Source organism: Leguminivora glycinivorella, chromosome 5 (genome assembly GCF_023078275.1).
Source record: "Leguminivora glycinivorella isolate SPB_JAAS2020 chromosome 5, LegGlyc_1.1, whole genome shotgun sequence".
Taxonomy (NCBI): domain Eukaryota; kingdom Metazoa; phylum Arthropoda; class Insecta; order Lepidoptera; family Tortricidae; genus Leguminivora; species Leguminivora glycinivorella.
In genome coordinates, this window is record NC_062975.1 from 11,813,388 (window position 1) to 12,101,745 (window position 288,358).

Below are 288,358 nucleotides of genomic sequence, written 5' to 3' on the forward strand. Positions count from 1 at the left end.
TATCTTCTTTTATCACGTAATAAATACGACAATAATAAGCACACAGCCGGCGGCTCATAGGTACGTACATAAGCTTGATAAATGCGTTAAGATTTTTGAATTTAGATAGACGGGCGTGTAAGGCGCCATATGTGACGCTCTGAAGTAAAAGGACCTCATTTTCGCCTACCATAAAGACAAAAGTTCCTCGTATCTACTCTATGTGCCGACGGAAAGTTTCCAAAATTCTGAAATTTTCACATAGGAAAACTTCGGAAACTTTCCATACTTTATAAGCTTGTATGAACAATTATGGATTATTATTGTTACTTGTATGAACAGTATGGATGGAAACTTTCCATATCATAAATTTAAATTCCATTTATTTTTCGCAAATTTTAAACTTTCGTGAGACAATCAAATATTTAATGAAACTACGGTTGTACTCATGTTATTATATCGCTACTGCTGCGACATGTTTCGGGCCAATTTTGGAGGCCCCTCTTCAGGTATACAGGAGTTTAGTCGCCGCTTGAACTCAAGAAAATGCCTGAAAAGGGGCCGGTCAGAGTATAGTAAAATTGGCCCGATTCTCCAAAATTGGCCAGAAACAAGTCGCAGCAGTAGCGATGTAATAAATTAATAATGTGAGTACAACTGTAGTTTCATTAAATATTCGTGAGTTTTTTAAGAAGTTTAAGATTTTTTTGGGAGTGGCCGCAATTTGCACATCACTACTCGTATCTGTACAAATCATATATCGTTGGAGAGTTCTTACGGTTAAGCGACATTGTGGTACCTTTAAATTGAAAACGGCGCATATAGCTGAGAGAGTCTAAATTAATTATGAGCGGAGACACTTACCTTCCAGGATGCTGGATCTAATAGATGTCGTAGATGATTTTCCAGTTTTCGTTGTGTTTTTGCAGCACTTATAGTTATTGATTGAATTATTATTATGAACAAATATCGAGCACAAGTTTTTGCACAATTCCCACTAAACATAACTATTTATCTAATAATTCCTTTAATTTGATTTCACGTACACTGGCATTTATAAACTGACACATAACTGACATTTTATTTTACTGACAGTTGCGATTTTTTCAGCCAGTTTTGGGTTAAGGAAAAAGTTAAGCAGTCCGATTTTGAAAAAAAATCTGGTCTGCTTGCTCATTTTTGCAAGTCAGTATTTGGAAAGTGAAGATTTTTTCTCTTTCCACGCACTCTATAATAATGCCAATGTTGTAACGAATTGATAAGAATATTCCTTAACTATTAGGATATACTTGCAAAGTTTTTTTTAAATAATTTCTAAGGATGCTAATATTGTCTTCGGTTACCGCGATAGTTACTCATGAAATAAAACTATGGAAACGCTAAGGAGAAGCGATATATACCCAGAATGTTGCGAGAGGCCATTGAGATCAAGAAATATCCAAACTTTAATAGAGAGGATGGCTTTACTTTACCACCGGCTTGGGATCCAGTAGTACATCTGATAATGGAACAAGCACGACGAAGGCTGTGAGGCATGTGTTGTATGGTGTTGGACATTTGCAGTTTGTTTCTTTGTCAATTTTGTGTAGATTAATTGGTTAATTATTATTATTATTTTTTTTTTTTTTCAGAGTAATGGTAAAATTTTTTAAATAATTTCTAAGGATGCTTTTGAGATACTTGATACACCTTACATTGCATTGAATTAAGGAGTCGCAGTTCAAGCATGCCATAAAATCTTGCTCGTATTAGCCTTAAGCAAACAAGATCATGACCTTTCTCTAATAGCTGAGCCGGTTTGGATCGTTAAAACAAGACGATGCTGATCTCATTCCTTGAAAGTTTTTGGTACGACCTTTGTTTATCTTAATATATAATGATTTTCCTCAAATGGCATATTAGTATTTGTGCTTAAGAATCCTGCAGCTAAAAAGCGGCTCCAAACAAACGACATACACATTTACGCATGCTCATTTTAAACCAAAATGATTGAAGATACAAAATACCTACACTGGGTTTTGTCTTCTATTTTGGTTTTCCAGAATATGCTTTTAAAATAGAATAGTAAGTTCTGGCGACGAGTTTGTGCAATCTTAATACGGCATTTAACTTAAAAGCTTATAACTTTACACACACAAACACAGCATACAAAACCAAACGCCATGTAAGTTCTTAAAAGTTCCTAACTATTGTAATAGTTACCAAAATAACAATTAATCTAAAGACTGTATTATTATATTCTGAGTATATACAAACATATATTAAGTAGGTATATCGAATCACGGAGAAGAGAAGCGGTCATGTGATTTAATCCGATTTCCTCATAATTTACATTGTGTGTTGATTTTTAACCGCCGCCCCAAATGTCAAGAATGTTGGTTACCAATTCGTTTGTTTTTTTTTTATGTTTGTTTCACGATATCTCCATTCGTTATTGGACCGATTTAAAAAAAAATTATCGAATGTCATTTTAGAGTCATTATTTTCGAAAATTTAAATGATTAATGATTATGTAGGATATAGAAGTTACAAAAATTACATTATAGGGCGTTGTTATCATGTTACATAATTATAGTAAGAGTAAAATTAAGGGTGTGCACACTAGCGCTCGGATATATTAAACACATAGTAATTAAGGGTTGTGATCAAATTAGCTTAGTTAGTATACACAATTTAATATGATCGTAGAGAGAACCAAACACCGCAAATCGGCCGTAGATTATTATTAATAATTATAATGTATGTCGGAAAAGTAAATAATAATTGTGTCGCTTATCTTCAAAGTCGGGTAAATCAATTCTGCTTTAAGGGGCTGACAACACCCAATTGCGCAAAATTGATGTTACTTGCGCAGTTTTTTAAGACAAACTAAAGCAAGTAAATTATATGTTATTATTTAATATATTTCAACGAACATAGCCTTACTCGATACACGATTTAATGAAATCGGCCCGATAGAAAAGAATTGCAAAGATTGGTCTCAAGTTCGTCATTAAACGGTTATATGTCGTTCAATTATTCACTCAGTTGTCTTTAATTAAAATTACAATAACAAAAATAAACATATCTAAAACACTAACGAAACATATTGCACAAATAATGCATCTTTCTATTTTAATATTTTTCCGTACTTTTCGTACCTAGGTACATCGCCCTCTTTTAGTGACATCGCGCTCTCACTTAATCCCATACGAATAAACAGTGCACGGTAGCATCAAGGCCATTGGGTGTTGTCAGCGTCTTAAGTTTGATTATGTACAAAAATATATATAATATGAACAAGAATCAACCTTATAGTAGAATGGATTTACCCGAGTTTGACGTTAAGCGACACAACTGCACATGATAGTTTTTCTTTCCATCATCATTCTTGTAAGTACATCTTTTGCCATTGGCCTACTTTATTACCAAGTATTAGGTTTGCTAAAAGTACTGAACATCATAAGAAACAGATTTTGATTTCACAATACCAACCCTATTAAACATAATATATGTTTATCCTATGAGTGAATTGTGCGAAATGTAAAATGTAATTTAATGTTTTACCTACAATTAAGTACCTACAATGTACTACTATAAGATGTTGACATGTAACACTGGTGTTATTAATACATTATTGTATTGTATTGTATTGTATGACAACGTAGTAAACTCATACCTACTAGTGGTATTGTACAAAACATAAATATCGTTAATATATAATATTTACTTAGAGCAATAAATATAAGTAAGTACTTAATGTATTTAAGTACAGACACATAAACTCAGAAAACGATTTCCAGTTCTATGAACTCATTCTAGATTATTCCACAATGATGTCTGGACATTTTCAACGAATTCCCTAGACAGCTTAACGGTGCGGAGTTATAAGTCAGAAGAGAACTCTATAATATTGGAATTTTATTTAATACTATTGAAGTGCCTTCAGAACCTTTAAAATGGATTATAGTTATTTGAAATTTAAAATACCGTCCGTTTTCACATTATCCGATCCGATATCGGATGTCGGAAGGATTTCAATGGAAAAAATCCAAGATGGCGGCTTAAATGTATGGGATATCGGTCCGACATCTAATACGAAGGTTAATGGAACATACTAGTTTACTAAGCGAGACGAAATTTTAGCTGAGGAAAATGGATTCAATCATAATATGTGTAGACCCATAAGAGCGTACACCCTTTTTAATGGCCGGCGACGCACCTCCAACACTTCTGCTGTTTCGGGTGTCCATGTGCGGCAGTGATCGCTTACCATCAGGTGACCTATCTGCTCGTTTGCTTCCTATCCCATAAAAAAAACTATGCATTTGATCAAAACAACAATTTAATATTATTCATTTTAATTCATGTTTTGTTATAATAATGACCACTTATTTTCAAGAAACAGTCTTATTAGACGTGGTCTCACGAAATGGAGTAAGTAATTTCTCGAATTCCGTCCAAGAGCAAATTCCTCCTTCGCAAACTGACCGTAGCGGCTCTTCATTCAAGTAGAACATGACGTGGTAGTCGCTGGTTTTCTTAAATGCGCATCTGAAATCAAAACATCACTTAGTCATGAATCGGATTCGTACAACTATTATTAGATACCTACTCGTATCTCTTCTTTGTAATATATCGCTTCTAGAGAAAATGTCATGCGATTTTCCGTTTCGGTTTTAAACCCGAAACGTCCCACTTGACCTGTTCAAGATCCTATTCAAAATGAGGATTCAGGGGGTAGATTTTTTATTACACTTAATACTAGGTGCTCAATTTCATATAGTTCGTTAACACTATCTCCATTACTAAACCACTCATACCTATGTATGTACCAAAATGGTATAACCCTAAACTATCTAAAGTACCTAAATTGGAAATGTAGTCAAACCAGAAATTTAATAACGTACCTGTTTAAAACCATGACAACATTCGCTGCATGAGGATTGATTCTGCTGGTTCTCCAAAGTCGATCTCGTTTTTTGTCAGCTGCGGTAATTGGTTTGCTGTCTTTAAACCATCCAAGAGCTGCATACACCATATCCATTATTCTGGAGCGCGTAAAACATGCAGTTATTTTTCTACCTTTCCCAGATTTTGCCAATTGAAAAGTTTCTAGTAGATCTGGTAAAGGAATTTGATTGTTCATATTTGTGCTTTGACGCCCGTGGCCATCTTTGTAGTAATGTTCTAAGTCTCCGATGTATTCCAAAACTTTGAGGTCCTCGGTCGTAAATAAGGCACACCACGGACTGGCCTTGTTGTTTAGTCCCGACCAAGTGTACCAGCATAAATCATAAAGAGCAGTTATGTTGTCGCTGGTCAGGCTATAATCGAGACCCAAACGCCTTTGGATCCTATCTTTGGCCTGTAATAAAACGTGATACGATCAAATCTGGGTAAGCAAGAATGTTTATTCAAATTAGATACTTATCAAAATATAAAATACCTACTTCGGCACTAATATGTAGTTTATTTTTGCACATACCTCTTTAGATGTTTTGTTTTATATATTTATTGTGAATCTTATGAGACTAAATTACAACGGACAGACAGTGACATTTTCGCCTACGAATATACCTATAGTTAAGATTATGAAAAACAAACTGCTTTCTGACAGATATAATATAGTGGTAAGAAGGACAAGACAAAGCACAGCATCCGTTTCTTATGAAATTGTTTAGTACTTACTGCTAAATAGTCCGGAGAAATCGTATATTTGTTCATTTCCTTGTTCCAAGCGGGATCCTCTTCAACATCAGTTTTGATCGCCTAAAATACATAAAACAATGTCAACATGTGTATATCAATATTACTCATATTACAAACAAATAAGTGATGTTTATTAATTAAAAATACATGCATTTCCCCGCATTAATTCGCATTACTTGTCTTACCAAAACTTCAAAGAGCCATTGTATTTACTGTGAAACATCGTACGATCATCAGTGAAGCGAAGAGGGAATTCATAACTCGTGTCGATTTCTGAATAACGTGTGGTGCTCATGTACAATAAATGTACTGGCCTGTAGACGCCGACAGAAATGCAGTCTAGCTCTATCGCGCCAATACGCAAGAACGATAGTGGCTATGAAAAAGATACACTGATAGAAAAAACAACCAGTTTTCATATTCGTTCAACTAGTTTTTTGGTTAAAATAGCGCCTACGTGCTGTTTGGTTCAAAAACAAGTTAGATTTTGTTAAGTGTAACTAGTACATTCTACAAGTTACTCGTCATTTGAATCAAAAATATATTTGAATCAACAAGTCAATTTTATAAAAGCAACATGACACATATTGTAAACAATATTGTAAGCATATGTTTGGCTGATTCAATCAGATATTTTTTAACAAGATTAAGTATCATCAATGTTGTGATTTATTCCGTTTACTAAAATACTTTTGTTTCAAACGGATAAACCCGCAACAAATCTAACTTGCAATTTTCTCTCAGTGTATTATCCTAAGCGTTTGTGCATTCGGCTATGCATACTGTTGAGACATTCTAGTGGACATACCTGACGGATAAATATTAAGCACTTACATCGCTTGTGAGCTCGTCCATTACTAAATTTTTGTTTCCAAGCCCCTCCATAAAAGCTTTAGCACTTTCTTTAACCCACCGATGTTGCGTTGATCGAAATGCGTAATTAGCTCGATCTAGTTCTTTCAGCAGAGTGTAAACCTCCTTCAATCTGCTAGCGACACCAAACATTTCCTTCCTCCCCTCATCATGTAAGGCACTTGTTTTATCAAACATATCCTTGTCAATGGCCCAGTCTCGGAGATTGTCGATATCTTGAGCGCAGAGTGAACACCTGCCTTTTTCGTAACTCGATACAACGAGGTCACGGATAGCGATTGCTTCCTTCATTTTTATAGCTGATTTTGGATCGGGGTAGGTTCTGCCGCTGCGAAATATTCCCCAGATACTGATCGGTTCACATTCTGTTAAAGATATTTAAGACAATGTTAATGGGCATTCAATCAACAATCTTACTAAGTAGATAAGTACTTATTTAAAGTGCCCGAGTTACATTCTCAGAAGTAAATAGCTGGCTAAATGCGTTTGGGACAATGCATAATCTATTTACCTTGATCCAATATACATAAATTAAGCATAACACGAAAGACTTTAAACGAACGCAATTTTGCGCCACTAACGAAATTAATCAAAAAGGTGTTCTTTGAAGAAAAACCAGAAACCGGAGGTCTACCTACCACTTTTAAACACTTTTTTTTATGTAAGCGATATGTTCTTAGAATTTGTAATGTTCGTAATAATTTTATATGTCTCACGCTTTTGTTTTATTAAACGATCAGATATAATTATATATCTAATACCAATGTAATTACAGTGAGATTATAGAATGATACTGTTGTAATTATAAAGATATTTTAAATAAAAAACACTCATATCCTAATCATTGTGTGAGACTTACGTAACTAAACTCAAATAAATGAATTTATTAATTTACCTGACTCCATTTTGTAATAAAATTACGCATGATAATAATCTTACATGTAATTTGTAATACGACTAATATTAGTATTTTGTACGGATAATCATTAAATTAAATGTTTGACATTAACAAACAATAATAACATAATTAATACTTACCTGGTAGATTTATGACTGAATCCCGTATGTCACCTCTTACCGCATTATAAGGAGTTTTGGTAGAAAAATATCTATAAGAACATGCTGTATTCCAATAACAAAACGAAGAAAACACAGCATCTACATATATATATAAGATAAATACCACTAAATGAAATTTCACTGGCATATTTTTAAGGGAAACTTTGTTTTGGATCACAATTTTATTTCTTGTGTCAACCTCTGCTCAATGACGAGTGCCAAATAACTAAGTCATTTGACATTTTAGTAGGCCAAAAGACTGGTTTGACTTGTATCCGAATCCTAATATATGCAATATAATTATCCTTTTTTACCAGTCAATATTTGTTTTGGTATTATTGTTTAGTAGATTTTGACAACTCAACTTCTTAGTAAGAATGCATACTTAGGTACACACTCAATTACTCATTCAACCACACTAAGTTTTCATGTTAAGTGCTACGTAAAATATTAACTTGTTATCCATTATAGTCAAAACCTAGTTATTGATATGAATAATAAATAACTTGAAATTATTCCGCGTATAATTAATTTACACTTCATCTCGACGTTTCGAACACTTTACAAGTTTACAGCATTCGTGGTCAATGTAATATACCAGAGTTACGAACATATTTAAGTACATAATTTGTATAAGAAACTAAGACTAAACTTAAAAGCTAGCTAATGTCAAAAATAGACCCTTATTTTGGTCAACAAACAACTATCTAGTTTTTATATGATAATTTGTTCGGGTAATTAACAAATGATAAAACCATCTAAAATGAAACAATAATAATTGGGACAAATAGTTTATTTCCGCAACTATCATCACCATTGCTTCAATAAGTTATGCAATAAATATAATATTTATTTCATACTTTGTTTTTACATAATAGGATAGATTTTATAATTATAATTCAACATAATATTAGGATGTTGTTTTATTTGTGATAATTCTTCGCAATTATATTTTTATAAGTAATTTCCCTATTTGAGTATTTTAAGAAAACTAAATACTTATTGGCAATTGACAATGTATTAAACTATAAATAATAATTATTATGGTAACCGAAAACAACATTCTATAATATATGTTAGGTATATATAAACAGAATTATTGAAAATGTATAATTCTGTGTAAATGTATCAATATAAATTTATACAATCATAAAATTGTCTTATATTTGAAATGGACCAACATTTTAAAAGGATACAGTTAAATCAACAAACTGTTAGCGTACAATTTCATTTCTTTTTACAAGCTACAACAAAATTACTTTAAATAATAAATTTTGGTATTTTAATTTTTCTCCTAAAACGATGCGGTTTGACACTATTTTTAAGTCTTATTTACACAAATATTCAGATAAATTATCAAATTCCTCTGCGACATGTAAACTCTAAGTATATTTGCGTTTTAAAAATTCTATACCTAGTAACATTCAAGGCAATTCATGCCCTGCCCAAGAATGGAAAATAAAGTGTTTTTGATTATTTCGGGGTATTTTATTTTTCATAATAATTTAGTGGCAAATCCTCATAGATATAATTCAATTCTTTATTGCTTTTCAATAGGTAAAGCATACAATACAATATAAAATGAGAGGTAATTATGCAATAGTTAAAAAAAATACACATCGGAAATTGGAAACTAAATGATAAAACTTTGTACAATGTGATCAAATCAAATGTTTATAAAACCAAATATTTAATTATGAATTCTTAATATATATTTTTTTCCAATTCTTAAGAGTCTAAGTACAATATGATTTATTTATTTTCATTCTACTTTATATTTCATGTTTTGCCTATTCCCATATCTAAGTATAGAGCACAATATTAATCATTAGAGAGAGAAATGCATAAGACTTCAAATATCACTAGATGACTCACATCCAATAGAATTTGTAAGTAATTTAATTATTACAAATGAAATTTGGTCCAACATTTAATAATAATATTGGAAACCAGTTGTTCATCGGCTTGTAACCTATGTAGGCACTATTTAATGAAAATTATGATTAACACTGAAATTCAACCTAAATAAATATAGCAGTGCAATTTTATTTATTTATTTAATTTTTATTACATCACTAATATATTATTTTCGTATTCATACGATTGTGATAAGTATTCATAATCTAAAAAAAATAAAAATAATTAGGTTTTTTCTTAGAGACGTGACTTGTACGTAAAAAAAAATTCGTTCCGATGGACGACAGCTTTTGTAGATAAAAGTAATAATGTATTTCCAAAATGTATATGGGGGATTGGAGGAATGGAGTTAATATTACAAAGCACCTTTCCAATATTACTGAAGCGAGAATTACGAGCCCCGATGAATGTGAGGGTTTTTGAGGTTCCTTTTCTATTAAAATAATGTTTTGTGATGCTAATACAGCAATACAATGCAATACAAATACTGTTTGTACACCTGAGCAAAGTAAAATTATATATCTCTGCGTTTTATCGCAATCGCTCACAAGGAATGTCTTCCAAACAATCTTTAGGTTTTTTTTTATACCAATGTAAATACCCAATTTGACATGGGAATATTTTACAAACTATAAATGCACAAAAAAAAGTTGTACTGAAAAAAAAAACAAAAGCTTTGTATTTACACAAAAATGTTGTATGCCCCTAACGCTATGAAGAAATAATTTTTGTTACAATAAGCAAACATCCCTGCATCGACTCTCGTAAATGTAAATTCTGCAAAACCTAACCATCAGTGTCAGTTTCAAATTCAAGATTTGCGTATATGGTTAGCCTCCTATGAGGAAGGATCTGACCAGAAACAGGAGCAATATGCTGCGCTCGAAAACAATCAAGTGAGAAAATTGACAAGTTGAGTTGAAATGAGGATGATCCAGCTACGTCTGTGGCATACATCGGGTAGGTGCGTTTGGTATATTCGATCTCACAAGAGCATCGGTTTACCTATAAGTAAGTGTAGATGGTGTAAGGTGAGATGAAGTAAAGACCGGTAAAGCAGTATCGTTACTGCGAACATAAATTGAAATTGTTTTTTTTTGCATAATATCTGTTATAATTTTGAGATTGAAGAGTTTTCCATGTTTGTCTAAACGACCATTTTCTGGCATGATGATTTATATTGCTTTTTATTTCTGAACGAGTAACAGCTACACTATAATATTAAATTGGGATCTCTTGCAAAACTGTATTTATTAACATACTATTTTTAGGTATCCATAACACACAAAAAACTAACCAAATAAGTCTAAGGGCACAGTAATGGACTCAATGTGTTCTAAATATTGCTCATAGGAATTTATATTATACCAACTCTACTGAACACTTTGACCGCTTTGATTTAAGTCACACTGACAGAACCTCAACAAGCAAACACACCACAATCTTGTTAAAAGCTGGGCTAATGATAAATAGGTCAGATCGATAAGTTTTATGAAGAGAAAATCTAAACTAAAATCTAGGGTGCAAGTCTAAGAAGAAAGTGTATTAATTCTTATAAACTATCTACTAAAATATAGTTGGCAGTTTCGATTTCGTTATTAAACTTATATTAACGTAATTTTAAGATATATATCTAAATGGCACATCATATTTCAGTACAAGTAATAGTATACTGAACTTCCACAAAGTACCTAAATACATCGTAGGTAGAATAAATTAAGTCAAATATCTGGACATTAGTTAATAAACAATACAAAACATAATGAAGAAGTAGTTGAGACTGGGCAAAGAAGCTATTTAATGTTTGTACGATTTTAACTTAAAACTAGGAACAATCATATTTTCATATAAGACATACCTATTTAAAAGACTCGTGAATTTTATAAATCTATTTTTTTACATTTCAAGTAAAAGTTAAACTAGAAAGAACTTTAAAGACATATCTACATAAATACTATTTGCCTAATCAGTGAAACTTTCTTACTTAAAGATTTATTGATTAGATCATGTTTATGCCATGAAAATATAATAACGTGTATATTTATTTTATAAATGAAAATATCTACCGTTCACTAGGCTATAGAATAAAGCACTTTGAATCGTCTGGTCACAGCTATAATGTAATATACTTACACTACATACACAGTTATTCTTCATTCGAATTAAATTAGACGTATATATTTCTACTAAATGCTTAAATTGATTTTCTGGACGTAAACATCTTTACCAAGTACCCTATTTAGATTGTTTGAGGCGGATCAAAAAGTAAGAGGCAATAACGATAAAATAAGGCAGCCTCTAGCTTGTCATATCAAGACACTGAAATGAACACCGATTGTCTAACACCTGCCAGATGGGTCCGCATCAAACAATTTAAAAAGGCACTAACATAATAACTTAGATCGTTCTCGTTCCGCACGCAATGCTTTCACGCAAAGTGACTGAATCAGAATGAGAATTCTTCAAACACACGTCTTTCAGATGTATTTCAAAAGTTCACGTGTTTCTCGTTCATCCTGGATCTTGTTTTGGATCTAAGTTCGCTCGCCTTTCTTGTAATGCTGCCAACAAAGCCTCTCTCACTTCTCTTTCTGAACTTCGCCATAATCTGATGAGTTCTTCTTCCGAAAGTTGTGAAAGCTCAGACCTTCCTCCAGTTGGGGATACTCTAGGGAACGGTGGCGCTGGAGGTAAGTCTTGTTCTTCAGATACCAAAATTTCCACGCTAGCGCGTGAACGAGGTCCATCAGAACTAAAATACCTTTCTGATTTTTCAGACCTTTCTGATACATCTTGATACGATCGTGTAGATGATCCCTCAGCACGTCTTACCATTGGCGATGGTGTCCGCAACCGGGTGTTTATATCAGGAGGAGAGCTAGTCAGGCAGCTGACGTCACGACTTAGTCTTCTTCCAATGTTAAGACTCGTCCGCTCGTAAATTGATCCTGAATCAGATCCTAAGACGGAATCAGTGCTGAACCTCCTAACATTTAGTCCAGCTAAACTGCATCTTTTTCGTCTGCCTCTTGGCGAGCGGAGCTGCCGGGGAGATCGCCCTGGTCGAGGTGAGCGAGAGGGTACTTCAGGTGACGGTGAGAGGAACTTCGACTCCGTCAATTCTTCTGACATTTCGGATGTTTCTACAGCCACATGTTCTTTTATAGAATCCAATGATTGATCACGTCCTTGCTGATTCACCCTGTGAAATCATAATAAAATTAACAGAGAAATAAAATTGATGCAAACTGGATTTTTGAAGTTTAATTTTACATACCTCCGAATTTCTTGTATCATTTCAAAAAACTGCGCTTTACTCCGTCTTCTTCTACGCTGTTCGTGTTCCTTCTGAAACAAATGTACTTCCTGATGTAATCTTGAAGTTACAGATAATGTTAATACAACAAATTGTATAAATTATTACCCTTTTCACACTTTTCTGGAAAAGCGATGTAAAGTGTCCTTGCCGTATCGTGTTTACTAGTTCTCGTGCGGCGTGATGGGGCGATACAAGTTCTACACAGTTGATGAATCGGTACAGTTTCTGTAAACAAAGAAAATGATTATAAGTACCAATTTAGGTTTTTTTTTCGTACAACGATATTTTTTTTCCATTTTATTATAGATAATCAACTCCTTTCGCATGCTACAGCTCAAACCTAATTAAATGTATCTTTGAGTACCTACCACATTAAAACTATATTTTAAGAATGATAATTTAAATCAGCCTAAAATAATAAATAACTACTACCGTTACGATACAATTGCAATAATAGTCGCTGAGTTCTACACTCGACAGTAGCTAATCCACTTAGTAAAAAAACATCTTCACTGAACTTTAATATACGTTGAATATAACTTACTGTTGTGTTTATAAGAAAGAACTAAAGGAATTCATTTTCTCGCAATAGTTCTACGTGATTCAAATGTCAGAATATTAAAGGCGCTGCAGACACAAAGTAATTCAAGGAGATTATGCCCCGTCTGAAGAGACAAGAGCTCGTTCAGTGTTAAAAGCCGCGATGAGCTTGTCCGCACGTAATCCAGTCTACTGCAAACATTGAAGTTCGAAATTGACTATCTGCGTCCCTGTCACTCAAATAATACAGGAGCAATAGAGATAGACATAGACTTTGTTTAGAAGCTCTTTCGGGGTTAGCGTTCGGGGGCTTCACTCGAGCATAAAAGAGAGCACTTACATTAAACGTTGTATACTATTTTTACCCGTTTTGTTCCACTGGTCTGTGAACGCGTACCGGTTGACTTTGTTTGTGCACTAACATTCAAAATTGTAACCCTCGTTTGATTTAAATTCCTGTCAGATTCAGGTGCGGTTATTTTGTGAATAAAGACATGTGGAGTTATTATTCCTATTATGATATGAAAAAGTGAGTTTATCTGTGATATACATGGAACACATTTATGTCGCTATTAATATTAACGCTAGCTTGGGTTTTCTAATAATCATTTGTATTTTTTTACAGTAATTTTCTTGTAGTAAGAAAGGACTGCAAGTGTTTTAACCGATCTGGCCTAGCACGTAGTGACCCTGCCTGCTACGCCGCGGTTCCGGGTTCAAATGTCATGGATGTTTTCTATGTATATAAGTATTTGTATATTATATATATCGTTGTCTGAGTATCCACAACACAAGACTTCTTGAGCTTACCGTGGGACTCAGCCAATCTGTGTAAGAATGTCCTATAATATTTATTTATTTATCATTTATTAAGAGTAAAGGGTTAGTCTTTTAAAACATCACTTAAGCTTTTCAAGCGTAACACCTAAAATGCTAGAATGCAAACCAATCCCACTAAACATAACTGAACTTTTCTCAATCGGATTAAACTGAGCGAGTCCAAATAAATCCTCCCCTTTGAGAATTCTATCGCTGAAAAACAATGTTCCCAATCCTACAAATACTACTATTCGATTAAAGTGGCTTTAGGGCAATCCTAATATATTAATTAACGTGAGTACATCACTTTTATGACTATTTTGTAACTAGGTAATCATATCAAAATAACTTTCAATCAAAATGCGTAAAATTGTGTAAGGTCAATACGGATAAGTGTGTCATAGGGTTATCCCTATACTTGTCCGTGGGGGTGTGTCTGGGCTTTCCATTTGGCCTGTTTAAACAGTGATCAGTCTTTACTGAGAGTTTAATACGTCTACTACTAATCGTGAGTAGCAAGTAGTAAAAGTATGAACTCGCAAACCCACCTGTGACAATTGAGTAAAAAGGCAAACTGTGAAGGCCAGACACACTTCCCCTTATGAAACACTTACCCGTATTGACCTTATTATCTCTTAATAATTGCATTAGTATAAGAATAGTTAAAATAATACGATGACCAAAATATAATATAATGTTGCGTGCAATAAACGCAGCGTTACACGCATGCAAACACGACATATGTAAAAGGTAATATCGTTTTCCCCTCAATAGCTCGGAAACACGTGTTTTGTCCTTTAATACCAGCGGGTAAAAACTCATTTTATCCACTAGTGGGTAAAGTAATTTGACCTTGAATAAACTCAAACTAACTGCTTTAAATTTGATACAAGTAGGTGAATCTAGTAATAAAGATGATTTACCACCTGTGGAACTACTGGAAGCAGTGATAAACGCATTTTTTGCGATGTAGTTTCCTCGCTATAGTGAGGGGAAAAGTTTTGTGTTATACAAGGGGGCAAAGTTGTATTTTAACGCCGAGTGTGGAATTGAGTGGTTCGAGAATAGAATCCTGAACTTGCGAGTTTTTTAACACGAGAAGTTAAATACATTTGCACCCGAGTGTAACTCAAAACTTTTTCTAAAAATAACTATTTCCTTACTATTCTTTGATCGCATGCGTTCAATGCGCTGTTTGCATAACACAAGCGCGAGCTTTATACTGGCTGTATTTTTTTGGATATGATGGAATGGCTATGTAAAAAAAATAGAACATCAAGATCACCGCCTTATACATACGTAAATATTGCATGCTATAAATGCCTGCACTGGCCCCATAGCCGAATGGCATTTCTACGACCCGAACCGAAAACGAAACGCCGCGAAAGGTAGTCTGGCTCTGTCGCGCCAGAGCGTCATAGCGTTTCATTTCGTGAGCGTTTGTGCATTCGAATACGCACGCTGTGATTCTTACCTGACTGAAGAACATAACATTTCGGCTCCTCCAAACGGCATCCTTAGGCTGATGTCGCAAAACCGGCAGCGTGTATTTATAGAATAAATGTTCCAGGATCAATATGAGGCAGCCAACAATCATTCCCACAAGTAGAAGGAGGAACACGCCAGCCACAGCCGCTACACCTACAAATAGATATTACTGGTTATTTAGTGCGGACAAAATATTTGCTGTTGTTTGTACTAATTATATCTGTATTGTAAATAACGGGTTCGTATTTGAACTCATTGTGAGTCAGATCTAAATATATAAAAGAAGAAGCTGACTGACTGACATATCAACGCACAGCCGAAACCGCTGGTCCTAGAGATTTCAAATTTGGCACGTAGGTTCCTTATGTAGTGTAGAGGAGCACTAAGAAAGGATTTTCCAAAATTCACCTCCTAAGGGGGTCAAATGGGGGTTCAAAGTTTGTATGGGGAAAAAAGATTAGTTTGACTATTTTATTCGAAACTTCACAGGAAGATTCCTTAAGACATATGACTGAATACGTGTTTCAGGTTTTTTGAAAATTTAACCCCTAAAAGGGTGAAAAGGGGGTGATAAAGTCAAAAAATCAATATGGGTATCGTTTTTATGGTTTATCGGGTCGCTGATCACGATAAATACAACGTTTTTAAAATCTAACGAGGCGGAAGTGAAATACCTTCTCCCCTGTTGTGGTGCAATGGGGTTTAAATATCAAAAATATATATAAAAGAAGATATTAACTGACTGACTGACATATCAACGCACAGCCGAAACCGCTGGCCCTAGAGATGTCAAATTTGGCACGTAGGTTCCTTATATAGTGTAGAGGAGCACTAAGAAAGGATTTTTCAAAATTCGCCTCCTAAGGGGCTCAAATGGGGGTTCAAAGTTTGTATGGGGAAACAAGATTAGTTTGACTATTTTATACGAAACTTCACAGGAGGATTCCTAAAGACATATGACTAAATACATGTTTCAGGTTTTTTGAAAATTTGACCCCTAAAGGGGTGCAAAGGGGGTAAAGTCAAAAACACAATATAGGTATCGTTTTTATGGTTTATCGAGTCGCTGATCACGATAAATACAACGATTTTAAAATCTAATGAGGTGGAAAAGAAATTTTCTCCCCTGTTGTAGTGCAATAGGGTTAAAATATCCAAAATAGCCATAAGAGGAGCACTAAGAATGGATTTTTCAAAGTTCACCTCCTAGCATGATAATTTGACAGGGGCAAGGACAGGGACAGGGATAGGGACAGGGACAGGGACAGGGACAGGAACAGGGATAGGGTTACGGTTAAGGTTAGGGTTAAGGTTAGGGATAGGGATAGGGATAGGGATAGGGATAGGGATAGGGATAGGGATAGGGATAGGGATAGGGATAGGGATAGGGAAATAGGGATAGGATAGGGGACGGAGACGGGGATAGGGATAGGGAGGAGGGACGGGGATAGGGATAGGGATAGGGATAGAAATAGGGATATAAATAGGAATAGGGGACGGGAACGGGGATAGGGATAAGGGAGGGACGGGGATAGGGATAGGGATAGGGATAGGGATAGGGATAGGTATAGATAGGGATAGGGATAGAAATAGGAATAGGGGACGGGGACGGGGACGGGGACGGGGATAGGGATAGGGATAGGGATAGGGATAGGGATAGAAACAGGGAGGGATAGGGATAGATAGGGATAGGCTTAGAAATAGGGAGGGATAGGGATAGGGATAGTGATAGGGATAGGGATAGGGATAGGGATAGGGATAGGTATAGATAGGGATAGGGATAGAAATAGGGATAGAAATAGGGATAGGAATAGGGGACGGGGACGGGGATAGGGATAGGGGAGGGACGGGGACAGGGACGGGGCGGGGTCGGGGACGAGGACAAGGATAGAAATAGGGACGGGGATAAGAATAGGGATTGGGGTCGGAATAATCGGTCGGCAATCGATATCTAGGCAGTGTAAAATGCAGGTGGCTCAGTGGGAAGGGATTAGTACGTAGGCATCGGCGAGTATCCTGCATCCAAGAAGATCGTTGTTTGCTTGCCTTTTATATGTTTACGTTTGCAATAAGTATAAGCAAAATGGAAAAAATTGTAAGCGATAATGCAAGGAAGTACTTTTTACCCTACCGACCATAGCGTCGAGATACTGGCTATGTGGGTTGTATGAAGTTTCCCCAGTATAAATATTTATATAGGTAAAATACATACATATTCGTACCTACTACCTACGCTGTGGTCGCTGTGTAACAATTCTACAATCATTGCAAGAATTTCTTTTAAAAAAATAGTAATATGTGTAAGGTACAGTCAGCCAAAAAGCAGTGTAAGGTTCTTGGCTGACCGTACAGCAAATAGATCAGTTACAATGGCCCCCCAGTCGAGAATTGCCCCGCTTTACCTTAATCGAAATAATCGCGGACAGATGTACCTACAAAGAAACCTACGGATCCAAATGAAAATCTTATTTTTTGTAAACGTTTCAATAAGAATACTTTTATTACGCGGGCGAAGCCGCGGGTAAAAGCTAGTACTGAATAATTTACTCGTACTTATATATAATTTATTATCTATTACCATTAAAGGAAGCGCTGGTGGCCTAGCGGTAAGAGCGTGCCACTTTCGATCTGGAGGTCCCGGGTTCTAACTCGGCTCGTAACAATGAGTTTTTCTGAACATGTGCGAAATGTCATTTGATATTTGCTAGTCGCTTTTCAGTCAAGGAAAACATCGTGATAACCGGACTAATTCCAATAAGGCCTAGTTACCCTTCGGGTTAGAAGGTCAGATGGCAGTCGCTTTCGTAAAAACTAGTGCCTACGCCAAATCTTGGGATTAGTTGTCAAAGCGGACCCTAGGCTCCCGTGAGCCGTAGAAAATGCCGGGATAACGCGAGGAGGATGATGATATATAATTTATTACCTATTTCGGTATTCTATTTTACAGTACATGGCGCTGTATTATCGCACTAGTTAGGTATCTAATGATCTCATTACTCAACTATGTCGAAAATTTTAATGGCCATTTAAGCTGTAAATCGTCGTACGATACACGTTCGAAAAGTAAATTCGTAACTTTTTTTAACCGCCGCCCGAAATCTCAAGAAAGGTGGCTCTCAATTCGTCTGTAGGAGTTAATAAATAATAATGCAACATTCGCAATTCGCAAGTGCCTTTTACCAGAACCCCAAAAGCGGCGGTTTTTTTTCTTAAAAATAATTATTATAAATGGGCTTTTTCTTGGCCAACTAACTAACTAGCCAAAGGCAAATACGTGAGCTACGATGTCGATTGACTCGTGTCGATTTAAAACATTCCTTTCGATCATGTTTTAATTTATAACCACTCGCTTCGAATTCCCTCTTTTCTGCACTTGTAGCGCAATGTACTGTTACTTAAAAATGTTAACGACCTCAATTATAGTATCGAAATAAAAAATGGATATATCATTCGTATTCGACATTAAACATACTGTCATATAAATGAGTTAGTATAAGTAATACATATTTATTGTTTATTCATATATATAAAGTCCTCCTCACCGATTTCGGCGATGGCGACCTCAGCAACTATGGATTACGCCTGTTATGGGCTCTAATATGGCTGTCCAGGCCGAACTTCGTCTTAAAGACTCTTTGGCAAGTGCTACAATAGAGTTGGCCAGAGGTATTGTGTGTATATACGTAGGAGGGCTTCGGTCTGTCTTTGCGTTGCTGGCGTTTGGCATCTAAAGTATTGAGGCGGCTTTCCTCGAATATAATTATTCATATAGTAACAGATACAAAGGGCCATCCTTCCATGTAATACTCATTTCCGATGCTCCGCGATGTATGGCTCGCATTACACAATCCATCAGATTGCCCAATTTGTAAGATGTCCAATTGAGCGATTGTTAAACTTGATTGATTGCTTAATTTGCTTGCGGGTTTTTATTGGCTTAGTTGAGAAAAATCGAGTTCTAGGTGTAATGCTACGAATTACGATTAGAGTTCGTATCTTTTTTTTAGTCCTGACCACATACTACCATCATAAATATATTTAACTAGCTTTTGCCCGCGGCTTCGCTCGCATTAAATTCGAATATTGTGGAGTGCTCCATACAAACTTCCCATCTTCATTTTAGGGAAGTGGAGGGTTAGAAAGAGACAAAAAGTAACCTACGTCACTCTCCATCCCTTCAACTATATCCACTTAATTACGTCAATTCGTCGCTCCGTTTTGCCATGAAAGATGGACAAACAAACAGACACACACTTACAATTTTTTTACCAAATGTAATTATAACAGTGCGTTCTTTACATGTTATCTCATAAAATCATGGTCTAATAAAAAGTATTGTTAAAGCGTAACAACAAAATTAAATGTAGCTACAATGTAGGTAAAATAAGAAAACATCTTTTCTTGTAAATCATTAATTATTAGAAACTAATGACTGAAATTTTGATAGGTGTTACATAATCACCTTTATTAATGGGCTTGAAATCGATTCAAGAGAGTTAATTAGATACCTGTACATATATCTGGTTAGGTACCTATATCTTTGTGATAAGTATTTCAAATGTAGTTTAGATATTATTATTGCTATCGTCACTTTCTACTTGTAATCATTTTTTTTCCATCCTAAACTGAGCCTAGGCACAGAAGTGGACTAAAGGACTATTGAATCGGAACGTAAACTGCAGTATGATCAGCCCAGGAGGATGCGCCATGACTATGTAACCTATGCACTGGCATATATATGTTTATGCTATGCATGCACTAGCAGGCAAGCATGGTCGCGCGATAAATGATAAAACATCAGGCCGTCCCTATCGCACTTACAAACAGGGCGACAGGGACGTCCTGACCACGTAGCCGAATGGTATTTCTACGCCGCGAAAGGTAGTCTGGCTCTGTCACGCCAATACGCAAGAGCGATAGAGATAGATATCTACGAGCGTTTCGTTTCGTCAGCGTGTGTGCATTCGGCTACACACGCAGATGTTTTATCATTTATCGCGCGACCATGCTTGCCTGCCTGGAAGCATTTTTAGTAACAGAATAGCCAGTGGGCACTTTTTATCAAGATTTTTCTAAAACTAACATGTTAGTTTACTTTCTATTTGCATATAATTAAATAGTAAAACCTCGAAAGGACATTTCCCTTTCCTTATGATATGCATAGTAAGAAAATACTCTATATTATGTGCACAATAGAAACGAGATACCCTTGTCCTGTATGAGCTTGCGCTCTTCACTTTCTTCTGAGTGTTTGGTTTACTTTGTTATTCAAATAATATTGTCTTTTTAGGGTTCCGTAGTCAACTAGGAACCCTTATAGTTTCGCCATGTCTGTCTGTCCGTCTGTCTGTCCGTCTGTCCGTCCGTCCGTCCGTCCGTCCGCGGATAATCTCAGTAACTGTAAGCACTAGAAAGCTGAAATTTGGTACCAATAGGTATATCAATCACGCCAACAAAGTGCAAAAATAAAAAATGGAAAAAAATGTTTTATTAGGGTAGCCCCCCTACATGTAAAGTGGGGCTGATTTTTTTTTCATTCCAACCCTAACGTGTGATATATTGTTGGATAGGTATTTAAAAATGAATAAGGGTTTACTAAGATAGTTTTATGATAATACTAATATTTTCGGAAATAATCGCTCCTAAAGGAAAAAAACGTGCGTCCCCCCCCTCTAACTTTTGAACCATATGTTTAAAAATATGAAAAAATCACAAAAGTAGAACTTTATAAAGACTTTCTAGGAAAATTGTTTTGAACTTGATAGGTTCACTAGTTTTTGAGAAAAATACGGAAAACTACGGAACCCTACACTGAGCGTGGCCCGACACGCTCTTGGCCGGTTTTTTAGAATACATAATAAATAATAATAATAGCATCGCAGTAAGGCTACGTTGGACAATGGTATATTTTTTAGCGTGTAACTAACTGTTAATATAATTTTACAACAACAAGCTCGCGTCGGTAGTGAATGCATAAACTATGTATACGTAAATATGTATACGAACTTACATATTTATTATTAAAACCGAAAAAAATACACATAATTATAAAAGAAAAAGTGGCCAAGGCCTCCAATAGATGAAATATTTTTAATAGAACTTAATTTGAGTTGAGTTAATTAGTATTCAATTAAATTGTATTTTTAATTTGAAACTGAAGAACTATGACCTAAGTAGATACCACATACGAACATTATTACTATTCTTACAACAAATATTAAATTTATGAAACATTAAATTATGGTAGGTATATTGATCTATTTATATTGATCTATTAATAAAAAATAATATTCACCTCATTTCATACCTTGATGCTAAAATCCCAGATTTGTTTTACGTGCCAGCAGTTTGATAAATATAGGTCTAAAGAAAACTGATCCCCAGACCCCTTCCAGACGTAAGGATCCTTTTTATTCCCCTCGTAAATATTTGTCGCTGCGCGGAAATCGAACCCGAGACCCTTCCATTGATCGCCGAATACGTTCACCTTTCATATAAAATGGATGGAATAAATGGCAAGTAATTGAGTATTTTCCGGCTGGAATACCAATCAGAAAGCCGATTTCGTAACACAATTTTTGTATAACATCAATTAACTTGCGTTTCTACTGACAACTCATAGTACATTACATCAGAGGCCGGGAAAATGAGGATTTCCGGCCAAGTGGGTATATACGCCGGATAGGGATACGATACGAGGCCGGGAATCCGTTTTCACGCCGAGGCATGTATAGTGCTTTTCTCAAACATACAATGAAAAAAAAAATTCTCTAAAGGACAATATTTTAAGTTTGCAGGCCTAGGCCTAAAAAATGATATGAAATCCCTTTACAGTCCTCTCGAGTTGTTGCGCCCAAAAGCGATACTTCCCAGCCCATTTTAAGGAACGTAAAGACAATATTTCATTGCATGTTTGAGAAAAATTAATTACACATTCGATATTTAACTATATGTATGTCTGAGACATTTAGATGCAAAAATAATAATAAATATGTAATATAACTTTTATTATGCATATTTCAAAAGACCTAACTTAAGGAGAAAATCAAATAAGGGAATAGTAAAGTACTATAACAATAGGAATTTTGGAGATATGAAACTGATTTATTGATAAGTTTAAAGTAAGCCATAATTCTAAGAAGCCGATATTTTTCTCTTCATAAAAGTATGAGAAAAAATATTTCAGTTAACTTGTTCCGAACCGGCAATAAACAAAACCTACAACCAATTTTATTGATACCTGTATTTATGTTTGTAGAACACCTCTCTCATACCTATAAAATAAGAAGAGGCCGGGTACACCGGCCTCCAGTGCATTTTTTCGTGACCGTAGTAAGAACCCTTGATTATCTTATGCTCGGTTAGCTTTTGACACCCACCTACTCTCGCCATCGACTTTATTCGAATTACGTCAGATATGAACCATAAATACGATATGGGTCGGTGTCGAAAATCCCGGTTCTTAAAAACATGCAACTTTTATCACCTACATCCGATCCATAGTATACAGACCCTATCTAGAGATAATATTTGACGAAACTGAAAGTACGAAATGGGCCGTACTGAGTTGCGAACATGGACGGAAAACTAAAGGAAAAGTTCCCGATACCGATCAAACTAGTTTCAACATGTTCGTGGTTATTGACGGGCGCTGTCTTTGCAGATTTGGACTTGTTTATTGTCTGTAAATACAATATACTAAGGGAAATAGATTTCTTATAAGTGATAACTTTTTATAAACCTTCTGAAAATAAATTGATGGCGTTTTTATTTCACATTATTAAACGCAAAATACGGTATATCGTCCAAAAACACGATATAATCCCCCAGGTATTACTTATTAATTAGTGAAGTAAGTTAACATAAGAAAAGAGACTATAAATTCACAAATTTGACATCATCAAAGGTTATTATCGGAATGCGAACAAACGTAAATACAAAGCAGTCACAGGCACTGAGTATAATTTAACGCCCAACCTTTCCTCTTGGGACTATTATGTATTACTTGGCTGGAATACAAAAGGTAGCGGAAAATGCCGAAACACTAACAACACGTTCGACCCATTTCATACATTTTTATAGAACGCACAGTGAGCGCCATACTTGTAGTTGGACAGAAGGATATTATGTTATTCGACTATAAATTGTACGAGTATTCTAACAAGTGGTCTTAAAATATAAAAATAATGTTTATTCAAGGGTCCTTTTGTTAACAGCATAAAATTTTACCATAATATTTTTTTTTCATGTTTGTATCAAAGTATACTATATAGTTTCTGTGCTATGTAATTACAAAATCATTTATCAATGGCAACATCCATATCCATACTAATATTATAAATGGGAAAGTGTGTGTCTGTTTGTTTGTCCGTCTTTCACGGCGAAACGGAGCGACGAATTAACAGGATTTTTCGAGTAGAGATAGTTGAAGGGATAATAAGTGACATAGGTTACTTTTCGAGCGAAGCCGCGCGGCTGTCCAAAATCAAAACCTAGGGAGCAACTTAAAATAGTTCTAACAATTATGCCTTTCCAATCTACCTAAAGGAATAACTGCCAGTAGTACCTAGTGCTTGTAACAGGTTGTTGATGTGCAGTATATGGCGTGTGTTACATATGAAACTATCGTGTTAAAAAAAGGACACTCTAGTTGCAAAATTAGTGCCTTTAATGCCAGGAACAAGGCGTGATTTTTGGAGTCGATTGCCAATTAATGACCTTTCGGATGATCTTTAAACTGGAGGCGAATAGGCTACTAGACTCATATCTAATTTGGCGCAATAAAATAAATAATTGTCTTCTGTAATATTTTGGGTACCTATTAAATGTGTACGATGTCTACGTATTTTTAATTCAAAAATGTGAATAAATTTGTTTTGGCCACCGAAAACTCTGTCGGCCGTGTAGTGACCTCATAGAATTCATGTCAAATCAATCGCTGACATTACATAATACCTTTATGCCTCGTACTTAAATTGTCAGAAAGTGTTGTTTTCGCACTGAATTACTTTATTCACAGAAAATTTATAGATGACATGGCTGATGTTGTTTTTGCCTGAAATATTACGTAAACGTATTCTTTAAAAATATTTTTTTGCGGTTTATAAGCCATAATAAAATATAGTGATATTTTTTTCCGTTAATTGGATAGTAAGTAATGCTATAAGACAAACTATAAAAAGGGTCAAGTAGCCTATTGTTTACCCGATGACTGATTTTTGTTTTATGCATAAAATTTAATTAATTGTCTAATAATGTTGCGTTTTGTTATTACATATGATCCCATCAAACAAATATTATAATGTGATCAGACACGAAACGATATTTTGATAAGAGTTTTGAATGATTCACGGTTATTTTCATTAGACTTATATTGACCGGGATATAGACCGTGATTACCTTTTTGATTTTTGTCGAGCTCCCGATATTTCGACGCAGTTGCATGCATCATGATCACGGAAAAACTGACGAAGGCAGGTGGATGTTAAAGTTGTATAGACAGCGCGCGATCTACCCTCCTTCGCGCGCGTCGGCTGCGTTCACTTTCAGCGTTACCACTGGTCGCGTTCACACTCGATGGTCTGTCCAAACACACTACACTCACAGTGTCACTACGTTTGTTCAATTCTGACTTCACCGGTTTTTTACACAAACAAATCACTGGATTCCATACATTAGATAGTTTGAAGCTATCCTCACGATTGAAATTTTTATATTTGTGAATCTCAATGGTTTCTCTTACCAATCTCGGTATGTAGTGGCGTTCCGTCGAAATTACCTTAGGACTATGCAACTCGATCCAATGATTTGCACCCGACTCAATGAGATGTTGAGCAATAGCAGACTTGCGAGTATCGTTCTTTTTGACTGCAGCAATGTGTTCTTTATGTGTTAATTGTTCGACAAAAATCAAAAAGGTAATCACGGTCTATATCCCGGTCAATATAAGTCTAACGATATTTTGATATTTGCTAGTCCCTTTTCGGTGAAGGAAAAAAGCCGCGCGGGAAAAAGCTAGTTTATAAATGAATACAATCTGTTACGTAACAAAGTAACTTTAACCAAAAAAAATAATTTAAAACATAAAAATAAAACCTGAATACTTTACCCTACTTTAGTTCAACACGTTTCAGAATACTTTATTTACAAAAATATACAAAATGTGATTTATGTACAAAAGAAGCTAACGTGAAAATACTCATTTTAATGTAAGTGAGATTTTTATTCCGTTTTTATTAAAAGCTTCCGTATTTATTTACCGTATAATTTCATTTATAACCATATAAAGTACCTACATGATGATCTGTCTTCCATAAATAATCCGATTTTCAGCACGTCTTCGCAAAACAAACAGGAAATAAGCAGTGTGAGTGAGCGATTCTTTTTTTAACGATAAATCCCATGTTTAATCTTTCAGGTCGCCTGGCGGTTCCCCTCCCCACCCCCTCTGGGGGGGGGGGTCGGATTAACGCGGGGTGGCGATAAATTCTAATGAAATTTCCGCCAGAGACGAGCCAGCTGACTGCGTGGATGTAACGAACACGCATTAAAATAGTGATATACGATACCATTCCCAACTACACCGTGATAATTCACGTGCCCCCCCAAACAAATTGCTTACAGTAATTTACGCTACATACTAACAGAATAACTTCATTGGAAACTTACCAAGCGGCTTTGGCTGAATACCATAGTCTTGGCTCAATTTGAAACATGGTAATCCTCCATACCACTTATCAGTTAATATATCCATGTACCCGTTCGTAGAATACTTGGCTATAGCTGCTGATATACTTTTCTGTAACAAATAAAATCTTTATAAACTCTTTTATTATGTAAAATCAGGCGTACCGTATATTTGTTTACCGCAGATGTATATTTACTTTACAAAAAGCGAAACGAAAAGTAATAAAGTCAATTCTTTTGCTTTTCCATCCGCTGACAACGGATTGAAAAAAAAAATACAGGAAAAGTTCTCGAATTGAAACAAACGCTGTCCGATCCGTTGATTTATGTCATGGAAAGCGCGAACCTCAGAGGTTTATTGAACGATGTCAAGATAAAATGACGTATAATCGTCGAAGCCAGCGCTACACGACACCCGCGATCGATCACACCATTAGCAGTTCTCGTGCGTCATCTATCAATCTTTCACGATCCGAAAGTCTTTTCACGAGTCCTTCTTGCGATTATGTAGATACGTGTGTGATGTGATGTATGGTATCTCCTCATAGAGTTTGTCATTTTCCCTATAGACCAGTCGAATAAGATTTTTTCGAAATCTGCGAATAGTCTGCAGCAGAAAGCTACTAATACCTTTATATGGGTGTAAATGCGTGTAATCCGAGTTTGCTTTAGCTTGGGATTTGTTTTTTGCCCATTGTTAGTTACTGAATATCCGACAGAAAATTTGGCTAAATTTTGATTAAAGTTTGCTAGAAATACTATTGAAATTGACGTTGGGTTCATTTTATACCTTACAGCGAATGGTTTCCTGGTATTAAATGCATAGGAAAATGTTCATTTTGAATCTCACAAAATTAATCCAAAACTCCTGGAATGGCTTACAATCAAATCAACGTAAAAACAGGATTTCTAGTTTGCTGGGAATTAATCTCTCAAAACTTTTTTTATTCTATGTGTCTGGTCTACCTTGTAAATATTGATATTTATGTTCACGCATTTATTAGCAGCTGCAAGTAAATATAATGGATATAATTATAGAAGATAAGAAATAAGAAGTTTTTATTTATTTACATCTCTAAATTGTTAAGGACATGTAAGCGTTTTTTGTACAAGTAGTTTATATTGAGATCACACTGGGTGGATTGATCCCGCCCACTTTAGCTTCCCAGGCGTTCGAAACTGATACAAATGAGTCGCTTACGAGTTAAGCTCACATATAATTTGCCGTGCCTCAAGTAAGAAATACGTAAATTAGGACAAAGATATATTTATCGCTTCGCCAAGCCGAGTCGCATTGATACTTTATTTTATCTTCGTTCACTTTTTAGTCGTCTGTAATGTCTATCAATCAAAATATAAATTAATAGTTTGCATAGCAATATTGCAATATTGAACCATAGTAAGACGTTTTTAGATTTCGATCTGAGTTTCAAAAATACTGCTATTTTGGTGTAATCAATCCAAGCTTTTATAATTTAGTAGTTCACAGAATTCATATACAGATATATTGGAAAAATACCTGTAAAGGAAATCCCTTGGCCATTCCTATAGCATAGGTGTCCTCAATGAAAGCGTGGTCTCCTACGCGCTGCAGCTTGCACCCGTGATCAGTGGCGCGGTAGTAGTCTAAAACAGGAGTATCTGCTATCAAAAGGTCCAACGTTCGATTCCTGAAATACACAAAAACCATATAAGAAAGTACCATCAGTGGAAATGATAATTATCAAAAGCATGCTGAACATTATTACGCGCCGTGAAAATAAATACTGTGACCCGTCTCATAAACACGGAGTGCGAAAATAAAACCCGAGTGAAACCTTAAAACTCGAAATGGAAAGTAAAATAAACCCCACCACCCGGGGTACTACGATTACAGCAAAAATTGCCTTGTCCTATTAAGAATAAGGTGTTGTTTTCCGGCGTTTCAGGCTACCTACACGACTTTATAATAACGAGTGGAATGTTGGTTTCAGTACCCTTCCCGTAGAATAAAAGTTAATAGAGCTGTGGTCTGAATGGATGTTTATGCACCTAATTGTTCAAATGCAGATACAGGCAATGAATCAACGAATAATGTACTGAATCATATTAATATATATAAAAAGGTCGACCTATAAATTCACCGTATACTGAACTAGAAAGTTTTACGATCCCATATAACGACCGCTACTTCTTTTTCAAATACCATCAAATTTAACCATATTTACGTACTTAAATAAAACCCCTTCGTAAACTCGAAAAATTGCAGAAGGATATTTCGTAAGGATATTAATATCATACCTCAGTCGTTGAATGCCTTCTTCAATGTTCTGAAGTGCGTAGCCTCTCATCCTTTGAGCCAATTGTGGATTGCCTCTTTGAACGTAATACTCCGATATTGATGATTTTGCTGTACCCACTCGCAAAGAAAGCCACTAAAACAGATGTTCACTTATTTATGCTATCTACTAAATACAATAATATAGAATGTAAATACAAAAACGTTACGTACGTTATTCCGTCCTTGATAGTCATCAACAGCGTTGTGAAAAAATAATCCTGCTATTAAGGCGGCAATATTGGCAGTGTAACTGGCAACGAATATCACAGAAAAGCCACCCCAGACATTTATAAGGAACTTATTAGGCCAACTCTTAGGAGCTTTAAATGCTACTAAATGTCCACATAAAAGACCCCACATCACCCATAGCGCGCTAGAAAGGCTAAAGTTCTTTGACCTCTGCCGGCCCCAAGGGTTTAAACCAAACGGCGACAGCCACTCGTATATAGCGACCGCGATTGCGGTCACATTCAGGGACAAAAATATGGCAATCCATAATTCAGTCGAAAACGGCAATAGGAACGCTAATAAAGGTATGTCAGCTTTTTGGTTCGGAGCGGCTAAAAGTGATATGCCACTATAAAAATAAGGTTGACTGAAGTCGATCACTTCCGCGCGTGCCGCAGACACGCTGAGTGCCGCGAAAGACATGTGGGCGGAGCCAGATACTAAATCTCCGACAATTCCATTCCATTTCTGGCTCTCTTCGTCTATATTATCATCATAGTTCGGCTCACTATATTGCTCTCTACTATTAGCTTTAAAACCGTTTCGAAACTGAGCTCGATAATTGAGGTGTTCCGGTATAGTAAACATGGGTTCATCATTTAAAAAGTTTGTAAACTCGTGCAGTTTACTAAAGGACCTCACTAGCTTACGAGATCCATAAAGCCCATCTTCGACTAGATATAGATGAAAATCAAATTCCAATTCCTGGGCAATATTTTCTAATAGATCCATCGCTAGTCCGTAGCAGCAGTGAGTAGCCATTTTCGGAAGATTCGTAGGTTTGGGTGTAGGAAAGAAAAAATCAGTTGGGTGATGGTCTTCGTCCTCTCTTTCCAAATCATTAAAAACCAGGGTGAGGTTGTCTTTATCGGAAGTTTGTGGTCGATGGCATGGAAGTCCCCTTAGACACTGGCCGTCTTCGTCTAGTTCTCCTTCCATTACGAATGGTGGTGCTAAGGCGGTGACGATGCGGTATATGGTGCGGGCGCCTGAAGACTGGCCATGCGCGACAAGTCGACCACCGGGCCAGATGATTGTGTGGAGCCTCACCATGCGGCCGTGAATATGGCCCACTTGTCTCCATACATTGCCCCCGGTGGGTCCGGGCACCAAGTTGAAAAAGGTAAAGGAAGACGTTAGCGCGGGTTCTGGCCGCTCCGTGCCTCCGGCAAGTGCCGCTGCTGATGTGATGCGAGTTTCTCTGTGGACAAAATATATTGGTTATGATAGTTTTACGGTACAGATAAGAAAAAAGAAGGGTAGGAAGGTAGAGAAGACAGTACGAAAGTCGATCCTTATCGTGTAGAACAGGAGTCCTTCAAATGGTTCAACAGTGTATATCGTCACTACTTTTAAAAAAACTTGTATCTTCGCCTGTCAATCAAAAGAAAATTGTAGTAAGTATGTATGGAATGCATATAGACTTACTGCGTTTTAACTTTGAGGAACAGCGTGAGATACGAGATTTTTTAAAAGTAGTGACGATATGTATAAACTGAAATATTATGATTACCTTAGAAATTTGAGTTTATTAACTTAGGTACTTATACAAATCGTGCAATCATAAGTACCACTCATATAATTTATAAACTGTAATACTAGAGATTTATTAAGTTTTGGGAAAACCTCGCAGAGTTAGCCGCTCGCTAGTTAGTCCTAACTCCGCCAAACAAGTCCTAAGTTTACAACTTGGCAAATTCTATGTAACTTAGCTTTTAGTAACGCTTAGGCAAACCAGTTAAAGGCCATTCTGCATGTTTATCTGCAGCCCTGTTATTTTACTATTAGCATTATTTTACATTTGTAGGGGTATTTCACCGTGGTAGTACGCAAATTAGTAAAATACTTAAGGAACAATTCGAACTTAAGAGCACTGATAGTTCGACATTCAGCAGGGTCGCGAATTTCGCTCGAACTTTCTTGTAACTGTATTGTCGCGAGAAAGACGCACTGAATGGCAACTTTTGGAAATCGTTCTGATATCGGTACCTAACCCTATACGTTTAAATTTGCCAGTATGTGGAATTCTATGGACGCCTGCAACTCAAGGGGTGTCACATGCGCGTTGCCGACCCATTAGAAACTTGTACACTCCTTTTCTGAAGAACCCCGTACTGCAGTTCATCGGAAATAACTCGGCAGGGCGCTCATTCCACAGCCGGAGCGTCCGCGGGAGGAAATTCCTTCTTTTTAAGACGATACGATACAGGTCAATTCTCCATACAAACGCTCTCGACTATTTCCTCCCTGGTTTTTGAAGATAGAGCAATGATTTTTTCAACACAGATTACTATTATTCTTATCTGTGTCGGACCGTTTTGATTTTTTTGCTATTTTTATTTTAAAAGACGCTAGAGCCAATCAAAAATATCTAAAAACGGCATTTTTTCAATATGGCTCAAAAAAAGTGTGATATCAAGATCGGCTACAATTAGCCAAAAAATCTAAACGGTCCGACACAGATTATTTCATTGTTATTCAGATTATCAAATTTTGTTCCGTTTAAATAAGTTTTGAAGGAGGAAACAGTCGAGAGCGAAACTCGATTTAAAAGATTTTTTCGCAATATCTTTTAACAGGAGTTGTTCTTAATGGACATTTTTTTTCGATAAATCTAGTTAATAACATTAGTATATTTAACTGAAATTCCCATATTGAAAGGGGGGCTCCTTTACATTTTAGCATTTTCACTCCCGTAGCGTCTTAATCAAAATCGGGCTTTCCATCTTTTTAATAATATTCTTAGAAACGATATGAAGAACATGTTTTCCATATTTCTATCCTAATTTAAAGGCGTTATCTCTTGCTAATCCTACGGGATTAATATCAAAGTAATGGGGCTATTTCATGCAAATCTAGATATTATGAAACAGTATTACAGTATTTCAATTTCATTTTCAGTACTTGCTGCTGCTCAAGGTCTAGTTATTTGGATAACGGTTACTTAGGTATTGTCATTAAGTCTAAATGTATAAATTTCCAGAGTAGGTACAGTCATTGGCAATAACATAGTACAAAAAGAAGGCTGCATAAATATCTGACATCCTAATGGCTCTAGAAATAAAATTGTGTCAGATATTTTAGCGGACTTCTTCAATGTGCGATGTTATTGCCGTTTACAGTACCTGTATTAAATTTAATTTTATTATTATTGTCTTATTATTTATTGACTGTAAAATACATTGTTAATTTATTTTAATATTGCTATTGTAATAAAAAGGCTCACACTCTGAATACTTCTGCAAATTTGATTAAACCTCAGCTCAACTAATCAACTCGCACTAATTGCAATACCAAAGCGAGCCACCTTAACATGAAATAAATTAAAATAGGAAGAGTTGCATTTAATTGCTAGTAGGTAGTTGTAATATTACAAATGAATTAATAAAAACTGCTGTTAGGGATGACAATCAAATCAATAAGGTGCCTTGGAATAAGAATGAAGGGTTTATTATAAGCGGTAAGATCAAAACCATTCGTATAATAAAGAGTAAGCATTACGGCGACTTATCTTAGCCCTCATGAAAGACCCTTTAATCTCTCCCCAATACAATTAATGAGAGTTTATTTTATTATAAAATAAATAGATTAATTAAATTTTCTGTCAATTAGTAACCTGCTGAGAGCTGGTAGGTACGTTTATGTTTTACGAACCCCTAAAACGCGTTTGTATTACAAATACCTACTATCTATAGGTACATAAATATTCAAAACATGGACTTGCACTAAAATTTTGATTGAACATAGATTTAAACAAGAATTACAAATGTTCTAAGTACTAAAAATACTTTTTCACAGTTCAAAAACAGTCGTGAAAATAATGATGAACTGGGGATTTTTGAGTCTCACGCGTTCGAATTCAGAAAATTGTCACTGAAAATAATAGGCAATTCACCGTTTTCAACCGGTATTTTAGTGACAGTGAGATTCAAAAATCGGCCCCCTGTTTACAAACCTATTGAGAAAAAAATACATAAAAAATGTAGAACGCATTAACGGAAAAACTTTACTTCAGATACCCTGCCAATATCTACGGCATTTTCTCGACACCACAAACTTACACGAGATTTAAGAAGTTCCTGGAAAGTTACTTAGTTGTGTAATAGTTAAGCGACCACGGGATTGAGCGAGCTCCGGGTAAATAAAGCCGCTTGTCTCATTTTCGCTTTAGATAATAACATTTTAAAAAGGACTTAAAATCGTGGGGTTAATCACGTTTTCTTAATATAACCAAGGATTATTTATATAGGATTTACAATCTTAATACTAAGAATCGTACCTCCATTTTTAGCGCCACCTATTAAATACTATTATAACTACACTGATGATGCCTTTGCCTACAATTTTTTTTTTTTCAAAATGTGAATTGACGTGATACTTATCATGATATTAAAATAAAGAAGCATGTCATTTGTTCTTACAAAAAATAAAACCACGCAAAAATATGATTTTGGCCACTTCCAGGCTGCGAAACAGCGCCATCCAGTTTTAAGCCTAAAAAGCCCATACATTTCAGGTGTACTCTTTTTTGTATGGGCTTGGTCTGTCCTGGTATTATATCGTCCTTGACATAACCTTTATTTGCTTTTCTGTTAGTTTTATAATGTATTGAGTATTAAATCCTTATACGGGCGATAAATTGAACCAGACGTAGAATTCATTAGTATTAAGAGGTGGTAACGTTTAATTTGTGTCGCTTAACTTCAAAACTGGCTAAATCCATTCTGCTATAAGGTTGATTATCTTTCAGATCATATTATATTTTTTATATATTTAACCTTAAAGCAGAATGGATTTACCCAGGTTTGAAGTTAAGCGACACATTTACTCTTCATAATACCCACTCCATAATATTATACTTTGACAATTTTCTCAGCAGCAATGTACTGTTATCATGGTTGCGATGACAGTTAATGACAAATGACAACGATATTGTATGGATGTATGTATGGATAAAATTCTAATTTCAATTTTAAGTAGTTTACTAATATTTTTGTCGGTATTTTATAAAATAATCATTATATATTTATTGTATAGACAAATACTACACTTTAATTAAAAGTAACTTTAAATAAATATTTACATATAAACTAACTATTAAACTAATAAATTAACAATTACATTATCTATGACGGATACCAACCGCAGTTAAGAGATTCGCCTGCATTCGATTTACACACTGTATTACTGACTGACTTATTCATAGATCTGGGACATTTTTGTAACAGCTTTATTATTCAAAGCAAACCATTGTCACAATAAAATTCGTAGAGAAAATTGGCCAGGTGTGGCACGAAATATGGCCTCGGCATTGTCGGCATACTAAACATAATTCTGTGCCTGTACCATGAGTTTTAACGTTTAATTACGTAACTCGATAAAATAAACGTCAGAAAGGCCGATATTACACTATCATAGATGTAGATCTCATATTAATGTGATAAATCTACGACATTGCAGCAATAACAACCTATATGATAAATTGATAATTCATATACAGTATAGGAGTTTGATTCCCTTAGGCCGCGTACATAACACCGCCGGTTTGTAACCTTGTGATGTATGAAATCAGATACGATCCAAGAGATTTTTTTCTTTGTACGAAACTAGGTGCGATCTCGACGGAGCAGCTATGCGGGGCACCTATTTTTATGCAGTTTGCCCTTCGGACATTTAAATCCTATTTCACAACAATAATAAAATTATGATCATAATTATTATTTCTGTGATAAATATATGATAGTCCAATGTTGGCCTAAGTAGCCGTTTAAAGGCGCTGTTTTATTTCTGCATACAAACAATGTCATTCTGTGACATTGACGCTATCGGGTATCGTGTTCTAAAACGTCAAGCACTCGTAGTATAGGCTCTGGTCTCTGCGGGAGTGTAAACGTGCAATATCCGTGCCTACGGTCGATCTCGCTTGCATTTAATTTCCATGCGGATGTATTAATAGGTAAGTCAAGTAAAATACACGGTGAAATTTAATCGGTAATCAGGAGTTAAATAAATATTGATTATTAACAGAAATAGAATTCAATGCGGAATTTTTACTTCGCTCAATGAAAATTTAATTAGGTATGACAAAAAAAAACTTAATTCCGTGTGAGCGCCACATAAATGTCATCGATTACTGAATAAGAAAAATTGGATCCTGCTTACCGATTAAATTTCACCATGTACTATGAAGGAGCCCTGTTCGATGATAAGTGTCGTAGTCAAATATGCTACAAGTGCGGAAACTCGAAACGAGTTTCGAAACATTAGAAAAAAAATCGCCAATTCAAAGGAAGTCTGTGAAATCGACACGAACGTGTATCGTACTCGTACAACATTTTAGTCATAAAATATGGACATATCAATTAAGCTCATTAACTAACCAGTGCTGTAATATCACGCCATAATGTACTGATGAGAGTAATTAAATAACACAAAAACACACATACATGTATAAAAGATAGTCTTGTAGTACAATTACATTATGACATCATGAGGCAAGGCAAACTTCTGTTTAACACCCATGAATAAATTGTATTTTGTACGTTGTCTGTGGACATAGTTTTTACGTGTAAAATTAAGGTTTTTATTTTACTTAATATAATTATAACATTTCTATATACTGCCTAGGTACGGAATACTATATTTTTATTATAATTATGCTCTTATAAACTCCATTCATCAGGAAAAATATTTATTTGTTTTTATTCCTAATACTGTCAATCAGTGCGATCAAAATTAAAAGCGTTAAATGAACGTCAAAAGAATCCTGTCTAACGATGAAACGATCAATCAGTTCAATTTATTATTTCCGTCTCGTCAGGTCTGTTAAAATCTGCCAGGGTGCCGATTTTTCCACTTCGCTGAGCCAGCGCCAAGTTGCACGATTTCTGAAGGGCCTCCGAATGCTCGTCAAGTCATGTCGACGGGAGACATCATTTTGTGGAATCAGCTTGCAGACTGGCCGCCCGCCAAAAGCCTTATCCAAACTAATATTATAAATGCGAGAGTGTGTCTGTGTATTACCTATTACGCTTTACCCGTTGAACCGATTTTGTTCAATTAAATTTGATACAAAAATAGTTTGAGCTCTTGGAAAGAATAAAGGTTACTTTTTTGTCCCTGAAATGGGTAAAAAAACTTAGACTGCGCCTGGTAATTGACGTTAACACTTTCTTGAAATTGAGTTAATTGCCTTTAACTTCGTATCAGACGCAATACAAGGCAACTTGACCCTTTTTAACCGAAAAAAATATCACTATATTTTATTATGACTTATAAATCGCAAAAAATATTTTTAAAGAATACTTTTACGTAATTAGGCAAAAACAACATTAGCCATGTCATGTCATCTATAGATTTCTAGTGAATGAAGTCATTCAGTGCGAAAACAACACTTTCTAACACTTTTAAGTACGAGGCATAAAGGTCATTATGTCAGTGATTGATTTGACATGAATTCTATGACGTCACTACACGGCCGACAGCGTTTTCGGTGGCCAAAATAAAATAAAAATTACTCACATTTTTGAATTAAAAATACGTAGTCATCGTACACATTTAATACCCAAAATCATTAAATATAAAATAATAAATAAATAAATATTATAGGACATTCTTACACAGATTGACTGAGGCCCACGGTAAGCTCAAGAAGGCTTGTGTTGTGGGTACCCAGACAACGATATATATAATATATAAATAAATAAATAAATAATAAATAAATAAATAAATATTGTAGGACATTCTTACACAGATTGACTGAGGCCCACGGTAAGCTCAAGAAGTCTTGTGTTGTGTCCCGGTCACTTAAATAGAACCACATACCTTTACAGATATATGAGTTAATTTTTCCAATAAATAAATATAATAGTCTCAGTTTTTAATACTCAGTGACGTGTACTATTTAAATATTATATTGTAGAACATTTCCCTGTTACATTATTTATGTATGGTATTAATGTATAGAAGTATGTCGATTTTGGTCGGTCACATGAATAGAACCACTAGCTTATTTTTCTAAAATAAAACGACAAACAATTATGAAAAGTGTATTAATATTTAGTATTTTTTCCATTATTTCTAATTACTTCAAAAAGTCGACTGGGCATTGAATCATACAACGACTGAAGGTAGTGTCGATGTATCGCCGACCACTCTTTCATTAAAGCCGATCTCAGAGCTTCTTTATTGTCAAATTGTGTTCCATCTGCGTACAATTTTCTCGTTAGCCATCCCCATACATTTTCCATAATATTAAGATCGGGTGATACGGAAGGCCACTCAAGAATTTCGATATTATTATCCACGAACCATTTTTTCACAGGCTTCGCCGTGTGAATAGGTGCATTATCATGCTGAAATATAAAGTGACGATCTTTTAATTTTGATTTTATAATTGTCTTCTGTCGTTCTAGTAGTTTAATGTATTTTTCTGCATTTTGTTTACCTTCAAGCAAAACTAGGTCCAGCACACCCTCACTACAGATAGCACCCCACACCATTATACTTCCTAAAGCGCTGTGTCGTCTGGACAAATACCTTTCTTCTTTCCGAATATCATGAAAATAATATGCATAGCCATCTGGACCATCCAAATTAAACTTCTTTTCGTCAGTAAATATTACTTTGTACCATTCTAATTTCCATGTCATATGCTGTCGTGCAAATTCTAAACGTAAGGAATAATGTCGGTGATTTAAAGCAGGTCGTTTCTTAATTTTCAGACGTTTCACTAACGAGCACTTGTTTATGATCCGTCGCACTGTACGGACATATGCTTGCGTGCCCACCTTTTGTGCTATTTGACGAGCAGTTAGAGAAGAATTAGATGCTTCACGAAGTATGCGCCGTCTTTCTTTTTCTGTTGTGGCTCGTTTTGTTCTTCCTTTATATCGCTTACCATAATTTTCTGGATCTTCTAAATACTTCATGATCACATGATGCGATCTACCCAGTCGTCGAGCTATTTCACGCAAAGGATAATGTTCTTCTTTTAATGTTCCAATTCTTATAATTTCTTCTGGAGTTAACTTCTTCCCACGTCCCATTTTATTTTAAAATCATTACACTTTAACACAGAAATTTATTTACAAAGATTTACAATAAGATAGCGTATTGATATTATAACTACTAACGTCTGTTCGCGTCGAAAGCGCAATTTAAACTGACTGGTTCTATTCATGTGACCGCGCTATCGGCCGACAGCATGGAAGTTTCTTGAATGTTCTGTTTCTAGAAGCGTGTATTAGGTTATGTATAGTTTTTAGATAGGGATATATATTAAAAAGTTATAATAGATTACTTTTATCTTTTTAAATGATACATAATTACAATACTTTTCTACCGGTTCTATTCAAGTGACCGGGACTGTATATAATATATAAATACTTATATACTATACATGGAAAACATCCGTGACTCAGGTGCTCATCACACAAATAAACGCCCTTACCGGGATTCGAACCCGGGACCGCGGCGTAGCAGGCAGGGTCTCTACCGACTGCGCCAGACCGGTCGTCTTATAACCAGACCGGTCGTAAATATTGGTTTCTTACGTCAAATATTACAGAAGACAATCATTTATTGTGCCAAATTAGATACGAGTCTAGTAGCCTAATCAGAATGCTCGTCAAGTCATGTCAACGGGAGACATCATTTTTGTGGCATCAGCTTATAACCTGGCCTCCCGCCAAAAGTCGCCGTGCTCCGCCCGACTTGTGATAATGTGATTGACTTGGATTTAGCCCTACATAAGTATGAAATAATGTGTTGTCGCAACACAAGTAGGTAGTATAAATAAAGGAAACAAAAATCGATGAACATTTCTGAACTTGAAGTTTTAAGACCCTTCTATAATGAAAAGCCGCAATTATTATCGACAAAGTAGAATAAAATCGTACTTAGAAAATGTAGTGGAAAATATATTCAAAAACTGGAGAGTGTAAGTAATTATACATACATACAACATACATACAATCACGCCTGTATCCTGTAAGTAATTATAGATTTTTTTAATTACTGCTTGTATGTATTTTCTTATTATGTTTTTATTTTGTAGCGTGTGAGAGTAAAATTCGCTTTGAGGCAAATGTTTGCAGGAAAAAAGTAAACAAGAGTGACAAGTACTCGGTACTTTTTCGTTCTTGTTATTATAGTAGATTATAATAGAACTAACAATTTGATGGATAGACATGTTGAAATCTAAGAAAAAATCTATCATTATTGTTAAATAATTTGTTTCTATTTTTGGGCAATTTCAGAATTTGGGACACCCCAATTAGCGTGAGTTGTTAACAAAAATTAACTCGCTGTCAATTTTGTGACGACAATTAAGCATAAAATCTGTCTAAAAATACTTTTTTCATATTCTGAATGTAAATTATTGCTTTTAAGTTTATGTAATTAACACAAAAACAATATTTTTATAGAAATTTTGTGCTTAATTATCGTCACAAAACTGACAGTGAGTTAATTTTTGTTAACAACTTACGCTAATTGGGGGTCCCAAATTCTGAAAATGCTCTTATGCACTTCACGATAGATGTAAAAAATATGGATTTGAAAATTTGCAATTGTAGATTATGTTAAAGTCATCGCTAAATTGAAAAAAGCGATCTATTCTAGCTAGTATATTCCCCTTCAGCTTCTTCCTTTAAAAACCTTAAAGAACAACATTCTGTAGAAACAAGTCAAACAAGTCTCCGCCAAGTTTATCCTGATTCAGAAATGCAGTTAAACTGAAAAGTTTCTCGTTTAAAAATTGTTTAGATAGCCGCGAAGTTGGTAACTAATTTAAGTGCCAGTTAGGGGGGCGAGCGCCATTAGTCACACGTCCGGAACTCGCGATCACAAATCTGGAGAGTAATTTTTTATAACTTCAGTTACTGTGTGACGTGTAACTCTCTCGTTTTAGGTGTTTTTCTGAAATATTTTACCACATAGGTACTGATTTTATAAAAAATGTAATATTTGGTTATTTTGACTCAGAATTAAGAAAATGTTAACTGCAATTAGAGCTTTTATCGTTTTAGAATACGATCTCCGATATCGTAAATGTCACGGAAATGTAATTTATTCTGAGAAAGTATAACTATTTTGGGGAACTGCAACTGTTCTCTTTTTCCTTCAGTACAAATGATAGAAAAAATAAGCATATCATCCTTGTTCTTCAATTCCGTATACCACACCCTTTGGGCAGCATGATTATTTCCATTACAATTTGATCCAAAATTATCTCCGTAACGAATTTAAAAAGGTAAAAACAATTAGATAGATAGACACACAACATAGCATTAATGATAAAAGAAAGTGCCTACAAGTTATTGTCGCATAAATGTATCAACAATCTACTGTCAATTACCAATCTCGATGATACATAAATAATACCACTCGTGTTTTCACGATCAAACCAATTCAAAAACGACAAAACCAATATCCCAGCACGGTATCCATCATCATGGAATATTCAGCGTTTATACAGAGCCGGAACACGCATGCCGATCACGTATTTTATTGAATAACGCTTTGAGGACCGTGCCTCTCGGTGGCACTATTAAAGGGGTCAAGAGCAACTCACTAAATCTCTCATTCCGAGACCATCTTGAAGGGTTTACTGAACCTTTTTATAAAAAAGCGGTCGTATAGAAATTTACTTTTATTTATCCATGCTACAATTTTAAAAAGTGTGTTTGTCTGTCTGTGTTTGCCCCTGAGAAAGGCATACCTAGGATATATTTCTCTGTATTCGTTTCTTTAGAGGGTAATAATTATGTCACTCCCACCCCAAAAGTAAGATAATTGAGGAAGCGCCTGATAATTGATGTAATAATTTTCCTCAAATTGATTTTTTATTGCCATTGTTTATTATCAGGGGTTTCCAAAGTACTAATTCTACGCAAATGAAGTTGCAAGCAAAAGCTAACTGCTAGTATATGACTATTTTTTCTTTATAAATAAATTATTGGTATAATAAATTAACTATAAAGGAAAACGTTTTAATCACAAAACCGACTTTGGTAAGCTTACAATTGTGAAGTCGTTCGTCACAAATTTAAAGGGTACGAGTAAGCTTACAAAACCGGGATGATGTTCTGTCCTTCACTCTGACTTGTTGGCAAACATTGAATTTCGCTCAAAATGCGTATTGAATTTCCTCAGTCAAGGTAAAAGCCTTTGTTGAGAAAAACGACCTTGTTTTATTGTGTAAGATACGTCATGGATTGACTGTGAACTTCAGACGAGCTTGAAGTTGCAAACGCGCCATTTTTAACGAAAAACGTATCTACAGAGCAAGATGTTGAGTTGTCGGATGGTAAGGGAAAAAAGATAAAGTGATTGATTATGTGTATACTTAACTATTTAGAAAAAATATAATAATACCTAATAAATAACCATTTCTAATACAAATTCTATACGTTGACCCGAATAACACAACAGAATTATGATATCGGTAGTGACAAATGGAGACATGTCAATTCGGAAAGTTGACGGCCTTTTCTTAACATAAGACATACCAGCTGAAAATGTAATAGAAAAATGTGTTCCATTCTATGAACATGAATTATTTAGGTACTTTTTGTGAGAAGAAAAACTGTTATTTGCTAGGTTTAACCTGCGATTTAGTACCTATTGCGTTGAATTAGCAACAAATGAGAAAGTAATAATAAAAAATAAATGTTGTATAATATTTCAATATTTTTCTAAGATATCTCTTCAGGAATAATAGAAAAGAGACAGTGTCAAAAGGATTGAAAATCTATATTATTAACAACTTCTTTACCGAAAATGAAAGAAGAAGAAGGTTATATTTTCAGGATCGTGTTAATTTTATTTATCTTATTCTTTTACCTGTTACTGTTATCATTTACCTGGTCCAACAAACTTCGCTGGCTGTCCAACGCGGTAATGCTGCTAGCATCTTTGGCACTTTTGGGTCAGGTGATAGACGGAATGTAACTCAATTAATTATTTAATATCTGGGCGACCGAGCTTCGCTCGGTTCTATTTTAATATATTATCTTCTTCGTCTTTAGATAAAAAAAAACTCTTATAAATACAAAAACAAAAAAAAAAGACAAAAAACAAAAACTTAATTTCTGGCCGGGATTCGAAACCCTGACACCTACGATCTATCTGCGTACATTAGACCGACCTCGTACGACTGAGCTAAGCGGAATCGATGCGAGCGCGGCGAAATTAACGACCATATTTTACGTTTACTAACGCGAAAAAAACTCATGAAAACTCGAAAATTCGCGTTTTCCGGGATCTAAGGCTACGCTAGAACGATTTTTCACCCCCGAAAACCCCCACATAACAAATTTCAGCGAAATCGTTAGAACGGTTTCCGAGATCGTCGGTATAAATAAATAAATAAATAAATATACAAGAATTGCTCGTTTAAAAGTATAAGATTAGTCTTTATTTTAGTTTAGTTTAGCTTGTTAATTATTAGTTTAGAATAGTTTTAATTTGATTTATTTATTATTTGTATTACATTTTCTTTACCCCTGCTTTATTAAATTTTTTATTAAATTTTTTTACTGTGTATATTATTAACGAAAAAAGACAAGTAACAAGCAAAAAGTGAAATACGAAACGAATATAGAATAAACTAACTATTAAAAACGAATATGAGTTTATGTTTCAAGACATGGGAGAGAAAACTATTGTTACTTTTAAAATTAGCGCTAAAGTTCATTTTCAAGATGATAAAAATGACAAGGTAAAAAATACACACTTAGCGCAAGATGGTTTTAATCATAGCACAAATTAAGAAGTCTAAATAGATTATGTTAATGACTTCGCTAAGTACTCGTATTTAGAGCACTTCCAGCTTAGTTAAATATCGGTTACCACAGCCTGGAGCCACCCTCGTCACTGTCGGCGTGACACTACGCTAACACCGCAGGCCACGACCGTAAATAAACTAAGAGATGTTCCTGGTATATACCGGATACTGAAATATTCGGCTTCATTACACCGAATATTACAAAAGCTAGACATTTATTATGAAAATTTTTAACCAACAAAACACAGCGGTGAATGGAGATTTAATTTTTGCAGATTTTTTGTTGTTGAAATCTTCAATTGCGCCAAGGAATTAGGACATCGTTTGCGCGAAAGGGGCTGTTTTTGTTTGATATGTTTATTATTTATTGCTCAAAAAATTTGTCACAAATTTCCACGTTGCGTTGCTGAATTTCAATGTTGCTCATTTTTGTGTAGGTTTTTATTTATTTTTTTAAGAAGATACTGTACTCGGCCGAATAGTAGACAGTATTCAGCCGAATACTGAAAGGTTGCCGAATACTTGCGGCATCCTTAAAATAAACCAAACCGTTACTGTTACAATTAATTTCTTTCCAGTTCATACTGTAGAAGAATTCCAGGAATCGAGGCTTGACGTGACGCGCAGTGATGTACGGGGGACGCGTTGAATGCAAAATGAACTGCGAATTCCGATCCTTTTTTTAAATGTGTTTTCTTTTTTAACTTGATGTAGTAACTTAGGACTGGCAGGGTACGAGATCTCACGTGAGAGTTTCATTACAAGCGCCGTCTAAATACAATTATTATAATAATTTAGATATATCTGAATACACATATCGTCACTACTTTAAAAAAAATTGTATCTTCGTCTGTCAATGAAAAGAAAATTGTAGTAAGTATGTATGGAATGCATATAGACTTACTGCGTTTTAACTTTGAGGAACAGCGTGAGATACGAGATTTTTTAAAAGTAGTGACGATATACCCTTCACGCAAGACAAAATTATACACCTATAATTTAAATCAATAGCGGTCAAACGTCTTGCGTTAGATCGAGATATTTTTGCTAATTTACAAATATTATTTAGATCAAAAATAATGTAGATACCTGAAATTTAGTGTAGTATATGTACCTAAACGGTAACTACAAGATACAATTAAATTAAAGCAACAAAACAAAATAGGTACCTATTCACAGCATTCAAAACCTGTTATATAAAACAATTAATATTAACGTTATAATTTATAAAGATCCAAAGAATTGTGTTATAATTACCTAAATATCGCGCCTGTAACACCATATCGTGTAGACAAGATGTCCATGCTCCGTAGTGGATCGTGGTTATCTCTCTCTTTTGGTCTCTCCTATTAGTGCGACAGGGAACGTTTGGCGTCTTTTCTACACGCCCGGCACAGAGATAAGATTTTATGTAGCGTAATGCGGGCCCGATATACACCGCAAGCTCGCATTTTAGATAGAAGGGCGCAAAAGTAATCTCGCCCCGTTCTCGGACGCGCTAGTCAATTTACTTTTACGATGATGCTTCACGCTTGTTACCATTCTATTATCGTGTCTAGTTACAATCCAGTGCATTCAGACATCTCTCTTTATGCTTTAATATACTTCTTATATTGCAAAATGTTAGGAGCGTTTGCCGTTTAGTGGTACGAGAATATTGTTTTCAATCTCGAGGTCGCGGATTCATGACGCGGTTTGTACCTATAAGTTTTTCGAGATTTGAGCGAAATGTTATTTAGTATGTCAGTCGCTTTTCGGTATAAGAAAACTTTAAGACGAAATAGTCCTAAGCAAACTCTGGATAAGAAGGTCAGGTGGCAGTCATTTTCGTAAAAGCAAGACACGCTTTATGCAATGGCAATGACTTATAAAGTGTACCTACTTAATTGTTTCTTGTATGATCATAAATTAAATTAAAAACTCAATCCGGATAGCCATTCATAATTTTAGCTAATTAAGTACCGCTTACCGATTCCAAAGTCATTTATGTCAAAAGAATTGTAAACAACGCCGACCGTGACGCAAAAGGAAAGGAAAAAGAATAAAAATTAACCATTTCGTTTGCAGGACGATTCGCAAAATCCATTCCTAGGGACCCAAAACTCGCATGCGAGTTTCTTTACATTGCGGTATTTGATGGGTGTGCTGAATTGTATGTAGCCTCAACAATCCGCAATGTAACTAAAATCGCATGCGAGTTCGCGCGCCGTCTAAATGGGCCCTTTCGGAGGGCAAAGTTCCCAGTTACAGCAAGTATTTTAATAAAATGCCGCAATGAAAGAGATCCATCACGGCCAAGGACGGTATCAGTCACTCCTGCCTCACTATGGGCCCCTGTTCATTCAGGAAGGTCATTAACTGAACACAACTTTTCACGATTACAATGAACATTTTCACTAAACCTAACTTTGGCTTTGTGTCAACTTTTCCAATAATTGTCACTTAAAAAGTTACAGCCAAAGTCGATAGGCATTATACGATTTGTAAGGAAATTTGATATTGCTTGATTTATAGCTTTTGAAATAAATTGGAAATTAATTATCTTTCTGTCCGAAATAGAACAATGATAGAACTTTATAAGTGTACCACGGTAAATGGATATTTAAGAAGATAGGGTACGATCGATTCTCGTTACAAACTGATGGAAAACGTATGGCCATAAGTATGATTAAAATATATTTTAATTTGTAAAAAATATCCCAAAAATTTCAATACTTATCCAATTATCTAGGGATGAAAACGAGGAGGAACGTGTGTATGAAAAATTGGAGCTTTCATCCCCCTGCATCTTTAGTGTTTATCTATTAAATAAGCACACTCAACGCTATTTGTACAGGTAGCTGAAGTGTAACGTCAACATGACCTCGTGGTTACATACTAATCGTGGACAAAAGCAAACAGCCGGGCGCCAAACTACTTCCTTGGGCCAAAGTTTACGAAACGTTTGAGGGCCCTGTTTCGCACGGGCATCGCGGCAGACCCGTGGCTTCCACTCAAAGCGGAAACTTTCAATGGTCGTTCAAAGTTGAACATTGTCTGGTAAATTCGAACTAACGGTGAAGTATTCTGGTGCTTGGGAAAATATTTCTTGGTAATGTTTTGTTTGTATTCTTTTGCGAGAGAAAGTCAATGTTCGTATTTTTTTATAATTTAGACAGTTGATGAAGATTTAAATATTTGATAATAATTGTTATGAATGCGACTGCCATCTGACCACAGGATTAGATTTAGATAGAAGAAACAAGTTCATCTATTTGTATAGGGGCCGAGCGTGTCAGATTTTGCACTGAAGTTGTTATTTGCCTGAGATTTTAAATATGTCTCAGGCCCTTGAGTGTTCATAATGCTTGTGTTGTTGCATTTAAATATCACGTAACAAGGTATTTTTTATGTTTTTGTTGACTTCAACTTACAAAAATTGACGCCCGAAAGCTGCAAGCTGCGAATATATGGACAACTCCGTGGATTTTACTGAGTTCATTTGATACGCTAAGTAGATATTTTATATGTTTGCTTGATCTATGGTATATATGACATCTGTGCATCTGACCTTTCAACAGAAGGTAAACCTATTTCTATTTGGATTAGGCCGGTTGACGTTGTTGTCCTCCTTCGGAAAGCGAAGCAATGGGCAAGTATCTAATGATGTTATTATATTTCGTAGATAAAGTCTGAAAATCTTATTGGTCAGATCAAAAGCCAGAGTTTGGAAATTATCTAACTCCAGAAAAGTTTACATAACAGTGTGTTTACACAAATGTAGACGTAGGTATTAGTAGATTTTTACTAAAATTAATTATAAAATCTGTTCTGAGGAAGCCTTCTTCAGGATTCTTTATGAAGATTTTAAAAGTTGAAGGCCTAAAACTTAAAAAAAAATCTTAAGTTCAATGTTCAACTAACCTGACAAAATCAGCCGAGAAGTCCGCGGCAGCGTCACTAGGTTCCTCCCAACAAGAGGCAGCGGCATCGCTAAGAAATTGCGCTTGCGCCGACCACGCGTCGCACGCACGCAGCACGCGCCGCAACGCACCCACCGCCATGCGCACTGCCGCACGGACGAATGAACGATCTACAACAAGTATAGGTACTGTTACAATGTGATCACTTTTAATAGGTTGCAAATTAACGTGCAATATATAGTGTTCGGTTTTTGTGTTCTGCTTACCGATTTTCATTGGCTGGGGATGTAATGCTAATAGTCCAACGGGAAGACTGTCAATTATAGCAGTAATGTTGTCTTTCATTGCTTCAGAATTATCATCAATGTCGTAATCTTTGTTTAGTTTTCTTTCTCCTCGCTTTTCAATAGATTCCCTTATTTTATACGTGGAGGTCTGCACCGTGGGATTCATTAAGAAATCACTAGTATCACTTGTGAGTGCTAACCTATGCCTTAAATGTACATCTTCTTCTGTATTCATATCTCTTTGAAATAACGTTTTCATTTCATTATATACTTCGTTCTTATTTATACTATTTACATATTTGTTAAAAGATTCATTTTTCATTTTACTATAACTACGTCTACCATTATTTCTTACATGGAAGGACAGTTTATCCTTCTCGATAGAATTGTTTTCAATTTTAGAAGTTTCAACGCCTTTGTTATTTACATTATTATTTTTTACACTCTCCATACTAATATTGCGCCTACTTTCATACGCTTGACTAAAACTTATATTTAATATTTTCTTGTTAATACTGTGCGCTTCTGATTTACTTTTATTCCTACTTAAATGATAAAAAAACGAATTTCTTGAACTATTATTTAATAAACGTCGATTTTCGGCATTTGAAGTTCCATTCAAATCCTCCTCAAGGTATTTCGCAGAAACGTGACCGTTAATATCGTTTAACAATTTATTGTCTACTTCACCGCGTTTGCTGCGCTCGAATTCCTCGCTCCTCAGTGCTTCTTCCTTATCTCTTATGCTATCAAAGTCTAAGTTGTCGGAATCGCTGTACTGTGTTCGGTTACCGATGTTCCGGAAGACATCGATCTCTCGGGATGCGTCAATCCATATCCAAAAAAAATGGCCGTCGACCAGGTTAAAACGTTTAGCCTCATCCATAATAAGCTTAGCGTAATGGATATCACATATCAATACAACGACGCCCCGTGTCAGCCTTGAAATCTGAGCGAGTCTCCTGCAAAATAAAACTTAAGGTTGAATATACGTATCAGTCAAAGATCCAAGAAACGATTCTAGGAACTAAAATCACACATACCGAAAAATAGCATGTCGTGAAAATTTTGAAGGAAGGAAAAGCCAATTAGGATCCAATGGTTGGGAATCAAGTATCGACGAGAGATCTTTTCGCAGTTTTAAAGTAGAATAGATGTCTTCCTCGGCGAGCAAAGTAAACGTATGCCAGTGAGTATGCAGAAGAGTGGCTCTGAAATCAAAAATAAAAAGATCGTTTATTTTTATTACTATGACAAATAAATAATAATATTCAGTTGAAGACATCTTATCTTTACCTGAGTGCGTTTAAAGTTTCCCTTGCAGTGATTTCTAAACGGATTTCCATTGGATGGATTTCCTGCAAACAAGAAAAAAAAACTATTAGAACTCGTATAATCTGAACATTAGTGCTGTTTTAACCGAAAAAAGGAGAACGACATTTATGTATTCATTCTATAGGAGTTGGTATTAGTTTACGTCGCTTCGTAATCGCCGCTAAAGTGGATAACAAATGACCATAATTTTCCATGACACCTAACTCATGATCACATCGCGGGCAAAAATAAATGCGAATATTTCACGACAAATCGTCTAGAAACGTTTTTCACGACAAAAACGTGAAGGAAATTGGCGTCGAATAAAACGACGAAATGGAGGGGATTTATCCCAACTATTAGATTTGATCCAGTCTTCTCCAATGAATGTCGTGAAAACTTGATTATGAGATTTTTGTAGGTTATTTAATGGTATATCTGGGCTGTAACTGCCGAGGATAAACAGGTATTTCTTTATAATGAATTGCCTCATATATTATAGCGAGTGATTGGTGTTTTCTTATATACTTAATTATAAACTTTTTCTTATGTATTTTCCTTCACTGACATATAATTATTTAGTTCTTACCGCCGACAACGACATTTTATCAGAAAAATCTATTACAGCGTAATACTTAAACTAGGTATACACGTGTAAAAAATAGTTTAAAATGCATTTCAATTAGTCATAAAATCACCAATTTTAATAGAAACTACATCATAAAGTAATTTACTATGACTTAGTTCACAACTTGTCCACTTCTTTACGTTTTTTTAAATAATAATATACTTAAGAATTTCTACGGTTTTATTGCTGGTTATAAAAATACGTACAACGTGACGGGACCCGTCACGTCCCAGCATTATTTTACGGCGTTCCAGCTTTTATCGCGATTAATAGCCGTGCAGTGCCTAGCCAAAGTGACAATCACTTATGCTACGAAAACGAAACACTTCGTTCCTCTCTATCACTCTTCCTTATTAATGCAACAGTGACAGTTGCTTTTCATTTGCTAAGGAGCGTAGACGAAAGGCATGTTGGCTACATGTGCAGGAACGGACCGGAATCGTAGGTGAACCACTAATAACATAATATATTTTTATGTATTTTATAGGCATTCAAGTCAACAGTAATAGTATATGTAAGTATATGTATAAGTATAAACATAATAAAATACAATACAATACAATACAAATACTCTTTATTGCACACCTCAATACACGAAACAACATAGCAAGTATAAACAACAATTTAAGAGGTAAAACAAGAGGCGGTCTTATCGCTAAAGAGCGATCTCTTCCAGACAACCTAGGTAGTGGAGAATAATAAATTTAACCTTGTAAGTAGGTGTACTAAATGTAGACTTAGAGGAAATCTAGCACAAACTATACTACGCAAAACAATATACTACACATATAAAAATAAAATACAATACATAAACATACAAATACATATATATATATAACAAATTACATGCCAGCTATAGGGGACATAAGTCCATCAAGGTATCATTGATCAATGATCAGATAAAAAGTGAAGCTTGAGAAGTAGAGATTGAGCGCGTCTAATATTTAGGGGTAGGGAATTTCAAAGCCGCACAGCTTGAAATGTAAAGGAGTTGTTATAGAATTTAGACGAGGACGACGGAACGGAAAGAAGCAAATTCTGAGAGGACCGAGCAGAACGGAGATAGCTGAAACGGTTCTTAAGATAGCGGAGAGTCGTTGGGTTAAAAAGAATGGAATACAAAAGGGACAGCACGTGAGAGTTACGACGAAAACGAATAGAGAGCCACTTGAGCTGCGAACGAAATTGAGAGACATGGTCATATTTGCGTAACCCAAATATGAACCGTATACAGACATTTTGGATACGCTCAAGCTTATTAAGCTGCTCCTCGGTGAGATCGAGATATGCAACGTCCGCGTAATCCAAAATGGGAAGGAGGAGAGTTTGAGCTAGAGCAATTTTGGTAGGAATGGGAAGAAAGTTTCGTAATCTTCTAAGCGAGCCAACCGCCGCGAACATCTTCCTGCTGACCTCGCCCATAAATAAATAAATTCTCTTGTAGGTTTTTATATTGAACTGTGGCGACAGGGCAGGTACATTTAAATTATATCTGTTTGCAAATTCATTATACCTACCCACCACCATCTCCTTTGAGAGAAGTCTCGGAGTTTCGCTAGGACCCATGGGAGCATCGAATCCGACCTACAGTTGTAACATCGTTAACCTCGTAAGCCCTTTCTATTTTTAGGCCAATGGAAATAAGGACCCAGTGTCTTCAAATAGGATAGTTTCTTTTAAATTTCCGTACCCCTACTAAGTGAATCTCGAAATAAAAATGGCCGATTGAGATTACACGTTTGTGGACATCAATAAAATAGCAACCTATTATTGCTAACATATAAGTACTTCCATTTGATATTCCTATTTTATTACTTTAGGCAGTATTAGACGCATTTATCACACTATTGTCCTGTAGCTGGCAGTATTGTTTTCATTTTGCGATAATAGTGCGGTTTCTTTCTCCGACTTGTAACAGTGACAGATTTATTGCAGCCGGCAGCCTCGGGGTCCTAGCATTACTTTTATTGCTTTTATTTGTGCCACCTAGTTTATAACTTTTTACACAATGAACGATTTAAGCTTTAAGAAGCTGTTTTGATAACTTTTTTTTTTATCCATTTGAATTGATCAACAATGTTTTATTTGAGTAGGTACCAACTTTGTTGTTGCACGCTGGCGATATTTGAAATACTACACTATACTAAAATATTTTCTCACTTCCACCATGAAAGTAAAATACGAGTATGTAATTTAGATAACGCCTGTTAGTTGATACAAACAGCCTGCTCAAATTTGAATCATTGCCATATTTTTTTCAACTTTCAGTATGTAAGTACAGGACACTCTCAAGATGTTTCACTTAATTTACAAAATGCTCAGTTCATTTAAGTGCAGTGCAGGCGACTCCTTGCTCGAATAAATGTAGTTGTATATTATGAATCCTTTGTGCCGTTTCATTTTAATGAACGTGTACATTTAGTTAATGCTGTCGTATATTATTCAGGTGCTTTGTTTTAAAGTAAGGTCAGTGTGGGTAAGACCGTCTACCCGGAAAGACCGTCTATTGACTATAACTTTTGTGTTTATATATCTACGCCTCTCACACCTCTGGAGGTATAGCAGTTTTTCATCCTTAATCCATTGGTCTTCAATACATATCCCTAGGACGAACACTAGTTAACAATAAACTTGTTTCTCGTTTCGAACTCGAACATCGAGTTCAACATGGTTCCGCAAAAAAATAAAATAAAATAGAAGCAGTCGAAATATTTGTATATCACATATGTAACGGAGTCATTTAATAACCGTTATTTCGGATTAGTACTATTATTCTACTCAAAACGCGCTCAATTTCTAGTTTTATGTTCTGAAATATGAAACTTAGAAATTGTGCCTAGTCAGAAAGTCCGGCATAAAAGAGAAAGGCAAGACCGGCATATGATAAACAAGGAGTTGCCAACCTTTTTTAGGCTTTATTGGAAATAAGTTGTACCGTTTTTGATTTTAACTACGAAATACAGTTTTGACAATGATTCGTATGGTGTTACTAAAATCATTCGAAAGTATTAAGTAAAAATAAAATATATGTGACATGGTTGTGAAGAATGATAAGAGGTGAACAGAAGTAAGCCTATACTGCATTATTCATCATCATATTTAAGTTGGTAGAATTATCGTAAGCTCTACCCGTTTTTTATTTTTTTTATTTAAGTATATTTAGATTGTGCAACATGCGGCAACAAATATTTCAAAAGAGAGTAGGGTTTCAAGTTGGTCATTATTTTAATAATCAGCATTACCCAACAGGGGCCGTATGGGTACCCTTTAAAATGGTTTTGATAATTTTGACCGACTATTTTACGGCTACCCGATCGTTTATTGACATTGCCGGCTGTCACTTTGACAAAAAGTCGTCATGGGTGTCGTCAAATAATTATGTTTTCAGTGGTGCTGATTTGTAAATTAATGACCAATTTAGAATTTGACTTTGATGACTGTCACTTTGACACAAAATTCTCCATGGGTGTCATCAATAGGTTTTCGGGGGTGTTAGCTCAGGTAGGTGGTAACTCTGGTAGTAACTATAGAAAAACCAAGCATTGCTAAGAAATGTTACCAAACTAATTCACGTATCTTAATATTCTATTACCTTTTCTTAATAAAAAAGTTTCAAAAACAGATAAGTGGGTGGATTTATATGAGCCTGTAATATCGTGAATTCGTGACTAAATTGTATCGCAGGTGTTCGTTGGAAAAACAGTATTATGCAATATCTGGACCTGAAAAGAAAAGGTTATGAACCCCATCTACGGGACTTATGCCGGTCTTGCCTTATAAATAGAATAATGCTTATATGTTCAAAATTTTAACGCTATTTTATTAATTATCTAGCACATTCTGCCCTGTTATTACGTGAAATAACAATGATCATGATTTTGGAATCTAGTCTCATATGAAATTACGCGACAACAAGCACTAGACGGTCTTTCTGTACTCATCGCGGGAGGACGGTCAACCCGCCGAGCCTTACAAAATATGATTTTTATGACTGAAAAGTACCTTATTTCACCAAAATATTATAAAAGCTTTATAAAATATAATATTTGTTATCTCATAGGACCATGCGCATTACGCCAGACTACATTAATTATAGCGTTTTATACACTCAAACTTTATTTCCAATAAACTATGCCGGTCTTGCCCGCACTGACCTTAAGTCATTATTTGAGGATAATTGCGTTTAGGTTTAAATATTTTGTATACGTGTTTCGGCTATTTGGACCCGATTTATGAATATCAGTTTAATTTTATAGGTCTTTTACTCTTATACGATCGCTTTATTTAATATAAAATACGTATGATAAATGACATTTTTTTACTATTAAGATCGGAAACCCTCATGATTCTGAGTAGAAAAAATACAAGAAATTTCCAAAAAAATTTAACACACAATAAAAGGTCGGTCCAAACGAATAAATACATCCAATATCAAAGTAGATTACCGTGTACGGTTATTATTTTTATTCTCAGTATTTATTTTCTTTCTTAGGCTAGGCTGTTTATAATATGGATATAAAAGTAAAATACAAAAACACATACAAAACAATATAAAAAAACATATAAACACATTATAAAAAACCTAACCTAGGGTGCCGCCAGCAGCGGGGCAGGGCCCAAGCTGCCGGTGGTTAGGGCTTCAGAGAGAGGAACCGTCGGACTATCCGCGCCGTGTCCAAGATCACCGCCTTCTGCATCTGGCCCTTGATCCAGCCACCTAGCGAGAGTCTCTTAAGATGTTGGTCGAGACTCTTCGCTATGAGACCGTTCGCTGAAACGACTATCGGAACAATGATCGTTGAATCAACATCCCACATGGCGGTTATCTCGTGAGCCAAGTCTAGGTACTTACTGGACTTGTCCTTCTCGGCTTTCACGAGATTCTCATCATGGGGGATGGTGATGTCAACGAGCACTGCCCGGCGTTGCAGTCGATCTATTATCACAATGTCAGGCTTATTGGCTACAATAGTCCTGTCAGTGATAATAGATCGATCCCAATAGAGCGTGGCACGACCATTTTCAAGAACTGGCGCAGGTAAGTACTTGTAGTACGGTACTTCGCGGTCCACAAGGCCGTATTGAAGAGCAAGTTGCTGGTGAATAATCCAGGCTACGAGATTATGTCTGTGCAAGTACTCACCGTTAGCAAGATGAGAACAACCGGAAATGATATGCCTGAGTGACTCTCCGGGACGGCGGCATGCCCGACAAATGTCGACCGTACCGTCCTTCAGGATATATTTCCGGTAGTTGTTCGTCATCATAACTTCGTCCGCAATTGCACAGGCAAAACCCTCGGTTTCTCCGAAGAGGTCCCCGAATCGTAACCAGTTCACCGATGCGAGCAGGTCTACATCTTCTATTATTTTTAAGAAATGTATAAACTACAGACTTGCATGTACTATCTTTTTAGGTGCCTAACAATATAAAATCGGAACTTGACACCTTTCTCAATGTACTTTATTCTGCGATAAGGCGGAAAAACATCTTGAAACGCCAAACTATCCGACAGTCACTGAACACGGCTACTTGAACGCCTTTTTCTTGTAAATTGATTTGGTCAACGAAAGCGCTTCAAACACAAAAAAATGGCAGTTTGAAATATTGCAACGCAAAAAATAGCTGTACATGCCTGAGGTATGTTCCGGCATCGGCAATTTAAATAGATTCGGCACATAGCTGACACAGCGGATAAAAATGTACTAGTAAAATCAACAATTCGCAAAACTCCATGGACAATTTTTTTACGCAAGCAAAAAACTTTCAATATCTTTAATTAATTTTCCAGGAATAGTTAACTAACGTTCTTTTTTGCAGTCATAAATTTAATTTTAGCAAAAAAATCTTCGTAAGCGTGATTCTGATAGCCTCATTATGATAGTAATAACAAAGTATTGGTGTACCGACCGCGCAACGATTTCAGCGAATGAAGTATCGCACTTTTTATCTCAACTCAAGAAGTCGCCGTCGGTACTGCGACCGCCACCATCGACTATCAGCATCGTACAAGCGCACTTTTGCGAGAGGTACTTACCTATACGCCAGAGAAAGGTATCTCGTCAAAGTCATAAATCGCTTACGCTTGTAAGCGTTTTGTAGCTATTTAGCTCTCTTTATCGCTCTTCTGAAGAGGTGCTACAAAGCCAGACAGCGTCTCGGTCGCCACGTAGCGGCAATGACTCACTTCAGCTAGGCTGACACTAGCCAGCCTAGAGTTGAGAGTTTATTTATACGCGCCGCGCGTCGTCATACGTCAGACAATCATACATAAGTTGGCGATAGTATAAGAGAGATGTAAGTGGGAAGGCGAGGTTCGTAGCACCAAAGATATATGTAGACGGATAAAGTCTAAGAAAAAAACGTACCTCAAAGTCCTAGAGAAAAAGGTACGGTGACGTAGATGGCGTTATACCTTTGGGGAAAGCTCGACTAGATGGCGCTAATATTAATATTTGACATTTTAACACATATCAAGCTAACAATATGGGCCAAATTGTCAAAACTGAGGTTCAAAAGTTTTAAGCCTGTGTCGAGAGATGGCAGTCTATACAGTATGCACTATGATTACACATTTTACTTTGACAGTACAACACACACACACACACACGCACACACACACACACACACACACACAGTAGTAGTCTATAATACTTGATCCTCTTTGGTAGCACCGATAAACTGGCGCGCGCTGCTGCCGTCACGCCGAAATCATCATATATTATGTCGTTTACTCGTACTCACGTTGGCGATAGTATAAGAGAGGTGTAAGTGCGAAGGCGAGGCTCGTAGCACCGGAACGCCGGCGCGCGCCGCCGCCGTCACGACGGCCGCCGCCGCCGCGCCGCCGCCGACGACGAGCAGCGTTGCCACGCGCCGACCTCCCAACGCGTGGCAAGTTCGCTCGAGCATTCTTGCACTGAACCTGTAAACAAAATATGGTAAGTCAGTACTCGCTAAAAATACTGATTCTATATTGATATAAGGTAACACTGTAACTGAACAACTTCATCTAACTATAAATAGGAAACATTACAAGCAACAAATGGTTTAAATTGAGGATTAAATGTAACTTTGTATCTATTTATTCATATAAAAGTATGTCAGAATTCGAATGAATTAAATAATTACACAAAAATAATCAGCGTGTTATCGTCTATTGAAATTAGCGCCATCTTTCAGCAAATACTAAACATTAAGAACTACTGAGAGACGTACATGAATAGCGAATAGCGAGCGAAGTTATTGAGCGGGCGAGCGATTGTAAAACGATTCCGCTAGATGGCGCATGTTCAACAAAACATCTTATACAACGTGTATCTGCTAATACTCAAAACCTCACACTACACTTAGTAAAATAATTGCTAATTACCATCATGAACTATAAAACTGTTTATTTGTGTGCGTCATTGTAAAGCACTTTGAGGTTTTGTCACGGTGGATTTCGCAATTGTAGTAGGCGGGTTTGAGCCAATATTAAGAGTGACAAAGGTTGTGATTAGATGCGAGTTTAGTTTGTAGTGACTTATGATAAACATTAAAATTAAAATGACAAACAACGTCAGGCTCGTAGCGGGAAGGAGAGTTCGCCCAGGTAACTGGCCAGTATTAACAACCCTAAATATTGAAAGGGGTGAGCAGCCTCTGGCGGTGCGATGTGTACATTGTTGTGTTGCAGGTATGGTGGAATAGACTTGTAAAAAGATGATTAATCATGTTGATTTGAATGGAAATATTACTTCCATCGGGATATGGTTCAGTCGATTCTGCTCTCGATTCTGAATAGGCGGTTTTCATATTTTTAGTGTTAAATGGAACACGGTGTATTTCAATTATTTCAACTATTGCGCAATGCAATAAGTAGTTTAATTAGGTATAAACAATGATATATCTGTCTCTCTCTAAGTCAGGTGTGGAAACACCTGTGATAGGAAGCATCTTTTGCTGAGAAAACGTGGACTTTAATTCGTAGAGCGTATGGGTGTAAACAAAGCACTTATGATCTTTTTATTTTGGATATCGGCGTGTCCAGATAAAATGTCTAGAAATAATTTCACAGGTGCGTGTCCAGAAAAAATGTCCAGATTCGTGTCCTATAAATAGCTCCGGGAGCATTGTTTTGATTCATTATTTTTCGAGCATCAGGGACCGACAGTTGACTCTGGCCTAAAGTGTAAATTGTTTTAAATAGCGGGGAACCTCTGCCCAAATTTCTAAGTGTTTGATTTTATTGTGAATAGAATCTATGTTTTATTCTCGTAAAGTCAGCATTTGGGATAAGTGCTTAGAGTTGTTTAACTCTGGTACTAATGGGTAGTGATTTCTGCTAAGTTTAAGTTATGTTTTACTAGAAGTATTGAAAGTTAGTGAGTGTTTATTTTATTCATGCCGTCTATTGTTTGGTTTTGTGGAGAACATATGTTCTTTTCAGAGCTTGATTTTGGATGGTAGATTCCGATTCGGTGGTGCAGGTTTATTGTCTTGTGCTATTGAGTTGGAATTTATGTGAGTGAAGTGAGCCGCTAACGATTCGGTACTTCTTGTCAGAAGTTTCATTGTTATTGTGATAATCAAATTTAATGGTTAAAGTAAATAATACCTAATCAGTTCAAATTAAGTGAAGAATATTTAATTATAAAGCCAGATCGCTGCCCAGACAGACAGTTTGTTTAGCCTTGCATCGATTAACCTAGCGGCTGTTAAACTATTGATGCAAGGAGGTCCGTAGTTTTACCAATACAGAGGGTTAAATTGGCATTTTTCTCTTTACCAACATAGAAAAATGAAAATATCTCTCCCTCCCTGGTTCTTCAATGCCCAGCTGTTAAGCCTAGAGCGAGGACATTATATGTGTCATTTGGAGTAATCCATGCTTGTTCAAAGCGGCAGTATTTGAAAGCCTTGTATATTTATTGTCATAAGTATATATCATATACACAATAGGGAACTATCCTACCCGATTGCCTCCTGTCCACGGACGCCTGCATCGGGGGGGGATAAATACACAGACTTATAGGGTTTGCTTTCTTCAGTCTAGTCTGCTGAACTCTAGCGTAGTCAGTTTAGGTATACACCGCGTATGTCCTAAAACTCTGGGTCCATGGTGAGTACGAACAGAGTTTTTATCGTTTTAGATTAGGGAACTTTCTGTCTAGTAGGGTAGAATCACACACATCGATAGGTAGGGAAATAAATAAAGTTCTGTAATATAAAAACCTATCTTATCTAATAACTAAAAATAAATTATGTAAAAGTAAATTAAATTCAAGATCTAAAATCATTGTGAACAAAATTACTGGGTGTTAGAAGGTATTTTATAAATAATATCGTGTGTTTATTCTTGGTATAATGAAACTTCAATATCATATTTATTATCGAAGTGTGAAAAAGCTTTGAGTTATTACTGGTTAATTCATCTAAGTGTAATTTGTAATTGTGGTAGCAATTTCTGATTCTTCATGTGACAGCGATCATTGAGTGTTAGCTGGGGTTTGTTTAGGGACCAGTGGCATGCGGGCGCCGTCCACTGATGGAAAGCCGAAAGCTCCGAGGAGTGATTAAGCTTACTTTTCTTGGGTTTTCAATTGGAAGCTTCTTACTCGATGTATCGTTGAAACAGTGAAAGGGTCGAGAAGTTATGGTCTATTAGCAGTATTGGGGAAAAGGGGGATTAGCTAGGGAAAAGAAACAAAATAAAATAAAAAGGGGGGTTAGTTCATAGATAGTTAGCCCTTCTGGTTTGGCATAGGATTCTCAACAGAGCAGTTTGGTTGAGATGAGGAGTTTCAAACCACAACGCAAGCTTCGAGCCCAATTGAAACTACTAATAGGGCGTAGTGGATGATTACTAAAATATTTTTTATATTATTTACCATTTATAAACCAAAATTATGAATAAAATGTCTGGCGCCTATAGGTTTTTTCCTGTTCAAGTTCGTATGTTACTTTGCTCGCACATCTTTCACAGGCGTTATAGCGTTAACATAATCTCCACGTCTTTTGCCTATTCGTCCAAGTTAACGTAATTTTCACAAAATTATGCTGAGTTTTAATTAGTGGGTTAAGTTATAATTAATCATATGAGTCCAATAGTCGTATCTACTTCGCATTAAAGAGTTTGGGATGCTATGGTCCATATCGAGGGGTCCTTCTACTACCATAGACGATCACAAGGCCAAATTTACGGGGTATTTTTAAAGGGTGGTTAGTTGTAAGTATGTTTATTCAAGTAAGTAAGTAAATAAGTGAGTGGGTGCGGAAGTTCGGTACAATTTTGGATAGGCCATAACCAGGATGTGAGGTATTACCATAGGGTTTTATTTTAATTACATAACATTGAGATATATTTCATATACATTACAATACTAAACAGTAGCCTTTTAGTTATAATGTGAGTGTGTTTGGTGGGGCGTCGCACGTTGTCGTTAGGTGGGACGTTTTTCTGAGGACACTCACATTTTGTTGATCGTGAAGCGGAGTGCGAGTGACTTTGACTATTGGACTCAAATTCTTTATTAAATACTTGTCAGATAGTCAATCACAAAATATTGACATGCCTTGAAGTGCAGACTCTGACAAATATCATCTAATGCATGCAGTTGAGGGTTGATTAAAAAGCAAACAGTTGTATATCTTTAATTAAAAATAAACATAAATATGAAATCTACATTATTATTTTACAACTTAAACTTTTATTATATATTCAATATTCTAGTCTTAATAATGTAAGGTAGTGCTTTAGTCATATTGCTATTCGAAGTACATCTGTTGTCTGTCTTTTGCTGGCATAGTCATCTTCATCAGTCATCAAAGTTAGTCGGCCATTGTAAAACTCAGGAACCATTTTTTTATTCTACTAACTGCTTCTAGTCATCTGAAAATAGAGATAAATATGCATTAGTTGGTTGTAGGTACCTTTTACATTTCAAATTAAGTGGGTTTTATCTAAGTAGGCATAGATATAAATAGGTATAGGCATAGAATATTTACAATAGTACAACTATAGGTTAGCAATATCTGTAGGATGCCATATACCTAAAAACCAGTCATGTACATACATGAGTTCCTTATTTTAAATAGCAGGGGGTGAGGCATTTCAAAACATTAGTACAATTTGCCAAAGTAGGAAATGGTTACAAGTAGATCAGCGGTAAACAAGATATGTCTAGTGGTCTAAAGACATGGGGGTGAAAGTCTACCTTATTAACAGCTGTAATGTCCTAGTGGCATTATATTTCATATTTAAATACTTAATGTCATATTTATCATAGCTAGGAAACAATTGAATGGGGGTGAACATTTCCATAATCATTACACAGATTATTTTGGAAATTTACTACAGGAGCGTCAATATTTCATAATTTCAACTAGTCTTGTTCCAGTTATTAAGTAGTATTCACAATAATACTTCATTTCTACCTTTGCCCAAGCAAGAAAGATAGGATGTGTACATACACACATGTACAGTAAGCCATACTGTGACTTAGGGCTTTTTCATACAACGTACCTATCTACGGCTAGAATGAGCTCAAGTAAGGGTAGATTTAGTCTAAGAAAGTATGTAGGTACCTAATATTAAGCTTTGCAACACATTTGTAATTTTTCTTGTATCGGGGTAGATGACGGGAGTCATGATGATCTTGTGGGCCAGCAGTACGGCAGGATTTTCACATTCCAGTAGTGGAAGGGGGTTCATCTTTTGTAGTCTGTAAAGCAAAACAGAGTAGGATATTAGATTATAGAAAGAATAGACTAGGTAACTTTAGATTTTTAAGAATTTCAATTTTTTAGTATGCGGTTTCCGAGGAACAATTTGTTGGTCAGTCAATGAGACATATTGACATGGGTTTTGAGTATCCACTCAAAGGAATATCTTAGCACCATTTTCAACACTATTTCAACTATACATTTATGGAAATATACACAGGAAATATTAGATTTCATGGAGTACAAGTAAGTTGTATGTGCCAAACTTTTCACCGAGTCTGTCTGAGTAATCTTGACTTCTAAAGTATACCTGGGTGTTTAATTAGGTCATAAATAAGTTATCTAGATTTAATTTAACTGGTTTAGAGTAGAATAGTGTTAGCTGACAGGATTAGAATACTATATTTAATGCTGAAAATATTATTCTTGGGAAGATATCCGTCTGTCTTGAGCGGCAAACATGAGTAAAATTTATATAGATATACACAGTTAAAATAAGGATTTGTGATATATTAAGGTCAGGTCTAGGCATAAGTTTAGTAGTATAAAAATAGGTACTTACTTTGAAAGTTAGTCATCACTCATCGCCATCAGGAATATCTTTATCACATTGTAATGATTGCCAGTTTCATTCCATAATCCCATCAAGTATCAAGAGAACATTTCAGTGGGTAGCAAACTTGCTGAAAAACAAACAAACTTGTAAATATAATTCATCGAAACAGAACAAAGTAGGTTCACTTAGTTACCATTATTTTAGAAGCATAAAGAGTAAGTTTAAGTAACAGGTTTTATAGATAATCGGTCTTAGGGGAAAGTAGTGCAAATGATAGTCTGTTACTATAAGTTCCAAGTAGGTCTGGGATCTTACCTTCCTTGCAAAGTTGCTTTTCGAGTAGGCAACTTAATTCACTTTGTCAGTGGAGGCATACCTCTTTAAGACATCTTTTGTATGGCTGTATGTTCATTAGATTGTGAATTTGAGCACTAGATTTTCTATTATCGTGATGAGAAACACAGTAAAACACATGTCAAGGTTCCAATTCATTCATATCCTCCATCGCGATCGTTCACATTGTTTATAAATAGAGTTATGTCAATTTCATAACCTCAATTTCGAAATTCACAATTTGCATTACAGTTCATAGTTTCAGTTTGATAAAACAGAATCACTTTGTCGTCAGCATCATTTGAGAGCAACGCGTGTGTTTGTGATTTCTTTACATTTTCTTATTTCGTCTACTCTTGCATTTTCTTGCAAAAATTACAAAATGGCGTATACGCTGTATGAATGGCGGATGATCGGCGTGGGCGCTGTTTTTGTTTATCATTTGTTTAAGCAGATTAAAAATGACGCGGTTATTTAAGTAATTTTAATTGAAGATCACGCGATTAATGACGAGTTTAAAGAAGAACAAAAGCAATGTCGTGCCAAGAAAATATTATTAAGACACATTTAAGTCAACGGAAGTTAGTACCGATCTGATATTGCCATAAGTCAAATTGTGTCCCATTAATCTGGCGAAAAATTAAATATTTATTCATTGTAGAAATTAGAAATCATATTTTGTCATAATCTTATTAAAATCGACATACCGTAACGAGAAGTACCTAATTTCGAGAAGTATTTGCTTATTTTACCTTTTTCGATTGAAATCTTTAACTTCCGCAATCGAAACTACCTTTTAACTACGAGTTTCTGACATAGATGGCGTGCAACAACGATTCTTTACTTCGACTTTTTTGATCGTAAAATATGGATGACGTTAGTATTCACGAAAAATGTCGATAAGTTCGTGTAGTTTGACGTTTTCAAAACAATCAAAAGCCGGCTAATTTGAGGTTAGTTTGGATAAATTACGGTTTTGTGAAAGAAAGTAATGTAATTTAGTTCAAATTCAGTGAATATGTGTTTATTTTATCTGTACAAATGGTTGGTAGCGTTATTTCCCTGTCGCGAGAGGCAAAAGTGTGTGTAAAAAGTGTAAAGTGACGACCCGTTTACAACCAAAACTTGTGTTTGACGATTGTTCTAAATAAAAATGCAGATTGTGTGTTAGAAGGAAGTATTTAAAATAATTATTATTTAGCATCAGTGAAGTGCAATGGTCAAAAGTGGTGTTCAGTGTCTAAAATTCTGCAAGAAAAATGCACAAAGCAAGTAAGTACATACAAAAAATATTACCCAGTATTTAGTCGAAACAGTGATTGATTTGGTATGGTTTTTAGAAACTGATTGTATATGATATTTTATTACATATTATTCCTTCTTATTACATACAATTTTATGGAAATAGTGCGCTGAAATCACTTCAAATTTCAACAATATTGATTATTTTAGGTTTCGAATGTATTTTGTATCTTGTATCTTAGAAAAGTTTAAATCGTGATATGAGTATTCATTACATATTATTTCATGTTCGTGAATTAAGTAAAACAAAATGTTTTGAGTGAACATCAGTAATGTAAAAATTCATAATTGGGAGTTTAATACCTTCGACCGTTAGTTATCTGATTGCTAAATTCAACCCTTTTCATAACTTGTTCGTAGCTCAGGTAGTATAGGGGCGGACTAATGTATGGGACTGTACATGCGACGGTGGGTGTTCGAATCTTATTTTTGCTTCACTTTTTGTAATTTTTATTTTGAAATCCTATTCTATAATACTTTGTTTTTATAGTTACGACTTTGATTTGTTTATTGTTTTGAAAAAAAAAAAATAGAGTGATTTTTTTTGTAAATTATGTTAAAAAACTGAAGGAAGGTGGTTTTCACAACAAGTTTTAGGGAGTAGTTAATGTTACTAATGTGATATTTCATTAGTTACAATTCAAGTGAGAGATATTTTTGGAAAACTGGAAGTAGGTATTGCTCAAAAACTTGCCATTGATTGGATAAATAAGGACTAGTCAACTTTGGAGATGAAGAAAATATTGATTGGTTTGAAGTTGCTTGCTGTGTTCAAGAGTAAATGACTGGATCTTCTGCGGTTATCTTAATTGTGTTCAAGTTTGCAGCATGTCTTCAAGAAGAGATTCATGTTTTCCTGAGTTATGACATCGACTGAGAAGAGAATAGATAGGAAAAAGTTGAAATACCTACTTATCTGGAACTAGGAGCACTAGAAATTCTTTCTAAGAGCCGTATGTCTCTAATGAAGACTAACAGGATCTAATCATCATCATCATAACTATCTACTCAAGAATGTAAGAAGGAAAAAAAATGCGAAAGAAGATAATTTGGCTGGTCTCCAAGCTGCTTGCTGTACCTATTCAAGATAAATGACTGGATTTACATACTTGTTGTAGCATTTAAATCTACAGCATACATTCGAAAAGGACTACACAATTTCTTGGACTATGGATATCATCTGAAGAAATTTATAAGTAGGTACTTATGTACTTATGTTAGGTAGTTGTATTGTTCTCCTATGCTAATAAATAATAGAATAATATTGATCCTAACGGGTGGGCAACGCGCATACGACCTCGGGCGGACCGTTTGCCTATTTGCCACCAACGGGATATGAATATATATATGTAATTAATCTGTTGTTTTTTATAACCTATTTCTGCCATTTTTAGTTTCTTTTTCATTCGGTCCATTGTTTGCTGGGAGTGATACTGGGACTGGGCTGGTTTCGTGTGCTCAGCCTACCCCCTTTTGTGACGTGCGGGTGTGATTGCATGTATGTATGTTGACCCAAATTTATCCTCTTCACAATATATTTATAGCAAATATTTCACGTATCTTAAATTTTGAATCATACCGTTTATCTTTACTTAAAAGTTTCATGTCATGTTTATAGTTTCATGTTGTATTTAGAATCTTTTCCACATTATTGGAAAAAAAAAAATATAATTAAGTATGTATGCATGTTAATTCAGTCTTTTGGTGTATTAAATATTATTTGACCGAGTATTGACTTGTGATATTTGTTGACGAATAAGAGACAATTTAGTTAGGCATATTGCTTATCTTTGGCAATATGTTGAATACGTAAAATCAAAATGATGATGATATTAAACATCAACTTCATTAAATTAAATTATTGTTTAGATTATTCATTTGTATGCTTTAACAAAAAAAGGGAAATAGAGACAACAGTCTAGATATTAGTAGGTAGAGAACTATGTTATTATCTTTGTGTATTAAATTACTTTTATTTATTTGATATTTTTGCAATTAATGTTTTTGTATTTGACCAAGTTGGACCTTCATATATTTCATACTTTTTCTTTGGGACTATACTTTCACCTTGGCAAGATAATGATTACATTTTTCATAGTTTTTCATTAACATTCCTGCATATTAAATTAACTATGTAGTTTTCATCGTATTTCCACAGTACTTGTAGGTACAGTTGCGCACGGGCATAGGGGAAGATGTGGAGGAATCGTCCTGCCTGGGGATTAACGGAGTTTCTGGTGACTTATTTTACTTCTATTTTTTACATATATTTTTGTATGTTTATGTGTCTGTATATATTATGTGTGTAGCTCGGGCCGTGAGAGTGATGTGGGCTGGAGTATTTTGATTCCTCTGGCGGAACGTCGCGTTTTGACTTAAACCAGTTGGCGATATTTGATTTCGTCCCACATTGCAAAAGTACTTTAATGTTTTAATGAAATAACAGCAGCGGGGAATTCGAAACTTGTAATTGGATAACTTGCGTTTAGTAATTATAAAAAAGAAATGAATAGAGGATCTCATAAAGTTAGATTTTTCCTATTTTATGACAGGGTAGAATGGGGTAGGATGGGATAGGTAAACTTTTAAAAATATTATGTAGTAATTTATTTCCATTTTATTATTTATTTTGATTACTTTTAAAGGTTCTGGCTGTCTTTAGAAGTCGTGTGAAAGCGTGAATGAGGAGGATTGATTGTGTGTATGTGTACAAGTTAGAGATGATGAATGCTTACAGGTGTATGAGTGTTTGTGAATGGCTAGATTTGATGGATGTTAGATAAGAAGGATGTCTCCACTTTATTTTTATGGTATGAGTGGATTGATAGAGACAGACAGGGCTGGAAAGTGGTCAAAACTAGGTTGGTCGGAACTTGCAGGGGAAAATACAACGGGGGGGAATTCTGGGAACACATTAGCCATAAAATTCTTATTGGTTAGGTTAAAATCCAATGGATTCGACCCATTTCAAAGGGTAGTATTTTGTGGTTACTACTTCACAAGGTATGACAACTATAACGAAATCTACACACCTTATCTTGAATGGGATACATTTGACATCTGACATATTTAAGAGCCATAATCGTCTGGTGAGAACGAGGCTCTTATTACTAATTGTTTATCTGTTATGAGTTCAAAGATGTGAAGTTTAGTATCATCAAATAATTTTGTCATTTGTTCCAATAATTCTATAGCTTCGGCAAAAGTGATATTGTACCATATTGAGGTACGTGCTTGTCATTTAAGGTTTGTTTATATATAAAAAAAAAAATACACTCGAACAAGCCTTAAGTCGATTTATCTTATTCAAGAATGAGACATGCGCCAAAACATGTGACTGGGAGTGGTTAGGTAGAGAAGTTGGTTTGAGTTTCGACAATGGAAATTGAAGGCTTTGGTCTTACAAGGAAGGATCAAAAGGTTTCTTCGTATCTGCATGGGAAGTTTTTGTGATTCTCATTGAAATTACTAGCAGGAGGGTAATAATTCTGGTCCAACAGTGTGGATGGAAGGAAAATTCGCCGCGACCAGGGGATGAGCTAGCAAAAACGGGTTAATAGGACCTAACAGATTCACAACCTGTTATCTCTGGCAGAGAGAAGTGGCTGGGATCATGGTTCTCAGGGTTCACTGTCGAGATTCTGATAGACTGATTTTAAAACTAAGTCATTGGCAGTCGCATAGTATTGGAAAACACACTACATGTTTAGAAATGGGAGGGACATTTTCGACCAAACTAGAGATAGGTATATATTTTTCTTTTTATTTACATTCATGGTATTGGTTCTTTGAGTACAAGAAGCTGATTTATAGAATAGATTAAGTTTATTTCATGGATGACGTTTGTGATCCATTAAATTAACTGAATCGGGGGTGAAACTGTAACTGAACAACTTCATCTAACTATAAATAGGAAACATTACAAGCAACAAATGGTTTAAATTGAGGATTAAATGTAACTTTGTATCTATTTATTCATATAAAAGTATGTCAGAATTCGAATGAATTAAATAATTACACAAAAATAATCAGCGTGTTATCGTCTATTGAAATTAGCGCCATCTTTCAGCAAATACTAAACATTAAGAACTACTGAGAGACGTACATGAATAGCGAATAGCGAGCGAAGTTATTGAGCGGGCGAGCGATTGTAAAACGATTCCGCTAGATGGCGCATGTTCAACAAAACATCTTATACAACGTGTATCTGCTAATACTCAAAACCTCACACTACACTTAGTAAAATAATTGCTAATTACCATCATGAACTATAAAACTGTTTATTTGTGTGCGTCATTGTAAAGCACTTTGAGGTTTTGTCACGGTGGATTTCGCAATTGTAGTAGGCGGGTTTGAGCCAATATTAAGAGTGACAAAGGTTGTGATTAGATGCGAGTTTAGTTTGTAGTGACTTATGATAAACATTAAAATTAAAATGACAAACAACGTCAGGCTCGTAGCGGGAAGGAGAGTTCGCCCAGGTAACTGGCCAGTATTAACAACCCTAAATATTGAAAGGGGTGAGCAGCCTCTGGCGGTGCGATGTGTACATTGTTGTGTTGCAGGTATGGTGGAATAGACTTGTAAAAAGATGATTAATCATGTTGATTTGAATGGAAATATTACTTCCATCGGGATATGGTTCAGTCGATTCTGCTCTCGATTCTGAATAGGCGGTTTTCATATTTTTAGTGTTAAATGGAACACGGTGTATTTCAATTATTTCAACTATTGCGCAATGCAATAAGTAGTTTAATTAGGTATAAACAATGATATATCTGTCTCTCTCTAAGTCAGGTGTGGAAACACCTGTGATAGGAAGCATCTTTTGCTGAGAAAACGTGGACTTTAATTCGTAGAGCGTATGGGTGTAAACAAAGCACTTATGATCTTTTTATTTTGGATATCGGCGTGTCCAGATAAAATGTCTAGAAATAATTTCACAGGTGCGTGTCCAGAAAAAATGTCCAGATTCGTGTCCTATAAATAGCTCCGGGAGCATTGTTTTGATTCATTATTTTTCGAGCATCAGGGACCGACAGTTGACTCTGGCCTAAAGTGTAAATTGTTTTAAATAGCGGGGAACCTCTGCCCAAATTTCTAAGTGTTTGATTTTATTGTGAATAGAATCTATGTTTTATTCTCGTAAAGTCAGCATTTGGGATAAGTGCTTAGAGTTGTTTAACTCTGGTACTAATGGGTAGTGATTTCTGCTAAGTTTAAGTTATGTTTTACTAGAAGTATTGAAAGTTAGTGAGTGTTTATTTTATTCATGCCGTCTATTGTTTGGTTTTGTGGAGAACATATGTTCTTTTCAGAGCTTGATTTTGGATGGTAGATTCCGATTCGGTGGTGCAGGTTTATTGTCTTGTGCTATTGAGTTGGAATTTATGTGAGTGAAGTGAGCCGCTAACGATTCGGTACTTCTTGTCAGAAGTTTCATTGTTATTGTGATAATCAAATTTAATGGTTAAAGTAAATAATACCTAATCAGTTCAAATTAAGTGAAGAATATTTAATTATAAAGCCAGATCGCTGCCCAGACAGACAGTTTGTTTAGCCTTGCATCGATTAACCTAGCGGCTGTTAAACTATTGATGCAAGGAGGTCCGTAGTTTTACCAATACAGAGGGTTAAATTGGCATTTTTCTCTTTACCAACATAGAAAAATGAAAATATCTCTCCCTCCCTGGTTCTTCAATGCCCAGCTGTTAAGCCTAGAGCGAGGACATTATATGTGTCATTTGGAGTAATCCATGCTTGTTCAAAGCGGCAGTATTTGAAAGCCTTGTATATTTATTGTCATAAGTATATATCATATACACAATAGGGAACTATCCTACCCGATTGCCTCCCTGTCCACGGACGCCTGCATCGGGGGGGGATAAATACACAGACTTATAGGGTTTGCTTTCTTCAGTCTAGTCTGCTGAACTCTAGCGTAGTCAGTTTAGGTATACACCGCGTATGTCCTAAAACTCTGGGTCCATGGTGAGTACGAACAGAGTTTTTATCGTTTTAGATTAGGGAACTTTCTGTCTAGTAGGGTAGAATCACACACATCGATAGGTAGGGAAATAAATAAAGTTCTGTAATATAAAAACCTATCTTATCTAATAACTAAAAATAAATTATGTAAAAGTAAATTAAATTCAAGATCTAAAATCATTGTGAACAAAATTACTGGGTGTTAGAAGGTATTTTATAAATAATATCGTGTGTTTATTCTTGGTATAATGAAACTTCAATATCATATTTATTATCGAAGTGTGAAAAAGCTTTGAGTTATTACTGGTTAATTCATCTAAGTGTAATTTGTAATTGTGGTAGCAATTTCTGATTCTTCATGTGACAGCGATCATTGAGTGTTAGCTGGGGTTTGTTTAGGGACCAGTGGCATGCGGGCGCCGTCCACTGATGGAAAGCCGAAAGCTCCGAGGAGTGATTAAGCTTACTTTTCTTGGGTTTTCAATTGGAAGCTTCTTACTCGATGTATCGTTGAAACAGTGAAAGGGTCGAGAAGTTATGGTCTATTAGCAGTATTGGGGAAAAGGGGGGATTAGCTAGGGAAAAGAAACAAAATAAAATAAAAAGGGGGGGTTAGTTCATAGATAGTTAGCCCTTCTGGTTTGGCATAGGATTCTCAACAGAGCAGTTTGGTTGAGATGAGGAGTTTCAAACCACAACGCAAGCTTCGAGCCCAATTGAAACTACTAATAGGGCGTAGTGGATGATTACTAAAATATTTTTTATATTATTTACCATTTATAAACCAAAATTATGAATAAAATGTCTGGCGCCTATAGGTTTTTTCCTGTTCAAGTTCGTATGTTACTTTGCTCGCACATCTTTCACAGGCGTTATAGCGTTAACATAATCTCCACGTCTTTTGCCTATTCGTCCAAGTTAACGTAATTTTCACAAAATTATGCTGAGTTTTAATTAGTGGGTTAAGTTATAATTAATCATATGAGTCCAATAGTCGTATCTACTTCGCATTAAAGAGTTTGGGATGCTATGGTCCATATCGAGGGGTCCTTCTACTACCATAGACGATCACAAGGCCAAATTTACGGGGTATTTTTAAAGGGTGGTTAGTTGTAAGTATGTTTATTCAAGTAAGTAAGTAAATAAGTGAGTGGGTGCGGAAGTTCGGTACAACACGATTTCCATTCATAATTTTTAGAACTAATCACATGATCTGGGGCCTAAGTATTGCATAACAATTTACAACTCGTATTACAATCGGTAGTCTCCATCCAATTTCTTTTAAGAAAGAGAGTTTCACGGGTTTGAAAAATATGCAATACTGAGTCTTAGTCAATAAAGTATTTTTTTAAATAGTTACCTATTTACTGTTTGTTAAAAGAATGTTGTTTAATTTTGTTTTTATTCCATTAAACACGCTCCTCCTCGCTTCGATCGTCGTCGCACCTAACTGGACTCTGTCATATATGATTATGCTGGCAACATAGTCCTTGAACAGAAAAGTGCTCCATTGCTCCCTCCTAACACGGAAGAAAAGTACCCTTTCCGAATGGATGATGTTAATAATTATTTGTAACTTGCCTATTTAATGTTTCGTTCCGAAACGTTATTCGTCCAAAAGTTGTTTGACCAAGTGAAACATTTGACAAATGATTAGTCTGCCAAACGTTTAGATATATTATAATAACCTGCTTTTCAAGAATAAATAAATAAATATTATAGGACATTCTTACACAGATTGACTGAGGCCCACGGTAAGCTCAAGAAGGCTTGTGTTGTGGGTACTCAGACAACGATATATATAATATATAAATACTTATATACATAGAAAACATCCATGACTCAGGAACAAATATCTGTGCTCATCACACAAATAAATGCCCTTACCGGGATTCGAACCCGGGACCGCGGCGCAGCAGGTAGGGTCACCTACTGCGCCGACCGGTCGTCGAATAATCAATAATGAATAATGGTCGTCGGTTCAATAATTCTGCCAAAACAAAAGTTGCCATACAAACAGTTGCTAAACGTTAGTTGTCAAAATGAAACTTCGGCCAAATGTTGGTTGGCAAATGAAATTCGGCCAAAAAATTTTCTGCGAAAAGGCAGAACACGTCAGTTGCAGATTGATAAATAATATAATGACTCAATATTATCATTTCTGTGTTTGGATAAGGTGAATCATTAATATGTTATAAATATTTAATGATTCACCTTATTGAACAGAAATGACAAGGAGATGAGAAATGACAGACACATGTACGAATTCATAATGCACATCTGTAATTAATATTTAATAGAAAATTAGAAACTGGTTTCCTCCTGGAAGCGTGATCTGCGTCTATCAGTTGGTCGTTGTTTGTTTCGTCAAGAAAATTAATTAAGGAACGGATGGAAGAAGGGAATGAGTAAATATTAAGGAGTTGAGTCACATTTAGGACAAATATTGATAAGTAACTTTTCAGCAAGTTCATTAAGATGAACTTTGGATGAGCAGTAAATGACTAAAGCTTAACTTATAACAAAACGGTATCTTGTTAATACCTAGCAGTTACTTCTTTTGGTTATCCAGGACTAAAACAGAAAAAAGTAAAAAAAACCGGCCAAGAGCGTGTCGGGCCACGCTCAGTGTAGGGTTCCGTAGTTTTTCGTATTTTTCTCAAAAACTACTGAATCTATCAAGTTCAAAACAATTTTCCTAGAAAGTCTTTACAAAGTTCTACTTTGGCGATTTTTTTCATATTTTTTAAACATATGGTTCAAAAGTTAGAGGGGGGGACGCACTTTTTTTTCCTTTAAGAGCGATTATTTCCAAAACTATTAATATTATCAAAAAATGATCTTAGTAAACCCTTATTCATTTTTAAATACCTATCCAACAATATATCACTCGTTGGGGTTGGAATGAAAAAAAATATCAGCCCCCACTTTGCATGTAGGGGGGCTACCCTAATAAAACATTTTTTCCCATTTTTTATTTTTGCACTTTGTTGGCGTGATTGATATACATATTGGTACCAAATTTCAGCTTTCTAGTGCTTACGGTTACTGAGATTATCCGCGGACGGACGGACGGACGGACGGACGGACAGACAGACATGGCGAAACTATAAGGGTTCCTAGTTGACTACGGAACCCTAAAAAGACAACATAAATACGTTGCTCACTCGTAGATTTTATTTATTTATTTATTATTTAAATGAGTTACACAAAGTAAGTTAGATGGGTATTCCAAGTACAGTCGGCAATAAAAATAAGCATAGTTTGACACAAAGGACAAATATAAATACAGGACTTTATTACCTGCACGTTTTACGTTAACATAATTATGTGTGTGAATATATTTTTTGCACTCTAGCTGTATTCATATATTTTCGCTGACTGTATTTTTGTCTAGAAAACGAAACACACGACATACTAATTGTCGTCGCCTTGCCCTAGGGGCGGGCGACCGATGAGGTGGGAAAGCTTTTTGAGCGGATTATTGCGACCCGTCTGATCAAGCACTTAGTGACGAAAGGGCCAGACCTGGCTAATTGCCAATTTGGTTTCCGGAGAGGCCGCTCAACAGTACATGCTATTCTGCGAGTGAAAAAACTAGCGGACGATGCAGTCTAGCAAAAGTCGCGCTTACAACGATCTCAAGACTACATTTTTTTGGTTTTATATTGATTCTATATCATCGTATAATCCTGGATTTGGGCACAATTATAAGCGTATTTATTTTAATATCGTTCTAATATCACTTTTATTGCATACTGTTTGCTTTTACAGTAATCATGCCAAAACTAATTTAAGCCTATGCAGGCTTATAAAATACTTACCTGAAAGCGATATTAGCCTAAGGAGGCTAATATCGCTTTCAGGTAAGTATTTTATAAGCCTGCATAGGCTTATTTTGGTCCAACGTTAGACTCTTATGAGCCTAAGCAAGCTTATTTTGATTTTTGTACGACAACACGGTACGCTTGGTCTGTAGCGTGATAATATAAAAAAAATGTTGTGACAAAATAAACACTGAAGGTACGATTACCATTTAGTAATACATACTTATAAACTTACGTGTTTATTATCCTTGGTGCTTCTTCATATTGCGCAGTAAGTATTTGGAAAATATTATTTACTGTAAAATGGACCCTTATTTACACTTCAAATTTCATGCGCCCACTCAAATAATAGTATTTTGTATCCTCGTTAATTATTTTATTTCTATATTTGCAGTAAAAAGACGCCATTGTTATAGTTGCATTTTCTCAGTGCGCTATTAGACTATTATAAGATCATTTACTTAATATTAGCATTCTTGAATACCAATGATACGGCCATGTTTAATTAATTTAGGGTTCCTTGCTTTACCTATATAAAACCTCATTTTCTTTATCTTGACCTGATTTTATATCACTTGACCATATAAAAACAAATATACTTATTGTTTTTACTTTTTATACAAATGGCAATGTTGGTGATGTGAAATGGTTGTATACTTACAATTGTGTTCTCAAAATCGATTTAAGGTCTAATCACTTTATATTGATCTCATCTATTGTTTATTTAAGTATGTTTATTCTATATCACGCTAATATCGAACTTAATTACTGCTATTGATCTCATAATAGCTTTAAATAAGGCCACAAAAAGATGCACCATTGTATTTTTATGTTATGCTGATATTAGTCTGAAGTTCTTACAATAGTTATTTGTTATACAAGGGGGCAAAGTTGTATTTTAACGCCGAGTGTGGAATTGAAAAACGAGCAAGTGAAAGGATTCTATAGTTGAACCACGAGCGAAGCGAGTGGTTCGAGAATAGAATCCTGAACTTGCGAGTTTTTTAACACACGAGAAGTAAAATACATTTGCACCCGAGTGTAACACAAAACTTTTCCCCTCACTATAGCGAGGAAACTACAACGCAAAAAATGCGTTTATCACTGCTTCCAAGTAGTTCCACAGGTGGTAAATCATCTTTATTACTAGATTCACCTAATTTTATCAATTTTAAAGCAGTTAATTTGACTTTATTCAAGGTCAAATTACTTTACCCACTAGTGGATAAAATGCGTTTTTACCCGCTGGTATTAAAGGACAAAACACGTGTTTCCGAGCTAGTGAGGGGAAAAAGCATTTATTAAGGCTATTATAACATCAAATGATCCAATATCGCTCTAATATCTTACTAAACTACTGCTATTGATCTTATAATAGTTTTGAATAAGATGAAAAAGGCATGTACTTATAGTGTTTTTATGTTATGCAGATATTAGCCTGACATTCTTACAAGAGCATTTATTAGGACCATTATAAAATCAAATAAACTTAGAGAAGGGGACTATAAGAACATTTACTCTCAAGAACAATGAATCTACGTAAATGTTATTGTAGGAGTAAGAGGCTTATAATAGTATTATAAAATGCGCTTATATACATATATGAGACTAAGTAATGAGACAGAGAGTACTAGAGTGCGTACTAACTTGTCTAAGGCTAATATAAGAGCATAACATTTTCTAAAACAAATATTAGAGTGCTATAAGCCCACTACTCTTATAAAGTGCGCAATCCAAGACTATTTTGCTAGTTGGGGTGTCTCAGGGTGATGTCGTCTTGGCAGTGTCGTTAGACATTGCCAACGCCTTTAACACTCTCCCCTGGGACTGCATAAACGAGGCACTTTTGTACCACCAAGTACCCCTACATCTTAGCCGAATAGTGAAGGCCTACTTACTTCAGCGATTCGTAGCCTTCCCCGGGCAGCATGAATGGGGACGAAGGGAAATGGCATGCGGTGTTCCACAGGGGTCGGTGTTGGGGCCACTCTTGTGGAACATAGGGTATGATTGGGTGCTACGTGGACCTCTTCTGCGCGGGGTGAACCTAGTGTGCTACGCGGACGACACTCTTGTGACGGCGCGGGGGAAAACATTCAGAGATGCCGCTATTCTCGCCACAGCGGCCGTAGCTCACACAGTAGGCAAAATTCGACGGTTAGGTTTGGAGGTCGCCTTAAACAAGTCGGAGGCAATATGTTTTCACGGGCCTAGGAAGGCGCCCCCGGCTGGGGCTCATATAATTGTAGGGGGTGTCCAGATCGCCGTTAAACAATCAATGCGATATCTGGGTATTGTATTAGACAGCCGTTGGTCCTTTCAGCCTCACTTTGACCAACTGACGCCGAAGCTGCTGCGTGCGGCTGCTGCGCTTGGGCGACTGCTCCCAAATATTGGAGGGCCGAAAGCGTCATACCGACGTCTATACACAGGAGTTGTCTGTTCTATAGCTCTCTACGGAGCCCCAGTGTGGGCTGCTGGCCTTAGTGGCAAGAGCGCAGCGGGTGATGGCAATTAGATTGATACGAGGCTATAGAACTGTATCGGGAGAGGCCGCATGCGTGCTGGCCGGATCCTTGCCATGGGACTTGGACGCTAGAGTCCTTGCGTCCATTTTCTTCTGGCGTGAGGAGGCGCGGGCTCGGGATTTCTGGCCAGCACCGCGTGAGATAGAAGCCAAACATAAGGTGCTCTCCCTTGAAGCGGTAAATGAGTGGGTAGATCGGCTCGAACGACCAAGTGCGGGCGTTTGGACAATTGCGGCGATTCGTCCTGTCATGTCCCAATGGCTAGAACGACCATATGGCACTCTCACTTTCCGGCTCGTGCAGATTCTATCGGGACATGGCTGCTTTGGGAGATATCTGCACAAGATTGCTGGCAGAGAGCCAACAGAGGAATGCCATGAATGCGGTGCAGCGGTTGATACTGCCCAACACACACTAGAAGACTGTCCAGTGTGGGGCCCAGAGCGTGCTGACCTAATTGCTATAGTGGGACCAGACCTGTCGCTGCCAGCGGTGGTTAAGTCCATGGTTGACAGTGAAAGATCTTGGCAAGCGATGCAAATCTTCTCCGAGGTCATGCAGCAGAAGGAAATGGCGGAACGCGCTAGGGAGATCGCCCCAATGGCCGATCAACGGCGCCGCAAGCGTGCTCGACGCAGACGGGTCGCACACGACCGCCGCCTGCCTCCGTAGGTTGATCGCAGGATGACAGGCACGGGGACGCCTGCCATCCATTGCACACGCGGTCCCTGAGAGGTCGACCGTACTGGATACGGTCCATTTGTGTCCGAGGCTATCAAGGGCCTCCGGAGGTGGTGCTCTGCAAAGCGGACTGGTTCTGGTGGTGCTGTAGATGTAAAGCGGGAGCGTACCTGCAGCCCACCGTTACAGAACAATGGCGGCAGATGGGGGGGTTGTTTAGTGGGTAGACTTGGGGTCTCATTAGCCCTTAACAAGGAGTCCCACATAACCACTCGGGTCCTTCCCCGCTCCCGAGTGGTATGCGTAACGCATTTTTCCCCTCCTAAAAAAAAAAAGGGGGGCGGGCGACCGCTTTTTCTTTGCAATTGTTTTATTTCATTAATTACGTTAGAGAATCCTGGTTTTCCTCACAATGTCGCAAATATTCATGTTAGACAAATTACTTACATTTATACTTACATTTATTTTTTTTTAAATTACTTTTTACTGTTTCGAAGAATTGTCCCATACCACAAAAGACAGGGTAGTAGTTTTAGTTTTGCTGCGCTAAATGAAGTTACCGCTTCCCGGCTTCATTCTATTCTATTCCGTCGAAAACAAAATTAGTATAAACACCTTGGCCAGTAAATAAGAAAGTCTCATATCATATGTTTATTGACCTCGGATCTGCTTCGGCGACAATTATATGTGATCAGAGATCATTCTTATTACTGGCCTAGGTAGGGTATGCAATTTCTTATTACCTAACATAACTTAACATAAAATAGCCTTTTCCCCTCACTAGCTCGGAAACACGTGTTTTGTCCTTTAATACCAGCGGGTAAAAACGCATTTTATCCACTAGTGGGTAAAGTAATTTGACCTTGAATAAAGTCAAACTAACTGCTTTAAAATTGATAAAAGTAGGTGAATCTAGGAATAAAGATGATTTACCACCTGTGGAACTACTGGAAGCAGTGATAAACGCATTTTTTGCGTTGTAGTTTCCTCGCTATAGTGAGGAGAAAAGTTTTGTGTTACACTCGGGTGCAAATGTATTTTACTTCTCGTGTGTTAAAAAACTCGCAAGTTCAGGATTCTATTCTCAAACCACTCGCTTCGCTCGTGGTTCAACTATAGAATCCTTTCACTTGCTCGTTTTTCAATTCCACACTCGGCGTTAAAATACAACTTTGCCCCCTTGTATAACAAATAACTATTATTTCCATGACTTAAAAACTTAAACAATCTATAACGTTGTTGCCATTTTTATTGATTTTAAAAAAGCTTTTGACACACTCGAACATAATGTGCTTTTAAAAGCTATGTACGAGTGTGGCATTCGCGGCATGGTTAACGATTGGTTTAAACAATATTTAACTAACCGAAAAATGATAACTGAGATCTTAAAAGTGCGCGGCGAAGAAGCGCTGATAACAGGCGGCGTGCCAACCGGTTCTGTATATGGGCTAATAGGCTACATAATGCACGTTAACAGTATTGGTAGTGTAGTTGAACACTGTAGTATGTACATGTATGCAGACGATATGTGCATATTTTATGCGGACCAGGATCAGCAAAAGATATAACAGTGCATACAGTCAGACTTAGAAAACATAATAAAATGGTCACATGACAACGGCATCATTATAAATATGTCCAAAACAAAAGCCATGCCAAGCCACATATCGTCTCCACACTATCAAAAACCGGCCAAGAGCGTGTCGGGCCACGCTCAGTGTAGGGTTCCGTAGTTTTCCGTATTTTTCTCAAAAACTACTGAACCTATCAAGTTCAAAACAATTTTCCTAGAAAGTCTTTATAAAGTTCTACATTTGTGATTTTTTTCATATTTTTTAAACATATTGTTCAAAAGTTAGAGGGGGGGGACGCACTTTTTTTTCCTTTAGGAGCGATTATTTCCGAAAATATTAATATTATCAAAAAACGATCTTACAAAAACCGCCTTCAAAAATAAGCGCGTTACAAAACACGGAGAAACTAAAAAGCCAAAAATAATAAACCTTTCAATTCAGATTTCTTATCGTATTGCAATAAGCTAAACATCCAAATTATAAACAAATCAATTATTTTTGTAGTCGGTACCAGACCTGTTCGTCGCCTTGCTATTGCCTGTTTGCCCCACCCAACCATACACAGGCTGGTACCGACTCCAAAAATAATTGATTTGTTTATAATTTGGATGTTTAGCTTATTGCAATACGATAAGAAATCTGAATTGAAAGGTTTATTATTTTTGGCTTTTTAGTTTCTCCGTGTTTTGTAACGCGCTTATTTTTGAAGGCGGTTTTATTTTTTGTTAAAAAGTTTATTTATTTGTTGATTTTTAGTGGTTCCTAGTGATATTATATGTATCAGTCCGAATACATGTACAGTAGTGAAAGAATTATCCTTTAACTCCTAACCATTGAGGAGTTGACCTTCCATCATCAGCTCAGTTGATTTTTAGTGGTTCCTAGTGATATTATATGTATCAGTTCGAATACATGTACAGTAGTGAAAGAATTATCCTTAAACTCCTAACCATTGAGGAGTTGACCTTCCATCATCAGCTCAGCCACATAAAATTATTACCATCAGACGTAAATACTGGTGTACCTTTGAAAAATAAACTAAAAACATTACATAAGCCTATAACATTTGAAGAGTTCCCTCGATTTCTCCAGGATCCCATCATCAGACCCTGACTTGGTGCCAATGGGACCATCTCGGGGTTATACCGGTTCGATCAAAAAAAAAATTTTGAAAATCGGTCCACGATTCTCGGAGATATCGAGTAACATACATACAAAAAAAAATAAAAAAAAAAAATAAAAAAAAAAAAACATTCAGTCGAATTGAGAACCTCCTCCTTTTTTGAAGTCGGTTAAAAACCCTTATTCATTTTTAAATACCTATCCAACAATATATCACACGTTGGGGTTAGAATGAAAAAAAATATCAGCCCCTACTTTACATGTAGGGGGGGTACCCTAATAAAACATTTTTTTCCATTTTTAGGGTTCCGTACCTCAAAGAGGAAAAACGGAACCCTTATAGGATCACTCGCGTGTCTGTCTGTCCCTCTGTCACAGCCGATTTCTCCGAAAGTACTGGACCGATTTACTTGAAATTTGGCACACATATGTAAACCTGTGGCCCAAAGACGGACATGTAATTTAATTAAATGAAATTTAATCACAGGGGCCACTTTTGGGGGGTAACATTGAAAATTAAAAATCAAAGTTATTAAAACTATATTGTGTTACATATCAAATGAAAGAGCATTTTATAAGCATTTGAAGTATATTTTTTTATTTTTTTTATTTTGGTAATTTAGAAGTAATTTAAGAAAATACGCAAAAAATGACCATTCCCCCCCTTATCTCCGAAATTACTTAGCGTAAAATTTTCAAAAAAATACACAAGATAGCCCTCTACTGTAGATTACAGGAAAACCTATTAGAAATCTACAGTCAAGCGTAAGTCGGACTTAAGAGAAAAAACTCAGATTACGAATTTCACTCACTGCCGCTGCAAGTAGTTACTAAACGTCTTAAAATGTTGTAATCGCGTTGGACAGGTATAAAGAAATTAATTTCGGTTTCGTTTGTTATAGAAATTGTTAAAAAAAAAAATCATTTTCCAAAATGACTTAAGTTCCTACTAAAAAAGAGGCGCTTAAGACCGTTTAGAACTTCACTGACCATAATATTGCCCACATAGGTCCAAAAAAGGTGTATATATACGAAAACAAAAAAATTGTGCCATCGACAACCAAAATCAGAAGTCCATTTTGCTCTATCTCTTATCGTTTCCGAAATATACGCGAAATCTAAGTACGAAATTTAATGTACGTTGCCATTACATTTCGTCAGGCGCTCATGACCTGTTTGTATGGAAATGTCGAAATCCGACTCGCACTTGACCAATTTTCATAGAAAGTTTCTTGTTTTTAACCACCAACGCAAAAACGACGGAGTGTTTTATAATAATTTAAGGTTTGACGCTTGACATGTCTGTCTGTGGCATCATAGCTCCCGAACGAATCAATCGATTTTGACTTAGTTTTTAATGTTTAAGGTGAATTCGACGACAGTTTTTTTGTACCACGTAGGTGGGAAACAGGCATACGGTCTGCCTGATGGAAAGCGGTCACTGTAACCTATGGACGCCTGCCACTCAAGGAGTGGCACATGTGCGTTGCCGACTCATTAGAAACTTGTACAAACCTGTAGGTACTTAGAAGGGGCCTGGGTGCCGACGACTCAAAGGACAATCTATTGTCCTAATTAGTTCCGTAGGTCCTCCCTCGTTGAGCTCTGGCTGCCTTACTCACCGGCAGGAACAATGAGTAACGCTCTGTCTTGCGTGAGCGACGGGCGATGCGACGCGATGCGACGGCGATGGCTCAAGGTCATCGCGTATCCATCGCGCTTCGAAACTTCGCCGTCTTTCACAATGTGCAAATGCAAAGTCGCCGTCAATGGTGATTAGAATCAAAATGTCTTTAATTTTCATTCTAACTCATCAGATCGCCGTCTTTCACAATTTGTGCAAATGGTCTTGTTGGCAATTTCTACTGACAGCGATTTTAGCGGGTTTGACTTCTAGGTGGAATCGTTTGCACCATGAGTGTCGTGAGTTCGAATCTCGGTTGACGCAATCTTTTTGCATTTTTATTTACTTTTTTTCTTTTATGTTCTACTAGCTTTTGCCCGCGGCTTCTCTTGAAAGACGGACAAACAAACAGACACACACACACTTTCCAGTTTAATCAGTATGGATTATTTGATTTTATTTACCTGCTTATTTCTTTCTCTAAGATTCTACTTTCTTATTTTTTTTTAAGAACTCCGGGTTTTATACTAACAAGGAAAGTTTTAAGTAGCACACAATAATACTGCATTTTGTTTTTATTAACTTAATGTTTATTTTAATCCATACTAATATTATAAACGGGAAAGTGTGTGTGTGTCTATTTATTTGTCCGTCCTTCACGGCAAAACTGAGCGACGAATTAACGTATACTATTTACTTATAACGAATGCTATTTACTTAATGTTGAAATGAAAAAATGTCATACAGTGTAACCCAGTGTTTTTTAATGCTGCCATCTAGTGTCGACTGGCATAACCACTACACTAAGAGCCCTTATTCCTTAGAGCGTTCATCAATTTCGTGAAATAGCCATTGATAGATGGCGTTGGCGCTCGGTACGCGAGCCACCGGTAACGCAATACACAAGCAAGAATGATCTTGATAGTTTTGAATTTAATTGCTAGTTCTTTTGGTTTCATGTGTTAACTTTTTTGTAAAGTTTACAAGAGATAAGAATATATTATTATTATATGGTACCTACTAATTGTAAGTAACTTAAAATAAACAGTTTCAAAGAGCTGAGCTGTGTGCAAAAAATTACATGTGTTATTGGCCCGGCTAATGAGATCAAACATGGTCGAGTTACGATAAGTAGAATAGCAGTTCTGTTATTCATTTCCTGACTCGATCATGTGACCTTGGACATCATCGAGATCGACGCTGCTCATCAGCCCAAATGTAATAAGCCCAAACATAGACATAAACAAACATTTTGTTGACCATATCCTGACTCCACCATGAAAACCAGAACCTCATCCTGGGGGCCGGTTTTTGAATCTCACATATGGGATTTATCACTAAAATACCGGTTGAAAACAGTGAATTGCTTAGTATTTTCAGTGACAATTTTCTGAATTCGAACGCGTGAGACTCAAAAATCGGTTCCCTGGTCCCGAAATATAATAATAATTCAAACTCTCATCAGATTTTAAGTAAAATTTCTTGGATAAAATTGCATGTGTAAAAATCAGGCGGACCGTATGCCTGTTTGCCACCAACAGGATCAAGATTTGTTTAGTCGCAGTACCTATACAGCACTTCTCAGAACTATCTAGCTGCTTACGCTTACGAGAGCACGGTGCGCCGGACTATCGAACGCAGGTCCACTGTCTATGAGCGCTGGGCGCAGACTGACTGAACTGAGCAGTGAGCTGAGCGGGCTCGCGTCAGCAGTGTATTTTATTCGAATTTTATGTGCTTTAAAATAGTACATTACGATACAAGTGCGTAAAAAAGGAAGTTCGAAACGAGTGGCGATAAATTAAAACACGACCGAAGGGAGTGTTTTAAATCGACACGAGTTACGAATTTCCTTTTCGCACGTGTAAAGTCTGTGGCCTGGACATTTTCGCCACTGTCCATTCATTAGCTCTGGGGACGTTGCTCGTTGTGCTGAATGGAAGAGGGTCTTTCGCTTTAAGAAACGAGCTATCAGGATCGTTACTCAGGTACCTGTAGACATCCCGGCCAAAGGACTCTTTAAAAAATAAGAATCCTGAGACTGCCTGCAACAGTTATCATGCGGGTAGCCATTTATGTAAGAGAGAACTTGGAAGCATACAAAACCAGGGGTGGCTGACTCCGCGATTCTATCTCCGCGCTACAAGTACATGTCAGCGGCCGCGAGTTCGCGGCCCATTCATTGGCGACGACCTTCGCGCGGCGAAATAAAATGCAATGTTGGCTGCTCGCGTACGGTCCGTTTGTTAATGAAGGTAATAATTTAGAATGGCGGTATTTTGTGAACATCAAAGGAGTGAGCCTTCTGTACTTGTATATATTCTGTGACAACACTAACAACATGTGTTCCAAGTACAACACTCTAAATGTCAGAAAGTTAGTAGGTATCGACCGTATATTGGCGAAATCCAACAAGTTAACACATGTGATGGACCCTGCCGTCTATAATAAATTGCCGCAATATGTGGTTGAAGTACCTAGAGTGTCGAACTTTAAGTATTGCTTAAAAAATTGGCTGGTCGAGCACCCGTTCTACACTTATGACAATTTTTTATTACCTAATTAGAAAAATATTTTTGTTAATTTTTTATGTGAATATTGCCTAACTTTTTGTAATTTCAATCTTCTGTCTATTTATTTTCTAAGTATTATTGTTGTATGAATATTATTTTTTTAAATAAAATCTTGACGTGTAAAATGGCGTTACAAATAAATGAGTATGAGTAGTATTAGATTATTTTGACCATTAAAAGTTTGTACGGAACCCTCGGTGGGCGAGTCCGACTCGCACTTGGCCGGTTTTTTTTATTTTTGCACTTTGTTGGCGTGATTGATATACATATTGGTACCAAATTTCAGGTTTCTAGTGCTAACGGTTACTGAGATTATCCGCGGACGGACGGACGGACGGACGGACAGACAGACATGGCGAAACTATAAGGGTTCCTAGTTGACTACGGAACCCTAAAAAAAAGGTAAACAATATAATATTGTAGGACACACATATAACTGCTTGCATAAATTAAAAGACAAATGTAATTGTAACATAATTGAATTTGTTGAATCGTACAAATATTTAGGGTTAATAATAGATAGGACTTTTAATTGGAAATTGCAAGTACAAGCATTATGTAATAAATTAAGGTATATTTACGCAACATTCCTGCAACTTAGAAGATATGTTAATCATAAAACGTTGCGAATACTTTACTGTGCCCTAGTGGAATCACACATAGACTATGGATTAATAGCATATGGTCGTACATTTAAAACGCAACTAGATATGATTAGAAAGTTACAGATAAGGTATTTAAAGTTATTAGTTAATCCTAAACGGAAACGAGCTTGTAAAAAAGACTATGATCAGCTGTTCAGATTGTGTAATATTCTATCAGTGAACGATAAATTTAAGTTATTTGTAGCATCCCATAATTATAGGTCAAAGTCATTTCCATGTAAAATACAGGATAAGAGTAAAGAGGCAAGAAGAAAACCAAAATTATTTTTAGATAATTTTACTCCCATTAATTATTATGGGGAGCGAACTTTCCAGTATTTGGTACCTAAACTATTTAATGTATTGCCAGAAAAACTGTTTATGCAAGAGACAAGCACACATACTTTTAAAACAAGTGTCAAAAAATATCTAATAAATAATTGTCCATAGGAGCAGCAGAGAGGGGTCAACTTAGTATGGAAAGTTGGAAATCTATAATAATTGGACCTATCTTTGCTGGCCCTGAAGGCGTCATTCAGTACCTATAGCGTAAAATTAGAATTAATTTAAACAATTAACGTTGCATGCTTAGTTAGTATAGCTATTAATGATGATTTAAACATTGCATGATATTATGTATAACTTGACACAACTTGTACCTACTCAGTAATCAATCAAGAGCAAACATAACTGCCAACAAACTGTTTTGCAGTTTGGCGGTATTTTGTAAACTGTAATATCAATGTAACTATTGTGTCTGAAGAAAATAAATAATAATAATAAGTCATCTCTCACCTTCTGTACATGGACGATCTCAAACTATTTGCACCGAACACTCATGACCTGATGGTGCTATTGAAAACCACAGAAGTTTTCAGTACCGCCATCAGAATGGAGTTTGGTGTCGATAAGTGTGCGGTCATGCATGTACAGCGGGGGGAGGTTGTAAATTCAGAAAATTTACAACTTTCTGAGACGATGTCGTTCAGATCTATCTCTGAATCAGAAACCTATAAGTACCTTGGTATGTCACAGTCGTTGGGTATTGAGGATGTTGGCATTAGACGGTCGGTGAAGGAGCGCTTTTTCAGTCGGCTGACAAAAATTATAATATTATACTTAAATTATAATAAGTCCTTAACAGTCTTTTGTCAGGAGGCAACAAAGTGCGCGCCTTTAACATTCTGGGTAATGCCTCTACTCACATACTCCTTTGGCATACTACGGTGGACCCAGACTGAGCTGGACGCCCTGGATCGGAGGGTCCGCTCACTGCTTACCACACACCGTATGTTACACCCGCGCTCGTCTGTTATGAGATTGTACATCCCACGGAAGTGCGGAGGTCGAGGCTTCCTAAACGCCAAAGATCTCCACAACCGTGAGGTGTACAATCTCCCAGGAATCTCCACTGAGGTGTACAATCCTTAACAACGAGTGCGGGATGCATCGTGATGTGGTGGCAGTGGACGGAAACCTCACGCCGCTCTCCTTGGCGAAAGAGAACTGGCGCAAACCTGTGGTACTAAATACTGCGGACCGCAAGGCGGTATGGGAGAGCAAGCAGCTACACGGGCGGTTCTACAAGGCCCTCACGGGACCCGATGTAGATCTGCTCGCATCGGTGAACTGGTTACGATTCGGAGACCTCTTCGGAGAAACCGAGGGTTTTGCCTGTGCAATTGCGGACGAAGTTATGATGACGAACAACTACCGGAAATATATCCTGAAGGACGGTACGGTCGACATTTGTCGGGCATGCCGCCGTCCCGGAGAGTCACTCAGGCATATTATTTCCGGTTGTTCTCATCTTGCTAACGGCGAGTACTTGCACAGACATAATCTCGTAGCCAGGATTATTCACCAGCAACTTGCTCTTCAATACGGCCTTGTGGACCGCGAAGTACCGTACTACAAGTACTTACCTGCGCCAGTTCTCGAAAATGGTCGTGCCACGCTCTATTGGGATCGATCTATTATCACTGACAGGACTATTGTAGCCAATAAGCCTGACATTGTGATAATAGATCGACTGCAACGCCGGGCAGTGCTCGTTGACATCACCATCCCCCATGATGAGAATCTCGTGAAAGCCGAGAAGGACAAGTCCAGTAAGTACCTAGACTTGGCTCACGAGATAACCGCCATGTGGGATGTTGAATCAACGATCATTGTTCCGATAGTCGTTTCAGCGAGCGGTCTCATAGCGAAGAGTCTCGACCATGTTGACGACTTAAGAGACTCTCGCTAGGTGGCTGGATCAAGGGCCAGATGCAGAAGGCGGTGATCTTGGACACAGCGCGGATAGTTCGACGGTTCCTCTCTCTGCATCCCTAACCACCGGCAGCTTGGGCCGTGCCCCGCTGCTGGCGGCACCCTAGGTTAGGTTTTTTATAACCAATGTGTTTATATGTGTTTTATATTGTTTTGTATGTGTTTTTGTATTTTACTTTTATATTCATATTATAAACAGCCTAGCCTAAGAAAGAAAATAAATAATGAGAATAATAATAAATAGTTTATTAGTTTTCTTTTGCTAGCCTGTAATGGTGTCCCACTGCTGGGCAAAGTTTAGTGCCTCTTCCAGCCAGTTACACTGAGAGAAAATACAACCAGTTTTCATGTTCGTTCAACAAGTTTTTTGGTTAAAATAGCGCCTACGTGCTCTTTGGTTCAAACAACAAGCTACTTGTCATTTGAATCGGCAATATATTTGAATCAACAAGTCGATTTTATAAAAACAACCTGACATATTGTTTTAAACATACGTTTGGCTGATTCAAACGGATAAACCGCAACAAGTCGAACTTGTTAAATTAACAATGCAAATTTCTCTCAGTGTAGTGAGAAAGGTGTCTAGGTCGTCCCTCCATCTCCTTCTGGGCCTGCCGCGTCCACGCTCTATTTGTGTCATCCAATTGGTAGCTACACTAGCCCACCAGCTGTTAGGATGCATGCGGCAGACGTGACCAGCCCAGTTCCATTTGACCCTGACAGTCCTCTCACCAACATCGGCGGATCATGCGGGTTTTTGAACGCAGCGTGGTGTTCCGGATACGATCGGTCCTCTTCACACCTAGAAAACTGCGCTCAATAGCCCGTTAGCTAGTTATCTAGTTAGTTTATTAGTTAATACATAATATATATACAAGGACGACATGACCCCTGTTCGGGTATAGGCCTCCTCCAGCTGCGTCCGATCTCTTTTTTTTGTGCGTTTTCCGTCCAGTCTGTCCCCGTTTTGTTTTTGATTTCATTGACCCAACGATCTTTTGGTTTTCCTGATCTGCTTTTTCTGCTTGGACCCTGTCATTTTGTGACACGTTTTGTCCATCTGTTATCTGTGAGCCTGGCAAGATGTCCAGCCCATTTACACTTTAGCCTTTGAGTGTGTTGTTACTATTACCTACTTATTCAAATTTAAAGCCTCAACATCAAGTCAATCGCTTTCCTTGAACGTCTTTACTGATATAAGCACATAAAAGGGTAGGTACTTGGAAACGACATGTAATTCCCCACCTGTGCTCAACGGGGATCGACTCAAATGTAGTGATGTGCTCGCTCAAAACATGGTAACACTGAATACTAATAAGTTGAAAAGAAAAATCAAGTGGATTTTTGACGTCGTTCAGAATATTGTTTGTTTTAAGGTTATGTTACTTAATTGAATATTGACAATCAAACCTTTTATTATGACAATAATATTTATTTTAGTCTACTTAATACGCTCGCAATTAATATTATGGTGATGACTGATGATATTGATGATGATGATGATGATGATGATGATGATGATGACGATGGCGTTGGTTATCAAATATTTTTGTAATAAGAGTAGGTTAACGTGAGTAAAACCGAGGTAGATTGGAAACAACGTAACTTTTTAACAGACCAAAAAAAGGAGGAGGTTCCTCATTCGGGATCTATTTTTTGATACATCAATTTATCGAGTTAAAAAAAACGATGGGTACCTATTGTAGGTGTAATCGTCCGTCTCACTGTCCGCTGGCGCAAAATTCAGATATCCTTAACTTAAGTCGACACACCTTAAGTCTCATCTATTACGACTTACGAGGTTTTTCGTATGAATTTAATCCCACATTCGTAGTCATGCCCCGAGTATACGTATGGTAAATATAACGTAGGTAGGTACAAATGTCTGCCTAGAGAATACTTGTATATCACATCACTAGTCCCTGAGCCTCGAACTGTGATTAATAGAGCTATTTGTCCCGAGGTGTGTGTTTTACGCGCTGCGGCACCCGTTGTGTGAGCTCGAGCGTCTGTGCGATTAGCCAGCTTGAATTAGGAACCAACCCGCTTTTGTTATTCTTGATACGCTCACGGAGTTTGGTTAACGAGACGACCTACCGAAAACTTTATTTTTGCTTGTTGGTGTCTTTGTTATAGGTACTAGTTGCTGAGCCTAAGTAGTCCATACATAAGTACCTATTGCAAAAATTATCCCATTATCGGGAAAAGTCTCCGTCATTTTATTCCGATTCTGATTCCACGTTCATCGAGCGTCCATGTAAGCCAGCTCGTTTCATCATCGGGGTCCTTCATCTTTTCTACCCCATGGAAAATCTTGGAAGTGTTATAGTGCAACACATGTTGATATTACTAAATACGTATAAGTGTTCTGTATTTTGATAATACTGAATGGGATGATACTGAAATAATGTCATTTTTGGTACCTACTTTCATCGTTTATACTTATGTATCTACCGGTCTGGCTCAGCCGCAGTCCTGGGTTCGAATCCCGGTAAGGGCATTTGTGTGATGAGCACATATATTTGTGGACATTTGTGTATGTTTTCTATGTATGAATTTGTATATTATGTATATCGTTGTCTGAGTAAATATTCACAATACAAGCTTCTTGAGTTTACCATGGGGCTCAGTCAATATGTGTAAGAATGTTCTATAATATTAATTTCTTTTAATAATAAACTATTCTTATTCTTATTAAATAGGTATTTTATTTATTTTTATAAAAATAAATCACGTATTTTCCTTTACCTATCCTGTGTTAAATAAATAGGTGAGTAACTGAGTAACATTCCGTACCTATGTGATAAATATCTCACAGTACGAGTATTTAAAGTTGTGAAATGCGTTGCCACCTCTGTGGCAACGCCAATCAGTGGCGTCGCTAAAGGCGAAATTGAAAAAGTTATGTCTCTCCGTCCCGATTCAAATGAAAGTTAGGTAGATGTGTGCAGTTATTCATTGGAATGTTTCTGTGAGAAGTTGGCGCGGAAAGAGAATGGTCACAGATTGCATGCGGTTCAAAATATCACTATCCTTTTATTTCCAAACAGACATAGTAGCTATATTTAGAATAATAGCTAGGTAGAGAACATAACGCGTAACTACTTATTTTCTCGTTTAGATACTTTTATAACAGGTTGGTTCAAAAGTTGCCTCAGATAACAAAGTTTTCATCTGAAAGTACCTATAGTTCTTGTTATCTACGATGACGCGCAAATTCGTCAATTACCTACTACCCACCTTTAATATCGTTAACATAACTAATCAAACACGCGACTTTTAGTCAACTATTAGGTATATTCGTACAAATTTCTGTCTTTTTGAATTTTAAGTACTTAAATAAATATAAATTAATAAATATTGGGGACACCTTAGACAGTTTTCACATTATCCGGTCCGATATAACGGATGTCGGAAGGATTTCAATAGAAAAAATCCAAGATGGCGCCTGTAATGTATGGGATATCGGTCCGACATCCGATATCGGATCGGATAATGTGAAAACGCACTTACACAGATCAACTTAGCCCCAAACTAAGCAAAGCTTGTACTATGGGTGCTAAGCGACGAAATACATAATTAAATAGATAAATAAATACTTATACAGGGTGTAAACCTAATACGGGCGAACCTCTTAACGGTGGTGAGTATAGGATATAAAAAATGGAATTAGAAAACTTTTACTTAAAATTTAAATATTTTTTTTATCCATACAAAATAATTCGGCCCGCAACGTAATGCAAACACACTCGCGTTAACTGCTCGTTGACAGTTGTCATTGATTGTCATCGCAACCACGTTTACACTACATTGCTGCTGGGAATTTTTTCAAAAATTCATTATGGGGTGAAAATTAAAAGTAACTCAAAAACAACCTCTTAATTAATGATAACAATATTGAATTATATGCCTGGTTTCATTTATCGCCCATATTAGGTTTACGCGCTGTATACATAGAAAACATCCATGGCTCAGGAACAAATATCTGTGCTCATCAGTCATCACAGAAATATATGCCCTTACCGGGATTCGAACCCAGGACCGCGGCTTAGCAGGCAGGGTCACTACCGACTGAGCCAGACCGGTCGTCAAAGTCTTCTCGAATTTTAATTTTAAGTATAACTATAATAGCAATTTTTTTTTAAGTATCTATAATAGCAATATTTTTCATGATAACTTACATGTATTATATACCTATATTTAAAATATAACAATTATTTTAGTCACAACAGCAACCTTGATACAATATTCCCAGCAAAGTACGCTAACGCTGGGTATGCAAGGCCATTCAATAAAGTAAAACTACCAAAGCGCACTGCGAATAGCACCTTCATAAAATATGCATAAATTTGTGCTCCCGCAAGATAAATGGACCTGCAAATGTGGGAAGAAGGAACGCAATAGAAATAACTGTGTGACGCGTTCCGATGTTACGTAACCGCAATTGGATCGCTTACATTGCTCGGATCAGAATGCGCCACAACCACTTGGCTGCTAAAGTGTCGATGGTACAGCTAGATCTCATTTTTAATAACAATAAAAATTGAAATAGCGTACCTACTGGAAAAAAAACTTTCAATTAAACCGATGTTGGACAGTGATTGAGGACTAAATAATGTTGAGTTTTTATAATGCATTCATTTCGACTAGTTGTTTGACAAAATTCAAGTTAAAATCATATCAGTCGATGTCTGTACGCAAAGGACGTCAAGTTGAGTGAACCAGGCCAGGGTACGTGGCCGAATGGCACAAACGCTCACGAAACGAAACGCTCGTAGATATCTATCTCTATCGCTCTTGTGTATTGGCGCGATACAGCCAGACTACCTTTCGCGGTGTTTCGTGTTCGTTTCGCGTCGTAGAAATGCTATTCCGCTACGGCACCTGATAATTGCTCGGTAGCCAAACAGAGCCCAGTGCATCCCAATTTAACAGGTTTCACGAATACAAGTGTTCATTTGAGTATTAGAAACTTTACAATAAGATTAACGAAATTCTGAACATGGAGTTTCAAAGACACGCACTTGCTAATGTGATGTTATGTATTTCGAGGATAACAGAACTTTGAAAAATGTGTTTGATACAAACATACGATGTCTCCAATAGGCAAGTAATATTGTCGACTAATATAATATCTCTCCATTTGTATTCTGAAGAACCAAATGTATTCCAAAATCCAATAACACTCATTAGTCACGCTTCATTGGATAATGTTAACAGAGCAACCGACAACAATTCACACAGCGCTGATGGAACAAATTTGTGCGAGTATAAGGAATTCGAAGAAAACCATTACGTATACCACATACAGAGCAACATTATACTTGAATAAATTTAATATGAGTTCAAAGGTAAGGAGATATTCGGAATCAAATGAACACAATGAAATATTTGCATCGCTGAGCAAGGTTTACAAACTAAATAAACATTTTATAGGCATAGTTTAGTAGGCACCTTTCGGCAAGGAATAAATAATTAAAAAAAAAGTTTTATGGTCTAAGTCAAAGACTTTCGTGCAGCGGTAGGGCGTATAATTCATACGATGAATTTTATCATTACCGCTACTGGCGGCCAAAGTCCTTTTTGATTTGTTGTGAAGTTGCGAGTTTATTGTTATAACTGGAAGGGTTATTATTTGTAACTATGAGTTTATGTATAACGGAACACTGAAGTTCTTATGTTTGGAAGGTGCACAAAACCAAAGCCAACACTTCCCTCGAGATCGTTATGAAAGTGTAATTAATGTGTAAGGGGTTTACAATGAACGGGTTTTACGAAAATGTTAATCTTGGCTTATAATATTGCTCATTCTTGATAAGGATAAGATGTCCGTATTTAATATTTCCTAATAAAGCTTTAAAGACATGAAGAGCAAGTAAATCATCCTGTGCACAAGGATCATCTTGTGACAACAAATCTAGTTAAACACCGCAACTTATAAACCGCAAGTAGCACAAACCGAGCTCATACAGAATACAAGCCAGTCCCATCCCGTGCACTCAATGTCTCAGAAGTCGTCTTAAATTTAAAACCTCAAAAACGTTCCTTCATTTTGCACTGTTTAGGAATTTAAGACAATGTCTTCCCGGGAATATCCTAAAGTATGGGACCGGTTTGAGCGCACCGTCGACGGCGGGGCGATGAAATTCGTGGTGGAGGATGTATCTGAATCTATGTGGAGTACCGCCGTCGAATTCATGCTGGGAAATTATATTAAGGAAGATGTTTGGTGGAGCGCGGCGGGTGAGTTATGAATACTGCATTAGAGAAGTTTGCTGGTTGCATAATAACGTTTCCAAAACACGCTGTATGCAGCTTTTACATAAGTTCATCAAAAATATTATTTAGTTGTAACATCGCAATTTACTAGTTAGCTGCATTTCGCTTTGTAAAGCTGCATTCAAACTACTACGTATCTAATTTAAGTTAATACAAAGCGGTGTGCTAGTAATTTTGGCTTTTGAATGTATAAATCATTGTGTTTGAGGGATATTTTGAGCTAACCATGAGCTCACTGAGGGTTCTAATTTAATTTCTCGTTAATAGTTAATTTTCGAGTTAGTGACAAAATTGTATAACTAATTCCATCAAATTAAGATAACAGATCTTAAAATTAGGTAACTAAGAATTACAAAGAACATTCTTGCTATTTGGATAAATACGTTTAGGTATATATCAACCAATCGTGTAAGGTCAGTACGGAAAATGGTGCCATTGCTTTGAAGTTGAAATTTCATGTCAATCTAACTGTTGATTAGAAAGCGAACACGAAATGTTGGTTACTTTAAGACACTTTGTATTAAACGCGGTAACACCACCATTTAGGATTCCGATTGTAAACCGCTTTAATTTAAATGTGCGGCTCATTCATAACGAGAGTGACGGTACATCCGCGCGCTGTAAGCTGATCAGCAGCCTTTGCCGTCTCGCAACAAATTACGGCTTTTGTACATCAGGCACTTACAAATAGTGGGATAGGGACGGCCAGGTAGATGTTTTATCATTTGGGCCATGTTTTTCAAAGTTATCCACCCCACTTTTTTTGGATTTGAAAATTTTTATGTGGTCTCCATTCAGAATCGCGATCTCTTTCAATTCTAATAGGATAAAAAAAGTGTCCCAAGGTTTTTTTCCCATTCCGTTACCATTTTTTCATACATTTTGTTTTAGCGGTAACGGAATGGAAGGTTCGAAGAAATGTATGGCAATTTTGGGACATTTTTCATCCTATCAGGATCGAAAGACCTCGCGATTCTGAGTATGAATCGCGTAAAAATACCCATGTTACAAGAAAAGTAGGGTGGACAACTTTGGAAAAAAATGGCCCATTTATCGCGTGACCATAATCCCTGCCAGGACATCAATAATTGATTTTGAAAGTAAACAGCCGTTTACAAAAACAGTAGTAAAGCTCAAAATAGAAAAGGAAAGAAAAAATTGAAGTCACAGTGCATCTAGTTACGATATACGAAAGTCATTTAAAATATCAGTTTTGACAATTTGACCTGTATATTCTTTACATAAAAATTGTAAATAATAATAGGTATTAGCGCCATCTGAAAGGTATATATTTTCTCGGTGTTTCCGAGGTACGTTTATATATCATAGACATTATTATATTCATTTCTTATCGTATATTTGTATTTTAGTTTTATATTCCCAATTTGATTGAGCAACGCTACACATGTAAGAATTTTACAGAAATCAGTAATTGTTTTTAATATACTTATTTATTTTTGAGTTTTATATACGAAGTTTTGTAAGTAACTTTTACAATAAAACCTTGTAATATCATCGGCTATGAAATACTTTCCCGAACTCTAACCGGCAAAGTAAAGTTTCGTAACACCTTAATCGTCGTAGGCAACTTTTTGACCGTTTGCTCTGACCCCAATCAGAATTTACCTAATTAAGGGCTATTCTTTATTCCCGCCACCCTTATTTATTTTCTTTGCACTGTGTAAATATGTAGGTCCATTTTGAATAAAGCTGTAATTAATACAAAAATGAGATACCTAAATGTATAATAATTATAGCTGTCACACCAAAAAAATATTTTCCGGTTCGTCAAGGGTTTTTAATCTTAAAAAACTAATACTTAGTAAAATTAATGTTTTTTTACACTTTTGAGAACACTGTTTTTTGCGGCTTTACAAAAAATTTCACTGTAATAAAAATTTAATATCAAAACTAGCTTTTGATAAGACATTTATTTTGGGAGTACTTACTCGTATATATTTTCAGTTGAAATACTGGTATAAAATATGCTTTATTGAATAAACTATGTTTTCGAGAAGCGATTGACATAGAACACAATCTGTTTTCCTCTACCTTTTAAAACTATATTTAGATATATGTAGGTATAAAATATACATCCCACTACTGTACGTTTACAAGTTTTATACAAAGAAATTTACAAAATACATTACACTGTGACGACATAATTGAATCGCAGTTAATAAAATACTTAACATTAATTAACCGAGCACTTTCAGCGGCTGCGGGCTCAACACTTTTTGCAATTAACAGAATCCCTTCTTATGGCGGCGAACATTTTCTCACGCAAGAAAATAAGTCATTAGCCTTATTCTGTAGCACAGATCACTTTACTAGTAGATGACACATAGTATATAAAGAAAATTCGTGATTTGAACAAGTCTTGGTGCTACCAATCTTGATACCACACTATTGAAAGGCACCAGCTACTTATTTCAGTTTAAACTTACCTCTTTAACTATGTTTTGATTTGAACTTAGATTTTTTTTTGTTGAATACTAGCTTTACATACAATACGAATGTCAGTGACGTATTTGTTTGAAGTAGTTAATGGATCTGAAGCTATCATATTTAAAGATATTAACTGACCTTCTTTCCTTCTTTCTAATTAAGTAATCACTAACACTGCAATGTCGAACCTTTTAGTAACTATTTTTGTTATCCTGTCTATATATAAGTATATACATTTATTACCACATATTATAGCTAATAAGTGTACAAAATCCTAATCATAATCATAATATTTATTTCTGAGGATATGGTAGGTAGGTGAAATACTACTTGCTGAACTTACTGTATAGTAAGGCAAGAAAACCCTTTGTCTTAAATGAATAGCGAACACTTTACTAAGAATGTTGCGCAATCTTGTCATGGTGGTCTATGTCCAGCGTCGACCGCCGCCCACCGCCCAATTATCCCGAGGCTGGGGTTCGTCCTAATGTGGTGCCATTACCCTTCTGTGGATACCTTCCCAAATTATAACTTTATTGTGCAACCCGCGTAATCAAATGTAAATTTTGTACTGAAATTTATGTTAAACAAACACTTCAATCATAATTATATCGTTAAAACTACATCACTTTAAGTTTGGGCGTACGTATTGGTGTAATAATCTCGATTTTCAATTTATAAAAGAGTCCAACTCTTAAATGATTGATGATGATAAATATCAAATGATTCGTTGTTTGCATAAAGTGTCCAAATAGCTTCTAAGTCTTAGCTTCGTTTCCTTGCACGCCTTCCAAAGGTTCGGCTTCCAAAGGCACGGCTTCCGTAATGATATGTAAAAACAACCTAATGATACGTGAAATATCTGTAAGGTACAGCGGGGCAAATCTTGACCGTTGGGCAATTGTAACTAATCCATTTTTCCATTATTACACTAAGATGTTGAGTTCTACTTGTATCCACTGAACACGCCTACCATATGTAACCGGTACCACTCTATTTAATAATGCAAACATTGTAAAACATGGAAAAAATGGACCAGTTACATTTGCCAGTCGAGATTTGTCCTGCTGTACCTTAGTTAATATTTTTTAAATATGTCATATCGCATTCATATTCCATGTTAAATTAGGAACTTTTGAATATTTTTAAATGTATTTTGTAAAGTCGGTCTCACGGACCATGTTTACAAACTAAGTATAAGTATATAAAACATTTACACCTAATATATGATTTTAACCTGAACAGCCTCGCTTTATTATTTCATTTTGATGAATGAAAAACGTGTATTTAGGTACCTTCTCGTAACGATACGGTACCGCGGGGTAATACACACTAAAGATAAAGATCTTTATTATTTTTTCCAATAAAATAAAACGTCTAATTATTCTCGTAGATACTTTATCAGACAACACTTTTAAATTGAGTTAATAATCTTCTTTAAAAAAACGCTCGTATTACAGCGACCAGGATGGGGTATTTCATCAAATTAGTTTTCTGGCTTTGAAGAAATTAATGACGGTCAAACTCATTTAGCAAAATTACTGATAAAAACTCCCTGGAAAACAGACGTCAAATGCGTTTCAAGCGGGACTGATTAAGATTGAAAATTTTCCAATTGATTTGTACGGGTTATTAATCGAGTTTGGGTCGCATGATTAATTGACGTCCACTTTTGAATAGGTACGGCGCGAGACCCGGATGCGGTGCAAGAGTACCGCGTGTTGCTGACGTCGATCATTAGACAGAAGATGTCGCTAGCGTGTTTCCTGGCTGACGGAGATGGATCGGGCCACACTTTGGTGGGAGTGAATCTTTGCATGCCGCAGGTCAAGGGGGAGTTTGTGGATCATAATCCGGTGATTATTGTTTTGTATCGGTTCTTAGTAGGTTACAGTCTCCGCTGGATGTATGTAAAGAGTAATAAAACTATAAGGATTATTTGAGCATTTCCTATTTTTTTGCCATTTTTTTATTTTGATTTTTTTAGGGAATTTTAGGTCAGTTGTACTCAGAATCACGAGTACTCTCAATCTCACTGGGAGACAAAAAGTGTCCCAGAATTTCCATACATTTTTGTTACTTTCCTCTTTTGTTACCCCATACAGCTGACACAGCATGTACGGAAAATGTTAAAAAAATAAGGAAAAATCGTATTGGAACATTTTTTTAACTACTAGGATTGAAAAAACTAGTGATTCTGAGTAGAAATCCTATATTTTTTTTCAAAAATATTACATTTCATAAAAGTGGCGAAAAAAAAGAAATGCTCATTTGAAGATAATCATTTTGAAAAAGATGATTTCGTATCTTTTAGGTAAGTACACTATTTACTGAAGTCTCCAGCCGATTGCAGGACAGGTACTCGTATATTCTTTAATTAAATCAGCAACCGATAAGTTTTTAGTTTTTGTTTGAAACCCACAGACTTGTTAGTATGAGTTTAATTTTATTTTGTTTTATTTTGTTTTTAGTATTTATCTCAACCCCGTTTCGTTTTCTTTCAACCCCTTATATGCCAAGAGTGGCACTGAAGCTTAAGTAGTTTCATGTGCTCTGCCTACCCCTTTATGGGATACAGGCGTGATCGTATGTATGTATGTATGTATGTATGTATTTATCTGTAAACTCTAATTATTTAGTTGTAAAATGAAAGTCTCTACATAAAAACATTCTTTTAACACACTATTTTGGAATAAAAAACTAAGGCACAGTCAAAAAAAGTACCTAGGGTACGTTGTTATGCACGAAGGACTGTTTTTAGGGTTCCGTAGTCAACTAGGAACCCTTATAGTTTCGCCATGTCTGTCTGTCCGTCCGTCCGTCCGTCCGTCCGCGGATAATCTCAGTAACCGTAAGCACTAGAAAGCTGAAATTTGGTACTAATATGTATATCAATCACGCCAACAAAGTGCAAAAATAAAAAATGGAAAAAAATGTTTTATTAGGGTACCCCCCCTACATGTAAAGTGGGGGCTGATATTTTTTTCATTTCAACCCCAACGTGTGATATATTGTTGGATAGGTATTTAAAAATAAATAAGGGTTTACTAAGATCGTTTTTTGATAATATTAATATTTTCGGAAATAATCGCTCCTAAAGGAAAAAAAAGTGCTTCCCCCCCTTTAACTTTTGAACCATATGTTTAAAAAATATGAAAAAAATCACAAAAGTAGAACTTTATAAAGACTTTCTAGGAAAATTGTTTTTAACTAGATAGGTTCAATAGTTTTTGAGAAAAATACGAAAAACTACGGAACCCTACACTGAGCGTGGCCCGACACGCTCTTGGCCGGTTTTATTGTTAAATTACTCATCTGATACCTAGCCATCCCATTGTACTTTACTATATTTCTTGACTAAATGTACAAGCCTACAAAACCGCACTTGTATATGCCTAAATGCAAAGGTACTGAATGTCAGTAAACTAAAACGTGCCAAGTGTTCCAAGGTTCCCTTGGTTCATTTGTTTTTATTTTGGTATCGTACCGAATCTCATTCGACGATAACGGAAACCCGAATAAAGCCAGCGACTTCAAATTCTTATTCTATTATGAGTTCTTGCAAAATTTTTGGCAGGTACATTTCTGTATGAAGCAAAGAGCAAGAGACTCCAAATCGGCTAATTTGCATTAATTTAAAATTCTAAACAAAGTAGGGTTGCATGATGATCGGCCTAAAAGCTTTTAGGACAAGCTTTTATTTTGACGACCGGTTTGGCCTAGTTGGTAGTGACCCTGCCTGCTGCGCCGCGGTCCCGGGTTCGAATCCCGGTAAGGGCATTTATTTGTGTGATGAGCACAGATATTTGTTCCTGAGTCATGGATGTTTTCTATGTATTTAAGTATTTGTATATTATATATAGCGTTGTCTGAGTACCCATAACACAAGCTTTCTTGAGCTTACCGTGGGACTCAGTCAATCTGTGTAAGAATGTCCTATAATATTTATTTATTTATTTATTTATAACATTATAAATATGAACTGTTGACGGTACACCAAACTATGTAAATTAGACTGCCAAACATCATTACTGTGCGCTTCATTTCAGCGCTTGTCAAATTTTCAATAAATATTGTATTAAAGAGAATAACAGAATAAGCCCGAGTTTCATCCGGCCACCCCATTTCATCTGAGCTTTACGCCGATCGCCGTTCCGCCCTAACCCTGAAACCGCTCCCGTTTATTCTTCCATTTCTATTCGAGGTCGACCTAGTTTAAGCCCTTAGGGACTTAACTCAGTATTATCTACATTATATCCTATCAGTGTATCATTGATTTAGGGTCATGATATCATTTATGCTTGAAGTTTTTATTAAAAACATTGAAATAAACAAGACGTCATGCAAGCGTTAACTATACCTACTACATTTCTATTGTACAAATTTCGATTAATAACTTGCAGATAATTTAAGCTGCAGAGTAAACTGACCCCCCCTTCGTGCAAATTTGTATGCATCACGGGTTACCTACATGCTCGTTCAAGATACTCGCGGTAAAGGTATTTTGAACGAACAAAGTCGTTTTATCTACGTAGATACACTAATTTACTATTTTTAGGGTTCCGTAGTCAACTAGGAACCCTTATAGTTTCGCCATCGCCGTCCATCCGCGGATAATCTCAGTGACTCAAAGGACTAGAAAGCTGAAATTTGGTACCAATATGTATATCACGCCGAAAAAGTGCAAAAAAAAAAGTAAAAAAAATGTTTTATTATGTATGTGGCCCGACACGCTCTTGTCCGGTTTTATTTATTTAGAATTTAATACACCTACATACATACATACATACATACAATTACGCCTGTATCCCATAATCCCATAAAGAGGTAGGCAGAACACATGAAACTACTAAAGCTTCAGTGCCACTCTTGGCAAATAAGGGGTTGAAAGAAAACGAAACTGTGACATTGCAGTGACAGGTTGCCAGCCTCTCGCCTACGCCACAATTTAACCCATATCCCATAGTCGCCTTCTACGACACCCACGGGAAGAAAGGGGGTGGTGAAATTCTTAACCCGTCACCACACAGGCTAAAAGGTTAGAATTTAATAATGCACGGTTTCCCAGAGATTATCGACACCAGTTACATAATATCACATTTCCTTCCACAGCCAAAAACCGAAGCCGGCCTATTATCCCTACGCATGTTCGCAGAGGCGATGAAAGTGCCCGTAATTTATGATAAATACGGAGTTGGTGAATACCTAATGGGTGCCGGCCTCTCTGTGGCCCCGGAATACAGGAGATTGGGCATCGCCACCAAATTACTTACGGCGAGGTAAGTCAATCAGATAGTGTTATACAGGAATCTATTTATTCGTGAAACAAGTTTTTGGTACAGTCATCTTCATTAGTAGCGGATGAAACCACTTACTAAGAGTAATCTTAATTAGTTAATAGCACTGATGAATTATAATATAACTAGCTTTTGCCCGCGGCTTCGCTCGCGTTAGAAAGAGACAAAAAGCAGCCTATGTCACTCTCCATCCCTTCAACTATCTCCACTTAAAAAATCACGACAATTTGTCGCTCCGTTTTGCCGTGAAGAACGAACAAACAAACAGACACACACACTTTACCATTTTATAATATTAGTATGTATATTCGTCGCTGCGCGTGCAAATTTCGCTATGTGTTTTTAACCTACTTTACAGGAGACACAAAAAACTGTTTATTTCGGCAATTATTGAACATAAATAAATCAATATTTTTATGGCATAAGTATTTTCACTTTTGCATACATTAAGAAATAACTTGAAATTTTATTTCAGTTATTATAAGGTTAAAAAAATATTTTTTCATAAATATGTTACATAGCGATTATAATTTGAGTCATAAGAAACCGGTATGTGTCTTACAATCACTTAACTAGATTTTATTCTTAAGGAACAAAATACAATTTGTGCACTTTATCGTCACATGGTTATTTAATCATATGATTTGAATTAACTATGTTGTTGTTTATTTGTAATTTAGCAATTCATTTTCGAATTAATTATTTCAGAAAAAACACGATTTAATACTATAAGCTTAATACGCAATACTATAATAAAAAAACTCGATTAAATTAATATATTACTACCAATATATTACAACTATAATAATATATTTTTTCCATAAATTTTTATGAATGGAGGTTATTTCAGTTACAAAGTTGCTCAATGTGGTATTATGTACCTAAACATTTATGTATTGAATAAGATTTCATTATACATTTTTTAACTTGAAAAAACTGGATAATGCTAGTCTGGCTCGAACACCGAAGGTTACGTGTATATTTTACTATTTTTTTTTCTCACAACTATATTAATAATCATGTATGGTGTAATACGATTTATTTTCCAAATTTCATAGTTTAGGTCAACCGGAAGTACCCTATTAATTTTGACTTCCTTGAGAGCGTAGATTTTTTTTTCAACTCAATTAACCTATGTTGTATTTACTTAGATATAAGGTTTTTTTACAGCTTCAAGGCGTTCGGTACAGTACACTTGAGTATAGGGTTTTTCCGAAATTGTATAAGGGTTCCATTTTTCTTTTTTGATCCGAAAACGATAAACAATCTTTGTCACTCAAAACTTTGTGTGATTTCTCAAGTCAGCATTTTTTCATTTATTAAACATTTTATTTTCATTTATTTATTTTAAAATGTTTCCAGAAAGGATAGATAGATCTTATCACACAAAATTTCATACAAAACGATGTCTTACCAATGCAATGTTAAATCACTTGCTATTTTTTTGAGTTACTTAGCATAACTTTATCGTATTTCGATAGTTTGTAATATACGTTTACACGCACTGAACCCTACACGAAATTTGTCAGTATACTAAACACTAATAAATTTCTGACAGTTAATCTTAAAAATCAATTTGAAATGATTTATTTTTAACAAATATTAAAAAATAACTATTCGGTCAGAGTGAGTACTTTCAGACATAGTCTCAATAAAAAGGGAAACTACACTCTTTGTCTCATTTTTAGAGGTTATACTTGACTACAAACCCACCTACCTTACACCATTTAAACAAGTTTTAAGAGTAGGCTAGATTTTTATAAGAAAAGCCTGCTATGTGACGCAAAACACACGATCTGGAAACATTCACGATTTCTACAAATAGTACAAAATTATCGCTGTGTATGAGATTGTACAAATCGGGCACAAACATCTAACACATCTTTTTATACAATATTTCCGAAAATATAGCTATGTGTCATAATTCACATAGCAGGCGCAATTCCAAAACTGCTGTTATAAGAAGATAATGTAGTTATGTGATTTATTGCAGTTAGCGATTATAGGAGGAACATTCAATGTATGGGCATCACATACCTACTTTTGATAAAACCTGTAATACTGAAATGAGCTCGACGCTGTTTTTGGAGCATATGTATTTAGAAATAAGGTTTAAAATGGCATTGAAAACGAAAAATCGTTAAAAATCACATAGCGAATTTTGCAATGTCTGGTTTAACTTTTTCCTCCGTATAAGGCTTACACACTGTATGTTAATTGCATTGACATTTTATTTCAAGCTTGGGCATCACCCCTGAATTACTTATGGCGAGGTTAGATCTTAATCAGATCGTGTTATATAGAAATCCTTTAGTGCGGAAATCGTATTCATGAAACACACTTGTGGCACAGAAAGGTAAATGTGGTGACTTGACAAATTATAATTACAAATGTTTGCATTATTTCTTACATTAACAATTGTGAGTCTAGTTTGGATATCACCTTCAAATTACGTAAGGCGAAGTAAGTTTTAATAACATTCTGTTATTCCGGAATCCATTAACTCTGGCATATATTTATCTATGAAAGCTTATGACACCATTAACAAATGATATACTGGCTAATAATTTTAGAATAAAACGGGACTTAATCGCGTAAACACTTACCTACATTTATATCATTTATTTAAGTCCCGTTTTGTTCTAAAATTATGAGTGCAAATCGTGTTAGTCTAAATCAATATATATACTGGCTAGTTATAATAGGTAACAAATATTAGTTGTTTTAATTCAGGTTAGGGCATCAACCCCAAATTAATTTCAGCGTGGTAAGTCTAAATCACATCGTTTACCGAAATCCGTTAGCGCGGAAATCGGTTTATTCATGAAACAAGCTCACGGCAGGATTCAATATGGTGACTATTGTCGAATTATAATTATGTTTGGATCATTTATTGATTAGTTATTGTTAGCTCAATTAATATACAAAAGATTGATTGATGTCAATAGTCAATTGTAGCTTTTGCATGGTTCGAGAAGTTACAAATTAGTTCAAATTAAATGATCGTCGTTTTGTTTTAAGAACTACTCAATTATTATTTAAACTAGAATTATAAAGTTTTTAAATCTATGCTTAAATGTAAATTATTTGTTTTTGACAACTATCTGAAGTAGTTTTTAACAAAAAGGCATCTATTTTGCTATTCCAGCAACCATTCCAGTTTTATTTCTCTCGAACTTGTACTCGTAACTTGCAAACTACATCCTAGTAAACAAGTCGCACATGTAGAATTGCTCGTATATCTGTGCAACTAAGTTAACATGTTTTACGTTAGTAACGGCGCTGAGCTCCGTGTCGATCTCACACTAACATTTACCTTACAACTGAACTGAAGTTACTGTTGACAACAACATAGTACCTTTGGATGAAGTAGTGTCATAGTACAAGCAAGACCGCATGCTCTGGAGACACTGCATACATGGTAGCGATCTTCAGCAACGAGGGGTCGAGGAAGAAGAGAATTACATTTTATTAAAATTTAAGATAATTGTATGTATCTATCTACTGCAATATTAATGAAAAATACATTTACCTGCTGCGAAATTTGTAGCAATACCTATTGTTCCAATATTTTGTAGCAATATTAATACCAGTCTGACGAACAGCATCGTTAAAATGTTGCATTCTTACATGCTAAGTCTCTTCGTTTAGAATAGGTACCTTACTTTGATGGTTTTGTAAAAGTGTTTAGTGCAGGTTTTGCAATTACGAAACTAGCCGAGCCCAACGGCTGCGTTTAGGTATTGCAATAGGAATAGGTAAGTTCTATACAAATAAATGGTTGCTTTTGCAACACCTACCATATATAACCGGTGGACACTCTATTTAATAATGCAAACATTGTAAAACATGGGAAAATGGACCAGTTACATTTTCCCCCCGGTTGAGATTTGCCCCGCTGTACCTTATCTTAATAATGCTTTAAAATTACTCATTTTAAGCTATTGAAGACACTACAAACGGCACACACCACAATAGAACAGGCAGGAGCTAACCAAATGATGACAGACTTCCATTATTGTTAACTTGCTCGGTTTCCGCGTATACCTACGCTACGTAGTTATTGGGTTGGTAAGAAAGTAATGAGCGATCGATTGAATTCCACATAAAATTTTTGAGAGAGTTCTAGAATCTTCTATGGTCGAAAGTATATAAAGGGCGAGTCGCACAGTTTCTCGTCAGTCATTCACTAGCTGTCGCCGAGCTAATATAAGGAATAAAATGGACGAATTAAAAGTGCATGTAAGGCATTGCTTACTATATGAATTTCAGTCTGGCCATTCAGCCGCCGAAGCAGTGCGTAATATATGTCAGCGTGTTGCTCCTGAAGTTGTGTCTGAGGCCACGGCGAAACGATGGTTCCAGCGGTTTCGTAGTGGCGACTTTTCATTATCAGATCAACCTAAGTCTGGTCGACCGGTGAAGATTGATGTAGCCAAATTAAAAACCTTAATTGAAGGAGATCCGAGGCTAACGAGTCGTACTCTTGCTACCGAGTCAGGCTGCTCTCATGTCACCATAGAAACACATTTACACGAGTTGGGAAAACCCTACAAATACAGTGTTTGGATACCGCACGAACTTGATAGAGATCAACTAAACCGCCGTGCCGATATCTGCATACAACTTCTGTCTTTTCGCCGCACATTCAACTGGTTGGACCATCTTATCACTGGAGATAAAAAATGGGTCTTATATATAAATCACACACACAAACGTCAGTGGCTAGCTCCAAACGAAAAAGGAATAGAGGCACCAAAAACAGAGCCTCACCCGAAAAAAGTTATGCTGTCCGTTTGGTGGGATATTCATGGTATTATTCACTGGGAACTCCTACCAAGTGGAATGACTGTTACCGCATCAGTATACTGTAATCAGCTTGAAAATTTAAACCAAAAAATCTGTCAGAATCGTCCACAGCATGCTAAAGTTTTTTTCTTACACGACAATGCTCGCCCACACATTGCGAAAGTGACTCGGCTAAAGCTATTGGAGCTAGGTTGGAAAGTGATACCTCATCCACCGTACTCTCCAGACTTGGCACCTACGGATTACGCATTGTTCAGATCGCTAAGCAATGCCTTGAATGAAAAAAAGTTCGATGATCAAGCCCATCTACGACAGTACATAGCTGAGTTTTTGAATCTAAACCTAAGAACTTCTTCGCCGATGCTATTCATTCTTTACCAGAACGATGGAGACAAGTAGTAGATAACGAAGGCCGTTATATTTTTGATAAATGATTAAAATAATAAATTAAATAAAAATTACAATATTGGTTATGATTCGCTCATTACTTTCTTACCAACCCAATAAATTTGACTCAACTTGGCACTGTTACCAACTTCGCTTTCAACTAGAGTTGGGCACTTGGGCCGATTATGGACTTTGCCGAATACGAATATACGACTTAGCTCTTATCAAACCGAATAATCGGTCGAGTTGTTGGTTGTAATACATTTTTGAGGCTTATGTTGTCTTTGAATAAGGTTACATTTATGTTACTATGGTTACTAATGTTCCTAATATTTAGTGTATAGGTAACTATAAAGGTGATTGATTAATAAAACTCGGAGTTCTAAGTTAAACAGCCATCTTCTGGGCGAGCTCACTCCATCGTAAGCCACGTACTTTCCTTTGGCTAGTCTGTGGCCAAGAGTAAACCCATTTACTTAATCGGATATACAGGTGGTCAAAATTAATGAAATTTGAACCAAGAAAATTGTATGATAGTTAGAGTCCAAATGATGATGGGAAATATATTCCCCTTGTTTAATTAAGGGATACTAATAATAAAAAAGTTTAAAAAATACAAATTCAAAAACAAAACAAATGCTTCCAGACTATAGAGGTTTGAAAACAACTCAGCTATTTAACTTTTTTTACAAAATAAATATATTTGTATGACGCATTATTTATAAGTAAGTATTTAACAATTTTTGGTAGTTTCTTACAATGCTGAAATAATGTCATTATCCGATTACGCAACAACGATCTACGAGTTTTTTTACTTAGTTTATTCGGTAAATATTCGGCTATGGAACCATTTGGCCGAATATGATGAATAAAAACTTGCCAAATACCGAATACGTATTTACCTACCGAATGTTCGATTTGGCCCATCTCTACTTTCAACTATTCTCAATTACTATTGGTTTTGGCAAAGCTGTTTGGCTGCATAAAATTTGAATTACTCAATTGCGTAAGATATCAAATTTAATATTGATTTTCGCGTACTACTACATTCATATTACTTACCTTTAAATCTTGACATTAGATATCCAAAGAAGATTAGATATCCAGACAAGGAAACAATTTTTCTGTCTATGTTTTAATGGGTACAGTCAGTACCTACACATTTAGTGAGAACTTTTTATACAGTACCCATACTTTCCAAGGTGACCGTGGAAAAAAGGCAAAATTTGGTCCTCCAAAACGAACAAAGGCTACTTGTGATTTCAGAGGCACTCATAGTAAAAACAGGGTGTGGGGGTAAAAACACCTTTTTTAAATGTAACTATTACTATTATTATTATTTGCATTTATTTATGTGATGAGCACAGATATTTGTTCCTGAGTCATGGATGTTTTCTGTATATAAGTATTTGTATAATCATATATATCGTTGTCTGATTACCCACAACACAAGCCTTCTTGAGCTTACCGTGGAACTCGCTCTTTTAGGTCTTTTGCTCATTTAGTTCAACCAGACCAGCGATCACTGCGGTCGGAAAGATCAGAACGAATGGGACCGAATAGTGTCAAAATGATACGAAGAGTCCACAGATAGTAACATTCCGGGTCGAATAGTTGTAAGTAACCGAAGTTTAATATGAAAACTTGATGTTTTTGTGTTGCTCTGCTAAGTAGCTCTTGCTCTCGGTCGGCGCAGTCACACACTCGTTCTCGATCCAAACCGCTCGCGCTCACCGATCCTATACTGAACTAAATGAGCAAAGACCGATTCTCAGAGCACGAAAAGATTCAGTTTATTTCGGTCATTGATGGGATTTTATTCCTAACAGTTCATAGTTCGTGAACGACACAAGCCTACTATAATATATGTATATTTATTTATTTATTTATTTACACTGTATTCCTTACTATTTACACTGATTGATGATTCCTACAGGAAAGGATACTCCTATTTACAGATTTTTTTTTTCAGAATCGAGCTGTCCAAGAGTCTCGGATTTCGTGCCACCGGCGGTATCTTCACCAGTGAACACGGTCAGAAAGCTGCTGAAAAGGCCAATTACGAGTGTTTGTACACAATCCAGTACAAAAAGTTTGGGAAACGCTGCAACATCACCTTTAATAGTAATACGCAAGACTTGAAGATATTTGCTGGCAAAACTGAATGATGTATAAGCTGCAAAATGTATAATTATATAGGTATAATTATTATATATAAGACCGATTCATCTCATTGTCATACATTTTGCAAAATAAGTTTGTTTCGTTATTTAAAAAAAAATGGTAAAAAAGAGGTTTTTATTTATATTTTTTTACATCTAATTAAAAAAGTTGTACAATGATAAATGGATACATTACATGACGACCGCTCTGGCCTAGCGCGTAGTGACCCTGCCTATTAAGCCCCAGTCCCAGATTCGAATACCGATAAGAGCATTTATTTGTGTGATGAGCACAGATATTTGTTTCTGAATAATGGATGCTTTAATTATGAGTATGTTAAATATACCTTTGTCTGTGTACCTACAGTAAAACTGTGTAAGAATGTCCTATAATGTTTATTTATTATTTATCTGTGACAGGTTTATCAATATATAACTTCATGTACATTTTCTTGGGTTCTTCTTTAATTAGATTCTCGTTTAATTTTAATTTCGACTACCTTACTGCTACGAAAACCCATTGAATACAAACATAGAAAGATTTGTTTCAAACATCTTTGTCAACTTCCAATGTGCCCGGAAATTACTTTCCCAAATTATTTCCATGACTCGAAATTCTCCATTAATTTATAACGTGAAGGTGAGAACAGACGAAGATAATTAAGGTTTAATTGCCTTTTCAATCTCAATAAATTTTCACTTATAATAAGTGCGTTCGGGAATAATTAATGGATATGGATTTTAAATTTCACACCTGTATATAATAATAGGTAGCATTCATTTATTGTATTTCACATCAGTCTACACCGTGTTTTTTTTGTTTTCCGTTAAATTCGACACGTAGCTGTTCATTAACAGGAACCACCATGTACAGTCAAGTGCAAAAAATACGTATCGAAATAATCGTCTCATAAATATGGTACTACGCTCTTATTACACCGGACTAAGATGCTATAGGACATATTTTTGAGTAAGATGTGTACACCCATATTTTTACACTTGACTGTACCTACATCATTATAGTTAAGTCGCAAAAAAATTTTTTCATCATTTTCATACATAATAAATTTATTCGTGTGAGAGACCCTTAAGAATAACATTCAAGTTAGTGTCAAGTGATTGACGGCACATGTCAAAACAAATAACATTAGGAATTGGTAAAGGCTGTCACACACGTGTTCAGTAATTATCTTTATTTTTTTATTAACTCGATAACCGTAAGAGTTAAGACGCTACTTTCTTAGAGACATTAATTGTATTTGATCTAAAGAATCTTCCCTTAAAGTTAACGGAATTCAATAAAAACAGGGTGTATAATTTACCTCTTGAGTCCCAAACTACAATTTTTTGTAGAAATTCAGAAATTTATTTTGAACTTTAAGTACTTCAAATAGCAGAACTACAAAACATCGCAATTCATTTATTCGACGTATTATTACAATACTTTCTCATTTGTCGTACTACACGTTAATAGATGTTTCTATTCTAGGAAACTTCAAATTGTCGATTTTATCGTGGCACATCACATATTTACGTCCATAATTAAACTATGACCATTGGCTTAAATCCTAGAGTAGGTTTAGGTTAGGTTATAACTGTGACCACACACAAAAACGACCGGCTTACAGAGTAGGTTTAGGTTAGGTTAGAACTGCGACCTACACTACAACCAATGGCTTTTAAATTAGGTTTAGGTTAGGTTAGAACTGTGACCACACACAAAAACGACCAGATTACAGAGTAGGTTTAGGTTAGGTTTGAACTGCGACCTACACTACAACCAATGGCTTTTAAATTAGGTTTAGGTTAGGTTAGAACTGTGACCACACACAAAAACGACCAGCTTACCGAGTAGGTTTGGGTTAGGTTAGAACTGTGACCAAACAAACAGTTTACAAATTGTACAATTTTAGAAAGAAACATAATTGAAATAATATTATGCGTAATGAATTGTATTTAATGTAAAACAAAATGAAATGAAAAAACACGAAATGAAATACCACGATATAAAGTATACTCGGAATAAGTTATCTACGAAATAAAAGTCTTCGGTTTGATTTTACTTGTTTCGATTGTTCTATGATATGAACTGTCGATGAAATGAAATTATTTGAAACGTTGTCTTTGAAATAATATTCGAACAAGTGTCTGTCGGCGATTCAAGGGTAAACCCATTATACAATATGAATACACGTGTATTTCATTTCATTTAATTAATTAATATCTTAGTGAATTGTAAGGATGTCGCCGTTGACGGATACGTCTGGGAGAACATCATTTCATTTAATAAAATATTAGTTCACTAAATCTACTTAACTGTATCTAAATAAAGAACAAACATTAGGAGTCCATAAAACCAGTAACATTTTCAAATATTATACTGAATAAAACCTTATCTGCACGGTAACAGAGTTAACATGTTCTAACTATGTAAGTACAGGGTGGAAGTTTCCAATACCACATGGACGAAAGGTTCTCCATAATATTTAATTTCCAATGTTTCTTAATAGTTATTCACTCTTATTTATTGTCATTATTGATTCTTGTCATAAAATAACAGAATGTAAACTTTCTCATTTCAGCCGATTTCTGGATGAGGGAAGTACTTATTTATTGTTTTAGAATCCTTGAATGCTGGGGACCGATATTTGAATCTCGTACGCATGAATTCGCCGTTCGAAAGTCTGTGGAAAACGACGTAATGGGGCCATTTTTTTCAAAGTTGTCCACCCCACTTTTTCTTTAGATTTGGAATTTTTTTTGTGTTTTCTACTCACAATTGCGAGCTCTTTCAATCCTAATAGGAGAAAAAAAAGTGTCTCAAGGTTTTTTTCCCATTCCGTTACCACTTTTTCATACATTTTATATTTATATTTATTGTATGGCGGTAACGGAATGGAAGGTTCGAAAAAATGTATGGAAATCTTGGGACATTTTTTTTCTTCATAACAGGATCGAAAGAGCTCTCGATTCTGAGTATGAATCGCGTAAAAAATACCCATGTTACAAAAAAAGTGGGGTGGACAACTTTGAAAAAAAAAATGGCCCAATGATACGACTTTCAAACGGCGAATTCATGCGTTCGAAATTCAAAAATCGGTCCCCAGATGTCATATTTTTTTCGCTAACAAGAGAAAGTGTCTTTTGAGTGAAATTTGCTATTTCCATTATTTAGAATAACTTCCCTCTAACTTGTAATAGAAAATTCCATCCTGTATATACAACCATACGAGTATACACCGTGTTAGCTCCCTGCGGGATTTGTCAGCATGTTCCGAACAACGTTACTCGGCAAAAGTGCTGGGACTGTCGTAGGCACTTTTTGTTTAAAACTATAGGTACTATATAAAGTTTCAATAAAATGAGGAAATAGTTTTACACGTATGTACAGAAAGCTCCTGTTAGATGTTGTAAATTTTATAACAGATTTAGAATACAAATAGACAGACACACTGACACATACTCGCTTAAAATGATGGTTGTGTTTGAAGGTAACGAATTCTGTCATTTTACATTTACCTACTTACATTGGCATTATGATCAAGTTTCAGGTGCTAACTAATAGCTGTAACTAATTACGCCTTGGTTCCGTGAACGACGGGTACGCGACAGTGGGTGCGTATCGGTCGATATAACTTTTTTTGATATATTTTTAGTCGTTATAACGATCATTTGATATAATTATTGAATCATATAACAACAAATAATATACTAACAAATTGTATAATTCTTATTTAATATAATGATCATTTTTTCGAATAACATTTATTATATCATACTTTCAGTATAATGCTTATTTCCGATAATAAATAAATTGTATAACACAAATTCTTCCTAAAGCACAGTTAGAATAACAAACAAATGTACAATAAATTAAATCCATCACTTACCAGAAAAGTAAATTAGGTTAGAACTGTGACCCCTACACACAACGCGCTGCTACCAGAAAAATAGGTTAGGTTAGGTTAGAACTGTGACCCTTAAACATAGGTACTGCTATCAGAAAAGTAGGTTAGGTTAGGTTAGAACTGTGATCCCTTCAAAAAAGAATAAAATTAATTCATGAAATGTTTTATACTGTTTGCTAGTTATATTATACTAGTCGTATATCAATAGATAGTTATACCATATAACGTTTATTATAAATAAGTGTTATACGAAGTAATGATTATACAAAATAAAAGTAGATATTTTGTGGTTATACCAAATGTTAATTATGTCAAATGGCTAATTATATACTTTAAATATATACCAAATGTTGTTGTATCAAATGTTACTATACCAAAAAAAGTTATACCAATCATTACACACCCCGCGACAGTGATGCTATGCGACGCGGCGCGACAAAATCAAACCTTCGATCTCTATGAAAGTTTATTAGATGAGCGAAGTCGATTAAGCGCCTCTATGGATGATAGGCGATAATTTAATATAATCTACTAGTACAATACTGTCAAATGCAATACCTACACGTCAATATCACATTATAATATCATCGAAGACGTAGCCATTTTTCCTCAAAACAATCCGCAAACTCGTAAGAATTGTAGCTATTAGGTAGTCTTTATTACTAGAAAAAGATAATGACTGTAATTATGATTCTCATGACCTATTAAAATCAGCGATATCAAAAAAAAGAAAATCATAATTCCTATTCCCTGTGTGGTGACGGGTTAAGAATTTCACCACCCCCTTTCTTCCCGTGGGTGTCGTAGAAGGCGACTATGGGATATAGGTTAAATTGTGGCGTAGGCGAGAGGCTGGCAACCTGTCACTGCAATGTCACAGTTTCGTTTTCTTTCAACCCCTTATTTGCCAAGAGTGGCACTGAAGCTTTAGTAGTTTCATGTGTTCTGCCTACCCCTTTATGGGATACAGGCGTGATTGTATGTTGTTATGTTGTTATGTATAATTCCTATAATAAATTAATTTCATCTTAATCCTAAAACCTCTCGTTTTATGATAAAACGAAAAGCTTCGGCCTGAGATTATAAAGTCCAACTTTCCGACAGCGAACAAAAAGACATCCTTTCAACGCAAAAACAAAAGCGCAACGCGAAAGGGGGTACTTTATTAATGGTCAAGACATAAAGTTTACAATGGATAACTGGCCCTGTAGCCAAGAAAACAATATTTGAATCGCAGTGGTGAACGATTCGTGACTGACTCTGTCGCACCAATAGGGAAGAGCGATAGAGAGAAATAACTTACGATGCGATACGGAGCGTCAATGATTGTAATCTTGGCTACAGGCCCTGTACAGTAGGCTGGTCGACAATGCGTTGGCGCGAGCGTCATTAGAAGACCAACGGCGTAGCGTAAAAAGCGGAACCAAAGGCATTAAGGTGCGTTTAAACGGCGCGTGTTAGCACGATCTTACGCGAGCCGAGCCGTCCGTGTAGATGCGGCTCGGCTCAATACGAACGCGAGCCTGTGCGTTTACACGGCGCGAGGTAGCACGATCCTACGCGAGCCGAGCCGTCCGTGTAGATACGCGTTCGCCAGCAAGAAAAAGTCAACTGTGTATAGCTTGTAGGTATTTATTTTATACTCCCGGCAAACCTTTTCAATCAGTCCTATTTTTTTCTGTAATGCCAAGTTTATCTGTATGGTGTTCCCTTCTTGTTTATAGCTTCTCCATATGGTCCCTCGAACCGGATAGAGAATCTTTTTTAGACAATGCCAGAATACATGGAAAAGGAAACAGAGGCTCTGAGTGATTGATTCTAATGTCCACTCCAGGCTAAAGGATTGTTATCTAGTATTATACTACCATTGACCTTAGCGTGTATTTTAGACGATTTATGGTGCAATGTCTGCTTTTGGTGACTTAACAGGGTGCGTAGCCGAATGGCAGAAACGCTCGTAGATATCTAGCTCTATCGCTCGTGCGATTTGGCGCGACAGAGCCAGACTACCTTTCGCGGCGTTTCGTTTTCGTTTCGCGTCGCAAAATGCCATTCGGCTACGGCATCAGATTATGAATTGATTAGTTTTCTTTTTCTTGTGCTCTTTTTTTGTCTTTTCTCTCTTTGTTTTTGTTATCTAAGTTTCGTGACGCATTGGTTACACTGTAGGTAAGGTCATGTAAACATGTTTTTTAATAAATAAATAAATTATGGCAGAGCGATATTCTTTGCCACATTAGCTGACAAGGGAAGCTCGCAACCGAATGCGACGCTTCGTTACGGTGCCTTCTTTCCCTTTTGTATAATAATCTAATATCATCAAATCTTATTTATTTATCGTAACTAATTAAAAACTTAGGTACAAAACAGGTAGTCAACCGGCAGTAAGTTCTTTCTAATATTTAAGAACAATAGCCTGCTCGCGCGGCGTGGCGGCACATCGCGCTGTTGAAGCGCCGTCCGCTTGTCCGTTCTGCAATATGAATTAAACAAAAACGCCTTGCTGCAGCAGCATCTACTGTTATTTTGCTCGGTAGTGAACATTTACTACAAAAAGAAAGACGAAGAAGACGATGGTGGATTCGTGTCCACGCATCGTGGACATTGTTACGATTTTTGTGCCCTAGATGCTTTGGGTTCCATATTGATGGTTCCTCTTCATGGGCTCGGCTCGCGTTATCGCGCGCCGTTTAAACGCACCTTTAGGTTAAGAGCATCATATCATGCAATTATCTCAATGATGAAATTTGAACATTATTATTCAAGTAACTCGAATAGGATTTTTGTAAGAAAATATAAGAAACAAATAAAATAATTTAATTTTACGATATTCTTTAAAAAATAATAAAACTGCATAGGTATATTGCAGCAAAAGTATTTTTTACACGAATTTGACGTGGTAAAGGCTCATACCGTATTTTTTGTCGGGAACGGAAGTAATTTTGATGTTTGTTGTTCGTTCACAAACACTTTGTTTGAAGGAAATTTGGGAAACTGGCTCGTTATATTCTCAAGCGGAAATACGGTGGGGTAAAAGTTTAATTACGGAGGTACACAATAAAGGTGACGGAGAAATAAAGGGCATACTTCTACATAGACAAATTTAAATAAAATACGACATTAACACTTTCGCTACCAAGAACCCGACTGTCGGGTACACCGCTCGTAGAAGCGTAGCCGATTACATGGGTTTCCCCGTATGTAGCGAAAATGTCGTAGCGCCGCGTAGAGCCCGGTTTCGAAAGTGTTAAAAACGGACATGCGATCCGAAAGTTTAAATCGACACGAGTTCCGAATTATCACTTATTCGTACCTACGTATCTATCGTGCGACGTTTTACAGTAGACTTACGTTCGTTATAGATTCGACATAGGCAAGTACAGTCACCGGCAAAAATAAGTGATGATTTCTGTACCTTGTCGCTTTTAGTAATTTGACAACTTCGTATGACATTTCAAACAAGATGTTAATGTGACAAGATACAGAAACTGTACCTCTATAGCAGGTACTACTTTGCGCGTCAGTGCGGAATAATAGCACCATATGTACCTATTGAAATAGTATTTTATGCAACAGGCGTTTAAAGGAGGTCAAAAAAGACGAGTGGCGTTGGGTAACAATTTGAGGCGAAGCCGAAAATTGTTATTGAGACGCCACGAGTATTTTTTGACTCAGTTAAACACCGTTGCATACAATACTTTTTCTACGACTATGCACTAGTTTTTAATAGTTTTCTTGAATAACTTTCGTGAAATTCACACCGTTTCCTCTATTTTGACTCAAAGGTTTGCACTGTCAGCTCGGCTGCCCAAAGCCTTCCCGCGCACGCCCGCAGTGTCGTTATAAGGCGTTGCCATGGTTACAGAGCCAAACAATGCGTTTTCAGTTTTTTCGATACTGCGCGCATGCGCGGAAAGCCGGCGGACGCTGGCTTTGGGGAATAGACCTTTATGTAGGGTTTTAAAGATCTGTGCACGACCCTGTAAATGACGAATAACAGTTCGGGAGTAGAAAAACGCTTTTATAACACACTGCCTTCGCTCGCGTTAAATTCGATAGTTGCGGAATGCTCCATACAAACTTCCATCCCCCGTTTTACGGAAGTGGGGGGTTAGAAAGAGACAAAAACTAGTCTATGCCACTCTTCGTTCCTTCAACTGTCTCCACTTAAAAGATCACGTCAATACGTGGCTCCGTTTTGACGTGAAAGACGGACAAACAAACAGACACACACTTTCCCATTGATAATATTAGTATGGATTCACAGCTCACAGCTAAGCTACGGTCATAGTGCTACGTCGTAGTCGTTAACACAGACTTCTCCGTATGTTTAGCGTCGTAGAGGCAGAGTGACAACGTGTAAGGTGTAAGTAGTGATTAGCACTGAACTGGCAATAACAATAACTGTAATAAGAGTGAGTGAGGTATATACAGTGTGTGTATTCCATACGGGCGAATATCTTAATGACGATTAGTATCGGATGTAAGGAGCCGAACTACATGATTTTTTTTTAAATAGATGAAATATTTTTTTTCATACATAATAATTCAGCACGCAATGTATTATGTCCACATCAATTAGTGTACCTACCTAAACGTCATTACGACATGACGTTTATGTCATATAAAATTAATTGGATGGTGTACATTGCTGCTTGGCCAGATTTCAAAAATTAATTAGTCTTAATTAATAACACTTTTTTAACAAAATGATTATCCTATACGATTCGTACCATCAGATACTATAAGTGGGTACATTATTCGCCCGTATGGAATCCACACGCTGTATATCGTTACCCAGTTTGCGTCTGGGTCAGCGACATCTTTCAGGACATTTGGACAACAAACTAGACTTATGCATGGCTACGCATACATGCATCGTATACGTATATGTACATGTGTGTGTGTATGCATAGCAAAAACTTATATATATAAATATTATACATATATCTAAAAACTATGAGGTATTTTAGCTTGATAAGTGAATGGGAGCCTCGTCTGCCAACAAACCACAAAGTGGTTTGGCAGAAGATATGTAATAGGGTTAAGCTTTACGTTCTGACTAAAAGTTTTTTTTTTTATATACCATAACGACTCGAACAACAAGCACAGTCGCGTCAAAATAAATATCAAAGCTTGATTTTTGGAGCGTGTCTAATTTTTTTAACCCAATCTTAAATTCTGCCCTGCTAAGCCGAGTAGCGCTATCTCAAAACCAAATTATTTTGAAAATGGAACTGTCAGTTATACACACTTAAGTATAAGTTAGCTATGGATTTTTGTTTGAGATAGCGCTTTTCGGCTTAAGAGGGCAGCTTTATATCAAAACGTAAGTAGATGGATACGGCTTCAAAAGATAAATTACGAGTCGTTGAATAATGTAAACGTACTTAAGTATGAGTGGAAAATGTGAAACTTCTGTCGAAATTTATTCATTGTTGATCAAGATAATACATCGGATTTTAATGCTGGCGCCCTGATGACTAACCTATGTTTTTCGGAAATTGTTGTATAGGTACTGTCGTTAAATAATAAATAAGTACATAAATAAACTGGGCGTTCGTAGCAAATGACAATTTTATTTTCCTGATCGGCTCATGAAACACTTATAAAACGCTGATTTAAAATATGATGAATATATTTATTTTTTATTTTTTTATTTGAGAAACGCATGAAAATTATATAATACGCATGAAAATTAGGACACTAAGAAGAACACGAAGGCGTTAATATAAAATCGAATTATAATATTTATAAATTGAAGAATAAGTATAAATATTATAATCCAGCAAACATCTTTAGCGCCTAGCCTTATCAGAGATAATATACACTAGGGCCCTTATTCATAAACGTTCACTAAAGTTATCAAGCCGATAAAGTTCGTTTGTCCCTTTCCGACGAATTGGTGTGATAGAAAGGGACAAACGAACTTTATCGGCTTGATAACTTTAGTGAACGTTTATGAATAAGGGGGTAGATAAATTTCGTCGGGTACCACGGCGGGCGGCTGGTCTAGTGGTAATGACGTTAGCCGCGTAAGCTGAAGATCCGGGTTCGATTCCCGGCTCAGCCACCTTGTCATTTTTTCTTTCGTGTATGATATATATTTCAATTTATAACATCTATAGTGTCAACAATAATTTGATATTGAATTTTCAAATCTAATGTTTGTACTATCACATCCTTTTCTTAAAATACATCTATATGATATAGCATTACTCTAATCGCTACAAATGAAAAGTGTAATCCACAATGCATAAAACCTTTTTAAAAGTGTCATAAACAAAAATGTTGTACGCTATCTTTACCGGCTAACAAAAGCACTTAAAGGGATTGACATCAATTTGAACAAGGCTTCTTTCTGCACGCGATGTAAGACAGATATGAAATTGATATCTTAGGGCTTTCTCGTGTCTCCTTTAGTGTATGTCACACATCATATTGTGTACAATTCACAATTCACGTCACGTCAATTCACGCCAATAAACAAAATTGAGATTTAACCTGGCAATAATAGTATTTTATACAATCGTGATATAATACAAAGCTTTTCAGTCGAGTACCATGTTTAGGCCACGAAGCTTGCTGAGTGGCCTAATAGTAATATGAAGTTCTATTTTTGAAATTATTACAGTTAACTAAAGTCAACTATAATGAGATTATTATAGTTGAGTTGGAACTGCCATACAGTATCCAACACTGAAAAGTTAGCACTTATAGTTTAGTCTGTGGTGTCCTAATTGACAGATTACAGTAGACGAGTAGAAAAAAAAGTTTTATAAAGTATGAAAGCGTTCATTCCAGCCCGCATTTTAAATCGATTAATATACAATGACAATTTCATTTGAAAAATACCTGCTGACTAAACGGAATGCCTTGGTTCAGTGACGATTGCTATATTGTATAACAAATAAGAACGGATGGTGATAAGCAATAATGTGTCAACCCACAAAAACTAAAAAAATGAGATTTTAATGCAATGTTATAGCTGGATTTTTAAACTTCTATTTGCAAAAATGACCTTTTCATTTTGAAAATTTTCACTATCCCAAAAGTAAAAAAATAGGTTAACACAAATCCTTTATCGTGTGTTGCCTGTTTTGCATGAATGTGTCAAGAACCTTAACTTATTATAGTAATTGGCAGAAGACATATTTAAATTACAATAATGTGTTATGAGGGTTGACTCAACGATTTTTTACACTTGACTCATTCTTGCAAAACGCAAAAAATGACATAGTTACCCACTATGAGACTTGAATGATTATTGCAAAATGATATTTTATTCGTTGTTTTATGCTACGACCCGTGTTATAAAACATAAGTCATTATTGTTAAATTATATTCGGGTCATAAATTGTTCGTTTTTGGTGTAAGTACCATGACACTATATTGTAAAATATAACTGTTCATATTAATTTATGTTTGAATAAGTTATGACTTAGTCCATTAGTATATTTTTTGCACATAAATGGTAAATTCAGTACGAAATTGAACATTTTAAGTCATGAATATACATATTCGTTATTATAATTTGCAAACATTTTTTACAAGTACGTGTTTATATAAAAATCTAATATAAGCTACTATTTTTTTATAATTACTAATTACATTAATGTATGCATAAAAATATTGTTTGATTTTTGAATACTTACTGAATGGTAGTTTATTATTTTGTTAAAGATATTTTATGTTTTGTTCTTGTACAAGTCATGAGTTATTCATAATTTAAATGACTTAGTCTATTTCTTAGCGTGAAAAAATATTTTCTTGTATATTTTAGATAAGTAGTTTATTTTTTTTTTAAATGATTATTTGGTTTTTGTAACGATTTTTTGTTGAAAAAACACAGATAATTTAAATATGTGTCTAGAAATGATCATTACTCTAATAGTTAATTTATATTTTATTCAACAGGCGTTTAAAGGAGGTCAAGAAATATGAGTGGCGTACTTTCCACGAGTATTTTGGAGTCAGTTAAACACCATTGCATACAATACTTTTACAACGACCATGCACTTAGTTTTTAATAGTTTTTTTTTAATAATTCTCGCGAAATTCACACTGTTTCCTGTATTGCAAAGGTTTGCACTGTCAGCTCAGCTGCCCAAAGCCTTCCCGCGCACGCACGCAGTATCGTTAATGCAATGCGTTGCCATGATTACAGAACCAAACAATGCGTTTTCAGTTTTTTCGATACGCACAATCCTGTAAATGACGAATAACAGTTCGGGAGTAGAAAAATCATTAAAAGGTTTAATTAATAAATAATGTATTGATTCCTACATACCTAATAACATAAGTGACCATGACTGATATGTTACTTAACACTTACTTATAAAGTTAAAAATATGCATAGGTAGAGTATTTTACAACAACAATTTATGTGCTTTAACATGTTTATTTAAGACTCATAGATATTTTTAAACAATTAGCAAAAGTGGGTTAAGTATCATAACACAGTCTTGAAAAAGTTTGACGTCGTCGAACAATTCGCAATAAAAGAAAAGGGCATTATTTCGTCAAATTGAAGTTTGTTTTGAAATTAAGCTACAATAATCACTACTACTGAACGTATTATAGCTGAAAAACACAACAATCTATATAAAACATTTTTTTTTAAGAGAAACACAAAAAAATGAGAAAAAATCTTTAGACGCCATTTTCTCAAAATGGTTGGCGTGTGGGTTGACACATTGTTGCTTATCAGCATCCATATGTAAAACCTCGTCGGGCTTGTTGAAATTACTACCCATTTTAGTGAAGGTCCCGCAAAATTTACCTCGTAAAATAAATTTGTTTCGGTCTCTATAAAGCAAGAGTGAATAGACTTTTCCTGACTTTGTTTTCACTTTCTATCAAGTGTGACCCGAAACAATTGCCGATCAATTCATAATATAGGTAAAAATAAATCATTTGGATTAGCGGAATCTGTACTAAAACTAGTTGGTAATTTCATTATAAACAAATCAGGAGAAGTTATGAATACCAGTTGAAGAGACTGGGTTTTACGGTATTTTTGATTTTTGTGTGGCAAAGTAAATCAAAACATATAAATACTAGCTTTTGCCCTCGGCTTCGCTCGCGTTAGAAATAGACAAAAAGTAGCCTATGTCACTCTCCGTCTCTTCAACTATCTCTACTTAAAAAATAACATTGTTTTGTCGCTCCGTTTTGCCGTGAAAGACGGACAAACAAACAGGCACACACACTTTCCCATTTATAATATTAGTATGGATGTGTAAATAACATAATCCAGCACATCACCTGCGATTGATGTATGAGAATCCCGGAAATATATAAATCCCAAAGTTTTCAGACACCTCGCCCGCATCAAACTACGAAACTACGCCTCACTGCACAGAACACGTTCCGATCGGAATAGAAACAACTTCAACAATATCCATAAAGTACCAAACAAACGTGTATTGCTTGTTCGGCTTGTTTGCAACAGAAACTTGAAAAGGTTCTCAGATAGCTGTCGGTATCAATATTCTTATTGGGGTAGCACTGCGGTAGATAGAAATGTGATTTTTATTTTTTTGAGATTCTTGGGATTTGCGTTTTCAATACGTCTGCAAGCGACGTTTACCTACAGAGCTAAGGGTTTGAAAGGATCTACGTAAGTCGGAGCAGCAAGATCGGTAACGTCGTGGTGTATTTTGAAGTCTTGGTACAATAAATTGTCTCAAAGGTATTATAAGAGTAACCTCTTTATTCAGAAACGTTTATTAAAGTAAATAAGCTGCTAATAATCGTTTGTCACTTTCCGTCTTATTGGTCTGATTGAAAGAGACAAACGATTTTTATCGGCTGGTCAACTTTAGTAAACGTTTATGCATAAGTGATTCTGAGTGGAAACCACATAAAGTTGACAAATCCAAATGTTGCATGGTTATTTCTGCTTGAAAAATTATGAAAATCATGTCAACCAAATTTGAGAACATTTAGACATTATTTAGAGGTCGCTCAAAATAAAGCAATCATGCCATACCTACTGATATTGGATGCTGATAAGCAATAATGTGTCAACCCACACGCCAACCATTTTGAGAAAATGGCGTCTAAAGATTTTTTCTCATTTTTTGTGTTTCTCTTAAAAAAAATTGTTTTTATATAGATTGTTGTGTTTTTCAGCTATAATACGTTCAGTAGTAGTGATTATTGTAGCTTAATTTCAAAACAAACTTCAATTTGACGAAATAATGCCCTTTTCTTTTATTGCGAATTGTTCGACGACGTCAAACTTTTTCAAGACTGTGTTATGATACTTAACCCACTTTTGTTAATTGTTTAAAAATATCTATGAGACTTAAATAAACATGTTAAAGCACATAAATTGTTGTTGTAAAATACTCTACCTATGCATATTTTTAACTTTATAAGTGTTAAGTAACATATCAGTCATGGTTCACTTATGTTATTAGGTATGTAGGAATCAATACATTATTTATTAATCAAACCTTTTAATGATTGTTCTACTCCCGAACTGTTATTCGTCATTTACAGGATTGTGCGTATCGAAAAAACTGAAAACGCATTGTTTGGTTCTGTAATCATGGCAACGCATTGCATTAACGATACTGCGTGCGTGCGCGGGAAGGCTTTGGGCAGCTGAGCTGACAGTGCAAACCTTTGCAATACAGGAAACAGTGTGAATTTCGCGAGAATTATTAAAAAAAACTATTGAAAACTAAGTGCATGGTCGTTGTAAAAGTATTGTATGCAATGGTGTTTAACTGACTCCAAAATACTCGTGGAAAGTACGCCACTCATATTTCTTGACCTCCTTTAAACGCCTGTTGAATAAAATACTATAAATTAACTATTAGAGTAATGATCATTTCTAGACACATATTTAAATTATCTGTACTTTTTCAACAAAAAATCGTTACAAAAACCAAAAAGTCATCTTTAAAAAAAATAAACTACTTATCTAAAATATACAACAAAATATTTTTTTACGCTAAGAAATAGACTAAGTCATTTAAATTATGAATAACTCATGACTTGTACAAGAACAAAACGTAAAATATCTTTAACAAAATAATAAACTACCATTCAGTAAGTATTCAAAAATCAAACAATATTTTTATGCATACATTAACACGTCTTAATGTAATTAGTAATTATAAAAAAATAGTAGCTTATATTAGATTTTTATATAAACACGTACTTGTAAAAAATGTTTGCAAATTATAATAACGAATATGTATATTCATGACTTAAAATGTTCAATTTCGTACTGAATTTACCATTCATGTGCAAAAATATACTAATGGACTAAGTCATATCTTATTCAAACATAAATTAATATGAACAGTTATATTTTACAATATAGTGTCATGGTACTTACACCAAAAACGAACAATTTATGACCCGAATATAATTTAACAATAATGACTTATGTTTTATAACACGGGTCGTAGCATAAAACAACGAATAAAATATCATTTTGCAATAATCATTCAAGTCTCATAGTGGGTAACTATGTCATTTTTTGCGTTTTGCAAGAATGAGTCAAGTGTAAAAAAATCGTTGAGTCAACCCTCATAACACATTATTGTAATTTAAATATGTCTTCTGCCAATTACTATAATAAGTTAAGGTTCTTGACACATTAATGCAAAACAGGCAACACACGATAAAGGATTTGTGTTAACCTATTTTTTTACTTTTGGGATAGTGAAAATTTTCAAAATGAAAAGGTCATTTTTGCAAATAGAAGTTTAAAAATCCAGCTATAACATGGCATTAAAATCTCATTTTTTTAGTTTTTGTGGGTTGACACATTATTGCTTATCACCATCCAATTATATGAAATGAACTTGACCAAAGAAAAAAATCTTACATGGAGGTATTTATTTTATTGGTTTAATTATATTTTTACCAATTCATTAGAGCTAAAACATGAACCGGGCAGTTTGCAATGCTTTATTATTTCGGTTTTTATTTATTGTATGAGATATGAAATTTTAAATTCTCTTAAGCGACCAGTAAATAATGAGCAAATGGGTTAAAAACAAAGGAAACCATGTGGAGGAAAGCTTAATCATATTTATGTTTCTTCCATACAAATGTGGACCACCCTAGTACCCAGCCATTGAAATACAAACACGGAATACGCTACAGGGGTACGAGTACTATCTTGCAAATCCTTTAGCGTATTGTGTTGAGGCTTCGGCTGCGAACTTCCTCAAAAGCCTTTGGTCTTACAAAGGCCAAATTAATACCAATCTATATTCACAGGATCAAAACCCTTCTGCGGCGCATGCAGCTTGCATTAAATGGTTTACGAAATACGGCCGTGATTAAACTATTTTCTCCAAATTTAGGGTGTGAGTTTGTTAGTAATTTGTAGTCTTAGTACAGTTGCCATCAGAAGTATCGGAACTGCCTGAGCCACAGAACTAGATTCACATAGAAGAAACATGTTCATCTATTTGTATAGGGGCTGAGCGTGTCAGATTTTGTACTGAAGTTGCTGCTTGCCTGTAATTTTATGTCTCAGGCCCTTGAGTGTTCATATTGTTTGTGTTTTTTACAAAAATTTACGCCCGAAAGCTGCAAGCTGCGAATAAAGACGGACAACTCAGTGGATTTTACTGAGTTCATTTGACACGCTAAGTAGATAGTAGATACGTTTGCTTGATTTATGGTATTTATGATATCTATGGCCAGAGCTCTCAATTTCAGAACACGCACTCTAACGTTTTTACAATAGATGCGTGATCGTGACTGTGATTGTACCTAACGAACGATATTTTAGCGATTTGTTTTGGATTGTTGTGGAACTTAGATGTATATAGGTATATATTTTATTATTATAAATGGGCTTATACTCTTGACTACAGACTTGTGTAGGTTAATATATACGGATTTTTGTGATGTAGTTAAGCAGTCAATCATCAGCATCAGGCCCACTCTTACCTATTTTTATGAGGGTTGTTTTTAACCCCCGACGCAAAAACGACGGGGTGTTATAAGTTTGACGTGTCTGTCTGTCTGTTTGTCTGTCTGTGTGTGTGTCTGTTTGTGGCATCGTAGCTCCCGAACGGATGAACCGATTTAGATTTAGTTTTTAGGGTTCCGTACCTCAAAAGGAAAAAACGGAACCCTTATAGGATCACTTTGTTGTCCGTCCGTCCGTCTGTCAAGACCCTTTTTCTCAGGAACGCGTGGAGGTATGAAGCTGAAATTTATATCAATTACTCAGGTCTACTGTCCCTTGAAGCTGTGAAAAAATCAAACTTCTAAGCCAACGCAATCAAAAGATAGAGCCGTTTATGCCGCAAATTTTCGACACTTGCAAGGGAATCAAAACCTACAGGGTGCTTCCCGTGAACTCAGAATCTTGAAATTTGGTACGAAGCAACGTCTTATAGCATAGATAAAGGAAAAATTACGAAAACCATAAATTTTTAGTTACATCACATAATATATTTTTTTTTAATAATTTTAACCTTACTACCCATTTCCTCATAAACGCGTAGAGGTATTAAATTGAAATTCATACCAAATACTCAGGTCTATAATACCTTTAAGCTGTAACAAAATCAAACTTCTATGTCAACGCAATCAAAAGAAACAGCAATTTAAGCTGCATATTTTGAAACTCGCAAGTACTCGCAAGGGAATCAAAACCTAAAGGGTACTTCCAGTCGACCTAGAATCTTGAAATTTGGCATGAAGCAACGTTTTATAGCACACATAAAGGAAAAATTCCGAAAACCTTAAATTTTTAGTTACATTACAAAATATATATTATGACTCGATTGTCGTAATGAACGAACTTTGTAAACCTTGCAGGTTTGTACGGAACCCTCGGTGCGCGAGTCCGACTCGCACTTGGCCGGTTTTTTTTTATCTGAAAGCTGTGTTAGGCGGGAGTGTTCTTAGTCATGTTTCATGAAAATCGGTCTACTACGTCGCGGTCGGGGGCTTTTTCAAAATTTTAATTTCGTGGTTAGGTTATTATATGATAAGGGCGGTTTCAGGCTAGCGTATTTTCATATGCGTATGCGGTCGTTTCAGTGGTACGAACTTACAGGTGCATGACTGCTCGCTATATGGTCGTTCTGGGCACGCTCGTCTTAAGTAACTCTAAATGTCTCACCTTTCATCTTCGGGCAGCTCGATGTAAAGCGGCAGCAGGGTGATATTGCGGAGATGCAGCGGATAATCGCCGGCGAGGTAGGTCTGCGAGATCTCCGCGAGGCTCTTGTTAAAGGCGCGCACGACGGCGGCGGCCGAGGGCGGCGCGGCGATGCCCACGTAGAACGCGGCGCGCGCGTCCGCCTGCAGCACGCGCAACTCGCTCGCCAGCGCGCATGCGCACAACGCCGCCAACACGGCCCAAGCGCCCGCGCGCATCGCGCCCCCCGCCGCCCGTCTCACCGCCGCGCGCGCCCGGACCGCCGCCCGCGCGCCGCCATGCCCGCCCCCGGACCAACACCATCCACCCTCACACCACTAGTGCCGTATTCAATTGTTTCAACATTTAACACTATCAGCCGGTCTCGAGGCCGATTCAACTATTTACTTATGACCACTTTATTTCGGTTTCACTTGAATGGACGGGTTTTGGTGTTACGCACAGACACAATGGATTCTGCGAACGGATGATATCTGGAACAAGAAATAAACATAGTTTAAAACCAATATTTAAAATGTCCTTTTCATAATTATTTTTAAAAACCGGGACTTAATCGCGTATAACTACATATTAAACTGACCTCCAACGTTTCAAGGACGGCGTTGTCCCCGTGGTCTCGGAGACCCGGTTTTTAAAAATAATTATGTGTAATAATCGTGAAAGTTTAAATCAATGTCCTTTTCAGTTAATTATTATTTACATATTAATTAAATTTTGCTTAAATTTTATTAGTTGACAAAGATGCTTACAAAATCAAATACTTATTATCATAGCTCGCCGCATAGTGCTAGATTACGTATTCAGACATATTTGAGCACCCAGCCGCTCCGAAGGTACATGTACCTCGTAATGACAAGGATTCTTAAGTAGGTTATGCCCAAATTCGTATGGCAAATGGAACGGACCCTTGTCATAACTCAGACATCCGTTAGAGCTAATTGAAAACGACTTGTGTATCCGAGCCATGCTCGAATTTGATACTGAACTGAATTCATTTCAAGCGTCAGCTTCACTGAAAATAACAAATTTTTTTTTTCGCTTATTTTTAAAACATTAGCTGCCCAAAATGTTGCCCTTATACTTATATTTCAAAAATATCTATAAGTAGGTTTAGTGATCCCACCGATGAATAACATCATCGGACTAATCCTAAGATATGATGAGCTTTTAATCCCACAGGCGATGGTGATGATTATAGAAAAGAATACAAAATTCAACTGGTGATGTTTATAGCCACACTGAGATCACGAGATTACATCAGTGATGCGTTTGGCAGTCAACGTGTTAAGAGATACGACGTGCTATCACAAAAATGTTGCTTTTTGATTGATGAAAATATACACGTTTATGACGTTAAATAGATACTCGTATTGTAGGTATATGTGGCTGAGAAATTATCTTTTCGACTGACAAAAGCTATATAGGTATTATGTAGAGCCAAGTGTGGCATGTATGGCACGGCAATATTCAATATTATTAGTTCTTCTGTATCTTGATCTTGCTGTACTTTGTGCTGTGCCAAAACTTGAGCAGTTGGCATGTACTCTGTTCCTTTTGGGAAGAGAGGTTTTGATTTATATGTATGTGTATGTATTTTATTCTGAATACTTCAATCTAACGCAGTTAGCAACGCAGATAATACCAATATCGCTGGAACAGTAACTTTCGTGTCCGAGCTGAGCGCAGCCAACATCTAACTTTGCCGTCACGTCAGTTGCAGTATAATATAACCACTTTTAGTTACTCCTTTTCAATTCAATAGCTGTTCGTAATATGCGACAGATTTATCCTTTGCAGTAGTTTTACAACTAACTATTCTTTGTCAAAACCACGAGCTAATATACTTTTTATTTATGAGCTATATTTTTCTGAAGATTGTTTCCACAGTCAGTGATAGCGGAGTATAATAATCATAATAACCTATCAAAAGTTTGACAAAAAAAAATTATCACAAGTCTGACGCCTGAACCAATCTAATAGGTACTCTTGCGATTGAGTTACATAAAAAATAAAAATAGTAAATCCTTGGCAATGTATATTAGGGTGGAGCGAAAAAACACTTTTCTGGAATTAGAAAACCTAATAGTTATCAATTAATGCCCCTTAGTCTATGAAGCCATTGTGCAAATTTTCAGCTTTTTAAATCAACATCTTCTGCCTCCGCATTTTGTTTGAAATTTTGAAAATCTCATACAAACCTGAAAATTCACTTTTATATAAAAAATGTTTTTCGGCAGTATTATGTTCAATATACATTATTGATACATATTATTACAAGAAACTACCAAAAATTGCGATAATAGCGTTAAAAATCGCCAATTTTCAGTATTTTAGCGGCTATTTTGGCGAATGTACTGAAACTAGACAAACTTTGGCGATTCTTGGCGCTATTTTCGCAACTTTTTGTAGTTTCTCATAATGATAGGTATCAATAACATATACTAAACATAATACTGCCGATTTTTTTTTTAAATCTGAAAGTTGAATTTTTAGGTTTGTATGAGATTTTCAAAATTTCAACCCTAATGCGGAGGCAGAAGATGTTGATTTAAAAAGCCGAAAATTTGCACAAAGGCTTCATAGACTAAGGGGCATTGATTGATAACTATTAGGTTTGCTAATTCCAGAAAAGTGTATTTTCGCTCCACCCTAATGTATATGGCATGTTTTTTAGAGAAATAAATATTTTCATTAATTTTCTTTTTTTTTTCTTTTTTTCAAAGCCTATAAAGGAACGCCGACGCAAAAACATTTCAGTGTCAAACTCATAGTAAAGCTATTTCTAAGACCAAATACTTGTCCTTGTCTCCCACAGGCTATAAAAACAAACTGAAAGTCCTACCTTGTTAACATTTTATGAAATTAACCCAACTTATAAATTTCTAATTTACTTACTAACAACGTAACAAGTTTTGCCGCTAGCAGCCCGCCACTGCTAAATCTCATTCTTATGAACAAGAGGCACGGCGAGAGAAAACTTCATCTAAATTCCTTGGAAACAACAGCGTTAAACTTGTTTACCTACATATTGTTGGATTTATGTACCTCTAGGATTTATTTAGTGTTTAAGTTAATAAAGCTTACACATTATGACACATGCATATATAAAAAGTAAGCCAATAAGTATGATAGAATTGTGTTCAGTACATAACTACGTTTCAGCCCAACTGCTTTTACATAAAAATATCTAGACTAAAAGTACATAGTGTGGTATTTCGTTTAAATTAAAGTATGTAAATCTAATACGGGTGAATCTCTTAACAACACAAGTAATGAATATAACTAGTAGATCTAATTATATACACCGTTCATTACACTAACACCGATTTACTCTCATGCTCCTGTATTGCTACGCGTTGTGAGTAGTAGTTAGGAATACAAATAGTACGAGTAGGTACAGTGTACTGTACTCGCTGTCAGCGCTAATGAGTAATGACGTTTCTGTATGTCACTTACTCTTAACAATGTAGTGATCCTATACCCTTATGTTTATCAAAATTATTTAGATTTGGACATGTTATTTGTAATTATTTATAGAAATAAACAGTTTAATTTTTTTTTATTTTTTTTAATCACCTAGCCATAAAGTATTCAAATCTTATTCCTTATCAGTACCTTAACAGATATCCACTCTGCAGGAGACGATTTAAATAAAAGGGTAAACTAGTCTCAGTTGGTTACTTTTACTTATGTTCTAGTGGAATAAAATGGAATTTATATTTCGACAGCCCAAACAAATCGGACAGCATTTATATGTAAATGAAAAAATAGTACATTACTACAGAGGCCGGGACAAAGGCAACCCCATTTCCCGCCGAGGTATGTATAGTGCTTTTCTCAAACATGGTATGAAATAAATAAAGTCTACTGAAAATAGTAACTTTGGATGGCTGTATCTCCTAAACGGTGCGTCGTAGCGCAAAAACAATCGAATTTTCGTTCCACTTTGTTACCCCGTATACGCTTATAAAAAAACAAAAAGTTAAAAAAAATTAAAAAAAAACGAATTATTTTTTTGTATGAAAACGCACCCAAAATCAAATATTGTCTAGGGCCCGTACCAGTTGCAGTCGGCACGCCTATAAAGCCCCTTATAGTTTTTTTTTTTAATTGGCTAAATACCTGGATGTTATGTCACAATTATCTGTGTTTGGAAATTAAAAAAGAAGACTTTGCCGGCCTTGGCCTGCAAGGTTTGTATGAAATTCCATTATCTATCAATCGTCCTAGCCGCACCTGCAACGTCATACTTCGCTGCCAATTATAAGGCACATAACATCAATATTTCATACCATGTTTGAGAAAAGTAATTTTTTAACCCCCAACGCAAAAACGACGGGGTGTTATAAGTTTGACGTGTCTATCTGTATGTATTACCAACCTACAATGAACCACATTTAAAGAAATAAAATATTCGATTTGATAAAAATACACCGTGTTTCACTTAACACTAAAAACCTGAAAACAGTTTGTTCAGAATCGAGAGTAGAATCGATTGAGCTATATCTTGATGGGGGTAATATTTTTATTTAAATTAGTATTATTAGTTATTTTTTACGTGCCCATTCTATTGTACTCGTAATACAACATTGTGTATATCGCATTGCTAGAGGTTGTTTACCTTTTTTCAGTATTTAGGGGTATTAATACTGGCCGGTTACTTGGACGATTATTTTTTCCGCTACTAGTTTGACGTTGTTTGTCAGTTCAATCTTAATGTTTATCATAAGTCATAACAAATTGAACTCGTACCTAATTACAACCTTGTCATTTTGAATATTGAGTTTATTTGCTTACTGCGATTACCTGTCCAATTTGAAGTTTACTGTGACAAAGCTTTAAAGTGTTTTACAGTGACATCTTAGCTGTCTATTGGTAAACCTTATGTCGTTGCAGTAACGTACACAAATAAATAGTCTTATGGTTTATGATGGTAGTTAGCAATTATTTTATTGAGTGTAGAGCTAAAAGTCAAGTAGAGCTGTACAGAAAATTAAAAATTCAATTAAAAAAAAAGTAACGATCAGATTAAAAGATGAATACTCTAGATGAGTTTAAAAAAATAAAAATCAGTTGGGGTGTCTGAGGTTTTGAGTGATACCGGAAACACCGTGTATATATTTGATTCTGACTTGATTTGAAAAAAAAAAATTAAAAAAGAGACTTTTTTATAAGAATGTATAACGACGAATGTATGCGTATGTACCTATATTTTACATGTGAGTTTCCTAACAATACGTATATATCATAATATTTGGAGCTTTAACGTAGTTAAAGTTCTTCTAAAACTTTACATTGCTCGTATCGTACGATGCGTCGTATACTTGTTGTTCTGCCTCGGGAGGAAAAATACGAGTACAATCGAATTCACAAATATGTGTACATTTTTTCACCTTATTGCAACGAGTTAAGGTGAAGAAATGTACACATATTTTATGAACTCGACTGTACATACCTTATCGCAGATCTGTTTTTGGAGCAGTATGAAAGGCGAAGTTTTATATAAAATCGGCGAGTTTTAAAAATCTTTACCTGATCTGGCGAGAGTATAAATGTGACATTATCTGGGTAAAGGGACGTTATTGTCGATGGCGCTTACGTCTCGCGGCGTCGTATTTGTACACGGACATCGATCATAAGACCGTAAGCGCCATCGACAATAAGGTCCCTTTATTTTTAACAAGCAGAAACGTCTGCTAACGATTCTAAACATTTTTATATTAAAGGAAAAAATGGAAAAATTTACGCTTCCGGCGGGACTTGAACCCGCATCATTTGCAATCCGTGCAAGGCTCTTAACCAATTGAGCTACGGAAGCCACGCCGGACATCGCAAATCTTTCCATGCCTTTTCCTTATGTACACACGTCTTGGTCGTCGTCACACGTGTGTACATAAGGAAAGGCATGGAAAGATTTGCGATGTCCGGCGTGGCTTCCGTAGCTCAATTGGTTAAGAGCCTTGCACGGATTGCAAATGATGCGGGTTCAAGTCCCGCCGGAAGCGTAAATTTTTCCATTTTTTTCCTTTAATATAAAAAAGGTCCCTTTACCCAGATAATGTTACAAATGATGCTTGGCAACTTAAATCGACGCAATTTTATTAATAAATGTTTTAAAAGGGTAGAATGGATTTATCCAAGCACAAGATAAGCGACAAATAGGCATCTCGTTTATACGCAATAATCTGGTTTTGGATATTTTTTACATTCAGTCTCTTGTAAAAGAGTCCTCATCCTCCTTGCGTTATCCCGGCATTTGAGACGCCTCGTGGGAGCCTGGGGTCCGCTTTGACAACTAATCCCGTGATTTGGCGTAGACACTAGTTTTTACGAAAGCGACTGCCATCTGACCTTCCAACCCGAAAGGTAACTATGATTGGTATTAGTCCGGTTTCCTCACAATGTTTTCCTTCACCGAAAAGCAACTGGTATTTCGCACATAAGTTCTTGTAAAAGAGTGTTTACCAATAAATTAACCCTTAAATAAATATATAATGCATCATATCTTTGATGGCCCGTGGCTCAATATGTAGCTATCCAAAATCACATTTATTACTTAATTATTATTCATTGTTTATTAATATTTAATAAGAAATTAAAAAACTTAATAGTATTGTGAATTACTATTTATTATTTAAGGATTAAAATGAAAAGGCGGAAAAGTGTAAAAAAAAAACAGAATTATGGCGATTTTAGTATGTGATTTAGGCAGATTTTTTCAGAGTTAGTAATTATTTTAAGTTTAAAAAATTTACCATAGGGGTTTCACAAATAGTCCTTTTTGGAAAGTGTAATGTAAAAAAACTGTCTCACTTTTTATTTAATAAATATTTTTTTTTTCTAATAGTAGTAAAACTTGTCATACAAAATTTACCAATAATTATATATTTGTATAAATATGATTTAGGCTATTTAACTTCTAACACTGATTTAGTATTAAAATCGAGGTTAAATATTTTTTTATTATTTTTCCCACAGTCAGAAAACCATTGTCTATCACATAATATATTAATATCGCGTTAAAAGAAAAAATCATGCATTTAAGGGTTAAATAAATTAACTTACATGAAAAACTCAAACATCTCGTATTCCATTTAGACGCACATTTTGTATTTCCTTAGAGGTACACAGAGGATGTATTTTCTGCTGGGTCTTTATTTTATGAAATACAGCGACGCCTTTATACCGGTGAGTTACGGTAAACGGTTTTAGTCGACACCTACAATATACTACACAAAGCACTCTATTTCATCGCACGGAGTTAGGCGTGGATAAAGAAATATATAATATATGAAACATATATAACCAGCAATATATTTGTTGTTTCTAGGGTTCTGTGTCTCAAAAACGAAATTCAACCCCACACAATCATTACTTTGTCGTCCGTCCGTCTGTCTGTTCATTTGTAAAGGCTCCTTCATCGAGTTGAAAACAAAACTCAGATTAGAACGAAATACTGTTTGTATCAGAAGTTGAAAATCGGCCGAGATTGCCGGAGACTCCACAAAATTGAGTTAGGATATATTTATCTATCCATATTCATATTCATATTTATTCATATTGCACATATACATATACATTACACGTCAGAAACATAAACATTCATTATAACTAAGTAATTCTTATTACTCTAAGAATTAAATTATAAAATTTATAAATGTGTTCTATATAAATTAAATACATTATCGCGCTAAAATTACATTTCAAGGAATTCATTCTTGCGATATGAGGCAAACGAGCAGACAGGTCACCTGATGGTAAGCAATCACTGCGACCCGAAACGCCAGAAGGAATGGAGGTAGGTTGCCGGCCTTTAAGATGGGTGCTACTCTCTTTTTTCATGAATGTCTTAGCCTCCTCTCTAACCGGAGGCGACAATTCTTCCACAGTTTAGGTAGTTGCGCTGGCAGGTAGTTTCTGGAGAAACGTATAGTTGAGGACTGCCAGCCATCCTAAGTGATGGAGATGGAAATGTTACAATGTTGTATGTAGTCACAAGCGTCATACCCGCGTCAATGTAGTAACAAGCTCGATCAAATGCACGATATCCTAAACTGAACTTGAACTGAACATTAACTGGCCTTTGGATATGTCAATTTTCAGTGTCAATCTGTCAAGCTCCTGAAATGCCTTGATACCGTTATAGGTGGTAGTTCGCCAAGATGACCTTCAACGCTCATGGTCGATGGCACAAGTGTTCAGATGTCGTTTGAGCACGTCCTTGTAGCGCAGGTGCTGACCACCGTGCCTCCGCTTACCCGCCGAACAGCTTTTGGCAAGCGGTGGTCGCCCATTCTAAGGACGTCACCATCTAAGCTGCCGCTGCATTAATATGGCCTCCATACCATACATTCCAGAATGACGCAGGACCTCGGAGTTGACCATACCACCTTAGAAACCATTGGTAAACCACGTATTTCGTATTCGAACCTAGGACCCAGGAAGGATTATATATAACGTTGTCTTAGTACTCACAACACAAGCATTCTTGATCTTACCGTGGGACTCAGTCAATCTGTTAAAGAAATCCTTATAACATTTTTTTTATATGTGGGTATGTTGCAAATGAATCCCAGGCGCACTTTTGTTTTATTGGCTATCCGGGTCCGGGGGTATTTTAACGGTCTGCCGAAAACGGTAAAGCACTGTCGGTTTATTTGCATGCATAAGTAAATATTTTTTTTTAATATATATATATAGTCCTCCTCATCGTTTTCGATGACGGCGACCCTAAATAAGCTTACGGACGTTTCCTTGCGTGTGCTCTAATGTGGCTGGCCAGGCCGAACTTGGTTTTAAATACTCGCTGGCACGGGTGGCAATAAAGTTCGCCAGCGGAGTTTACGTGTACACGTAGGAGGGCTTAGGTCTCTCTTTTCGTAATTGGCGCTTTTCATCTAAGGTTTTGAGGCGGTTATCCTCAAATGCCTTAACACCGTTATAGATGGTAGTTCGCCAAGATGACCTTTTCCCAGCAAGCTCCTCCCAACGCTCATGGTCGATGTCGCAAGCGTTCAGATGTCGTTTGAGCACGTCCTTGTAGCGCAGGTGCTGACCACCGTGCCTTCGCTTACCCGCCGCTAACTCAGAGTAGAGAATAGTTTTTGGCAAACGGTGGTCGCCCATTCTAAGGACATGCCCACACCATCTAAGCTGCCGCTGCATTAATATGGCCTCCATGCCATATAATCCCGAACGACGCAGGACCTCGGAGTTGGGGACGCGATCCTGCCACTTGATCCTAAGTATAGACCGCAGACATCTCAGGTGGTAAGTGTCTAGTTTTTTAACGTCTGTTTTGTAGAGGCACCATGTCTCTGCTCCATATAAAAGGACAGGGATGATTAACGCCTTGTAGACGCTAATTTTTGTCTCGAGTTTGAGATCATGGGACCTCCAGACGCGATCAGTGAGTCGTCCGAAATTAGCGGCGGCGTTAGCGATACGTGAAGGTATCTCCGAGGCTAGTGTGTTGTCACGTCGGATAGTGCTTCCAAGATATTTAAAGTGTGAAACTTCATCTAGTGGTTTCCCATCTAGATTCAGCACCACTGGGTCAACCTCGCCTCCTCTTGGTGGTTGCTTGAGAATTTGAGTCTTGGAAGCACTAATGACGAGACCAAACTGTTGACATGAGCGATGTAGTGCGTCAACATAGCCTTGGAGACAAGTCATGCTGTCAGACATCAGGCATATGTCATCGGCGTAAAGAATCTCCACAATGGAGACTCTTTGAACTTTTGACTTCGCTCTAAACCTAGAGATATCAAATACACCTTTCTCACTTCTGACATTAAGCTGAATTTGATCGCTACAATACTGCAGAGCGTCTCTCATGACCACCGAAAAATATATAGCGAAGAGTGTGGGTGCCAGAACACATCCCTGCTTTACACCACTTGTAATTTGGATCTCCTCGGAGAGTTCGTTTTCATGCTGAACCTGAGCTTTCATACCAATGTGGAATTGACGAATCAGGTTAACGAACTTCTTCGGATAGCCAAATTTACAGAGAACAGTCCAGAGAGCTTCACGTGGGACTCTGTCAAAGGCTTTTTCCAAATCCACAAAGCACATGTAGAGAGGCCGTTGGTGCTCAAGGCTCTTTTCTTGGATTTGCCTAACGACAGCGATTGCGTCAATGGTTCCTCTACTAGGACGGAATCCACACTGACTCTCCGGAAGATGTTTTTCTGCTACCTCTGTTAAACGGGTGTTAATTATATGTGCAAGAATTTTACCCGCACTAGAGCGAAGCGATCAATAGGTACCTACATGTACAAGTTCTATGAACATTAAAATAATATAGAGGTAGCTTGACGTCGCCTTCAGCATTTTGTGGTCTCTATTCAACCTTTTTTAGGGTTATATGAATAACATTTGATGATTCAACTATTGAAAGTTTGTACAGAACCCTCGGTATGGGCGCGTCTGACTCGCACTTGGCTGGTTTTTTTTATTTGTTGTTTGGTGTTTGTATGTGTCTGTCTAAACCGATTTAATTATTATTCTATTTTGTCACACGTACAGACGAACAACATCGAGAAAATGTCAATTATGTTCAACTAACCATTCAATCTCCCAGTCTCTAGGGAAGCAAAAATGCGAACTTATATAAAGTAAATTGTTGGCCTTAGTGAGAATTTCAGTAGTTCATCGTTCAGCCGGGCGTCCCGGGAGAGCTACAAGCCAATTCTAAATAACACTGATATCTTTCTCCAGATATCATCCAGCCATCGGGCATCTTGCTCGCGCCAATTGAACTACGGGCAAGCACAAGCGTGACGCACAATATCCGAATGGCATCCTCTAGATGTCCTACGGATTACAATTGGCCGGCTAGGTAAAAGCGCGACGGCCTACGGCAAACGACAAGCTGCTAAAATGTCTTCCATTATATTTGCCGTTACTAACGGAGTTGTGGGAATTGTTTTAGTTTATATCGTAGCCTGAGAATGATTGAGCGTAATTAAACAGAAGTAACCCTTGTCCGACAAATTCTAGGCAGGTTGAGTATGCCTTTGGCTTTATTTTAATTACTATGTCGCCTTTATTTATTTATTTATTTAAACTTTATTGCACAATTTAAAAAAAAAAGTACAAATGGCGGACTTAATGCCTTAGGGCATTCTCTACCAGTCAACCATAGGGCCAAACAGAAATTCGCGAATGTGGGTGTGGGGCCTTTGTTGTTAAGTTAAAAGCCAGTTGCTATGGTAATAATTTTCAAATGAACTAATTCTGAAACATTTCTAATATTATAGAGATGTTACCGTTCACAGCTGAAAAATCATAAATCTTTCATCATTTCAGAACATGACATTTAATTTGAAAACGGGCTCACGGTTAAACATAAAAAATACTTTGTCATCATCGTCCACGCCAATGCTGCTGCAGTTATAATCCGAATTTAACTTGACTGTCGACTGTCGAAACTTACTGAGAGTGCCCAGAACATCCATTCAAGTTCGCGTATTCGAGGAATCGAATTAGATATCTCGCCATGTATAGATGTAATATAATTCCTGCTGGTAATATTATATGTCAGATTAAATGACAAGTCAATCATTAGGTACTCGAAATATCCGAGTTTTTATTATATTATTGTTTGCAAAAATACCAACAAGTAAAAATTACACCAGTCTCATCTGTCAAACTATCGCACTACAAAAATAGCATTTTCTTAGAAATAATAATAGTTTAAAGAATCAGAACTATGAAAAGCTCAAAGTAAATGAATAATTTTAGGTGAAAATAAGGGTTTTACCATTTAAAACTGTGCATATTTAATAAATTCACAGCATAAACATATTATTCATGTAAGTAGATACCTATATTTCCATCATCACCTTCCTTGCGTTACCCCGGCATTTGCCACGGCTCATGGGAGCCTGGGGTACGCTTTGACAACCGTAAAATCAAAACATATTGCTAAATAATTCCAACAATAATAATCTAAAGAACCTGTAATTATACATCCAACGAATACATTTTAAAGGAATAGGCACATTAATTATTACATTTGCGTTATGAATACAATTCTCTGAAGTTCTAAGAGTGCCGTAGCAATCATTATTATGAATCTTTCACAAACATTTACAAACAGGAAATGCTCCGACTCAAAAGTTTTGATAAAATGTCTTGTAGGAGTCGTACACATTTTACTGAGGAAAAATAAACAGTTAATTTTATTAAAGTGTTTTCTAATAGGAGAGTTTCTGAAGTGGTCCTCTTATCTAAATGAATGGACAGACTTTTTAAAATTACACTGTATTCACTTGAAAACAGGACACAGTTTTTACCATTAAAGTTTCATGATAAAATATATGGAAAACTAGTAAACTTCTCTACATTTTTTGTAGTATGCAACTGTGTAAAGAAGATAATAGCATTCCTACGACGCGAAACGAAAACGAAAACGCCGCGAACGGTAGCCTCTGTCACGCCAATACGCAAGAGATTATAGTCTACGAGCGTTTAGTTTCGTGAGTGTTGTTTGCATTTCGGCTACATAAGCAACTCGGACATTACGGTTAGCATTATGACGAGGTTGGACCATTTCGTCCTAATTAAACTATATTATATTAATGTTACTAGTTAGTAGTTACTATACAGTAAAGTTTATCAACGAATAAATGATTTAATACATAATATATTTGCATAAATGTTTTAACAATCTAACGATTAAAACAAAATACGAATACACATAAATGTTAACAATATGAGATGAATACGATTTCACACACATTTTGATGTTAACCATAATGTTGTAAGCTTGCGACCGCAGGCTGCGCTGAGTGGTTTTTAACCCTTTAACGAGCTAGACTGAAAATGTGCCTACTTGATTAAAACCTCTGTTCAGTGCATACATATCTACTTCGAATGTAAAAAACCGCCACTACAGCGGTGTTGTATGTGTAATTGCTATTCTTAAAAAATAGATTTTAATTCTTTAAAATTTTTGAGTTTCATAGCCTAGATAGTAATTTTTTTAACGCTTTTGACCAAATAATCGTTATAAATTTCGTTTCTATTGACGGGGCTTATCCAAAATAATGACTACCTACATTGTCTTGAAACGCCTGGCAGATTGAGATATGATGAAGTTGGAGGGTTGAATGGAGGTTAAGTAAAACTGGTCATTATAGATGATGTGTGTTGTATTGTCAATAATCAATACAGAAGAGAGAGCAAGTAAAACTAAACATACTTTATATAGTAAATTATTGCTTACATGCTATTTTATTCACATACGTGCGTCACATGTATGTTGCAGACAGTAACGTTAACTTACTGTTAAAGTGTTAATTAGGGATATACTACATCTCCCCGTAAAGTTACTCTTCACCCCCACAATGGAAGAAAAAAAATGTGACATACGTGTATGAATTTACATTTTTTTTAACATATTTATTTTTAAATAACATAAACTTATTTTTATATCAAATACATCTTAGTGTTATTCTTATGAGTTATATATATCTGATCATTTTTTGAAATCTTAACATTAGGTGAGATATCTTCTATAACCTCATAAGGTCCATTATAAATAGAATCTAATTTATTGCCTACTTGATTTTTCAAAAGTACTAAGTCTCCTGGTTTATATTGAATAGAATTCATTTTCTTATCATACATTAATTTTCTACTAAATTTACTAGACATTAAATTATTTCTAGCTTCTGATTGAGCTCTTTGTAACCTATACTTAAATTCTTTAGGATAACTATCGTAATTATAGAGTGGGTCGACAGAAGAAATTAAATTATTGGGCAAACGGCAGTGTTTGCCGAAAACTAATTCGAATGGCGTATATTGTGTCTCGGTATGCACGGTAGTGTTATATGAGAAACACCAATAACTTAACCAAGTGCTCCAATCGGTGCGGTTGTTACTACATTGAATCCTGAGATATGCACCTAGATTTTTGTGTGTGTTTTCAAGCGCTCCTATGGTTTCATGGTGATAAGCAGTCGAGTGTAGCTTATTAACACCTAATAATTTACAAATATCGCTAAATACACTAGACATAAATTCGGTACCTTGATCCGTTATAATGTCGCTTGGAATGCCATATCTTAAAACGAAATTATTTACAAAAGCTTTACTTACAGATTCAGTGTCTTTTCTTTCTAACGGGTATGCTTCTACGAACTTAGTCAGTTCACACTGAATTGTTAATACGTACTTATAGTTATAATTATCTATTTCTAAAGGTCCAAGTATATCTAAAGAAATTCTTTCAAAAGATGAGCTTGGTGTCGAAGTGATCACCATTGGTTCCTTAATGTACTTATTAGTGTGCTTGTTGTATTGACAATGTGCACACTTCTTAACGTACTCGTATACATCGTGGCTCATTCTTGGCCAGAAGTAGTGTTGCTTTATATTATTAAGCATTCTATTAACCCCCGCGTGGCCACTGGTGGGTAATAGATGGAAATCGTTTAAAATAACTCGTATTTCGTCTTTATCGTATACTTTTGTAACACCTCTTGTTACTAAGATCCTAGGAATATCACATTTATAGCTAGCTAAAAATTCATTTACTTTATGTGCATTTCGATTATTCTTTATAATTATAACTTCACTTATGTTTTGCTCCTTGCAAAATTGTTCTAATTCCCTCGCTAACACGCCTACGGTAGATAACGATCGGGATGTTAGATACATGCACGATTTGCTTCGTACGTACCAAAAATTTCCTTTACTACTCATTATTCCATTTCGACATGTCTTATAGTTAGAGTTTAGTATTAGTTCAATATAATTTTTTGGTGTTTTGATGATTTCCACCACTCTAGGTTGATCAAGCCTATCGTGTGCGGGATCATCTGTCACTAAGCTACCTTGATCACACGTTTGTTGTTGTTCTTGCTGCGCGCGTAATTTCCGTGATTGAGCTCTCGTTATGACTGATACAACGTTTGACCTAATATTTTTTAAATCATCACTATTCATCGGTAAACGACTCAATGCGTCTGCAGCTGCATTGTTTCGTCCCGGAATGTATTCAATGTCAAAATTAAATTCCTCCAAATATAATCTATATTTGGTTAATCTGCTCGAAGGATCAGTCATTCCGAAAAGATAAATTAAAGGTTTATGGTCTGTGACAATTTTAAACTTTTTCCCATAGAGATATGGTCTAAAATGTCTTGTCGCCCAAACTATAGCTAGCAATTCCAAATCTATTATTGGGTATCGCGTTTCAGCTGGCTTAAGGTTTCGACTTGCATACGCGACTACTTTGCCATTGGAATTAGACAAAACTGCTCCTAAGCCTATCTTTGAAGCATCTGTATGTAAGGTAAACACATTATTTTGAGAAAAATCAGGGTAATCTAGAACTTGTGGACCTGTAAGTATTTCTTTCAATTTTATAAAGGCTGTTTCACACTCTGGGGTCCAGTTGAAAACTGCATTTTTCTTAGAAAGTTGATTTAATGGATAAGCGATGTTCGCGAAATTTTTAATAAACCGTCTGTAATAATTGGCAAATGCTACGAATCTTTTAACCTCATCTGTATTTGTTGGTCTTGGATATTTATTTAATGCTTCTACTTTTGCTGGATCGGGTTCTACTCCATTTGAAGTAATTTTATGGCCTAAATACATTATGTCTTTTCGCAAAAATTCACACTTTAATGGATTTAACTTAAGATTTGTGCTTCTCAATCGTTCTAACACTCGAATAAGGTTATGGTTGTGTGACGTCATGGAGTTTCCTATGACAATGCAATCGTCTAAATATATGAAACATTGTTTGTAATTTAATCCGGACATGGCAATAGTCATAAGTCTAGAGAAAACACTAGGGCTTGTTCGCAGTCCCATGGGACATCGCTTCATTTGATACATCTTATCGGTCGTAAACGCTGTATACTTTCTAGATTCTTTGTCTAAAGCTAGTTGGTAATAACCTTGAGAAAGATCAAGTTTTGAAAAATATATACTACCTGCAAGGGAATCTAATATTTCGGTTATATTGGGTAGTGGGAACTTATCATCCTGTATCTTATTGTTAAGCTGCCTATAATCAACAACTAACCTCCACTTCTTTTCTCCTAACTTATCACATTTTTTGGGAACTAGCAAAACTGGGCTGGACCACTCAGAGGTGGTCTCCTCTATTATATCGTTATCTAGCATATTTTTAATCTGAGTTTGAAGTTCATTACGTAAAGCATGTGGTATTCTGTATGGCTTTACGTATACTGGACTTGCATTATCTTTTAACTTAATTTTGTGTTGTAGCAAGTTAGTTGTAGTTAGCTTGTCGCCGGGCAGATGAAAAACATCTGCGTATTTTGCGCAAATTTGTTCTATGCTTAATTGTTCCTCTTTATTTAAATAAGTTTCTAAATTTAAAAGATCTAATAGTGTTTTTACTCTGTCAACACTAATTTTCCTTGAATCAAAATTGCAAATATCAAAATGACATAATCTGTGTACATTCAAACTTGATAAATCTAAACTGACTGGTTTATCTGTCGTATTTAATATTCGTACTGGTATTTTACCTTTCTCTGGTCTTGAAATGACACCTGCTACAAAAACGCCTTCTTGCATTTCTTCCGATAGTACTACACAATCATCGGTCAGCTGTGACGCGATGTGAGTCATAATTTCGCAGCGAGGTGGTATGTTTTGAATAAAACTACTTTTAGAATACACGTTCAATAGGTATCGAGACAGTTTGACCTTTGTCCTCTAAAAATAATGCATTATGTTTATAACTTATGTCTGCATTGTACGTAAGAAAAATTTTTCACCTAAAATAGCTTCAGCTGAGCATTGCAAATTCTTAAAAACATGAAACTTTCCTTTGCAAATAAAACCGTTAAAGTCTAAATCTAAATAAATGTATCCGTCTGAAATTAAATCTCCACAAACTCCCGTAATAGTAATGCTATCTCCTTGCACTCGTTTAAGGAGATCGGGTTTGTCTTGCAAATATTCGTACCTAATAGCACATAGGCCTGCTCCACTGTCGGCCAAAAGTTTTAATTTATGTCCTTTACCTACAATACAATTTACCGTACTATAATTATTTTTGTTATAGTTAAATATCGCACTATTCATGTTAGTCACGAAAAAACTGCTTATTTGGCTTTACGTCCTCCTTTGCCGATCGTATGTGTTGTGCACGTGAATGCGCGGGCGCGGGCCGCGGCGGGGTTGCGCGCGCAGGTCGGCGAACGCTGGATGCGCGGTCAGCAAAAGGCTGTGGCCGCGTAGCTCTATTTGTCGGGAAGTGTTGCGAAATACTTGCATTACGGCTATTATTAGAATAATACCGTGTTCTAAATGTATTTCTGTCTGTATTATAACTTTTACTCCTATCGTAACGATTAGAATAATTATTCCGGTTCCCGTTGTTATGATAATTATTACGAGAACGTCCGCGTCCGTAATGTAGGATCTGATCGTCGCGTGGTGACGAGCTATACTCATCAATGGCTGTCCTAATAGCTTCAGGCAAAGATGTAAATTGCCTAGAAGATATTATTGTGCTTAATTTTGGGTCTGAAAGACCATCTGCAAAGCGCTTAATAGCTGACTTTTCGTTCAGTGGCCGCAGTACGTCGTACCTACTGTCGTTACCGTCGGCCTGAGAAATAGTCAAATTGACAAAAAGATCCTCAATTTCAGCTCCGAAAGCTTCTATTGTTCTCCTACCTTGTCTAGCTCTGTAAAGCTGAGCCTGAATTGATTCGGACGATTTTTTAGGAAGCAAAAATGTACGCATATCCGAAACGAGAGATTCTACACTATTGTATGACGTCTTTAACCTGAGCTTAGCGCTAGACGAAAGTCTTGTTTTTAAAACAAATTCTATCAATGTCCGCTGAGATTCGGTATTAATAATAGTACTGTACAAAAGAATACCATCTATTAACTGTTTAGTTGCATCCTCTTGCCCTGTCATGACGGGCAACAAGGCGATGGCCGTTTTAACGTCAAAACTAGGTTTAGCCATTTTTCCGTCTGTTTGGGAATCCGTATCAAAGAATTGTAACGATAACTTAATCCTCTCGTAAGTGTCTTTGACTTCGCCTATAAGTCTATTACCTAATTCTATTTCTGAAGAACTAAATTCATCCTGCCTTTTCTTTAACTGAGACACAATATCCGCAAAATGGTTATATAATTCATTTGATTCCTCTAATTTCCTTCTACCTATTTCTTTCCGTCGCCTCTCTGGACCTAACTTAGAAATATCTTCTTTTAACTTAAATTATTTAGTTTATCGCGTAAAGACTGTAATTCTAATAACATAATAAATTTGTCACCTCAATTAATTAATAAAAAAAAATACTGCAAAAAGGATCCCTATAAATTGCTAAATAACATGACAAAATAATATAACTAACTTACATAGATAGCGGCAATGTACTTCGCTTAGTAGGTCATGTTGAATTGTTGACGCTGCATTCCGCGCTGGCACGGGCCAGCGGTCGGGCTGTCGCGTGACGCTGGTTGGCAACGTGAGTCTTCCATGTGCGCGTGACCGATGTTCTGAAGATGATGCGGGCCGGGATAACCCTGGACTCCCTCGAGCTGGGCCGGGATAACCCTGGACACCTCTTGATGATGGGCCGGGATAACCCTGGACACCTCTTGATTCGCGAGCCGGGATACCCTGGACAACGCTCTTCTTTCTTCGTAGACTTATATATAGGACATAATTATTTTCTTTCTTCTTTTCTTCTTTAGTCTGCTGAAAGGCTTCTTTCTTCTTAAAAATGGTTTCTTCAATGCTTCAATTTTCATAAAAGTAATCTTGTATCTTCAGTGCCGATCTTCATAATGGTGGTATCTTCGTTAGGGTAATCTTGAATCTTCAATCTTGAATTGTTTTTCTGTCTTCATTTTCATATGTTGCGCTCCGTGGTGAAATCCGTTTCCTTGGTTCTACTGGTATGGGTCGCCATGAGATATGATGAAGTTGGAGGGTTGAATGGAGGTTAAGTAAAACTGGTCATTATAGATGATGTGTGTTGCATACTTTATATAGTAAATTATTGCTTACATGCTATTTTATTCACATACGTGCGTCACATGTATGTTGCAGACAGTAACGTTAACTTACTGTTAAAGTGTTAATTAGGGATATACTACACATAGAAAGCAGATTACCACAGTCCAGAAAGCTATTTGAAAAGTACAAATTGTAAGAAAACAAGTGTAAGGTTTATGTAATCAGAAGATTTAGGATTTATCATTACATAAAATCAAATTGCTACAAAATATATACCACGCGGATTTCAGACCGATCACACCGCCGCCGCCGATCAAAATAAATAATCATCGGACGCCGCCGCCGACGATTTTGCTATCGGCGCACACCTCTAATAGGTACTAAAAAACGCGTAATATCCCTGAATCCCGGCTAATTTTCAGAATCAGCGTATGTATAATAATCTCATTTTCTTTTGCAAAAAAAGATTATACGGATCTAGGTTAGGTTCACCATAAAAGATCCACTTAAAGCATAATGTTTATCCGGCCGGTCATTATCCCTAATTAATCACACACTCGGACTGACCGCACCCCGATCGTTAGATAACAATGAGATACTTCAGCTTCGTCGATGCGCTCGTGGCCTTGTGCCACCATAATTATCGAACCAACGAACGAACGAACTTTGCCAGCAGGCGACTAAAATAGATCAAATAGATCAATGTGTAAACATCTTTTTTTTTAAATTATAAATGGGCTTACTCTTGGCCACAGGCTATCCAAAGGCAAAGACGTGGCCTACGATGGAGTTAGCTCGCCTTGAAAATGCCTGCTCACTCTTGTTTTCAAGCTAAATAATAAATAAAGAACACAGCAGTTCTCAAAAAGTTGGTACAAAAATAAAGGAAAAAGTTAAATCATTTGTTGTTATTCCTATTTTTTTACCAAGATTTATTTGATGAATTGAATTTTTTTGTAACTTTTATTTCGTCATTAATGTTCTCTAGTATCTATCGAATAGCTACGTACAAAGTTTTTGGGAACTGCTCATTAGCTCCTACTTCACAAATAATCCTTGATAGTAAAACCGGCCAAGAGCGTGTCGGGCCACGCTCAGTGTAGGGTTCCGTAGTTTTCCGTATTTTTCTCAAAAACTACTGAACCTATCAAGTTCAAAACAATTTTCCTAGAAATTCTTTATAAAGTTCTACTTTTGTGATTTATTTTATATTTTTTAAACATATGGTAGTGCAAGAATAAAAAATGGAAAAAAATGTTTTATTAGGGTACCCCCCCTACATGTAAAGTGGGGACTGATATTTTTTTTCATTCCAAACCCAACGTGTGATATATTGTTGGATAGGTATTTAAAAATGAATACGGGTTTACTAAGATCGTTTTTTGATAATATTAATATTTTCGAAAATAATCGCTCCTAAAGGAAAAAAAAGTGCGTCCCCCCCCCTCTAACTTTTGAACCATATGTTTAAAAAATATTCAAAAAATCACAAAAGTAGAACTTTATAAAGACTTTCTAGGAAAATTGTTTTGAACTTGATAGGTTCAGAAGTTTTTGAGAAAAATACGGAAAACTACGGAACCCTACACTGAGCGTGGCCCGACACGCTCTTGGCCGGTTTTTATTTTTGCACTTTGTTGGCGTGATTGATATACATATGGGTACCAAATTTCAGCTTTCTAGTGCTAACGGTTACTGAGATTATCCGCGGACGGACGGACGAACGGACGAACGGACGGACGGACGGACGGACGGACGGACGGACGGACAGACAGACAGACATGGCGAAACTATAAGGGTTGTCTACGGAATAATAGTTGACTACGGAACCCTAAAAACGAAATCCACTTTGTGTAAACTGCTATAAATTTGAGAATTCTATGAATACATTATTATTATTTATTTTGTTAATACAATTTTTTTTTATTGTATTATACCTACGAACGGCTGTCCTGCAAAATCGTGATTTGGCTCAGTATACTTAGGTAACGATGTAACTAAGACTACATCCAAATCGCTATCAAAGAAATTCTTTTAAGTTAATTAAATTCTTAGCAGACAGCTTTGCTTTATCCTCTTTCAGTTGATTTACAAAAATGCGAACGATCTACCGACGCAATAAATGCAAAAAATAGAAGCACTGGTGGCCCAGCGATAAAATCGTGCGGCTTTCCATCCTGAGGTACCGTGGGTTCGAACCCCAGCTCGTACCAATGAGTTTTTCAAAAATTTCATTTGATATTTTCTAGTCTTTTTTTGGTGACGGAAAACATAATGAAAAAAATCAAGGTAATCGCAATAAAGCCTACTTGAAAGATTAGATGGCAGTCGCTTTCAAAAAACCAGTGCCTACGCCAATAACTGTAGTGATCTTTAACAAGTAGGTACATTTAAATGCAACTTGATTTATACCACATTTATTTAGTTAAAACAAGAATACATGTACAAAAATTACACTTCCTTAAAATAAAACAATACTTAACACTACTCCCATGCGAAAATTCATCCGCAACGCAGGCTTCGTCATGTGGCCACAAATCCAAATCAACAACATGCTTCGTCAAACAAACCAATGATGATATCCGCAACAGGCTTCGTCACACATAAAATAATAACTTTAAGCTAAATGAAACCGTCCCGAATCGTACCCGGTTCAAATGTCCCCATCACACCGGCAGCGTTACCACGCTGAATAGCCAATGAGATCTGTTGGACCAGGTACGATCCTGACCGAGGGTCACATCCCTTGTCCCTTAGCCGCCGGCCCAAATCCCTTATAAACTCCTTCGCCTCCAGAGCCCAAGGTCCCGCAGTTTCGACTGCGACTGGCACAAAGTCGTACATTGGTTCCAGGGCAGAGTATTTGGCATGCTTCATTTTGGCCGCATACTCCGCGGCTGACCCTGCAGACCTAACCGTAAGGTTCAAGTGGGACGGCGCAAACGTGCTGACGCACGTCGCGTCCCATAAGAGACACCGACCCTTCTGCCATGGAACCAATGTCAGACCGTCAGGCCTCTTTCCATCCGTGCGGCACAACCCTGGAGGTTCCAAAACGCAAGGAACGTTGGCCGACACCAAAGCCCGGCGGATTGCATCATTGATAGCATGATGCCTCGAGAAACGTCCCGCGCACTTCAAGCAGCTGAGACCATGGTGACCGTCTTCCTCAACCATGACCCCGCAAACGCACCGATGCGCCTCGCACACCTTACACCCCAATCTTAACTTGATTTATTAACATTAATAGAAAGTCATTTTTGAGCAGATTTAAATGTTTAGCTGTGTATTGATCACTAAGTTATCACACACAGTTGTATTAAAATTAATCACACAAAATATAGGTACATAATTAGCACCAAACTTCAAGCCTGACAGAAGCCAGTTCTTGTCTACAGGGAAATGTATTTGGTGCCTTGTTAATGTCTGCTGACCCCACCGGCCTTGTTACGAACAGTGGGCCTTGTTAGCACCACTTAGGACATTCTCGAACACTTCAGTAGTAAATCGCTGTCGACATTTCAAGTCGCATCGTCTTACAAAAACTGAAAGAATATTAAACCAATTAGCGTTTGAAACATGGTTTTAATGATGCAATTAAAAATACCTATTCACGTTGCCATTCATGAGGATGAAATAAATAAAATATTTATGCACTTTTCATAGCAAAATGCCAATGTCGGCAATTTTTTTAAATGTTTTTATTTCAGCTTTTGTTGGTGATGAGTGAAGAGTGAGCAAAGTGCGCTTTTAATAAAGATTCCACATGTATTAAAAACACTCGTGGATAAACTCAAAACCATTTATATTTATGCGAGTATAAAAATTCGTAACATTTAAATAACAACAGCTTTATTTGAATACGTAGAATAATATTTAAAAACATTTTTGGAACTAGCTGACTAAAGCTAGTTCTCGATTTTATTACTTTTCCAAAGTTTTATCACATAACAAAGCATTGGCACATATAGATAACTTATTCTAATGAGACGATAAATAATTTTGACTGACCCAAACCAACCTCAAAACTTAAATTTTAAAATATCAAACATAATATTCCACTTCCCTTTGATATTTTAAATATCAAACATATTCCACTCCCGACCAATTCAGTTATCAAACAAAAAAACTAAATCTAAATCGGTCCATCCGTTCTTACGACGCCCCTCACAGAAACAGAAACACACAGATAAACAGACAAGCACGTCAAACTTATTACACCCCGTCGTTTTTGCGTCGGGGTTAAAAATATGTATATTGACTAGCAAATCCACTTTATCGATTGAAAGTTTATCACCACTTAAGCCAGACATCTTAATATCGCGGATCGCAGGTGGCTTTTACGAAGCGTCTCGAACTCGATGCAGCACAATGGTGTCTCCGCTTGACGCGCCACAATGCCCGCACATCCTCCGTGCAGGCTGTTGAGCACGAACGCGAGACAAAGACTAGTCTAGAATGATGCGGGGAGAGATAATGCGGAAAGGGATGATTTTAACTTTTTTAAAAGAGTATTTCAACCCCCAGGGGCTGCCAAATAAATCATTTTAAGTCGATGAAATAGGTGACGGGAGATTGAAATATGAACGAAAAATTAACATTGCAACATAGGTTGTTTTTAGGTAGGTACCCACAAAAAAAAATACAATTCTTCAAAGTACTCGCGCGCTGAACCAGTAAAGGCGGTGTCAGTGTTTCACGAGAAAGATCTTTGAAGAGATCGGAATATATGCGGCGTATATTCTACTTTACTATACGTGAGTAACCCAGCATGGGTTAATCAAGGTAACAAAAACACTATCGTGAGTAACCCGTGTAAAATACTTTGTCATATATTTGTGTCTCAAAGGTAGTTTCAGAAATACTTTTTAAAGTGTTTTGCTTAAATCGCTACGCGTCGGTTCTAAACATTCAGAGAACAAGAACAAGAACTAAACCGGCGCGGCGTCCCATCTCCGGCGAGAGCAGTGAAGTGCGCTACACGGCGGATTAAACTGTTACACCGGTTGAAACGTCGCTTCGAGTGCCCGACGATCTGTGCTGCGTTTAGCCCTATTCAGGCTACAATTATGTCAGACCTACAATAGATATAGGCCTGCATGTAGTTACATGCCACATGTTATGTTAATAATGCTTCCAATTCAATTGGGTAGTACTTGGAAAGTCGCTGGATTCAAAAATAAAAATCTGAAATCACATAAATCGCCATAGAAATATTTCTACGGCTACTATGTACCATATTTTCACGGGTTCGGGACGGACGTAGTGCAAAAACGGTCTTAGTCATCAATAAAATAAATAAATATAAAAAATAAAGACAAATGTTAATACACACATTTTAAGTACTTACACAAATATATCACCTTCGACATCATTTTACTCTAAAGCTAAAGTAGTTGTAGGTAAAACATCGCTAACAAGGTAAAATATCCTATTAAAGATGTAGCTTACGCCGACCTATCATTTTACGTGCATTCGCGTCGTATTTTACGTGCATTCGCGTCGTCGTGTAGTAATCGAAGACAGGGCTTTGTGATATAATCGATTCTACGCACGAGCTACGCCGTAGTAGCGATTCTTCAAAGTTTCGTAGCATCAACTTCACGGAGAGATAACACACTACGACATGTTCGAATGAAGTGCCTTTTGATTGGAACAATTACAAGTATCGGATAGCTATCAACCAGTCGTAAATAATGACAATAACAGCTTAAATTGAGTGCTTCATTGTCTCGTAGTTTGATGTGATAAGATCGTAAAAGACGATCTATTGTATGTACGAGTAGGAACTAATGTTGTTACCGCTACGTAAAATAAATGTACTCTCTTACGGTAGATATCACTAAGGTCCCTCAAACTCATACTTAGTGGCAAAAAATCTGTTTATGGATGAGATCATTTTAGTTTAGTTGGTAGAACGGTGGAATTTTGAATTATCCAGAAGTCTCAGACAATTTTAACTTTAACTCTATTGCTTTTTTATTTCACTTTGCAATTTATTAAAAATTACCCAAATATTAATACATTTTAACCTGCTTCGTCGTAGTATTGAAATGAAGACATATCGTCACTACTTTTAAAAAAACTTTCTAACTAAACTATCTTTTTCTGTTAATGAAAAAAACTTGTAGTAAGTATGTATGGAATGTATATAGACTTACTGCGTTTTAACTTTAAGATACGAGATTTTTTCAAAGTAGTGACGATATGCCGTAAATTATGGCGACATATGCCGTAAATTATGTTTGCAGACTTCATATATATTTACGAGTCTTGATTAAAAATATTTCTCGATACTACTTTCCTTTATTTTTCATTGTGAGAAGTCAACAGTGCATTCGTCAATTTATCTTATTTCGAGACTTTTCCAATGTCTTATGTAGCTTTCTTTAATTCAATCGAGATGTCAATAAAATTCTAGTCTGCATAAAAGCGAAGATGGCGTTCCAATGTATATTGAAGATGGGTGTGTAGAAGAAGCCCACTATACAACTGGACTGAACAAGAACACTTTAGCGACATCTATACATCGGAAACATAACATGCTGGTAGATACTTGCATAGACAATGGATAGCTAACACAGATTGACGTCACTAAAGCACCGTATACCGACCGATCTAGAAATGCTACAGATACGATTGTTCTAACATACGCCACTATGAATAGTATCAAAGATATATGTAACTCCGTATAGACAGATAAAGTCTAAGAAAAAAACATACCTCAAAACCATACAGAAAAAGGTACGGTGACCTAGATGGCGATACACCTTTGGGGGACGCTCGGCTAGATGGCACTAATATTAATATTTGACATTTTAACACATATCAAGCTAAGAATATGGCCCAAATTGTCAAAACTGAGGTTCAAAAGTTTTAAGCCTGTGTCGAGAGATGGCATTCTATGCACTGTGATTACACATTTTACTTTGACAGTAACTCTTTATAATACTCGATCCTCTTTGATTGTATGAATACATACAGAGGTATAACCGCGGCAAACGAGGTAATGGCTGCAATTGGTTCGGAATAGACGCCACAAAACAATTTACAATTGAATGCTGTCACGGTAATCTGTTAGAATTAAAGTCAGTGCGGGCAAGATCGGCATACTTTATTTGAAATGAGGTTTGAGTGGATAAAACTAGACTAAGTATTAAAGTTGTCTGGAGTGATCCGCATGGTCCTATGGGGTAGCAAATCTTGTATTCTACAACAGAATATATATAATAGTACAAGTACAGAAGGCCCACTGATTTGATGTTCACGAAATGCCGCCTTTTTAAATACCTACAAAATTCTTACAAAGAAACGAGCCGCACGTGCGCGGCGTCCGGCGATAGGATTACCTATGGATTAAAACGAATTAATACTCACATAAAATACTATTATACTACTACATTCAATATTATCAAGAAACCGAACGACCATCAAACAGGCGACCCCGACTGCCCAGCGAGACAAATGGCTGAGAAAAGATTTATAAATTCTGTAGACTATGAAGGCGCTTAGGAGCGCCTCTTAACATATTTTCATAGTACTTTTTATTCCCATTAGATTATCCTTCTTATGTATAATATGATCTTGTTCCACCTAGACAATTTTCTGTGTCAGTCTAAAGCATGCGATGTCGCGGCTCTCAAACAAATTTTTGGCTCTGCCGGTACCCACTGACAATTTTAGCAATTTAAATAACTCCACAGAACCTTATTTTAACATACTTAAGTCACGTAATGCATGCAATTTGTCACTAATTAAGTATAAACAAACTTGAAAATGATTTACGTAAATTTGACTTTGACCCTGTTTATTAAAATTCTGCTGATATAGGAAATAGCATGTTGTACTTTAGTAAAAATGTGTATCAAGCTAAATTACTTAACACAAGAAAAACACGTATTACTCATATCCACCTATAGCTATGTTTATTGTATGACGTAGGTACGATGATACAGAAATTTTGCTTATGGTTGTAATAGTTATTTGTTATACAAGGGGGCAAAGTTGTATTTTAACGCCGATTGTGGATTTGAAAAACGAGCAAGTGAAAGGATTCTATAGTTGAACCACGAGCGAAGCGAGTGGTTCGAGAGTAGAATCCTGAACTTGCGAGTTTTTTAACACACGAGAAGTAAAATACATTTGCACCCGAGTGTAACACAAAACTTTTCCCCTCACTATAGCGAGGAAACTACAACGCAAAAAATGCGTTTATCACTGCTTCCAGTAATTCCACAGGTGGTAAATCATCTGTATTACTAGATTCACCTACTTTTATCAATTTTATAGCAGTTAATTTGACTTTATTCAAGGTCAAATTACTTTACCCACTAGTGGATAAAATGCGTTTTTACCCGCTGGTATTAAAGGACAAAACACGTGTTTCCGAGCTAGTGAGGGGAAAATTAATTAATTACCTAGTTGAGAACCTGCTGTAATATGTTTTTTGTTTATTTATAATTAAAATAATTAGCTTTATTATAGTGAATAATTAATAATAATTTACCAATTAAGTCCTTGTTATTGCCTGAAACACAGGAACTATCCTAGCTCAGGCATTTGTATAAATCATCCCTTATATTCTTAGTCTTTAAGAAAAACCACTGTACACTTATGTTATTCATAATAAATTATTTCTATTTCATTTTTTCTATTTCTATTATACTATTATATTCAAGTCTTGGGTACTTTCTAGTTATATAATATACTGTATTTATTTATATATTTTTGTTCAAGTTCCAACATTACAAGCCTTATTGAACTTTTCCGTGGGACTTAATTAGTAGTAGATCTGTGTAAGAATGTCATATGGTATTTATTTTATTCATGATGTCTATTTAACTAAGTATTATTAGCCATTCGACACGCGGACATCGCATATGAACCTTAAAAAAACTCGCGACGTAAAGTAACAATAGAAAGTGCGAACGTGCATTCCGTGAGAACGCGCGCCACCCCTGACTAGGCCGCGAACTCGCGGCCGCCAGGATGTACTTGTAGCGCGGCGATAGAATCGCGGAGTGAGCCGCCCCTGATTCTACACAGTTTTTATAATACTTTGGTGAATTAAAGTAAACTTATGTGATAAAAATCACTTTTTTTAAGGCTCGGCGGGTTGACCGTCCCCACGCGCTGAGTACGGAAAGACCGTCTAGTGCTCGTTGTTGCGTAATTTTATATGGAAATAAGTATCGAAATCATGTTCATTGTCATATTCTGTAATAACAAGGAGTAATGTGATAGATATTAAAACAAATAACGTTGATATTTTCAACATATCAGCATTTTTCTATTTATAAGGCAAGACCGTCATATGTCCCGTAAATGAGGTTGATAACCTTCTTTTTTCAGGTCCAGATAAAAGCAAAGCCGACACGTGGCCGACACTTATAATTAAAATTAACCTACAACACCCGTTTAAACTCGACTTATTTCCCATAAAACCTAAAAAAGGTGCCTTACTCTTATATGTCGGTCTTTCAGACTAGGCACAATTTCGAAGTTACATATTTCAGGACATGAAACAATAAATTGAACGCGTTTTAAGAGCATTAATTGTACTAGACAGGAAGAACGATTATTAAATTACTACGTTACATACATAATGCACCAATATTCCAACTGCTTCTATTTTTTTTTTTTTTTTGCATAACCTTGTTGAACTCGATGGTCGAGTTCGAAACACGAATCAAGTTTTTTTTAACTAGTGTTGGTCCTAGGGATATCTATTGAAGACCAATGGATTAAGACGATACGGTAGGGGTCAATTCTCCATACAAACGCTCTCGACTATTTCCTCCCTGGTTTTTGAAGATAGAGCAATGATTTTTTCAACACAGATTGTTATTATTTTTATCTGTGTCGGACCGTTTTGATTTTTTTCATATTCTGCTTTTTAAAGACTAGAGCCAATCAAAAATTTCCAAAAACGGCCTTTTTCATTGTGGCGCAAAAAAAGGTGTGATACTCAAGATTGGTAACAATTAACCAAAAAAGCTAAACGGTCCGACATAGATTATTTCATTGTTATTCAGATTCTCAAATTTCGTTCCGATTGATTAAGTTTTGAAGGAGGAAAGAGTCGAGAGCGGAACCTCGATTTTAAAGATTTTTTTTCAAAATATCTTTTGACTGAGTTGTTCTTAATGGACAATTTTTTTTCGATAAATCTAGTTAATACCACTAGTATATTTAACTAAAATTCCCAAGTTGAAAGGAAGGCTCCTTTCCATTTTAGCATTTTCGCGACCGTATCCTCTTAAGGATGAAAAACTGGTATACCTTCGGAGGTGTAAGAAGTGATAGATATATAAATACAAAAGTTATATTCAGTCGATGGTCTTTCTGGGTAGACGGTCTTTTCCACATTGACCTTACTACTGAACTTGGAATTTAACAAGGGTATTATTAATGTGCAGTTTGGAAACTCAATGATACATGTTGGCTCGAGCGTTGCTCAAAGTCCTAGAATATTTTTTTACCATTATTCCCTGATGGGAAAGAATTATATGACACATAGTTTACATGGCTCCATTACTATTCCTACATATGTATGCATAGATCTTTTAAACTGCACAGCGAATTTTGATACGGTTTTTATGGTTTCGTACCAAAAAGGTACAAAAGGAACCCTTATTTAATAGATAGATTGATGCAAAAATAAGGTATAAGTAATATCTATGCGAAGACGGCACGGGTCGCTAGTATTCATTTATATAAAACCAGTTAAACCAGCTATGTCAAAACATTATTTATTTATTATTAATTTATTTTGAAATAATGCGACCACTCGAGCAAGTGATGTCCAGCTACAATTTATATAGTCTAGTATACATAGTGAGTCTTCATTAGGTATTTAAATTTCCTTAAATCGTCAAAGCTATTTAAACAACAATTTGTGTTAAGTCGTTAAAGCTCTAATGAAGGTAAGCCGCATATCATACAGTAGGGTCATGTACTGGGCGGCGGTCAGAATTCAAATCATCCCCAATAGATTGGAAATATCGACATCCGTCGAACTCATTTTCAGGTGTCTGACGCGGGGCAAATCATTTAAATCCCATTGTTGCAAGTCGAGCCTTTTCACAGAAACCTTCAAACAAAAATATAAGATGGGTTTTTCCATAAAACATGTTTTAAGGAGAAAACAATATGTGCCGTCAAGACGATTTATTGTATCTTGATGGCCGAAACCGAGGCTATTAAATGGAAATTAGGGTGCTAAATTCGATATCGATGCGAAAAAGACGGGCGAACCGCTACGAGCTGAACAATATTGAATCAAAATATCATGTACCAAGCATTTTTCCAATTATGTGAATGGACAATAAATCACAAAGGGGCACACGCAGAACCTTTGTTCCATTGAACAATAAACCTGTCCAGAAATTTCAAATTTGGAAATTCACAGAGCGTATCCGCGGTGGCGGCAGTGGCTTTTCACTTGAACGATTGAGCAAGCTCGACTGCCCTGGGCTTTCGAGGTACATCGAGCGTGATTTGTTGGTGTCCTAATAATAATAGTCTTATAGCGTAGCGGTACGATGAGGCTAGGGGCTAGGGGAAGCGAATGTTGCCCAAACATTATTAATGCCGACAAATTTGAGTATTTTATAGAGTACAGTACGTAAATAATTCTTTTTTTAAACCATTGTTATTTCGGTGTAAGTTCAAAATTTGTTTAACTATCATCTTCATTGTGCCGGCAGCATAGCATTTGACTCCAATTTTAATACAAATAGAACTCCACCAGCAAATCTCATTGAAACACAACACAGGTATGATCCTATTTGAATTTTAAATCACTCCAAGCTTTACTTCAAAACTATGTTAAAAGTTAAACTGTCAGTCCAAAGTTACCCAGCGAGCGGAGAGCGTAAGTTAAATGAAAACTTTATTCGTTTCCAGTTCAGATAAATTCAATCCTTACATTTGCGAAGACTCATGGAGGGAGCCCGACCAATTAGTTATTATAGACGGAGAGCTGGCAGGATTTTGGAGTAGGTCCTTGAGGCAACCTGGAAAGGTGCTCAGATGCTTCTCTGATCATAGCCAACATCAGGTCTGCAAGTCTGGCAGCTGGGGAGCGGGGCTTTATCGAGCTATGAATTTTTAAAGATTTAATTTTTTGAGGCCTAAAAAAGGTGTTTGAGGCAACCTGGAATTATTAAAAAGTGAAAATAGAGTTCCTCAGAAGTCGCATAGTATTTATGCCAGATCATTTGGCCGGGTCCTTCACCGTGCCAGAACGGTACAAAGTGGTAAAAAAATAATTCCAAAAAAGGTTCTTGAGGCAGTCTGTCATTTTTACCAGTGAAAGATGAGGGTCTAAATAGCCATGGAAAAATAATGCCATGACATGAGGTGGGGTCCGTACCCTGCCATTCGATCTTGAAAGTCATTTTTTTAGTTTTTCGTAAATAACTCGTAAACGGTGGCCCACAGCAAAAAAATATGTTAAACAGAAAATATCTACATAAAATTTCCTACAAGAAAGGTTATGTACGTTTTTTCGATAGGATCAATATATAAACGGATAATTTAGTAAGAAAGTTTTATTAATCGATTACATGCTCCGTTTTTCGTCAATACCTCGTAAACGGTGGCCCACAGCAAAAAATTATGTTAAACAGAAAATATTTACATAAAATTTCCTATAAGAAAGGTTATATAACTTTTTTCGCTAGGATCAATTTTTTAGTTGGAAAGTATTTTTAAATAAATATTTGAGCCGTTTTTTGTTGATAACTCAAAAACGGTGGCTCTCAGGCAAAAATAATGTTAGACAGAATTAATCTACATAATATTTTCTACAAGAAAGGTTCTATAAGATTTTTCACTAGGATCAATATTTTAGTTGGAAAGTATTTTTGAATAGATTTCATGGGCCGTTTTTTGTTAATAACTCTAAATCGGTGGCTTACAGCCAAAACTAATGTTTCACAGAATTAATCTTCATAATATTTCCTACAAGAAAGATTCTATAATATTTTTCGCTAGGATCAATATTTTAGTTGGAAAGTATTTTTCCAACTTCCCGGACCGCCGGCGAGTCGATCAGGGACGCTCCGGGCCTTAGGCCCTACGCGGAGCTCGGCCTTCGGCCTTCGCTCGGCTCGAAGCCCACCGCCGGGCCTTCGGCCCGCCGGTTACGCTTGTTTAAGACACTTTTGTAAGGAAATTGTATGGGAGCACTTTATGCCCGCAGTGAAATTACTTGGATTTGGCCCGGGTGGGAGCCTAAAGGTGAGCTCCGTTCCTGCGGCCCTTCGCGGTCGGCCTTCGGCCTCCCACACTTGAAGCTCGCCCTTCGGGCTCGCGAAAATACTAGAAAAATTTATTTTGCCATAACGGCGGCCATCTTGGATTTTCGATAAAAAAAATTTGACATTTGTATTCTAGGGGCCCATACCTCTCCGCATGCAAAATTTCAGCGCGCTCGGACCAACTTGAAAAAAAAAGTCGGCCATTTTGAATTTTTTGATGCAACTTTTTTCTACTCGGGCTCCTGTATGACATTTGATCGAGCACCCCCCGGCTATCTCTTACGGTTTAAAAGTTGCCATACAAAAAAAAGGGGAATTTTTTTTCACATTTGTAGCATTTTTCAAAAAATTTTTATATCATTTTATTCTAGACTCTAGAGAGATTCTATGACCAAAATCTGAGCACTCTAGGATAAACTTGAAAAATCGACAAAAAAAAGTCGGCCATTTTGAAAAAAAAATGGCGGCTTCAAAAACTACCCAGGGTCTTCTATGACATTTGGTCGAGCCCCCCAATATCTACCCCCGTTTAGCCAGGCCGTCCAACATTTTTTGACCCAAGAGTCGCAGACCAGATTCCATATTTTTCCCACACGTCTCCCCGCTCTCTCTATACAAAGACACTTCGACCGTCGAAATCGGTTTAGCCGTTCTCCAGATATAGGGAGAGGTTAGAAATCAGTGGGGTTGCAGCTATATATAAGACCGTATGCCTGTTTGCCACCCACGGGATCAAGATTTGTTAAGTCGCAGTATACAGCATTTCTCGGAACTATCTAGCTACTTACGAAAGCAAGGAGCGCCGGACGATCGAACGCGTCCGTTGTCTACGAGCGCTCGGCGCAGACTGAGCGGGCCCGTATCAACAGTGTATTTTATTCGAATTTTAGGTGCTTTAAAAAAATGTCTGTCGACAGAAAGGTATGTCCTATATGTATAATTTTTTTCTTATATGTCAACAAGAAGTTCTAGTTTATGATAATATTATTTAAGAGTTACAATAAATGCAGGAATCGCAGGAAAAATACATAATGTAAACCTCTTTTTATCGAAAAAATGGGAAAATTACGGAAGGTTATTTATCCACCATTTCAAATAAATCTTAAAATGTCAAACTATGATTACCTCGTACAGCACGGGGAGCATGGTCGCGCGATAGACGATAAAATAGCAGGCCGTCCATCGCACTATTTGTAAGTGCGATATCCGGACGGCCTGATATTTTTTCGTCTATCGCGCGACCATGCTTCCCGTGCTGGATATAACAAATAGGATTGTGATTTGTGATCATTTATTACCCCAAATAACATATTTAACAGCACAATCACGATTCTAAACGAGTGATCCCACTACGAAATTTGAAAACGTCTACCGAAAAAACTGATTTGTTTTAAGTATAAAAAAACATATTTTAAAATATTATATTATGATTAACTAGCTTAAGATATGTTCTTTTAGAAACATTATCAGTTTTTTAATAATCACTTAAGTATAGTTTCATTATAGTTTTGAATAAAAAATGTTACATTTTGCAAAAAATGCTCTTTTTTAGGAATAAGGCCTCTTAACCTTGGTTGATTCCGTTTCGCGCTACTTAGATAGAGGGATGCAGGTGGACGTGCTGTACTTTGATTTAAAAAAAGCCTTTGATCGTGTAGATAACGACGTACTCTTAAGCAAATTATGCAGCATTGGTTTCTCGCCTAAACTGCTTTGCCTTTTTGCTAATTATCTACGTGATAGACGGCAATATGTGCAGCACGGATGCTTTGTGTCGAGTGCCTACCCCACCCGTTCCGGGGTCAGTCAGGGCTCTATTCTGGGTCCTCTGCTCTTTGGTGTTATGGTCAATGATCTTGCCTTGGTGCCTAAGCATGCGCAATGCCTACTCTATGCTGACGACCTGAAACTAATTTACAGGGTCCAGGAAGATTCTGACTTACAATCTTTACAAAGTGATATTGATCGGGTTTATGAACAAACAACAAACAAACAATAATTTATTTGCAAAAAAGGGTATAGTTTACAGATCTTATACGAAGTAAACAGTCGTTGGTTTCACCTTTTTTAGCCGTGTACAAACAGCATGCAAATATGTGAAAACTGTGAAAGTGTCTTAAAATAGTAATTACACAAAGTTTATGACTAAAATGGACAACTTATCATTATATTATAATGAGACATTATACATTATATTTACAGTCGTTATCAATAAATACAACATTATATATACATTTCTACTCTGTATTATTTAAAAATTCTTTATTACTATAGAAGCACCGTTCAAGAAGCCAATTTCTTAAGGTTTTTCTGAATTCATTGCCTTCTAGTACTTTAATTTGAACTGGCAACTTGTTAAATATTACAATACTCATATTAAAAGCATTTATTTTATATATGTTTGACATACAACGTGGCTGATTGAGGAGATTTTTATACTGCAGCCTTGGGTTAGGACAAAACAATTCTGACCGCTTAACGTAATAATTTGGATACTGTTTAACAAAAGTACAAATTTTTAATATGTAAGAGCATGCCAATGGCAAGATGTTAAGCTGCTTGAACAAGGGTCTACAACTACTGCCTGCAGGAGCATTTGCGATTACGCGAATACATTTCTTTTGTAGCTTGAATGCCTTTTCAACATCCACAGAATTGCCCCATAAGATTAGGCCATAGTTAAGAATGGATGATACATGACCATGGTAGGCTGTAAGTGCAGCTTCAGGTGATATAGTCTCGCGTAACTTTCTTAATGCAAATACAAAGCGGTCGAGCCTTGAACATATTGATGCAATATGTACTTTCCAGTTAAGATGTGTGTCGATATGTAATCCCAAAAACTTTATTGTATCGGTTTTCTGAAGAGAAGTACTGTTAATATTGATGTTAAGATGAGGAGGGGTTGCACCATATGAATAGAATTGCATGTACTGAGTTTTAGATAAGTTTATAAGAAGGTCATTATTAGCTATCCAGTTATTAATATCTGTCAAGGCTTCATTTACATCTGCTTCATAAGTACTTGGTTCTTGGCTCCTCTTCTTTATTATTATAGTTGTGTCATCAGCAAAAAGTATGGATTTTTGCTGTGTGGCTTTTGGAAGATCGTTGATAAATATTAAAAATAGCAGTGGACCCAAATTACTGCCCTGAGGTACTCCTGAAACTATATTTCGAATAGGCGATCTATATACAGATTTGTGTATTTGATTTTTAATTTCTACAAATTTAGAGATTTCCGTGCATTGACTTCTATTATCTAAATATGATCTTACCCAATCGTTCGAATGGCCTCTAACTCCATAAGCATCTAATTTTTTAAGTAGTTTAGAGTGATCAACTAGGTCAAAAGCTTTGGCCATATCGAGGAATATTGACATTACCGGAGATTTGTCATTAATGGATTCAGTTAAGTATTTAATAAACTCAAAACATGCCGCCTCTGTATTGAGACCTTTTCTAAAGCCATATTGATTTGGGTGTAAGAGATTATGTTTGGTTAAAAAATTTTGTAATCTTATGCAAAAGGCTTTTTCTACTATCTTTGACAATATGGGCACAATAGTGATTGGTCTGTAGTTACTAGGGTCTTCACGAGATCCCTTTTTGAATAGTGGTTTCACAATAGATAATTTTAACTGTTCTGGAAAATAACCCTGACTAAAGGACAAGTTAATCAAATGTGCTAGAGGTATGCTTAAAAGTGATCCGGTCAATTTTACTATTTTAGTTGTTATATCGTCAATGCCAGAAGTGTTACTGTTGTTTAAGGACATAATAATTTTAAGTATTTCGTTTGAATCTACAGGCATTAAAAACATTGTAGGTTGACTGATTTCAACATTGATACGCCCCTGATTTTTGTTACCTTTACTCAAGTCAATAAAATAGTCGTTAAAAATTTTGCAAATATCTTGTGGATTGTTGTAACACTTGTCATTGATTTTTAATTGATCAATATCAGTTGCACTGTTAGTGTTTGACACTTGTGATGCTATGATATTCCAAGTTGCCTTACATTTATTTTGGTGTCTAGATATGTATTTACTATGGATGATCTGTTTTGATTTATTAATGCATTTACTTAATAATCTACTGTATCTCTTAAATGAAAAATCACTGGCTAACTTGTTTCCGCTATTTCTAATTTGGAAAAGCATCTGTCGTTTGACGTGACACGACTTACGGATACCTTTAGATAGCCATTGAAGTTTGCTTTGCCTACTATTAATTTTGACTTTAATGGATGGGAAACATAAGTCATAAAACAGTGTAAGTAAGTCATAGAACATGTTGAAGGCTTCACGGGCGTTATTACAATTTAAAACATCACTGAATGAAAGAGCCTTTAAACTGTCTATAAATTTTTGGATATTATCACGACAATAATCCCTCTTAATTTCAAACCATGTCGTATAAGACTTTATTTTATTAATGTTTAAAAAGAGACATTGAGCTCTATCGTGATCAGATAAGTCAAGTTTGAGATTGTCCGATTGTACACCACGCATGTTACTGGCCATTTGATCAATACAGCTGTTAATTCTAGTAGCAGTCTTTATGTGCATAGTAAAGTTATAGTTGAATTGAGTCTTGTAAACAAACTTCTGAAACTTCAGTTCAATGTTGACAACTGTGCGGTTATGTTTTAGATTCCCACCTTAACTTTCATGAGCACATGACAATGCTTGCTGCAGACTGTTACCGCAGGCTTGGGTTTGTTGTCCGCAACGCCAAAGAATTTGACAATCCCAGGGACATAAAGCTTCTTTATACTACCCTGGTGAGAAGTAAGCTTGAGACAGCCTCAGCCGTTTGGAATCCCCATGAAGCGCCCTACATCCTGCTGCTAGAAAAGGTCCAAAAAACATTTTTGCGTTTCTTTTATAAAAAAATGTACGGGTATTACCGATTCTTGTACCCAACAAAATTCCTTTTGGGGACGTTGGGTTTCTTCTCGTTAGAAGTTAGGCGTAATGTCGTGCTGATGTCTGTTGCATGTGGTATTTTGAAGGGGGAGTCAGATTGCCCGGTTTTAGTATCCCAGCTGGTCCGTCTATTTGTTCTCTCTGTGACGAAATATGCTTTTAGTGAATGTAGGCACCCCCTACTGGCGGTGCCGGCCGCTCGAACCGTGTTTTGCCGCAAGTAACCGCTAGTTCGTGCACTGCAAATAGTGAATGAGTTTTTAGACGTGGCACCTAATGTTGATATTCTTGCGAGCAGATGGGCGTTTATACGCGTTTATATCGCATTATACTCTAATTTGCTTCTGACATACGCATTATACAATAGTAGGGTAATTTTCACGTCACTGAATTGTGCGGCTGTTCTCATGATAAAATCTAACGTCTTGTTAGCCTTCTTGCATTTGCAATGAGCATTTGCTTATGATGTGATCGTGCATATTGAGCTTAGTATCCAACCCAATACCAAGATCTTGGATGGCGGAAACGTGCTCCAGCGGAACGCCAGAAAGATGGTAGCTCGCTGTGATCGGGTTTTTTGACCTAGTAAATGTGATGGCTTTACATTTCTTAGCGTTAAGCTCCAGCTTGTTCTTAGCGCTCCACCGTGACACTGTATCCACCATCTGCTGGAGAAAGTCGCAGTCCAAGGAACTATCTATTGGCAACATTAACTTGAGATCGTCAGCAAAGAGGAGAAAATGCGCCCCAACAATACTACTGCAAAGGTCGTTTACCATAATAAGAAACTGTGTCGGACCCAAGTTGCTCCCCTGGCTAACTCCCGAACGCGTATAATATTCTCTAGACCGGAAGTTCGACATTTGCACGTATTGGCTACGATCTTTCAAGTAATTAGCAAAAAACGACAAGAGCTTTGGGGTGAAACCGAGTGCTGCAAATTTCTGCAGTAGTACGTCATTGTCGACCAAGTCAAATGCCTTTTTGAAATCGAAGTATATCGTATCTACTTGGTGGTGCGAGTCCATCTTTTCCAACATGTAATCAAAAAAACAGATATGGTTCGTGGCAGTAGACCGGGCTATACGAGCGTCATGTTTTGATTTTGCTGTTTATTTAATATTTAATTTTGTGTTACTTGTTGTAATGTTTATTAAAAATTCACGGTGCTTTAGTTTTGTATACTGTCATACTGTGTAATTTTCTTTGTGTAAATAAATAAATAAATCTATTTAAATATTATTGATCCTAGCGAAAAAACGTACAAAACTTTTATTGTAGCAAATTTTATGTTTGTTATTCCCGTTGAAGATTGATTTAGCTGTGGACCACCGTTTTCGAGTTATTTGCAAAAAACGGCTCGTGTAATCTATTTAAAATACTGTCCTACTAAAATATTGATCCTAACGAAAAATCTTACATAACGTTTCTTCTAGCAAATATTATATAGATTATTTCTGTTTAATATTATTTCTGGTAATGGGGCACCGTTTTTGATGTTATTAACAAAAAGCGGCCCATGTAATCTATTTCAAAATATGTACTTTCCAACTAAAATATTGATCCTAGCGAAAAAACGTATAGAACCTTTCTTAAAGGAAATTTTATGTAGATTTTATTCTCGTGAACATTTTATTTAGCTGTGGGCCACCGTTTACGAGGTATTTACAAAAAACGGCTAACGAAATCTATTTAAAAATATTTTCCAACTAAAATATTGATCCTAGCGAAAAATCTTATAGAACCTTTCTTGTAGGAAATATTATGACGATTAATTCTGTATATCGTTATTTTTTGCTGTGAGCCACCGTTTTTGAGTTATCAACAAAAAGCGGCCCATTTTAAAATACTTTCCAACTAAAATATTGATTCTAGCAAAAAAACGTATACTTAGAACCTTTCTTGTAGGAAATCTTATGTAGATTTTTTTCTCGTGAACATTTTATTTAGCTGTAGGCCACCTTTTACGAGGTATTTACAAAAAACGGCCCATGAAATCTATTTAAAAATACTTCCCAACTAAAATATTGATCCTAGCGAAAAATATTATAGAACCTTTCTTGTAGGAAATATTATGAAGATAAATTCTGTGTAACATTAGTTTTGGCTGTGAGCCACCGATTTCGAGTTATTAACAAAAAACGGCCCATGAAATTTATTTAAAAATAATTTCCAACTAAAATATTGATTCTAGCGAAAAATGTTATAGAACCCTTCTTGTATGAAATATTATGTAGATTAATTTTGTGTAACATTAGTTTTGGCTGTGAGCCACCGATTTCGAGTTATTAACAAAAAACGGCCCATGTAATCTATTTAAAAATACTTTCCAACTAAAATATTGATTCTAGCGAAAAATGTTATAGAACGTTTCTTGTGGGAAATATTATGTAGATTAATTCTGTATAACATTATTTTTGGCTGTGGGCCACCGATTTCGAGTTATTAACAAAAAACTGCCCATGAAATGTATTTAAAAATACTTTTCAACTAAAATATTGATTCTAGCGAAAAAACGTATAGAACCTTTCTTGTAGGAAATATTATGTAGATTAATTCTGTCTAACATTATTTTTGGCTGTGAGCCACCGTTTTTGAGTTATCAACAAAAAAAGGCCCAAATATCTATTTAAAAATACTTTCCAACTAAAAAATTGATCCTAGCGAAAAAAGTTATATAACCTTTCTTATAGGAAATTTTATGTAGATATTTTCTGTTTAACATAATTTTTTGCTGTGGGCCAGTGTTTACGAGGTATTGACGAAAAACGGAGCATGTAATCGATTAAAAAAAACTTTCTTACTAAATTATCCATTTATATATTGATCCTATCGAAAAAACGTACATAACCTTTCTTGTAGGAAAATTTATGTAGATATTTTCTGTTTAACATATTTTTTTGCTGTGGGCCACCGTTTAAGAGTTATTTACGAAAAACTAAAAAATTGACTTTCAAGATCGAATGGCAGGGTACGGACCCCACCTCATGTCATGGCATTATTTTTCCATGGCTATTTAGACCCTCATCTTTCACTGGTAAAAATGACAGACTGCCTCAAGAACCTTTTTTGGAATTTTTTTTTTACAACTTTGTACCGTTCTGGCACGGTGAAGGACCCGGCCAAATGATCTGGCATAAATACTATGCGACTTCTGAGGAACTCTATTTTCACTTTTTAATAATTCCAGGTTGCCTCAAACACCTTTTTTGGGCCTCAAAAAATTAAATCTTTAAAAATTCATAGCTCGATAAAGCCCCGCTCCCCAGCTGCCAGACTTGCAGACCTGATGTTGGCTATGATCAGAGAAGCATCTGAGCACCTTTCCAGGTTGCCTCAAGGACCTACTCCAAAATCCTGCCAGCTCTTGGACCATTATCAGGTTAACATTTTGGTAAGATTCAACGTTATCTTGAAGATGATAAGGGAAAAAGTTTGAATAGACTTTCAATTCTGAAGAAAAGCAAAACATAATACTTCAATTTAACTTTCTTAGCTTAGGCATTGTTGATAAATTATTAATCAGAGTAGCTGGAATTTTTTCCTTTTTGACGACCGGTCTGGCCTAGCGCGTAGTGACCCTGCCTGCTATGCCGCGGTCCCGGGTTCGAATCCCGGTAAGGGCATTTATTTGTGTGATGAGCACAGATATTTGTTCCTGAGTCATGGATGTTTTCTATGTATATAAGTATGTATTTATCTATATAAGTAAGTATATCGTCGCCTAGCACCCATAGTACAAGCTTTGCTTAGTTTGGGGCTAGGTTGATCTATGTAAGGTGTCCCCCAATATATATTTATTTATTTATTTATTTATTTATTTATTTATTTATTTATTTATTTATTTATTTATTTATTTTTCTCAAAATATACAGTGGTTTGGATGTGTATGTATTATTATTATTGGGTATAGGTATATACAGTTATATTGTGGGCTATTTCTTTGGCTAATTTGCGCTATAATAATTAACAAGTATTTGTCATAGTGGTTCTAATTTAATTTTCAAAACCAATTTGGTATAGTGAACATGGCAAAATGTGTCTATAAGTATGTATTTATTTTATTTATTGTCTACATTTTTTTTGAAACTTTGGCAATCAAAATCAAAGATGTTATACACAAAATTACTAACCCAGACATTTCCCAAACATAGACGGTGCTATACATAAACACAGTTCCCCGTAAGTATGTTAGTGAACCTGAGAGTCGGAAGCGCGTCACTTTACGGAGCAGTTTCGGATGTCGTTCCATTAGAGAGCGTCTAATGGTCGCCGTTAGGCCAGTCTATAGCCGTACGAGTCTTTATAATTGTGAGGATCGCATTTACAGAGACAAGAGATACATTTGATGCTTATAAAACTAACGTTATTTTTATACACGTTCATTTATTTAAGTATTTAAACTTTAACGGAAACGAATGCCTTACCTTTAAAGAATTATAAATAATACACATTAAAATATTAGTCTTTAATTGAATAAGCTCATGAAGGCTTGTATTGTGGCTATGCAGACAACACAATATTATGCAAATACTCAAAACTGTGTAGGTAACACATTACGTAGGAAAACATATTTGTGCACTTCACACAAATAAATTTCTTCACCGGGATTCGAACCCAGGACCATCAGCAATCACGGTCACTACCCGCTAGAACAGGCCGGTCGTAATAATATTATTATTGTCTTATAAAAACACGTTGAATTCAAGCAGAAATTGACGTGGTCAAAGACAAATATAATACAGCGTTGAAAACTGTTGACACTTTACAAATTAATGATTTCATCTCAAGCGGACGACAATAGCGGAACACAAATTAATATACTCGAAACCAAATTACAGTATATATTCATTATGACGGACACAGAACAATTACATAAGGGAGAGGTTTTTCTCATTCATCACGGCGATGAGGTAATTAGTGGTTTGGCCGCTAATTCAGATTGATCGACCTTCAATGGGCACCGTAGTTTTTATTCATTCGGTAATTCACTCGTGATTTTTCAAAAGCATTAATTAAGTCAGCTAAATCGGATGTGTGATATTAAATTGAATAGGGAAGGTATAAATGAAATTATGAAATATAATTATTTACTTACACACCAAAATGTAATTTTCACACCTCATGCTCGACAAAGTCGGATTATATGTCATTAGAACTTCACGGAAAGCATGACATTATATCCCTTGTCAACAACCGTGATGGCCGCTGTACACACATGGCCAACAGTTCCACCAACCCCCTTGGCCATGTGTGTAGAGGGCTACTTGGCCGTAAGTTAGCAGTTGGCGCTTGCGCTTGCCGGCCAACCGATTCGTGTCGGTTTTTTGTCCACACATCAAAGGATCTTGGCGCCAATGGCCAACTGCGTTTACACGTTGGCGCTTCATTCAGTTGCTCGTCAGCCGTCAGAGAGGACAGTAGTGAAATATTTACGAAAATAATAAGTTTATCTATGCCAATAATAGTGTAGATTTTAGGAAATAAAATAACCTTGCAAATGTTTAATGTATTTCCTAAAAAAGATAAATGTTCTTATCAGAATATTCAAAAAATTGTTAATATTTCAAATAATTTAATTTTACTACGGGGTTATTATTTTTTAATCAATTTTTTCTGACAACGTCTATGACCTAGAATTTTCTAGACTTTTCCATTCCACGTCCATCTTTCATGAAGAGCCAATGCCAAGTGATTGGTTCGCCAATGTGTAAACAGCGGCTCTTATCTTGGCCAAGGGGTTTCACAAAGGGCTGGTGGAACCGTTGGCCATGTGTGTACAGGGGCCATGATATAATGTTGTATGAAAATTCTTTATTACACACGGCGCAATAATGTAATTGCCAAATAATTGCACCTTATTGCTATGACGATAAAGTCTAATTTCGTTAAGCAGTAATGCCCGCGGCGGGCATGGCCAACTCGATTTTCAAAAACCGAAGCCGCGACCGACTCGATTTTCATTTGACGTACGATCTTCATTTGTTGAAATGCTGTCAGAAACGAGTTGTGACAAGTTGCGGCGGTATCATTTTATAGCTCCATTTCAAGAATAATAGCGAAAATGTCTAGTGATGAAATAAAATGTTGTTTTTTCTTGTCTCGCATAAGGTGAGAAAAGTAGAGTATATACCTCGGGAATAAAACTGTTTTTGTCTTGGGCGCTTGAATCCCTCACTGCACTTAGGACTCAGTCTTAATTACCTCGTTTCGCTCGGGAATTAATTCTATAACTCCCTCGCTACGCTCGGGAGTAAAACTGGGAGTCCTTCGTTACGTTCAGGATTCAGTGTCGCGCCCGTGACATAAAACAGTGTTTTATTCCCTTGGTGTATAATCTACTATTGTTTATGTTTTGTAAAATTTTATTGAATATACAATTACTTTATTGAACCAATACCTAACTATTCCTTTTCCAAGAATCCATTTCACGATTTTGATTTGTTTCTTGATGCTATTTATAATTTCTACAGACTGCTTACCGTACTAGATAGATTTAAGTACTTGCTATGTACAATTGTACATAGTTGTAGTATTTGAATATAATAGTACTTTCTTGCGAAATCATACAAAATAGCTTCCAGTTCAAGCAACGTAGCCATTTAGAATTATACTGTTAGTAAATAAGTGGTAGATTAGCAAGATCTTGTTATAAAATAAAAAATAACTGTGAACATGAAATTAGTTTGCTGCAAGTATTTGTGATTATCTGCGATATATGGCGGTAAATATTTGTCAGTCTTTCCCATCGCGGAAACCATAATGGTATTCCGGAACTTTGTGAGGCGTGCATAGCAACACATTATTATTTGAATAATTACGGTAAATTATACGCTAAATAGATATTATCATGTTTTTGACGCCTATTAATAACACTGATGATTTTGAATCCTCTTTATTTAAATCCGATAAAATGGTACACAAATCCAATTAGCAGCACAATTAAACCTCACACGCAAAAATACATTAAGTACATAAATATTAAAAGTATATTTTAATTTGTTAGTAGTTTAGTATACATGTGTAGATTTCAGAAAAAACAGAACAGCCAGGCCAGGCTCATTCGCAAAATTTAAAAATATAACGAAGCGCAGGTGTCGCGAAGTATTTAACAGCACTCGGCGAAGAGAAATAGTCGTGTGCCTTTATTGCTGTTATATTCTTCACAATTCACAACGAAGCGGGAATTTAGAGCAGCATATAATAATATTTTCATGGAATTATCATCTGTATTCAGCGGACCGACTAATCCTGGCCTTTGATTTCCATAATCACTCGGTCGGCTCACTCAAGTGCTCAGCTTAATACTGTTGACTGAATCTATTTTTGAAGTGGTGCTTCTTTTACAGTAAAGCTAAAGTCTGAGCTCAATTAATAAATTACACTGTAGGTAGATATCAATTAGGTTATAAATAAATGGGTTTCAGCATTGATTTCCGCAAACTTGTCTTGTCAGTCCTGCGGTAGAATATGTCGGTCTCGCATCGGTCTATTAAGTCACCAAAAAAGATCTCTATATACCATAAACCGTTTGCAATAGACGTTAAGGCCAATGATGATGATAAATAACAATCTGTAGTGCTAGAATACGTATAATTTGTCTAGGCATATTCATATTCATATTATTTATTTGTATTGACCATACATTGTCATGGTTTCATACATTCATAGTACTTACGTATTAAATAAACAATAATAATTAGTATAAGTAGGTATGTCAGAGATGTGTACAGTAAAATTTAAAAATAAAATTAGTTATCATTTTAAACATGAACATTTTTTATAGTAGCTATATTAGTCTAGAGCCAATTTGGCCACAAGTCGTCTCCTTCACGATTTTCGTCGACATCTCTTCTAAATACCTAAAACAGGTATGGATATGTTCCTCGTTCTCTCCAGATTACGAATTGACCTGTTTTAGTTTAAGGAGAGGGGGACGGGTCGAGAAAAAGGGGGGGAAAGATGGCGACCGACCATCATAGATATTTATTCACATCTCGAGTCCTATGGCACCAATCTGTTCGTGCGAGGTGTCATTTGAAAGCTTATTAAACCTACTTTAATTGTTTTCAAATAACTATGCTCATAAAAGTAACCGTTTAGGAAATATTTGAAAATATGTGTTTTTTTATCGCGCATGAATTGCACAAGTACTAGTAAAAAATGCGTCTAACTCAATAAACAATAACTTTACAGCAATTGATGTTATTATAAAATTTTCGCGTCTATTCATGCTCTTTCTAAAAATATAAGTTTCATTGGTATGTGATAATATATAACCATGTAATTAAGAATTTTGTTTGGCAGGGGTTATCCTCCAGGTCGCTTATACGGGCGCTGACCGTAGTAAAGTATTCAATATTTTTGAGGTCTTATTTTACAGATCCATATGTGAGAGGTATCGTTTGAAAGATAATTAAACCTACTATAATTGTTTACACATAACTATAGTATTAAAGGTAGCTGTTTACATAATATTTGAAAATATGTGTTTTTTATCGAGCATGACTAGCACAAGTACTGGTAAAAAATGCTTCTAAGTCAATAAACAATAACGTTACCGCAATTGATGTTATTATAAAATTTACGCGACTATTCATGAGCTTTCTAAAAATATAAGTTTTATTGGTAAGTGATAATATAACCATTAAATTACGAATTTTGTTTCGTAGTGGTCACTCCGCCGGTCGCATAAAAATGAGCGCTGACCGTAGTAAAGTATTCAATATTTTTAAGTTCTTATTTTACGGATCCATATGTAAGAGGTATCATTTGAAAGCAAATTAAACCTACTATAATTATTTTTGAATAACTATAGTTATAAAGGTAGCTGTTTACAAAATATTTGAAAACATGAGTTTTTTTTTCGAGCACGAGTTGCACATATACAGATAAAAAATGCTTCTAACTTAATAAACCATAACTTTACCGCAATTAATGTTATTATAAAATTTACGCGAAATTTCATGCGCTTTCTAAAAATATAAGTTTTATTGGTGTATGATAATATATGACCAAGTAATTACGAATTTGGTTTAGCAGGGGTCACTGCGCCCTGTCACGATATTGGGTGCTGACTGACCGTCGCCAAATTTTCTACGTTACTCAGATCCTATTTTACTGATAAATTTGTGAGAGGTATCATTTGAAAGCATATTATGCGTACTATCTTTATTTCTAATATTTCAAGTCGAAACTGTAGAAGTTTACAAAATATTTGATTAGTAATATGTGTATTTTACTGTGCATGAATAGCATTGGCATTGATAAGACACGCTTCTAGCTCAATAAATTATAGTTTTCCGCAATTGAAATAATAACAAAATAAACGGAAAATGTATGACTTACACAAAAAATAAGTTTGGTTTGTATTGCATAAACAATTAATTTGAATTTGTTCAGCTCACCTACTGCGCACCATCATATAAATGGATGTCCACCGTCGTTGCCTTTTTTCATGATTTTTCAGATTTTATTTCACTAATCGTATATTCATAATAAATATAATCTATCACGTATCGAATTTACTTATATACTTAATTGATCAGTAAAATAAAATCTGTAAAATGATGAAAAAATTAAGGCAACGGCGGTGGACATCCGTTTATATGACGATTGACCGTGCGCAGTGGGTATGGTGGATAAATTAACATTAATTGTTTAAGCAAAACTAACAAAACTCATTTTTTGTAAAAGCCATACATTTTGCGGTTCATTTCGTTATTATATCAATTGCGGAAAAATATAATTTATTGAGCTAGAAGCATGTTTCACTCGTATCAGTGCGAATGCTATTCATATACAGTAAAAATACACATATTGTCAAATATTTTGTAAACTTCTACAATTACGACTAAAATTATTAAAAAGTAACCATAGTACGCATAATATGCTTTCAAATGATACCTCTCACAAATTGATCGCTAAAATAGGATCTGAGAAATACATAAAATTAGGCGACGGTTAGCACCTATTTACGTCACGGGGGTGCAGTGACACCTGCTAAACCAAATTCGTAATTACTTGGTTGTATAATATCATACATCAATAAAACTTATATTTTTAGAAAGCATATGAAATGTCCTGTAAATCTTATCATAACATTATTTGCGGTAAAGTTATTGTTTATTGGTCATGCACCAAGATACAATCTTAAAAATTATGAAAATGGTCATCCATGTATATGACGGTGCGCAGTGAGTATGATGGATAAATTAACATTAATTGTTTATGCAATACTGACAAAACTTTTTATTTGAAAAGGTCATACATTTCGCCGTTTATTTTGTTATTATATTCATCAATTGCGGAAAAAATATAATTCATTGAGCTAGAAGCATGTTTTACTCACATCGGTTCCAATGCATATTTTCAAATATTTTGTTAGCTACTACAGTTACAACTAAAATTATTGAGAACTAATGATAGTACGCATAATATGCTTTCAAAAGATTCCTGTTAAATAAAATAGGATCTGAAAAATATAGAAAATTTGGCGACGGTCAGCATCCATACGTGACCGGGCGCTGTGGCCCCTACTTAACCATATTTGTAATTACTTGGTTATATAATATCATACACCAATAAAACTTATGTTAATAGAAAGCGCACGAAATTCCGCGTAAATCTAACATCAATTCCGGAAAAGTTGTTGTTTATTGATTAAGAAGCATTTTTTACCAGTAGGTACTTGTGCGACTCATGGTCTATAAAACACATATTTTCAAATATTTTCTAAACAGCTACCTTTATGATTATAGTTGTTTATAAAAAAATATAGTAGGTTTAATTAGCTTTGAAACGATACCTCTCGCATATGGATTCGTAAAATAGGACCTCAAAAATATTGAATACTTTACTACGGTCAGCGCCCATTTCTGCGACCGGGCAGAGTGACTCCTGCTAAACCAAATTCATAATTACATGGTTATATATTATTATATACCAATGAAACTTATATTTTTAGAAAGAGCATGAATAGACGCGAAAATGTTATAATAACATCAATTGCGGTAAAGTTATTGTTTATTGAGTTAGACGCATTTTTTACTAGTAGTTGTGCAATTCATGCGCGATAAAAAAACACATATTTTCAAATATTTCGTAAACGGTTACTTTTATGAGTATAGTTATTTATAAACAATTAAAGTAGGTTTAATAAGCTTTCAAACGACACCCTGCACGAACAGATTGGTGCCATAGGACTCGAGATGTGAATAAATATCTATGATGGTCGGCCGCCATCTTTCTCCCCCCTTTTTCTCAACCCGTCCCCCCCTCCTTAAACTAAAACAGGTCAATTCGTAATCTGGAGATAACGAGGAACACATCCATACCTGTTTTAGGTATTTAGAAGAGATGTCGACGACTTTTTGTAAAAGAGGTCGTTTGGTCCCTGACTATATACCGTCCATTCCAATACGTCAGGGTAATGTAAGATAACAATATTTTTGTTTGTCCGAAAATATTTCATGCATAATGGTTATTCGCCGAATGGTTTTTATGCATACATTATATTTCTGCATAACATGGTTTAGTCTAAATTTACCATGCAGATTTTTTATCATAGGTAATACTACTATATTATTGTTGCAGTTATAACCTAACCTAACCGAAATTCTTGACAAAATGTTGTATTAGGTTAGAATTGCGACTTCAACAAATACAACATTTTGTCAAGAATTTCGGTTAGGTTAGGCTATAACTGCAACAATAATATAGTAGTATACAATACTTATTGGCCTGATAAGTGTGTTGCAAAAATGTTACGATCATAGGCATTAATCGAACTCATGATTTAGTTGCTGTTTTTCAGTACAAATATTTCCATTTTATTTTAAAGTTTTTAACCTACGACGATTATAAGAAATAAGTAAAATAATTAGAAACTGTGATTATTTTACATGAATAATGATATAAAATATTTTTTTTTTCAGGAATAAATACAAATTCTTCGTAAAAAAAATCATATAAAAATGATAAGAGAGAATGCTCACATACTCATATTTGGGTAAACGTAATACGGCTCCAAAATCAAAAGGCATAATGTGCATTGAACATTTAATTACAAAGCCAAAGTTAAGTACGCGCATAAGTTAGTGGTCGGGGCCCGAGGGAGCCTTTCCACTGAACCATAACGACCTGATTTATCCAACAACCGGCGACAATTTTCAACATTCACGTCGTTTAATCTCATCGTAATTTAAACGGGCCCATTAAGTCTATGATAAGCAAAGAAATATTGTTTGTTTGTATTATTTATTGGAGTAAAAATCTGTTTTGGACTTATTACGGTAATTTTCTTTGTAACTTCAGTGCACGCTTGGATAAGCAAATTATTTTGGGGTTTATGCTGAATAAGAAAAGAACTGAATTATAATAGTCTCCCATCTGTGTGAATATCTGTCTATTTTTTGGACATAATCAGGCAGGCAGGCACGTTAGCGTGATAAACGATATAACGTCAGGACGTCATTTTCGCACTATTTGTAAGTGCCATAGGAACGCACCAATGCGATAAAGTTTATCCAACTAGTGTGCTACGCTACGCCCCAGATTGCTCGGAAACTAGGTAGTTGAAATTTGGTTGCATCATAATATTCATAATGTAAATAGTTTTCACTTATGCTGTCATTCTTACCTTTATACAAGTAAACGATTTTGTAATTCTAAAATCATTAATTCCTATGTGAGTGGTTATTATTAAAAACGATTACTTTTTAAGATTATCGCTAGCAAAAATAAATAAAAACGAGAAGGGGGATTTTATTTTAAAAGGTGTAAGGATAAGCAAAACGTAAGGCTATAATAATTTAGCATTTTAACAACAAAGTGTATCTCTTAGAAACAGGGGAACTAAGTAGACTGCTGGTGCTGGCCCAATATGGCCTCTTAAAGTAAATTGCTTCGAACCGTCGTCCGCTATCAAACGTCTGGCCTCCTAGAGGGTAAATTGTAAATACCTACTTTTATATACTTTTGCGTGTTTGAAGGTGAATTATGTGATTTCAGAAAAGTACAAGTGATTTAGAGTCTTGCTTCAGTAGGTACATTTGTTTATTTATTTGAACTTTATTGCACAGTTAAATTTTACAAAAGATGACTGAAAGCAATCTCTACCAGCTAACTGTTGGGACAAATAGATATCAATAAGAGGACATTACAGTACAATTTGAGCACATTTAAACATTGTGCCGGTTATGTGGAATGTGCCCGTACTTAAGTACCTATGTTGAACTAATTCGGATGGTATTAAACACTATACCAGCTATCACCTATTAATTAACTTGATAGCTGTTGTTCATTCAGTGTACTTGTTTGCTTGCTTCAGTTTCCAGTTTAAACCACTGAATAAGTTAATTTCCGGATTTCGTGAATACGGGGAGTGACTGAACTTTAGAGGTATAGAACAATATAAATATTCTAATATAACAGAAAACATACATACATCTACAGAATCTAGGCTTTTACCTATTATAAAACTATCTATATTTTTTTCTACTCCCGTAGTATTATTAGTCATTTACAGTGTCGTGCATAGATCTTCAAAACCATACAAAAAAACGGCCAGCCCCCGCCCGGCGCCCCGCGCACCCACGCATAGGTTATAGCATTATTAGGAAGCCTTTAATGGATATAGCGTGGGTGCGCGAGGCGCAGGCCGGAGGCTGGCGGGGGAGTGCGAGTGAGCCTGTCGCTCGAGTGCAGGAACCGACGAGGACATAATACAGGAAACAGTGCGAATTTCACGAAAGTTATTCTAGAAAACTATTAAAAGTAAGTGCATGACCGTAGAAAAAGTATTGTATGCAACGGTGTTTAACCGAGTCAAAAAATAATTTCGCCTTCGCCTCAAATTGATACTCACGCCACTCGTCTTTTTTGACCTCATTTAAACGCCAGTTGCATAAAATACTATAAAATAATTAAATTCAAGCCTTGCTATTTACTTATTATACGCTAACCTAAATTATTTTAACAAGGTACCTACGCTTTCAAATTCGTAATGAAAACACGCCTAAACCGTCTAAATTATGTAGGCACTTTTTCTGATTGCCCACCACCATTTGCTCAAGAAGGCCTAGCCTCTTCATCTAGCCTTAAAAGGATACATCTGTCGTCGCGACTTCTATCCAGTTAGGACCGTTTAGCCTAAAGCGTAGGCCCGGATACCCGTCATGCATATTCAAAGAAAGTCTGGGCCAAGTGGCTCTATGTTACACTGGCCACTAAACTGTCGTTTTCTGTACGGCATACTCGGAACCTTATCTGACAGTAATTTTCTTGTGATATGTGTCCTTTTATGTAAGCTAAACCATTTACTTTCTCATCTATTTTGACGTGGGTACCGAAATACTAAGCACATAACAATTATATAGGTACTTAAGGTTTTGTTTTTTATCTCTACTGAAATTATTATTATAGAAAATGTAACTTCCATGTCAAACACAGTCATGTTCAAAAGTAGTAATTCCAGCTTCAAAATTAAATAACAATATTCTATTTGGAATTTAAACGGACACCTACCAATTATAAAATAAAGTTGATATAATAAGTGGATTAAATATGTGTGATCACGTAAAATCTGCTATAAAAATATCATGATTTTAAAAAAAAGCTCAGAATATAAACTTTTGCAGACATTGAAAACAGACGCCATGTATAACAGATTGGCCCCATAATTCAATAGTTCATCGCAGAAGCGCAATAAAAGGCATATTTCCCTTACGTGCCGCGCACATAAATTACCACATGGGAACGAAAACTTTTCTTTTCGAATTAAGGACTGTTCTGGAAAACAAAATACTACCAGTTTTAATGATATTATCGTAAAAGGCATTTTTTTTTAAATTTGACTAAGGTTTAAATTATTCTATGAAACGCGTATACGTTTTAAAAATACGCTCCGTGCAGCGCTTCAAATCCATTACATCACTGCGGTGGTAAAAAAATGTGTTACAGAATAGGAAATACTATTTATTAGATTTACTGCCTTTAAAGCGAACCCTAGGCTCTTTTGAGTCGTGGAAAAACGCTGGTATAACGCAAGGAAGTAGAAAACGAAGGCGACATTATCAAAACCTAGCGCTATATTTTTAGGTTAATATTTAAAGATGCGGTTAGGTGCTTAGCTAAATCTCATAAGACTAATTTCTATAAATATGGCGTTTTTAAATTATCTTTTGCGAGCATACACATATATATTATGTATTACTGAAATGGGATTGTTTTTCATCTATTGACATTCTTTTTATGACCAATAAACTGCGTTTATGTTTACTAAACCAACATGTCATTGACACAAAAACTATCTCAGACAGTGTCGCTTGCAAGCTTGTTTTCAGCAAACTGAAAATCTGTTGATTAATTTTTGGAATACTACCAACACATTGCTAATTGATTTTAATCATAGTCTGAGTGCTAGTTCGGCCAAGTCACTAGTTAGCGGAAACAAACGACTTGGGACTGGAGCCAGGTACACGTAACTATAGTGCAGCCCTTCGTTTCAAATGGTTGTATCTACCTGTAAATGTTTCGACAGTTACGCCTATTTGTATCTGAGCAGTAATGGAGGTCAGTCGGACGTCCACACGGTGATATTAGTAATATACGCTGGATGAATCTAGCTATGCTTGGAATGTTCGGAATGTTTTGCTAAGAATACAAATAAATGTTATATGTATAATAACACGAAATGGGATGTGCAAATATAAGAAAAACTGAAATACTTCTATTTTGAAAATTAATTATCACCTGAACAAAGACATATAAAGATAGCTATGACTTCCAAAAAAAAAGCTAAGAATCCTTAGGCTAAAAACAATTCGGATAATTCTTGTCAGTTTCCTACGTAGAAGTACAGATAAAAATGTCCATAGATTAGTATTCGAGCGTAATGAAACGTATACGGAGCCCGCAGCCCTTTTGGCTAGCTCAGTTTATTACAATGACTTACTTTCCAAACCTCATATCCCTTGTTCCTTATTTGCAAAGTGAACTTTATTGTACACCGATCAAGGGTTCTGATCCAATTATACAATAAAATAAAACGAGGGAACAAATTCTATTGTAAGCCTCGCTGTCTCACACCAAAATATATTCGAGAGAGATAAGTTATTCTTTGCGGAAACAAACGATTTCTTATGTAAGAAATACTAGGAAAACTCATATCACGCAAGGAGAAAATGCTACATAAATGTGAAGTTTTTGTAAACACACAGCAACTAGATTTATATCCAGCTACCAGATTGATAGGCAGACATCTTTGTTAAGGATGCTTAGAACTCCATTTGTTTAGAAACGGATGGTGAAGAGCTAAAGGGTGCATTGAATGTACCTAAGTTTTTTGCTCAGTCCGGTAATGTTAATTACAAGTAGCCGTTGCTAGGAACTGTTACACAAATAAAATAGAGCTATGATTAAATAATCTTCATGTGATTTCAAAATGTCGTAAAAAGAGGGCGTACAGCCTGTTGTGAAGGCCCCCGGGCCCAACTAGGTTCGAGTAAACAAAGACACAATTTCTTATTTGGTTAAAAATCCTCTGACATTTCAGGTAATTGTTTCAACTATCAGAAACACGAATTTTTGATAGCCATAAACATTATCTCATTGCAACACGATTTACACTATCTAAAACTGGTCAGTTATGTTGACAAAGGAACAATGTATCTAGTCTCATAAAGGATATAAAGTTGGGCATGTGTAATCACAGGGCTTAGGAGTTAACCATAGTCATGTACGGGTACGGTTAACTTGAAGCTCTAGGATTAAACTTACACAAGAACATATCCGTATGACATTCGTTCATTTACAAATATCGTTGTAGTCAGGTACGTAAAAATTTAGATATTATTATTACACCATACAAATTACAAGTATTACTATATATATATTGTTGACCGAAATATAGAACGTGATTAGCTTTCTGATTTTCGTCGAGTTCCTGATATTTCAACGCAGTTACTTGCATCATGATTACGGGTAGGTACCTAACTTGGCGGTTGGATGTCAAAGTTGTGTAAACAGCGCGCGGACAACTCTCATTTAGCTGCGTTCCCCGACATATATACCCATCCCCGGTCAATATAAGTTTAGTAAAACCGTAAAACTAACCGTGAATTATTCAAAAATAGATAATTATTTCGGTTTCAATAAGTGACGTGAAAGGTACCTTCCCCATTTCGATGCAGTTTCAGACTTCTGTTTTTTTTTTCTAATCTTATGATAACCTTGAACGACCCGTGATTAAATCACAATATTTGTAAGTTTTAAATGATTCACTGTTAGTTTCATTAGACTTATATTGACCGGGATATAAACCGTGATTACCTTTCGAAATATCGGGACTTCAATAAAAATCAAAAAGGTAATCACGGTCTATATAAGTCACAATATTTGTGTCATCATTTAGTGGTAGCAAACTGAATAACATGACTGATTCTCTATTATCCAATAATAACGCTATTCGAATAACCGCAACTCAATAATAATTACCAAAGACAATAATGGCTTTGGCATGGTTGTTATTCCCGCAATTGAGCAGGCGAGCGTTCGCCTTCGCCGACAATTTGACAGAATAACTATAAGCTAGCCCCGGAAAACGGTAGTTTCTCAAGTTAGTTTGCTATATTACTAGACTGTTACCAAATTCGACCATAATGTGGCAAAAACAACGCAGTAATATGAGATAAGACGCTGGGATCCAGTAATGTTAAAAGATAAGAAGCTAATAGATACATTACGCCGCTTAAAAAATCATTACAGATTATCCATGAACCCTCTTCTCCTTTATGGAACTTGTACTTAATATATATAGATTCGTAACTAATGAGCTACATATATCAATGATTAGGCGTAGTACTTTAGCCTAATTGCCTGTAACGAAGAGTACATTTGTTGACGCTCTGAGGCGAACGATACGCAACGGACTCTGTCGCATCAATAAAGAGAGCGATAGAGATAAATACAATAAGTATAAGTTACGGGGCACTAACGATTGTACAGTCGAGTTCATAATTATGTGTACATTTTGTCACCTTTTTGTAACGAGTTTAGGTAAAGGAAATGAACACATATTTTTGATCTCGACTGTACTCTTAGCTACTTGCTACGAATTACCACAAAGATCCAAGTTTGTGAAATTGCGCAGATGTTATTTCTTTCACTTCAACACAGGTGTCCAACAGAGTGACAGAGAAATAAGTACTTCTGCTTCGAATTTGCCAAATTCGATTTTCCCGGTTATATTTCTGAGGCAATGACTCGCTTGCAGCCGGCGAGAGTTGTAAATACAGGACAGGCAGGGCACATCGCGCAGTGGAATCGTAATGAGAGTCACGTATGCAACTACTGCTTCTGATTTTAAGAGGGCGATTTAGCCACGAGCTGTTACATAATTGCTGAAAATAGGGCTGTTTTTTTACTGGAAATAGACGTGGTAGTGAGGGAGTTTAGTTAGGACAAAGTTAGGACACGAGACAGTTTACTGATGAATGGGATTGGTAAATCAGATAGGGATAAGGAAAGACCGTCCGTTGTTTGGCATCTATGTTTTTGCTAGATAGACACTGTATGTGGTCACTGTTTGGATATATCACAGAAAGTACTGGCGGCACTCAAATAACAGTCTAGGTCGTGTTATAACTAGTGACGTAACCATTTACAATACAAGATGTAGAAGGATGTAGGAAAGAGTTTACTATTAAAAGCCACGTAGCTGGTCATCAGTAGGTAAGTTAATATATTTTTTACCATGTCTAACTTGAGCTGCATGAACATTATACTTTATAACATACAGTATATAGTCTGATTCTATGATCTAATTGTATGTTTTTGATGCGCGTGTATTGCATCTTCACTAAATCATATTTTTGACTTGTAAACAGGTACTTGTAAACAGACGATCGAAATTCCACATAAAATTTTTGAGAGAGTTCTAAATCTTCTATGGTCGAAAGTATATAAAGGGCGAGTCGCACAGTTTCTCGTCAGTCATTCACTAGCTGTCGCCGAGCTAATATAAGATAGAAAATGGACGAATTAAAAGTGCATGTAAGGCATTGCTTACTATATGAATTTCAGTCTGGCCATTCAGCCGCCGAAGCAGTGCGTAATATATGTCAGCGTGTTGCTCCTGAAGTTGTGTCTGAGGCCACGGCGAAACGATGGTTCCAGCGGTTTCGTAGTGGCGACTTTTCATTATCAGATCAACCTAAGTCTGGTCGACCGGTGAAGATTGATGTAGCCAAATTAAAAACCTTAATTGACGGAGATCCGAGGCTAACGAGTCGTACTCTTGCTACCGAGTTAGGCTGCTCTCATGTCACCATAGAAACACATTTACACGAGTTGGGAAAAAACTACAAATACAGTGTTTGGATACCGCACGAACTTGATAGAGATCAACTAAACCGCCGTGCCGATATCTGCATACAACTTCTGTCTTTTCGCCGCACATTCAACTGGTTGGACCATCTTATCACTGGAGATGAAAAATGGGTCTTATATATAAATCACACACGCAAACGTCAGTGGCTAGCTCCAAACGAAAAAGGAATAGAGGCACCAAAAACAGAGCCTCACCCGAAAAAAGTTATGCTGTCCGTTTGGTGGGATATTCATGGTATTATTCACTGGGAACTCCTACCAAGTGGAATGACTGTTACCGCATCAGTATACTGTAATCAGCTTGAAAATTTAAACCAAGAAATCTGTCAGAATCGTCCACAGCATGCTAAAGTTTTTTCTTACACGACAATGCTCGCCCACACATTGCAAAAGTGACTCGGCTAAAGCTATTGGAGCTAGGTTGGAAAGTGATACCTCATCCACCGTACTCTCCAGACTTGGCACCTACGGATTACGCATTGTTCAGATCGCTAAGCAATGCCTTGAATGAAAAAAAGTTCGATGATCAAGCCCATCTACGACAGTACATAGCTGAGTTTTTTGAATCTAAACCTAAGAACTTCTTCGCCGATGCTATTCATTCTTTACCAGAACGATGGAGACAAGTAGTAGATAACGAAGGCCGTTATATTTTTGATAAATGATTAAAATAATAAATTAAATAAAAATTACAATATTGGTTATGATTCGCTCATTACTTTCTTACCAACCCAATAATATAATCTTAAATTATCTTCCATAGCTAACCTAATAAAAATGCCAACTTAATTAGCGTACTGGAATAATAATTATCAAAGACAATACGGCAGAGCAGGTGGCCCGACCGAATGCAAATGAGCGTCACGTATGTCGCGGCTGCCTCTGATTTTAAGAGAGCTTTACAACAACCGCAGCTATTGACCTAGATCAAAACAGATAATAAAGTTAAATTAAAGTATTAATTAACTAGCAAATAAGAAGAGTTTTGATTCACACAAAGGTAACAAAAATGTAACCACGGTCTATTTATATATTGTGGGACACCTTACACAGATCAACCTAGCCCCAAAGCTTGTAGTATGGGTGCTAGGCGACGATATACTTACGTATATAGATATATACATATATACATAGAAAACATCCATGATTCAGGAACAAATATCTGTGCTCATCACACAAATAAATGCCCTTACCGGGATTCGAACCCGGGACCGCGGCTTAGCAGGCAGGGCCACTACGCGCTAGGCCAGACCGGTCGTCACAATATTTCGGTCAATTATTAAGTCTTAGGAAACTGGTATTGTTAAACATTTTAACAAAAATAGTAAGTTTTACGTAAGCAAAGTATACAGTCTTCTGACAAAGAGTGGTTAAAACCTTCTCTCGCGTTCCATTTCCCCAAGAGACATATAATCATTAATCAACTGCTGACATATTGACAGGCCCGAATCTAACCAAGAATATTTAATTAATCATGCCAGTTTTTTGCGTGATATGGAGGAGGCAATGTAATCGATACGGCCGAGGGAACGATGGTATTTGTGATAGGATATCTTCGACACGGTATAATAACTTTATCCAGAAAGACATCAGTGGCTAAAAGTAGAACTGAGTGATAAATATGACTAAGCAAGTACCTATATACTCGTACACTGGGATTCTTATTTCTTACCTTCTTTGTCCACTTGATTTAAATAAATTAAGTTTACCTAATGTAAATAAATTAAGTTGATATGATATGATCATTCACCCTAATTATATTATGACGAACCTAATATCTCGTGAGTTGATTTTTCTCTTCCAATGTTATTTTGTATAGAAGGAAAATGTGGGCGTAGATTTTGAATTTTAGGACATTAATTCTTAAAGTAATATTTCTATACGTATTAGGATAAAATGATAATAAATGAGACTAAATACGGTCTACATAATTATAAGTGGACCAAAGAAACAATTATAAACCTTTTATAGATTAATCCTGTGCCCAAATTCTATTCAAATTCATAACATTCTTCATACAATGCAGATTTAAGAAAATTAACTATTATACTACTATATACTATATAATAACATTCTGTTTCCTATTATGGACCTAGCTGTATGCCGAAGTTAAAGGAATTCAATAAAAACACAGTGTAGACATATGTATACACAAAGAACACAGAATTTGATAAATCACCGGTTAGTGATATTTACACAGAACCCAACGAAAAGGAACAAAACCCAGACACTTTGACCCCTAATCTCGATTTATGGCAGCGAAGTTTGAATCTACAAATACAGTTCTGTTTGTAAAGCTATTATTGGCTCTCGGGTCCGATTCCTTGTTACGATTAGACGTAGTGTTTGCCGAAGGTAGGGACGGAGACAAGCTTACTGAGAGCGTGATCTGCCTATTTATAGTCATCTGGTAAGCTTTTACGAGTCCAGTTAAGGAAGGCGGTTAAAAAGTTAATGGTTTCAAATAGGTTTCAAAGACTGTATCGTTAAGTAGAGGACTCAATTTGCTATTATATTTCTTTCTTAAACAAAATAAAATAAAAATTAGACCTTCTTATATCAAATAGTGCTTACCTAGTGACTTTTAAAATTATGACATGTCGACGTAGGTACTAGTGACTTTTTGACACGGTAGGTACAGGCAATTATGTTGTACAAGTAAAACTTGTAATTGAAATGTTCAACTAAGTTTGGACCAGCAAGTTATTGCTGCAAGTTTTGAGACTCAACTATAGGTAAGAGTGAGTGGCAAATATCTACATCTCTTTCTTGCATATACTTCTGTCTCAAAACTTGCAGCAATAACTTGCACGTCTAAACTCAGGTGTATTTTGCAATTGTACTATTTTGTATTGTTATGGTGATTCAATGTAGTTTTACTTATGTACCTACCTTGTGTAGAATAATTATTAAAACTAGGTTCATGTATTTTTAAATATACGACAGATTAATAAAGTTTATGAAGGCTGGATACATGATTATTTTTTAGAAACTTACTTTAGTTTATGCTACATATCTAAATATATAAAAGAAGAAGCTGACTGACTGACTGACTGACTGACTGACTGACTGACTGACTGACTGACATATCAACGCACAGCCGAAACCGCTGGTCCTAGAGATTTCAAATTTGGCACGTAGGTTCATGGTTTATCGGGTCGCTGATCACGATAAATACAACGTTTTAAAAATCTAATGAGGCGGAAGTGAAATATCATCTCCTCTGTTGTGGTGCAAAAGGGTTTAAATATCAAAAAAATATATTGACTGACGGACATATCAAAGCACAGCCGAAACCACTGGTCCTAGAGATTTTAAATTTGGCACGTAGGTTCCTTATGTAGTGTAGAGGAGCGCTAAGAAAGGATTTTCCAAAATTCACCTCCTAAGGGGGTCACATGGGGGTTCAAAATTTGTATGGGGAAACAAGATTAGTTTGACTATTTTATTCGACACTTCACAGGAAGATTCCTTAAGACATATGACTTAATACGTGTTTCAGATTTTTTGAAAATTTTACCCCTAAAAGGGTTAAAAGGGGTTAATAAAGTCAAAAAACCAATATGGGTATCGTTTTTATGGTTTATCGGGTCGCTGATCACGATAAATACAACGTTTTTTAAATCTAACGAGGCGGAAGTGAAATACCTTCTCCCCTGTTGTGGTGCAAAATATATAGACTGACGGACATATCAACGCACAGCTGAAACCGCTGGTCCTAGAGATGTCAAATTTGGCACGTTGGTTCCTTATATAGTGTAAAGGAGCACTAAGAAAGGATTTTTCGAAATTCGCCCCCTAAGGGGGTCAAATGGGGGTTCAAAGTTTGTATGGGGAAACAATGTTAGTTTCACTGTTTTATGCGAAACTTCACAGGAGGATTGCTAAAGACATATGACTAAATACGTGTTTCAAGTTTTTTAAAAATGTACCATTTAAAAGGGTGAAAAGGGGTGATAATGTCAAAAAACCAATATGGGTATCGTTTTTATGGTTTATCGGGTCGCTGATCACGATAAATACAACGTTTTTAAAATCTGACGTGGCGGAAGTGAAATACCTTTTCCCCTGTTGTGGTGCAATGGGGTTTAAATATCGAAAATAGCCATATGGATTTCTTTTTTATGTTTACTTCTGGTTCAAGAGATTTCAAATTACACGTAAGTTCCTTAGAAGAGCACTAAGAAAGGATTTTTCAAAATTCACCGCCTAACATGATAATTTGACAGGGACAGGAACAGGGACGGGGCGGGGCGGGGCGGGACGGGACGAGCCGGAACAGGGATACAGGGATAGGGATAGGAGGGATAGGGATAGGGATAGGTATAGTAGGGATAGGGATAGGGATAGGGATAGGGATAGGGATAGGGATAGGGATAGGGATAGGGAGGGATAGGGATAGGGATAGGGGGATAGGGATAGGGATAGGGATAGGGGATAGGGATAGGGATAGGGATAGGGATAGGGATAGGGATAGGATAGGGATAGGGATAGGGATAGGGGGGATAGGGATAGGGATAGGGATAGGGATAGGGATAGGGATAGGGATAGGGATAGGGATAGGATAGGGATAGGGATAGGGATAGGGATAGGGATAGGGATAGGGATAGGGATAGGGATAGGGATAGGGATAGGGATAGGGATAGGGATAGGGATAGGGATAGGGATAGGGATAGGGATAGGGATAGGGATAGGGATAGGGATAGGGATAGGGATAGGGATAGGGATAGGGATAGGGATAGGGATAGGGATAGGGATTAGGGGGAAATATAATTAAATTACAACGTGCTAAAAATACCTTCAAAGATAACGAATGAATCTCAGCGAAAGAATAAATCGGATGCATAATGATGATGCAATTTCGCTGCTAAAGCAGCTCTATCGAGGAACTTCAGCACTGCATGCATAATCTAAGTTAAACAGGTATAGTCTGCTGAACAAATTTTACTTAAAAATAGTGGAAGAACCTTATTCTCTGTTTTACGAACCAACTGGCAAGTTTCTGCAAGATTATTGAGGATTTGAAAGGAATTAAAATAGGTACGATTTTTATAGCGATTTCTTAGCTAATGATTGCGATTTTCAGCAGCAAGCATTCGTTATTTTATGTGCAAATATATTTCTTTGAGCGTGCCTTGAGAAGCTCAATTTACTTTTTAACAAAAATACTTTTGAATCTTAATAAACTTTACACTACAATTTACATCATAAAATCAAGTAAAGCTTCTTCAAAAAACCGGCCAAGAGCGTGTCGGGCCACGCTCAGTGTAGGGTTCCGTAGTTTTCCGTATTTTTCTCAAAAACTACTGAACCTATCAAGTTCAAAACAATTTTCCTAGAAATTCTTTATAAAGTTCTACTTTTGTGATTTTTTTCATATTTTTTAAACATATGGTTCAAAAGTTAGAGGGGGGGGGACGCACTTTTTTTCCTTTAGGAGCGATTATTTCCGAAAATATTAATATTATCAAAAAACGATCTTAGTAAACCCTTATTCATTTTTAAATACCTATCCAACAATATATCACACGTTGGGGTTAGAATGAAAAAAAAATCAGCCCCCACTTTACATGTAGGGGGTACCCTAATAAAACATTTTTTTCCAGTTTTTATTTTTGCACTTTGTTGGCGTGATCGATATACATATTGGTACCAAATATCAGCTTTTTAGTGCTAACGGTTACTGAGATTATCCGCGGACGGACGGACGGACGGACGGACGGACGGACGGACGGACGGAACGGACGGACGGACGGACGGACGGACGGACGGACAGACAGACAGACATGGCGAAACTATAAGGGTTCCTAGTTGACTACGGAACCCTAACTAGTTGACTACGGAACCCTAAAAAGGAGTGTACAAGTTTCTAATGGGTCGGCAACGTGCATGTAACCCATTGAGTTGCAGGCGACCATAGGTTACGGTGACCGCATTCCATCGGGCGGACTGTATACCTGTTTTCCACCGACGTGGTATTAAAAAAAAGTAAATTTTATGTACAGAACCGAGTTGAAAGTCGATCCATGAAAATATGTACGAAATCTACCGTGATCATCTCTCGAGTTAAATCTGCTAGGCTAGCAACGCTCTCTAGACTGTTGTGAAATTATTAGTTCGATAAAATTGCTGAAATGATAAGAAAATTGGCTTTAAAATTTGGTCGCATATAAATATACAATCACTTTATCCCATAAAAAGCTAAGCAGAGCACATGAAACTAACTCAAGTTTGAATCAATATATAAGGCGTTGAAAGTATAAGCAGTGTGACAAGTTGCTAGCTTTTCGCCTACGCCACAATTTAACCTATATCCCACAGTTTACTTCTACTACACCCACCGGAAGCAGGGAGGTGGTGAAATTCTTAACCCGTTAGCACACGGGCAATATTATAATTATATTATACACCGTGTTTTTTTTGTTTTTCGTTAAATTTGACAAGCAGTTAGGTTCATCATCAGGATCCACCCTATATATCGCTTTTCGTTAAATTCATCATACAATAAATGAACTAATTAGTGTGAGAAGACCTTAATCGTAACATTAAAGTCAGTGTCAAGTGTCAGATGGCAAATGTCAAAACAAATAACATAAGAACGTGATAAGGGATGGAACACACGGGTTCAGTAATTAAATTTATTTTTTTAATAAGTCGATAACCGTAAGAGTTAGACGCTAGTTTCTTAGATAAATTAATTGTATTTGACCTAAAGAACATTCCCTTAAAGTTAACGGAATTAATCGTGTATATTTGTAACATATTTTTATTGCTTACAAGTTAAGAAGTAAGACAATGAGTAATATTTTTTAAGATTTATGATTTTCAGAGTTTATTTTCATACTCCTACAGTATTGAAGAACCACCAATCGTGTCTGCTTAAGCAATGGTTTATTAAAATCAGTCTAAGTATTATAAATAGGTACAGAACATTTTAAAAGCTTTCAGCTCTAGAATTCACTGAAAGGCAAAGTTAGTTAATGACTACAACCATCCATTTCAGCGAAGCAACGACTGGCATTTTCTTATAAAATTCCTGGAAATAATTATTCTCACTATAAATGTGCTAGGTACCTTAGATGCAGAAGCCGTAGAGGAATTTCTGTTAGAAACGAGAGAGAGTAGTTGAAAATAAATATTATTTAATCTAAGGTAAAGGTACCATTGCTAGACACACGAATACCCAGTAGATGATACCGTTATGCCACATTTACATATTGATAATGACTTAAGAATAATAAACACAAACATAGAATCAAATAAATAAGAAATTAATAAAACATTATATTTAATTTGTATATAATACAAATGTTTGTTTTTTTTTAACGATAGCCACTGTCTTAGTAGTCTTATATGTATACCTAAGCACAGTTACACACTTACGTGAACAAAAATGTGTATATCTGATTATGACTTTAATATTATGAGCAAAAAGCGTCTTTAGTATTTTCTTGTCATAATTTCTAAATGTTTTGTGTTGTTTGAAGCACTGGTAGCCTAGCGTTAAGTACGTGCGACTTTCGTTCCGGAGGTCGCGGGTTCGAACCCCGGCTCGCACCAATAAGTTTTTTGGAATATATTAGTAGTAGTAGTAGTAACTCTTTATTGTACAAAAACACATTAAAAATAACATACATTGAGATGCGAAGTACAAAGGCGAACTTATCCCATAGAGGGATTTCTTCCAGTTAACCTTTGAGTAAATGAGAGGAAAGAGTTAAAGAGGGTAACAAAATCTAGCAATTAGTACCTACAACAAGGTACCATAACGACAATGGATAAAAATCTATATATAGTTATAGGATAAACATAACTATATCACACAAAAAGGAATGAGAAAAATACACTAAGTTGAAAAGAAACACAAAATACATATAAAGCAACAAAGGCAATTTAGTCAGATAACCACAGCTTCTTTAGCCTCTCCTTGAGCGACGCAACCGATTGTGCCTGTCTAAGCGAGACGGGCAGCTCATTCCATAGCTTCACTGCACGGACAGCAAAAGACTTATGGTATATTATGTGCGAAATGTCATTTGATATTTGCCAGTCGCTTTTCGGTGAAGGAAAACATCGTGAGGAAACCGGACTAATTCCAATAAGGTCTTGTTACCCTTCGGGTTGGATGGTCAGATGGCAGTCGCTTTCGTAAAAACTAGTGCCCATGCCAAATCTTGGGATTAGTTTTTTAAAGTGGACCCCAACTTCCCATGAGCCGTGGCAAATGCCGGGATAACGTAAGGAGGATTATGATGAATTTATAGATGTAACTATACTAGGTCGATGATTCGGAACGCTGTTAATCTGTTAACAGTTTGTGTGAAAGCTGAACGCTGAAACGAGTTAACCCTTAAATGCATAGTGATGCATATTTGAGTTTATTGACATCATGTCAAAATTCGAATTTGAATAAGTCTTTGTCAAGGTCATGCATTTAAGGGTTAAACGTATTTTCTGATGATATTCGTTTATTTCTTTCAACGTTTAGTTTATTTTAAGACGTTGAAAGAAAATAAAAAGAAACAGTATGTCTGGAAATAGTTGATTAGAGAAACAAAACCGTTTCGCCGCAAGACCCAGCGGAGTTTGAAGCGAAGCGCGCTAATCAAGCGTGTGGCTTATGCTCAAAGGAGTGTTAACCAAGGGCAAGTTTGTGTTAGTTGTTTTGCTATTGTTTATAAACGCGCAGATGTGTAAGGCATGTGTGGTTAGTATTTACCCTAACAACATACTTTAATTATATTTATAAAAACAAAGACCTATATAACTCCATCTAGACGGATAAAGTCTAAGAAAAAAACGTACCTCAGTACCATATAGATAAAGCAGTGGTGACCTAGATGGCGTTACACCTTTGGGGTAGGCTCAGCTAGATGGCGCTAATATTAAAATTTGACATTTTAAAACATATCAAGCTCAGAATATGGGCCAAATTGTCAAAACTGAGGTTCAAAAGTTTTAAGCCTGTGTGGAGAGATGGCAGTCTATGCACTGTGATTACACATTTTGCTTTGACAGTAACGCTCTTTAATACTCGATCCTCTTTGATAAAAACTAGTGAAAACAGAGTAAACAGATTATAAAAACAAAGCAAATAATTCACATCTTAGCATTCAGTAGTTGAAGTTGGGAATGGCTGCTCCGTTATCAAAACCCAACAGTTTCACTGCAGGTTTAAATTTGTGACGTGTGCCTCGTATGCACATACTGGTGGCTCGAATTACAGCTGTGCATATCCTTGTTCTGAGCCAACCGAGTATCGTACTTAGCGATTTATTCCAACGGTCCGCGAGGGCTTCGCCTAAATATTTGACGAAGGAGTTCATTTAGTTAGTATTTATATAGAGCTCAGATAACTTTTAAGCATTTCTTTTTAAGTATATTTGCTATATTAGTTGGTGTTAACTTATCTCTACACTGTTTAGGTAACTTATTAATTAAATCTGGTATAATATAATCTGACGTTCTCCTGCCATAAAAATTATTAAATTGTGGTTTCCGAAGCATTTGGTTTGTTACTTGCCGTGTATTTATTGGATGGGAGATTAAATGTTATGTTTTACGCACATCTTAAAAAAAGTGGACTGTCATTCAACTCCTTGCGTTATCCCGGCATTTGCCACAGCTCATGGGAGCCTGGGGTTCGCTTTGACAAATAATCCCAAGATTTTGGGTAGACAGTAGTAGTTTTTACAAAAGCGACTGCCATCAGACCTTCAAACCCGAAGGGTAAACTAGACCTTATTGGAATTAGTCCGGTTTCCTCACGATGTTTTCCTTCACCGAAAAGCGACTGGCAAATTTCAAATGACCTTTCGCACATAAATTCCGAAAAACTCATTGGTGCAAGCCGGGGTTCGAACCCGCGACCAGCGCTTTTCCAACCAACGGAAATATGGGACGAATACCGAATACGTATACCTGCGATAGGAAAAATGACCAACTGTTTCTGAAAACTCCTATCAAACTAGAAGCTAATTGGTCCTACGGATAACAAAGGAAAATCTATCTGTCTCTGTCTTTTAAACGTTTCTCGTGGAAATTTGAACATTTCCAGTGGTGTTATATGGTGCTCAGCATAGCAGGTCAATTACAATTTACACTGACAGACATCAAAATGGTATCCGAAATTGAAACATATCATTCAGTGATCGTACGTCTCGCCTGCGACATTACAGCTATGGGCAAAAATAAGCGCAATTTACAATATCCGAATGACATCCATCAAAAATCCTAACGATATCATTTTAAAATTAGCCTTTGATCAAAGGTCAAAAATCAAAACTGAGGAATTTTTGAACAGGCTGTAGGTCTGAAATATATAACATGCAATCAAAAGGGCATAACTATTTTTATAATCTGTATAACTGGGTCAAATTATAAGCGGTTAAGTACTATATTTATCTATAAAACTTAGTAACGTTTCATAAAGTTAAACAAGTTCAACAACGATGCAATGATTTTATTATCAAAACTTGGGTTAACTAATTAAAACTAATTCAACCAAGCTTGAACTATTGTAAAACTTTCTACAGAACGAATTTAGTAAGCGCTAGTTAGGGTTCCGTAGTCAACTAGGAACCCTTATAGTTTCGCCATGTCTGTCTGTCCGTCCGTCCGTCCGTCCGTCCGTCCGCGGATAATCTCAGTAACCGTTAGCACTAGAAAGCTGAAATTTAGTACCAATATGTATATCAATCACGCCAACAAAGTGCAAAAATAAAAAATGGACAAAAATGTTTTATTAGGGTACCCCCCCTACATGTAAATGGGGGACTGATATTTTTTTTCATTTCAACCCCAACGTGTGATATATTGTTGGATAGGTATTTAAAAATGAATAAGGGTTTACTAAGATTGTTTTTTGATAATATTAATATTTTCGGAAATAATCTCTCCTAAAGGAAAAAAAAGTGCGTCCCCCTCCCCTCTAACTTTTGAACCATATGTTTAAAAAATATGAAAAAAATCACAAAAGTAGAGCTTTATAAAGACTTTCTAGGAAAATTATTTTGAACTTGATAGGTTCAGTAGTTTTTGAGAAAAATACGGAAAACTACGGAACCCTACACTGAGCGTGGCCCGACATGCTCTTGGCCGGTTTTTTTTTTGTAACATTTCGGACATTTCCAAATATGAGAACAACAATTTGAAACGTAACTCGCTTAAAAAACGTACCGACAAGTGTGTAGGTATGCGATGCGTGGCAGCAATGACGGCGGTGCCCAATAGATAAACGCTGAATATTTAAATTGGGGAAAAAGGTCGAGCATGTATTATAATCCTGCTGAGAGACGTTGCAATATCGCTATTGTTATTGTATCTCTCTCACATGTACTCAGTGAAACAAGACAGGAAGATATATTATGATATTGGATGTGGTAGGACGAATATGTGGAATAAAAGTCATGTTCACATAACGCGGTATTTTGTTTCCCGGAATAATTTCCCTTTTTGTTATTGGCTTAAAGACATATAAGCTAGTATACCAAAAACATAGTTAAAATCACCTTCCACCTGAAAATATTAGAATAATGAAATGATGTAAATACACACCCATTAATACACATACCCATTAATTCTTTACACTTTACACGCTTTACAATCTGATTTTTTTTAATAGGTACAAACTATTCTGACACCTGGTTATTCCTTTCTTTTTAGCATTACTCAATCTACTAAATTTATTGTTTTGTAGCTTTAAGTGTACTTTAGTCCTAAGTCAGCATGCAGCTTTTTCTAATTTTTATATTTTTATCCGCTATGTCTTTGGAAATAATATAAATGTTAACGGCTTCCACGATACAGGCTCAGCCTAGTGTGGGAGTCACTGCCAACTGTTAATTGATTCATTTTGGAAAATATGTAAATATATTTACTTTTTTTTTATGTCTAAATCTGCAGTAATTTAACGGAAACTACGAGTTCCAAGTTCCAAGTCCAATAGCTACGCTTTTCAATTATAAGATTAACTACCAAATAGTAAATATGCAAAGATTACAAAATTACTTTAATAAGAGTTAAAATCGTACTATTCACAACATTCGGGTGAAGCTCGCACCCCTCAAATTATCAAAATTGAATCATAAAATCATGAAGACAATAAAGTTATGGTTAAAAATTTTGTATTAAGGTCAGTGCGGGCAAGACCGGCATAGTTTATTTGAAATAAAGTTTGAGTGGATAAAACTCTATAATTAATGTACTTTGGCGTAATGCGCATGGTCCTATGGGATAGCAAATATTATATTTTACAAAGCTTTTACAACATTTTGGTGAATGGGGGATGTCTGAAAATTTTAAAATCGCCTGATATTTTTTCTGGTGATAGGAATAAGCATTTCTATTTACAGAAAAAAGTTACAGATTTTTTGGTAGCACCATACATTTTATAAAAATAAAAACGTGTTGCTCGACTGCGCGTACGACACACTTCGGCAGTTATGAGATTTGTCTTAGTCTTTAAAAAAATTCCATTTTGAATCTGTGCTGGCCACAGACACTGACAGTTGATTGTCAGCTTGACATTTTTCTCGGAGAATTCATAAGTTTCATAACCATATCTGGTGAACTATTTATTACTGTTTTCGACTCATTTTCTCTCCCTGGCCTCTGATTTTGCCTCCTTCTACGACTACCTTCGCTCTCGAACCCCGGACAGTGATTTTACTGGCTTAAAACGACGACCTTTGATTTTAAACCCTGGACCTGATTCTACTTGCATTAACGAAGACGTGTGCTTGCCCTGCTTGCTGCCGACGGCCTTTGCGTTGAACCCCGGACCTGATTACAATTTTTAAGCCCATTGAGTTGGGAAAACGTGGATAGGTACTAGCGATTTTGTAAGAGCTAGTTCATCTAATTTGCCAAAATGTGGAACAGCGACAAACACAATGCCTGTGAAGAAGAAATTGATGAAAGATGCAGAGATATTTTGGACAGAGAATGTGTATCCCATTAATTTTGAAAAGTGCAACTACATGTTATTAGAGTGTAATAAACATAAATTTGTCTTGATCTATATTAACATTATTACTCATTTTAGCACCCATAAGTACGTTTTCACATTATTCGATCCAATACCGGATGTTGGACCGATATCCCATACATTACAGGCGTCGTCTTGGATTTTTTCCATTGAAATCCTTCCGACATCCGATATTGGATCAGGTAATGTGAAAACAGGCTAACTCCTAGTAGTGATTCATAAGCGCACCTGCCTACAGATGAGAACTAGAGAAGGACCTGTGCCCTAAACAAATAACTTTAGATTGTTGGTTTATTGTCTGCTTTAAGTAGTTAGTGCTCAAAAAGGAAATGAGTTTGCGATGTGACGCCTACTGCTTTTCACATCACCCATTCAGAAAGGGTACTTTTCGGCCCTGTTAGGAGGGAATTAAGTGACACTTTTCTGTTCAATAACTTTGTCTGGCCTGTATAAAATATTAACGCCACGGAAAGTGTTTGCACATAAGTAATAATCAGTAATCAGTAATTCTTTATTGCTATCATAGGTACATAAGTTGTTACATTTCAGTAGGTATAGCACAGCTATGAACCCTGTAAGGGCACTGCAAATATAGTTCTTAATAACTAAAAATCTTAATACTTATAATCTTATAAATCTTAATACCTATATTGCTATGAGAACATTTTTATGTTGCAACATATTTTAATATTATGTATAAAAAAATTGTGTCGATTAAGTGCATAATATTTTTACAACAGACCTGATTCATATTTTAGTATTTTGCTTATATGATATGAAAAAAAGTGTCAAATGGTAGCAATAGTAGATTGTGCAACAAGGGAGAAAAATGAGATATATATCTTGAGTGTAGCAAGGTATTCTTAAATTTAATCCTGAGCGTAGTGAGGGATTCAAGTGTTAAGACACAAGGTGGAATTAAATTTGCTACACATATTAACATCAACTTTTAGGAAATTTATATATAATGATATGTTATATGAACTTTTAGGAAATTTATATATAATGATATGTTATATGAACATAAAAAATGGTATGTTATGTAACCATGTAAAAAATGTGTCCTTGAAGGGAAAAGTATCACTTTGGTCCCTAATAGCAAAGAGGAAAAGTGCCTCTTTGCACCCTCCTCGCAGTGCAGGGAAGAAAATAACCCTTTCTTTTCGAATCCCAGTCACTACACTCAGTATTCAATTACATATAGAATACTTCACTTTGTTCACAATTCCATTTATATCCTCGCTATAAATATGCAATTTTGCTCCCTCGTAACACAATCTACTATAGTGCTGTTAATCATGCTTTAACAGTATGGAGGGCCATAGAAGAATATGGAAAGCCATAGCCGACTGAATTTGATAGTAACTTGACAGTAACTCGACACACATGACACACCTACAACTCAGAAGTAAAATAAAACAACACAATAAAATAAATCAATTGTATTTTATTATAGGACATTGCAAATTATAAAAAAAAATGTATTTTACCATATTTTTCCTATTGGTCTATCCAACAAAATACACATTTTATAAAATGCCACCGTGTCAGATATTTATGGCTTTCTTTTTTATGATATTATTGCCAGCGTGTAACTGCATTTTAAGGTTGGTAAACAAGACACGGTATCTTACACTCAGGTGGTCTTCACAGCAAAATCACACTCTGGTTGGGCAGTTCCTGCCAACCTATTGAGACCAACTTTCCTTCAGCTCCTTTCTTAATATGAACAATTTTAAATCTGGGTTTTTCTGGTTGGTTTTAGAACAAGTTGGTATAAAGCATGTTTTGGGATCCTTATATCGTGTTTATGTACTTGTATTCATTATAACAAATAGTGTCCGGAACTTAAAAGCGATGATCGTCCTTATATCAAGCAAAATCAGAAGTCAGGGAGGCAAAACGGATCGTAAACAGTTCAGCAGGATCAGGTCCAGTGTTTAAAAGCAAACGTCTTCGTTAATGCAAGCAGAATCAGGTCCAGAGGTTAATATCAAAGGTCGTCGTTTTAAGCCAGTAAAATCAACGTCCGGGGTTCGAGAGCGAAGGTAGTCGTAGAAGGAGGCAAAATCAGAGGCCAGGGAGAGAAAATGAGTCGAAAACAGTAATAAATAGTTCACCAGATATGGTTATGAATTCTCCGAGAAAAATGTCAAGCTGACAATCAACTGTCAGTGTCTGTGGCCAGCACAGATTCAAAATGGAATTTTTTTAAAGACTAAGACAAATCTCATAACTGCCGAAGTGTGTCGTACGCGCAGTCGAGCAACACGTTTTTATTTTTATAAAATGTATGGTGCTACCAAAAAATCTGTAACTTTTTTCTGTAAATAGAAATGCTTATTCCTATCACCAGAAAAAATATCAGGCGATTTTAAAATTTTCAGACATCCCCCATTAAGGCACTTTTAAGTGATAAAAATCACATTTTTTAAGGCTCGGCGGGTTGACCGTCCTCCCGCGATGAGCACGGAAAGACCGTCTAGTGCTTGTTGTCGCGTAATTTCATATGAGACTAGGTTCCAAAATCATGATCATTGTTATTTTACGTAATAACAGGGCATAATGTTCTAGATAATTAATAAAATAACGTTGAAATTTTGAACATATAAGCATTTTTCTATTTATAAGGCAAGACCGGCATATGTCCCGTAGATGGGGTTCATAACCTTTTCTTTTCAGGTCCAGATATTGCATAATACTGTTTTTCCAACGAATACCTGCGAATCCAATTTAGTCACGATAATTGACCCATGACACACTGACCCATGACCCGTTGACCCATGACAAATTTTATGTCAAAGTGACAGTCAGCAATGTCAAGATTTCCAATTAGTCATTAATTTTGTAGAGGGTAGGTAGGGCGTAGCGAATTATATTTGTGTGAGCCCAACTGGGGTAGTACCTTACAGATCCACCTTACAGAAGACCCCAGCCAAATAGCACTAGACCCTACTCATAGTGTTGTGTTCCTGCCGGTGAGTAAGGCTGCCAGAGCTCAACGAGGGCGCGGTGTGCTGATGACGGGAGGTCTTACGGAACTGACTTATTCCGTCTATTGTCCTTTGAGTCGTCGGCAACCCGAACCCTCCTTGAAAATGAAAATGAAATGAAAATGAAATGAAAATGAAATGAAAATGAAATGAAAATGAAAATGAAATGAAATGAAATGAAAATGAAATATTTATTTTTCAAGTAGGCATATTACAATGCGCATATGAACGTCAAATAAAGCTACGCCGGCTCTAACCCTACGCCTCAGCCTCGAGAAGATTTCAGTCCCCCCTCAGTTGGGAGGGGGGTATCCACTATGGGACCGGCAAGAAACTCGGCGGGCAACTTCTTTTCAAAACATTACATCTTATAATTAACATGCATTAAATAACAACATACAATTTAACATGCAAAAGTATTCATCAAAGAATATGAACAGACTAGGTACTCTATGGAAATCAATTTCAATAAATTATATTATTGCTTAATAATACGTCGTTCTTCTTCAGAGAAAACATATCAAATTGTCATAGAAGAAAAAGATAATATGAATCTCAATATCATTAAATATGTAATTTACCTACACAACATAAAATATAAAATATTTGATGTGCTTTCTTATCTGAACTGTGTCCTCTATACATAATACAATTATTTTAATTGCTATTCGTTTTTTGTAGTTTCTGGTTCGGGCCATGCATGTTTGTCTGTCAAATAGTCCTCGACTCTGTAATAAGCCTTTAACATCAATGATTTTTTTAAGTAGTTCTTAAGAGCTGGGAGGGGTAATCTCAAAGCAGTGTCAGGTAACTTATTATAAAAATGAATGCATTGCCCAACAAATGACTTCTGTACTTTACGGACACGAAACTTCTTTATGGCAAGCTTATTTTTGTTTCTAGTGTTATAATTATGGATATCAGAATTCTTAGTGAAACAGTCTAAATTCTTAACAACATAAATTATACTATCATAAATGTATTGGGAAGCTACAGTTAAGATATTAATTTCTTTGAAGAGTTCTCTTACTGATTCACGTGTTCCTAAGTTGTAAATAGAACGAATGGCTCTCTTTTGTAATACAAAGATAGTCTGTATGTCAGCTGCTTTGCCCCAAACCAGAATACCGTATGACATTACACTGTGAAAATAACAATGATACACTAGGCGAGCTGTCTCAACATTAGTCAGTTGCCTGATTCTCCTAACGGCGTATGCGGCTGAACTTAATTTGCTTGCTAGTTTCTTTATATGAGGACTCCATTGTAGATTTTTGTCCAATGTTAAACCAAGAAACAGTGTTGTATCTACCATCTCTAAGCATTCATCATTCAAAAGTATTTTTGTATCGATTGGTTTAACATTCGGCAGAGAAAATCGAATACATTTGGTTTTCTTAGAATTAAGAAGTAAATTGTTGACAGTAAACCACTGCAGTACATCAGCTAACGTGCTATTAATTACATTGTAATCCGTAGATTTTCGGTCAACATTAAAAAGCAGTGATGTATCATCAGCAAAAAGTACTATTTCACAAAAGTTTTTCACTATACATGGCAAATCATTTATATAAACCAAAAACAGGAATGGACCTAAAATTGAGCCTTGTGGCACTCCTAATTGGACTACAGTCCCGCTAGAGCGAGTTTTGTTAACAACTACTGTTTGTGTTCTATTGCTAAGGTAAGAAGACATAAAGTTTAGGGCATTTATAGACAAACCATAGTGTTCTAATTTCAAAATGAGCGTTCCATGATCCACACAATCAAAGGCTTTTGAAAGATCACAAAATATGCCAATTGCATCACAAGAATTTTCCCAAAAATTATATATATGTTTAATGAGTACCGAAGCAGCATCGGTCGTGGAACGGCCCCTTGTGAAACCGAACTGTTTGCTTGTAAGTAATCTATGTCTGTTGAAGTGTCCCAGTAGATCATTTAACATTAGCTTCTCAAAGACTTTACTTAGTACAGGAAGTATTGATATGGGACGGAAATTGGTTATATCACTCGAATCACCCGATTTAAAAAGCGGTATGACTTTGCTACATTTCATAAGATCTGGAAAGGTGCCTTGTGAAATTGAAATATTATATATTACGGCCAAGTAAGGTGCTATTATATCTATGACATGACTAATTACTTTAACTGATGTTCCCCATAAGTCTTCCGTTTTCTTTAAATTGAGTGACTTGAATGACTTGAATGTACACTCCTTTTTACTGTGTATTTAACACAGTAAAAGGGAATGTACAGGTTTCTAATGGGGTGGCAACGCGCATGTGACACTGTTTGAGTTGCAGGCGTCCATAGGTTACGGTGACCGCTTTCCATCAGGCGGGCCGTATGCTTGTTTAAAATTGAAGTCAGCACCCCCAAAAACATATTGACGACACCCATGACGACTTTTGTGTCAAGTGACAGTCAGCAATGTCAGATTCTAGATTGGTTATTAATTTTGGAATCAGCGCCCCTGAAAACATATTTGACCACACCCATGACCACTTTTATGTCAAAGTGACAGTCAGCAATGTCAATTAACGGTCGGGTCGGGTGACCAACTTGAAACCCTACTCTCTTTGGAAATATTTGTCGTCGCATGTTGTACAATATACATAATTATACTTAAACAAAAATAATAAGAAACGGGTACAACTTACGATAATTTTACCAACTTAAATAATTGAGGATGAATAATGCAGTGTAGGCTTACTTCTGTTCACCTCTTATCATTCTTAACAATCATCTCACATATATTTTATTTAATTACTTAATACTCTCGAATGATTTTAGTAACACCATACGAATCATTATGAAAACTGTATTTCGAAGTTAAAATCAAAAACGGTACAACTACCATAAGCCAAAAACGTACTTATATATTGATATTGTTTACACTCGACTTATTTCCAATGAAGCCTAAAAAAGGTTGGCAACTCCTTGTTTATCATATGCCGGTCTTGCCTTTCTCTTTTATGCCGGACTTTCTGAGTAGGCACAATTTCTAAGTTACATATTTCAGAACATAATACTAGAAATTGAGCTCGTTTTCAGTAAATTAATAGTACTAGTCAGAAAGAACGATTATTAAATGACTATTATTGTCGCAGCATTTTGCTTCAACGCGCTTGGAGCGCTTAACGAGTATTGATTAATTAATTAGGTAACCAGATCCCGATATTAGACACGGGCAATCGTTTTTACAAAAGATAAATATTGTCTTTCCGAGCCGGAGGAAAAACTGGAACTCCTAATGAAGAATAATGGTTTGAATTTCTCATGAATTCATGCTTTCTCGTAATTAAAGAATATAATTAATTTAATAATAACACCACAAAATTAAAATTTTGAAAAAAACCCCGACTTTCATGAAGCATGGCTAAAAACACTCCCGACTAACTCAGCTTATAGACTAACAACAAAAAAAAAACTAAATCTAAATCGGTTCATCCGTTCGGGAGCTACGATACCACAGACAGACACACACAGACAGACAGACAAACAGACAAACAGACAGACAGACAGACAGAGAGACAGACATACAGTCAGTTAGACAGGCAGACAGGCAGACAGACACGTCAAACTTATAACATCCCTTCGTTTTTGCGTCGGGGGTTAATATAAGTAATAGCACTAGTTATTCTCTTTTCCGTTAACATTTTCCGATTTGAACTAACACAGTGCTTCGATATTGCGCGACACTCGTTTGGAGCAGATGTAAACGACCAAATAAGCAGAAGCCAATAGCCAAACGTTCAGTTTTACATTTCAAACACGGAAACGAGAACAATCACTGAATTTAGATTCCCTCATTTAAATTCATGATTCAGCCGTCAAACAATTTGATCATTGTTTGATTCTTTTCAAATTAGTGTTCCTCATATTGATACACTGTGTTTTTTTTGGTTTCCTTTAAATTCGACACTTCGTGAGGCTTATATATAGCTTTTTATTAAATTGAAGAAAAAAAAATAAGTAGGTAATGTTACTAACTTGTAATTATGTAACTCCGTATAATAGACGGATAAAGTCTAAGAAAAAAACGTACCTCAAAGCCATAGAGAAAATGGTACGGTGGCCTAGAGAGCGTTACTTCTTTGGGGGACGTTCGGCTAGACGGCGCTAATATTGATATTTGACATTTTAACACATATCAAGCTAAGAATATGGGCCAAATTGTCAACACTGAGGTTCAAAAGTTTTAAGCCTGTATCGAGAGATGGCAGTCTATGCACTGTGATTACACATTTTACTTTGACAGTAACTCTCTATAATACTCGATCCTCTTTGCTTGTAAGTAACTACATAAATCTAGAGTATTAGCTTCAAGTAGATTTATTTATTTATTTTACGGCATCTTTCAAGTAGATACTTAATCGAGAATTATTATAACCACCTTGACAGGTAAGTATTTCTCTGTTGAAGAATATTTCATTATTACTTGATTAGAATTACATTCAGGACAGGCAGGATGTTCAGAGGAGATCCGTCTCGTCTTTGCACTCTAATTCCTCAGTAATGCTTTAGAATAAGTTATAGAGACTGGTAGAGAATGTCTTTAGGCATTAAGTCCGCCATTTGTACTTTGTTTGTTATATTGTGCAATAAAGTTTAAAAAAAAAAAGTAGGTAACTCTCCGGGGGTGAAGATTAACTATACGCTTACTAAAATTAACACGACAATTCGCTTGACCATCATGGGGAAAACTTCTTCATTAAAACCACATGGATTTTGGTGCGGTTTTTTTAATGGATCGAGTCGGCGCTTATGAACTTATCTTCATTAATCAAACAATTGTTGGAACCTGCCTCCAGGGGCTAAAGAATGTTCGCTTCCCAGCAAAGTATCGGCGCTCGAACTTATCTTCATTAATCAAACAAGTTCGCCCAAGGCCTTCCCGCAAACATATACAGCTATTGTGCAAAACCTTAGCTTACAAGTTTTATAGTTTGTTAGTAAATGTTACGTAAATGAGAAAAATATTTACATTCTTAATATTTATTTTTTTTACGAAAATATAGATCAAATGAGAATAAAACTATTGTGACTGCTATGAGTTAAAAATAAGTTACAGGATAGATACTAGCCCCGATGCATGTTTTCGTCTAGTCAGACCATTTTTTGAGGTTCTCCTTTTTGTACAAAAATAATGTCTTAGTTCAAAAATCATTAATGTTTAATATTAATACTAATCTAGTTTATTTTTTATGGCAGTATTGTACGATAACTCAATCTAAATACAAGAAATATCATTGATACTGAAAGGAAGAAAATTACGATTTTTATTTTATCTTTCATCGATGGGTATTATAAATACATGACTGATGTAAGGCGGCCCCAGGAAAGTAACCAAGTTTAGCTAATAAACTAAAAACAAATCTTAAAGCCTATGCATGCAGAACTGCTATAGGAGAGGAGAACGTGATTAAGACAACATTTTTTAAAGTTTTTTTTTTTTAACAATATAAGCCACATGCAACTTTATTTTACAAGCAAAATAAACTATATTAGAATACTTTTACAATTCTCACTACTAGGTTGTGATATACCTACATGTGTAAACGTTATTAGAATAAACAAAATATTTTTGTATTACTAGTCGAACTCTTCTGTATCCGGGCTAGTAGAACGTCGCAAAATGTGTATGACATTTTTGGTTTGGGGCCACTCATAACTTTGTCCATGCATTTAACGTGACGTCGATTTAAAACTTTATGTATACGAGTGAGTTCATTAACTGACTAAGAATGTATCTACCTCATCTATAGAGGTACACATAAATACACATGGTATCAACTGAGAACAGCCAGAAGATCATAATAATACATACAACATAAACTAACGTCGGTATTCCACTCGTGAAACTTTTAGAGTCATTGTTAACAATTAAGGGGTTGACAGAAACAAAATTTTGATAGTGCAGTGACGGGTTGCTAGCCCAAGCCCATATTCTATACATACTCCTAGTAGACTTCTAAGCACACGGGAGAAAAAACGGTGGTAAAATTCTTAACCCACGACCACCATGACACGGGTAATGAGGTTGAGGAGGAGGGAGGTAAGAGATTATATTTGGTGTAAAAGCTAATTTAGAAGAATAAAAATTAATTATTTACCTTCTACTCATTATAGGTCAATAAAATCGTTTTATTAAAATGTAAGTATTGATAGCTGGGTAAATACCTATTGTTCTAATTCAAAAACCACAATGATAATAACGAAAGCGATCTAATAAACCCCGGGAAAAATACTTTGTCCTAATAAATTTCACATATCGGTCGTATTATGGCAGATTTTGTAGCATATGTGAATTATGGAGTCGAGAAAGTAAATCATTTTTATTGGGATCTTCTAAATGGTACCCTTATGTTGAAGATGGACTTGTTGGAAAAAAGTACAGAGATAATATTATTACTTCGGGTAGATTTTACTCGACTATGTCTCGTATTAGTACTGAATATCTGGGCGACCGAGCTTCGCTCGGTTCTATTTTATTATATCACGTCTTTAGATAAAAAAAAACTTTTATAAATACAAAAACAAAAAACAAAAACTTAATTTCTGGCTGGGATTCGAAACCCTGACTCCTGCGATCTATCTGCGAACATTAGACCGACCTCGTATGACTGAGCTAAGCGGAGTCGAAACGCGCGCGGCGAAATTAACGACCATATTTTATGTGTACTAACGCGAAAGAAAAACCCATGAAAACTCGAAAATTCGCGTTTTTCGGGATCTAAGGATACGCTAGATCGATTTTTCACCCCCGAAACCCCCACATAACAAATTTCAGCGAAATCGTTAGAGCGGTTTCCGAGATCATCGGTATATATAAATAAATAAATAAATATACAAGAATTGCTCGTTTAAAAGTATAAGATTAACTTTGACTAAGAATCGTGAAAATGTTAATTATTAACTTTATACAAACTTAAACACAACACTTACTTACATACAAACACCACTGCTGTATTAGAAGTCTTACACGATCGTTCATCAATCATGCATGTCGTACCTGAAAACAAAAAGAAAAAAAAATGTTATACTAGTAAATTACACAAAGCTCTGGGTTTTTATAAGTAAGTTTATCCATAAATTATAGGTATGTTCAGTACCCACGTAAATAGAGACCTCCATAATATAAGGGAGGCTCTTTTTAACAAAAAGTTTCTTGTAGTAAAGCATTAGGCTTGTGCCGTTTCGTTCGTTGATCAGAGCGCTCCGATCTCGTTCAATCGCTCCCACGAACTAGTTCGCTCTTTTAGGTCTTTTGCTCATTTAGTTCAGCCAGACCAGCGACCACTGCGGTCCGAAAGATCAGAATGAATGGGACCGAATAGTGTCAAAATGATGCGAATAGTCCACAGATAGTAACATTCCGGGCCGAAAGGTTGTAAGTAACCGAAGTTTAATATGAAAACTTGACTTTTTTTTGTTGCTCTGCTAAGTAGCTCTCGCTCTCGGTCGGCGCAGTCACACATTCGTTCTCGATCCAAACCGCTCGCGCTCGCCGATCCTATACTGAACTAAATGAGCAAAGACCGATTCTCAGACCACGGAAAGATTCAGTTCATTTCGGTCATTGATGGGATTTTATTCCTAACAGTTCATAGTTCGTGAACGACACAAGCCTATAAAGCATCATTTACATAACAAAATAGGTATTTTTTCTTTCGTAAAAAGAGTTGACCCAAACTTTTTTACGACTTTAATACGACATGTATGGGAATCTAATATCTGAGTAGGTTTCGGAGCTGCACATACCTAGTATCAAAATTGTTAATCATTTACATAACTTGCTAACTACATAACAAAATGTATGCAATTTATGAAAATTAATGATAGGCAATTTCTTTTGTATTATAGTAGTGAAATAAATGAAAAGCTAGATTTTAAGATAGGTACAATATGTGACCAAAATATTTCTTTGCTTCTTATATGTTTATCAACTGTTTGAAAAACTGGAAGGCTAATAAGGCAAGGTTTTAAAATAAATGATTTTATGCCTAAAAATGGTATTTAGGTACCTGGCGTCTGTTAAAATAATCGAGTAATGTACCGATGAGGTTCCATACGTTGTGTGACGCTTCTGTTTCAGCACAGATCCTATTGTATATATGCTCACCTTAGCTAATTTAAGCTTAGTTGCTAGAAAAAGACCGAAATTTAATTAAATTTGTCACACGATATATGCAATGTAATTCTGACGAATTCTGTATATGTATGAACAGATGTAAGAATTCCTCCTAGTAGCCAAGATTTGGCAAATACCTAACGATGGTCTGAAAGCGGAAAGAAAGCTGGTATTCCTAAAGTCAAGTCAAGAGTTTTTATGCTGAAGATAATGAAGAAATCCCATGATTATGCTGGTGAAAAATACGGAAACGTTATGATGAAAAATACCCACTTGACATATGACAGTTGACGTGAAAATTTTATGAATTGTGATTTGTTGTGATTTATTTCTGTTGTGTTAATTTATTTGATGTTGTGTAATGCTAATTACTAATTAATATTGTTGTAAAATCTGCATCTAGAGAACGTAAAAAAAATTTATAGGTACCGCACCATGACCTATGAAGATAGAGTTGCTGAGATGGGAGCTAATGTTGCTCAAACGATGGTTGGTTCCATACATTCATTACAGAAACCGTCAAGATCCCACTGGTTGCCATATTGCTACTGTAAGCTTCTGCCAGACTGCTAAATGATACCGTGAGTTGTTTCTATTCTATTATGATCTGTTACTGTATTGGTTCAATTGGTTGAATGTGCCTCACAAGGCTAACGACACGGGATTTACGTAGGAGAGTATGTGAACTGATGTTTAAAATGTTAGTACAGAAGTTTCGATACGTAGACGTACTGAAGAGTTGGTTTAGCCGTCTTAGCTCAGTGCCGTGTGCATTTAACGTGGTTTACTTGTGGAAAATGCAATTTGAAATAGAGTATTCTTACGCACCGTTCATTATAGTACCTGTATACCAACAATTATCGGGTGAAGCTATTACAGTGAGAAATAATTTTGGTTAGTACCATTTTGTTTAGATTGATTTACCTATGTCTGTTTAGTGTGTGTGCTATCTTAGTACCGCAAATTAATAGCTAATATTGGTAGTTAAGATTTGGTTTACGATTATGAGTAATTAAAAACGAGCTTACAAAGTCAGGCGAGTTCTTAAATTTGATGTGACGCGGCTGGCTGGAGCGCCTGCTGGCATCCGGATGTTTTAACCTGAGTCCTGAGAGGACTGTTTATTGATCTGATTGAATTAAGATAAAATCGAACGAAAGTGCGATAGTTTTAGGTGAACGCGTGTTTTTATTTAGAGTTAACTAAATGACTGGGCTTACAAACTGTACCAGCGGCTTGATTTCAAAAACGTAGCTGCGTAGGTGTCAAGGGTTAGAAGTTGTGCGATTATAATTGAACAATAAAGTTAGAGCTTTCCATGCCATAGCCAGAAGTTTTTAAAGTTTGAAATAGTAATCCAAAAAAAAATGTGCCTATATTAGGATTTCAATTTTCAGTTTCCAATAAAAGTAACTTCATGTTTCAGTGATATTTTGTTGGATGTTTGTATCTCTAAAAAGTTTATTCAATGTTGATAGTTACATTCAATTAATAATGAAAAATAAGTTGACTAATTTTTGATTCTAATTGTCATTAAAATGAGGTACCTACTTAACGAATGACTATATTTTCCATGAAACACAAATGACAATAACTAGGTTAGCATGTTATGATTTGATAAGGATATTAAAATTTGTTGCTCAGTTCATACAATACATTAAGAATTTTACCAGTAATAGGACAAAACAAATTTCTTCGCGCATATCCTTTTTATTATGTCGTTGGTATAAAAGATAACGCGTTAAGGCTACAACCCTCTCAAAGTAATAGTAACGTTAACATTTGATAAAGGTAGGTGAGTTATTTTAAAAAATGATTTGGCGGTCACTACCGGAACCTGAGTTCTTCAGAGGGCGTTTGAGGGCTGGTTGCTGGAGGGCACAGACTCAATCGTAACTGGAACTTAAGGTTGGTAGCTGCACGCGGAGCCTTGGTTGTTCAGAGGGCGTTTGAGGACTGGATGCTGGAGAGCACAGTGTCATTCGTAACTGCAACTTAAGGGGTTCAGACCGGGCGAAGAGGTTAGCGATGTGATGTCTGTTACGAAGTCTGTTATTTGGCACTTGGTGTTGATTTTATAGGCATTGGCACGTGTGACCCATGTGAAAATATATTGGTTACTAAAATAAAATAAAATTGCTTTTAAAGTTTTCCGTTTACTATGAGCAAAATGTGTTTTCTTTTTGAGTTTTCACTTGATACCAAAGGTTGTAAACATATCATACGAGTTCCTCTATTAAAAATGAAACGGTCCGTTCGGTTTAATGGTTACGAATTTACAGATGTTATTGTTGAAGTACATAATTAGTTATCCCAGTTTCAAGAATGAAGATACATTATGATATTCCTGTTTGAAAATAAATACGCAAAATTGTTAGTGGGTACCGTTACTTGGAGATTTTAATTCGTCTGGTATAGAGTCAACTACGGAGAAGTGACACCCTGTGTTATGATCTGAGTTTATATTCAAGTGATTTATAAGCGAATAGTCGTTATTTTTGACTGTTTCTGACTTTAATGTGGTTTGAAACATATCTAGGTAACGCGAAACCAATTAATTATGCACAGTATTTTTTTTTTTTCTGTTAATGTATTGTGTTCTGTACAAACACCTATCTTTGAAAATATTCTACCACTAAGTCTAGCAACGCCAAGTTCATTATATTCGCATTCGTTTAAAAAAAAAATGAGTTGTGAATTCTTTATCTTTTAATGTTTTCAATGCATGTTTATCCTTTTTGGACATGTCCTAAAGCTGTTTGATTTTGAAGTAATGACTGTGTCAGTCAGATAATGTCATGTTAGTATGTAAATTTCTAGTTACATTTTATCATGTTTTCTTGTTCAATTGTGGAAGTGGTTTAATGATAATACTGGAATGAAGTACCAATCTGTAATATTTCATGTATTGATAATTTGTGCTTATGGAGAATAACGGGAACTCGGTTAGGACAGTAAACTAAACGGAACTACATATTTTGGTACGTGTTATGGCAATCAAACAAGTAAGCTGTAGGTTCTATTCTAAAACTTAAATACCTTGGTACCTATTTATTGGTAACTAAAATTTGATTGTGTTTAAAAATCAGCATGTAAACATTCAACCAAAATATTTGAGTTATGTCGAAAAGCTGCTTTTAAGGGGCTCCACACGGTTTTTATCGGTTTTTGACAAGTTTTGAATTAAATAAAAATAATTTGCACATAGATAGAACTGCTTTTGGTAGCTATAGTTATACTTGATAATAGAGTTTTATTTGAAAATTATAGAGCAATTGAGTGGCTAATACAAACGACCATCGGGCTTTCAATCTTTTATCTTTATTCGTAAGAGCCATATTTTGAAACAGAAATGGATACTTACTTTTGATTGTGATTTTGTTAAACATGGTCCTTTTTGAAATTTGATTTTAGTGAAGGGTCTTACATACATAAAATCGTCATGTTCCGATTTGCCTTTAACTTTTCTAAAAATTCAAGAGAAATTTTAATATTAAACTAATTTTTCAATGTGATAATAGCCTTTAGAAATTATCATAATATCAATGGATTCAAATCGAATGTCTAATGACATTATGTATGCATCTAATGCGCAGGGGCGATGAAAGCCATGTCCACTAAACATTTTATCCATCTAAACAGACGATATTAATTAGACGAAATTAAAGCCTCTCGGTTAGAAATCGTTGAGCGTTCTCTGGAATCGCAACTAAATTTTTGGAATAATGCTGGCCAACAACGCTTTATTAATAAGATAACAATTGAACAAAATGTTTAAAAAAAACCCCTACCATGAGTTAGGTCATCGTCGTCGAGATAATCAAATGTACCTAGTGAGTAAGAAGTAGTAAAAAAGTAAACTATGGGAAATTAGTGAAGGATTTAATTGAAATGAGAGTTCTACGGCAAGGTTCTTGCAAAGGCTGTTTTGCATATTGTTCGGAACATTATTTTCACGCTGTTTTCTTTGGAAATTTTGGAATGTACCCCTTGTGCGGCGAAAATTAGCCTAACTGTATGTTACTGCTTAAATGTTCTATTTGATGCTAAATAATGATCTTGTGATTGTTAGTGCAGTATTAAATGTTTGGGTTTTAACTATTTGCTTGGCAATAAAAAAAGAATGAGAATGTTCTTCAGGTCAGGAGGCCGAGCGATGAGCTTTGATACCTCAGATTGTTGTATTCTGTTCACAGATGTACGTTGCAGTGACGTACACGATGTTAGAGGATGCTGATGCTGTGTCGGAGAAGTAGAAGTTACCTGAAAATCGTCGACGCCAGACGCCGACAGAAATGCGGTCTGGCTGAGAGCGATAGACAGCGAGAGAGATAGATAGCTACGATACAGATATATTATTGTCGTGAGCGTTTGTGCATTTGGCTAACCTGTTAATCTTTTTGCAACTGATGGAGTCCACATGCGAAAACTACAAAGAACTTTCTTCAGGGAGATTGTATTCGCAAGGGACGCGAATATGTCAGGTTGGCCGTGTCGGAGAATGACTAAAATGTGGTTTGAGACACGTTTTATGACGCTATATTTGACAAATAGAGCAAACAAGGGTTTACAACTTTGTACAACCTGGCTGGTATTCGACTGAATGTATATGTAATACATATGTCTAAGCAAGAAAGTGAAGTATTAAAAGAGTAATCGCCGCCATTATAAATATTATATAACCACTATTGATTTTATCGCTCCCAAACTTCGGTATTATTCTCCGGATGAACTTTCTTAAAAAGACGTCATGTCGTTAATCATCATCTATAACTAGATAAGTATATATAATATATGAGTATGCGTGCGCACTTTATATAAACATGGCAGCTCTTGCTAAGTCATGGAAGCTATAACATTAATTTAAGAAGCCACATAGTGTTTCAGCAGTCGCAGTCTTACCCTTTTATTCATAAACGTAATCTAAAGTTATCAAGCCGAAAAAGTTCGTTTGTCCTTTTCTATCACACCAATACGTAGGAAAGGGACAAACGAACTTTATTGGCTTGATAACTTTAGAGTACGTTTATGAATAAGGGGCTTAATATTTACACAATGTTTGGCTTAGTAATGGTATACGCGATACGTAAGGAATACCTAGTTAATTCAAATAGAGCATATGTTTTTTCCCATGAGGAGCTTAGTTACGTAGCTAACATGCTAAACTTCTACGCACTAGCGAACTAAACGCAACTGCTACTGTCCCAGTAATACCTTATGGAAGAATGATAAAGAAGACACAAAGCGTTTCGGTGTCGTATAGCTGCGATTTGCTTGAGTGAAACGTAACATAACATATATGTTACCCTTCCATTATAGGTATATGGTAAGTATTAGGTGTAGGTAAACAAGGAGTGTCTCCTCACAAGGGCTTACTTTTATATGCTATAGAGAATAAAACCTTTTTGAAAGACACTCAACATATAATTTAATCATCTAACCATTATATCGTTTTTATTAGGGTTAATTTTTACGTCTTAAAAGTTAGTTAAAATGTAATAAACAGCCAGGATTCAGAATAAAATAATGACCAACCTTATTTACAGTCAATAAATTTTATTACCCCCATTTCAGAATATAATCGGCGTTACTAAACCAAACCGGGACATAAAACATTTCAACATTTCCATCATTGCCCTACAATCAGATTCATTTTTCCTCGAGTCGTGCATATTATAGCATATTAAACTCGAAATCGTAACTTCGTAACAAACGTACTGAAAAATTGAATAACTAAGTAGCTCTCGTTAAACTGCAACTAACAATAAAGCAATTTAATTCACGTTTAAAAGCTCGGTTCTTTTATACAGTCAAAGCCAACTTATTTTATTTACGGAATGTAGAAAAAAAGGTAAATCAAATACATGGTAATGCGGGGAATGCAGCGGAAAGCGCATTGTAATTTTTCATAACGCAAAAAATAAACACACGCTTTACGACTGATATTACTCTGGCTACTTCTGTCCTTTTCCGTCTTCGGTCGTATATTTCTTTCAATTTCAACCGTTAGGTAGAAAAAAGGTTTTGATGGCTGAAACAAAAAGCAATTATCAATGAGGAGGCACACCCTAAGGTTATGTTATGACAGATGGCGCCACCCTATTAGTCCATACGTGAGAGCGAGAAGATGATATTTTTTTTCTCTCTCTCACATATGAATGACAGTGACATGCCTATACTTGCACAGGCGCCGCCTGTCGGGATAAAATGTCAGTGTGCCTCCTCATTGAGTTCACTGTTCAGGAACATTGCATGGGCTGTCCCGTAAAAACGCATTCGCATTCGAGTGTTGCGATTTTTTTCGGCCTTTAAAGCAGGCGATCATTCTTCTATGCATAATTCTGTACATTGCCTTAGAAAAATATGAAAATATCCTTTTACACTAGCCAATTTGCAGAAAATTCGCGTTTGCACGGGACAACGGTTGACTATAATTTTCCTAATGCTCCTTCGTAGTTTAAATAAATTCTCATAGAAGAAGCCACCTTAGGTACATGACAGAATTAGCTATAAGCCTTACATATCGTAAACCTTAGGTAACGTATTACAATCTTAGTACCTTCCTAGCACGTATGAGGAAAGAATGTAAAGTATGAATGGATACTGATTCCCAGCGTACCCTGTGAGCGTTTAGAGTGACAAAAGGTTCTGAGTGGCTCGTATTAGCATACGCAGCGGCCCCATAAAAGCTTGATCCTGTGTCACGGCAAGTGCATATTGCCTTTCTGGAATCCCTGATTAAAACATGAATGGGTAATGGATTGTGTACCTGGTGCGAATGAGCGGTTTCCGTGTTCACAGCGTGATAGGTGGTATGGCGTTTGGAGAATATTAGTGATTACTAAGAACAGCAATGAAAAAATTAAATAGTCTAGTATATAGTCCTTCTAACCTTCATCCAACTTCATTTGAGATTAAATCAACGTTCAAATAATCCTTACACCCTGGTGGTTACTGATTCTGTGTGAGTCTCATAGTCCTTTTTTTTTAACTGTTAGGTGTTTCCACGTGTTGGTTTCGGCTCTGCGCACGCACTCAAAAGTTACAGAACACCATAGTTCCATGATGGGAAAAATTATGTAATAGAAGCTAAGATATATACGTGTTCTTATAATAATTAAGTCTAATAATCTGCCATTAATGTACCTACAATCTTTAATTTATTTTATAATGTAATTTATCAATTTCCGCTACCTTATAAGGTTGTCTGGAAGAAATCGCTCTTCAGCGATAACACCGCCTGTTGTTTACCTTTGTTTGTGTTGCTTCTTTATATTGTATTGTATTTTATCAAGAGTATTTGTATTGTATTGTATCGTATCTCTATTCGTGTTACTTAAATGTGGGTATGTACATAGCTGTTTTATAAATGTATATTTTTCATTGTATTCTTTGTACTTAACACAATATTTTTGCTCGCCGCGTAATTCACGTCCTATTTTAACGAGATGTGCGGCGTTGGATGTCGAGTAAATAGGTACAGGAAATTACACAAACCTCATCTTTTAGAGTACTCTTCACATATTTCGTTATTTACCTTATCAGTAGGATGTGGGGTACACTTGACTTGAAAACATGTATATAATTTTTACTTAATAAATACACGTTCTCCACACTCAAGAAATATTTTTAATAGATTTTTGACAATACCTAATGGTAAACATATAATTGTCATGGAATCAAAAATCAAAGATTAAGTAAATATTTCTTGAAACCGTAAGTATAACTGCATAATAATCAAACATCGTAGAAGTACAAAAATAATAGTAAGGATACAGAATCTGACCTATATTTCCACACCACAAGCAATATAATTTACTTAGAAATGTGATGTCATAATTTGCAAAACTGCTGGTCATCGGCTCGCTTGACTGCTTTTCAATGCAAAAATAATCAAATCATGTTGTATAGATGCCTCTCCGAGTCATGCTTCTGTTTAAAAAAGTGTTTGTATTGACTGAAGTGTTAATAATATTAAGATAAAGCTTGAAAGGGAAAGTTTTCAGACCGGGGATTTACTAGCTTGGGATTTTGGGGTGGAAGAGTTTAGTACTGTATACAGTATACACTTTCCTCATAAAGTTGTACAATAATAGATACTTTATTAGTATTTTTATGAAATACCCTAATAAACATGTACACGGTACCCACAGTTTATGTGTAGCCCAGAGGTAGAATATAAGAGAATGCATGAAGACGGTATTTAAAAAATTCTGCAATACAGTTGGAATAAATATGTAAAGAAATATACTAACCTAAGCCCATCGAGGGGTTTTCATTACCAAGACATAATGACGTCTATGCAAGACATCAGTTTGTTACATTAAAGAAAGGAGGATCATGTATTATAAGCTTTTGCGCATATTAATCTGAATTAATAAGAATAACAATTAAATTAGAAATTTGTAGAACTAAAAAGTCTAAAAACCCGTACGGGGTTGGTATTTTCTTAATTACGGTTATCTACGACTAAGATAATCAAGGATTGATCCCATTCTTCATATACTCGTACGGGTCTTAAATCGTGGTGTAGATACTGTTGAAATATCGAGGGCAATTTCTTTCTAAGGCTCTTTTTAGTCCACATCTTACGTGAAAATGAGATTTTCCGTTTTGTGATTTACGGTAAATTGGCATCCCTTTCTCTCGTGATCAACTTTTTTAGGCTCAGTTGTAAAATGTAATGTGGATTTCCGCAAAACGAAGCCTGTCTCTATTACGGGTATTTATTTAGTACAACATTTCACGCAAGCAATTACAAATATGTATGAAATATAGTATGAAAGTAAATAGTTGCGCACATGTATTTTGATGGAATAGAATGCTTGCTATTTTTATTTGCAAATAAAGTAAAAGCTACCCAAAGCTTTTTGTTTCTCGGTTTAGCTGCAGGGCAAAATTGGCGCGACAATGTTTCACAAACTAGATAGATAAGCCATCCTTTTCTAACTGTATTAATTAGAGTGAGATGTGTAGTCTATATCGTGGACGCCCATTATGTGCTTGCCCTGATGATAGTTGATAAAAAGTAGACCATTGTTTTTGCGCGCTGGGGTTTCAACCAGTTATTACGTTCGGGTTCGGATTACCATGCCTTTAAAATGTCCTTGACGTCCTTGTGTAATATTAGTCGACTCAGCTTTCAGTGGTATAACTATAACAAAGTGGTATAACTATAACAAGTTGGTAAATCGTAGGATCAAAGCTCCAGTCCTCACGATATAGGCTAGACCTAGTGTGAGCTACTGTTTGTTCTAAGAAGCTCTTTTATATTTCTATAGTTTATTTTTCTATTATTAACTTAGGCTTTATGTAATGCAGATTTGGAAAATAAATGTATTGTATTGTAACATATTTAAATTACGAAAATTTACAATGAAATATACAAATAAACTATGAAAAGAAGAATATAGCTGAAAATATGCATGTTGAGGCTGGCGACTTCCAGCGCTGATTTTACATTTTGACTTTTTTTTTAAATTATAAATGGGCTTACTCTTGACCACAGACTAGCCAAAGGCAAAGACGTGGCCTACGATGGAGTGAGCTCGCCCAGAAGATGCCTGTTCACTCTTGATTTGAAGGTTGCCGGGTTATATGAGCTTTTACATTTTTGAGAACATTTTATTTTTGAGAATATTAAAACGCAACGCAAAATAAATTATAATTTAAAAATTATAAAAGAAGGCAACTTCCATTGACAAATATATAACATTTAATATTTCAAAAATGATGTATTCTGTTTACAGTTTCAGTTTAATAAGATAGACTTTGTCGTTTCTTCAAGGTATTTTATTATTATTACTAAAAGTTTTGTAATCAAGGGCATACCCTTTTTACATGATATTTATCAACTCAACCGTCTAGTAACTCTGTAATACTTAAATACGTACCTAAATTGGATGGAGCCAGTGCCAAATAAAGCCGCAGGGAAGGGCGAGTAATAAATACAAAAATTAGGTCATGCTGTTAGCGCCGGTCCATAGTTTAACGACAGTGGTTTTATGTCGCCATTCTGTCCTCCGTCCCGATATACGTATACCTACCCTTTTATAGAAAGCGATAGTGGAAATGTACCAACTTCGGCAAATTTTGTTGATCCATAAAAACCATTCAGCTTTCTACAAATTGCTTTTACATCGTTTTTTTTTTCAGACTTTGTTTATTTTAAGGATAAAGTCCTGAGCTTAATACAGGGTGTAAACCTAATACGGGCGAACCTCTTAACGGTGGTGAGTATAGGACATAAACAATGGAATTAGATAACTTTTACTTAAAATTGAAATATTTTTTTTATCCATACAAATTAATTCGGCCCGCAACGTAATGCAAACACACTCGCGTTAAACGCTCGTTGACAGTTGTCATTGATTGTCATCGCAACCACGTTTACAGTAAATTGCTGCTGGGAAATTTTTCAAAAATTAATTATGGGCTGAAACTTAAGAGTAACTCAAAAACACCTCTTAATTAATGATAACAATATTGAATTATATGCCTGGTTTCATTTATCGCCCTTATTACGTTTACGCACTGTATAATCCTCCTGGACACTAAACTGACTAATTTCCTTGCGGATAAAAAATTATCTGATAAGGCCCAGCGCTACAGACATGAACAATGGCTCTAGGGTCTGTTTACATTTCAATTAGTGCTTATTATGAATTACATTTGCTACTAAACGCAAGTACTGTCTCAGACAATCGATTTACAAAATGATATTTAAATGTCCGTAAATGTATTAAGCATTAATGGCGTGGCGATTATGGTGCCAAAAAATATCAATAATAGTGTACTTGGATATGAAACGATTAATGATAGAATTATCTCGATGCGTATGAAAGCAAGCCCGGTAAACATCAACTTTATTCAGGTCTATGCACCCACTTGTGCTACTAACGACGCTGATGTCGAATCGTTTTATACCGCTTTAGAAAACACTATACGCACGGTATCCAATAGAGAAATATTGATAATTTCTGGCGACTTTAATGCTAAGATTGGCAGTCCGACGAAAGGAGAACTACCTGATGTTTTGGGTGCCCACGGGATCGGTGTTAGGAATACTAGAGGAGAACGGTTGATACAATTCGCTGCGGATAATGGACTGACGATCGCCAATAGCATTTTTCAACACCATCCGCGAAGAATGTACACATGGACATCGCCAGATGGCAAAACCAAAAATCAAATAGATTACTTCTTAGTAAAATCACGGTGGCGATCGTCTATTAGAAATGTCCATACATTACCTGGTGCAGACTGTGGCTCGGACCATCAGCTGGTTGTAGCTAAATTTAAATTAAAGCTTAAAGCTGCTAGAAAGACCAAACCACAAGCTAGATTAAGCGTGGGGGATCGACAATTGTTCAGGAAAGCCCTTGAGAAAGACAAAAGTCATTGGTTTGGACATAATCCTCACAATAACTCTGTGGAAGATGACTGGTGTAAAGCGAAGATGGTACTATTAGAGGCGATCAAAACTTCTACACCCTCTAATTCAACCAATGTCAAACGGCAGCACTGGATGACAGATAAAACTCTCGCATTGGTGGAGGAGCGTCGCCAACTTAAAGCTTCAGGAGGCAGCCAACAAGCCCAAAACTTACTAACTGCTCAAGTCCAAGCCGCCTGCAGGAAAGACAAGAACATGTTTCTGCAAAACATAATATGTAAAGAAGTCGAATCGCATGCCGAAAAATACGAAACAAGAGACCTCCATGCGAAAATACGGTTAATTACTAAAAAAGGCGAATCCAAAGCTTGGGCGGTTGAAGATCTTGGAGGCAATGTCGTCACTAACCTGGAAGATGTTCTAGAAACATGGAAAGTTTACTGCCAATCTCTCTTTTTAGATCCAGACGCGCACAACTCTACGATTCCAGATATTGGAGAACTAAATATGGAACCGGATATCTTGAAGGAGGAAGTAGAAGCTGCTATACAACATCTCAAATCGGGAAAAGCGATAGGGAACGATAAAATTCCGATTGAGATCGTCAAATGCAGTGGGGAATATGGCGTAGAACTTTTCCATAAAGTTTGCAACAACATATGGCAAGCGGGTGTTTGGCCTCAAGAATGGACACATTCGATCTTTGTTCCTCTTCACAAAAAAGGCTCCACAAAAAAGTGCGGTAACTATCGCCTGATTTCTTTAATAAGTCATTCCAGTAAAATATTACTACATATCTTAAATGAGAGACTGAAGGCATATATCAGCAAAGAAATCGCACCAGAACAAGCTGGGTTTGTAAGAGGTAAAGGAACAAGAGAACAAATCCTTATACTGCGTCAAATAATAGAGAAAGCTAGAGAGTTCAACATACCAACATATATCTGTTTTGTTGACTTTCAGAAGGCGTTTGATTCTGTGAAATGGCCGCAGCTTTGGCAAATTCTCTTAAGAATGGGTGTTCCAAGACATCTCGTTCATCTATTAAGAGCCCTCTATGAAAACAACTCCGCCTCAGTAAAAGTAGACAATGCTATGTCGAAGCCACTTTATCCCTCGGCAGGAGTGCGTCAAGGGTGCATACTATCGCCCTTGCTTTTCAACATTTATACTGAGCATATCATGAGGATAGCCCTTGAAGAATGGACGGATGGTGTACCAATAGGTGGGAAAAATATATCTAATCTGCGATACGCTGACGACACCACGCTCATTGCGACCAGTGAACACAGCATAGAAGCACTACTGCGTCGCGTTGAAACAGTCAGTCTCGAATTCGGTCTAAAGAATTTAAGTTAAATAGGTACCTACAATACTTACATTATGTTACGCGTTACATTAACGCAACATTGCAACATTTCAGAAATAGTATATCTGCCAACATTTGTCCTAAGTATTCTTTTGGGTCTATGAATTATTTTGTTTATTCGATTTTTATTACTAATTTTGTGCATCACTACTTTCGAAGTTGCTTGTTCAAGTACCTACAAAGTTTCCTTTTTCTAAGATACGGCATAATCAAAATTGTGTATTATGTTAATCATCAAAAAATAATTATACGCAAAGCTACATTACAATTTTGATAGAACTTCTTTGTGAATCTGATGGCTATACGCGAATATCGAGAATCAATCAGAGACTGCCGGTCTGATTTGAACTTCGACAGTCGTTTATGGGAAAACTGACGATGCTATTAGGGAACTTGAACGTAACAGCAAATTGCTTCCTCATCAGAATGTTTTGTGTTAACAATACATACATAAGAGGCTTAATTTAAACTATAGTTTCTAACGTGTTTCTATATACATAATATAACGACTTACTATCGAGTAGTTTTAAGCATGTCTTACTGCTTTATTTCAAACTACAAACATCTCATGCTACATGTAATAAAGTTATTTCGGTTTAAAATAAACTTTTTTCGGAACGAAACTGCATAAAAACAGCTTTATATTTTTACTTCATCTTGGATTTTAATCATTTCCATTGTTTTAAAAGCATTTACAATTTGACATAGTATTTACCTATAATTTAATATTAAGAACTCAGTAATATAAGCCGAAATAATCATTCACGCAGTACCAGTATACTTTATCCACACGCATTTTTCAAAAAACAACTTTTCGGTATAGGATTTACACATTGATTACCAGTAAAGATATAGGTAACTCCCCATTACCTAAATTGTTAATGAATTTGTCTGATAAACTAGCTCCGAAACTATAGTTGATGCAGCCCGGATGCTTTATTTATTAACAACACCTCATCGCCACTACATTCCTCGCTGGCTCGCTCACGAGTTTAATCTCTAGCTGCCATAATTTACTCACAGCTACACTTTATTATTAATAGCTGTCACGTATGTTATGAGATAGCAGTGTGTTAGAGCCTACTCGGGTGAATTGGGTCGTCAAGGTAAAAGGTAGATTTAGTTCTTTAAAAGGAAACAAAATTATAACTCGTCTTCTTTACTGTTTCCATCAAGGAACGATTCGGTATTTGCTTAAAAATTTGGATAAATTGATTTCAGTTGCTATAAAAAAACGTTAATAGCACAGCAAAAAGTATTTTATTCCGTCGCAAGAATAATATCGATAACCTACACCTAACTTAATCGAAACCACACACAAAACTTACATATAAATGTAGCAAAACTTACATATAAAGCCTGGAATGACATATAGTTCGTGTAAAACTTAGGTACTCACTTGCAATTTACCCACATAATAATATAATATCACTGCAACACTAAACAACAGCTCTCGTCATGCCTACTCCATCTTTCCGTTGTAACACGTGCGTGCTTAATCTTTCGCAGCGATATTTTACTTAGTGCGCTATACATAAATAGCCTTCACACATATCAGATACACCGCGTAAGGGCCTACGACAAATTGTGTTATAATGAAGACAGAGTGTTCCCGCCTTCCTAACACGTGAATAATGAAACGGCAGCCTTATCTACTTGCACCAGAGGATATATTTGTCTAGAGACAATCGTGCACATATACATTGTTCGGAGGATCGTGATTGAACGTCGTAATTGGAGACAATATTTTGTTGTGCGTTCTCACTCAAGTCCTATAAGGTTCTTCGCTGTGATAACACTAATTGAGATAATGGTTCAGACAGTAGAATGCCTGTGCAGAGAACGTAATTCCTGAGATTTGATAAATATAATATCTGAAACATCATAAAACCTGTAATATACAGCGCACTTATTGTCAATTGATGAGTGAGATGTCACATATCGTGCGGAAAATAAAAATACCTCTATATATAAATCAAACAATATGATCAAATCAAACCTAAAAGCAAACGAGTCGTCAAAAAAAAAACACTCAACGCCTGAAATTTCATGAAAACTTTTTCGTATACACATTATGAGCACAAAAACCGACGACACTCACGGTTTAAAAGATCTTTTCACTCCGGGGACCGTCGCTCCATGACAGACGAATAAAAACGAGACTACATTGTTAGAATACACCAAAACTTGCGCTTTCATCTTGTTCTTCTTCCAAACGTACTTTTTTATACACACAGTAGCATTCAATTATGTTTTTGGTTCAAAAGAGTACGGTTAAACTTATGCTTTTGATGTAATTTTACAATATTTCTACATTAGAAAAATAAAATAAATCATCAAGTAATTCTGTATATTCTTCTATGAATATAATATTTAGCAGCTGACGTGAATGTAACGAGGGTGTATATCCGAAATTATGAACATGTATTTTACTGAAATAAAGACGTATACCTAATTTTTGTCCGAAACTGAACGAGATTAACTGGAAACTTCGCTAAAAGCATCGGATAAGCCGAGGGCATTTTAAATAATTGAAATACGAGATAAAGTCGTCGACGTGCAAACGGGACTACTCGCTCATGCGAAGGCATAATTTCACAGAGAAATAAAGCTCCGTCATTTGTAGGGAGATGCGTCGGTCGTTACCGTGCTGTGCGTGCACGAGACGAGCAATTTTTTACTTGACGGCCTACACAAGTCGTCGACAAGTCTATTTATCCGTGCCATAATCTTGGTAACGTAAGAACACGGAACGTGGAATAAAATTACTCTTTCTTCCTTGGATCCGGGGAGGCATATTTGCGCGGAAGTAAATATTGTTTGATGTAAAAGTTTGGTATTGAAGTGGGGTGAATTATAAATGCCCTTTTCCAACAAGAATTTTTATCTTAGACAAAGAAATGAACATCCTTGAAGGATATATTATGTATATCCAAATCCTCCTATCCCAGCTAAACACAGTATACCTCTACATCCAGTACACAAGGCGTGTTTATTAAATTCCTTAGACACTGCTGGTATTTTAAAATTATAAGTTGACTTAGGAATGCACCATCAAAATTAATGAAGGTAAAAATACGATGTACTTACCTAATAATATATAATGATTTGGAGGACTTCCTATTCTTATGCAACAATATTCATGATTGATTAAGAAATATACAAATTATAACCATTTTATTACTTTTTATATGTATTACGTTAATTTCAACTAATTTTGTAGTAACTTTCAAATAACATACTATAATATACATATATAGCATTGGTCCCATAATAAATCTAAAAGATGCGTGAAATATACATATATAAATGAATACTAGTACATATTTTGCTAAATGAGGCTTGTAGTACGGGTAAATGGATTGTTATTTCAACCAGCTATCTAGAATTTATTCGCACAGAGCATTCATCAAAATAAATCACTGTAGGAATGGGCACCCGCGCCGTTTCTAGCAGGCATCCTGTTTGCCGCAAGCTCTCGGGAGATCGCAGTTTGGCCCGACGAAATTTAGTTAAAACGAGCACTCTATCAACTCATCCATTTCATTTCATTACTCGATCCAATTTATTGCCTAAATAAAATATGCATAAATCCTATCCACGTTTATCTCAAAGAGATTTAAAGCAAAGAAATTAACGGATCTTTGTGAACGCGATTAAGTAATCAATCCTTAATTAAATATATCTCTTTGATAAAAAGTTATTAGAAATATATGCTTTATTGGACGTCTCCTGATATAAAATAAAATTAGAAAAAATTTAACGATGACAGTGGTAATTTAGGTACCTAGTAGGAAAATACAATTTTGTCCAAAGGCGGATTTCTAATATGATGTGGATCTCCGATACCTGTTTAAGATGTGTAACACTCGGGCGCATAATTATGATGCAAATATTCGCTTTCCTCGACAGATGTTTCGATAGCTCAGTGGGCAGAGCAATGGGCTAGGTGATCTACAGACGCGAGTTTGAGTTCATGGTATCCATTGCCATTTAGAAAAAATTGCGATAACCTCTGCTCCCCCGCTCCGTTCACCCGCTGCCGCTAGCGGACTCCCTAAAGCACAGAATAATGTTCAAATCATGTAAAACCGACAGAGTAAACAGAGAAATTTTCCGGAACAGTTAAGGGCTCCGCTGGGAATACCAAAGTGCGTTGGCAATATGATATTCTCAGACCCGGCGCGGGACGAGATTGACTAAAAAGTTCGCAGAAAGTGAATATGACCTACTTTCTGTATCGTGCCCTATTAAATGTGCTCGAAACAAAGTGTGAATCTCAAATAACGACCTAGTTGATGTCATATCCACCTGAATACGTTTTGCGTCACACTTCAGGTTGATTTTGCTTTCAAAGTTTGTTACGCGTAAACGTTTGCACCTATGGGTATCTGCACATGCTGCTGTCGTTTGAATTCCCGTCATTTTCCGGTTACCGGTATCATACAGACCTAACTTTAATATAAAAAATACCTGATGGTCTTTTATTATCATATATATTAATATATATTCATTCATTTATTATCTATATTTATTCATTTATATTTTCTCGCGTACTGTGAGACTTAAAAGAAATGTCGTTAATTCAAATTCAAATATGTCAGAAGCGTTACACGTATCAATGCCTAGTTGGGGCTTTTGTTGAAAAGTTGAAAGCCTTCAGCACAGGATAAGGCGACAAATATGCGGGTCAAGAACCGCTCGGAAACGTTTTCCACTATTCTCCTTTTGTACGCAGAGCGTCGACGTAAAAAATGCGAATTCTCTCTTGTACCAATCAACCCTCTAAATTGAGTTCTTATTCCTTTCTCCATTTTTATTGTGGTAACACTGCATTTTTCGTGAGTATTTTTCCGTAAGGGTTGAGTTAAATAAATGGACGTTGTGTTTGGCTTTGGAAAGCCTTAAAGTTTTTTTGATCAAGTCAAAGAAGGTCTCGGTTTCAGATTTCATTTGTTTGAATGTGCTCAACATGTTAGACCACTTTTCTTAACCGATTCTTGTACAGTATTTTAAACAAGGTCGTTATTTGATTACAATTTATGGTTTCGTTTTAGTTCCTGGCCCCGTAGCCGAATGGCATTTTTGCGACGCGAAACGCCATCGAAACGCCGCAGAAATGTAGTCTGGCTCTATCGCGCCAGAAAGAGATATTATCGTGAACGTTTGTGCATTCGGCTAGGCACACTGGCTGCGTAACTAACGTGCCAGTCGTAATACGTTCATAACCGTCCGTAATCCGATATCGTAGCTCAAGCGATTGTCACCTTCTCTAGGCCACCTGAGTACTAAAATCTCTTTTTTGACTTCTTTATTGTTTTCATTCTAGTTTTAGTTTTTCAACCATACTTTAATTTCTTATGCGAATGATAGGGTCGAGTGGAGGAACAGAGGGGAGGAATTTACCCAGCAGTGGGACACTAACGCAGGTTAAAAAAAAACTTTCATTTCTTAGGTCCAGTTGCATCAACCACATTTGACAGACACATCATCGTCACTCAGCAGACTTCTATGGAACTTCTCATACAATAAAATTTAACAAACGATTTAACGGTGCCAGACCGTTTGGTGCAACCGGCCCTTAGACGTTGATATTAACTGCTCTATTATTTTTTCGTTAATCACGATTCGATTGATACAATATTATAATTTGCCTATAATATTAACTAACCGTAATATTATCAACTATCAACAACTTCACCGCAAATCGGTTTGGCTTTATAAATTAATATTGACTATGCGATTACTGGGCTACATTACCTATTAGTCTGACGTATTCATTACACAGTAGTGTCGCGTTAATTAAACAAAACCGCTTTATTTATATTATGACACGTCATTCGTATAAGAAATGAATGGTGGAATAGAAGCAGACGACGTTCCAAGACTCCGTAAATATTTTGACAAATATTCCTCCGGGGGAACCTTCTCCAAGTTTATCCGTCCCTCGCCAAGCCAAGTTGACTTAGCTCCATGGAATAACACGTCTGTTATTCTCAAAAATTCACCCTCATTGACTCGTTAGTGACAGGTTATGGAAACATTTTTTGTCAGCAAATTGAACTTGTATGCAAATAAGGAAGGAACAAGTGTAAAAGGGGAGCAAATAAAATATTGCAAAACAGAGTATAGTTCACGACAATCTACCGTTTTTCATCGTCGTATTTTTTTCCGCTTTACCCGGTGCGTTTGAGCTAATGACATAATTTATAAATATATGATTATGTGTTGTTGTAAAAGGTACCACATTTTCAATGACCATAAAGACGGATTTACTCTTGTCTTTATACGAATTACCAGTTAGAATGTGCTTGCACTTAAGCGACAATTAGGCACCTTTTTTAAAACGGCATATATAACTCCCGTGGGAGTACACTTTTAACCGCTTAAAACTTCTTACTGAGGTAATAAGTTACATGAAGATTTGTCCTATTCGCCTATCAGACTGCGGCGAAAAGAGCTGGATATTATTTGTCTAATATCGGACTACCTACGGCGATTAAAGGTTTTATATTAAGTTGAGCTGTAAAAATTCGCGACAGCGTTTACCTTCTCACGTCACAAGTGTTGTATTTATCACGGATATCAGCGGGCCGGGTCAAGTGCGGTGCGACCTAAAATGGGGGAACAAACAAACGTAATGAGAGCCTGTGTCCTATAGACACGTGATTTATGACATGGCGACCCTGATAAGCATTTGTTTTATTTCATCATTTGCTTTGTAAATGTACGACTATAGTATAATATAATTCATTTATTCGCAAACACACATAAAATGGAAAGTTATACAGATTAAGACATAAAAAGGAGAAAACGCCATAAAAGGGACGCATGTGCAACTGAAATAATTTTATATTATCATTCTGTTTGCATAATAGACATGCATTGGACCATTTTTTTGCTGTTGGAAATACTAAGAGCATGACAAATATCCAAGAATTACGTATAAAAGCCATAGCAGTAGGTATCTGATATTTAAATACCTAAAGCTCATGGCAAGTTAGCTAGATGTAATCAACAATAATAAGTTGTCATTGTCACACGAATCACAAAATACGTACGTCAAATAAAAGGTTTCTCTCTTAATAAACTATTATAATATTATTTGGATCGCGTTAGAAAGAGACAAAAAGTAGCCTATGTCACTCTCTATCCCTTCAACTATCTCCACTTAAAAAATCACGTCCATTCGTCGCTCCGTTTTGCCGTGAAAGACGGACAAACAAACAGACACACACACTTTCCAATTTATAATATTAGTATGGATTTCGATACTCAACCAACTAAAGACATGTGCATGAAATAATTAGTTTAACGTGCACACTTATGAATAAAACAAAGACCAGAAAAGCAATTAAAAAGTGTGTTTTAGTGGAAATAAAACTGGCGACAGTTGCGGCGCGCGTTGTCCCGCGTTGAGCTTCATATTTTAATTAAGTTTTTCGCTCACCTCGAATTTGCTGGGAATTTCTGGACGAAAAATAACAGTATTATCGTAGTAATATTTATGATTACGATAATATACTTATGTATATCTTAACTTTATACATAAGGCTTGGCATGATAATAATATGGTGACATGATATTATGGCGTTTAAAAACCTTATTTTTAAATTGTATCTCAGGACAAGAGTGCGTAAAACTCGGACATCAAAGACGATCAAGGTGAACAAATGATATACTATACGGAAGAACCGTATTATTCCTACATTAAATAATTACACACTACGTAAACAACTATACTTACCTACATTTTTTTAAATTATGAAAAGCTAGGAACTATATTACTATGTAGTTATTTTACACTTCACAATAAAAGAAAGACAATAGAAGTGCAGGAAAAGCAATACGTACAAGAACTTACATTTTTATACCTACTTATGTTATGACTCTTTCTTTTCAATTGACTACATAACTATACACTATGTACTTGAACGTCAGATGCAGGCAAATGACCTCCCTGCAAACAAATTTCTGCATCTGACTGTACCTATCATTTCATTGATATACAACTAGCTTTTTCCCGACGGCTAATGACTACTGATGTTAGAAAAAGTTTCAAAGTTCTGATGTCATCCATCCATGCATGCCGTCCATTCCTTCAACTATATTCACTTAAAAAAATCACGACAATTCGTCGCTCCGTTTTTCCATGAAGAACGGACAAACAAACAGACACACACTTTCCCATTTATAATATTAGTATGGATGAAATCATTACAGGAACGAGTAATGACGATACATACACGTAGGACGTATACCCCAGAACTCTAACGTTACTATGAACACACTTTACGGATGAAATAGAAAACAATTTCAAAGTTATTTATTCTTCAACGTCAGAATTGTTTTCCCCTGCCAAAATACCGTTGGTGATGTAATTCCAGGTAAACCCGCCTGTCGGTCTTATTTTCTATATTTGTTTTCTATAAGACAAGATGACTATTTGGAAGTCCCCGCGTATATCGTTCATATCATAACAGAAATTGGAAAAACAATGTGATAATATCAACTTAAACTTTAGGCATATACTTATGTATCTTTAACAGATATTTTGAACAGTGTATAAATAAAGTACCTACGGTAGCCATTCGATATACTAGAACAAGCTCTAACGACTTGACATTACAATAGAGGTAAGATCAGACATTTGTGAGAGCCTTCGTCGCTCAGATACCTATATCTGATGGTGACTCTTCTAACTTAATGCCTAAATGCATTAAATATAGTTAACTTAAAACTAAAAAAAGTCTCAGAAGACAGAAAATACACAAATCGTCTAAGGTACAGCGGGACAAATCTCGACTAGGGGCCAAATGTAACTGCTGGTCTTTTTTCCATGTTTGCATTATTAAATACAGTGTCCATTGGTAATATATGGTAGGCGTGTTCAGTGGATACATGTAGAACTCAACATCATAGCGTAATAATGGAAAAAATAGATTACTTAGTGCCCCCCAGTCGAGATTTGTCCCGCTGTGCCTTACTTATAACAATTACCTGTATAGGTTAATGTAATGTAATTTCTTTTTCACCACACCAACTGGTAAAAGCTTACTTTGCTATTCGAAAACAGATAGCAAAATTGCATTTTATCCACAAGAGTGCAAAGTAAATTCAATACAAATTTTAATTTTAGATGTCTTGAGCTGGCTGGTATAACTTACATGTAAATGATGATTTTGAATCATAAATATTGATTAGATTGATAGATTTGATTTAGTTTGATGTTTTATAGTCAGTATTTTGTTCGTGTTGGTGTGGTAATAGTTATTAGTTATACAAGGGAACAAAGATGTATTTTAACCGAGTGTGGAATTGCAACACGAACTAGCGAATGGATTCTAGGGTTGAACTACGAGCTAGCGAATGGATTCTATGGCTCGCTTCGCTCGTGGTTCGAAAATAGAATCCTGAGCGAAGCGAGTAGTACAAAAATAGAATCCTGAGCGTAGAGAGTGTTGCAATACACACGAGGTAAAATAACTTTGCATCCCGTGTGTAACACATAACTTTTCACCTCACTAAAGCGAGGAAACACGCAATAAAAACAACTGGAACATAATTGCACAGAAATATGTCAATTTGCGTTTAATACAATTTTCACGATGCACACCGACACCACAAGTTTCAAATTAAGAATCAAGAAGAAAGACCTATTTGGGTGCGTTCCGTTTCACGCGTTTTGAGATTGCAATGTTACTTAAGGTGCGTTCTAAATAAGTACAGTGGAAAAGTCAAAAATACAATTTCTTGTACGATTTCAAGTGTTTTACGGTAAAATCATGTTATAAAATTGTTTGAATTTAGTGTTTTTAGTCGGATACAATTCGATATGAAATTATTTTTACGTTCACGTCACATGATTTGTTAAGACAATTTAAGCACAGGGAGAAAATTGTCCTGTCTGGGACATACCTTTACAAGAAATTATATTTTAAAAAGTAACTAATGACACGTTCGGATTTCAAATATTCTTTGCACTCTTGTGGATAAAATGCGATTTTGCTATCTGTTTTTAAAGAATAAAAAAGTCCTTTCCGAGCTAGTGAGGTGAAAAAAATTTTGTGTTTCACTCGGCGGCAAAGTCTGTTTAACCCTCGTGCCTTGAAACCCTCGCAACGCTCAAGATTCCACTTTTTGAACCACTCGCTACGCTCGCGGTTCAATATTGGAATCATTCGCTTGCTCGGGTATCAATATGGGCACGTGCGGTTAAACAACAACTTTGCCCCCTTGTAAAACAAATAACTATTAACCCCTCGAGCACCCTGCCCCGTATCTGTCACAGACAATTTGAACTTTAATGAATAAATCAAAGTTATTATTTTATTAATTGAGTAGCAAAGTTTTGACATCTGCGTTCCAGGGGGTAAATCCTGTTACCATCTGGGGTCTGGCTAGAATCATATTCCTCCATTGACTCCGGTTAATGTCACAATTCATTGTAAAATTCTCAAATTTTCAGAAATAACAAATTATTTTTATGAATACGAATAACACTTTGATTTCGAGTTCGCAATGACAAAATATTATTGCGAAAATAATTGCATTCACTGCCTGTCAGTCGCCGATCGCTCAGCCAATTTACAGCTACTTAAAAATTACCAATTTAACGCCATTATAACATCGCTTCCTGCATTTCGGTCAAACTTAGGCTAATTTTGCTTTGGAATTTAGAATTTTTACATAATTACTGGCCTTAGCACAAGCTCCTAGAAATGTATTATTACTTTCTTGGTTCAAATCCCGAATTTATATATTTAGGTAGGCATACAAATATTTGATATAATGTTTTCGCGCAAAGCATGTTGGATGTAATGTAAATATGCAATACTTGTTTTTAAAAAAAATGTTTATGTTTATTTAGTCCGTTTTTACATTTTCCGATCCGATATCGGATGTCGGAAGGATTTCAATGGAACAAATCCAAGATGGCGCCTGTAATGTATATCGGTCCTACATCCGATATCGGATCGGTTAATGTGAAAACGGACTTACAGTCGTGCTAATGATACGTGCTAATTTATGGCACGCGTCAAAAGTATATAAGTACTGTACGAGGAAATGGCATGACAAACTTAAAACAAAATAATCAGCCTATATGTAACAGAAAACCTTACCGGCTAGTAAACTCAGTATTGTTGCTAAAATACTACGTGAAACTGACAATGTTTTGTTTTCAGTCTCCGTTCGACGTCAGCGTCGTCAAAGTTCGCGTCGGTTCCATCCAGATGACGTGGAACGTGACTGGACTGTTTTGCCCACACAATATTTACACGACGCCAAGTTTCAACAAAAACGTGTCTGCGTCGATTTTTTGTGCGTATTTTGTGATTAACGATCAAAAAGAAAGGTTAAAAGTATAAATATTTTCAGTATAGTGCGCTAAGTTTTTTTCTTTTGTTTTGAGGCTAAGGAGCAGTGTCACCAGCAACAAAACACAAAGGATTGTGTTGAAAAATGTCATATTAGGGGGAAAATATCACATTAAAAGGCACAGCTGTAATAGTACAATTGAAATAAATCGCATTTTTACGAAACAAGCTACAGGAGAGTGAAGGTTTCAAAAAGAGAAACGATGCTTAGCCATAAACATAATTGTATTTGGCGGATCAATCACTTTGAGTCAAACAGAGTTTATGCAATTCCAATGAGGAAAAAATATGAATAGGTAATATTATTACATTTAACATTTTGAAGCGTTCCTCACGCCATCAACGAAATATATCCACCTAGTGTCCAGAAAATAGAAACTACTTTAATTGAATTCTGCATAAATACATAAAATTACCAGCCGAACCCGGCCCATTTCATTGAAGCGCTTTAATAAGTTATGCAAATCACCGTATTGCGTCCAATCGAAACAAAGCTTAAAGTAAAATTAAACTTAATCAAATCGAACACTTTTTATTGAGTTTCATATAGAAATCGTATGATCGGATAAAATGCCTTAAACGATATATATTAAAAGCTCAGACCCATGCAGACGGTCGCACGATAAGTTCCGTAAAAAATGTCGTGTAGAAAAAGCGTACGCACGACTCACATGTAATCCTGAAGTGACAAGCGTATCACGGATATTTATGCATTGGAATACTTTCACTCGTAATCGGTACTTATTTTGTTCTTACCAGTTTCCTCTCCGATCGTCCCTATCGATTCTATCGAACCTCAACTCCCTTCTGATTTATGGGACCCAACAACGAGCGGGCTGAAATTATCGGCTTTCGGTGAAAATATAACGCAAACTTCTGATTCTGATTCCAATCTTCTTTGAAATATTGATGAAACGAAGCCTATTATTAAGAGCGTAAGAAAAGAGGTCATTTTCACAGTCCAGTTGGGATTTAGGTCTCACTATTCAAAGATGACGTAAATAAGCGTCCCGCAAACATGAATATTACAAGTAATCGACATCTTTCATCCAGAAAGCCGTGAATAAGGACTTATTGAACCGCCCCAACCACATTGACGAGCCGCTTTCATATCACATTATTCGTCAGTAGAACAATACATTTATTTAATTAGCGTCAGTCTGACAATAAAATAAACACGTAAAACAAAGTCTGCGTCCTTCCTAAGCCCCAATATTGAATCACTGATATTTACGGGCTATTAACAGGGTTTGCTCAGTGAATTTGGCTTAATATTATTTGGAACATGAAATTAATAACATTGCGAATGTACCTCGACGAGTTTAAGAGGCGGTTAAAATTCAATGTTTAGGCTTAGCGTGTAATTTGCATATGGTTGTCGACAGTGGCCGTGCACAAACGGGTTCACTGTTTCATAAATAATCCGTGATAGCATAATTCTGAGAGCTGGTTGTTTCGCGAGCCAACATAATGCCACACAAACCGAACTCATAATTGACATGACTTCAATATGAAATTAGCACAACCTTTGTACTACTTTTTGTAATTAAATGACATGACTAATACATTTTTTTAATGTTTTGAAGTAAAAGACAAAATATCTGCCCTGATTATTATGAATATTGAAAGTAATTTTTGTACATAGTCGGATCTTAGGTCTGAAAGCTTAATACAACGAAAATGACTACCTAGCTTATGGTTCTGATTGCGACGAATGAAGACGTGAACCCATATGTACGCGGAAACATGGCATTCTTGTTAATAAAATAATGTACATATATTATGTATAATATTGAAAATACGACCTTACAGTCAGTCAAATGGTAGGTATAAGTAAAAGTGTTGTGAATCTTATACTTTTAAACGAGCAATTCTTGTATATTTATTTATTTATTTATTTATATATATATTTATTTACACTGACGATCTCGGAAACCGCTCTAACGATTTCGCAGAAATTTGTTATGTGGGGGTTTTTGGGGGTGAAAAATCGGTCTAACTTATCCTTAGGTCCCGGAAAACGCGAATTTTCGAGTTTTCATGCGTTTTTCTTCGCGCGCCATCTCGTGTGCAGTAGTTGTACTGTTAAGACAGAATTCTTTCGGTCGATGTAAGTACTATTTATTGCAAACACTAGATCGCGACACAGGTCAAGGCTAAAACGAATAGAAAATACACTATTTGAGTTTTTGTGGCGAAATGCGCGCCATCTCGTGTGGAGTAGTTGTGTTGTTAAAGCTGAGAATTCTTTCGCTCGATGTAGGTACTATTCATTTTTGAACTAGATGGCGACACATGTCAAGGATACGAAACAGAACCGAGCGAAGCTCGGTTGCCCAGATATTTTAAAAATAAATTCGAAAGTGCGAAATTAGAGAAGGACAACTTAGTTCTAGCTCCGCTATCTACGTTGGAGCTTGCTCAGCGCACGTAGTACTACTAGGAAATTTGGTAGTAGGTACTAAAGTTTAGCTTGAACTATTGGTATTGTGTAGAACTATTTAATCGGAACTGCATAACTGTATAGTAATATCTACCCACTGAAAGTTTTCTTACTGGGCTAAATTAGGAATTACTCTATTTTTATTTATTTGCTTATTAGAGATTGTAATGAGCTCCAATGGTTCGGGCATGTGCAGAGGATTATTAGAGGAGATTAAATCTCATGCCATTGTCAAAAAATGTAACCTCAAACTATAAACCTTTGATTTAACAAAGAATTAAGGGTGTCATCTATTGGGCAAGTACCGTATCGACCAGTGGTACTTATACTTTAAAATGATTAAAACGAACACTTATTCTTTGATTCAGTGGCTTAACTAACGAGTCGGTCGGTAGACTCGTTATTTATTTAATTATTCATCAAACTGCAAACGAAATCCTCGCGCTAATTGTTTGTACACATAGGTCGCGTTCCGCGGAGTGACGAGTGGCAATAGTGGCATTTCACAGCTACTATATCATAAACAGTACCTATTATGTACCGTTTATTAAAAAGAAAAAAAAACGAGGAGTAAGAAAAGGTTCTAAGGTTTCAAAAAAACGTTGAAATAGTTTTATTATGGACAGCGATTAGAGGCAAATTTTTATATTTATAGTTTATTTATAAGTTTCGATTTTAGTTTGTAGTTTTATTTATAACTTATTTTGTTGTTTTTATTATGTACTTACTGTTATGTGAATACATATACTCGTAAAACTTTAACACGAAGAACAAATTTATTATTAAAAACAGTTTCAGCCCATGAGTTTTCAAAAGAGCGAAGAAATTATTCGGATGAAGTCAGGTGTAATTGTAAGATGGACAGTCACTCGTCTTTGTCTCATAATTATTATATTTGTAGTATCTGAAGGCTCATTTGAAAACTCGCACATGTACTTGGTATATATACTAGAAAAAAACTATAAATCACACGAAGCCTTTCTTTATCGTAGCTTTAAGAAATTGAATATAAAATGAGAAGATTTAATTTGAATTGATTTATGTAAATTCTGAGACTAATATAAAATGTTATATTAGGTGTAGAACGTAACTCAAGATCTAGCCGAGCTGAATACCTAACTAAAACAATACATTAAATGGAACTTATTCAGACGCTGATTTATTTCTTAGGGAACATGTAGTTTCGCCAAAGTTTTCTACAATGCAGCTTTCTTGTTCAGAATTTAAATTACATAGTTTATGTTTCTTTGTATATTTTTATTTTATTTTAAGAGACCAAACTAACATTAAACGCACATTACCTACTATGTATTTTGTGTGAAACCTTCGCAGAGTGTTCAAGCTGGCTGACATTGACATTGACATTGACATTGACATTGACTTGACACTGACAATTCTGTATCAGTAATAACATTGCTACTCAGCGTCAATATTTCCTTTTTGTACAGGCAATGAACGGCGAAATGTCACTGTCGGGCGACACTTGCCACCGTGTTGAAACATGTGAAAGAAAGTCATTATTATGTAATTTTTAACACCTGACAAATTAAATTAAGAACATGTTTCCGTTTCAATTCAATCAGAATCAGCTCCCTGTATATAATCTCACTATAGCAGAGGTTGGTTGTAAAATAAATCTGACTGTTTTGGACGGATAACCCAGGTGTACGGAAATAAATCTGTATCTTTGTAACAAATTTGTTGCGACAACTAGATTTGTCGCTCTTACAGATTTGAGCAGCGGGGTTTGATCAGTAGTCCTATAGGAATATACAATGCTTCACTTGGCTCGTCCTGCCGTTCCCCCAGATATACACCGTGTCCAATAAGTTCGAATACTCACATTTTACCTCAGTTCTAAAGATATAGGGATCACAGGCCATCAAATTCTTATTTAAACTGAAGAGTATATTCCTTTTAATAAAATACAAGCACAAAGTTCATGAAATTTCCGAAGTGTCTAAGAAAAACAAAGAGGTAAAGTGCCAACAAAATACTTGCTCGGCACGCAGGTGACGAGTTATTTTTTATAAGCAGAATCTGTATGTGATAAAACAGACGCCACGTGTCCAAAATAAACTATTATGGGTACCGAGGATAGATAACGTTCCGGGCAACTAGAAAAATGTGCCTAGGTTCCAGAGCTCACCATCGGCCCAGGTATGGGATGCAGTATGTAAGCGAGGTAAACTACCTTCAGTACTTACAGATAAAAGCGTTAAAATCAACGTATTTTTCTTTAAAACCAAGGTTTTGGAGAAAAAAATGCCTTAAAGTTAAAAAGGATGCTTGGGAATGAGTATCATGTGTCCCAACAAGACGCACCTCCAGCACATTCGGCAAATGGTATTCTAGCGTAGTTTCAGACTAATTTGGCAGTTTTTTTATCCGAAACATGAGTGGCCACCCAGGCCTCCAGGTTTAGGCGTATTAGACTACTTTGTATGGTCATACACGCTTTGAAGACTAAATTTTTATAAAATCATAAACCTAGATCATTTCAAAAAGATTATTGAGAGTATTTGGGATGAAATGTGAAGAAAACGGTGCGTGCCGCGTGTGATCCGTTTGAGAAGCGTTTGAGGCTGGTAAACAAGTTAATGCTGGAGTTATTCCAAAACATTTGTTGTGAATGTAGTAAATAAGAGTGCCATTCATAAAATATAATAATAATGTAGTAACTATTTGTTCATTTTGTTTTATTGGCTATTTGTGCTGTATTCAAACTTATTGGACACGGTGTATATTGAAACAATCATATTATGTAAGTAACTTACTTATACAAACTTTTATTAGGTATGATCTGTAAATGATCTACTCTATCCCATCTATTATTGGTTAATTTCAATCGTCTTTTACTCCTGTATTTGAACTAACTTTATGGAGAGTCGAAAGATCAAAATATCTTATTCCGCCTCTAACCCGAACCTCAAACACGACCCACCTGCTAAGTTCCACGATGTTTATATAAAGGAAGTTCCATTGAGTCAATAACTCTAACTTTTCGGTTCTTACAAGTAATTTGTTTCTTACCAGAGACCTAGAACAACCTGCATTTGCTTTAAAATTTGTTGTTGGAGTTACGAGAACTGAAGCGTGTCAGGAAACAACGTTTTGAATTGTTTTAGCAACTACATATCGCATTTCTGATACACAAATATCCTTCCACTTCTGTGATCTTAAGTGCGTTTTCACATTATCCGATTCGATATCGGATGTAGAACCGATATCCCATACATTGCAGGCGCTGTTTTCGATTTTTTCCATTGAAATTCTACCGACATCCGATATCGGATCGGATAATGTGAAAACGGACTAATAGCCTAGCAACACGAAAATGCACTGGAATTTTTGCCGCAATTTCTAAAATTGCTGGTTTAAGCCCTGACATATATTGTATTCGTAATCTAATTCAGTTTATAAGATCAAGATGTATGTAAGAAGAGCCTGGCATCCGTTGGCTCGTTGGGTGGACGACTTTCGAAAAACTGCAGGGCATCTATGGATGAGATTAGCCGAGGACCGGGATAAGTGGCGTACACGAAGGGAGGCCTATGCTCAGCAATGGGCGATTAACGGCTGAAATTATGATAATGATGAATTCAGTTTATAAGTTGATTGAAAGCAACATTAGTAAAATAAAGTTTCAGTTCATTTTAACACCTCTGTAAGTTTAGGTTAATATTTTTCAACGGGGTTACTAATCTGCAGTTCAACCGCCAACGCTAATATGAAGGCTTGTCGCGGCGCGAAGCAGAACTTTATTGTACTAAAAGTTATGTCGCTTTAGTGCTTAACTTTATAGTGAAATGGTTCAGTCTAGTTTGAAACGGTACGGTGGTTTCTGAAGTACCTACCTACTTAATTGCTCAAACACTGAACGAGATAATTAGGTATTGCTGGAGAAATAAGTTTTCCGTAAAATATATTGCGTCCACAGTTCAATGAGATTTTTTTTCTAACAAAGATAGATAGATGATAGATAGAGATATTTATTGTTCAACCGTGTTACACAGGTGTTAATTCGTTACATTAGTAAGTGACAACGGTGACCCAATTCGGGTCTACAATTATCACGCTAAAAAAACTTACTAGGTATAAATTATTAGCAATCATGTCATGGCGACAAATGTATATTATATTATACTTTTAAAAAATAAATTCTTAACAGGTATACAGTTATAAACTAGCACTTCGAGTTTTAAATTTCAACCATATACCTATTATACTCATATTTTTTATTACACATTATGTCTACGTCATGTTATTCAGTAGCCTAAGTCTACATCTAATCTTCAAGAAATAAAAAATAAGTCAAATAAAGTAGATTTTTGAGGCATTAATACACGTAAAAGGCAAAACAACACATGATATGCAAAGCGAATTTCGATGGTATTTTTAATTTGAAAGAGTGCATGGCTTGGATGTTTTGGGGTCGCCGTCATAATGAAAAGCTCTTACAGTTTTCAAGTTTGAATGTGAAGAGGGGATTTTATATTATGCAAAATTCTGCTCAGAGGGCTCAAGCATATTAAGAAGGGCCTTCCGCGAACCATGTGTGATGTGTTGACTCATTGTCGCACTTGTTAATGCGCACATAAGTGAGACATGGCCCCGTAGCCGAATGGCATTTCTACGACGCAAAACGAAAACGAAACGCCGCGAAAGGTAGTCTGGATCTGTGGCGCCAATACGCAAGAGCGATAGAGATAGATATCTACGAGCGTTTCGTTTCGTGAGCGTTTCGTGAGCGTTAGTGCCATTCGGCTACGTACCATGGAAGTAACATTTCGAATGTGGTTTGCGGTAAGCCTTTTGTATACAAACCGCCTTGATGCACCAATATCCTAGTGAACATTTATCAAAAAACTGCCTTAGCCATAACATGTAGAAGTTACTCTACAAAAAAAAACTTCCGTGGCATAACCTTGTAATATTCCTAATCTTTCTTTTTTATTTCTTTTCAACTAAGGAAGTGCGGTTAAATTCGGCGGAAAGTATTGAACAAGAACAAAACCGCTAAGTCAGAAGAGCCATTAACAATGTAGCGCGGACTTGATTTACTTCAAATTTGCTGGTGCTCCTCTCCTTTCTATCTTTTTAAAATTATTTGTTTTGCAAATGGAATATTGATATACGGGCAAGCAAAAGATTCAAAACTTTAACCAAAAGCGTTGCCAAATAGATATGTTAATTCAATATTGTAACATTTCAATGCAAAAATGTGTGAATTGAGCATCTAACTTAGACTTTTTATTAGTTTCGCGTACAGATTATTTACCTAAACAGAATAAGTACTTATCTAAGTATTGCCAAGTAATTGTACTAGACTACAAACATCACTTTGTAGGTACCTAATAAAATTTAATATTCTTTGCTTTCAATATCGACAAAACGTATTTTCCTTCAGAAGCAAACAAGTCAACATTTATTAAACAGAAAAGAGTTCCCAGTAAGAAATCTAAATGAAACAAAAGATAAACAAAGTGAATAAAACAAAAGAAAATTAAACGAGAAAGCTACTTAGGCTTCAAGTAAGTTACTAGGTCAACTACCTTTTAACTAGGTATTACCCAGGGGAAATAAATGGGACAGACCTAACGATTTATCCTGGCTCTTGATCCGTGTTGACACACTAACAACTACGCCATAGCCCCTGCTTAATGGATTGTCGCTATGAAAAATGGTCGAAACTTACACGGGACATCCTTCCGTGGATTTGTTGTTGGATTGTGCTTGCGAACGAACGCATTTCATTTCGAATAAATACTAAACTTTTCTTCATCACGCTTTTTAAACCAAAACAACGTCTTGCAGTATGTTTTTTTTTTGTTTTATTGAATACCTATATTATTATATTCTGTGACGGTTTCTTTGCCCCTCTTTCATAGGTACTGGTTTCATTGTTATTTTAGTACGGTGGTCCTTATATTATACTATATTATTTATTTTGTCAACGTGTATGACCTAGCGAGCAGTGCCGCTAACTTTGAAGCCAATGGTCATGGGTTCGCATTTATATGTGTCATAAAGATAAGATGAAAAGCAGAGATTAAGATTCCTGCCTCATAGATGTTTTGTTTAGGTAAACCATACAATTACCAAATAATTCACCCAACGGCTCAGAACCAAAATAAAATCAATGCAGATGAATGTTTCACGACCAATACAGGCCGTGTCCAACGAAGCTTGTAAATTTAACTAATTAACTTCTTAATTAATGAGCTAGCAAATGTTGAAAGTTCCCAAACAAACATCCCGAGCTGTAAGAAACAGTCGTGAAAACGACAACAGCAATCTCGTTACGGCATTGTTCAAATGGAATTTATGCAGATTACTGTAGATATTTTTTTCTAAATTACTAAATACTCTTACTGAAATATACAAAATATTTTATCATTTTATTCCTTGTGTAGTTTTTAAACTTGTAACCACAGATGTCATATATACTGTAGTGTAGGTACGCCGATATTATGTACATATATATGTAAGCGGGTAGATCTAAAGATTGTGTCATTCATGTCATTCCGAATATACCGTTAACCCAGGACTGCGTGTTTCTTTCCAATACTCCTATATTTCATTGGCAAACGAGGATTTGGGATTTATTGTGGTTGAGGAGGAACACAAACATGACAATTGGCAAGATTGGCGAGTTTGCCGCGGCGTCGGGCAATTGGTCACTGTACGTCGAGAGGTTGGAGATGTACTTCAAAGTGAATACGATCGCGGAGGGCTTGTGGCTGCCTACGTTGATTGCGGTAATGGGCGAGGACACATACGATTTGTTAAGCAACCTGGTTAGTCCTAAGAAGCCGGCGGAAATGACCTACGCTCAAGTCACCGACGCGTTACGTAAGCACTTACAACCCAAGCGCTCCGTCATGGCGGAAAGGTACCATTTTCGTCAACGGCGGCAAAATAAGGACGAGAGCATCACTCAGTACATCGCAGAGTTGAAGAAATTGGCTAAGCATTGTGACTTTGATTCGAGCTTAGAAGACAATTTACGTGATCAGTTAGTGTGCGGGTTAAGAAGTGACGTCATTAGACAACGGTTATTCGCGGAGGACGGATTGAAGTACGATCGGGCCGTGCAGTTAGCGTGTGCGCTAGAGGGAGCGGAACGGGACGCGGCAGCTGTGGACCAGGCGGGGTCAAGCGAGGGTCGGGGCCCGGCGGAGGGCACGGCCGCGGTACACGCCCTGGCGGCATCGGCGGCGCGCGCGCAGCAGTGGCACGGTCGGCGCAGGGGCGCGGGCGCAGCAGTGGCTCGGCGACCGAGCGGTGCAGCGCTGTGTAACGTGTGCGGGGCGAGCGATCACGCCAGCACTGAGTGCAGATTCAAGAATTTCGTATGTCGGCTGTGTGGAAATAAGGGCCATCTTAAGCGAGCCTGTCCAGAGCGAGCGGGGACGGCTGCGAGAGGGAGAGGTCGCTCGGGCCTGTACAACCTGCGAACGGCGGCGAACGGGAAGGCTACGGATGGCGGCCAGTCAGAAGATTCTGAGCTGGAGGGTGATCTGCATCAGTTGTGTTTGAACAGCTACAAGCCGGTAAGCATTAAGTTATTGGTTGATAATGTGGAGATGACTATGGAGGTGGACACGGGAGCAGCTGTAGCCTGTATCAGTAAAAAAACATATTTAGAACATTTCAAACACCGGCCACTTCTTAACTCAGAGGTTGTTTTCAATGTTTACAATGGCATGAAAATAAGGCCTTTAGGTATTATAAAACCACTTGTAAAGTACGAAGGGCAAGAGAAAGCACTAGAGTTGTTTGTGGTAGAAGGCGGATCGATTCCGTTACTTGGTCGCCATTGGCTTGTAGAGTTGAATATCAATATACCTACTTTAACTAAGAACAATGAGTTAAGTAACTTTAAGACAGAGTGTACTGATATATCTCTTTTGATTGGCAGGTATAAACAGCTATTCACTGACGGGCTCGGGCGGTTCACGGGCGGTAAGGCGGCGTTGCGCGTGCGCGAGGGGGCCGAGCCGGTGTACTGTCGCGCGCGCCCTCTGCCGTACGCCATCAAGGACCAAGTGGACGCGCAGCTGGACGAAATGCTGCGGGAAGGTATTATTGAACCTGTAGATACGTCAGAGTGGGCCACTCCTCTAGTACCCGTTAGGAAACCCGACGGAAGTTTACGTCTATGTGCTGACTTTAAAATCACGGTAAACCCTGTTTTATTGGTAGATAGGTTTCCGTTGCCTAGGGTGGATGATTTACTCGTGGGCCTAAATGGGGCGCAAATTTTTTCCAAAATAGATCTCTCGCAGGCCTACAATCAAATAGAATTAGACGATTCAAAAAAATATACAGTTATAAACACTCATAGGGGTCTATTTTTATATAATAGGTTAGTGTTCGGTCTAGCGTCGAGTCCTGGCATTTTTCAACGCATTATGTCTAACCTGTTACATGATATTCCAAATGTGGAGTTTTTCCTTGATGATATTATAATAGCCACTAAGACGGAGAAGGAGCACCTCGATACATTAGAACGGGTATTTAGTAGGTTACATGAGCATGGCTTGAAGTTAAAAAAGGGAAATGCCAATTTATGCTTGAGGAAGTTAGATACCTGGGGTATATTATCTCTAAGGAAGGTCTAAAGGTCGATCCCAGTAAGGTGGAGGCGATAACGAACATTCCTAGGCCGAGAGATGTTAACGAAGTGCGTTCATTTTTAGGGTTAGTTAATTTTTATGCCAAATTCGTTAAAAACATTAGTATGGTATTGGCCCCTTTATATAATTTGCTAAAAAAAAATGTAACATGGGAGTGGGATAACAGTTGCGAAAACTCCTTCCATACTATAAAAAAGTTCTCACTAGCGCCGATGTACTTATACATTATGATCCTAGTAAACAGCTGATTTGTACCTGTGACGCATCGAGCCGTGGCGTTGGAGGGGTGTTGACCCAACCGGGCGCGGGGGGAGTCGAAAGACCAGTTGCGTACGTATCTAGGTCATTAACAGATGCGGAAAAAAACTACTCTCAGATTGATAAGGAAGCGCTTGCTATTGTGTTTTGTTTACAAAGACTGCATCAATACTTGTATGGGCGACGTTTCATTTTACGTACGGATCACAAACCGTTGGTGAGCATATTTGGATCTAAACATGGGGTGCCCACTATGGCGGCGAGTAGGTTACAGCGTTGGGCGGTCAAGTTATCAGCGTATACTTACGACATTGAGTACGTTAATACTAAGGACAACGGCGCGGACGGGTTATCGCGTTTACCGGTAAAGAGTAGCCATAGCGGGCACGCGCGAGAGGTTCCGGAGCAAACCTATTTGCATTTTGCGCAAGACGCGTTATCTTTAGACTGCAATACGGTTAAAAAGTACACTCAACGTGATCCGGTTTTAAGTCGTATATTAGGATACTTAAGGGAACATTGGCCGGAAACAAATGAGTTTAAAACGTTGCAGCCATACTTTAACCGGAAGGCGGAGCTGTATGAGGAATTAGGCTGTATAATGTGGGGCCATAGGGTCGTTATTCCTGAATCGTGTCGTAGTAGGGTCTTACAAGAGTTACATGAGTGCCATATGGGCATAGTTAAAACTAAATCGTTGGCGAGAAGCTATGTTTGGTGGCCGGGGCTTGACGAAGCCGTGGAAAGTTTGTGCCGGGCCTGCCCCGTGTGCGCTGCGGAGGCTGACGCGCCGCCCAAGCAAGCGCCGAGCCTATGGCCATGGCCGGGTAAAGCATGGTCACGTGTGCATATGGATTACCTGGGGCCGTTGTTTGGCAAGTTGTATTTGGTAATAGTGGACGCGGGGTCCAAATGGTTAGAATTGTTTGAAGTACCAAGCACGGCAGCCCAACATGCGATCGCGAAGTTGAGTGAAACTTTTGCTAGATGGGGTATACCAAAACAGATAGTTTCCGATAACGGCCCTCCGTATACTAGCGCAGAGCTATCTACTTACTTATGTAAGGAAGGTGTGGACCATGTATTTGCCGCTCCGTATCATCCATCGTCGAATGGAGCTGCGGAAAATGGGGTACGCACAATTAAGCGGGTTATCCGTAAAGCGGTACGTCAAAATATTAATGTTAACTTAGCTATAAACAATTTTTTGCTTTATTATAGAAATACCGAGCATTGTTCAACGGGGGTGAGTCCGGCGGCGTTGATGTTAGGTAAACAGGTGCGCACCAAGCTAGACGCCTTAAGGCCCCACTGTGAGTCCAAGGTCCGGGCGTCACAAAAACGTCAGGAGAGAAGTTGCGGCGGTACGTCAGAGCGAATGTATCAACCAGGAGAACCGGTCTGGTTGCGTCAGTATCAAGGGGGGACGAAGTGGGTACCGGGTGAGGTCACTCGGAAACTAGGATCTAGGGACTACCAGGTTTTAGACGAGCAGGGTAGGTCAGCACATAGACATAGTGATCAACTTAAGCGTAGGACTAGGAACTCGTTGGTTTGCCCTGACAGCTCACCGGGGAACGGGAGTGGCCCATCTGTGGATGAAAAGGTTCCACCCGTGAGGCAAGAGGTCCCTGGGTCCTTGATGGCTGATAGTACACCGGAAACGCGAAGTTCCAGCCCTAAGGTAGGAAGTGCTGGTCCACTAGCGCTTAGTGATCAGGACTATCAGGAGACCGAGAATATGGTGGAAAATGTAATACCGGAGGAGAACCCGAACGCCGCCTTACCGCTCCGACCCCGTCCAGTACGCCAATGTCGTGTGAATAAGCCACCGCATTATAAAGTGTAATTCATAGCTGTTAAGATGCAATTCGTGTAGGTGCATTATAAGTTCGTCTTACACTACCTATATTCCTTCATTGTACTTATCTAATGTTTGTCTTTTCTTCCTTTTCTATAGGTATTATTACTCGGTTGAGATCTGATGTAATTAAGTAAGTGTAGTTATGTAACCGGTATCTATCTTATGCCGAATTTAGAGTATAGCTTGTATAATGTAACTTCAGTTCCCAAAAGGCTAGTCCTAAGGTTCTTATTGTTCTTAATAAGGGTGGAGGTGTAGTGTAGGTACGCCGATATTATGTACATATATATGTAAGCGGGTAGATCTAAAGATTGTGTCATTCATGTCATTCCGAATATACCGTTAACCCAGGACTGCGTGTTTCTTTCCAATACTCCTATATTTCATATACCATAGATCAAGCAAACGTATCTACTTAGCGTGTCAAATGAACTCAGTGAAATCCACTGAGTTGTCCGTCTTTACTCGCAGCTTGCAGCTTTCGGGCGTCAATTTTTGTAGGTTGAAGTCAACCAAAACATAAAAAATGCCTCGTTACGTGATATTCAATTGCAACAACACAAAAATTATGAACAATCAAGAGCCTGAGACATATTTAAAATTACAGGCAAGAATCAACTTCAGTACAAAATTTGACACGCTCGGCCCCTATACAAATATATGAATTTGTTTCTTCTATCTAAATTAAGTTCTGTGCTTGTAACTTTTTCCTGCTGAGTTTATGTAACTAAATTGATTTTGGGGTTGATTTCATTGTAAAAGTCAGTAAATATTTTTCGTTCACATTGTATTATTACCAGAGGTCGGACAGGGTGAACTATTTTCCATATAATTTGACAGGTCTCACGTCATTTACTAGCCCCGATGCATATGTTTTCGTCTAGTCAGACCATTTTTTGAGGTTCTCCGGTTTGTACAAAAATAATGTCTTAGTTCAAAAATCGTTAATATTGAATGCTAATTCTAATGTTGTTTATTTTTTATGGCAATATTGTACAATAACTAAATCTAAATCCAAGAAATATCATTGATACTGAAAGGAAGAAAATGATAATTTTTAATTTTAGAACAAAACGGGACTTAATCGCGTAAACACTTACATTTATATTTGGCCCGACGTTTCGAACATCACATTATGGTCGTGGTCACGGGTAGACTGGCGAGGAATTGCATCAACATCTTCTAGCCGCGCGAGTTTCTCGAACTACCCGCACTTGTTCTTGATTATTCACTTTTGCGCTAGGGTTGTCACTTTGCCTACACACAACACTCACGACATCAGCCGGTTTTGTTCTAAAATTATGAGTGCAAATCGTGTTAGTCTAAATCAATATATGATAATTTTTATTTTATCTTTTATGGATTGGTATTTTAAAATTCATGACAGATGTAAGGGGGCCCAAGGAAAGTAACTAACTTGCGTTATTAAACTAAAAACGAATCTTTAAGCCTATGCATGCAGAACTGCTATGGGATAGGAGAACATGATTAAGACAACATTTTTTAAAGTTCTTTTTTTTTTCACAATATAAGTCACATACAATTTTCTTTTACAATCTAAATAAACTATATGATGGTAAGAGACCCGACGGAATGTTACTGATACCGTGGAGGACGGGACGAGTGCTGGTGTGGAATGCAACCTGTGTGGACACACTGGCCCTGTCTCATCTTCACGGTACCACAAAGAAAGCGGGCGCGGCTGCAGAGATACATAAAAGACGCAAATACGGAGGTCTCGACGCCAATTACAACTTTGTTGCTTTTGGCGTCGAAACCCTCGGTCCGTGGGGCCCGGGCGCCCAGATTTTATACAAGGACTTGGCGAAGCGGCTGACTGATTCTACGGGAGACAAAAGAGCTGGCTGGCAGCTTCCTCGCTCAACGTATAAGTATTGCAATTCAGCGAGGAAATGCTGCCAGCATCTTGGGCACTATGCCTCATGGACCCTCTTTAGACTTAGATTTTTAGTTTTCTTTTTAATTGCATAGTTTATGATATTTATTGTATGGAAATTTTATTTAAGTGTTATTAATAAATAAACTTATATATAATAAACTATATTATAGTACTTTTACAATTCTCACTACTGGGTCGTAATATACCTACACGTATAAAAGTTATTAGAAAGAACAAAATATTTATGTATTAGTAGACGAACTCCACTGCATCGGGGCTAGTATAACGCAAATAGATTATACCCTTTCCGGGTTCTGATTATTACTAGAAAGGTACCTACAATTTCGGTCTATATCTTAGAAAGAATAATTTCGAAAGTTAAGTCTCATTCAAACGTTAAATAGAATACTGAGTCCCACCGCAAGAATTTCACAGGCACCGCAAAATCTCTTCGAATAAATTTCGTGGTCGTCCAATCAAGTGTGGCTTACAGCTGCGAGTTGAATGCAGCGAACCTGAGTACTGACTTTTTCATTTCATGCATGACTAGCTATCAACCTCTCTCAGTGATCATGTTCGAATGATTCGACAGTTTTACGTACAGATACGATAATAACACGATGTTTTTACGAGAAAATAAACGTATACTTATTGTATTATGTTATTCGTACATTCTTGCACTTCGAGTTTTAGAGTTTAAAATGTGAGAAATGAGAGAAAGTTTAATAGAAATAAGTGATAACATACGAATCTTCGTGAAACAGAAAACTGAAGCCTTGTATACTGCCGTGTAATGTATAATACATAATTATATGGTACAGGACAATTTTTGCGAATAGAAGTAGGTCTTATAATTTCTTTCCCATCACAAGTCTTTGTGTTTTGTGTATCTTTGAGAAGTGTGCGCGGAGCCGAACCTAACACGTAAAGGAAATCGAGCGAATTATAATTATTATTACATGCACCAAAAGGTATTATTACGATAATATTAATGTAGGAGGCACTCAGCTGATTTCATTTATTGAATCTACGGTCTACTTCGGACATTAAGAAACAATTATGTAATGAATATTCTGTTCACGAACTAACACGGTCTTTGTAATGTTACACTTAATAGCTAACTAGAATTACAATGGCCAGTTTATTGTTTTAAGAACGGTCAAATGGCCAAAATTAGGTTCTTGCTAGATTAAAGTTGGCCTAAAACCTCTGGGCATGCCAGTCCTAATTAGTTTAAGGGCGTTTTCCCCGGCTTACGTGTCGCAAAACGAGATAATTAGAGCTTTGCATTTTCGGATAATATTCACGCTAAGACGAGGCCGAAATGTACGGACTGAATTTGAAAGTTTAGTGGTATTATGCGTCGCGTCTTAAAAAATCTGGGCCCCTTGGAGCTTTTCCAAAAGAATAGGCGGTACAGCTCGATTAGAACTACAGATGTATTATATTTTACACAAACACTGTTATATTAAACTTGTAAAATCGGTTAACTCACGTAAAATTGTCGAAGATCGCTCGACATGTTTCGCTCTGTAACGAGGAGCATTTTCATTGAGCACACGCGATGCCGATGCAGTCTGCGTCGGGATACCATCGGCATCGCGCATGCTGACCTGGCACAAAACCGCCGCATACGTAACTGAATAGCAATCCATGAATGTTCAGCTGTGAACGCGAATATGCTGAGAAACAAAAGAAGACCCATTAAACAGTTTAAATCAAATAATCTACCGAAAGTTTGGCGCTGAGCTAGTTATACATTTAAATGGTTAAGTTCCCGAGTTTAATTTGTGTAACAAATTAAGCTGATCGCGAATGAAGTTTAGACACGTCTGACCGCGGTTGAGGTCGCGGGACTGCAACTTCGCGCCCGCACTCGGGAACTCTCGGCACCAATAAATTCTTGGAACATGAGATACGGAATGTAATGAAAGAATTTACAACTTTTCAACTCTATTTATTGATATTTGTTATGCACTTAAATGTTTGGTACTCGGAATGTAGAAGATTATATTTTATTTATACCTGGTCTCAAAGGACCCATTCTGTTTAAGAAGGACATGTGGAAAATTAATTGACAACCTAGTGGCTTAAATAAGGTGTAATTTTCATTGATAGAGTCTGTGTGTTATAACTAAATAAATATGTCCTGAAAATGGATAAGTACAGTGATAATGTAGGTATCGTTCAATCAGATGACAAACGCCACATTGATATAACTTTTTCAGATAATTTTCTACATTTCTCAGTACCAATGAAGAACAATACATATATTATGTGATCATTACTTCATTCTTCATTAATTTCTAAAAGCTGTTAAATAATATCTCTGAGATTATCATTGTAAACGGGAGATTTCATTGGAGTATTATAAATAATGAAGATATTGTTCCATTAAGAGTGTTATCTGCGCTTTATTTCTAAGAAAGGCAATTGATTACACATACATACATACATACAATCACGCCTGTATCCCATAAAGCATAAAGGGGTAGGCAGAACACATTAAACTACTAAAGCCTCAGTGCCACTCTTGGCAAATAAGGGGTTGAAAGAAAATGAAACTGTGACATTGCAGTGACAGGTTGCCAGCCTCTCGCCTACGCCACAATTTAACCCGTATCCCACAGTCGCCTTCTAGGACACCCACGGGAAGAAAGGGGGTGGTGAAATTCTTAACCCGTCACCGCACAGGCAATTGATTGTTACTTATTAACCGCGGCTTCCGCGCGGTTTCTTATTAACTTAATCTTTTCTAATTGAAATAGCTCGACTTGTTATGTATTAGAATTGTCAACTCTTTAACTTCTGTTATTATTTTAGAAAATGTTTTTTTTTATTACAAAACTTCTATTGTGTCTAATATAGCTGCTGAGCCAAAGATAGATAGATATCATAGTACCTATTACATTTCTACTAGTAGGGTAAGGTTGCCAGAGCTCAACGAGGTTGGATAGCGTTGGGGTCGGTAACATACATGTAACACGCCTGGACTTTCAGCTACAGAGACTGATTACCATCAAGCGAATCGCATGTTTGTTTCAAACCTGATAAATCGCGCAAATATATATAACATAATTTAATAATATACTTTTATTTCAAAAATATCAATAAAATATTAACCTTCATAATTATTTCGCATGCCTTTCACGAATTCGGGTTATTATTCCGAGTTCAATCGTGATTAACTAGAAACAAAGGGTTAACAGAACATTGCATGGGTGTTTCGTTTCGGCCCCATACCATACTAGATCTGGCGTAACACAGGGCTCGATACTGGGTCCCTTCTTATTTGGGATAATGATTAACGACTTGGAATCGGTCGTTATGAATGCAAAATGCTTGTTGTATGCCGACGACTTGAAACTTATTTACCCAGTTAAAAACAGAGAAGACTGTGCCTCTTTGCAAGACGACATTGATTCGGTGGTCAACTGGAGTACAGTAAACAGGCTTCTTTTTAACACAGCAGAGTGTTGTGTGTGTACTTTCAGTTGTTCATCGACCCCTCTTCTTGTTCAGTACACAATGGGAAGCGAGGTTGTTGATAGAGTTTTCTCTGTCAAAGATCTTGGTGTTCTATTTGATGAGCGCCTAACTTTTCATGAACACATGCGAACACTCACCAAGGATTGTTTTAGGAAGCTTGGCTTTGTAACCCGCAATGTCAAGGATTTCCGTGACACCGGAACCATTGCTTCGGTCTTCAACGCATTGGTGAGGAGTAAGCTTGAGACTTCATCTATTATTTGGAACCCATACGAGTCGTCATACGCCTTACTTCTGGAGAAAATCCAAAAGACCTTTTTGCGATTTTTGTATAAAAAAAGATTTGGATATTATCCATTTTTGTATCCGACAAAGTTTTTACTTGGCTGCCTAGGATATAATTCTCTAGAGGTAAGGCGAAACAACATCTTGCTGACTACGGCTTGTCGAATATTGCGCGGAGACTCGGACTGCCCGGAACTGGTTGGTCGACTAGTGAGGTTGTACGTTCCGGCAGGGGCGGCTCACTCCGCGATTCTATCGCCGCGCTACAAGTACATCCTGGCGGCCGCGAGTTCGCGGCCTACTCAGGGTTGGCGCGCGTTCTCACGGAATGCACGTTCGCACTTTCTATTGTTACTTAACGTCGCGAGTTTTTTTAAGGTTCATATGCGATGTCCGCGTGTCAAATGGCTAATAATACTTAGTTAAATAGACATCATGAATAAAATAAATACCATAGGACATTCTTACACAGATCTACTACTAATTAAGTCCCACGGAAAAGTTCAGTAAGGCTTGTACTGTTGAAACTTGAACAAAAATATATAAATACAGTATATATACCTAGAAAATACCCAAGACTTGACCCTATCGCCGGACGCCGCGCACGTGTGGCTCGTTTCTTTGTAAGAATTTTGTAGGTATTTAAAAAGGCGGCATTTCGTGAATATCAAAGCAGTGGGCCTTCTGTACTTGTACTATTATATATTCTGTGGTTCCGGATATTCCTCGAGTCGGCTTGAGGCCGCGGACACGCCCACTGCTGGCCGTGCCGGCAGCGCGCACTGTATCTCACAGAAACTCGCCTTTACTTCGCGCATTATCGCTGCTTAATGCACTCTTGACATCAGCACCGGAGTGTGACTTGTTTGCATGTAGATGGGCGAATGTGTGCCGAGAGTGTCTGAGGTTTTGTGAGAAGATGGACGATAGGATTCCCAGCACTTGCATGTAAATTGTCTGAGGTTTTATTTATTACTTAGTTTAATACATATTCTGTAATTATAGTTGTAATTAGTTTAATTATTCGATGTATTGGCTTAAGCTGTGATGCCGTGTAAATTATTTGAAATAAATGTTTAAATTGCGGGCTAGTGAGCGGTAATCAGTTAATGCATGAAATTATCCCATTAATGCTGCCTCCCAAACATGCCAGCAATTAACAAAGGCTCACCGATGCCTATAATTTATAATACTTATAATGCAGCACATAACAAAAAATAAGTTTTAGAGATTTATAGAACTTTTAACGTTAATTTTAATAGATTAAATAATTTATTCCTACTCGTAGTAGTACTAACGGTTTATGTCTAACTTGAAACATTTATAGCATTGCTATAGCAACCCGCCATGCGGGCGCTGTGTTTGTAGTTGTATCCGCTGTTTTTTACAAACGGAATTTTCCATGTTATCTTATCAGCTACGCTTGTAGCGCGTAGCACGCAACGACACTGAATGGGTAGGGCTTGTGATATACGTGTTACACGCGGAACCGTAGCTACGTAGCCTTAGCACCGGCGGTGCTAAGATCCCGTACTACACGGTCACGTCAAAGATACGTATCCGTTTCTGGATTCGGCTACGTTCCCGCGAATCTCGGCTTCGGCTCCGCTCCGCTCGGTGGTTGAAAGAGAGCTTGTAAGTGTCGAACGGACCCTTCGCATTATGTGTTATACTCGTGGTCTTTGCATTGATTTGATTCCAGATGTTTTTTAAGTAATTACATATTGGTATTATTCTGTTCTCTGATAATCAGACATTATGAGTTTGTACAAAACAAACCAGAGGTGGTATTGGTGGGATTTTTGAATCTCACCGGTGCCTTGTTTTGTATGCAGCCGATGACTATTTAGTACGAAATAAGCCACCCGATGAGAATCAAAAATCGCACCTCAGGTAGGTACTAGGTACCTACTTGGGGATGTCGATGAATATGAAAGTCCATCCAAATAAATATATTAATATCTCTAATTAATATTTACTCCCTAGTAAGAAATGCTACAGGTAGACCAATTCAACAATTTAAAAGTATTTTAAGTGAAATAATAATATACACCGTTGTTCATAAATATTATTACTGGCTGGACAACCGTCTTTCGTCGGTGAAAATACTAAGAAATAGTTGCACGTGCAGATAAAGATAACAAACAATAGTTTGCGGGCCATTGATAATAAATACCTTCAAGGCTTTGGGATTTACCTGTTAAGTACCATGTGTTCCTATTGTTTGTGAAGTTAAGTGAAAGCAAAAATAACAAACTATTTGACTACTTCGGATACTACCAATTATAAGACGCTGACTGTACATGTTAGATTATTTAAAAAAAGTTGATTAATTATAGTCTGTGTCATGTGAATGAAAATTAGAATTTTACCTATTTTTTTATACGTTGATTATACGCGAATTCTTTTGATACACATTTTTTACAATTTGTACTGGTCTATTATTTTTGCCTTCAAAATAATATTTGCACGTAGAACCGATGGCCGTTGGGGCGGAAAGGTTCTCGAGTGGCGACCGCGTACCGGAAGGCAAAGCGTGGGTAGGCCCCCAACAAGGTGGACTGATGACCTGGTGAAGGTCGCAGGAGTCCGCTGGATGCGGGTGGCGCAGGACAGGTCATTGTGGCAATCTTTGGGGAGGCCTATGTCCAGCAGTGGACGTCTTTCGGCTGATATGATGATGATGATAATGATAATATTTGCATCTTATTATTTTTGATCACTCTTAAAACTTTATTTAAAATGCAAAAATATGGAAACTGAAATTAAAAACTCGCCCCTTGCATTACATTCGGGGGTCTTAGTGCCACGCATAAAATCTACACTAAACGTCACGGTCACGACTAGATCCGATCTACGTATAAATAAGATACGTATCTCCGTGTACACGTAGCTACGTATCTTAATTACACGTAGCCGAATCACACGGAGCAAACGGAGCGGATCTCCGTTGCCGAGTAACACGGCAACGGAGATTCGGCTACGGGTACACGAAACACGGTCACGACCAGGAGCTCTAGAATGGAGTCCCTGGATACCTAGCCAACGTCATAATTTCTTATGCTCCGTAGCATCTCACTGTCGCTTGTCCGTATTGTCGCAACAGATACGGTTCGGTCGGTCACAGTTGCGGTTCGATCGCCATGTAATAGCGTCAACAATTTGAAATTTCCCGTCCCGCATAGTTATAATAAAACCTAGTGGCCTTAATAAACTTCCATTTTTTATGCGATCAGACAGGTCGCCTGATAGTAAAGCGATCACTGCTGCCCATGGAACCCGAAACACCAGAAAGGTTGGATGAGTGTTATCGGCCTAAATGGCTATACGCTTTTTCCTTGAAGGTTTGAAAGCCACGTTTATCAACTTACATTAGCACGCTTAATTATTAATGAAATAATAATTATATCTAATGAAAATACCTAATTTTCTTCAACATTAATCTCACAAAGCTATGTAATAGGTAGCTTTAATATCCTGGAAAATCCGCTTATTTCTATTGTCCATTATTATCTTTCATTTTGTTGTCAGAACCTTAGTTTATATGAGATAAATGCATAAATAAAATTTTGAAAAAACCACCGACGTAGTGGACCGATTTTCATGAAACATGGCTAATAACACTCCCGATTAACTCAGCATTCAAACAAAATTCTGACAAAATTTTGACGACCGGTCTGGCGCAGTCGGTAGTGACCCTGCCTGCTACGCCGCGGTCCCGGGTTCGAATCCCGGTAAGGGCATTTATTTGTGTGATGGGCACAGATATTTGTTCCTGAGTCATGGATGTTTTCTATATATTTAAGTATTTATATATTATATATATCGTTGTCTGAGTACCCACAACACAAGCCTTCCTGAGCTTACCGTGGGCCTCAGTCAATCTGTGTAAGAATGTCCTATAATATTTATAATTTATTTATAATTTATAATTTATAAAACAAAACCAAATCTAAATCGGTTCTTCCTTTCAGGAGCTACGATGCCACAGACAGACACACACACACACACACACAGACAGACAGAAAGACGACTGCGTCCTTGCCCGTATCATGGGACACACGCAGAGGCAACACCCGCCAGGGTGTAAGGACTATTTGAGAGTTAATGGAATCTAAAATGAACTGGTCTATTTTGATGAAAGTGATGGACTAAATACTGGGCTATGGATAAAAAACCGGACGCCTGCCTAACAAAACGGTATCCAATTTTATTTCCGGCAGACGGTGACTCGTCCCCACAAGATGGGCCCCCACAAAAAGCGGCATCCAAGATGGCTCAAGGGCAACACCGGTGTGAGAACTCAAGGGTGTCGAGAGGTGTACACCGCTTTCTGCCCAGTGGCCGTTAAGCCACTGTACCAACTCGCGTCTTATGCAAATTTTCACTTCCACCCCTGGGGCATGTAGCCCTAACGACCCCACTCTGGACGGATTTGTTATGCACTTAAATGTTTGGTACTCGGAATGTAGAAGATTATATTTTATTTATACCTGGTCTCAAAGGACCCATTCTGTTTAAGAAGGACATGTGGAAAATTAATTGACAACCTAGTGGCTTAAATAAGGTGTAATTTTCATTGATAGAGTCTGTGTGTTATAACTAAATAAATATGTCCTGAAAATGGATAAGTACAGTGATAATGTAGGTATCGTTCAATCAGATGACAAACGCCACATTGATATAACTTTTTCAGATAATTTTCTACATTTCTCAGTACCAATGAAGAACAATACATATATTATGTGATCATTACTTCATTCTTCATTAATTTCTAAAAGCTGTTAAATAATATCTCTGAGATTATCATTGTAAACGGGAGATTTCATTGGAGTATTATAAATAATGAAGATATTGTTCCATTAAGAGTGTTATCTGGGCTTTATTTCTAAGAAAGGCAATTGATTACACATACATACATACATACAATCACGCCTGTATCCCATAAAGCATAAAGGGGTAGGCAGAACACATTAAACTACTAAAGCTTCAGTGCCACTCTTGACAAATAAGGGGTTGAAAGAAAATGAAACTGTGACATTGCAGTGACAGGTTGCCAGCCTCTCGCCTACGCCACAATTTAACCCCCGTATCCCACAGTCGCCTTCTAGGACACCCACGGGAAGAAAGGGGGTGGTGAAATTCTTAACCCGTCACCGCACAGGCAATTGATTGTTACTTATTAACCGCGGCTTCCGCGCGGTTTCTTATTAACTTAATCTTTTCTAATTGAAATAGCTCGACTTGTTATGTATTAGAATTGTCAACTCTGAAACTTCTGTTATTATTTTAGAAAATGTTTTTTTTTATTACAAAACTTCTATTGTGTCTAATATAGCTGCTGAGCCAAAGATAGATAGATATCATAGTACCTATTACATTTCTACTAGTAGGGTAAGGTTGCCAGAGCTCAACGAGGTTGGATAGCGTTGGGGTCGGTAACATACATGTAACACGCCTGGACTTTCAGCTACAGAGACTGATTACCATCAAGCGAATCGCATGTTTGTTTCAAACCTGATAAATCGCGCAAATATATATAACATAATTTAATAATATACTTTTATTTCAAAAATATCAATAAAATATTAACCTTCATAATTATTTCGCATGCCTTTCACGAATTCGGGTTATTATTCCGAGTTCAATCGTGATTAACTAGAAACAAAGGGTTAACAGAACATTGCATGGGTGTTTCGTTTCGGCCCCATACCATACTAGATCTGGCGTAACACAGGGCTCGATACTGGGTCCCTTCTTATTTGGGATAATGATTAACGACTTGGAATCGGTCGTTATGAATGCAAAATGCTTGTTGTATGCCGACGACTTGAAACTTATTTACCCAGTTAAAAACAGAGAAGACTGTGCCTCTTTGCAAGACGACATTGATTCGGTGGTCAACTGGAGTACAGTAAACAGGCTTCTTTTTAACACAGCAGAGTGTTGTGTGTGTACTTTCAGTTGTTCATCGACCCCTCTTCTTGTTCAGTACACAATGGGAAGCGAGGTTGTTGATAGAGTTTTCTCTGTCAAAGATCTTGGTGTTCTATTTGATGAGCGCCTAACTTTTCATGAACACATGCGAACACTCACCAAGGATTGTTTTAGGAAGCTTGGCTTTGTAACCCGCAATGTCAAGGATTTCCGTGACACCGGAACCATTGCTTCGGTCTTCAACGCATTGGTGAGGAGTAAGCTTGAGACTTCATCTATTATTTGGAACCCATACGAGTCGTCATACGCCTTACTTCTGGAGAAAATCCAAAAGACCTTTTTGCGATTTTTGTATAAAAAAAGATTTGGATATTATCCATTTTTGTATCCGACAAAGTTTTTACTTGGCTGCCTAGGATATAATTCTCTAGAGGTAAGGCGAAACAACATCTTGCTGACTACGGCTTGTCGAATATTGCGCGGAGACTCGGACTGCCCGGAACTGGTTGGTCGACTAGTGAGGTTGTACGTTCCGGCAGGGGCGGCTCACTCCGCGATTCTATCGCCGCGCTACAAGTACATCCTGGCGGCCGCGAGTTCGCGGCCTACTCAGGGTTGGCGCGCGTTCTCACGGAATGCACGTTCGCACTTTCTATTGTTACTTAACGTCGCGAGTTTTTTAAGGTTCATATGCGATGTCCGCGTGTCAAATGGCTAATAATACTTAGTTAAATAGACATCATGAATAAAATAAATACCATAGGACATTCTTACACAGATCTACTACTAATTAAGTCCCACGGAAAAGTTCAGTAAGGCTTGTACTGTTGAAACTTGAACAAAAATATATAAATACAGTATATATACCTAGAAAATACCCAAGACTTGACCCTATCGCCGGACGCCGCGCACGTGTGGCTCGTTTCTTTGTAAGAATTTTGTAGGTATTTAAAAAGGCGGCATTTCGTGAATATCAAAGCAGTGGGCCTTCTGTACTTGTACTATTATATATTCTGTGGTTCCGGATATTCCTCGAGTCGGCTTGAGGCCGCGGACACGCCCACTGCTGGCCGTGCCGGCAGCGCGCACTGTATCTCACAGAAACTCGCCTTTACTTCGCGCATTATCGCTGCTTAATGCACTCTTGACATCAGCACCGGAGTGTGACTTGTTTGCATGTAGATGGGCGAATGTGTGCCGAGAGTGTCTGAGGTTTTGTGAGAAGATGGACGATAGGATTCCCAGCACTTGCATGTAAATTGTCTGAGGTTTTATTTATTACTTAGTTTAATACATATTCTGTAATTATAGTTGTAATTAGTTTAATTATTCGATGTATTGGCTTAAGCTGTGATGCCGTGTAAATTATTTGAAATAAATGTTTAAATTGCGGGCTAGTGAGCGGTAATCAGTTAATGCATGAAATTATCCCATTAATGCTGCCTCCCAAACATGCCAGCAATTAACAAAGGCTCACCGATGCCTATAATTTATAATACTTATAATGCAGCACATAACAAAAAATAAGTTTTAGAGATTTATAGAACTTTTAACGTTAATTTTAATAGATTAAATAATTTATTCCTACTCGTAGTAGTACTAACGGTTTATGTCTAACTTGAAACATTTATAGCATTGCTATAGCAACCCGCCATGCGGGCGCTGTGTTTGTAGTTGTATCCGCTGTTTTTTACAAACGGAATTTTCCATGTTATCTTATCAGCTACGCTTGTAGCGCGTAGCACGCAACGACACTGAATGGGTAGGGCTTGTGATATACGTGTTACACGCGGAACCGTAGCTACGTAGCCTTAGCACCGGCGGTGCTAAGATCCCGTACTACACGGTCACGTCAAAGATACGTATCCGTTTCTGGATTCGGCTACGTTCCCGCGAATCTCGGCTTCGGCTCCGCTCCGCTCGGTGGTTGAAAGAGAGCTTGTAAGTGTCGAACGGACCCTTCGCATTATGTGTTATACTCGTGGTCTTTGCATTGATTTGATTCCAGATGTTTTTTAAGTAATTACATATTGGTATTATTCTGTTCTCTGATAATCAGACATTATGAGTTTGTACAAAACAAACCAGAGGTGGTATTGGTGGGATTTTTGAATCTCACCGGTGCCTTGTTTTGTATGCAGCCGATGACTATTTAGTACGAAATAAGCCACCCGATGAGAATCAAAAATCGCACCTCAGGTAGGTACTAGGTACCTACTTGGGGATGTCGATGAATATGAAAGTCCATCCAAATAAATATATTAATATCTCTAATTAATATTTACTCCCTAGTAAGAAATGCTACAGGTAGACCAATTCAACAATTTAAAAGTATTTTAAGTGAAATAATAATATACACCGTTGTTCATAAATATTATTACTGGCTGGACAACCGTCTTTCGTCGGTGAAAATACTAAGAAATAGTTGCACGTGCAGATAAAGATAACAAACAATAGTTTGCGGGCCATTGATAATAAATACCTTCAAGGCTTTGGGATTTACCTGTTAAGTACCATGTGTTCCTATTGTTTGTGAAGTTAAGTGAAAGCAAAAATAACAAACTATTTGACTACTTCGGATACTACCAATTATAAGACGCTGACTGTACATGTTAGATTATTTAAAAAAAGTTGATTAATTATAGTCTGTGTCATGTGAATGAAAATTAGAATTTTACCTATTTTTTTATACGTTGATTATACGCGAATTCTTTTGATACACATTTTTTACAATTTGTACTGGTCTATTATTTTTGCCTTCAAAATAATATTTGCACGTAGAACCGATGGCCGTTGGGGCGGAAAGGTTCTCGAGTGGCGACCGCGTACCGGAAGGCAAAGCGTGGGTAGGCCCCCAACAAGGTGGACTGATGACCTGGTGAAGGTCGCAGGAGTCCGCTGGATGCGGGTGGCGCAGGACAGGTCATTGTGGCAATCTTTGGGGGAGGCCTATGTCCAGCAGTGGACGTCTTTCGGCTGATATGATGATGATGATAATGATAATATTTGCATCTTATTATTTTTGATCACTCTTAAAACTTTATTTAAAATGCAAAAATATGGAAACTGAAATTAAAAACTCGCCCCTTGCATTACATTCGGGGGTCTTAGTGCCACGCATAAAATCTACACTAAACGTCACGGTCACGACTAGATCCGATCTACGTATAAATAAGATACGTATCTCCGTGTACACGTAGCTACGTATCTTAATTACACGTAGCCGAATCACACGGAGCAAACGGAGCGGATCTCCGTTGCCGAGTAACACGGCAACGGAGATTCGGCTACGGGTACACGAAACACGGTCACGACCAGGAGCTCTAGAATGGAGTCCCTGGATACCTAGCCAACGTCATAATTTCTTATGCTCCGTAGCATCTCACTGTCGCTTGTCCGTATTGTCGCAACAGATACGGTTCGGTCGGTCACAGTTGCGGTTCGATCGCCATGTAATAGCGTCAACAATTTGAAATTTCCCGTCCCGCATAGTTATAATAAAACCTAGTGGCCTTAATAAACTTCCATTTTTTATGCGATCAGACAGGTCGCCTGATAGTAAAGCGATCACTGCTGCCCATGGAACAGAAACACCAGAAGGGTTGGATGAGTGTTATCGGCCTAAATGGCTATACGCTTTTTCCTTGAAGGTTTGAAAGCCACGTTTATCAACTTACATTAGCACGCTTAATTATTAATAAAATAATAATTATATCTAATGACAATAGATAATTTTCCACAACATTAATCTCACAAAGCTATGTAATAGGTAGCTTTAATATCCTGGGTCTTCCTCGGTCCTTATCCACATTCCAAAAGTTTTGTACTGATCATAAATAAACAAAACAGTGAGGGCAACTGAGGACAAAGATCACAAGATAAAAGTAGATTAAGTAGATGATGTCCAATTGACCGTATCTGCTTTTTTATTATTTTTAATCATTATTGTTAGTGCACAAATTGTCAGTGTCACCCAAAATACCTATTTAATAAAAGTGTACGTACAAATTTAATCATAAAGCCTTGTCGATCAAACCCGAATATTTATAATCAGCAGACAGATTGCGTGTTCCATCACAGCCTCGTCGCCTACGTCACGTGAAATGACGTGAAAACGTATTATGAAAACTTGGCGTCACGCTAAGCGGCAGGCGCTTTTAACTTATATCTAACAGAACGTCATAACATCTAAAGTGTTCTTAACTTTTTGAAGCGTGCATAGCCGCCGGTTATAACATATTGAACAAAAGCACTTGGTTAAAAATGGGATGACAATGTTGCCATTGAATAATTAGACCAGTCTGCCAATACTTGAATTATTTTAACGGCTTTTTTCCTATTTTGGCAGGAGGACCGATTTTCATGAAACATGGCTAAGAACTTTATGAACTATACGTTTATTCTTATAGAGACGCGGTAGCGTGTCAAGCCAGGTTCAAGTAACAAAAGTAGCAAGCAGCACCGTGTGTAATATTACACGAACCGTTTGGAGCCACATTTGACCCCCTTCTAACTCAAAAACTATATCACATAAACGTGTTATAATGCAACGTAAAAAGAAACCAACGCGCGTAGTAAAAGTATGAGCTATAAGCGCTCCTCAAGAAGCCCGGTACTAGCAGCCCGCATTAGTGCGTTTTCACATTATCCGATCCGATATCGGATGTCGGAAGGATTTCAAAGGCAAAAATCCAAGACGGCGCCTTAAATGTACGGGATATCGGTCCTACTTCCGATATCGGATCGGATAATGTGAAAACGCACTTACCCCCCGCGCGCGCGCAGCCCTTTATAAGCCACCGCGCGGCCGGCGCTCGCTCATCCCAGTCGTCCTCAAAACGTCGACGTAAGACCGCCCCACAAGGATGGGGCGCGACCAGATATAGCCCTCACAGCGCCCAGCGCAGAAGGGGCTACTCACACCCCAGCAGGGGTGTTGAACGACGTTACAGCAGCGCTCGCTCAGTTTGTCTCGCGCAGCGATCCGATTACATTGTAGCTGACTTGACAAGCAAAGCATCACGACCGCCCAGTTTTGCTTTGATGGGATAAATTCATAAATAAAATTCCTAACTATCTTCCGTCTCTACTTCGATGGGAGCTCCGTTAGTGCATGCTCCCGAGCATACACCACAGACACTGGAGTAGGTAATTCCTGCTTTTCGGCAGCCGCATCGCACCCCACACCCAGTCTTGCATCGGCAAAATATAGTTTTGAGAATGGAGTCAGGTGCCACTGGGTCGTTGGTTGTCACTGGCTTTAATATGCCATCGCCTCTTCTAGTTCATACCCATTCAGTAGGTGGTAAATAAATTGGACGTTAAATACAAAAATATTTGTACGCCTTTTTTTTCGGATTCAATAAGTAAAATTTTCCTAAAATAGAAGTAAGTTTAGCACGTGCATTCAATATTCAAGCAGGCGTACAAATATTTTGTATTGAAGAATGAATAAAAATATTTTGTAAATAGGTGTGAGTAGCCCTTTCCGCGCTGGGCGCTGTGAGGGCTGTATCTGGTCGCGCCCCATCCTTGTGGGGCGGTCTTACGTCGACGTTTGGAGGACGACTGGGATGAGCGAGCGCTGGCCGCGCGGTGGCTTATAAAGGGCTGCGCGCGCGCGGGGGGTAAGTGCGTTTTCACATTATCCGATCCGATATCGGAAGTAGGACCGATATCCCGTACATTTAAGGCGCCGTCTTGGATTTTTGCCTTTGAAATCCTTCCGACATCCGATATCGGATCGGATAATGTGAAAACGCACTAAAGCGGGCTGCTAGTACCGGGCTTATTGAGGAGCGCTTATAGCTCATACTTTTACTACGCGCGTTGGTTTCTTTTTACGTTGCATTATAACACGTTTATGTGATATAGTTTTTGAGTTAGAAGGGGGTCAAATGTGGCTCCAAACGGTTCGTGTAATATTACACACGGTGCTGCTTGCTACTTTTGTTACTTGAACCTGGCTTGACACGCTACCGCGTCTCTATAAGAATAAACGTATATACTCCAATTGCTAATTCGAGTCCAAAAAAACTACGACAGATACGTCAATGTCACAGCTGTCAATGTCACTTATGTCACTGTCAAAATACTTTTCAGGTTTCGCCAACCTTCTACATTCTTTATTTGGCACGTAAGAAATCCAAGAATACTTGATGATAAAATTGTGAAGAAAATTCGTTTTAGTTTTTTTGTTTTAATTCTCATACGTCAAATTAGTTCCACCGGTCGCCACTAATGATAAATGTTGGTAATTCGCATTATATTACGTGTATTTGTGACAATCAACATCACCTTCATTCACGTTGCTAATAATAATAAAACTTAAACCAGACAAATGTATGCACTAAAGATGCCCTGTCTCAGTCAGCTGCAATTTTCGCCAATGTTTATTAAATTAGTCATTAGAGTCTAACAACCCATTACCAATATTAGAATGTTATTGCTGAAGGGTAGCACCTGAACTGGCTCTCAGAATGGCGCGTGGCGAAGTCAGGGGCTCACGAAAGGTATTTCCTTAGCGTATTGAACGAGTGCCCAATGTATCTCTGAGACTCCTCAGGAGATTAGGAACCATAAATTGAAGAACATTACTCAAACTTACTTACATACTTGCAAATACTCTCTTTAAGGTAAAACAATAGATCATTACATGTGCCATTTTTTATCTAAAAGGTTCATAAGTGTCGGTTGTCAATAAAGCGCTACTTGTATATTAACGTCTGTCTATCATATATCAAAGATGTAGTCTGTATATCTGTGTATCATACATAATAATAAATTCAAATATAGTTTGACAGACCATGGTGTCATGGCCGCTTCCAAAACAATGGCGGCCGTGGCAACCATAAAGCCCACTATACACTATTTCGCTGATTACCTAATTGTAAAATATATGTATAAAAACCGGCCAAGAGCGTGTCGGGCCACGCTCAGTGTAGGGTTCCGTAGTTTTCCGTATTTTTCTCAAAAACTACTGAACCTATCAAGTTCAAAACAATTTTCCTAGAAAGTCTTTATAAAGTTCTACTTTTGTGATTTTTTTCATATTTTTTAAACATATGGTTCAAAAGTTAGAGGGGGGGGAGACGCACTTTTTTTCCTTTAGGAGCGATTATTTCCGAAAATATTAATATTATCAAAAAACGATGTTAGTAAACCCTTATTCATTTTTAAATACCTATCCAACAATATATCACATGTTGGGGTTGGAATGAAAAAAAATATCAGTCCCCACTTTACATGTAGGGGGGGTACCCTAATAAAACATTTTTTTCCATTTTTTATTTTTGCACTTTGTTGGCGTGATTGATATACATATTGGTACCAAATTTCAGCTTTCTAGTGCTAACGGTTACTGAGATTATCCGCGGACGGACGGACGGACGGACGGACGGACAGACAGACATGGCGAAACTATAAGGGTTCCTAGTTGACTACGGAACCCTAAAAATTGGTCACAATATCTATATCATCAATAGTTTGTTCTATACCGCAAAATATAGCACCAAATGTTATTGATACCTGAAGTGATACAAGCGCAATACCAACTTTACAACTAAAAATCACGGAAAAAAAGAAAAAAATCGAGCGTCCTAGTATTTATGTAAATAATAAAAGACTATTAAATATATAAATCAAAGGATTGAAATAAATAATAAATAATTTATTTTGGCGTGTGTTTTTATAAAAAAGGATTATACTATTTTACAAACATTTTATTGCAGTGGCAACATCGTAGTAGTTTTTTTGGACTCGAATTAGCAATTGGAGTATAGTTCATAAACAAATGAGTTTATTCCTTTATTGTCCATCTTTTCCCTTCCGTATCTCATGAACGATTGGTCCCAGATAAAAAGTGTATAAGACTTTTTTGTAGAGAATTTTATGAAGATTACTTGTGTTTCAGAACATTTCTTGCTATGTGCCACAGTTTAAGAGTTATTCGCGAAAAACTAAAAAAAGGGACCTTTACACTCCCCTCCACCCGTTAGCTCCTCCCCTACCCATCAGTACTTTGAGTATGTGGATTAGAACACCATTCCCTACAACTATGCCAAAATTTGCCTATACACGAATTATTTCCCGCGAGATAGGCTTCATTGAGTGTGCTAAAATCGGTTCATCCGTTCGGGAGCTATGATGCCACAGACAGACACACACACAGTCAGACAGACAGACACACACACAGACAGACAGACAGACACACACACAGACAGACACGTCAAACTTATAACACCCCGTCGTTTTTGCGTCGGGGGTTAAAAACATACAACGCGCGATAAGAATATTGGGTGAAAATTTTGTGGGGGACAGGAGCTGGAAAGTGGAAAACTAAAACAAAAAAAACATATGTATTATAACGACGTTGACATTGATATTCTGCAGTTTAAATATTCCGATTTGTGGGTGTACTATAACTATTAGGCCCACTTGCACCAATCGCTTAACTCAGGGTTAGTGGGCTGTCATCTGTGAAATTCCATATAAAATGGTGGGTTAACCCTCGGGTTAACCCTCCATTTTCATTGGTGCAAGTGGCCCTTATAAGAGTTATAAGCCTGTTTAAAATAGGGGATGATATCAGGAGCCCAAGAAATTATATCGTTATCAATAAGCTATTTAAATATATACCTCTATAAAAAGAGGCTCAACTTTGGGACGCGGGACACCGTTGCGAACAATAACTATAAAAAGTCTCTCGTTTAGGGACCTTATTGGAATTAGTCCGGTTTCCTCACGATGTTTTTCTTCACCGAAAAGCGACTGGCAAATATCTTTGGAGAACCTGCATAAATTAAGGTTCGGGAAATGTGAACAGCAACATGTCTGAGCAATTGGAAATTTATATTTTTTTAGGGTTCCGTACATACTTCGAAAGGAAGTTTGAAGTCACTATGCAAACTTAGAACGGTCCTTTTTATTTCACCGTGTATAATATAGTATATACTTAACAAAACAATACCACAGAATATATAATAGTGACAATACACAGTAATTGATAAAATGTGCGTCCCGATAAGAATGAATAAACGTAACAAAAGCCAGTTCCCATGCATGCCGAGCCGACCGCCAAGCCACAGAATGCCTTCGGGACGGAGCTGCGCTGGAATGTGCCGCGGAATGAGATGGAAATACAATTTGCTCCCTACAATGCATAACTGCCATCGACAGCTGATGTCATATACTTTCTTTTTATAAATGTTCAATGTATTGGATTAAAATCTACTACTAGGGTATTCATATTATAGCTTTTGAGGTAAAAATAAACTAGTTAGATTATATGTTATGGGAGTGGAAGAACTTTAAATAATGTTATAAAAATACATGTGCCTGTGTGATGACGGGTTAAGAATTTCACCACCACCTTTCTTCTCGAGAGTGTCGTAGAAGGCGACGGTGGGATATGGGTTAAATTGTGGCGTAGGCGAGAGGCTGGCAACCTGTCACTGCAATGTTACAGTTTCGTTTTCTTTCAACCCCTTATTTGCCAAGAGTGGCACTGAAGCTTTAGTGGTTTCATATGCCTACCCCTTTATGGGATACAGGCGTGATTGTATGTATGTACGTATAAAAATAAGAGATAACTATTTTCTTGTAATATAACAATATGTAGACAACGCAACGCTGTAGGTTCTTTATATATAATAAGCAACGCTCGCTATCAACATTCCAGCTAAAAGAACCATTACAGGATAGTTTCTAGTTAAAAATATTCACAGACTAACATGTGTGTAGACTGTCACATAATTTATCGTCATAACTTAAATCAATATCAAGCAACAACTAACTATTTATACGTGAGTGACCCGATTGTACATGTTTAATGCAATTAATACCTTGGCAACGGTAATCAAGATGTACTATCAGCTGTAAAAGTGCATTACATAGCGAATTTTATCAATGAATTCATTCATAATTTCTCCATGCACTTTTGCAACTGATAGCATTACCTTTGTCCGTTTTTTTGTTTTATTTTGGGATTATCTAGATTTAAAAATAAGATAAAACTACACTTTTTGGGATATCTAGATTTAAAAATATAAAATACAGAATCGGTATTATCCTTACACAGTAGCGAACAATTTACGCAAAAGTGAAAATACTTAAGTCCTTAAAAGTCATTATTATCACATTCAAGTACGCTACGCACTTACAACATACGTTATTGACACTTAAGCCCTTTATGAAAATTTCTGCATACCTATTAATACATTTTCCAAAAACTGGATCGACCAAAAAAATTGCTTGATCTTACAAAATTTCATGATAATCGGTTGAGAATTGCGACCTGTAGAGGAGAACGTCCGGACATACAAAATCAAATAGATTTAAATCGTAAACTTACGCTGTCGCTGCGGTCAATTAACAAATTGAAGATTCTTAAATTAGTTGCAAAATTTTGACATCGGTTCCAGGGGTTAATTTACGCGCTGCAAAATTTCATTTTTAACCCCCGACGCAAAAACGACGGGGTGTTATACGTTTGACGTGTCTGTCTGTTTGTCTGTCTGTCTGTCTGTCTATCTGTCTGTCTATCTGTCTGTCTGTCTGTCTGTCTGTCTGTGTGTCTGTCTGTGGCATCGTAGCTCTCGAGCGATGAACCGATTTAGATTTAGTTTTTTTTGTTTGAAAGCTGAGTTAGTCGGGAGTGTTCATAGCCATGTTTCATGAAAATCGGTCCACTATTATGTCGCGGTCGGGGGATTTTTCAAATTTTTAATTTTGTGGTTATTGATGCAATACCTGCCAGCGCTTAAAAACTCACATTAAACCGGCTAATGTCTCAATTTAAAAAACAAGCTTTTAAAATGTTTTCATTCCGAGCCTTTTAAAATATGCGCTCTTCAGCCGGCCTAGCAAAGTGCCAATCGTGAACGCTACGTGGCAATCGAAACGCAGTCTGGATCTATCGTGCCACTACAGAAGAGCGACAGGGACAGCTAGCTACGGTACTCTAACGCAGAGTAAGCGATTGTGATGTTGGTTAGGTACAGTCAAGTTTAAAAATATGGGTGTACACATCTTACTCAAAAATATGTCCTATAGCATCTTAATCCGGTGTAATAAGAACGTAGTACCATATTTATGAGACGATTATTTCGATACGTATTTTTGTACTTGACTGTACCTAGTTATGCACGGTTTGTGCGCTTGGTAATATTATGGATTTACGTGAGGCTGTGGTCTGAAAATAAAATACCAAAACATTGGTAACGAAGTGAAGACGGACAAACAAACAGACACACATACTTTCCCATTTATAATTTTAGTATTGGGTTGCAGGCAGGGTGCGTGACGTAGGTCAGCCACAAAATGCAAACATCCACTTTCTCCAATAAATATTATAATGTCTATAAATATGTTTACAACACAGAAGGAATGTCCAAAGTTCAGAAGATAGAAACACAGAAGGTAACAGTACGGAAGAAATAGAAAATACAGTTTAAACAAAGGCAAAGCGATAGTAATCGTAATGCGTCTAGCGGTCATAAGCGACATGCGTTTCGCGTCAGTATCGTGCATCGACTGAGGTTGGGCGCGGCGCTTGCCGGCCGGTACTGGACGCATCGAAACCGGGCCCCGCGAACAAAGAACTGCTATCGCGGTGCATAGCACACAACGACCTGTTGGTACGGCAAATTATTGACGGACGATACATAAACTTAACGTGTATATTATAAATATGTAAATGTAATATAATATTGTGTTTGTTTGTTTAGTGATGTAAGTCAATGTATATATGTGTATAAAATGTATATAAATAAATATGTGTATATATTAATGATTTTATTTTATTATAAGTGTAAATATGTTATTAATGTAAGTTTAGGTGTAAGTGGGAAGGTAGCCCACATTAGTATGGATTTTATGAAATATCATTTTTGACCCGCGTATATCACATGTCTGAGGCAAGGCTTTGTCCATCGAATTGGATTAAGATAAGAAATCTCAGAGTTAAGAGTGTTAAGACGCGTGAAAAAATGGAAGAAAACAAATACGTAGGTATCCCAGGTACTTAAGCGTGTTTTACCCAAATATGTATGAGAATCATCATCTACCTCCTTGCGTTATCCCGGCATTTGCCACGGCTCATGGGAGCCTGGAGTCCGCTTTGGCAACTAATCCTACGATTTGGCGTAGGCACTAGTTTTACGAAAGCGATCTGGCCCCGTAGCCAAATGGCATTTCTCCGACGCCAAACGAAAGCGATACGCCGCTGGCTCTGTCGCGCCAATACGCAAGCGCGATAGAGATAGATATCTACTAGCGCTTCGTTTCGTGAGCGTTTCGTGAGCGATTGTGCCATTCGGCTAGCCACCCTGACCTTCCAACCCGAAGGGTAACTAGGCCTTATTGGAATCAGTCCGGTTGCCTCACGATGTTTTCCTTCACCGAAAAGCGACTGGCAAATATCAAATGAAATTTCGCACATAAGTTCCGAAAAACTCATTGCTACGAGGGGTTCGAACCCGCGACCTCCGGATCGAAAGTCGCACGCTCTTACCGCTAGGCCACCAGCGCTTTTCAAATGTATGAGAATATGGAAACAAATTTGTTTGTCAATATTTTTGAAGTTTTCACAGTTTCTGCAGTGTTTATTTTGATGACAGAATTTTTTTATAATATTACGAAGTAGTATAAGATTAAAGGGGAACACTATTTCTCTTGCCTCGAAGATAATAAAATATGCCTAACTCGACCTAAATTCCAATAAATTTTAGAATAATGCATAAATCGAATAAGACAATGCGAAGCAACGAAGAGACTAATTGAGGTTAAGTTGCCTGTGTTGATAGCCTCTGTGTAGGCATTCAGTGGACCAGAAAGAGGGACGAAATTGGGAAAACGACCCAATGTTTTCTTTCCTACTTTAAACGGCACAGTGTTTTATTCATACAAAGTGTTAAAGTGTTGCCAGATCACGCTTTGGGAGGTTATATTCGACCATAAAGACTTAACTGCTTTATGTCCTTGTAAGAAATTTATGGTTTTTGATAACTGCATTATCAGTAAGTTGTGGTTAGGGTTTCTGATTTCTCGACCTATTAGAAGTCTCGAGTTTCGAGAAATCTCGAGCCCAAAGTCTCGAGTCTTCTCGAGTCTCGAGTCTTTTTCTATAAATGGTAAAAATTTGATAAAATAATAAACAACAATATGACACTTTAAGTTCTCGCGCTTTGTACACATATTTAAAGTCACACACAGGTCGAACTCAATTAATTAACATTATTTTTACCTTTTTTCCCAACGTTTCGGCCAGGTTGCACTGGCCGTGGTCGCGAAAGACTGACGTCCCAGCAAAGTGTCACCGGAGATGTAAACAACACAAAACTACCCGATATTAATTTATATAAATGTTCGGGGTAGACAAATAAATATAATCTACCCGCTTTTAGTTATTGTTTATTTCCCACCGCACGACACACAGCACTCACAACATCCGCGCACTGGTCCGAAGATAGATCTTTTGGTTTGAACATTTGAATCACTGGTCCCCATGTTGGCGATAATCTATACCCGTCTTCCCTGTTAAAGTTTTTAGGATATTTTTTGATTTCGATCGCCTCCCTCACAATCCGGGGATAATAGTGTCGCTCGGTGAAAAGAACTTTGGGTTTGTGTAGCTCAATCCAGTGATTCGTTTCCGCAGTAAGCAAGTGCTCGGCGATTGCAGATTTGTGTATATGGCGATTTTTAACTGCCGCTATGTGTTCCTTCACCCTCTCTTGAACGCTGCGCTTTGTTTGGCCAATATACGCACTTCCACAACTGCAATCTATCTTGTAGACACCCGGACTTTGGTACGGAATGACATCCTTAGGACTGCGTAAGAGACTCGCTACTTTAAATAACGGTGTGTATACAGTCTTAATGGAGACTTTTCTTAGTACTGATCCAACTTTATCCGTTATCCCTTTCACATACGGCAAATCCCCGGCAAATCGGCTATTATCCCCGGATTGTGAGGGAGGCGATCGAAATTAAAAAATATCCTAAAAACTTTAACAGGGAAGACGGGTATAGATTATCACCAACATGGGGACCAGTGATTCAAATGTTCAAACCAAAAGATCTATCTTCGGACCAGTGCGCGGATGTTGTGAGTGCTGTGTGTCGTGCGGTGGGAAATAAACAATAACTAAAACCGGGTAGATTATATTTATTTGTCTACCTCGAACATTTATATAAATTAATATCGGGTAGTTTTGTGTTGTTTACATCTCCGGTGACACTTTGCTGGGACGTCAGTCTTCCGCGACCACGGCCAGTGCAACCTGGCCGAAACGTTGGGAAAAAAGGTAAAAATAATGTTAATTAATCGCGTTCGACCTGTGTGTGACTTTAAATAAACAACAATATGATTAGTAGTTTTTATTGCACCACACTATTATAAAAAATGCGTAAGAGAAATAAAAATCTTCCTTGAAATAAACATAAATCAAATTTTAACATGAAAACTACAATTATAGTCTTGAAAATAATACCTAATCCTTTAACTTCCCCGCCTGTGCACGGGTTAAGTAAATTAAAATGTCATGTATTAAATCATAATGTCATTGAAATTAAACGTTTAAAATAACTTTTTCTTCTTCCTCGTTTCCTCATTGCCGAGGATCGCGACCACAAGTAGCGTGTCTCCATTGAACGCGGTCATAAGCCATGTGGGCTGCATAGTATACGCTGTCGCCACACGATTTCTTCACACAGTCAGACCATCTCTTACGAGCCCCACCCCAAGAATGTTTACCATTAATTCGCCATATTATGCATTGGTGCTCTCATAATGTGTCCGAAAAATCTGAGGGTCGCTCTTGGCATATTTTGGAGAGCCGTGTGGTGATATTCAGTTCTTGCAAAATAGAGATGTTTGTTAGTTCTTCTAGCTTTTCAAGTTACACTCGTAGCAGTCTTCGCCAGCACCACATCTCAATAGCGTCAATCTTAGCCACATAAAAACTTTTCAGGGTCCAAGTTTCGGCACCATACATAAATATCGAGATTATCGAGAAGACAAGAGATCGAAATAATCGCACTTTATTTTGACGTCGGATTCCTCTGTTCTTCCAAATCTTGTCGAAGTTAGCCATAGCACTCTTCGCAGGTTATCAATGACCCAAGATACATAAACGCGCTGACTTTTTCGTAATGACGAATTGCTTTTAAATAACACGAGGCTGTCAAAACTAGCCAAAGTCGCTGCCAGCTTACGTTGGAATGAGAGGTTAGATCGCTTTATCTCGTTATAATTTATGGCCGCCGTTTAACACCGTCCCCACCGCCTCGCGTTGAGACCGGGCAGAAGGTAAAAAGTTGCATTTCACTTCAGGTCGTACTTTACATTCGGGACTCGAGACGTCTCGAATACCTGTCAGTTTTTTCTCGTCTCGAATGAAGCCGAAATTCTCGAGAAGTCTCGAGTTCGAGACTCTCGAGCAGAAACCCTAGTTGTGGTTTCCGTACATAATTTTTTAAGTCTTAAGAGTCATAAAAATTCAGATTATTTTTTTTCTTATTCACTCGCATTCTATTCTATACCTATTTAGATGTGAGGAAGATTAGATCGAAATAGTCATTATTCAGATTAAGTTTTCATATACATTAAGGATCATTTAAATGGCGCGCGAACTCGAATACGTTTGTAGATACATTGCTGACTAATACGACTGAGTCAAAACGTTACTTCTGATCAAATGAAATTACCCATTTATGATGAAGCATTAAGATGATTTTCGATTCGACATTTACTGTTTGTAAACGACTGTACGTTTCGAAAATATAATAAATAAAAAATAATAAATAAATATATACATCGATCAAAAATTGCTGTATCTGCTAGTATTCCTGACTGTACATAGCAAAGTTTAAATTTGTAAAAATAAGGCTTTTTGACTACTATGAGTAAGCAAAGGTTTTAAATATGTGTAATGAATATAGTTTCCGTAATTTAATCTGCGTTGACATGAAAGGCTTAACGAGTACGAGTGGTCAACGGGTAACCCTCGCCATCAATCATTCAGTTAAGTCAGACATACACGTGGCAAAATAGTTTAGTGGAAAAATACACAATGCAGAATACTTTTTCAGCTGTATTTTTTCTACAGTGACAATTTTTTTTTTTTATTCTTATATAACATTGATTATAAAATATTATAATAATATGAAGGCTAAGTAGGTAGATATAAATAAAAGTAGCAAAATCTTAGGTCATGAATTAATGAATTTGTTTTGTATTAATATTTCTAACCTCACAGCCGTCACAGGTTAAAATTTATTGGTACCTAATATTTTGTCCTGGATAAATGTCAGTTTGGTTGAGCCTGACCATAAGATAAGGTCAATACGGTTAAGTGTGTAATACAGAAAAGTGTGTCTGGCCTTCACGTCTGGCCTGTAAACAATGATCAGTGTTTTCTGAGAGTTCGTTACGTATATCCATACTAATATTATGAATGGGAAAGTGTGTGTGTCTGTTTTATTGTCCGTCTTTCACGGCAAAACGGAGCGACGTATTGACGATTTCGAATTTAACGCGGGCGAAGCCGTGGGCGAAAGCTAGTTCAGTATAAAATAAAGTTGACGTAGATATTCTATAAAATAAAGTTGTTTTTACTGCATATTTTTTTTAAATCTGTGTCTGTTTCTGTTAAACTAAGTAAGTAAAGTTTTACTGTCAAATGCTAATATTAAATCGAGGTGTTGCTTACAAACTATTTACACAGAGCAGGCTCAGTTCGCTCTTCAAAGTTATTTAAATGACACGTTTACGCTCTTCACCCTTCAGAGCAAAGTTGGGTGAACGCGAGTTTATTTTAAATAAACTTGTTATCATACTCGTCGAATACACAGTTCCATACCTCTAAAGGAAACTACGGACCCCTTATAGGATCTCTTTAATGTTCGTCCGTCTCTTTGTGTGTCTGCCACCGCACGACTCTTTGTTTAGGGAATCGGAAACGTGTTGAGGTATCGAGTTGAAATTAAAACCGTATACTTAGTCTGGTCTACTTCAGTCTCTTGAAGGCGGAACGAAGGCGGGGCCCTTGGTCCCGACGGAAGACCAGCGCTGACCCTCGGGTTAGCATTTATGCTGAGTCGGGACCATTTCGTGGTAACGTATATGTTTTAATTTCTTTTATTTGCTGTTTCTGTTTTTTTACTTGTGTATTTTATTGTAGTTATCACGAATAAATAATTGATTGATTGATTGATTGAAGCTGTGAAAAAAATCAACCTTTTTCCACAATCAGCTATGATTAGGAAAGGGAGAGTGTAGAACAGTAAAATTTCGAACTTACTGTGAAAAAAATACTGTGAATCTCATACTGGCTTTATAATATTGTGCACCAAACTATCTCTGTTTTGCCCAGTGGTTGACTAGTAGAGAATGTCTTAAGGCGTTAAGTCCGCCATTTGTACTTTTTATTGTTAATTTGTGTAATAAATTTTAAATAAATGCCCTGTTTTAAGTCACAAAAATGTGCTCCCAATGGTATTTACTTCTCGTGACGCTTAACTTAACTTTAATTTTGCTAATATGTAATACCGCCAACGACAGTTTGCGGTAAAATTTGAGCAATGCCCACCAAGCCAAGTATTAAAAGTAGTCGAGTAGAGCGACAAAAAAGCTACAAGCCACCTGGCGATATAAAAATATTTCAAAAACATTAAGTGGAAACCAAGTCAATAATAGCCAGGAGTCCAAGACAACCCTGAAGTGACGTTGCAACATTTCGACAAAGTACCGGCCGGGGACTGTGTTTAATCTAAAAGCCGAAGCCACTATAATGTTTTGTAGCCGGTTTTCAAAGTATCACCCGAGGGAGAGCGGGCTCGGCCTCCACGAAATCCCAAAAAGACATATCCAATTATGGAACAGTTAAAGACATACGACTGTTTTACTCGGAAACTATTGTATCTTATTCAGTTGATAATTTCTTATTTGCTTTAATCTGAAATGAAATTTGTTGCGCGCTTCGCTTGTCTTTAGTTTCACTTAAGAATACAACGATAATTGAAATATGAAATGAAATTAGGATTATGAGATTATGAGCAAGGTATAATAGTTTGTTTTATAATCAAGGATCGTTAACTGCGAGCGAAATCCATTGAAGTACTAGGGTTGCTAACTGGTTGTCATACGTCATTTCAATGGATTTCGCTCGCAGTTAACGATCCTTGTTTATAATTATAATACTGCCTCCATATTTTGATTACACTAAATTAAAATTTCCATATATTTGCAGACAAATCTATTACAAAACAAAGCTACGTAGCACAATACTGAAAAATGCCAGGCTTTCAGATAACGCAAGCTTTGCTAATATGTTTTATTGTGCGCTGAACGCTCCAGGCTACCGACAAAATTAATTTGATCCCGATCAGAAAAATGCACGTATAGTGATATCTTTTGTTAAACAAAAGAATATGCATTAAAATTTAATACAAGTTTTTATTTAATTGTCTGTACTATCTATACTAATATTATAAATGGGAAAGTGTGTGTGCCTGTTTGTTTGTCCGTCTTTCACGGCAAAACGGAGCGGCGAATTGACGTGATTTTTTAAGTGGAGATAGTTGAAGGGATGGAAAGTGACATAGGCTACTTTTAATCTCTTTCTAACGCGAGCGAAGCCGCGAGCCACAGACCAATACAACAAGACGGCGCTTACAGGGCGACTCGCGGTCACCAAGCATACGACAAATGAGGTGTATAAAAGTTTGAACGCGTGCGACACCGATCAGTAGCGCCCAAGTATACGACCCGCTAACAGTGTTCGTGTCCGCTCGGGAAAAAATCTTAAATAATTAAATTTGGTTGCAAACAATGGTCTCTTGCAGCATAAAGTGGTGTGGCAAGTCTTCTAACACTTCCACATATATAAAAAAGATGGAATAACATTCCACAGTTAAGTCAAATTAATTATTTTGTTGAATATTGTTTATTATCCGCGGAGTTCATTTATACTGGTCAATATGGTTGTACTGAGCGGCGCCGAGGCGCGTCCATCCCTTTTTGCCTAGTTAACAATGCGATATGCTATCCCTTTCACGTAAACGACTAGGGATGGGGCCATGTTAGTTTATGTCTGTTGCGGGAACTTCGTACTACCGTTCGTACCATGTGCTACCATTTTATGAAATATAAAAGAAAGCAGATTTGTTATTGTGAATAATTATCTAGAATCTGTAGAGTCTGTAGAGTTATTTAGTTGATTGATTAGCTTAGAATATTTAGTTGGTAATTTAACTAAGTAAACGTAAGTAAAAATGCACAGTTTAGTTATTAGTTAATAGAATGATTTTTATTGAGGTGCTATCACAATCATCATCATTCGCCACGGCTCATGGGAGCCTGGGGTCCGCTTTGGAAACTAATCCCAAGATTTGGCGTAGGCACTAGTTTTATGAAAGCGACTGCCATCTGACCTTCCAACCCGAAGGGTAACTAGGCCTTATTGGAATTGAGGTCAACATCATAATCAGATATGGAATTTAATCTATAGCCACGTTTCTGGTCCATCAGCAGATCAGCTCCATGATACCATAATATTGCATCGTCACATGATTTACACAATTATGTGTGCAAAATTTCAGCTCAATCGGTTAAAAATATCTGCTTTAAAAGTAGCATGATTTCACCCGAATATACTAACATTGCAAGTTAAATAAAAGCTTGCAAAAACGCCTAACTTGCGCATTTCTTACCATTACTTGTAGAAATAATACTTTATAACTAAAGAAATATAAATAAGTTAGAAAAACTGCTATAATATTATAATTTGTTGCAAAACAAATTCACCACAGTACTGGTACCGGTACCATTGTCTATAATAGACATGTCCCATTCCCATCCCTATTACGGCTAATCGTAAAGGCGCGCCATTATTTGAAACGACCAATTGTAGCACCGTGCGCTCCCGCCTCACCCCGCAAGGATTGGTGATTTGCGTCTCGAACAATATCGCTTGCAATAGGCTTCTAGTGGGGTGTTCTGTGCCGCGGGCAAAAGCTAGTACAAAATAAAAATATAAATAGTGTTGAATACAGATAAAAAATATATAAAACGTTTATTTCGTTTGTCGTTTGGGGAATACTCACCTATATTTCAGCAAATATCAAAATAATTTGGTTTTAATCAATCAGAAATTAGAAAAGATTACTAACTGGAAAATTCAGTGTACAGTCAAGTGCAAAAATACGTATCGATTTTATCCGCTCAAAAATATGTACCGAGACCTTATTCCGCCGACATAAAGTGCTATGGGACATATTTTTGATAAGTTGTACGCACCCATATTTTTACACTTGACTGTAACTGTCACAAAACGGAGATATTAGATTAGATATAGGTTTATAACTGTTGGGTTGTCTGTCGAAAGAGTATCTCACTCGCACGATTACATAACTAAGAGTCACGGCTTTGCGAATGATAATATCAACCCTACCATCAAAATACGACGCCCGATTGCCGCTCAAAAGGGGTTTATAGATCCGTATCACTCACGATGATGCGCAGATTTGTCAAACCCAACCTTTAACAGTACGACAATACGAGTGAAACCACGCGACTTTGCGAACGAACCGATCAATAGGCTCGTAAAGATACTGACACGAGGCTCAATTGGACTTCGCCTGAGTAATTGCTCCGCTCAATTATCCCGACCTGATGTGATTTCGGTTTGGGAGTTTAGCTAATTGGAAATAATTCAAAGATGTACATATAAATACCTACAAGCAGATATCAAAATCTGGCTTGGATAAGGTGCCGAAGGCGAAATCGTTTCATGATGTCTATATGATTTGTTACATATTTATTCATGCAAACTTATTCTCCATGAGCTGTAATTTCCTCTTTTTGACACATCTCTGTATTGAAGTTTGTGGCGATATGAATTGTTTGAATCTATTAGGGCCTATGCACAAACCTTGATATTTATTATTATGGGATTTTATAATATGTTATCTATAGGTCGTGTGCGTTTACTACCTTATAAATCTTAGACAATACAAGCCTGTTATGTGTGTGCGCGTGCTGATTAAGTAGTGTAGCTTTTAAGCCATCGACGCGACCGTCGACAGTTCGTTCCCAACTTCGGACGCGCTCGGTACCGATCAATCGGTAATTATTGTCGGGACAATTTGTAATCTTAACTGATTAAACAAGTTAATTTTGCGATTAAGTTTTATTGAAGAAAATTTACCCAAGAACTATTAGTGGCGCAGTCTAAAAGGATAGCTAGAGCTTTTCCACCTCAAAAGCCTAGTCACCGGACCTCCGGAGCCGAAAATGCTGTTTGCCGTCGCCATACTGTGAGTCCTTTCCATTTTCCTTAGTGTTTTTGTACTTTACAGAAATTTATAAATTTTCTTTCGAACTGCTTAATTGTATATCCACAAGTTTTGTCCAATTTTCCCGTATTCGATTTCCTTTAATTGTTATAATGGCGGAAGCAAATAATAATAATATTAATCAATTTAAGATAGCTCTTAGTGTTATACCAGAATACAATGGAAGTCCAAATCAGTTACACAGATTTATAACTACGTGTGAAACCGTCTTGACCCAATACTATGACGTAGCACAACCCAATAATTTTAACAATCAAATATTGCTGCATAGCGTTCTTAATAAGCTGAAAGGAAAAGCCGAAGAGGTCGTTACTATAAATGGTGTTGCATCGTGGGTGGAAGTAAAACAGGTGTTACTAAAAAATTTCGCCGACCAACGGGACGAAAACTGCCTTAATAGAGACCTTGTTAATTTGCGCCAAGAGAGCGAGACCCCCAAGAATTTTATAACCGCTGCATGCATTTACTCAGTACTATTATAAATTACGTTAACTTGCACGAAACTGACGAAAACAAGAAAGCTTGCAAGCGAGATTTCTTTACATCTCAAACCTTGAAAGCTTTCCTGACTGGCCTTAAGGACCCTCTGGGTGTAACGATCAGAACCATGCGTCCTTCGGACATGCCAACGGCCTTGCAATTTATCAAAGAGGAACAAAATATACATTATCTCCAAAAAAGGCAAGCACCTCAAACTAATTTCCAAAAACCATTAGACTTAAACAAGTTTGCTCCTCACAATTTACCCCCAAGACCGGTGCCCTTCGCCAACTTAAATAAACCGTCATTTTCACAACGACAAAACGTCTCATCTCATCAAAATAATTACAGACCTTTCTATCCCAATCCATACAAAAATAATCCGTGGAACAGGCCTCAATATCCCTACAACCCATCAAGGCAATTTTCTGGACAACAAACCAACAAAAATGTAGAACAACCTAAACCTATGAGTGGAATTTCATATCGATCAGCTCAGGTACCATTGAGACCATACATGCCAGCTATAAATAACCCTTTAAATAATCATACCTGCCAAACTATGTATCAACAACAATGTCCGGCGCCTGAAATGCTTATCGCGGACCCACGCGAATACGCCGCTATCACTGGCGGCCACAGTTCTGAGAACGCGCAGTGCGACAATGTATGCACAGACTATTTAGACTACCAGCAGTACCACGATAATTATGAACTAAATTTTAATGAACAGGAAATTAATCAGGATTTTCCTCAGGATTCGGATACGACCAAAGACCCCTAGCATTAGAAATACACGCTCACTTAAAAAGACGGCTACCCTATATCGAAATTAAAGAGCCTCCCCTGAAATTACTGATTGATACCGGAGCTAATCAATCATTCTTGTCACCAGAAGTTTTCGAAAAGCATTTCAACAAGCATCAGCTATTGTTCGAACCATTCACTGTAAACTCAGATTATACTACTGTTTTTAACTACGCTGTGGAGATACCTTCGTTCGCCGAACTAAAAGAGAAATCTTTGTTTAAATACTACATTTATAGGTTTCATAACGTATTTGACGGATTAATTGGTTTCGAAATGCTGGAACATTTAAAAGCTAAAGTTGACCTGGAAAACAAATTACTTATTACACCAAACGCTAATATACCAATAAAGGTTTTGACTTCTGAAACAAAATCTCTATTCGAAGCCCTTATAAAATCAAACTCAACAAAGGATTTGATGGTACCAGTCAACATCCGCAACGGTGATATCTACATCCCACGCACTAATGTAAACAATTGTTACATTCCCGACACTGTAACCCGAGCAGAGGCAGGTAAGGCCCACCTGCAAATAACAAACCCGACTAATAATGACATCATTGTTATGTTATCGTCGCCCCTTAGAGTCCAGACGCTGAATAATGATTATGAAATTTATAACTTAGAAACGACTTGCGAGAAAAATGATAGTGCTCTATCATTTCTTAGAATGGATCATCTTAACATAGAAGAGAAATGGAACCTCTCAAATTTATGCGAAGCATATAGCGATGTTTTTATACTGAAAACACTCCGCTTACGTTCACGAATCAGATTAAACACCGGATAAATACAACGGATGAGATCCCAATCTATACGCGTTCTTACAGATATCCCCAAATACATAAAGCAGAAGTAGACAAGCAAATTGAATCGATGCTTCAACAAAACATAATACGTCCATCCAATAGCCCATGGTCATCCCCAATCTGGATTGTCCCAAAGAAACAAGACGCAACAGGCCAAACTAAATGGAGATTAGTGGTAGATTATAGAAAGTTAAACGAAAAAACAATAAGTGATAAGTATCCGATCCCTAACATCAATGATATTTTAGACAAACTTGGTCGATGCCAATATTTTACGACATTGGACCTTGCCTCAGGGTTTCATCAAATAGAAATGCACCCCGATGATATAGAAAAAACTGCATTCAGCGTAGATACTAACAATGACGGATACCGCGGTGTTTACGCCTATTTGCGCATGCCTTTTGGTTTAAAAAATGCACCGTCAACATTCCAACGTGTCATGGACAACGTGTTACGCGGCTTAAAGAATATAATGGTGTACATGGATGATATAATCGTTTACAGCACTTCCCTCCAAGAACACATCCAAAATTTAGAAGACGTCTTCCAAAGACTCCGCGAATCCAACTTCAAGATACAGATAAACAAATCAGAGTTCATGAAACGTGAGACTCCTTTCTTAGGACATATAATTACCACAGAAGGTATTAAGCCCGACCCTAATAAAATCAAAGCAGTCCAGCAGTTTCCTATTCCAAAAACCAGCAAAGAAATAAAATCGTTCTTGGGATTACTCGGCTATTATCGAAAATTTATTCCCCAATTTGCGAAATTGACTAAACCATTGACTTCATGTTTAAAAAAAGGTGCAAAGATTGAACTTACCCCCGAATATATAAATTGCTTTAAACACTGTCAAAATTTGCTTACAAACGACCCGCTTTTACAGTATCCGGATTTCGAAAAACCTTTCAACTTGCGCACGGATGCTTCGAATTACGCTATAGGTGCCGTACTTTCACAAGGGCCGATCGGATCTGACCTTCCGATTGCCTATGCTTCCCGGACGCTTAACGAAAGTGAAGTAAAATATAGCACAATTGAGAAAGAACTTCTTTCAATAGTTTACGCTACGAAATACTTCCGACCCTATCTATACGGTCGAAAATTCAACATAATTACCGATCACAAACCTTTACAATATTTGATGAACGTAAAAGAACCTAATAGTAGATTGACAAGATGGCGCTTACGACTAGAAGAGTACGATTATACTATCACCTATATGAAAGGAAAACTTAACTCGAACGCCGACGCGTTATCACGAATAGAGCTGCAAAACAATGAGATAAATTTAAATATTGATCACCCTAACCAGGACCCAGACGACGGGCCATCGTCCATGGTCGTAAACCACTCTGAAAGCGAAAGCGATGAAGAAGATAACTTACCTTTAGCAGCCCTGGCACGCCATACTGCTCTCCCTGAAAGTGATTCATCGGATGAAGATGACTTACCTCTGGCCGTGCTAAAACACCGAGAAATGAATAAACAAACACCTGATCAGCCGCAAAGTACTGTTCACTCACAACTAGAAAATCCAATACTGGAAATACCCATCTCTGACAAGCCAATAAATATTTTCAACAACCAGCTCTTCTTGGATTTCGTGCATCACTCCCCGACAAAACCAAAATTAATCAAGATTTTTCCCACCAAAATTAGAATATTAGCCCAAATAAATAAAAACAATATTCAAGCCGACATAATAAACCTTTTCAAAGAATTTGTAAAACCCCAAACTAAATATGGCATCTTCATGCCCCACGAATTCATCCCAGAGGTTACATCAGTGTTACAAATGACCTTCAGAAATATGGCTTATAATTTAACTTTCTGCAAAACCCACATCGAAGATGTAACTGATTGCGAAAAACAAATCGAAATCATGCAACGCATACATAACGGTCCAACTAATCATCGAGGGATACAGGAAACTGAACGAAGAATAAAATTACAGTACTACTGGCCAAATATAAACAATAGCGTAACAGAATTTATAAACAATTGTGATATCTGCCAAACCAGTAAATATGAAAGACACCCTAATAAACAATTATATCAATTCGTACCTGTGGCTACGAAACCGTTCGAAGTCCTTCACGTAGACACATTTACAGTCAATGGCCAAAAGTTCCTTACTATCATTGACATATTTTCCAAATATGCTCAGGCATACCCCTTACAATCATGCACTGGATTAAGCGTGCTAAACGCCCTTTCCATATATATGTCCCATCATGGCCCACCTTTGTGTATCACTGCTGATCAAGGCACGGAGTTCAAAAATCAGTTAATAAAGGAACTAGCAAAATTACATAAAATAAAACTTCATTTTATCAGCGTTAATAACCCTGAATCTAATGGTGCTATTGAACGGTTCCATTCAACTATACTCGAACATATTAGAATCATAAACAAAAACCAGTTAGAACTTACAACTAATGAACTCATGGTCTATGCAATTATTGGCTATAATAACAGTATCCATTCAGCGACCAAGAAAAAACCTATTGAAATCATTAATGGGCATTTTAACGACCGCGATCTATTTGACATTAATATTGAAGACGTTTATCTACAAAATTACGTTAATAGGCATAAAGATGTGACAAAAGAGTTATATGCAAATCTTAACAAATCCCTTGTAGAATATCAAGAGAAATCTATTTCGAGGGCTAACAAGGATAGATCCGAACCTCCCGTATACGAAGAAAACCGAGCCGTGTACATTAAAAATCCCGCGGCTGCTCGTCAAAAGACGAAACCACGTTATTTAGGTCGTAGAATTAAGAGAAACTTAGAATTAAAAGTTATAGACGATAAGGATATCAGTCATCATAAAAGAACGCTGAGGGTGCCGTTAAAACAACAAAGACCATTGTTCCAGGACCCTCCTGATAGGAGCGACCCAGGGCCGGCAAGTAACCCTCACGGAGCTGGATAACAACCCCGGAGTCCTGCCATTTAAACTGGGCACCGCTAAGATTCAGATGACTGAACATGTGTTTTTACACTACTATGAACTAAATAGTATTAAGGATAGTATTAGTAATATAGAGAACTATATAGGTAGTTACTTAGATTATATGAAATCTGCCGACCCCTTTATTTTAGAGATACCTCAGTGACGACCACCCAGATTTTCTTGAACGACCTCAACACCATTTATGGTAAATTCAATGCCTTGTACGCGATTCACCCTAAGCAAAAACGCGGCCTTTTTAACGGTTTGGGTACTGTCATAAAAAGCATTACTGGAAATTTGGATCACGACGATGCACGTCATTATAACCAAGCCATACAAACATTACAGGAAAATCAAAATCTAATTGGAAATAAATTGAATTCTGGAATTAGCATTAATAAACAAATGTTAGAATCATTCAATAACACGTTGTTAGCTATGATCTCTAACGAAAATAAAATTCATGTTGCCTTGAACGAAATCATAATTGATGTGAATATGACTAACTACCGCTTATCAGACTATATCAAAATTAACAGTCTATGTAACATGATAAAAAGTAATTTACGGAGTCTTCTTGACTTTGTTACCATGCTTGAAAATGCAATTGCTTTCTCTAAACTGGGTATAACCCACCACAGTGTAGTCGGCACTGATAATATCATGTTTATATCAAACGTCTTGTTTAAACTTTACAAGGAACAAGAAATGCTTATCAATGAAAACACCGCGTTTCGAGACTATTATGACATCATTACTTGTGGTTCCTTTTATGCAGAGAATAGAGTCGTATTTGCATTGAAATTTCCTGTAATGTACAAGAATACATACACCTACTACCATCTATTTCCCACTCCGACTTATAATTCGACCATTCTGATCCCTCCTAAACCTTATATGGCAATGAACGACGAGAAACACCAGTACATGGAACAAGAATGTAAACGTTTCCAAGAAACATATTACTGTGAAGAAACCTTTTTACCTTGGCATCAAAGCCCGACGATTGCATCTACTCGCTGATCCTAAACCAAGAAATTTCTGCTACCTGCCAATATACAGCATTTACGAGTGACTTTGAGATGCTTCAAAGATTAGACGACTACCATTACGCAATAACATGTCCGCGACGAACAAAATTACAACTCTTATGCGACAGCGAAGAAATTAGATTTATCCAAGGAACCTACCTGATTGAAGTCCCCGAAGGCTGTATGTTCACCACCGCAAGTTCATCTGTTAAAAACTACAAAAATGAAATTAAAGGCCAAGCTATTAAGCTTATTTCCTTCCAAATGTCAAATATTAGTATTAGAAATACTGCACAACCGTTGAAACTGGAAAGAATTCCTCTGGAACAATTGTATAAACTCGAAGCTCTCCTAGAAAAGGAGGAACCATTGCGACAACTGCGAACAATTGACATCAAGGATAATGACCACCTGTATTGGATCATACCTTTATACGCACTCATCGCCGTAGCCGCCGGAATACTGCTTTGGAGGAAACTAAAAACACGTCGGTCAACCACGATCCCGAATGTCCAGGACGTCGAGTTGGCCCCTGCTGGCCAGCCCTTCTTCACGGGAAGGTCTTCTCAGTGATAAGGGGGGTGTTATGTGTGTGCGCGTGCTGATTAAGTAGTGTAGCTTTTAAGCCATCGACGCGACCGTCGACAGTTCGTTCCCAACTTCGGACGCGCTCGGTACCGATCAATCGGTAATTATTGTCGGGACAATTTGTAATCTTAACTGATTAAACAAGTTAATTTTGCGATTAAGTTTTATTGAAGAAAATTTACCCAAGAACTATTAGTAGCCTAAATTAGTTAAGACATATAACCTACCCTAAATCTTATAAAATACATCTTCAGCTTTTGCACTTTACTGTTACAAAGTGTAGCATACTTTATGCAATTTACTTTCACCTTACATATTATGAAATGAGCTTCTTTCTCGGCTACTTCGCCTCAGTATAGAAGTTGTATAAGAGGATTGTGAACGAGATATTTACTCTACAGATTCTGATATACTTTTTCATCCATGTATGTTACTAGTAGAAAATAGTCTTCAGGCAACATTAATTAAGGGAGTGATATTTTCATAAATAAATTATGCTATAATGTTATCTTGCCACAGGTTGAAAGTTGTTCACATGCCTTAAAGAGTCAAAATATAAAATTAGTCTAAAGATCAAACACACTTTAATTCCCGAGGAAAGACATAAGGTGTTTTGTATCCCAGAAATCATCCGCGGAGGAAGTCGCGGACGAAGTCGCGGATAAAAGCTCTTTTATCTACTGTCATATACTAAAGTTTTTCTGAAACCATCGAAAATCAAAATGTACCTCGGTAACTATATTCATTCGTAGCAAACATAGGACTTACGTGCCATTTTGGTCTTTGTCCAACTCCGATATATCGATTAGTGTCACTTACAAGTGATGCAGTAGTCTCCAAGTTATGTGCCAAATTCCACTATTTGAAGGTTAGACAATTTTGTACTCGATGTCGTATAATATAGTAATATCTGGGCGACCTGGGTTCTATTTTAATATATCACGTCTTTAGATAAAAAAAACTCTTATAAATACAAAAACAAAAAAAAAGACAAAAAAACAAAAACTTATTTTCTGGCCGGGATTCGAAACCCTGACACCTACGATCTATCTGCGTACATTAGACCGACCTCGTACGACTGAGCTAAGCGGAATCGATGCGCGCGCGGCGAAATTAAGGACCATATTTTATGTTTACAAACGCGAAATAAAAACTCATGAAAACTCGAAAATTCGCGTTTTCCGGGATCTAAGGCTACGCTAGATAGATTTTTCACCCCCGAAAACCCCCACATAACAAATTTCAACGAAATCGTTAGAGCGGTTTCCGAGATCGTCGGTATATATAAGGTCCTAATACTTTACATTAAAATAATTAACATTAAATATAAATTAAGAAATCTTTTCATGTAACTTTTTTGATTTCATTTTCCTAACAAAAAAATTTATTATAATTTCGTCTAAAAAAAATCATCATGTGCATTATCACATGTCACAATAACACTGTCTGTTATGTCATCATTTGTGTAAAGGTAAGGCATTTTAAAATAAAATTTATTTTCAAACGACACAATCCAACGGAAAATAACATGACATTGACAATCAAGTATTTAATTTATCGACGTGAAGTGGCCCCAGTTACATTAAGTGGTACGTAAAAGAGGTACTAGAATCTGTTCAATGAGTTTTCATTTAATAATCACATAAACAGGGTGTTTTTACGTAGCAAATTTGTTTTTCTGTTTTCTCCAAAAAAACATCGTAAAAGCTATAATGTTTCACGGTTTAATATACTCCAGAGACCGAGTACTATCAGCTGTAAAAATATCTGCATCTAATAAATTAGGACCTTATATAAATAAATAAATAAATATACAAGAATTGCTCGTTTAATAGTATAAGATTGTATTAAACAAAGTTACAGATCAAAGGTATTATGTAATAGAGGTATCGCGACAAACCTTATTGGTTAACGATACTGTGTAAATTAATTTGAGATTTTTGTTTGTAATTACCTAAATAAAAAATAATGTACGTGTAATAGTCCTACCACTGTATCGACTGCGCTTTCATAATGTAGGGCTCATATAACTCATATTATTGTGTAATATCTGGTTGAATAAAACTGTATTAACACGTATAGTTTATCTTTTAGCGCTGATCTGTATCGCAATACTAAATACTTCTTATTACATTTTAATTTAGACATAAACCTAAAGGTATAAGTATATATTTTATATACTTATACCTTTAGGTATATATGTCGCAGGGAAATGGCCAAAACAGAGATTTGATCAAATCTCTAAGGGATATGATCAAATCACGCAAGATGCCAAAATGGCGAATCCATGATACTTGTTTTATCAAATGATAAAACAAGTTGACTTTATAAGCTCGTTTCGTCAACTTACTGTTGTGGCAAATCGCTAAAAAAATCTAGTGAAATGATAAAATGTGCCATGTCTATTGGCCGATTTTGTGATTTCACTAAACAGAGTCAGTCAGGGATTTAGTCAAATGACTGAAATTTTCTAGAGAAATGATGAAATGGATTCGCCATTTTGACATCCTGCGTGATTTGATCATATCCCTTAGAGATTTGATCAATTCTCTGTTTTGGCCATTTCCCTGCGACATATATATTTTGTTAGTATTTATTTTATTTTTTATTTAACCTCTTATGTGGCTTCTGATCCCTGCTGTTTTTAAACAAACTTCACATACAAAAGATATGTAGGGAAAATGAGCGTTGACCGAGAAGTCGTCTCCATTAACATAATTAACATACCTAGGCGTTACCCGTGTCTATATCCCAAGTACTATGTTTAAACCACAGAGCACCTCAACTACTAGACGAAGCATTCAACCCAACTAAAGACAACAGTCAACACACATGATTTTCCGCAGTAATTTAGTATGGGTACACAATGGCTTCATCCAGCTGTGTAACGTTCACAACCAGTGGCCTATTTCACAATAGTGACAATTTTCGCCCGACAGTGACACCTCGCCGTTCATTGCCTGTTCAACAAGGTAATATTGACACTGAGTAACAATGTGACTTATCAACCCAGAAATGGGCAAAAAATTGTCAGTGTCAAGTGTCAATGTCACCGTGTTCAAATGTGGTGACCACAAGCACCGTAATTTAGGAATATTTAAAAACAAAATTTTTAGGGTTGAACCTTGGCTTTTATACCGTGTAGTAGTGTGATGCTACTCAAATGCGCTACTCAAATCGTAGTATTTTACCAGTAAAATTTGTCATAATATGACTGGCATATTATTTCTGGTGACCACGCACTCTTTATAAATAAAATAAAAATAAATAAATAAATAACACCGACCGGTCTGGCTCAGGTAAGGCGGGGGAAGATTAAAGGGATTTTCTTACGGGGTAAGATGGAGATGGAAGATACCCTCAAGAAAAGCCCTTCAATCTTTCCCCAGCTTACAAATTTGTAAATTAGCTTATAAATTCATAACAGTTTAAAATAAGAAATTACACATACGACCGGTCTGGCTCAGTCGGTAGTGACCCTGCCTGCTAAGCCGCGGTCCTGGTTTCGAATCCCGGTAAGGTATTTATTTTATTTTTTATTTAACCTCTTATGTGGCTTCTGATCCCTGCTGTTTTTAAACAAACTTCACATACAAAAGATATGTAGGGAAAATGAGCGTTGACCGAGAAGTCGTCTCCATTAACATAATTAACATACCTAGGCGTTACCCGTGTCTATATCCCAAGTACTATGTTTAAACCACAGAGCACCTCAACTACTAGACGAAGCATTCAACCCAACTAAAGACAACAGTCAACACACATGATTTTCCGCAGTAATTTAGTATGGGTACACAATGGCTTCATCCAGCTGTGTAACGTTCACAACCAGTGGCCTATTTCACAATAGTGACAATTTTCGCCCGACAGTGACACCTCGCCGTTCATTGCCTGTTCAACAAGGTAATATTGACACTGAGTAACAATGTGACTTATCAACCCAGAAATGGGCAAAAAATTGTCAGTGTCAAGTGTCAATGTCACCGTGTTCAAATGTGGTGACCACAAGCACCGTAATTTAGGAATATTTGAAAAACAATATTTTTAGGGTTGAACCTTGGCTTTTATACCGTGTAGTAGTGTGATGCTACTCAAATGCGCTACTCAAATCGTAGTATTTTACCAGTAAAATTTGTCATAATATGACTGGCATATTATTTCTGGTGACCACGCACTCTTTATAAATAAAATAAAAATAAATAAATAAATAACACCGACCGGTCTGGCTCAGGTAAGGCGGGGGAAGATTAAAGGGATTTTCTTACGGGGTAAGATGGAGATGGAAGATACCCTCAAGAAAAGCCCTTCAATCTTTCCCCAGCTTACAAATTTGTAAATTAGCTTATAAATTCATAACAGTTTAAAATAAGAAATTACACATACGACCGGTCTGGCTCAGTCGGTAGTGACCCTGCCTGCTAAGCCGCGGTCCTGGTTTCGAATCCCGGTAAGGGCATTTATTTGTGTGATGAGCACAGATATTTGTTTCTGAATTATGGATGTTTTCTATGTATATAAGTATGTATTTATCTTTATAAGTATTTATATCGTCGCCTAGCACCCATAAGTAGTACAAGCGTTGCTTAGTTTGGGGCTCCCTAATATTTATTTTTTTAAATAAATAAATATCATAGGACATTCGTATACAGATTGACTTGAGCCCCACGGTAAGCTCAAAAAAAAGCATTAAAAAAGCGTAAAAGTTTCATAAGGCGGTGTCTGGATAGTCTGTGGTTTAAACTGTCAACAAGTTTTGGTGTGAGCGTCGATATTCATGATCGGCTTATGGCGGCTACCAAACACGTTGGCTTAAGTATTAATGACCAGAATTTGCTGATGTGGAGATAAATTAATTCGTAATCGGATATTGACGTAATTAGTCAACTTATTTGAATGTGGATACATTAATCTTAGTAGGGATACTATAATATTACATAATAATAATTGCCTCTTGGCGCTTACACTGCTCATTGACTTAAAATTGAGTGAGGAGAAGCATATAGTTTATGTCAGTCATCAATTCATCATAAGTGCAGGACACCATCGCGAGCGCAGACTTCTGGCCGAAAGGTGTGGTTTTTCGGCGGTTTCGGGGCAACCTGCCGAATCCTACACCGGGGCAAACGACGCAACGGAGCCACGCAGTTACGTCATCGCCCAAATCAATTGTTTAGTTTTAAACTTTATTGTTTTTTTTTTTTCATGTTCTTACATACTGTTTTTTTCTTTTATGTTATCTAAGTTTCGTGACGCATTGGTGTTACTGTAATGTCATGTAAACATGTTTTTACTAATAAATAATAATAAATAATAATATTACTTATACAAATATAATCATATTTGAAAGCTATTAAAGTATAGAAATGACTTATACAAAAAAATTACCAAGGCCTCCAAGTGTCCAAAGCTGGATCACTCTGAGATGGACTCTCTGGATCACTCCAGGTTTGGACATCTGGAGGCTATATATATGACATTTATTTATTTTAAGTTTATACATAATAGTAGTGGCGACAACTAAAATTGACATATCAAAATGTTTTTTATGAAGATCATTTAATTTGTTGTAATGTTTGGGTCGATTCTCGGCTTGGCCACCAGTGGGCTTGGTAGTTTTTCTGTTAGGACAATAACACCCATTTCAGTATA

The 288,358-nt window shown here is 36.5% G+C and overlaps 5 protein-coding genes across 8 annotated transcripts; 3 read left to right on the forward strand and 2 right to left on the reverse strand.

Annotated features, from left to right (window-relative positions):
* Positions 1–4,285: 4,285 nt before the first annotated feature.
* LOC125226297 (multiple inositol polyphosphate phosphatase 1-like) lies at positions 4,286–7,835 on the reverse strand. Its single transcript, XM_048130236.1, has 5 exons — positions 7,582–7,835; positions 6,505–6,908; positions 5,650–5,730; positions 4,869–5,326; positions 4,286–4,512 (listed from the first exon to the last, which is right to left on the reverse strand). Exons 1-5 carry the CDS (start codon positions 7,748–7,750, stop codon positions 4,356–4,358), a joined length of 1,269 nt encoding a protein of 422 aa, XP_047986193.1. The 5' UTR covers positions 7,751–7,835; the 3' UTR covers positions 4,286–4,355.
* Positions 7,836–8,618: 783 nt separating this feature from the next.
* Positions 8,619–125,202, reverse strand: LOC125226509. Its single transcript, XM_048130492.1, has 15 exons — positions 124,978–125,202; positions 55,584–55,764; positions 48,194–48,255; positions 47,941–48,108; positions 47,489–47,859; positions 46,877–47,122; positions 46,612–46,780; positions 28,863–30,120; positions 28,652–28,785; positions 27,891–28,041; positions 26,354–26,483; positions 15,672–15,838; positions 12,944–13,063; positions 12,797–12,867; positions 8,619–12,721 (listed from the first exon to the last, which is right to left on the reverse strand). Exons 2-15 carry the CDS (start codon positions 55,749–55,751, stop codon positions 12,031–12,033), a joined length of 3,906 nt encoding a protein of 1,301 aa, XP_047986449.1. The 5' UTR covers positions 55,752–55,764; positions 124,978–125,202; the 3' UTR covers positions 8,619–12,030.
* Positions 91,586–107,392, forward strand: LOC125226183. The gene is made up of 4 exons (XM_048130097.1): positions 91,586–91,814; positions 95,979–96,154; positions 99,411–99,577; positions 106,764–107,392. Exons 1-4 carry the CDS (start codon positions 91,649–91,651, stop codon positions 106,957–106,959), a joined length of 705 nt encoding a protein of 234 aa, XP_047986054.1. The 5' UTR covers positions 91,586–91,648; the 3' UTR covers positions 106,960–107,392.
* A 91,361-nt stretch (positions 125,203–216,563) lies between the features above and the next one.
* On the forward strand, positions 216,564–218,437 carry LOC125226743. Its single transcript, XM_048130830.1, has 2 exons — positions 216,564–217,841; positions 218,063–218,437. The coding sequence occupies exons 1-2, from the start codon at positions 216,854–216,856 to the stop codon at positions 218,071–218,073; spliced, it is 999 nt and encodes a 332-aa protein (XP_047986787.1). The 5' UTR covers positions 216,564–216,853; the 3' UTR covers positions 218,074–218,437.
* Positions 218,438–238,737: 20,300 nt separating this feature from the next.
* On the forward strand, positions 238,738–243,406 carry LOC125226742. 4 transcript variants are annotated; one of them, XR_007177122.1, is made up of 2 exons: positions 238,738–241,406; positions 242,411–243,406. XR_007177122.1 is itself a non-coding variant. In XM_048130828.1 (2 exons), exons 1-2 carry the CDS (start codon positions 238,922–238,924, stop codon positions 242,437–242,439), a joined length of 1,482 nt encoding a protein of 493 aa, XP_047986785.1. In that variant the 5' UTR covers positions 238,738–238,921; the 3' UTR covers positions 242,440–243,406. The 4 variants fall into 4 exon arrangements, 2 of the variants coding, with proteins under 2 accessions (XP_047986785.1, XP_047986786.1); XR_007177123.1 differs by having other exon boundaries at positions 243,150–243,406; XM_048130828.1 differs by having other exon boundaries at positions 238,738–240,374.
* The last annotated feature ends 44,952 nt before the right edge of the window (positions 243,407–288,358 follow it).

Bases quoted from the DNA above. Each gene is read 5' to 3' on its own strand.
- LOC125226297 (XM_048130236.1), bottom strand. From the start codon at position 7,750: ATGCCAGTGAAATTTCATTTAGTGGTATTTATCTTATATATATATGTA. The intron at 5,327-5,649 runs GTAAGTACTAAA...GTTTTATTACAG, and splicing joins TTTCTCCGGACTATTTAGCA to GCCAAAGATAGGATCCAAAG. The intron at 4,513-4,868 runs GTACGTTATTAA...TTTTGATTTCAG, and splicing joins GTTGTCATGGTTTTAAACAG to ATGCGCATTTAAGAAAACCA.
- LOC125226509 (XM_048130492.1), bottom strand. From the start codon at position 55,751: ATGCTCGAGCGAACTTGCCACGCGTTGGGAGGTCGGCGCGTGGCAACG. The intron at 47,860-47,940 runs GTATGTGTGATT...TTTATTTTGCAG, and splicing joins TCACGACATGCTATTTTTCG to GAGACTCGCTCAGATTTCAA. The intron at 15,839-26,353 runs GTAAGTTTCCAA...ATCTATTTGTAG, and splicing joins TATTCAGCCAAAGCCGCTTG to GTGTAGCGGCTGTGGCTGGC.
- LOC125226183 (XM_048130097.1), top strand. From the start codon at position 91,649: ATGTCTTCCCGGGAATATCCTAAAGTATGGGACCGGTTTGAGCGCACC. The intron at 91,815-95,978 runs GTGAGTTATGAA...ACTTTTGAATAG, and splicing joins TGTTTGGTGGAGCGCGGCGG to GTACGGCGCGAGACCCGGAT. The intron at 99,578-106,763 runs GTAAGTCAATCA...TTTTTTTTTCAG, and splicing joins ACCAAATTACTTACGGCGAG to AATCGAGCTGTCCAAGAGTC.
- LOC125226743 (XM_048130830.1), top strand. From the start codon at position 216,854: ATGTACACATGGACATCGCCAGATGGCAAAACCAAAAATCAAATAGAT.
- LOC125226742 (XM_048130828.1), top strand. From the start codon at position 238,922: ATGACAATTGGCAAGATTGGCGAGTTTGCCGCGGCGTCGGGCAATTGG. The intron at 240,375-242,410 runs GTATTATTGAAC...GCTTTATTATAG, and splicing joins GGACGAAATGCTGCGGGAAG to AAATACCGAGCATTGTTCAA.